The sequence below is a fragment of the Heterodontus francisci genome, chromosome 7 (assembly GCF_036365525.1).
Source record: "Heterodontus francisci isolate sHetFra1 chromosome 7, sHetFra1.hap1, whole genome shotgun sequence".
NCBI lineage: Eukaryota > Metazoa > Chordata > Chondrichthyes > Heterodontiformes > Heterodontidae > Heterodontus > Heterodontus francisci.
In genome coordinates, this window is record NC_090377.1 from 59,756,199 (window position 1) to 60,044,556 (window position 288,358).

Below are 288,358 nucleotides of genomic sequence, written 5' to 3' on the forward strand. Positions count from 1 at the left end.
CTTTTCTTTCTCTCCCAGGACTGCTTGTGCTCCTATCACTTTCCCACCCTTTGTCATTTTCGGACTTGTGGGGGTGACTAGGAAAGGTTTCCCCCGGGGAACCGACTTGTTTATTACAGCAAACTTATCAGCCAGAACTGTGGCTTGCCTCGCTCGATGTGCTTTTTGTTCCTCCACATGGGTCTTTATGGAAAGTGGGAGAGAGTTTTTAATTTCCTCTAGAACAATCACCTATCTGAAGTTTTCACAGCTGGGCTGCACTTTAAGAGCCCTCAACCACAGGTCAAAAGCCAGCTGTTTACTTCTCTCAAACTCCAAGTAAGTTTGATCAGTCTGTTTCCTGAGGGCTCATATGCCCTGAGTATAGCAATTTTTGACAGTTCATAATTTGATGAACTTTCATCTGGCAACAGGGAATAAACCTCATGGGCTTTTCTTGTTAGCTAAGAAGAGTCCAACTCTCAGCCGGCCATTTTAACTGCCTTGCAAGTTTCTCAAAAGCTATAAAAAAAATTCTTCCACGTCTCCCTCATTGAATTTTGGAATCAATTGGGAAAATTTTTAAAATTCTGTACACAGCGCCACACTAGTATTTTCCATGCTTTCACTGGGGTTACTCTGTTTCCCCCTAGTCACCTGCCTCAGCTCTCTTTCCTCCTGTTCCTTCTGGAAATTTCTTTCTCTCTCTCCTCTAATTCAAGTTTCTTCTGTTCCAGTTGTACCTTTTGCTAGCAATAACCTGTCGGAGTCTATTTCTAACCTTCCTTCTGATTCTTCACATTCGAGGGAAAAGTGGTTGGCCATTAGTCTTAGAAGTTCGGATTTCCTAGCTTTGGCATGGAAAGTGATCCCACACAGCTCAGCCAGATTCCTCAACTCTTCCATAGACAGTGCCTTTAACTTATCCCAAGTTATTTTACCCTGGCTTGGGAGTGTACTGACTTTGGTCGCGGACTTGTTTGTATTCTAGCACACACAACTGCAAGAAAACCTACATTGAAATCTTTTTCTCTTTTTATTGGGATCAATTAGATTTCCCACTTCCAATTTCTCATTTGTCAGTGGGTCCAATCCCGGATAAGCCCCTAAATTTCTGTTATGACCAGGTGAGGAAGGGGTCCCAGGCTCCCCTCTGGCCCCTCTCCTGGTTCGGCCATATCAGGGTTTAACTTTTAAAACACAGTGTTTTCAGCTTCCCCTCAGTGAGTCCCTGCTCACTGCTCTCTAATTGTATGTGTAAAGGAACCAATAAAGCAGGCTTTCTCAGGTTTAAACAAGAAAGGTGTAGGTCTATTAACCTTAACACTCTAACTCAGTTAAAACTACTAAAAATACACGGTGCAACCATGCAGCATGCATACGCGATAAAACACACACAAAAATAGATGTAGAAGAGGAGAAAGAATTAAAGGGGGAAGGTTTGAAGTAGATGATGAAATTCAGTTACTACTTTTTGTTTTGGATATGAAGGCCTTGATTGGAGTTAGGTCTGGCAGTTAAGTCTTGCAGTTCTCGTTGGAGCCTAGTGCGCACTTTCAAACGTATTTTGCTGGTACCAGAAGGCTGCAGGGGTCTTCTGTCTTGAGGCTTAAGTTACTTCCATGGGTCCCTGGAGCTTTGCGTGAGAGAGAGAGACTGAGACAGAGAGAGAGAAAGAGAGACCTTGCTTCTCTTTGGTTTTCAAAATTGCAGTCTGCCTCAAAACATTTCTGTGATGTCCAATTCAATCAATTCCCAGCTTGGCTAGTAGGTTAATCATGGGACCAGCTCTTTGTTTGACAGAGTATTACCTGCGAGGTTTGTTTGACACTATTTTGTCAAATAGTGTTCCATATAATGAAATTAATATGTTTCCATTTGGCAGGTGTGGTTTCCGTAACAATAGCCATGCCCAACTGTCAGGCAGGCCCCCACCTGCCAAGAATGAGGCAGATTAATTTTGCCACATGGAGATTAAATTTCAAATTGTTGTTGGGAAGAAGAGAAGGCCTGTTGCAAGGACTGCCAAACCTTGGCTGGAAAAAACATTTACATACGAACAGATATTGAAGATTTCTTTCTCACCTGGTCGTAACACCAACAAAAAAAATCAATTATTCTCAGTCTTGAAAATTCCAATTGACCCAGCATTCACATCCATTTAGGGAGAAAGTTTCAGATTTCTACTACCATTTGTATGAAAAGATGCTTCCTTATTTCATTCCTAAATGGTCTAGCTCTAATTTTATTATGCCCTTTTGTTCTGGATTCTGCCAAGTAAAGAGTTTCTCTGTATCTATCCCATCATTTGGTGCCCAAAAATGAATGCAATACTCGCTGAATTCTGACCAAGGCATAATTTCCATTCCGTTATATTCCAGTTCCCTTGAGATAAAGGCCAACGTTTCATTGGCACTTTTGATTGCTTTTTGTATCTGTCCACTAGCTTTTAGTGATTTGTGTAAATGGACCCCAAATCTCTGCTCCTCCACCATTTCTAGCTTCTCAGCATTTAGAAGCTACTGTCATGTGTTTTTCTTGAATCCAAAGTAGATGACCTCACACTTCACTACATTGAATTCCATTTGCTATAGTGTGCACACTCACTTAACCTATATCCCATTATAACTTCATACTCCCATCTGTGCTGCTTACTATGCTTCCTAACTTAGTGTTGGCTTCAAACTTGGTTTTATAGCTCTCTATTTCTTTACAAGTCATTGATTAGCATGACGAAAAACTGAGGCCACAGTGCAGATCTCTGCAGAACACCACTTGGCAGATCCCATATTCAGAGTAATTACCTTTAAAGTCAATCTCTGTTTACCTCCTAACCAATTTCTACTTCTGTTGCAAACCCAATTTCATGTGCTTTCATTTTTGCTAACAACCTCTTCCTTGGAACCTTATTAAATGCCTTCTGGATGTCCATATATATAACATCCATAAGCACTCCCTTATCCTACTAATTTGGGGATATCCTCAAAAAATTCAATTAGATTAGTCTTACATTACTTACCTTTCACAAATCCATATTGACTCTTTCTAATCAGCTCAAATTTGTTCAAGAGCTCAGTCACTCTGTTCCTAAAGGCAGATTCTAATAACTTCTCCACGACACATGTTAGACTGACAGGTCTGTAATTTCCTCGTTTCTCTCTCCCACCGTTCTTAATTAATGGAAAGACCCTTTCCAATCCAATGGTACAATTACTAAATCAAGAGAATTTTGAAAGATTATTACTAACATATCTGTGATTTTCTTACTTCTTTCCATACCCTGAGGTGGAAACCAACAGGTCATTCAGATTTGTTTAACTTAATACTGATTATTTCCTCCGTTACTACTTTTTTACTTATATTAAATTCAACAGCTCCTCCTTTTGATATATTTCATTTCCCTCTACCACTGCAATTTTGTCCTATTCCTCTATTGTGCCAGCAGATACAAAGTAAACATATAATAGTACTTCCATTTCCTTATTGTCGTCTTTCAATTGAGACATTAAACCGAAACCATGTCTGACCTCTCGGCTAGACATAATAGATACCATAGCTGTTTTTGAAGAGTGGGGGAGATTTCCTGGCCAATATTAATCTCTCAACCAACATCACTAAAACTGAATATCTGGTTACATCACATTACTGCTTGTGGAACCTTGCTGTAGGTAAATTGGCTGCCACGTTTCATACATTACAACGATGATTTCACTTCAAAAGTACTTCATTGGTTGTTAGGTCCTTTGAGTTGTCCTGAAGTCATGAGTTGGAGGCACTTCAGAGAAGGTTTACTAAACTAATACCTGGAATGGGTGGGCTGTCTTACAAGGGGGGATTGGACAGGCTGGGCTTGTATCTGCTGGAATGTAGAAAAGAGGCAACTTTCAGGGCTGAGATGAGGAGAAATTACTTCACCCAGAGAGTGGTGCGCCTATGGAATTCGCTACCACAGAAAGCAGTTGAGTCCAAAATATTGTATGTTTTCAAGAAGGAGTTAGATATAGCTCTTGGGGCAAAAGGGATCAAAGGATATGGGGGGAAAGCAGGAGCAGGTTACTGAGTTCGATGATCAGCCATGATCATAACGAATGGCGGAGCAGGCTCAAAGGGCCAAATGGCCTACTCCTGCTTCTATTTTCTATGTTTCTATGTTTGAAACAAATAAGATCCTGAGGGGTCTTGACAAGGTGGATATGGAAAGGATGTTTCCCCTTGTGGGAGAATCTAGAACTAGGGGTCACTGTTTAAAAATAAGGGGTCGCCCATTTAAGACAGAGATGAGGAGAATTTTTTTCTCTGAGGATCGTGAGTCTTTGGAACTCTCTTCCTCAAAAGGTGGTGGAAGCAGAGTCTTTGAATATTTTAAAGGCAGAGGTAGATAGATTCCTGATAAGCAATGGGGTGGGAGGTTATCGGGGGTAGGTGGAAATGTGGAGTAATCAGACCAGCCATGAATTTATTGAATGGTGGAGCAGGCTCCAGGGGCTGAGTGGCCTACTCCTGCTCCTAATTCATATGTTTGTATGTAAAGGTACTATATAAATGCAAGACTTTATATTATTATATAACTGTCTTTATTGGCCCTATATTTCCCTTAGCCACTGTCTTTCTCTTAACATATTTATAATTCTTTCACTGTTGACCTTTCAAGATTTTTCCGTATTCCCTGCAGTCAGCAGCAGCTCCCTCCCAGAGGCAAACTACCATAAGAATAGGGCCATCTCAGTCCCTTAAGCCTGTTTTAGCACAGGGACGGCAAACTGTCTTGCAGTACTGGACTTCAGGTTTAACTCAGAAAAGCACTAGAATTGGAGAAAGAAAGGCACATTAACCATCTAAGAAAAAGTAGGTCAGCTTCTAATCACTTTGGAGTTTATTGTATTAAAGGAGAATGCACACTGATGTCGTGCTCTGTTATTCATTGAGATTACAGTTATACAAGAAAGGATGCACTATTTGATGTTGATGCATTTCAATAAGTTGATCATTTTGAAGTGGTCATGTAGGGGAAAATAGGTGTAATATGTTGTTATGTTATGAAATAGGTACTGGATTGATCATATGAACTAGGAGCAGGAGTAGGCTATTCGGCCCCTCGAGCCTGTTCCACCATTCTATAAGATCGTGGCTGATCTGTTTTTGGACTCAACTCCACTTTCCTGCCTACCAGCTTCAGTATGTTATTTAAAGGGGGAGAAGAAGTTAAGGAAATGTTGATAAAGGTAGAAGAGAAGGATTCAATGATTAGATGTACTCTGTTGCTCCTTGCAGTAGTCACTAAGGAGTCCTGAGTGACAGCCATCCTGATATTTTCCTCTGTGTATATTTGCCTCCAAAGTAGCTATGTCCACGTCGAAGCTTTTTAGAATGGAGATTTTCTGCATTGTACAACAGGCTATGACAATGTGGAGCAAACTACCTAGACTGCACAATCCCTCCCAATATGTCATGGCAATGAAAGTGCTCCGAAATGACCTTGATGGCCATCTGAATGATCATTATGATCTAGGTCTGTGCCTCATTCTGGTGCTCCTCTGCTGCTGTCACATGACTATTTGTAGAATCTTTATCCATGGGAGAATTTCACCCACAATCATGATTTCCTTATAGAACTCGAGGCAGCCAAATTCTGAAGTGTGAATGTCCTGGACGACAACTTCCAGCAAATCTCACATTTCAGCAATCAGGCTCAAAAACTCACTTCCACCTTATGGGCTGGATTTTGTACTCCTGCCACCACTTCTGGTGGTGGGCACAAAACATGGCATCCGACCACAATGCACGCATGTCGCCGTGCCGACACAATTATGCGGCAGGTGGCCATTTTACATATTCACGGTGGCTGCCCCCTCCTGCCGCATTCACGTGGCTGGGCGGTTTCAGCAATGCCGTTCATGGCGTCGTCATTTTTTTTTAATTTCCAAAATATACTTTATTCATAAAAATCTTTTAAAATTACATTCCCAAACAGTTTAAAACCGCATCAAGTCAAAAAATACGAACATAGAACAGTACAGGCCCTTCGGCCCACGATGTTGTGCTGAACCTTTAACCTACTCTAAAATCAAACTACCTACATACCCTTCATTCTACTATCATCCATGTACCTATCCAAGAGTCGCTTAAATGCCCCTAATGTATCTGCCTCTACTACCACCGCTGGCAGCGCATTCCACGCACCGACCACACTGTGTAAAGAACCTACCTCTGACAAATTGGGCGGCACAGTGGCGCAGTGGTTAGCACCGCAGCCTCACAGCTCCAGGGACCCAGGTTCGATTCCGGGTACTGCCTGTGTGGAGTTTGCAAGTTCTCCCTGTGTCTGCGTGGGTTTTCTCCGGGTGCTCCGGTTTCCTCCCACAAGCCAAAAGACTTGCAGGTTGGTAGGTAAATTGGCCATTATAAATTGTCACTAGTATAGGTAGGTGGTAGGGAAATTATAGGGACAGGTGGGGATGTTTGGTAGGAATATGGGATTAGTGTAGGATTAGTATAAATGGGTGGTTGATGTTCGGCACAGACTCGGTGGGCCGAAGGGCCTGTTTCAGTGCTGTATCTCTAATCTAATCTAATCTCCCCGAAACCTTCCTCCAATCACCTTAAAATTATGCCCCCTGGTGATAGCCCTTTCCACCCTGGGAAAAAGTCTCTGGCTATCCACTCTATCTATGCCTCTCATCATCTTGTACCCCTCGATCAAGTCACCTCTCACCCTTCTTCGCTCCAATGAGAAAAACCCTAGCTCCCTCAAACTTTCTTAGTAGGACATACCCTCCAGTCCAGGCAGCATCCTGGTAAATCTCCTCTGCACCCTCTCCAAAGCTTCCAAATCCTTCCTATAATGAGGCGACCAGAACTGAACACAATATTCCAAGTGTGGTCGAACCAGGGCCTTATAGAGCTGCAGCATAACCTCGCGGCTCTTAAACTCAATCCCCCTGTTAATGAAAGCCAACACACCATACGCCTTCTTAACAACCCTATCAACTTGGGTGGCAACTTTGAGCGATCTATGGACATGGACCCCAAGATCCCTCTGTTCCTCCACACTACCAAGAATCCTGTCTTTAAGCCTGCATTCCGCATTCAAATTCGACCTTCCAAAATGAATCACTTCACACTTTTCCAGGTTGAACTCCATCTGCCACTTCTCAGCCCAGCTCTGCATCCTGTCAATGTCCCGTTGCAACCTACAACAGCCTTCCACACTATCCACAACTCCAGCAACCTTCGTGTCATCGGCAAACTTGCTAACCCAGCCTTCCACTTCCTCATCCAAGTCATTTATAAAAATCACAAAGAGCAGAGGTCCCAGAACAGATCCTTGTGGAACACCACTGGTCACCGAGCTCCATGCTGAATACTTTCCATCTACTACCACCCTCTGACTTCGATGGGCCTGCCAATTTTGTATCCAGACAGCCAACTTTCCCTGAATCCCATGCCTCCTCACTTTCTGAATGAGCCTACCATGGGGAACCTTATCAAACGCCTTGCTAAAATCCATATACACCACATCCACTGCTCTTCCTTCATCAATGTGTTTTGTCACATCTTCAAAGAATTCAATAAGGCTTGAGAGGCATGACCTGCCCCTTACAAAGCTATGCTGACTGTCTCTAATCAAACCATGCTTTTCCAAATAATCATAAATCCTGTCTCTCAGAATACTCTCCAATAATTTGCCCACTACCGACGTAAGACTGACTGGTCTATAATTCCCAGGGTTATCCCTATTCCCTTTCTTGAACAAGGGAACAATATTTGCCACCCTCCAATCATCCGGTACTACTCCAGTGGACAGTGAAGACACAAAGATCATCGCCAAAGGCGCAGCAATCTCTTCCCTCGCTTCCCGTAATATCCTTGGGTGTATCCCGTCTGGCCCCGGGGACTTATCTGTCCTCATATCATTCAAAATTTCCAGCACATCCTCCCTCTTAACCTCAACCTGTTCGAGCATATCAGCCTGTTCCACACTGTCCTCACAAACGACCAGGTCCCTCTCACTAGTGAATACTGAAGCAAAGTATTCATTTAGGACCTCCCCTACCTCCTCCGACTCCAGGCACAAGTTCCCTCCACTATCCCTGATCGGCCCTACCCTCACTCTGGCCATCCTCTTGTTCCTCACATAAGTGTAGAACGCCTTGGGATTTTCTTTAATCCTACCCGCCAAGACTTTTTCATGTCCCCTTCTAGCTCTCCTAAGTCCATTCTTCAGTTCCTTCCTGGCTACCTTGTAACCCTCCAGAGCCCTGTCTGATCCTTGCTTCCTCAACCTTAAGTAAGCTTCCTTCTTTCTCTTGACTAGCTGTTCCACATCTCTTGTCATCCAAGGTTCCTTCACCCTACCATCCCTTCCCTGCCTCATCGGGACAAACCTATCCAGCAGTCGCAGCAAGTGCTCCCTAAACAACCTCCACATTTCTGTCGTGCATTTCCCTGAGAACATCTGTTCCCAATTTATGCTCCCCAGTTCCTGCCTAATAGCATTGTAATTCCCCCTCCCCCAATTAAATATTTTCCCATCCCGTCTGCTCCTGTCCCTCTCCATGACTATAGTAAAGGTCAGGGAGTTGTGATCACTATCACCGAAATGCTCTCCCACCGAGAGATCTGCCACCTGGCCTGGTTCGTTGCCAAGCACCAAGTCCAACATAGTCTCCCCTCTAGTCGGCCTATCTACATATTGAGTCAGGAAACCTTCCTGGACACACCTGACAAAAACTGGTCCATCCAAACTATTTGCACTAAGGAGGTTCCAATCAATATTAGGGAAGTTGAAGTCACCCATGACAACAACCCTGTTAGATTAGATTAGAGATACAGCACTGAAACAGGCCCTTCGGCCCACCGAGTCTGTGCCGAACATCAGCCACCCATTTATACTAATCCTACACTAATCCCATATTCCTACCAAACATCCCCACCTGTCCCTATATTTCCCTACCACCTACCTATACTAGTGACAATTTATAATGGCCAATTTACCTATCAACCTGCAAGTCTTTTGGCTTGTGGGAGGAAACTGGAGCACCCGGAGAAAACCCACGCAGACACAGGGAGAACTTGCAAACTCCACACAGGCAGTACCCGGAATCGAACCCAGGTCCCTGGAGCTGTGAGGCTGCGGTGCTAACCACTGCACCACTGTGCCGCCACTATTACTTCTGCACCTTTCCAAAATCTGCCTCCCAATCTGTTCCTCCATGTCTCTGTTGCTATTGGGGGGTCTATAGAAAACTCCCAACAAAGTGACTGCTCCTTTCCTGTTTCTGACTTCCACCCATAATGACTCAGTAGACAAACCCTCCTCAATGACCTCCCTTTCTGCAGCTGTGATACTATCCCTGATTAACAATGCCACTCCCCCACCTCTTTTACCTCCCTCCCTATTCCTTTTGAAACATCTAAACCCCGGAACATCCAACATCCATTCCTGCCCCTATGATATCCACGTCTCCGTAATGGCCACAACATCGTAGCTCCAAGTACTGATCCATGCTCTAAGTTCATCACCCTTATTCCTGACACTTCTTGCGTTAAAATAGACACACTTCAACCCATCATACTGGCTGCAGCTTTGCCCTGTCAACTGTCTAACCTTCCTCACAGACTCTCTGCACTCGGTATCTGCCTGTTCAACAGCTACCCCATCGACTGATCCGTGGCTCCGGTTCCGGTTCCCATCCCCCTGCCAAACTAGTTTAAACCCTCCCGAAGAGCTCTAGCAAACCTCCCGCCCAGGATATTGGTGCCCCTCCAATTCAGATGCAACCCATCCTTCTTGTACAGGTCCCACCTTCCCCAGAAGGTATCCCAATGATCCACATATCTGAATCCCTCCCTCCTACACCAGTTCTGTAGCCACGTGTTCAGCTGCACTCGCTCCCTGTTTCTAGCCTCACTAGCACGTGGCACCGGTAACAATGCTGAGATTACTACTCTGCTCGTCCTGCCTTTCAGCTTCCAACCTAACTCCCTATATTTGCTTTTCATCCCTTTTCCTAGCTATGTCATTGGTACTGATATGTACCACGACCTCTGGCTGCTCCCCCTCCTCTTCCCCCTTAAGAATCCTGTGGACTCGATCCGAGACATCCCTGACCCTGGCACCCGGGAGGCAACATACCTTCCGGGAGTCTCGTTCGCGACCACAGAATCTCCTGTCTGTTCCTCTAACCATTGAATCTCCTCTCACTACCGCTCTCCTATTCTCCCCCCTTCCCTTCTGAGCCACTGAGCCAGGCTCAGTGCCAGAGACCTGGCCACTGTGGCTTTCCTCTGGTAGGTCGTCCCCCCCCAACCGTATCCAAAATGGTATACGTATTATTGAGGGGAATGGCACAAGGGGATCCCTGCACTGTCCGCCTATTCCCTTTCCCTCCCCTGACGGTCACCCAGCTACCTTTATCCTGTAACTTAGGTGTCACTACTTCCCTATAACTGCTTGCTATCACCCCCTCAGCATCCTGAATGATCCGAAGTTCATCCAGCTCCAGCTCCAGTTCCCTAACGCGGTCTGCGAGGAGCTGGAATTGGGTGCACTTCTCACAGGTGAAGTCAGCAGGGACACACACCTCCCACATCCTGCAAGAGGAGCATGTAACTGCCCTAGCTTCCATCCCCTCTGCACTAAATTGACAACAGAGATTTAAAAAAAAGGAAAACCTTACCTTACCAAACCCTCCACACAAGAGTCCTTTTTTTGGTTAGAGGAGGAGGATGGGTGGGAGACACTACACATGTAGTGCTTCGGGTTTAGCCACTGCCCGAATATATAGGTTTACTTACCCAGCAGTCCCCGTGTCTGCCGAAACAAAAGGTAAGTTATTTTAAACTGAAACAGTGCAAAGGTGATCAGTTACCTTCTGTACAATCATGAGTTGCCTCACAACCCTTCCATTTCATTGTCATGCCATATATATTTTTACATTTACAGCACACAAAATTTCTCCAATACAGTTCGAGGGGTTTCCCATGGATCCAGCCCCTCAGTTCAGCTTGGTGGGGGGACCTTACACTGTGGTCTTTCCCCATTGAGCCTTTGCTGCGGCTGCCCCAAGCTTTAGTGCGTCCCTCAGCACGTAGTCCTGGACCTTGGAATGTGCCAGTCTGCAACATTCGGTGGTGGACAACTCTTTGCGCTGGAAGACCAGCAAGTTTCGGGCAGACCAAAGGGCTTCTTTCACCGAATTGATAGTCCTCCAGCAGCAGTTGATGTTTGTCTCGGTGTGCGTCCCTGGGAACAGCCTGTAGAGCACAGACTCCTGTGTTACAGAGCTGCTTGGGATGAACCTCGATAAAAACCGTTCATGGCGTCATCAGTTGAAGGAGCAGGTGCTGGCACTGTTTTTAAAAGGCTGCCAGCCCTGCGAACAGTTCACCATAACGCAGAGTTCACCCCTTCACCCCCCACACCCATCAGAGTGCAAAGTTCACTCCCTGGACAATCAAATGCTGTTCATTGCACTGAGAGTCAGGAACTGAAAGTAAGATTGCTGCAGTTTATATTTTAATTCATGCAAATGTGTTGTTTAAATATGCTAATTTGGGTCCCATTGCAGAGCGGTGGAGGGACCGCCACGGAGTTTCCCCGCCTCCTGGAAGATCGTGCCTGACAATTCCAGCATTGAGTGCTTTGGCGGCCACTGCTGCTCTGATTTCCCCCTATTTTAAGCTAAGAAGTGGTGAAACTGGAGTACAATTTCAGGGTCGAGGCAATATTACTGAATAAACAAGCAATGCAGAATTTCTAATACAAAGTTTCACTTGTCACACAAGTTTATTTTTGCTTTTAGGCATGCCTTCTGGAATGTTCATTACTTAAAGGAAATTGCCATTTGCAACTAAATTGAGAGTGTTTCATTGTTTTTTATTCTGGGGTTTGATAATTTGACATTCCACCGGTACTATTACAAAGTCGAATTCGACTGCGCGCAGATTTACAACTGATAATGTGTTTGGCTGTTTTCAATTAAAGGAGTTTTGAAATTGAGACACGTGTGTTGTCTTTGCAATTAACTGGTATTGGTGTTCATTTCCCGCTGCAAGAGCTTAGTCAGACGCTTTTGCTTTTTTTTGCCAATTCGTTTTGCAACATATTACACAGCAACGCAAATATGACGCATTTAAAGTTCAAATGTTCATGAGGTTAGAGTTATGGCTCCTTACATCTGTTTTCAGATACTGTGAAAAGCCTGGAAATTGAGGTTTTAAATATGGACATTAGGAAAAGTCGAGCTTTCTGTTCGGTGTATTTGATCGCATGGTGTCTTTTTACATTGTCGTCCGCAAACAAACCGGGTGAGTTTTCAACCTTTCGGACCTTCTTTCCTTCAGTATTTCTGATTTCTTCATTAAGTGGAACAGCTTTCCGAGATTTTCGAACTCATTGCTTCCCCTCCTCCTCTGCCAAGTTAGAAGTAAGAGTCAAAAAGTTATAATCAAACGATCTGTACTCTGATCTATGTTATAATTGGGAGTTATTCTGTAACAGCCGCTTAAACATTAATCCAGAGTTGCTTGGGAATGTTATCCTGACTGAATCTCGGGGTGGAGGGAACATTGATTGATAGCTGGAGCTTGTGATTTCTAAACGGTGTCAACACATGGTAATTCACAGTAAGTTTAAAAATGACAAACGTTATACTTAAAAAAAATCACAATTAGAATTTAGGGCTATATATTTAACGCCCTCTAACGGTCAAACACTCTTGCTCGGGTGAAAAGTGAATTCTTCCTAACGAAGAATTGCATCAAATCGATTCGAGTTTTAATTAAACTTTGGAGATTTCCTAGATGCTGACTAGTCTTTTACCAAAACACTTCTGTATTTCATTAATTCTCTTCAGACGAATTTTGCCTGTTGCCAAAAACTAAACAAGGACAACAATATCTGCAAATGTCCCAGTTGTAAGTGCTGTTTTCACAAGTAAATCCCGTAGGCTAAGTCTTTCGAATGTAAATGTTGCTTATATTTCTGTCCAGACAATTCCAAATCTGTAAGTCTGTCAAGTTGCTGATTGGTTATGTAGTATGTCACATGGTTACCATAAACCAATCAGTTCCTCACAACATAAAGGCAGCCATGATATCTTATTTTTATACTTGGCTTTTATTTAAATCACATTTCTTGTTTTTCTTGGCCTCATGCCAGTTTCCAATCCACACAGCTTTTCTGCTGTGCTTAACTCAATGGCCTGATCACTCTCCTATCCAATTGTGGTTGCATGTCAAGGTTAAGTTGCCACCTCTGAGTGGAGATATTCCTGAGGGTTTGAGCATGTGACATATGCATCTCTTCTTGCACTTCACCTATCAAGACCGGATCCACTGTAGTTATCTTTGTTAGTGGTTTGACACCATCAGCTGTTGTGTGAGATGTTCCAAGAATTAGAAAGCCACCCACAAGGCAATAATAAAGGAAGCCAAGGGCAGGAAAGAGGGAATACTGAAGGAGAGTGTATCCTACACTGCACAAGGTGTGCTCAGGCTCCCAGTCCATGCCATTTTAACAGCCTCCATCTTTCCCTATCTCCTTGGACTCTGGCTTTAAATTCTGTGTAAAGATGACATCTCTGAACTGGGAGCTTCACTCAGAGCAAACTGTATTTGTTGCATCCAAGCTGGCCAACTTGAATTGAAGAGAGAGATTGTGTGAAAGCTTTTGGGCACTTCTCAGAGGACTTACTGTTCTAACTTGAGCTCAGCATTAACATTTCTAAACCACTGCCTGGACTTGGACTCAATAAAGAAGAGTTTTCATGGAATGATAATACGAACATCATGCCCTTACCAATCTATGCCTCCATTGTGAAAAGTGCCTATGATGAACCTATCTTGAAAGTCAAAATCGGTATGTGTACAAACTGTAACTGCATTGATACTCTACCCGTGGCCCATTTTCAAGGACAAGTTGAGATAAACTGAGGATTTATGATTCATGAGGATTCTGCAGATGGCAAGGCATTGCCTCAGTCATTTAATCTGGCGATTCCATTGGGAAGAACCAAATGAATAAACGAATTAGACTGACTCCCAAGGTGCAAAATTTGGGACAGTGACACTATTGTGTCTGACCATAAGCTTTTTGCTAAAGAGTTGTACATCTGAAAATGGCAGATGTTTGACCCAAGGTGAGATGACCGTGATTGTCAATATCTCGTGAAGGGATGCAGATCCTTTTACTGTTGTAGTATCTGCTTGATAAGGCTTTTAAACCGCAACACCTGATTACATTCTTCACGAAAGTGGCTATCAAATTTATGCATCCCCACTTTAAGCCTTTAGTCTGAAGTTGTTGTCCTGCAAGATGGTGACACTTTTTTATTTGGTCTCAATTATATGGGTGGCAGCTACCATAATTTAGTATGAAGATTCAGTAAGCTGAAATTACTATCCAAGATAGTTTTAGAACTTTAGCAAAAGAGGTTGTGGTTTTCTCAATTTGGTATCTCAGGCCTCAGATGTACACTTTCTACCATGTAAATGTAAGTTTACCATATTGTTTCTTACCTGTCAGTTTGCTTTGAGGCCTTTGTGGTTTGCTGGATAGACTTCAGTCTCTGAAAATCATTGTTATTTAAGAAGAAAATCAGAATTAAGACTTTTTGACCCTTTGAATCAAATAGGAAATTAGACTTCTCGGGAGATTTTCTTAATTTTGTGTTCAGGTACACTAGAATATTGGAAGATCAGGTGGGTCAGAGGCTGTGCCTGTAAAAGAATGCATCAATTTTCCTTCCATTGATTTTAAATCTTTTTATGATGAAATTATGTTCAAAATAACTGAAAATTACCACTTTGGAGGTGCATTTGTAGGCAGTTGAAAGGAAGGCTCATGGATTGTCCATTGAAATTGCTTAAAAGGACTTGTGGTTATGATGCATAAGCTAAACTATGTTCAGCATATGGAATAATACACCTTTCTCTATTCTGCTGGCACAGTGTTCTCAAATTAGTCATGATCAATGTTCATCCTGGCTTGTTACTTGATTTTCGGCAATGATAGCAATGAAAACACAGTTTTGCAGGCGAAGGTTGTACTAAATGGGATCATTGGTACATTCACACCAAAAGTCCTCCACCATTCAATATGATCCTGACTGACCTTCTACCATGACTCCACTTTCCCAAACTATTCCCATAATATCCAAAATGCCTCCAGTGATATTTCACTGAACGTGGTTCTGAGGGTGCTGTCTGATGTCATGTCAGCGAGCTCTTCAAATAGCTTTAGGACAGACAGTGGCAGTTAGATTCAGTATTCTCACTACAGGAGTTTGTAGCCCACAGGTGTGTATCAGATTGTTCCATCGTGAATTCTGGAAAATAAGTATTACATTTGTTGACCAATAAGATGTGCTACCAACTGTCGTTTGATTATGTTAATATCCATGTTTTTTTCTTGAATGAAAGCAGGTAGGAGCTCAAACATATCCATTTCTCCCACAAGCAAGAACTTTCCAGACTTGCAGTTTTCTTTTGAATGCATCAGTTCTTTTCATGCAGGACATAGGTCGGCGCAACATCGAGGGCCGAAGGGCCTGTACTGCGCTGTAATGTTCTAAAAAGGACAAAAAGATTGAGTTTTTCCACCTTGCGTAACTTTATTTAACTTACTCATTTCACTGAATACGTCTGTGAGGTAATCCAGTTTAGTCAGCCACATGTCATCATTCAGCACCTCAGCAAGTTCAGGTTTTTTAATCCGCTAAGAAAGCAAGCATCCCTGATGATTGCCAAGTTGCCTCTGCATGCATGAGCAAGGAATTCTGCTCTACACCCGCTTCCTCAAAATGCAGCAAAACACCTGGAGTTTGTTGCTCTGAATTTAATAAAATTAATGAGTGTTACTGCAGAATGTATGATTGCTAAATTTTCTAATGACACAAAGACAGATAGGAGAATAAGTTGTGAAGAGGACATAAGGAGTCTGCAAAGGGATATAGACAGGTTAAGTGAGTGGGCAAAGATTTGGCAGATGGAGTATAATGTGGGAAAGTGTGAACTTAAACACTTTTTGGCTGGAAAAATAGAAAAGCAACATATTTAAATGGAGAGAGATTGCAGAACTCTGAGATGCAGAAGGATCCGGGTGTCCTAGTACACGAAACACTAAAGGTTAGTATGCAGGTACAGCAAATGATTTAAGGCAAATGCAATGTTGTTTATTGTAAGGGAATGGAATATAAAAGTAGAGATGTTTTGCAATAGTTGAACAGGATGTGACCACATCTAGAGTATTGTGTACAGTTTTGGTTTCCTTACCTAAGAAAGGATATAATTCATTGGAAGCAGTTCAGAGAAGGTTCACTCTACTCATTCTTGGGATGAGAGGGTTATCTTATGAGGAAAGGTTGGACAGGTTGAGTCTGTATTCATTGGAGTTTAGAAGGATGAGAGGTGCCCACTACCTCAGTAGTGGGGAAATTATTGAAATATATTCTGTGAGACAGGATAAACTGTCACTTAGAAAGCACAGGTTAATCAAGGATAGTCAGCATGGATTTGTTAAGGGAAGATCTTGTTTGACCAACTTGATCGAATGTTTTGAAGCAGTAACAACGAAGATAGATGAGGGTAGTGCAGTTGATGTGGTCTACATGGATTTTAGCAAGGCTTTTGACATGATCCCACATGGCAAATTGGATTTTTAAAAAAAATCCCATGGGATCCAGGGAAATTGAGCAAGGTGGATACAAAATTGGTTCAGTGGCAGGAAACAAAGGGTAATTGTTGACAGCTGCTTTAGTGACTGGAGGGCTGTTTCCATTGGCATTCCACAGGACTCAGTAATGGTTCCCCTGCTTTTTGTGGTGTATATTAACGATTTGGGCGTAACTGTAGGGGGCATGAGCAAGAAGTTTGCAGACGACACAACGGATTGGCTGTGTGGTAGATAATGAGGAGGGTAGCTGTAGTCTGCAGGAAGATATTGAAGGTCTGGTCAGATGGGCAGAAAAGTGACAAGTGGAATTCAACCTGGAGAAGTATGAGGTGATGCATTTGGGGAGGTCAAACAAGGCAAAGGAATACACAATTAATGGGATAATACTGAGAAGTGTAGAGGAAATGAGGGACCTTGGAGTGAATGTCCACAAATCCCTGAAGGTAGCAGGGCAAGTTGATAAGGCAGTTAAGAAGGCATATGGAATCTTTTCCTTTATTAGCCAAAGTATAGAATACAAGAGGAGGGAGGTTATGCTGGAACTGTATAACTCATTGGTTAGGCCACAACTTCAGCACCGTGTGCAGTTCTGGTCACCTCATTACAGAAAGGGTGTAATTGCACTAGAGAGGAAATTTACGAGGATGTTGCCAGGACTGGAAAAATGCAGCAATGAGGAAAGATTCAATAAGCTGGGGTTGTTCTCCTTGGAAAAGAGAAGGCTGAGGGAGATCTGATTGAAATGTACAAAATTTTGAGTGGCCTGGATAGAGTGGAGGTGGTTTGATTCCTGACTCTATGCTGAGTTACCAGATCTGAGCTAGGGTGGCAGTAGCAATGCTACAATTAGTCTGAAAGACCCATTTCCTCTTAACTCAATATCAAACCCCGCAATGAGTTATGGCCTGGCCTGCAGGCCCAGAGAGACTGGCAAGTCTTTCTTTCTACCCCTCTTCCACCCCCCCAGGTCACATGGTGTGCACACTCTCCATTGACAGCAATCCCGTCCCAATCTCGACCACTATTTTAATGTGGAGAAATGTCTCCTTTCAATTGTGACTGGCTTCTAGCGTACACGAACCAGCTTCCACATGAGGAGAAAAATAAAGGCTTGAAAGGAAGTCTTGCTACCTTGGCCAATGCAACGCCAGACTAACTCACTGATTTTTACGCACAACTCTGGTTTCAAGAAGTCCTAACTCCCTCTATTTTATCTAATAGTTAAAAGCAGCAAGTGGGTTATGTTTATGAGGATAGAAGCAATCAAAAAAAAAAACGTTGCAAATGGCATCCAACAATGAGAATCTGCACATGCACAGTCTTTGTATCTGATACTATTCCAATCATCTCAATACACTGGAGCAGGGAAGACTACTGATGGCATGAAGAAACCAACTCGCGGGTGACCACTAATGGGGCAAACCAATTTGCGGATCCCTTGAAATCTAATTGCAGTTCCCCAGATTGAGAACCCCTGATCTAGGCTGACAATGCAGTGCAGCACTGAGTGAGCGCTGCTTGTCAAAGGTGCCATCATTTTGATGAGACCTTAAGTAGCCAGACACAGCCTCAGTTTCAATCGATGTAAGTTATTCCATGGCAGCTTTTGAACACCAGTAAGTTCTGGTGTCATAGCCAGAATTCCTTCCTCAAACAATATCAGCAAAAGCAGAGTAGCTAATTATTCAGTCAGTTGCTCTTTGTGGAAATTTTCTGTGCACAAATTGGCTGTCACTTAACAGCAGCCAATGCATTTCAAAAGTAATCTGTTGATTATAAACTACTTCGGAAAATCTTTTGGGATGGGTGCTATATAAATGCAATTTTTTTTGCCTTGCAAGCAAGTTGGTGTGAAATGTAAAAGAAAATAAAGCTTTAAAACTGCACTCCTATGCTGAGACTAGTACGTTGCGTATTGGAACAATGACAAACCCATTCCATTAATCAATGCTCTACACCATGTGTTCCTACATGCAAGATGGTTGTTCAGACAAATAGGAGATATTAAATAAGTAGCAGATATTAAATACGTTGCATCAGCTTTTACAAATAATGATAGAAATGAGAATGCAGAAGTCTAGAGAAGCATGTAGAACAACTGTTGAGATGTCTGTACCAAAGAAATTGTGACTGGAAAAAAATAGCAATTTAGAGTCGGTAAGTCACTCATCTCTGATTTCATGCACCCGAAACTGTTGAAGGAAGCCAAGGGATGGTAGAGGTTTGGGCCACAATTTTCAGCCTCCATTAGATATGCAAACTGTGATGAAACTCTGTGCACCCAATTAGAAAAGGCATTAAAGCTGTGGAGAGAATATAGTATAGATTCACCAGGATGATACAAGGACATGAAACTATACTTATGAGAAGATACTTACGTTGCTGGGAATATTTCCACCTAAACAAAATGCTTTTTTTTTTAAAAGCCTCAATTAAATCAACTCTTGGGTTTCTCTGGAGCTGAGCGGCCCAAGAATAGATTTAATAGATGTCTCTCAAACTATAAAGCATTTAGTTTTTCCTATTTCACCCTAACCATCTCCAAGTAGAAAATCAATTTAAAATTATCACCTAAAGAGAAAAGAGTTTAGAAGTTTTTATTTATGCAGAAACTTGTCATAGCATGAATTGAGCCAGAAATCATTGGTTTTTTTGAATGGGAAAAGCATGTGAAAAAGAGGAAGATAGATGTCTATGAAGAAAGGACAGGGCAATGGGATTAGTTTTGGATTGTCCTAGTGATGACGCAGCAGAGACCTGATGGACCAAATGCGTTCCTTCTTCTGTAAACTTCTATGGTTCCAATGGTTTCGAAATTGTATCCTGCAATTGCATAAGTACAGTTTTTCTGTTCTGTCTGTGAACCAGTAGTATTTACTACAGGTCAAAGGAACTTTGTCAATTACTGGTCCAGCTGTCTGCTTGTTTCTGCAGTGTATACTTGGAATGCAGTCACTGAAACAAGTGCAGTGGCCCCTCCATCAATGTGGACACCTGGTAACAAATAGGGAGAAATTGGGGAATGGAGGATCCAGGGGAATTAGAATGACTACGTCACCAATGTTACAAAATTGACTGATGTTGACTTTCACAATACTGACTTACTATTCAGTATAGTAGGTTCTCTGAAACTTTAACTGTAAGAAATTTAATATTGAAAATCAATGAATTTGAAAGCTGGCTATAACAGTCTTCTTCCTTTTTGAAAGAATGTGCTTTTGATTCTGATGTCACATGGGTTTCATTTGGAAGCAAATGGTACACTTTCATTCCAACTCCAGGAAATGGCTACAAAATGAGCAAAGCGCAAGAAATCTGCAAAGAAAGTGGTACTGTATCCCATTTTAAATTATTTTAAAAGATTTGTTGAATGCTATTTCATACAAAATACTTTGAGATTGTAGCAAGCATTTCAGATTTAGTTACTGATTGAACAACAACTTGCATTTTTATAGTACCTTTAACATAGAGCAACATTCCAAAGCACTTCATAGAAGTGCAATCAGACCGAAATACTGAACCAAAGAGAGAGAGATGAGCAAGGGTGGCAAAAAGTTTTGTCGAGGTGAGTTTTAAGGAGAGTCTTGAAGGAGGTTGGGGAGTTGAAGAGCTGGAAGGATTTAGGGAGGGAATTCCAGATGTTGGGGCCCAGACAGCTGAAGGCACATCCGTCAATGGTGGGGTGAAGAGAGGGCTATTGCCCAAAAGTCCAGAATCAGAGTTTAGAGGGAGTTTGAAAGGCTAGAGGAGGGTACTACAATAGGGAGAGATGAGGTTATGGAGGGATATAACATGAGGATGAGCATTTTAAATTGGAAGCTTTGTGTGGGGGGGTGGGGTGGAGGGAGGTGGGAAATCGGGGACCAAGGTAGGACAGTAAGGACAGGTGATACGAGAGACCTGGTGTGAAATAGGATAAGGGCAGATGTTTGGATGAGCTCAAGTTTCTGGATAGAAGGCCAACCAGGAGAACAATGGAATAATCAAAGCTGGAAGTGACGAAGGCATGGATGAGGGTTTCAGCATCAGCTGGGTTGAAGTAGAGGCAGAGGTGGGCAATGTTACAGAGATGGAAGAAAACGCTCTTTGTCCTGGAGAGTATGTGGGGTCAGAAGCTCAGCTTGGACTCGAACAGGATACTAAGATTGAGAACGATTTGATTCAAACTTAAACAATAGCTGTGGAGGAATATGATAAAGCAAAAATATTTTTCATATTTAACTTTTAAGTCTCAGTAATTTAACTACATTGATTCAAGTTAACTGACAAATTTACTATGACATTAAGGAATGCAAATAGACTTATTAATTAATCCCATTTTTAAATTATGGGTTTGAAGGTATCTTTTTAAAGTAATTAAATTTTATTTAACATTCAACCTTTAATTGTAATCATTTTGTTTCATTTGTGACCAATTACTTTTTCCTCAGCTCCAGGTGCCGATATTGTCAGCATACTTAGTGAAAAAGAAAACCAGTTCATTGTTGATCAGTTTAAAAAGACTGTGCAGCCTGGAACAATTTGGTTGGGTATGGTCTTTGATACAGACAGTAAGTATTCGCTGGTTTGTTCTATAAAAAAAAAATAAAGTTGCAACAATTGTATTTTGCAAAGGTTTCATTTCGGTTTTGATTGATTATATTTCATGCTGCAAGATATTTAGAATAATTGAATAATAAAGCATAATCCTAGATTCATTCACCCTACTTAGTGAATTATACCATAATCAATTGATTTCTTTGGGTGTTTTTTATTTTGAACAGTGACTTATTTTCATCCTATCTTGTGTAGGAAGCATATTAATTATAAATACTTTAGAAAAGAAAGAAAGAAAGAATATTTGTTTACATTGTCAAAGGAAGCATCTGATACTGTATAAATTTAATGACAGGCATTTTTTCATATCACAAAATTCCATGCCAAAACTGATTTTTCAGTGTAACAATTTTTGGCATGTTCTGTTAAGTTATTATTCTGACAAGAAATCTGTAGCTACGCCAACAATTTGCAAAGTTAATTAATTTCCATGTGTTTATCTCTGCTGATTATCAAAGAATCCCTCAGTTTGATGTGTGGCAACTGCTAAATAGCACTGAGCAACAAAAAAAAAACTGACTGCATGTTTTAGGAGTTAGACATTTTTGTTTTTTAAAAAAAAAATTATAATCCAGCATTAGCCATGTGAAATACACTGTTTATTAGAGCTTTGACTCCATAGAACCGTAGATACTTACAGCAGTAGGTCATTCAGCCCACCGTGTCTATGCTAGCTTTTAGTTAAAATAATCCAAAACGCATCCCATATCTTCTGCAAATTTTGAGCTTGCGTTCAAAGCACGAATCATCTCAACATACACGATGCCTTATTGAACACCTTTTGAAGATCCATATAATCTACTGCAGTTCTTCTTTCTGTCCAATCAGTTATTTCTTAAATCACTATTAAATTTATTAACTGCAACCTGCCTTTAACAATTCCATGGCAGCTGACCTCGATTAACAGATTAATTTCTAAATGCTTACTATTTTTACCTCAAATTATGAATTTTAAGAGTTTGCCTACAACTGACGTTAGACTAACTTCCTATAGATACCTAGTTGATCCTCTCTTGAACAAGGGTGTCACACTGGCTACACCTGTGGGACAATTTCTACATTTTTGAGGATTGAAATTTTGTGGCCAGAGCCTCTGCTATCTCTTCTCTAACTTATTTTAACAGACTAAGGTGTAAGGTGCTTTATTCACCCTGTGTCTTGCTAGCTTTTGCTGAACCAGTTCCTTTTCAGCAGTAAATTCTGGACAACTGTTCTATATCCTCCTCTAATACACTTACATTCTCACTCCTGCTATCATTTGTTAAAAAAACCTACAACATTTTTAAAATATCTCTGCCATATCTTCATCTCCTAAAATTAGGCTCCATTCTCCCTGAACGGTCCAACCTCACTATTTCTTTTACCTTTCTATATGCTTAGTAAAAATTTTCATTTTGCCAGCTTTTTTCATACTTTCTTTTAGCCTTTCTTATCTCCCTTTTCACCTCAAACTACACTTTCTATATTTCTCATGATTAGTCCTAATTCATCATATGCCTTTGTTTTAAGTTTTTTTTTGCCTTTAATTTTGTCTATTATTCAATTTTTTTTCAGCTTTTGCATTTTAACACTGAAACAACACTATTATTATAGTAATCAAGCTACTCGCATCAGAAATACAATTATAAAACAGTACACTAAGCAATTTTTAAAAATTTAAAACACCATCTCCATTTCCCCTCCTTTCCTCTTCCCTAATTTTTCTGTCCTTTTTCATTTTAACTTAATTTTCATTGTTTTCCTGAATAATGTCTCTATTCTGCCTCTTCTGACTTTGTTTTCTTTCTTGCTTTAAGTTTCAAGCTTTCACTTCCATTTATTCTGCCTATTTTAGAGGGATAAAAGTTTTCCATTCAACAAAAACCCAGAGCTGAAACTTAGCACCCAAAAGTGGGTGGGTTGGTGTCGGGTTAGATGTTAAAATTTTAAAAATCTGAAACCCATCTCCAACTTGCCCACTTCCAGGTTTAACACAGATGGCAACAGTCTACGTGCTCCCAGGAGTTGGGTTGGCAATTTAAATGTTTTAATGGGGCTGGCAGCCTCCGATTCACTTTGCAGGCTTTACAGTGGCCAGCCAGGTTTCCCAGGCCTCTGGAAACCCAGCGACTGAAGGGAGGCAAGGAAAACTTTGGAGGGAAAATAAGTGCCTTTACTGCACTACTTGTGGGATTAGAGGAGCAGGAATGCACCCTATGCTCCACCCCCATTCCACATCAGACCCCCAGGCCAAACAAAGACCCTTGGGATCAAGCCCTACCCCCACTCTCCCACCAACCACAGGCTCATGGATCTAAAAACCACCACTATCAGACTCGCCAGCCAGCTCTCACCGCCCCACCAAGTTGTGGATCGGACTTAACTGCTCCTAAGTCCTTCTGGAATCCAAGCCTGTCAATCAGGGCTGAAGTACAAAAGACACATGCTGTGGAGTTAAAACTCTGCTTGTCAAGTACAAACGATGCATGCAATTAGGTCCATTTTGGTGCTCATTAAATACGAGGGCTTTGGGAAAGAAATGCAGCGGGAACGTGAGAGAACTTTTTCTCGCAGTGATTGCTAATGACCTGGAACTCTGCCGACTAGGGTGGTGAAAGCGGAGACAATCAATGACTTCAAAAGGAAATTGGGCGGCCACTTGATGAAATAAACTTGCAGGGGAGTGCGACTGACCTGATAGCTCTGTGAAGAGCCTGCATGGATTCGATGGGCCAATTGGCCGCCACCTGTGCCATAAATGACTCTGGCTGGAATTTTATGGCCCCCCGAACCCTCCCCCCCCCAGCAAATTATTCTCTGATTCAATTGAACAATATTTCTGCTTTAAGGAGGACCCTTCAACAGTTTAGGAAACAAGAGTAAATAGCACTCCATAACTGACAGACAAAACAGGTTCGCTGTTCTTTGTCATATGTGATTGCTAGCATGTAAACCTCGCTATTTTCTCATTTCTCTAAATATGTATAATGAGCAAGTAATAAGTTATGTTGACATATCATATTATCCACCTTCTATCCAGGACTTTTAAAGTTTGCTGAACCTTTGGTCTACATTGACGTTTCCACAATGTACATACTAAAGTTAAATTTGCCGTGTTTACCAATGTAACAGCATGAAGTTAGTTGCTGATGTCTCCATATAACTAGGTTATTTGGTTGGTAAACAAATCTATTCATTATGTCAACAGTGACTCAGTAAACAAAACCCAAAATAATTGATCGTCTAAATTAAGTTTTTAAAATTATTTTACTGGCTGTCCCCTCAGACTGTGATAAGAGAAATGGGAAGGAGGAAGTAAGTTGTCTGGAATCAGCAGATTAATACTAAATTATAATATGTTTTATACCCCTCTATACAATTCTGGTCCAAACTGATCAACCAGTTGCCAGTGCAAATAATGCAATATTGTCTTTTCATCTCTAGGACAGTGGTTTTGAATCCAACCAACTAATGCAAGAAGGGGATGAAACTTTCTTTCAACAAGTTGTAAGAGTTCTATGCTAAATTAGTTTAGGAATTCTTAACCTATTTTCCAGTGATGGCAAATCCAGAGCACAAACCGCTTCAGCACCAACTAACAGTGAACTTGAACTTTCACAAGGAGCCAAAAAAAATTACTTGCACGAGTAAAGGAAAATTTACATTGGTTTTAGTTCAGGATCCTCTTAGGTTCAGTAGCTTGAAATAACCCGATCTTACTGAGTGGAAATGATTTTTTTCTGTTCCCCACACCAAGAATCTTTTTTGGTCACTGTGTGCAAATACAATTTAGTGCCAGTTTGTGCTGAATTATATATTGAGCCAGCGTAGGATCTTTTCTGTAGCAGGGTGCTTGATGCTGATCTTGTGCAGTATCTTATGTTGGAGAGTTTGGAGATGTTTTCAGTGCTAAAACTGGAAAAATGTTGCATTTGCATCTCTTATTCTGGTGAGCATAAAATTCAAGTAGATCTGTATCCCATGAATCTCTCTTTGGTGTACCATGAACTGACTTTGCTCTTCAGGCACCGCCTTCAGATGGTTTGATCAGTCTGAAGTAAATTACTCAAACTGGGCTCCTGGGGAAACATCTGAAGGGACATTTGTTGACACATGTACGGTCATGGACACGAAGTCAGGACAGTGGAAAACCGTTAATTGTGAAGAAGACTTTGGAAGATCAGTCACATGTGAAACGACAACAAGTGAGTAGGATTGAAGCTTATTTTTGTGTAGTACCTTATTCTTCTTTTCCATTGCCAGATAGATTAAGGAAAATGCCATTTATATTTATAATCTCAGCATTTTTATGTTCTGAGAGATGCATTCTGAGAGATCCATTGTTACTTTTTGTTACATTTTGTTATCATCTAGCTCCGTTCAATATATAGTAAGAATCTTTATACAGATTCTCTTGTTGCCTTGTGTGCACTGATTCTGACTAGGATGATAAATGGCACAGTATACTTGGAACTTTAGCTGTTGTCTGGATCTTGAGTTGTAATAAATTCTGGCACTGGTATGTATTGGCTATGTTCATATGTAACTGTTTTGAAAGCTGTTTCTATTTACAGTCTATATATTTTAATCTATTTGAAATAAAATTTGATATTTTACGACCTCATGGAAAACTTCTAACTTGCATAATGAGATAGGACACAATGGACATCTTTGTTATTCCACATTTGTGACCTAGTTTTGATTCAAAAGATGGAATGAAAATATCTCTTTCCCCTTTCTTTATAAGATTCCAAAATGAGTTTGGCCAGTTTCAACAAAGTTCCCAGTGATCTCATGGTCCATAAAACAAATTGACATTTAATTTTCCCATCTCACTTTTTCCTTTGATAATTTTAGGGAAATAGTCACCATTTGTAAATGGGAATACAATGTTAATGGATTTTTGGTCCATGTTTACCACAGCTCCAAATATGACTTTTTTTTTGGAAAAGTGACCGCGACAAAAACAGCAGATTTTCCTTAATTGTCAGTCATGCAGAATTACACAGGAGAAAATTGATGAGGATATTTAACTGCTGGTCAACCTGGATTTAATGATTTCAACAAAGACTGAAATCTCAAACTATCATCACAGCAGTGGCAGAATATAGACAGCATGGCAGTAACAGCCATTTCAGTATAGCTCCAGGAGAGAGAAGCCCAGGAATGCAGAAGGGCAAAAGACTTCCCTGACTTGTAGTAGGCACTACTGGAGACATTAGGTTTGCAATAACAGCCAGCTGCATGAGTATGGCAAAGGAGCAGTGAAAGAAGATGGTTCAGGTTTAGCAGGAAGGCTGTGACTGAGGTGCTTGGATATAGACCTGAATCAACATCTATATTCTGCACTACCAGTAATAGTTGTCATGAAGCTTGTAAGTGGCCTCAACTTTTAAGCCACAAGATTCTTTGAATTACCCACATGGAACATTTCCAGACTCTTTGTCAGATACAGTTGTACTAAGAGGTAACTGAAGCCCTGTACTGCAATGCACATCGTTTCATAAGCCTTACCAGTCGCAACGATAAGTAAAACTTTACCAAATTGACGCCTTCCCTGAAGTTCAAGACATCACTAACTATATGTTGATAGCTCTTTGTGTATCCTCCAATAATCCCATGGCATACCTAATATGGAGGATATTATTGAATATCATGCAAATTGTAAGCAACCCACTCAAGAAAATGCCACGACTAAAATTTCAGCTGAATGAGCAGAAATTTACTCCAACTAAATATCAAATGTTTATTTGCTTCACGTTAAATGTAGTGATTGACACAGCTTCAGTAGCAATGTTCATATTGTGATGAATCACAAGAATGTGTCACCTAGGTACTTCCTTTCAAGACATGAATTGAATATCCAATAACCCTTTGTATGAAAAAATAAACTTTATAATCTGAGTACTGATTCTGCATAACAGGAAATAGGAGCAGAAGCAGGCCACTTAATCCCTCAAGCCTGCTCTACTATTCAACAGGATCATGGTTGATCATCTACTCCGCTACACCTTACCACATTATTTCCATATCCCTTGATTCCATTAGTATTTAAAAATCTGTCGCTCTATGACTTGAACATAGTCAACAACTGAACATCCACAGATCTCTGTGGTAGAGAATTCCAAAGGTTCATATCATTTGATTGAACAAATTTCTCCTCACCTCTGTCATAAATGGCCGACCCCTTATTCTGAGACCGTGACCCTGTAGTTCTAGTCTCCCCAACCAAGGGGAAACATGTTCCCAGCATCTACCTTGTCAACCCCTTAAGAATTTTTTACATTTCAATGAGATCACCTCTCATTCTTCTAAACTCTAGGGAATATAGGCCTAGACTGCTCCATCACTCCTCAGGACAATTCCCTCCTCTCCTCATAGGACAATTCCATCATCCCAGGTATCAGTCTAGTGAATTTTCATTGTGCTCCCTAGAAGGTAAGCATATCCTTCCTTAGGTAATGAGATGGAAGCTCTACATAGTACTCCAGGTGTCGTCTCACCAATGCCCAATACAATTGCAGCAAGATTTCTTTACTTTTCTACTCCAATCCCTTTGTAATAAAGGCTAACATATTTGCATTTGTAATTACTTGTTGTACCTGCATGTTAACTTACAGTAATTTGTGTAAAAGGACATCCAGATCCCTCTGAATATCTCATTTCTCAGTCTCTCACTATTTAAAATATATTCTGCTTTTCTACTTTTCTTTCCAAAGTGGATAACATCACATTTCTCCACATTATATCCCATCTGCCACATTCTTGCCCACTTGCAGCCTCTTTGTGTCGTCCTCACAGCCTACTTTCCCACTTAACTTTATATCGTCAGAAAACTTGGATACATTACACAATCCCCTCATCTAAGTCATTGATTTTGATTGTAAATAGTGTTACGACCGACTGCTCCAGTCAAAGCCCCCAATCAAAATACACAATTCTGATTGTGGTGAGAGAAACGCACTTTTAATTCAATCCTGTCCCTCCACAGATTGCCTGACATATCATTTTAAACTTTCCAAGTTAAAGAAAGACCCAGCCAAATTGTACCATCTATTAACCCCCAAATGAGGCCAACCAAACCAGGTGCCTTTAAATCAACTAATTAACCTGTTTAATTAGAAAAACTAAATTCTTAAACACTACAAAGATATAAACAACATTTATAATAGAAAAAATTTGAATCCTTGCAGTTTTACACTCCTGCCAGATGTGAAACAGTCCAAGGTTGCATGAAATCCTCACAGCCATCTGATGGGGTAAAAAGGTTCTTCAACAGTAGAACAGTCCATAGTCTAATCCAGAAGTCGAAATTGTTGCTCCTGCTCCAGTGATGAATTTCAACAGTTAACAACTTGCAAATACGTTTTAGTGAATCAATTTGACTCTAGAATTTTTTAGGGATAAAAGATTTAGATTTAGAGATACAGCACTGAAACAGGCCCTTCGGCCCACCGAGTCTGTGCCGACCATTAACCACCCATTTATACTAATCCTACACTAATCTCCTATTCCTACCACATCCTCACCTGTCCCTATATATCCTCACCTGTCCCTATATTCCCCTACCACCTACCTATACTAGGGGCAATTTATAATGGCCAATTTACCTATCAACCTGCAAGTCTTTTGGCTGTGGGAGGAAACCGGAGCAACCGGAGGAAACCCACGCAGACACAGGGAGAACTTGCAAACTCCACACAGGCAGTACCCAGAATTGAACCCGGGTCGCTGGAGCTGTGAGGCTGCGGTGCTAACCACTGCGCCACTGTGCCGCAATCTAACTTTCCTTCCTTCAGTTTAAATTCTCAGCGATCTCAGTTGAGGCTTGACTTTTTAGAATTTTGAGAGAGAATAATAAATAAACAGACTAAATTCTCTTCCTTCAGTTTAAATGGTCTGTTTCTTCTTTCAGGTGGTAACACAAGCTGTCTGCCTGTCCTCCTCTGTTAGAACAGGCTGTTTTTCACTATAAACCAGTTCAAAATTAAATTGTAACAAATGTATCTCTCAATGCTCAGTCCGAGTGGCTGTATCCAAGGCAATGAGAATGCACCCTTTGAATCACAGTCTCCGAATGGCAGTATCCCAGGGCAATGAAAATGCATTCTTTGACTCCGCTTCTGGAGCCTGCTGCCTTGAAGCAGTATGGCTCCTTTTCCCAGCCTTAAAGGCACACCGCATTCTTCCCGAAAAAAAAAAACTGCAGGATCATAGCAATAGCTGAAACCTAAGCTTGGATCCTTGCAATACCTCACTAGTTACAGCCTGCCAACCCAAATATGGCTTGTTTGTTCCCACTCTTTTATGTCCATTTAACCAGTCCTCAGTGCATGCTAATATATCAACCCCAATCCCAAGAGCCCTAATTTTGTGTAATAACCTCTTGTTGAATAATTTTTGAAACTCTAAATACAATACATCCAGTTGTTTTCCCCCTTATCCAGCCTACGAGCTACATTCTCAAAACAAAACCCGACTGTTTTGTCAAACATGATAACACATTCCTAAAAATGGATTCTAGCAATTTCCCTACAACTGATGTGAGGCTAACTGGCCCTGTTTTCTCTCTTCCTCCCTCCCTGTTTCCTTGAATAGTGGGTTACATTTGCTGCCTTCCAATCTATAGAGACTGTTCTACAATTAAGGAATTCTGAAAGGTCCGAACCAATGTATCCACTATTACTGTAGGCACCTCCTTTTTTAAAACCTTGGGATGTAAGCCATCAGGTCTGGGAGATTTGTCAGCTTTTAGTCCCGTTTAATTTCTCCAGTACTATTTCTTCACTTATACTTTTGTTAGATCCTTGATTTCCCCATTACTTCTGGAATGTTTTCATGTTTTGCTGAATTTTAAAATCCTCCCATCCTCCGGCTTTACAACTCTCTTTGGCAACATTATAAGCCTCTCTTCCTTTCAAATCTTTAACTTCACTTCTTAGCCACTTTTCCTGTGGGTGTTTTTTATTCCTTAAGGGAATGTAATAGTTGCAAATTATGAATTCTTTGAATGTTTGTCGTTGCCTATCTTTTAATCTAGTTTCCCCATCTACCTTGGCCACCTACCTTGAGGGGCTGAATGGCCTACTCCTGTTCCTATCTTCCTATGTTCCTATAACTTGCCCCTCAAACTTCTAGTTTACTAAATCACTGTCAAACTCAACATACAATTCATGATCACTTTTTCCCCAAAGGCTTCTTTACTGTAAGATTGTTAATTAACCATGCCTCATTGCACAAAACTAGATCTAAAATGGTCTGTTCCATTTGTGGTTCCTTGACCTACTAATCTAGAAAACTATCTAGAATGTATTCTATGAACTCATCCCCCACACTTACTGCAAGCTCTGTCTATATAAAGATGAAAGTCCTCCATGATTACTATATTACCCTTGTTGCAAGCACCTCTAATTTCCTGATCAATACCCTGTTCGATACGACAACTACTGTTAGAAGGCCTATAAACAACTCCCACTATTGTTTTCTTCCCCTTTCTCTTTCTTAGCTCTATGCAAACTGATTCTACATCTTGATTTTCCAAACTAAGATCCTTTCTCTCTACAGTCTTTATCTCATCCCTTATTAGGGCAATCCCTCCTCCTGTTCCATTTTGCCTAACTCTTCTAAAGGTCAAGTATCTTGGAATATTTAATTCCCAACCTTGGTCACTTTGCAACCATGTCTCGTAATGGCTAATAGATCAAACCCATTAATTTCTATCTGTCCTAGTAATTTATCTATTTTGTTAATGCTTCACGCATTCAAATATAATGCCTTTAGTTGGAGACATTTTTTCTGTATATCCCTTCTATATCCTAACTCCCACTCAATCATCTCCCATGTCTTTGCTGACCTACATTGGCTCCCTTTTAAGCAACGACTCAATTTTAAAATTCTCATCCTTGTTTTCAAATCCCTCCATGGTATTGCCCCTCCCTAACTCGCTGTGACCTCCTCCTGCCTTACAGTTCTTCAGCATCTCTGCTGCACCAATTCTGGCCTCTTGATCATTCCTGCTTTTAATCATTCCACCATTGACAGCCTTGCCTTCAGCTGTCAAGACCCTAAAGTCAGGAAATCTCTACCTAAGTCTGTCCACCTCTCTACCAGCTTTTCCTGCTTTAAGATGTTCCTTAAAATCTACCTCCTTAATCAGGCATTTTGTCATCTGCCCTAATATCACCTTATGTGGCTCAGTGTCAAGTTTTGTTTGATCACACTTGTAAAGCACCCTGAGACATTTTATTACACTAAAGGCACTGTATAAATGCAAGTTGTTAGAGTCATAGAGTTATACAGCACAGAAACAGGCCCTTCGGCCCATCGTGTCTGTGCCGGCCATCAAGCACCTAACCATTCTAATCCCATTTTCAAGCACTTGGCCCGTAACCTTGTATGCTATGGCGTTTCAAGTGCTCATCTAAATAGTACTTAAATGTTGTGAGGGTTCCTGCCTCTCCCACCCCTTCAGGCAGTGTGTTCCAGATTCCAACCACCCTCTGGGTGAAAATATTTTTCCTCCAATCCCCTCTAAACCTCCTGCCCATTACCTTAAATCTATGCCCTCTGGTTATTGACCTCTCCGCTAAGGGAAAACCTTTCTTTTTATCTAACCTATCAATGCCCCTCATAATTTTGTATACCTCAATCAGGTCCCCCCTCAGCCTTCTCTGTTCTAAGGAAAACAACCCTAGCCTTTTCAGTCTCTCTTCATAGCTGAAATGCCCCAGCCCAGGCAATATCCTGGTGAATCTCCTCTGCACCCTCTCCAGTGCAATCACATCCTTCCTATAGTGTGGTGCCCAGATCTGTACACCGTACTCCAGCTGTGACCTAATCAGCATTTTATACAGTTCCATCATAACCTCTCTGCTCTTATATTCTATACCTCGGCTAATAAAGGCAAGTATCCCATATGCCTTCCTAACCACCTTATCTGCCTGTGCTGCCGCCTTCAGTGATCTATGGAGATGTACACCAAGGTCCCTCTGACCCTCTGTACTTCCCAGGGTCCAACCATCCATTGTATATTCCCTTGACTTGTTAGTCCTCCCAAAATACATCACCTCACACCTCTCAGGATTAAATTCCATTTGCCACTGCTCCGCCCATTTTACTAGCCCATTTATATCATCCTGTAATCCTCCTCGCTATTTACCACACCACCAATTTTTGTGTCATCTGTGAACTTATTGATCATACCTTCTATATTCACGTCTAAATCATTAATGTACTCTACAAACAGCAAGAGTTCCAGCACCAATCCCTGTGGTACACCACTGGTTACAGGCTTCCACTCGCAAAAACAACCCTCGACCATCACCTTCTGCCTCCTGCCACTCAGCCAATTTTGGATCCAATTTGCCAAATTGCCCTGGATCCCATGGGCTCTTACCTTCTTAACCAATCTCCCATGCGGGACCTTATTAAAAGCCGTACTGCTGTCCATATAGACGACATCAACTGCTTTACCCTCATCTACGTATCTAGTCACCTCCTCGAAAAATTTGTTAGACACGATCTCCCCCCTGACAAAGTTATGCTGACTATCCCTGATTAATCCCTGCCTCTCCAAGTGGAGATTAATCCTCTCCCTCAGAATTTTTTCCAATAGTTTCCCTACCACCGATGTTAGACTCACCAGCCTGTAATTACCTGGTTTATCACTGCTACCCTTCTTGAATAATGTTACCACACTCGCTGTCCTCCAGTCCTCTGGTACCTCTCCTGTGGCTAGAGAGGATTTGTTGTCATCGCTGTCACCCTCATCACCAATGCCCCATTACCTTTGTTAAGCTTTGTACCTCTTCCTGACCCACCCTGCTGCTTTATACACATCGTTACTCTGCTGTGCAGCCTCAACAGTTTTCTTATTGCTGTTGAATTTACTCTTTTCTCTATTCTCCCACTTTCCCTTCATTATTTGAAAGCCCTAACCTTAGTTATTTGATTCATCAAGACATTAGTCCCAGCCCGGTTTAAGTGGAGCTCATCCCAAAGGAACAACTCCCTCTTTCCCCTGGTTCCAGTGCCCCATGAATCAAAACCTCTTCCTCCAACAGCACTTTTTCAGCCATGCATTTAACTTACTAATCTGTTTGTCCCTATGCAAATTTGCAGATGGCTCAGCTAACAATCCAGAATATTACCTGTGGTTCTGCATTTTAATTTTGACTCCAGCTCCTCAAACTCTGTCAGCAGAATCTCATTCCTAGTTCTATCTGTCATTGGTTCCATTGTGGACCATGACAATTGGATCCACTCCCTCCCATTCCAAATTATTCTCTAGGCACGAGGAGATGTCCTTAACCTGGTGCTGGGCAGGCAGCATAACCTTCTGAACTCCCAATCGCAGCTACAGAGAACAGTATCTATCCCCCTGACTATTTGTCCCTTGAGGTTTATGTCCCCCTGTTACCAATAGAATGATCCCACTATTGACCCTCTTGAGCTCTTTCAAAATCTGATCTTTTCTATTAGATCTTCTCTGCTTTCCTGAATTTAGTCCTCGTTCTTCAATCTCTCCTCCATAACAAATCTTTCATACATATAATAATTATCCCAATAAATCTACACTTTTTCCATGGCTCCAATATCCTTCTAGAATGAAGTCCCCAAAATTTTTCACAGCAGTGGCCTAAACAATGCCATGCACTGATTATCAACTCACTAGTTTTGTATTCCTCCTTTGTTATTTCAGCTTTACTCCATTACTTCTCCCATGCTTCATGCCGGTCATACTCCTAATAAGTGCGTTCATAATTATCGAATGGTAGCTGGGGGATGATGGAGGTTTAAATAGGTTTATTCTCCATTTTGGTGACTGCAGTAGACATCACTGTCATTGTATATTCATCCGTAAGTGAAATTTACCTTTGATATCCTTCACTGTTGCAGAAATTTTATACTTTGCTGTAATAAGAGCCATATATTCCTCAGTGATGATGCATTTCTAGATTACTGCACTTAAGCAAGTTGCTCAAGATTTAAAATAATGGCGTACAAATGTAATCAAATCCTAGATTCACATTTGCAAAAAGCTTGCCTAAATAAAAGGAATGTTCTGACACTGAAATGGGTCCATAATACTGTCTGTACACCAACAGTGCAAGATTCAACTGAGAATTAAATCATGTTAATCGGTTCATTATTTTGACAATTTAAGGTCCCGCTGTCATTTATGATTGCTTTGTTTTAGTTTTTGATGTAATAAGGAAAAAGGCCCGACAGAAAGGAGATTTACATATACTGATTTGTACAAGGGAAATATTGGATCATCAGCTCAATATTGACAAATAATAAAAATCTAATTTTGCAACAAAGCCCTGAAAATACTGATTAGCTCAATAGTTGGCGCCTCATTATCAAAGTTTCCAGCCTTCCTGCAGAAAAATGTTAGCCAGATAGACAGACAGTTCAACATTCTGTCTGGCATTTGGTGTTTCTCTTCAGGTTATGAAGAGATTAATGTTCATACCAGGTGATGGATTTCAATGCAATGTCACCCTAGGCTGTTTCTTTCAAAACTAGCATGCAGAAGAGGAAGAAAAGCTGAGCCCTTAGGTTCTGTGGTGATGTCACTGACTGATCCTATGCATTCAGTCATATATGGAGCAAATAAAATTAGCATTAGCATGCATTTTACTGTGCCCCAACTGAGCTGCAGTCAAATGGAATGCCCTTTGGCATTGACCCATGAAGTACATTACGTGTGTCAAAATAAAGTAAATGCCTCTATAGTTGATTCGCAAATGTTGGTGCAGACATGATCAAGGCAATAACCCATTGATGGTTGCTTACACTCACTCATTTTGTAACATGCTCGTCACCTAAACATGATGCAACTCATTTTCAGTTGCGATCTTAATTTAGCTCCAACAGACTAATGCATCCATTATTCAAACATCTGAACATATAATTTAAAAGGCTGGATTTTCCAATATCAGGATAGAACAAGAACAAAGAACAGTACAGCACAGGAACAGGCCATTCGGCCCTCCAATCCTGCGCCGATCTTGATGCCTGTCTAAACTAAAAACCTTCTGCACTTCCGGGGTCCGTATCCCTCTATTCCCATCCTATTCATGTATTTGTCAAGATGCCTCTTAAACGTCGCTATCGTACCTACTTCCACCACCTCCCCCGGCAGCAAGTTCCAGGCACTCACCACCCTCTGTGTAAAGAACTTGCCTTGCACATCCCCTCTAAACTTTGCCCCTCGCACCTTAAACGTCCCCTAGTAACTGACTCTTCCACCCTGGGAAAAAGCTTTTGACTATCCACTCTGGCCATGCCACTCATAACTTTGTAAACCTCTATCATGTCGCCCCTCCACCTCTGTCGTTCCAACCTCTCCTCATAGCTAATGCCCTCCAGACCAGGCAACATCCTGGTAAACCTCTTCTGTACCCTCTCCAAAGCCTCCACATCCTTCTGGTAGTGTGGCGACCAGAATTGCGCGCAATATTCTAAGTGTGGCCTAACTAAGGTTCTGTACAGCTGCAGCATGACTTGCCAATTTTTATACTCTATGCCCTGACCGATGAAGGCAAGCATGCCGTATGCCTTCTTGATTACCTTATCCACCTGCGTTGCCACTTTCAGTGACCTGTGGACCTGTACGCCCAGATCTCTCTGCCTGTCAATACTCCTAAGGGTTCTGCCATTTACTGTATACTTCCCACCTGTATTAGATCTTCCAAAATGCATTACCTCACATTTGTCCGGATTAAACTCTATCTGCCATTTCTCCGCCCAAGTCTCCAACCAATTTATATCCTGTTGCATCCTCTGACAATCCTCATCACTGTCCGCAACTTCACCAACCTTTGTGTCTTCCGCAAACTTACTAATCAGACCAGCTACGTTTTCCTCCAAATCATTTATATATAATACAAACAGCAAAGGTCCCAGCACTGATCCCTGCGGAACACCACTAGTCACAGCCCTGCATTCAGAAAAGCACCCTTCCACTGCTACCGTCTGTCTTCTATGACCGAGTCAGTTCTGTATCCATCTTGCCAGCTCACCTCTGATCCCGTGTGACTTCACCTTTTGTACCAGTCTGCCATGAGGGACCTTGTCAAAGGCTTTACTGAAGTCCATATAGACAACATTAACTGCCCTTCCTTCATCAATCATCTTCGTCACTTCCTCAAAAAACTCAATCAAGTTAGTGAGACACGACCTCCCCTTCACAAAACCATGCTGCCTCTCGCTAAAATGTTCACTTGTTTCCAAATGGGAGTAAATCCTGTCCCGAAGAATCCTCTCTAATAATTTCCCTACCACTGACGTAAGGCTCACCGGGGATAGCGGGGGTAAAGGAGCAAACTTGGGCAGGGAGCCATTCTGTTGTCTACAGCTTCAATCTGAATTTCTCTTCCACCTCTCCGATCCTTGTCTGGACAGTTGGTGGCTGCTCCTTCTCTGTCTACCGCATACAAGTGCTGTGGGACCTGGTGGGTTGCAAGAACTGGTTCCTGGCCCATTTCCATTTCATTCACTCTAGTTCTTGCAACTCCCCAGCACTCTTGGGTGGAACTTTCTGTGGTCCCTAGGGTAGGAAGGTTCTGATGGAAGTCAGCCCTGCTGAAGGCTTTTGCTGAGGCCATTGTGGAAGATATAAAGAAGCATTTAGGGATTGTTTGCTCCTTTAATGTGGTTCCTGTCACCTCAGGTGCTGCAGCAACATCCCACTTGCACCACTGGAAATTTCCTGGTTGTTACGCAGGGGTGGGGGGGGTGGGGGCAGGGTCTTGGGCTTGGGGCAGCAAGCATAGACCCTGCCTCTGATCCAATAGAGCCCTAAATTTCTAACAGAAAAGCTTAGTTCCTGCTTGTTGAGTTAGTTAATTGCAAATGTGTCTTCTACATCAGCAGTATTTGATCTAACGGTACTTGGACTCAAAGAATTCTTACCTAATACTATTTCCTAAATTTTTGTCCCATCATATTTTTATTGGGTGTCACATAGGAATAGAACATCATTTTTACAATGTAGATGGCCGAGTTATGATTCCTACAGACACCAATTTAGGTGGTCTTGACAATTACCTGTTATCTGTATTCTAAAAATCAGTGTGAACTGGTGGCTATGCTGCAGTTAGTTTGGGGGCGGGGAGGTGGGGAAGGGTTGAGTACGTTGTATATTTTTTCTATTGCAGTGAAGCAATCTGGGAGCAGGTTAAGTGTCAATCTGGGCATCTTGTATACAGGTATTAATGTATAGTGTGCGTATTATGAGCCTGACTGATGTCATGTCTGCCTACCACGCATATCGGGAGATTGTGGGTGCACTACCCAAATTTTCCTCCATTGAAACCACCTAGCATCTGCATTTACAGGTAAAGTAGAAAACCCCTCTCTTGAAGGTTTGCACTGCCAGAAAGATTCAGGAATCTCATGGGTGTGCACTATTCTCTGCTCAAACAGATCATCTGAAGATGCCCTTCAGCTCTAGAAAGTGTGAAGTAGCATAGGATTGTATGGTTGGCTTCCATGCCAATAGCAGTTCTGTGCCTTCATGTATAGGGATTGCAGGGATTACAAGTTATTATGCATCTGGCTGATGAGCCTGTGTCTTCTCCTGCAATGCTATCATTTCATGGTGTGGCAAATCAACTGTACGGTGCAAATTGTGAGCTATATCTACCTGCTGCTGCCGCCATCCTGTCTTCTCCTGCTGTACTGCAATATAACCAGTATTCACTTCTCTTACTGCTGTGGTAATTACTTCAAAATCTGGCCCTTAGTTGAAATCAGTAACCCCATGTCTGACTTGGAGTAAAATATTCATTTTCAGTTTGATCCAGAAATTGCAGAATTACAAAGAAAGCAGGAAATTACATTTATAACCCTTTAATAACCCAAAACACTTCACAGCCAATGAAATATATAGTTATGCTTGTGATGCAAGGAAATGTGGCAGCCAATTTACATACTGCAAGGTACCACAACAGCAATGAAATAAATGACCAGAAAATCTGTTTTTGGGGGTGGTGGTTGATGTATAAGCTTTCCCCAGGACAATTTATCTGCTCTTCAAATCGTATAATGGGATCTTTTATGACCACCTAAACAAGGTTTAACAAGGCTGTGGTTTAACACATCTAAAAGGCAGCACTTCTGATGAAACTAGCACTCCCTCAGTATAGTCCTCCAGTGTAAACTTGGATTGTGTGCTCTCATCTTAAAGTGGGACTTGAACCTACAACCTTGCTAACCTAGAGGCGAGTGCTATCAGTGAGCCATGGTTGATACTTAGCTGGCATTACTTTGCCATGAATAAAAGTTACCAAAGCCTTAATAAGTATAAATGCTAACAATTGACAAATCATCTTGTCATTTTCCCACAATATTACAGGACATTTTCCTTGCATTTAATTTTTGGCTAAGAAATGGGTGACTGTAGGGCCCTGGATTTCTTTCCAAGCTTTACAGGCTAGCTTGCCACTCATTGAATCACTGGTAGAAAACCTAGCATCTACTGTGCATCCAGCATGTAACATCACTCTTAAACTCATGTAAGCTTTATATTTTCTAGTAGCTGTACCTGATGGAGAAAAATGCTCAAAAGGTGAGTTTATGAGCTTTTTAAATCTCTACTAATCTGAAAATGTTTATTTTGCATTATGCTTTCAAACAACTTAATTGTTGCTTTTTATTACTATCTAATAAAATACAGGCATAAAATGGGTGCAGTAGGCCCAATTTCAGGGACCAATTTCCTTGAGAAGTTAATGAGTGAATGGCAGGGGGAAGGTACATGAAATAAACAAACACTTTTGACACATGAGGTATGTTACCTTTACGTACCATCCATCTATCCTGATCAGTTTACAGTGCAACACCCAGTGCACACACCAATTGCACAGCTTTCATAGGAACAGAGAAATTGCAAAACTAAGACCAAGGTCCATCTGGTGTGCCTTCTGCCACCCTAGGGGATGGGGTGCAGTGAGGGTTCACAAGATTGGACAACCCTCTCATCCCAGAAATCAATGAGGAGAGATTGAGTAAAATGGGCCTGTACTCTGAGGTTTAGGGAATGACAAGTGATCCCATTGAAATATATGGGATTCTGAGTGGGCTTGACCAGGTAGATGCTGAGTTGCTGTTTACCCTAATCTAGAACTAGGGAACATAATCTCAGGTTATGGGGTCGGCCACTTCAGTGTGAGATGAGAAATTTCTTCAGTCAGAGTTGTAAATCTTTGTAATTCTCTACCCCAGAGGGCTGTGAATGCTCAGTCATTGAGTATATTCAAGGCTAATATCAATAGATTTATGGACTGTAAGGGAATCCAGGGATATGGGGATTGGGTGGGAAAGTGGGTTGAGGTTGAGAATCAGCCACAATATTACTAAATGGTGATGCAGGCTCAAGGGGCTTTATGGCTTACTCCTCTTATTTCTTGTGTTTTTTTGATACAATGATGGAGTTGTTGTCCAATCATAGGTTGACTGATAGAGATTGATTGTTAACGCAGACCCAGAATCAAGGAAAACCTGAGTGGTGGAGAGCTTTGGGAACCATAAGTCCAAATTCACCTGTTTCCTCTCAAGCCTGCTACATTTAGTATATGTCCTGTCTTAAATTACTCATGTACTATATCCCAGAATGTTTTCTGAAAAAAATCTGTCTTGAATTTAAACATCTTCTGAGTGTTGAAACAACTTTACATCTTGAAAATTATTGCCTTCCAGCCCTAATAAGTCTTTGGGTGGCAAGACCTGGCACAAAAATACAGCCAAGGCAGATGAAAAGGAATTTTTTTTTTTTAAAAGCCTCCAGGAACAAATCACTGCTTGCTGGAGTGAGACTCCACAGCTTCATTGTTCCCTTTTTGGGTAACTAATGTTCAGTGTCATGTCAGGACTGTAAATCACATTGACAAGGTCCTCTATGACATTAATTATTGGCCCTAAATAACTTGTAATAACTTCATAAATCCAATAATTTCACAATTGCCATTAAGTTTAATGGGGGACATCATGGCAAGAACTTTTTATTGCTCATAGTGGTGCTAAAGGTGAAGGGAATCAAATGATCTAGCAATTGGGCAATTGGAACTCTGCATATCTCTCTCATTTTGCAAATGCCTGGACTTTTTACAAATATATTGAAGCAACTTCCCAGCACATTCTGGCTCCATGTGATGTACTGGCATGCACTGTGAAACTGCACTTAATCAATATAGAACATTACAACATTTACTAGCATAAAAACTTTTAGCTTTTTATATTAAGGGATTCTTGTTAACTTATGTCTAAGCTTTTGCCTCCCTTTCAGAATATGGTTCCTTTCAGACTGGAAAGGATGCCCACAGATAGGATACTCTGTTTCAACTCCTAAGCTTAATTAAGTAGCACATCCATGTCATCAATGACACTTCATTATTTCAGATGACAAGTTAACAGTGATAATACAATCTTGTCCCCTTTGGGCCAGAAAGACTTCAGTAATATATTGCTTTATTGGATCCGAATCATTAACAATGTATTTTTTTTTTTGCAGGCAGCAAAAATAATGTATTACCAACAGCATTAATCAGCGCAGCTGCTGCAATTTTGGTGATAATTTCAATAGTTTTGTGGTATGCATACAAAAGAAAATGTCTCGCTGCAAATGGATTTAATTCCATTCCGTACAATCCAACAGATCAAATTACAGATGACAGTGTTTTGGTGGAGAATGAAGAAAGGGAATATGAAGCATAGCCTTTTAATTATGATGCATTAAAAACTAATAAATGTAATTGCACAATAAATAATGAAACAGCAATGTTGCCATGGGCTATCTATAGTTTGATAAAAGTTTGAAATATTAATTCTTGTATATTCAATCCATGCTTTTATCTTACCATTACTAAAGGCAAGAATTTAAAACCGGCAAAAGAAAACATAGCTTGGAATATAATACCTGATTTTTACAAAAATATTAGTTGCATAATCTAAATAATTTAACCATCAACTTGTATGAAGATTTGTTTTAAGTGAGTTCCTTTAAAATTACATACTAAAGGCAAGGATTAAAAACAATAGGAAAAAAGCCTGTAACCTCAAAATAGTTATTGTCTCATACATTTTTGTACCTGAATAATAATCTCCTACGTAAGTTTGATTGTTTAATTGGATTTTGAAATCAAATTTTGTTTTTTTTTTACTAGTTTTGACCACTGATTAACATGACAGGATTAAAATGTTTGTCTTTTAAACTATGTAAATGTAACAATTTTGTGTTAATTCAAAGCAGCTCTGGTTACCATATCCAGTATTTTACAGCTACAGAAAGACATTGATCTGAATGTATTTATTGTTTATCACATATTCTTGTTGGTGGAATGGTGCAATGGTATTTCAGGCCTGCAAATTGGTGTGGGAGCAACTGATAGTGGATTCAGGCTCAACATTTATGATGTGCACATTTGCACAGAAACTGTAAATCTCTGGTCTTGGTTACAATTAAAAAGTTAGTTTAACAGTGATAATTTTATTTCCAGGTTTTTTCAAAGCCCACAATACAGGGGAAGATGCTTCAAGTAGTTTGTTAGAACTGCATGTAACAGTACAAGGAAGATGGGAAGCTGTCAGTTGGTAATATTAGGGCAGTACTGGGATTTGAGTGGAGGTTTGGGGTATGGGAGCACATTGTAGGGTGTGGTGGGGTATGAGAATTTGGAACAACTGAGAGGGGCATCGCAGAATCACAGTACAGGGTTGTGGTAGAAATCAGAGACTGGTGTGGCAGCATCTACAGGATGTGGGTGGGAAGAGAGATTTTTGGGTGTGGCAACAGGAGAAGAGTGGATTCTGAGTATTGAGGATTGCATTGGTGGGAGATGAGAGTATTTGGAAGAGAATTACAGGTTGCTGCTGACAAATAAGTTTTTAGGGAAGCTTTCCCCAAGCAGGTTGGCAGTAGAAAGGAAGGCGAGATTAAGCATGAAGGTAAGAGAAAGCAGTGATTAGGGAAGGAAGAATTAGGGAAGGTCATTGCCGGGCATCCATCACAGTAGTGATGATCGGTTGCTGAAGAATTTCCTGAACAGAGAGTTGCGGAAACCAGTTATTATTTAAAATCGAGCAGAGTATTTATTTTAAATAATGCATGTTTCCCCAGGTCGCTGCATTCAAGGAACCACCATTGCTTTCCCAATTATGCCTGTTCCCTTACTCAGCAACAACTAGACCCCCAAGCTACCATTAAATATCTGTTGGGGCTCAGAATCTAGTTAGTGTTGGTGTCTGATTACTGGGGAAAGGGATTTCTTAAAACAACTTTATTATAAATAATATATTTGTTGTGGTTATTCATATCCATGGTGTAACTTGACCCTAACTTGATGCTCCCCTCTACCCAGAGTGTCAGAGGCACATTCCTTGTTTTCTCCAGAAACGAGTTTTCAAAGCACTTATTATTTGCTGCCAGAAAATCATTACAGTTTGAATTGTCATCTTTGTTCAGCTTGGGTCAATTAACCTGAAGCAGATAAAATCTTCATAATAAAATCGTCTATATTTTCTGAGTTGAAACTTGTATGTTTTCATTATCAATTGAGTGGACAATATTATTCTTCCTCATTGGGTTAAGTATAGTATGTTTGGTGTTTTTCTCCTTTTCTAAGCGGTCATTTATTTCAATGATATTACACAGAATCCCATGTTAAACTTGATCATTTTATGGTCACTGTCCCCCAGGAGAGATATGACTTTTGTCTCCTTTTTTAAAAAAAAAATTATTATTTGTTTCATCGACAACTTGCCCAAAAAGACTGTGGATTCTGGGACAATTGGAGCTTTCAAGACCTGAGATCGCTAGATTCTTGGGGATGCGTATCAAGGGACATGGAGGTAAATGGAGTTGAGGTACAGATCTGCCAAGAACTAATTTTAATGGTGGAGTTGGTTTGAGGTGGGTGAATGCTACTCCAATTCCTATGAACACTGCTTCTCATCACTTCCTTAATGCACTGAGTTATGACGTAATCATGCATTACATTCCCTAGCTATGGCTCTAAACTTCTGAATTTTCGCAGTTTATATTTGGATGATTTCTCATTTATAAGAATTATTCTGTTCAGATACCCTTATTACCCCTTCTTGTGTTGACCTGGTGGTCTGTAGTATACCCCTAGAGCTAGCTTGGATTTTTTTCCACAGAGGTGTCTAGCCAAAGTAGTTAATTGAACAAAAAGCTTAACATTGCATATGCTAGAAATCTGAAACAAAGACAGAAAATGTTTGAAATACTCAACAATCCAGGCAGTCTCTGGAGAGCACCATCAAGTGTAATGTTTCAGGTAGGTAGCCTTCATCAAATCACATCTTATTTCTGATGAAGAGTCCGTACCTGAAACCTTAGCTACATAACCTTCTGAGATTTTCCAGCATTTTCTGCTTTTGTTTGAGTTCACTATTTAGCTTGCCCCCTCCCAAAGGATCAACTTAATTTACTTCCCAGATGTCTCGACATATGTGGCTTCACCACCTCCTGTCCACTTTGTTCTTTCCGAACATATGAGCAAGGAGCAGGAGTAGGCCGCTTGGCCCCTCGAGCCTGCTCTGCCAGTCAGTAAGATCATGGCTGATCTGATTGTAAGCTCGAATCCACATACCTGCCTACCCACAATAGCCTTTCACCCCTTTGCTTATCAAGAATATATCTACCTCTGCCTTAAAAATATTCAAAATACCCTGCTTCCGTTGCCTTTTGACGTAGAGCGTTCCAAAGACTCACTATCTTGAGAGAGAAAAAATTCTCATCTCTGTCTTAAATGGCTAACCCCTTATTTTTAAATAGTGACCCTCGTTCTAGGTTCTCCCACAAGCAGAAACATCCTTTCCACATCTACCCTCTCAGGACCCCTCGGGATCTTGCATGTTTCAATCATGTAACCTCTTACTCATCTAAACTCCAGTGGATAGAAGCCTAGCCTGTCCAACCTTTCCTCATAAGACAACCCACCCATTCCAGATATTAGTCTAGTAAACCTTCTCTGAACTGCATCCAATGCACTTACATCCTTCCTTAAATAAGGAGACCAATATTGTACACAGTACTCCAGATGTGGTCTCACCAATGCCATGTATAATTGAAGCATAACCTCCCTACTTTTGTAAATAAAATAATTGCCATTTCAACACATCCCCCTGCTCTCATGCCCACATCTCTGTCCTGGGCCTGCTGCGGTGTTCCAGTGAACATCAACGCTAGCTGGAGGTACAGCACCTCATTTTCTGATTCAGCATGCTACATCCTACTGGACTGAACATTGAGTTCAACAATTTGAGTATGACTTGCCCTTTTATTTTATTGTATTTTGTTTTATCATTTTTTAACCATGTGCCTGCCTACTGGTTTTTCCATGTTTGTGCCTTTTGGCTAGGGCTGATCATTATTCTGTCATTTAATACCCTCTCTGCATTAATGCTTTGTCTTTCACCACACCATTAGCACACTCTCTTTGCCTTTGCTCCATGACCACCTTGTTAATCTCTCTGGCCCTCTGTCCTATCACACACCTTCCCTTTTGTTTGCTTTTCTCTTTCTCCCTTCTCCCCCCACCACCGGCTGCTTTACTTGTTTAAAGCCTATTACATTTCTAATCTTTGCTAGTTCTGATGAAAGGTCACTGACCTGAAACATTAACTCTGCTTCTCTCTCCACAGATGCTGCCACACCTGCTGAGTATTTCCAGCACTGTTTTTATTTACTACCTACTTTTGTATTCAATTTCCCTCGCAATAAACGGTAACATTCTATTGGCTTTCCTAATTACTTGCTGAACCTGCATACTAAGCTTTTGGGATTCATGCACTAGGACACCCAGATCCCTCTGCACTTCAGAGCTCTACAGTCTCTTACCATTTAGATAATATGGGCGGTGCAGTGGTTAGCACCGCAGCCTCACAGCTCCAGCGACCCAGGTTCAGTTCTGGGTACTGCCTGTGCGGAGTTTGCAAGTTCTCCCTGTGACTGCGTAGGTTTCCACCGGGTGCTCTGGTTTCCTCCCACAGCCAAAGACTTGCAGGTTGATAGGTATATTGGCCATGGTAAATTGCCCCTAGTGTAGGTAGGTGGTAGGAGAATTGAGGGAAGGTGGGGATGTGGTAAGGAATATGGGATTAATGTAGGATTAGTATAAATGGGTGGTTGTTGGTCGGCACAGACTTGGTGGGCCGAAGGGCCTGTTTCAGTGCTGTATCTCTCTATGACTCTAATGTGCTTTTTTTATTCTTCTTGCCAAAATGGACAATTTCACATTTTCCCATATTATACTCCATTTGCCAGATTTTTGCCCACTCACTTAACCTATCTATATCCCTTTGCAGCCTCCTTATGTCCTCTTCACAACTTGCTTTCCTACCTATCTTTGTGTCATCAGCAAATCTAGCAACCATATCTTCGGTCCCTTCATCCAAGTCATTTATATAAATTGTAAAATGTTGAGGCCCCAGCACTGATTCCTGCGGCACACCACTCGTTGCATCTTGCCAACCAGAAAATGACCCATTTATGCCTACTCTGTTTCCTGTTAGCTAGCCAATCTTCTATCCATGCCAATATGTTGCCCCTTACACCATAAGCTTTTATTTTCTGCAATAACCTTTGATGTAGCACCTTATCAAAACCTTCTGGAAATCAAAGTATAGTCCATCCACCGGTTCCCCTTTAGCAACAGCACATGTTACTACTCCAAAGAACTGCAATAAATTTCCCTTTCACAAAACCCTGTTGACTCTGCCTGATCACCTTGAATTTTTCCAAAATGCCCTGCTATAATGTCTTTAATAATAGTTTCTAACATTTTCCCTAAGAGGGAAGTTAAGCTAACTGGCATGTAGTTTCCTGCTTTCTGTCTCCCTTTTTGGATAAAGGAGTTAGTCGCTATTTTCCTATCTAATGGAACCTTCCCCGAATCTAGGGAATTTTAAAACATTAAAACCTCAGAAACTGACAACATCTGGTCTTCGGTAGGTGTGTATTTCTGTGCCCATACATGTCTTTGTTATCTTCTACTCCAGAATCTACTTCCCTCCCTTCCCACCACCTACCAAATTTAAATTATTTTCAATTGCTGCTTCAATTAGATTTTCAGGTCTATTTGGTTTGATTTGATTTAGGCGCAACTTGTCTCTTGTACTAATCCTTTTTATTCTGAAAATGTTCAGTTATTTATGAAGATAGTTTTGTTGTTTTGGCACCAGATTGCCAACCATCTTCACTCTTGGTAAACAGTACTTTTCAACCATATCTGAGTTTTGTAGCAATCCTCCTGTGACTTTTAAGACCCAAATATTACTATGTTGTGTACCTCTTAGCCTACCATCACCGGGCCTGATCATCTTGAACATCTCTTCTAACCTTAATTCGGTGTTTGCTCCTCTAGCTCCAGGCAATCAGCCCACCATCCTGTAGGCCTTGTCTTTACTACACACATGGCTGTACTTTCCTGAGCAAAGACTCTTCTACAACCATATTCATTATAAATTTCAAGCTGTCCTATCTAATATTGCAGCTGCATTTTTCTTTCAGAACCTCGTTTTCTTTATTCTTTCATGCGATGTGAGCATCACTGGCAAGGCCAGCATTTGTTTCCCATCTTTAATTGCCCTCGAGAAGCTGGTGGTGAGTTGTCGTCTTGAACCGCTGCAGTCCATGTGGTGTAGGTAAACCCACAGTGCTGTTGGGGAGGGAATTCCAGGATTTTGACACAGCAACTGTGAAGGAACTGTTATATGGTTCCTAGTAAGGATGGTGTGTAGCTTGGAGAGGAACTTTCAGGTTCCCATGCTGCCCTTGTCCTTCTAGATGGTAAAGATGGCAGATTTGGAAGGTGCTGCCAAATGATGCTTGGTGAGTTGCTGCAATTCATGTAGATGGTACACACTGCTGCCACTGTGTGCCAGTGGTGGATGGGGTTCTGATCAAGCAGGCTCCTTTGTCCTAAATGATATTGAGCTTCTTGAATGCTGGAGCTGCACTCATCCAGGAAAGTGGAAAGTATTCCATCACACTCCTGACTTGTGCCGTGGAGATGGCAGACAGGTTTTGAGGAGTTAGGAGATGTTACTTGCTGCAAATTTCACAGCTAGCAGTTAGGAAGGCATGTGGCATATTGGCCTATCTTGCAAGGGTATTGGAGTACAAAAAGAAGGAAGTCTGTTACACTTGTATAGCGCTTTGGTGAGACCACACCTGGAATACTGTGTGCAGTTTTGGTCTCCATAGTTAAGGAAATATGTACTTGCAATGGAGGTGGTACAGCAAAGGTTCACTAGATTGGTTCCTGGTATGAGAGGGTTGTCCTATGATGAGAGACTGAGTAAATTGGGGCCTATATCCTCTGGAGTTTAGAAGAATGAGAAGTGATCTCATTGAAGCATACAAGATTTTGAAGGGGCTTAATAGGGAAGACACTGAGGGGTTGTTTCCCCTTGCTATGCAATCTAGAGCATGGGGGGACTGTCTCAGGATAAGGGGTTGATCATTTAGGACTGAGATGAGAAATTTCCTCATTCAGTGTTGTGAATCTTTGGAATTCTCTATTAGAAAGTTGTGGATGCTCCTTCATTAAATATATTTAAGTCTGAGATGGACAGATATTTGGTGCCTAAGGGAATCGAGGGTTATGAGGAGTAGGTGGGAAAGTGGAGTTGAGTCAGTAGATCAGCCACAATCGGAAGGAATGGTGGAGCAGGCCCAAGGGGCCCTATATTTATGTTTTTATATTCAGCCTCTGACCTGATATTGATGAGGGTTTCAGTGATCAGTAATGCCGTTGAACGGCAAGAGATGATTAGGTTCTTTCTTGTTGGAGACGATCATGATCATTGCCTGGTACTTGTGTGGTGTGGATGTTACTTGCCATTTATCAGCCCAAACCTTAATGTTGTCCAGGTCTTCCTGCACACAAGCATAGACTGTTTCTGTATTTGAGGAGTAGTGAATGCTGTGCAATTGTCAGCGAATAGCCCCACTTCTGACCTTATGATGGAAGGAAGGTCATTGATGAAGCAGCTGAAGATGTTTTGGTCGAGGACACTAGACTGAGGAACTTCTGCAGTGATATATTAAGACTGAGATGATTGACCTCCAAAAACCACAAACATCTTTTTGTGCTAGGTATGACTCCAACAACTGGAGAGTTTTCCTCCTGATTCCCATTGAATATAATTTTGCTGGGGCCCCCTTGTTACCACTAAAATGCCTGGAATCTGTTTCTTCTGCTATGAAAGTATGTGAATGATGATTTTTTTTTAATCCACTGGCTGAAAACCTGAATTAAACTTAAAAGAAACATATAAAAAGTGACTTTACTAAGATGGCCACCGTAAATTGCATCACTATACCCCACATTCCAATGCAGCGAAGTGGAGACGAGTTGCCTGCCCAGTCTGATCAAAAATAATGAGGTGGGGAATTGGAGTGAACTACTTGTCCACTCCCAAAAGCGGGACATTAAATCTATCACTTGGACATTTAAACTGGTGGAGACGAGCCACTCCAACCTATTCACTTGAACGAGGGCACGTTGGTTGAGAGAAGGGAATTCCTAGATATAAACTGATTAAGTTGCAAGAGGGAATGCACTGGTAACTACCATGTTGAATCACTGGGTGATGGTTATGTGACAGGCCCACCATTTAGACTCATACAGCACTGAAACAGGCCCTTCGGTCCACCGAGTCTGTGCTGACCATCAACCACCCATTTATACTAATCCTACATTAATCCCATATTCCCTACCACCTACCTACACTAGGGGCAATTTACAATGGCCAATTTACCTATCAGCCTGCAAGTCTTTGGCCGTGGGAGGAAACTGGAGCACCCGGCGGAACTCCATGCGGTCATATGGAGAACTTGCAAACTCCGCACAGGCAGTACCCAGAATTGAACCTGGGTCGCTGGAGCTGTGAGGCTGCGGTGCTAACCACTGCACCGCCCCACTGTGTGCTTGCATTTTCTCTGCAGCTAGAGACTGACCAGAGAAGACCCAAGTGGCATCCCTTCTCTCTCTTAGCCATCTTGCAAGCTTCGAATGCTGGCCATGACGACCTAGGCCTATCACTGCTGCAGATAGAGACCCCTGTTTTTTTTCTATTCATTGGTTGTGGGCATTTCTGGCTAGGCCAGCATTTATTGCCCTTGAGACGGTGGTGGTGAGCTGCTTTCTTGAACTGCTGCAGTCCTTGGGGTGTAGGTACATCAACAGTGCTGTCAGAAGGGAGTTCTGAGATTTTGACCCAGCAACAGTAAAGGAACAGCAATATAGTTTCAAGTCAGGATGGTGTGTGGCTTGGGCAACTTGCAGGAGGTGGTGTTCCCATGCATCAGTGAACCAGATGGGTTTTTAGACAATTAATGATAGCTTCGTGGCACCATTACTGAGACTAGCTTTTAATTCCAGATGGATTGAATTTAAATTCCACCAGCTGCCATGGTTGGATTTGAACCCATGTCCCTAGAGGCTCTGAATTACTAGTCCAGTAACATTACCACTAGACCACTGTCTCCCAGCCTACTCTGTCCACTTCAGTCATGATTTTTGAACACTTCTATCAAATCTCCTCTCAACCTTCTCCATGAAGAACAGCCCAGATTCTCCAATCTATCCACATAACTGAAGTTCCTCACCCCGGAACCATTCTTGTAAATCTTTTCTGCACCCTCTCTAATGCATTCATATCCTTCCTAACGTGTGGTGCCCAGAATTGTACATAGTACTCCAGTTGAGACCGAACCAGTGAAGGTTCATTACAACTTCCTTGCTTTTGTATCTATGGCCTAATTTTTAAAGCCCAGGATCCTGTATGCTTTATCAACCGCTTTCTCAAACTGTCCTGCCACCTTCAATGATCTGAGCACATATACCCCCAGGTCCTGCTACTCCTGCACCCACTTTAGAATTGTATCCTTAATTTTGTCTCTCCTCGTGCTTCCTAACAAAACATATCACTTCACACTTCTCTGCATTAAATTTCATCTGCCACGTGTCCGCCCATTCCACCAGCCTATGTCCTTTTGAAGTTTATCACTATCCTCCTCACAGTTCACAGTACTTCCAAGTTTTGTGTCATCCACAAATTTTGAAATTGTGCCCTGCACACCCAAGTCTAGGTCATTAGTGTAAATCAAAAAAGGTAGTAGCCTAAACACCGACCCCTGGGGAGCCCCACCATATACCTTCTTGCAATCCAAAAAAATACCATTCACCACTACTTTCTGTTTCCTGTCACTCAGCCAACTTTGTATCCATGCTGCCACTGTCCCATTTATTCCATAGGCTTTAACATTGCTGACTAGCCTGTTCTGTGGCACTTTCTCAAATGCGTTTTGGAAGTCCATGTACACAGCCGCATTACCCACATCACCCTCTCTGTTACCTCATCAAAAAACTCAGTCAAGTTAGTTAAATAAAATTTGCCCTTAAAAAATCCATACTGGCTTTCCTTAATTCACATTTGTCCAAGTGACTACTAATTTTGTCCTGAATTATCATTTCTAAAAGCATTCTGGCCACTGAGGTTAAACTGACTGACCTGTAGTTGCTGGGCTTATTATCCTAACCCTTTTCTGAACACGGGTGTAACATTTGCAATTCTCCAGTCTTCTGGCACCACTCCTCTAAGGAGGATAGGAAGATTATGGCCAGTGCCTCCACAATTTCCACCCTTGCTTCCCTCAGTATCCTTGGATGTATCTCATCCTGGTGACTTATCAACTTTAAGTACAGCCAGCCAATCTAATACCTCCTCAATTTTTAGCCTATCCAGTGTCTCAACTGTCTTCTCTTGCACTGCGACTTGGGAACATCATTTTGCTTGGTAAAGACAGATGCAAAGTACTCATTTAGTACCTCGGCCATGCCCTCTGCTTCCATGTGTAAATCCCCTTTTTGGTCCTTAATTGGCCCCATTCCTCTTTTTACCACCCTTTTTTATAGGCAGATAAATAGTAAGACTTTTGGATTCCTCTTTGTTAGCTACTAGTCTCTCTTCATTCTCTCTCTTTGCTTCTCATTTCTCTTTTTACTTCCCCTATGAACTTTCTACATTCAGCCTGGTTCTCAATTGTATTGTCCACCTGAATCCATCATATGCATCCTTTTTCTGCTTCACCTTACACTCTTATCTCTTTCTTCATCTGAGGATCTCTGGTTCTGTTTGTCCTATCTTTTCCCCTCGTGGGAATGTACCTCCATTGTACCCGAACTATCTTCTCTTTAAAGGCAGTCCATTGTTCTATTACAGTTTTGCTTGACAATCTTTGATTCCAATTTATCTGGGCAGGATCCATTATCACTCCATTGAAGTTGATTCTCCCCAATTAATTATTTTTTTACTCTGTATTGCTCCTTTTCCGTAGTCAATCTAAACCTTATGATACTATGCTCACTGTCCCCTAAAGGTTCCTCTACTGATACTTGATTCACTTGACCCACTTCATTCCCCAGAATCAGATCCAGTAATGTGTCCATCCTCATTGGCCCAGAAACATACTGATCTGGAAAACTCATATGAACACACTTCATAAACTGGAGACACTATAGCCCACTTACATAAGAATGATTTATGAGAAATGATACAGCACAGATGGAGGCCGTTCAACTCTTTGTGACTGTGTCTGCTGTTTGAAAGAGCTAATAGGGCCACTCCCCTGCTCTTTCTCCATAGCCCTGTAAAATATTCCTCCAAGTTTTTATCTAATTCCCTTTTGAAAGCTATTATTGAATCTGCTTCCACCTCCCTTTCAGGCCATGCATTCCAGACCATGACAACTCGCTTTGTAAATCTTTTCTCCTCATGTCGCCTCTGGTTCTTTTGCCAATTATCGGGTATATATCCGTGGGTATATGTTACTGGACTAGTAAACCAAAGACCTAGACTAATAATCCCAGGAAATGAGTTCAATTCCCACCATGCCAGCTAGGGAATATAAATTCAGTGAATTAAATAAATCTGGAATAAAAAGCTAGTCTCGGCAATAATGACCATAAAACTACTGGATTTTTGTAAACAGCCATCTGGTTCGCTAACGTCCTTTTGGGGAAGGAAATTTCCCATCCTTACCTGGTTTGGCCTTTATGTCACTCCAGACCCATAGCAATGTGGTTGATACCGAACTACCCTCTGAAATGGCCAAGCAAGCCTCTCCGTTGTATCAAAACTTGGAAAAGTTCTGATAAGAAGAAAACTGGAAGGACCAGCTGGTATTGACCTTGGCATTGGATACAATAAAGGCACATCTAGCCCAGTCGACCCTGCAATTGTTCCCTGAGGGATGGTGTTGGTGGAGTTGAGGGATATGTAGTGCTGAAGACTTGTGCTCCAAAATTAGTGCCTCTAGCCAAGCTGTCTCAGTACAGCTGCAACACTTGCATCTATTGGACAGTGGAAAATTGCTCACATATATATGTCCTGCCACAATATTCAGGAGAAGTCTAATCCAGCCAATTAATGCCCCCATCAAGCTACTCCCATTCATCAACAAAGTGATGGAAGGTGCCATCAATGCTGCTATCGAGCGGCACTTACTAATAATCTGCTCACCGATGCTCATTTTGGGTTCCACTAGGAAAGCTTGGCTCCAGACCTTTTTACAACCTGCTCCAAGGATGGACAAATGAGCTTAATTCCAGAGATGAGGTGAGAGTGACTGCACTTGACACTGTATAACATCAAGGAGTCCTAGTAAAATTGAAGTCAATGAGAATCTGGAGGAAAATTCTCCACTGGCTGGAGTCATAGCTAGTACAAAGGAAGATGGTTGTGTATGTTGGAGACCAATAATCTCAATCCCAGGACATTGTTCCAGGAGTTCTGCAGGATGGCGTCTGACACCCAACCATCTTCAACTGTTTCATCAATGACCTTCCCTCCATCATAAGGTCAGAATAGAGGATGTTCACTGATGATTGCACAGTGTTCAGTTCCATTCGCAACTCCTCAGATAATAAAGCGGTCTATGCCCACATGCAGCAAGACCTGGACAATATTCAGGCTTGGGCTGATAATTGGCAAATAATATTCATGCCCCACAAGAGCCATGCAATGATCATCTCCAATAAAAAGAGAACCTAACCACCTCCTGTTGACATTCAACGGCATTACCATCGCACAATCTACCTCCAACAACATCCTGGGGATCATCGTTGACCTGAAACTGAACTGGACCAGCCACATAATACTGTGGCTGCAAGAGCAGGTCACAGGCTAGGTATTCTGCGACGAGTAATTTACCTACTGATTCCCAAAGCCTTTCTACAAGGCACAAGTCAGGAGTGTGGAGCAATACTTTCCACAGGCCTTGATGAGTGCAGCTCCATCAACACTCAAAAAGCTTGATAAAATCCAGGACAAAGTTGATGATTGGCACTTCATCCGTGACCTTCAACATTCACTCCCTCCATCACAAGCACACCATGGCTGCAGTGTGTACCATCTACAAATGCAGTGCAGCAACTCACCAAGGCTTCTTTAACAGCACCTTGCAAACCTCCAAATTCTAGAAGAACAAGGGAAGCAGACACATGGGAACATCACCACCTGCAAGTTCCCCTCCAAGTCACACACCATCCTGACTTGGAAGCATATCTCTATTCTTTCATTGTTGCTGAGTTAAAATCCTAGAACTCTGTGCCTAACAGCACCAAGGGAGAACCTACACCACACGGAGTGCATTGGATCAAGAAGGTGGCTCACCAGCAGCTTCTTAAGGGCAATTAGGGATGGTCAATAAATGCTGGCCTTCCCAGCAACACCAACATCCCATGAATGAATAAATATCTTATATTTGTGTCCACTGCTAACCAATCTTTCTGCCACTGGAAACAGTTTCTCCTTATTTATTTTATCAAAATTGTTCACAATTTTGAACACCTCTCTCAATCTTCCCTTAACCTTCCCTGCTGTAAGGAGAACAACCCCATTTTCCCTAGCCTCCATGTAACTGAAGTCTTTCATCTGTGGTACCATTCTAGTAAATCTCCTCTGCACCCCAAGGCCTTGAAATCCTTTTTAAAGTGTGGTGCCCAAAATTGTCCATTGTACTCCAACTGGGACCTGACCAGTGTTTTACACAGGTTTAGCATAACTGCCTTGCTTTTATACTTTATGCCTCTATTTATAAGGATGAAGATCCCATATGCTTTTTTAACAATCTTCTCAACTTGTTGTGCCACATTCAAAGATTTGACTACGTACATCCCCACATCTCTGCTTCTGCACGGTTTTAAATTGTAACATTTATATTTCCTCTTCCCATTCTTCCTACCAAAGTGTATTACTTCATATGTCTCTGCATTAAATTTCATTTGCCATGACTCTACACATTTCTCCAGTCTATCTCCTGTTGATCTTTTACTATCTTCTGTTTACTACATATCCTAGTTTTGTGTCATCTGCTAACTTTGATATTATGCCCAAGTCAAACATTATGGATGCAAAATGGTGGTGCATTAAAAGACTAAGTATCCGGATACACGAGATGTTTGATGGCTGACATGAAAGGCACTGCAGCGCAACCCATATTGTCCATATACTGCGTTTCCATTCGGGAGACGGGTGGGAAATCATGGTTTTTAAATCCCAATTTGCCAACTTCCGTATTTCATAACTTTATGCTATAAAATTAAATGAATTTTGTAATCAGCACTGAAATCACAAGTATATTACTTGGTCCGCCAATCGCCCGGTTACCGCCTAAGGACTGTGCAGTCGCTGCTGTGACCTCAGAATGGCTGCCGCCGGAAGTGATATGTGATATGATTCCTGTTGTCTGAGCTAATGAGCCTACATAAGGACGCCATTACAAGTGGTTGTAGCTATGTTCAGTTAACATTTAAAAGGTGCAATATTTGCACTCTTTTCTAAACATTGGCCTGTGAACGTCGAGGCAATGTAAGTGTATCCCCAATTGTTTGTGTCGTCTTTAAGGAACGTTTGAATACTTTAAAATTTTACGCCATTGGTGCTGTAAAAGACGGACCCAAGAACTGTATTAAATGTTCGGTTTGGGCCTATAGCAGGGAAGGAAGTAGCAGAGCGGAACCACGAACTGTGCTAGAGCAGAGCAGGCCGTTTAGTGACTTATTGTGAAAAATATGATGAAAAGCTGTTAACTTTTTTTTTAACATTGAGGAAGTACTTCGAATGGGAATGATTGTATTCGTAACTTTCGTCTTTGACACGGCGATGTACAAATGCATTTAAATATCTTGATCTAATCTTAACTGTTCGGGCTATTCGTTTCGTAATGGTGGAATGCATAAAAGAAGTAGGAACACTTTTTGAGTTGGAACAGAATCTAACATTCGATGGTTTAATGTCGCTGGGCACTTTTCTAAAATTTCCTTATCTGAAGGAAACCTGCTAGGAAATAGAAACGGTTTTGGCAATTAGGACAGTTTCAAAACATTGTAATCTGGAATCGGCGTTTTTGTTTAAGTAGGTACTAACTTCGTTTTTTTTTCCAGCCATAATCAAAGTTTAAAACTGGGATTGTTTGAGGTTTTTTTGGATGTTATGGAGTTATGTCGACACAGAAGGAGGCCATTTGGCCCACCTACTCCATGCCAGCTCTCTGTAGAATAATCCAGTCAGTCCAATTTCCCCCGCTCTATCCTCGTAGCCCTGCAAGTACATTTCCTCAAGTGCCTATCAATTAGCCTTCAGTAAATTAATTAAAATACCTTACAAAAAATATAAAAGTAAACCAATTTTTTTTGCTTTAACTTTAAAATATTTTAAAATAAAATGCACTGTACCACCCAACACTCACATCTGATATTGAACTGACAGTAATGCTACGCAATAAATCTGCTTTTATTGGAAATCACTAATCTAGTTAATACATCAGCAAACTTCTACACCAATGTCATTTGTGTGGGTCATCATGGAGGTGGTGGTCCATAGGTGGCCCTAGAGCTCCAAAATAGTATTTGTGGTTTGTGCATGCACTTTCTTGGTGAATGGTGTTGGATGCCATGTTGGTGACAGTATTTCTGTGTGCATAGTGAGCATCTGCAGGAAGTATGCAGAGCAGGCAGATGGTGTGTGATGTTGATTTGACAGTAGTGGTGCCATTTTGGAGGTTAATGCTCCCACTAACACACATTCTTAATGTTGTACAGCTGAATATTTTAGCCAGCAGGAAGGATTTCACTCTTCCTCACCCTGGCTGCTGTACTACTGAAAGGAACATTTGACTATTTGCAGTGTAATTGCTGATTGATTTCTCTCGCTGTTGCTTCGTTTCTGTAAGCATTTAGTGCTTTTTATAGTTTTTAAAGTTGCATAAGTCTGCAAGGAGTGGTGAGGTAGGTGCAGAAGTACTTCTTGCTGACTTCAAGGCTTCTGTACAAACTAGTTGCTCCCAGACATGGGTGCACTAGTAAGAATTCCCCTTGAAGTGCAGCCTGACCCATGCAGAGCAGGACAAACTGATGGAAGAGGGCGGGGGTGAAAGGTTCTCAGCAGGTGGTCATGTTTGCCAAGGTGTTCGGAGCAATTCTCCTAACTGGACCTCAGTGCAGAACAATGTGTGAGATGTCTGTGCTTCTGTAAGGGCATCCTCACTGAAATCTCCCATCAACTGCACCCTGAAAGCAGGGCAAGAACTGTGGCGATTAATTTTTATGCGTCTGGCTCCTTCCAGGCTTGAGCTGGAAATATTTGCAACACTTTGCAGTTTGCCATCTGCTGTTGTATGAGGGAGGCCACTGTTGCTCTTAGTTCATTAAGAACTAACTACATTTCTTTCCCCTCCCTCCAGAGAGGAGCAGGCGAAGCATGCATGTAGCTTTGCTAGGATTACAGGTTTGTCCATGGTGCAGGGTGATATTGACTGCACACACGTCCCATTGCAGGCGCTGCATGTCCACTCTGCTTTACACCGGAACCAATGGGATTATACTCCCTCAACATTCCATTGTTGTACAAGTCATTGCTTAGTATCTTGACAGCAGTCACGATGCTGGTTAACATGTTCAGCTGTGGTGCCACTGCAGTTGAGCCACCATGGCAAACCAAAGGGTTGCTGCTGGGTGACATGGGCTATTTGCTGACAAAATGGCAGATAACGCCAGTGCACAACCTGTGCACAGCACGCATAAGATGCGATACAGCAGATCTTTGGCGTGCTGAAACAATACTTCTGTTGAATTGACCTCTTTGGAGGTGCCTTGCAGTACTTGGCAGAATGGCTGTCACGATTAGTTGTGGTCTGCTGAATGTTGCACAACCTTGCCATTGAGGGGACAGCACCTGATGCTAGCTATATGCTGTACAGCTCAGAAGGAGGAGGAAGAGAGCAGGAAACACAGACAGTCCCTTTCTGGTTGAGCTGCCTATTTAAATCTCCTCCAGACTGTAATATCAGTAACAGCAACACCAATTCCCCATTTGCAAATGGCCCCACGCCTTCCCTTCCATCTGTTACTGACCATCAGAGTCCACTTGGCTGCAATGCAAAAATAAATACCAGTATTATAAATATGCTTTGGGATTGTTTTCAATGAAATCATGCCATATTGCTTACAGAAGTCAACCAATCATCCTTATACATTCCCTTGGTGCTTGTCTTCCATGTGCATTTACTTGTCCCAGTGTTCCTACCCAGTACTACCCCATTGGCTGGTGGAAGGCTGCTAACTTTCAGTGAAAGAGATTGCAGATAGCATTGGAGGACAACCTATAGCAGCTGTGGGCCTAGTAGGCCTGGCTGTGGATGGAGCCATCTTGGCATGAGTGATGGCAGTCTGGATTGTTTGGATGACTAGCAACAACAAAGCACTAGTGGAGTTGTAGGGATTTGAGGATGAATGCTGTCTTTGAGAGGGCAGCAGGTTTGTGCTGCATGTTACCACTCCCCCAGGTCAGTAGCTCAGCAATTTAATAATCTGTTGAAGGACAGATCACTGGATTGCAAGATCCTTTGCATACTGTAACCCACAGCCATGATGGCAGCAGTCTGAACTTTCATGGAAGCACGATCACCTTGCATGACAGCAGTCTGAGCTTCCACTGTAGGGCATATGTTAGGTGGCATCTGCTTGTGTTGCGATGGAAGCTGTGACATCAGCCATCAGTCACTGCATCATGGTTGGGTCCACAAGTATGTGAATGGAGTTTGCCTCCACTTCCATTGCCCAAAGAATGGGCTCCAAGCTCTGCGCAAAGCACAGTGCCAAATTGGTGCTGGACTCATCTGTGCTGCTTGGCGTTGACCACAGGCTTCCCAATGCACCAAGTATTTTGTTGTGCATATCCATCAATAGTGTTCTGTCAGCTACCCCATCAGACTGCTCATCTGAGTCCTCTGCAGCAGAACTGATGTACAGCCTTGTCCTCTGAGTTGGTACCTGCCGAACAATCCAGTTTCATGGTTGCCATTACTTGTGCTAGCTTTTTATTCCAGATTTTATTTAATTGAATTTAAACTACCGAGCTACCGTGGTGGGACTTGAACTCTTATCTCTGATCATTAGTCCAGGCCTCTGGACATTATGCTACTGTATCCCTCATGGGGTCATTGAACAACGACTGGTACTGCATCCAGGTCCTCGGGGCATGACTCCTGGTATTGGCTATCTGCTTCCACTGCCTTCTGAGTGTATGTGTGCAGAGCCTTCTGGCATCTCTCCTCCTTTCCACCAAGGCCTCCAGTGTAGCAATGGAAAACCTTGAAGACTACTCTCATTTTTCCATGTTCCTCAGGTCAGAGGCACTTCCTGCATGACTGCCAGCACCTGCTGCAGCCACAATGTACCTCCCCTTAAGTGGTGCTCGGCACACACTATATGGCCCCCTGCTTTTGCATTATTCAATCAGCAGCACAATTGGTATTGGTTGGACACTGAAATAATTGAAATAAACAGGCAGCACGAAGTTGACATGTTGCCTGCACCACAATCAGTGGTCGCAGATTGTGATCCCTGCATGTTTGGTATCCAATTTATCCCCAATATGTTGTCTGGTTACTTGATGTCTGACATTCAACATTTTTTTTAGTCCAAGTAGGTACCAACAACATGGGTATAATGAAGAGGGAGGTTCTGCTGAGGGAGTATGAGTAGCTAGAGGTTATATTTAAAAGCAGAACCACAAAAGTGCTAATCTCTGGATTGCTACCTGAGCCACAAGAAAATTGGCATACATCAGTAAGATCAAAGATTTGGTATGGGAGAAATGGGTTTCAGTTCGGGGGCACTGGCACCAGCACTGGGGAAAGAGGGAGCTATTCTGTTTTGTGTTGTGGCGAAAGTAACCACACTCTCGTCCACAGGGTTAAAGTAAATAAAGGATTTATTGAAGCACGGTGCAGGGAAGAAATATCTGGAATTCATCCAGAGGCTTCTCTGTGAAACAGTCTGTAGCACTCATTTATAGAATACAGTAACCGTTACTCATTTGTTCATACTACCCTGACACATTCCAGGCCTGGAGCTTGATCAATAACCTGGATTGTATTGCCCCACAAATATTCTCCTGCTATCTCCTCCCATATCTTGAAGCTGCTAGCCCCCATAGTTTACTGCTTGTATCGTCTCCAGCATTTCCCCTTATCTCTTTGATTAGTGAAGCAAGGACAGCATGTTTACACAGTTGTGAAGGCAATTAGGCTCTGGGTTGTACAATTTTCCCAGAACCATGGCCACGTATCCCATCATGCCCTGGTTCCCCACTGTGTTTCCGTATTCCCTCAAAGACTGTCAATGTATCCTAATGCTAAATCTACTAATGTTGCCCTACTGGTCTCACTTCAGATTGGCTTCACTTGAACCGCACTGGGGCCAGTGGCGAATCGAATAAAGTGGAATGTAGATAGGGCTTTAAACTGGATAGTGAGGAGGAGGGTTCTGATGAGAAATTTAAAAAGGACAAGGCAATAGCAATATGGGTAATGATAACCAGAGTGTGACTGGAAGGGACAGTGTACAAACCTAGAACACCAAAAAATAGGATCAGGGTAGGGAAAAATGGCAAAAAGACAGAATTCAAGACTCTTTATCTGAATGTACACAGCATTCATAACTAGATAGATGAATTCATGGTGCAAATAAAATAAATGACTGATTTGATAGTCAATAGAGACGTGGTTGCAAAGGACCAAGGCTTGGGAATTGAATATTCAAGGGTACTTGACATTTCGGAAAGATAGGCAGAAAGGAAAAAGAGGTGGGGTAGCTCTTTTTAATAAACTATGTGTTCAGTATAGTAGTGAGAAATTACCTTGGCTCAGTAAATTAGGGAATGTGGGATTACTGTAGGGTAAGTATAAATGGGTGGTTGTTGGTCGGCACAGACTCGGTGGGCCGAAAGGCCTGTTTCAGTGCTGTATCTCTAAATAAAATAAATCGAGATGTAGAATCAGTTTAGGTGGCGATAAGAAATAGCAAGGCAAAGAAGTCACTGGTGGGAATAGTTTATAGGCCCCCTAACAGTAGCTACACTGCAGGACAGAATATAAATCAAGAAATAATGGGATTGGGGTGGGGGGTGGGTGGCTTATAAGAAAGGTACCGTAATAATCATGGGCAACTTTAATCTTCACAGATTGGACAAATTAAATTGGCAAAGGTAGCCTTGAGGAAGAGTTCATGGTGTCCTCGGGACAGTTTCTTAGAACAATACATTGTAGAACCAACCAGGGAACTGGCTACTTTAGATCTGGTAATGTGCAATGAGACAGCATTAATTAATCTCCTAGTAAAGGATCTTGTAGGGAAGAATGATCATAACATAGAATTTCACATTCAGTTTGAGGGCGAGAAACTTGAATCTGAAACTAGTGTCTTAAACTTTTTTTTTAAAAAGCAATTACAAAAGTTGGCTAAAGTGGACTATGAAAATAGATAAATGGGTAAAACGGTAGATAAGCGGTGACAAACATTTAAGGAGGTATTTCATAATTCTGAACATTACTTCATTTGAAAAAGAAATTCTGAGAAGGATGAGCCATCTGTGGCTGGCTAAGGAAGTTAAGGATGGTATCTTACATTGAAAGAAAAGATACACAATGTTGCAAAGATTAGTGGTAGGTCAGAACGAAATTTTAGAAAACAGCAAAGGATGACTAACAAAAAAATGAGGGAGAAATTGAATGAGCATGAACTAGCAAGAAATATAAAAGCAGGCAGTAAGAGCTTCTACAAGTGTATATAAAAAGGAAGAGTAGTTAAAGTAAACATTGGTCCCTTAGAGTATGAAACTGGTGAATTAATAATGGGCAACCAGGAAATGGTAGAGACTTTGAACAAATATTTTGTATGTCTTCATGGTAGAAGGCCTTAAAAAATCCCTAAAATAGTAGAAAATCAGGGGGCAAAAGGGGGAAGGGAATTTAAAGCATTCACCATCACTGAAGAGTTACTGGACAAACTAATGGGACTAAAAGCTGACAAGTCCCCTAGATTTGATTGCCTGCATCCTATGCTCTTAAAAGAAGTGGCTGCAGAGATAATTGGATGCATTGGTTGTAATCTTCCAAAATTCCCTAGATTCTGGAAAGGTCCCAGTGGAAAACTGCAAATATAGCACCCCTATTCAAGGAAGGAGGGAGACAGGAAGCAGGAAACTATAGGATAGTTAGTCCTACATGTGTCATTTCACAAATGCTGGAATCTATTAAGGAAGTAGCAGCAGGACATGAAGAAAATCATAATGCAGAGTCAACATGATTTCATAAAATGAAAGTCATGTTTGACAAATTAATAATTCTTTGAGGATGTACCCAGCAGGGTGGATAAAGGGGAACCAGTAGTATATTTGCATTTCCAAAAGGCGTCTGATAAGGTTCCGCATAAATGGTTACTGCTCAAGATAAGAGCTCATGGTGTTGTTGGGAGGGGTAATAGTTAGCCAATCCTCTATCCATGCATGTGTTGGGATAAATGGGTCACTTTCAGGTTGGCAAACTAATGGGGTGCCACAGGAATCCGTGGTGGTGCCTCAATTATTTGCAATCTATATTAATGATTTGAATGAAGGGACCACGTGTATTGTAGCCAAATTTGCTTACAATAGAAAGATAGGTTGGGAAGCAAGTTGTGAGGAAGACACTGAGTCAGCAAAGGGATATAGATGGATTAAGTGGGTGGGCAAAAATTTGGCAGATGGAGTGTAATGGGGGAGAATGTGATTATCTACTTTGATAGGAAGAATAGAAAAGTAAAACATTATTCAAATAGAGACACCCTACAGAATGCTGCAATACAGGGGGATCTTTGTGCCCTAGCACTTGAATCACAAAAATTTAGCATGCGATACAGCAAGTAATTAGGAAGGCAAATGGGATGTTGGCCTTTATTACAAGGGGGATGGAGTATAAAAGTAGGGAAGTCTTGGTAGAACTGTACAGGGCATTGGTGAGACCACACCTAGAGTACTGTGTATAGTTTTGGTGTCCTTATTTAAGGAGGGATATACTTGCACTGGAGGCAGTTCAGAGAAGGTTCACTAGGCTGATCCCTGGAATGAAGGGGTTGGCTTAGGAGGAATGGTTGAACAGTTTAGGCCTATACTCATTGGAGTTTAGAAGAATGAGAGGTGATATTATTGGAACATAAAACATTGAGGGGACTTGACAGGGTAGATGCTGAGAGAATGTTCCCCTCATGGGGAATCTAAAACTCTGACGTAGTTTCAGAATAGGGGGTTTCCCATTTAAGATAGTGATGAGGAGAAATTTCTTCTGAGGGTTGAGAGTTTTTGGAATTCTCTACCCCAGACATCTTGAGTCATTGAATACATTCAAGGTTCAGATAGTTGAAGAATCTGCCTATCGTTATGGGGAAGAAGTGGGACAGTGGAGTTAAGGCCAAGATCAGATCAGGCATGATCTTGCTGAATTATGGAGCAGGCTAGTAGGCCGTATGGCCTACTCCTCTTATGTTCTCTTCCGCTCTCTGTTTTCTACTGGAGAATCTCCAGCACTGTGCCCCACCAAAAACAAGACCAGTAGAATGCTGCCTGAGGATTATTTTACAAGCAGTGATATTCATAATATACCAGCCAGGGCCAACTGTGCCATACCTTCCCCATAGCATCCAGTAAATTTGCTACTGTATATCTCTATATTGGCCATACTGGTGCCTGTAGTGGAAGTGAAATATTTGATTAAATGTATGTCTTACAGTAACTTCCTTCTCTTGAAATGATGGTAGGAAGATTACTGAAATGTAGTGCACTCCATATTTTCACAACTGGAGATCGGGAGTGGAAAAAAGAAGTTGGCATTTATATAACATTATCCTATCCTGAGGAGGTCGCATGCTGCTTCAAATCTAATTAATAACCTTTGACATCCAGTCACATAAGCAAACAAAGCAGCCAATCTGTATACAGCAAGATCCCAAAAACAACAAACGAAATGCATGGCTAGTTGATCTGTTTTTGACATACTGGTTGAGGAGATGGGTGTTGCTAACAAAACCTCCTCTTCAAATAGTGCCATGGGATCATTCAAACCCACCTGAGCAGGCAGATGGGACTCTGTAACTTTTCACTTGAAAGATAGTACTAGGCCTGCAATAGTGGAGCACTCCCTCAATGCTGCACTGACATATCAACTTTGATTATAAACTTAAGTCCTGGAGTGGTACTTGAATCTGAAATCTTCTGACTGAGGGAAGAGCATTACCAACTGAGCAAAGCTGATATTTACAGAAATGAGAGAGGGGATAATAGTCCAGAATCTGGAAGAGAAGGCATCTCCCCTTGCTGAAAGGAAGTAAAACAGTAAGCTGTAGATGGGTATAAAAGCAAAATACTGCGGATGCTGGAAATCTGAAACAAAAACAAGAAATGCTGGATTCACTCAGCAGGTCTGGCAGCATCTGTAGAAAGAGAAGCAGAGTTAACGTTTCGGGTCCGAAGAAGGGTCACTGACCCGAAACGTTAACTCTGCTTCTCTTTCTACAGAAGCTGTAGATGGGTGCCAGGCAGGCTTTTAACAACAGTATCTCATTAAATATCTGACTGTTGGTAAGCACAAAGTTGATCAGTTTTTTTTTTTCCCACTCCCCTAAAAATGGGAACTAATCTGGCTTTCATTCACTGTGAGGGTCTGTCTGCCTGCAGCTTTCCTATTGGTCCTGGTGCTGCACGTTGCAGAATTCCTGACTGGCCCTCAAAAATAAATGTAACGTACTCAAAATGTCTAATGTTCTAGACTTCATTGAAATGGCCATTGCCAAAGAGGCTAGAATCTCAAACACATTTTATATTGGCTCACTTAAGTACACAGATAAATAGTGTTTGAACATTTAAAACTGCATTATGATGGATTATTAGGGCTCTTAACACCACCCAACTTGCAAACAGGAAGCTGTTTGCAGTTCCTAGTGAGGCAAGTTCTTTTTGTACCCATCCCTGGCCTTTATCATCCCTCTCTTATGCTGAGCTACAATTCACTCAGCTTCCATAAATTAAACATCTCGCAATCTGATACAAAAATTCAAGCAAGCAGCTTGATCCTCTGCTCCTGCTCCTTTTCCTCTTACCCCCTTTTCCCCCCCCCCCCATCTCACCAATCCTCATCCAATCAAAATTGAAACCAAGTTTTTAAAAAAAACCCACATGCTTGTGGGTAACACTACTATTTTTGTAACCAGATCTATAAAATGGACCAAAGGATAGTTGAGCTGCAGCTATGTTTTGCCTATGTTTGCACAACAGTTACTACACAAGTAGCTCATGAGCTTGAAGCACTTTTGAGATATTAGGAAAGTGATGATGAACTATGCAAGTTTATAAAAAAAAAAAAAAAAAAAAATTATTCCAAGTTGCTGAAAGCAACCTGAAGAGGACTGATCTAACTTCCCATCTATATAAGGGAAGGATCTAGAAGACTTGTGCATCTGGTCAGTGGCATAGTTGATACCTGAAACTCTGTGCTAAGTTTAAGAGCCTCATTTTTCCCTTTTGAGTGGTTTTGGAGCACTTCCCACAAGACATTGTAGCCATGACCTGGGAAGTTTATACAATCTGCCTTTGTAGAAAATTGCATGGGCAGAGTTAACAATCACCTATTCCGTATATGTCTCGTTCCACCAAAAAATCTTTCGATTTTAAAGCCATCACTTGCACTTTCCCTAGTATCGAAACTAGCATTAGGAACTCTTCAGTATGGAGAATGCAAGTACAAGTCCTACTGTTGCATCTATCCTTCAACCATGAATCAGAATCACTGCACAGCTTTTTACAACAAAAATGTACATTTATTTAGCACATTTAACATGGGAAAATGCCTCTGCACTTCACAAGAGCGTAATCAGACCCAAGGAAAGATATTGGGATTGGTGATGAAAAGTTTGGTCAGAGATGGATAGATTTTAAAGGAGGGAAGAGGTAATTCCAGAGCTTCGAGCCTAGACAGCTGAAAGCATGATTGTCGCTGGTTGGTCTTGTGTGTATCCCCCATTGTTTTTACACAGTTGGAGGAACTGAGTTCTTGGAGGGTTGTAGCATGGAGGAGGTTACACACATGGGGTGGGTGAGATTATGGAAGGATTTGGAAGACTAGGAGGAAAATTTTAAAACTTCTGATTGGATAGGAGCCAACATAGGTCTGCGAGTACAGGTGTGATGAATAAGTGGGACTTGTTGCAGCTTACGATATGGGAAGCAGAATTTTGTATGAGCTCAAGCTTATGGAGGGTGGAAGATGGGAGGCTTCCCAGAACAGCATTGGAACTGTTGAACCTGGAGGAAACAAAAGCACAGATGAGTCTTTCAGCTGCAAATGGGATGAGGCAGCCTTTGAGACAGGTGATGTTGGAGGTGGAAGTAGGCAGTTTTTGTGATGGAAAGAATATAGGGTCAGAAGCTCAGCTCCATGTCAAATATGGGCACCAACGATTGCCAACAGTCTGATTCGGCCTGAAAATAAAAACACAATGCTGGAAATACTCAGCGGGTCTGGCAGCATCCGTGGAGTGTGAAAGAGTTAACGTTTCACGTTTGTGACCTGTTTGTCTACAGATGCTGCCAGATTTGCTAAGTATTTCCTGTTTGTATTTCAGATTGCCAGCAGCTGCAGTATTTTGCTTTCATATTTGGTTCAGCCTGAGATGGTGGCCAGAGAGGGGGATGGAATTGATGGTAAGGGAACGGAGTTTGCGATGAAGGCAAAGACTATGGATTTGGTCTTCTCCGTGTTTAATTGTAGGAAACTAGCTAAGCTGGAGCTGAATGTCAGATGAGCAGTCTACCCAAACTGAGGCAGCTGAGGGGTCGAGAGAAGGTGGGTGAGGAACTGAATGTCATCAACGTTCATGTGAAACCTAATGTGGTATCTTTAGTTGATGCTGCTAACTAGCATAGTGTAGGTGAGAAGTTGATGGGGAACAAGGAAACATCCTTGAGGGATGGGAAGAAAAGTCATTGGAGGAGATTCAAACATGGAAAAAGGAAGTTGGGGCTATCTTTACTTTCTAGGATTGTCCTGGAAAGTAGTGAGTAGTTTTGGCAGAGGAGAGCAGGGTTCAATTGTGCTTGTGATGAAGCCAGACCTGGCAGTGAGTGGCTCAGGTCAGTGTACACCATCTGTTTCAGTCTGCACCCCTTGAACTTTAGGGATAAAAATTGGGGCCATAACAGGGGGAAGGACCAGGATGGCAGAGAATAAGGGTTTTATTGGGGCAAGGACATTTTTTTTTTTTATTCTTGGGATATGGGTGTCGCTGGCTAAGCCTGCATTTATAGTGGCGCAGTGGTTAGCACCGCAGCCTCACAGCTCCAGTGACGCAGGTTCGGTTCTGGGTACTGCCTGTATAGAGTTTGCAAGTTCTCCCTGTGACCGTGTGGGTTTCCGCCAGGTGCTCCAGTTTCCTGCCATAGCCAAAGACTTGCAGGTTGACTAGTAAGTTGGCCATTGTAAATTGCCCCTAGTGTAGGTAGGAGAATTGTGGGGATGTAGTAGGGAATATGGGATTAATGTAGGATTAGCATAAATGGGTAGTTGATGGTCAGCACAGACTCGGTGGGCCGAAGGGCCTGTTTCAGTGCTGTATCTCTCTGACTCTATTTATTGCCCATCAGAGGCAGAGATGAAGGAGTGATTGAGCCAATTGACATTGCAGAAATATCTTGGTGAATCAAGTGCCAAAGGGCTTTTGATAGTGGTGCAAGTGACTTGTGAATGGTTTTTTCCATGGGGTTGATACAGAAGGAAGTGCAGTTGGAAGAGGGGAGGGGCAAGATGGATGTGAATGGTGATCAGATGTGATCGGGATATTGAAGCCAGATGAGATAGCAAGATCATGGGTGGTGGTTGTGAATATGGGAAGGAGATTTTTTTTTTTATGTTGAGGGAGGTTATAGGAGTACAGGAGGGTAGTAAACTTGGAGAGAAGGCAGGTGAGTTAGATGGAGGTTGAAGTCACCAAGGGTAATCAGTTCCTCCATGCAAAGGCTGAAAAGAGTGAGAATATATCTTTCAGAAACTGGTGAAGCTTGGTGAGCAGTAGAGAAAAAGAATTTTAAAGGAGAGGTGAGGGGACTGGACTGGAACAAGGTAACAGGCTCAGGAGAGAAGGTGCCAAAACAGGGTGCTAACCAAGATGAGATTTGGTGATATAAAAACAAGAAATGCTGGAAATACTGAGCAGGTCTGGCAGCATCTGTGAAAAGAAGAAGCAGAGTTAACGTTTCGGGTCAGTGACCCTTCTTCGGAACTGACAAATATTAGAAAAGTCACAGATTATAAGCAAGTGAGGTGGGGGTGGGGCAAGAGATAACCAAGGAGGTCTAGATTGGACCAGGCCACATAGCTGACCAAAAGGTCATGGAGCAAAGGCAAACAATATGTTAATGGTGTGTTGTAAGACAAAGCATTAGTACAGATTAGGTGTTAATACACTGAATATTGAACAGCAGCAAGTGCAAACCTGAAAAAAACAGTGGGTAAGCAAACTGAACAGACTAAGATGAAATGAAATAAATGCAAAAAAAAAAATTGTAAAGAATGTAAAAAAAAAAGAAAAAATGATGACTAAAAATGAAAGTAAAATGGGGGGCTGTCATGCTCTGAAATTATTGAATTCCATGTTCAGTCCGGCAGGCTGTAGTGTGCCTAATCAGTAAATGAGATGCTGTTCCTCGAGCTTGCGTTGATGTTCACTGGAACACTGCAGCAATCCCAGGACAGAGATGAGAGCAGGGGGGGAGTGTTGGAATGGCAAGCAACCGGAAGCTCAGGGTCCTGCTTGCAGACTGAGCGGAGATGTTCTGCAAAGCGGTCACCCAGTCTGCGCTTGGTCTCCCCAATGTAGAGGAGACCACACTGTGAGCAGCGAATACAGTATGAGATTTGGTGATGAGGGCCACATTGCTCCTTGACAGATTGGGCAGAGCAAATGGTGGAAGATATAGGTAGGCTTCAGTAACGGTGAAGGTGTTTGCGTCTGTGAGCTAAGTTTTCATCTAGGTCCTGTCAATGCACTCATCCACATTGAGGTTATGGATGACATCAGCCTTGTTTGCAAGTAAGTGGATGTTCGCGAGGGAGATGTGGAGATTGTTGATATAGCAGAGTCCATAGGGTCAGCGGTGGGAGCATTGAGCTGGATGGAAAAGGGGCTAGCAAGACTAGTCCCCAGCGCATGCATTGAACTTGGAAGGTCAGCAAGTGAAGATGCTGGGGCAGGAGAGTAGGTAGCTAGAGGATTAGTGGAGGACTGGGTTTGGGATTTTGGAGTGGTGGAGGTGCAGAGACATTATTGGGTAGTGGAAAGGAAATGGGTAAGGCAGGCTCAAGAAGGGTAAGAGTTGGAAGTAATTGGATTGATTCCAGAATGGCAGCCTACATGTAAATGGATGTCGAGGAAATTCAGTTTACATAAGATTATGATTGATATGCCCTGGATGTAAATGCAGCATTGGGAGGAGACGTTAAGACAAAAAGCCTGAAGTTATAGTCAGTGGGGAGTCAGTTTGGAGCTTGCTTATGTCCAGGTTCAGATACTGATCAATGTGGCAATCACAAAACTGATGGGCAAAAGACTTAGTTGATAAAATTTATGGTGCAAGATCAAATCTCATGCTTAACCAAGATACTATGTGAATTTCAATTGAGATTGCTGTGTGCTTTTGAACAATATTACTTCTAAGGTTACCTATTTTCATCAATGAATGGTCCAACTTACTTGCGAACAGGCTATAGTTTGGAGACACTGATTACATGTGAATTGATTTTTTTGTGTGGTGTGGGGGAGGGGAATTATTTCAGTGATTTAACTTCCTTTTCAGCAATTGCTCAAGTAGTGTATTTCTTGATTGGTGTAAATATTTGCAGAGTAATGCACAGACTTGTGAATAAAATCCACCTTGAGGACTAAATTTTCAATTAAGCTACTCCAGTTTTGTTTTAATGTATATGATCCCAGGTTAAATGGGTGTCCACAAATGGAAACTAGCACACTTGTATGTAACTTTCATTAAAACCTATTTGAACTTGCTATTTGAATTATGACCTGTTTTAAGTTTGCTTTGGCTTATGTAAATTAATCACTTGTGAACTGACCAATGTCACTTCATATAATTTCACACAATAATGATTTCTGTTGCTGATAGCACAGCAGAACACTAGAAATAGGAGCAGGAGTAGACCATGTGGCCCATCAAGCCTGCTCTGCCATTCAATACGATCATGACTGATCTTGGGCTTCAACTCCAGTTTCCTGCCTGCTCGCCATAATCCCTTGATTCCCTGAGACCAAAAATATATGTCTATCTCAACCCTAAATGTATTCAACGATGGAGCATTCCCAACCCTCTGGGGTAGAGAATTCCAAAGATTCACAACCCTTTGAGTGAAGTCATTTCTCCTCCTCTCAGTCCTAAATGTTTGGCCCCTTATCCAGAGACTATGCCCCTGTGTTTTAGATTCCCCGACCAGTGGAAACAATCTCTGTCTGCCTTATCCAGTCCCTTTAGAATCTTGTATGTTTCAATGAGATTGGCCCTCGGACCAATTTAGTGAACCTTCGCTGTACTGCCTCAAATGTAAGGATATACTTAAATTTGGAGACCAAAACTGCACACACTACTTCAGATGTGGTCTCGCCAAATCCCTGTACAATTTTAGCAATACTTCAATCCCCTAGCAATAAAGGCCAACATGCCATTTGCCTTCCTAATTGCTTGAAGTACCTGCATGTTAACTTTGTGTGTTTTCTTGTACAAGCACACCCAAGTCTCTTTGAGCATCAATACTTACAAGTTTCACACCTTTCATCACTAACAAAGCTATTTTGTTTTTTGCTTGGGTCTTGCTCAGCCTTGAACACAGTTTTGTGGCTGTACCTGTGACTGTCAAGATTTTTAAAAATTTCTGTGCTGTTTTCGATCCTGTTGCTATTAGGTGTGTGAAGAGCTTGTAATGGCTTTTTAACCTTCTGGTAGGAGAGCACGTCTCTGTTCTCCTCTTTGTACCCACCGCCACCAACATAGCCCCTGCCCCCAGCCTGGCTTCCAAGCATATTGGGAATTGTGATCTTGTCCTGTGAGAATTGTGATTTTTAATCTAGGTCCTAGTATGTTGGTGTCATTGTGCCACCCACAATGCCCATCATTAATTATATCTGCAGTAGTTTAATGAACGAAACGCCGTCTACAAATCAGTCAAGCTGTCTAAAATGACTTGAGTGATAAAGCTACTACATCAATGTTACTAGTTGTTATGTGATGGAATGACTGGATTTAAGATTTCATTATAGTAGTGATTTAAGTGCCTTATTTTAGTACGTTTTTCTCTGCTTGGGCATATGTTATAATGCAGCTCTTGTCTAACTTGGATCCTTTCAAGATGGAGAATGCCTCAAATGCCATGAACAGAAGGTGTTTTAAATTTTCTGTTGCTCCCACCTAATTGAGGAATAGTTTTTCCACAGTTTTAATTATCATTAATGCCAAAAACATATGCCCCCTTGAAATGAGTTTTTAACCAGAGTCGTCAAATCTGTTTTGTTTGACATAATGTAAAGCTTTTTTTTTGTATTAATTAGTGACCTGTACAGATCTGCTGATATTCAATATTTGTTGTGTCCCCCTGGAATGGGACTTTGTCACATTGGGAGATCTACACAGAAATATCTGCTTTGTCTACTTTAACCAACTTGATAACTAGGGAGTGACTGATAATTGTACAGAGATCTTAACACACAAGTAATTTCCAAATGTAGAAGCATCTAATTAATTTTTTGTTTTAATGTAGTGTTTTGTGAGGATGGAGCCCAAGCCCTCTAGGATACCCACAAGAGTGTCGGTTGAAGCACATAATCCTTTATCAACACCTTCATCGGCAACAAAAAAGTTGCATGAGGGCAGATCAAATGACCTGGGTGACTCGTATGCAACAAGAGAAACTCCAAAGAAATTGGAAAATGAAGTTCAGGTAACGGCTACTTCAGTCATTTGTGGCAATTGTAGCGAAGAAATAAATACTACAACTACTTGCAATTATAAAGTACCTTTTTCTGTCTATAAAAATACTTAAAGTTGCTTTACAGTGGAAGATGGGGGAAACAGTTATGATGGGAGTGTTTGGAGATGATGGACTGTTTGATCAAAATGATGAGTTTTATAAAGGTAATGATGGCAGGAATTGGGTAGGAATTCTGGAAACTTGGGCCAAGGTGGCTGAGTCTTCTTTCATCAGTAATTGAGTGCAAAGGTGGTCAAAGTGGGAGGACTGAAGAATATGGGAGAGGCCACAGTTGGATGAGGTTGCAGAAGGGATAAGGCCATGATGAGATTTTAAAATGAACACAAGTATTTTATTCCAGAAAGTCAATTGAAGGATAAAACTGGAGCTGATCTTTACACATTATGAGCATTTACAGAGTTACACATTACAAGCATACACCTGCGGCGCAGTGGTTAGCACCGCAGCCTCACAGCTCCAGGGAGCCGGGTTCGATTCTGGGTACTGCCTGTGTGGAGTTTGCAAGTTCTCAGTGTCTGTGTGGGTTTCCTCCGGGTGCTCCGGTTTCCTCCCACATGCCAAAGACTTGCAGGTTGATAGGTTAATTGGCCATTATAAAATTGCCCCTAGTATAGGTAGGTGGTAGGAGAATATAGGGACAGGTGGGGATGTAGTAGGAATCTGGGATTAGTGTAGGATTAGTATAAATGGGTGGTTGATGGTCGGCACAGACTCGGTGGGCCGAAGGGCCTGTTTCAGTGCTGTATCTCTAAAACTAAAACCTCCTAACCTAAACAAGTCTATATCTCTTTTTATAGGGGTACAAGTGAATCCCCAGTTAATTTCCACCACCTACATACAATTAACAGATTCCCTTTTCTCTGTTTAAATAAAAATTAGAGTTTATATGTACAGCCAAAATTTCAAAGACCTCCATATTCTGTATAAAGCATTACATTGTGAGAGGTCCTTCCTCTAGGACCCCCAACAATTTCTTTGTATTTGCATTTCTTTGTAAAACAGTCCTATAGTTGATGACTTGCATCCACCCATTTAATTTGAGATTTCCTTCCCCTCCATGTTTCAAACCAGCAATTTATAAACTTTTCTCGATCACTTTTCGTAAAATGTATATTATCCCACAATGAACAATTAGTATACTCATTGAATGATATTTAGATATTGTCAGTATGCCATTGTACAGAATATCCCAATTTTTTTTGACATATAATCCCACATCCACTAAACTCCAAGAGCCAGTGTTTTCAACAGCCAAAGTAACCCTTTTTATTTTCTTCTTTTAGCTTGGGGAAACTATTTCCCATTTTCACCCATAAACATTATGAAACCAGCTGTAGTAGAAAACCCATCAGCAAGTTCAGCATATGTATGGTGGCTAAAAATAACTAGTTTTATGTTCTTTGGATAACCTAATGCTGGAAACCTAAGTATGCACTTTGCCAGATTTAATTTTTTAAATGCTTTATTTGCCCTTAAAACATTTGCGACTTTAGGGTGCTTCATCATGGTACTTAACTGCAGCACATCAAAACTAGTGTCTGGCTTAGCCTCCGTGTCCAACAAGTTTAACTGACCAGTCAAGCTTTGCAATTGCTCTGTCTCTTTAGATATAATCATCTTTCTGTGATTACCTAGTATAATTAACCAGGGTGGGCGTGACACTCATTAGGATTGTTGATATTCTTGACCTTTTCTGCTTACTTAATATCTAAACCAATATATTTAAAAGCCCAACAAGCCTGACTCCCCATTTTAAATTCTACTGTAATCTTTTACTAAAAACAAACTTCTCATTCTACAGTACCACCCCATAAGAAATGATCAAAATGCATCATGAAGATGCCTGAAAATATTTCTTTATAATCCCAATAAAATAATCTGGGATCTGCTTTTAGTTGAACACCAGCTATTTTCTTCATCTGCTTCAAAATTCTCATCACTTCGAGGATCCTGTCTCACCACTTTGGGCAGTTCACCATAATTATAATTCGAGTTGCACCTCTTGTTGGGCGAATGAATCCCACGAATGCCCATTTTCAAATTCTGCTTTCTGCTGTAATAGCCAGATCTTCTAAAGTGCTTTCATTCCTCATTTCTGCCTGTTTTTAATCCTTCCATTGTACTAGTGCCTGAGTCCAGTATCTGGACCATTTTGAAATCTGGCAGTCATTGAGTCCTCTAATCTTTGTCACTGTGGAATGTACCTTTTTTTTTCCCTTGTAGGCTGAAGGACATGACCGGTTTCCCCAGCTGAGACAGCAGACATCTGGTCCAACAAGGTCTCAGTCTGAGAACTGCACACCAGTTAGAACCAGTAGCCTGTCCATATAAGGCACCTTAGTACATTCTTGCAATTTAACCATTTTCTGTGTTGACCACTAGGACTGTTTGAAAATGTTTTCCTTAATTTCCAGCCTTCACCTTTAGGCTACTGTCGTCTTTATTTTTTTGTTCTTTCATGGGAAGTGGGCGTCGCTGGCAAGGCCAGCATTTGTTACCCCTCCCTAATTGCCCTTGACAACTGAGTGGCTTGCTAAGCCATTTCAGAGGGTAGTTAAGAGTCAGAAACATTGCTGTGGGTCTGGAGCCACATGGAGGCAAGACCAGATAAAGACAGCAGATTTCATTCCCTAAAGGACATTAGTGAGCCAAATGGGTTTTTATGACAATTGCTGTCAGTTTCATGGCAGTATTACTGAGACTAACTTTCAATTACAAATTTTTTTTTGAAATTATTTCTTTGAACTTTTTAATTAACTGAATTTAATATCCACCAGCTGCCATGGTGGGATTTGAACCCCTGTTCCCAGGGTCTGGGCCTCTGGATTACTAGTTCAGTGACATGCTATTGTGTTATATTCCAGAAAGCCAGTTGAAGATGGAATTGGAGCCTATAAGCATATATTTAGAGTCATGCATTACAAGCACACAGCTCCTAACCCAACAACTGTGGTTTCAGTCTGCTTATTTATATGGGGATAAGTGAATCCCCAGTTAATGCCCACCACCTGCATACAATTAACCACAATATACAGTTAACAAAAAGGTCTTTAAAATTCATGTGTTGGGGGACAAGGAAATGGTGTAGGTCACTAAGGATGAGATGATGAATTGCCAGGATTTAGTGAGTTTGCTCAAAAATGCCAACTCATCCAATGATGCTAGCAAGGAGGACGTTTATAGGAATTGGTCTAGCGGTGACAAAAAAAAGCATACAAGTGTTTTGACAGGGTGAGTTGGGGGCCGAAGTGGAAGTAAAATTCTTTGATAGGATATGAGGTTTTAAACTTTGCTTCAGGCTGAAAAGGATGCTGAAGTTTCATATGGCCTGATTCAACCCAAGTAAGTAGTTGAAGAGTGGTCACTCTTGAGAGTAGAGTTTATGGTTTTGGCCATCCTAGCATTTTAATTAAGAGGAAATGTTGACTCATCCATGCCTTGACGACAAGCATTCTGACAGCATATATAGTTGAGGGAAGTGGTGTCAGATCGGATTGGAGTGTCAGCATACCTATGCAGGCTGAATCTGCATGTGGATATGGCTCAGAGTGGGAGATTTAGATGCAAAAGAGAAGGACCAAAGGATAGGCCCTTGGGGAATTTAAGGTGAGCTGCAATGGCAAGAATAGAAGCTGTTGCTCGAGATGCAGTGGCTGAGTTGAGACAAATTTGAGTGAAACAACCCAAGGGCTGTCTACAGAGCAGGTGGCAGAATAGAATTTTATTATTTGTGACTTTGACTAAGTTGGTTCTAATGCATTGAGCAGGGCAAAGCCATACTGGGAGTTCTGGGTGATAGAGCTGAAAGGAGACAACTAATTCAGGGATGTTTGGAAAGGAAAGTGCAGTGAGATGTAGCAGTAGTTGAAATGAATGGATTAGATAATGAATTTGAAGGGGAAAGGAATGGTGTCTGAATTAATACACTTGTATGAACTCTTTGGAACAAAAGATTAAATTACTATTTTGTATGCGTGTCTTCAAAAGAGCTGTCAAGTTAGTGCCATTTCCCTCTTTACCCGTAGTCCTGCAAGTTTTTCCCCTTTTCAAGTATATATCTAATCCCCCTTTGAAAGTTACTATTGAATCTTCCTCCAGCATTGTTTTGGGTAATGCATTCATAACTCACTGCACAAAATTACTTTGCCTCAGGTCCCCTCTGACTCTTTTGCTAATCTTGAATCTGTGACCTCTGGTTACTGACCCACCAGCCAGTGGAAATAGTTCCTCCTTATTGACTCTCTGAAGTCCTACATAATTTTGAGCATCTCTATTAAATCTCCCCAGGACCTTCTCTACTAAGAGGAACAATCCCAGCTGCTCTAATCTCTTCATAACTAAAGTTCCTCACCCCTAATATCATTCTGGTAAATCTCCTTGGCACTCTGTTTAAGGCCTTAATGTGTGGTGTACTTTTGGCTCAATGAGAATACAAACAAAATAGCTTTGCTTGTAAAAGCAAAATATTGCTTTTGCTGGAAATCTGAAATAAAGATAGAAAGTGTTTGAAATACACAGCAGGTCAGGCAGCACTTGAGAAAGAAAAATGGAGTTAATGTTTCAGGTCTGTGACTTTTCATCAGAACTGGGAAAAGTTAGAAATCTAATCTGTTTTGAGCAAGTGAAGGGTGGGGGTGGTGGGGGAAACAACGAAGTGGATGGTCTTTGATATGGTGAAGGCAGGAGAGATGAAATGACAAAAGGTTGCATGGTGTAAGGCCCAAGTCACACTTGCAGACTGAACGGAGGTATTCCACAAAGTGGTCACCCAATATGCGTTTGGTTTCCCCAATGTAGAGCCGTGAATATAGTATACTAAATTGATAGTACAAGTAAATCAGTGTTTCATTTGGAAGGAGTGTTTGGAACCTTGGATGGTGAGAAGTAGAAGGACAGGTGTTACTTCTCCTGAGCTTGTGTAGAAAGATGCTGTAGGAAAGAGAGGGGTGTTGGGGGTAACTGAGGAGTGAGCCAGGGTGTTGCAGAGAGAATGGGCCCTTCGGAATGCTGACAGGGGAGGGGAAGATGTTTGGTGACATCACACTGGAGATGGTGGAGGATGATCTGTTGAATACGAAGGCTGGTGGGGTAGAAGGTGAGGACAAGGGGAACCCTATTGTGGTTTTGGTTGGGAGCAGTAGGTGAGAGCCGAAGTGCGTGAAATAGAACGGACGTGGTTGAGGGCCCTGTCAACCATGGTGGGTTGCAGGAAAATTCTTGGCTGAGGAGAAAGGAATACCTATTGGAAGTGCTAGAAAGGAAGGTTGAATCATCTGAACCGATGCGTTGGAAACAGAGGAACTAGGAGAATGGGATAGAGCCCTTATAGGAAGCAGGGTATGAGGAAGTGTGGTCAAGGTAGCTGTGGGAGTCAGTGGCCTTGTAGTGAATATTGGTTGGTAGCCTATCCCCAGGAGTGTAGATAGGGAAGAGTCAAAGAAGGACCATGTGAAGGTGAGAAGGGTGCAAATTGGAAGCATAATTGATTAGGGCAAGAGCATGAAATGGTACTGTTTCAGTCATCAATGTACTGGAAAAAAGAGGTGAGGGAGGGGACCTGTGTAGGACTGGAACCAAGAATGTTCCACAAAAAGGCAGACATAGCTAGGGCCCATGCCAGTACCCTTAGCAGCACCTTTTTATTTTGTGGAACTGAGTGGAGTTGAATGAGAAGTTGTTCAATGTGAAAACAAGTTCAGCCAGGCAGTGTGGCAGTGAATGGGGACTGGTTGGACCTCTAGTCAAGAAAGAAGCAGAGTGCTCTTAGACTGTAGTGGTGGGGTTTGGAAGCATGGAGGGATTGGATGCCCATGGTGAAAAGAAAACTGTTGGGGCCAGGAAACTGGAAAGACATTTGCACTAATATGCTGGATTCTACCGTGGTTGAATATGGTCTGTTCAAGGAGTCTTCACCACCTCTTAGTTGTCCATTGTCTGATTGATCTGTTAATTTGTTGGTGTTGGGCCAACTAGCTGTGATGCTTTAGTGTAAGTTCTGCCTAATGCTGTTACTGATGTGTCCTTCTGTAGCCATTTGAATCAGAGTTCCCCTTCCTCTTTTGCTGACCATTTAATGCCTTACTAAGACTGTTAATTTCTTAAAGGGGTCTCGATTGCACCATAATTCCCGCAGAGACTTTCCTGTATCTGAACCAGAAAACAGTTTCAACAAATGTTCATCAACTACTGCTTCAGCTCGCAGCTCACGAGGATGTGAAGGGCCATGGTCCATCGGTTTTTCAGGAAACAGAAATAGAATGGTAATCTCTGTTTCAGATTCAGATATTGTTTTATTTGCTTAGCTGATTAAAGATACATAAGTATTAACTTTTTTTTTTCATACAGTTTTCCACATCTGAAGGTTGCCATTTATCTGTACCTTTGCATAATGAAACAGACACCCTTCCAGGAGGATCTTCAAGATTTTTAACACCATCTCAGAACAGTGATTCCAAGAGGCCTAAACTAGCATCAACTTGTTCGTCTAGTAATAATCTCAATTGCTTGAGCAACAGTTCAGGTATTTTTCTTCCTCCCCATCTCATTCACCTGAACTTCACTTGCAATTATCTCTTTCTATCTCCTCCTAAGGTTGTATAGCTAAGAGGGTTTAGGTGCATGATGTCCAACATATTGCTCCGAGACATATACTGTAATGATATGAGTGGCTGGATACCCCTTGGTTCTTTTGTACCTTTTCTGCTGTGACAGGGTTGCAATATGCATTGCACTGACCTGACACTCAGAATTGTCTTAGCATACGTTTATAATAGGAATTTCCAATAGCATCTGCTAGCTGTTCTCGGGAGATAAGCTTCACCGTGATTGCCAATACATCTATATGGGCTGGATTTTATGTAGGCAGTGGTGGTCCCAACACTGGGTCAGAAAGGCGGGCGGAACCCCACCTCAGCCAATTGGGCGACCCCGGCTGCATTTTGTGGCGCACAGGTAGTTAACTGCCTGGTGCCGGGGCTGTCGTCCCTTTTAAGGATGGGGATTTTGCCTCCAGTAGCTTCTGGCCAATCGGAGGGCTGGCAGCTTAGCGGTCCCAGCAGCAGCACCAGGAATGGTGGCTACTGCTGGAACTGCAGTAGGCCTGGGATCAAGAGCAGCACTGGATGCCTGGAGTGAAAGTAAGTGGGGCAAGGTTGCTAGGTACAGTTAAGTAGGCCCTGGACAAGTGGGAGGGGTGGTTGGTTGGGAAGGATGGTGTTAGCATGGGGCTGGCCTCTGCTGATGGGTGCCATCCATGGGCCACAGATTGCCCAAGCAGGAGGCCCCACCACTACCAGCCCACAGGGAGGCCAATGGCCTTCTGATGTGGTGGAGGCCCCTGCCACTAGTTAAATGCCAGTGGTGGTGGGGAGGCCCTTAAATAGCCATTAATTGGCCACTTAGGGGCCTCTGTTGGCCTCTGGGTGGGAAGGCAGTCATCAGCCTTCTATGCCCCTGACAAATTCTATGGTGTTAGGAAGGTGATGGACGTTCTGTTTTCTCTTTTTTTTTTTTTTCTCCCCCCGCTCCCACGCCCCAAAAATAAAAACCCCGGTCTCCCAGCTAGTCTGTAGAAGACTGAAAGCATTAATCCCCACGGGTAAAGAGTGAAGTGTTAACTTTAGCAAGGCAATAACTAATGCAACAATGATAGCACATAGTGCCAGCAATTGGGTGGAACCAGCAGATGGTGACTTGGCACAAGTATTAGTTCAGGTTATGCTTGAATACAATACATTGGTGTAATATTCAAATTTGTGGTGAATCTTCAGGTCAGGCAGCATTTGTGGAGAGAAAAAAACAGTTTAATGTTTCAGGTCTCTGACCTTTCATCAGGTTCTGATGAAAAATCTCTCAGACCTGAAATGCGAGTTCCACAGGTGCTGCCTGACCTGAGTAGTACCAGCATTTTCTGTTTCAGATTTCCAGCATCTGCAGTATTTTTTAGTTTTGTGGTGAATCTTGTTTGGAATACAAAAACCTGCCTTGATCTTTTATTGCTGGAGTGCCTTGGTACATGGACCCATTACCATGTTTTAGATCACTTACAATGCAAGTGCCAGTGAAAACTGGTTTTGTATCACATAGTCATGTATGAAGAGGTTGGTTCACTTATCAAGAAAAGCCCTGAATTTCCTCCATTTCAACATCCAATTGTTTTCACCTTTTACTCTTCTGCAAGTCTATTCCATACACTATGCTCTGTAAAGTATTTTCTGACCTCAATCCTAAATTTGCCTTTTACTAGATTGCAATTATGTCCCCATGTCCTACTCACATTTTAACTTGAAGCAATATTTGCCTTTTCCATTCCTTTTTAACTAGTATATTCTAAGATCACCACTTAGACACTACTGAAAGATTGAGTTCAAATTTTCTCCCGTCTTTCCTGATGGTAACATAGATCTCTGTCTATAGGCATCGGTTTTATGGCTCTTCTCTGCACTTCTACTGTTTGCACATCTCCTTTGTTATGCAGAACTGGATCCAGTACTCTAGATGCCATTTGACCAAGTACTATACAGTTTTGTCACAACTTCTTTCTTGTATACAGCTGTTTTAGCTATATACTGCTCCATTATATTTGCATTTTGATTGCTACTCTGGATTAGTTGACTAGTTGAACATGAAATCGAAGATCCTAGGTCTCTTTCAACTTTACCCTTGGTTATTTTGGCACTATATATGGAAGATGTGTGTTGCTTGCTTTCCTTTCTAAGCACCGTACAGTGCCTTGCCTGTATTAAATTTCATCTGCACATTTACATATTTAATTCTATGATTTCTGAGCTGCCTCCTCCAACTCCATTGTCCCTCCTAGTTTGGAATCATCTGCAAATTTGTATACTTTTTATATTGAATAACTGCACCTCCTAATTTATGTAAACTAGAAACCATACCCTAACTGAGTTGAAAGCAACCAACTCTGAGCTAACACCACTTCAGCCTGACAATTCCTCTATCAAGTACTCATATTTTACCATTCTGTCAACTTCTTATCGATTCCCAGGAACCAGTGCTGTGAGTTTGTGGTGTAAATTTTGAGTCACGGCCTGAGCCTTTAAGTGTACTTTGATTTTCTGTTTTTTCCTGAATAATGAATGTTAGCGGGCTGCTCATTTGGGAATGGAGGAGCTAGAAAGGCAAAAGGAAGCTATTCATTTGAGTTTGATCCAGTGCTTGCCTTGCATCTACATATATGCATAACGGTTAGCACAGTGGATACTGGCTTTTCTTTTTCCTTTTTTTGCATAATCTAAGTGAGATGAATTCTTGTCTAAATTATCTCAATTGAGATTAGTAAACACTGCACATAGCAGGGATGAAATTTTCGATCCTTTTTTTTTGTGCAGTACTACCTACCATGTAGATTTACACCTTTTTTCATTTCAGTTTTTTTGCAGTTAAAAGTACCATGAACTATTCAGATGATCCCTTTGGGGAAAAATTTAGAACTGTTATTTATTTTAAGTACCCTTAAATTAAATGTTTGATACAGACCAATCTGAAAACCTAGCTGATTTTTTTTCAGTTTCTTGGAATGCTGGATTTTTGTGTATTTTATCTGGCGTCTAGTTGTATTTATCTTAAAAGCCAATGAAAAATTAAATGGTGTTAATACAAAATCTATGCCAGCTCGTAACTAATAATTGTAGCTGCCCTATATTAGTACCGAGAACGCCATTGCTGTCCCAACTTCAGTGTTGTCTGGGTGTGTGTTTATATAAAGAAAAAATGCTGTCCACTAAAGTCATTTGTCACAATTTGAATAATTCAGCATTTACAATTTATAATGCTATGTAACCCTTCCTAATAGGAATTCCTATATAATTAGTTGCCAGTCATCGTGTAGTTGCAGGCCTCCAGTTAGAGTTCTGTCCACCTTTTTTTTTCTCCTTTTCTTATTGAGAATTTGGTTGCAGGTTGTTTTTGCTGCGTTCAGGCCTCTACTCTCCCATTTGGAGTTGCACCCCATCATATTTGTGCTGTAGCCTCCTTTTTATGTTGGCTCAAACCTTCTCCATTTGCTTCCCAAATCCTACTCCACCCCCAGGCCTGCTCTTGCATTTTCATCTGACCTGCTTGCTGGGATCTTGCTGGCTCCCTTGCTCCCATATTGTCCTTGGCCTCCTCTTTCACCTTCTGCTGTTTAAACCAGCACAATAGTTTGGAAAGCGCAATGAGTGCTTATATTGTACTCTTTCCAGGGGTGCTTCGGAGTTTTGGAGTGAGCAGATAGTGAGGAATTAGCTCGAGAGAGGGTGAGGGAATCGTCAGTGTCACCAATGGAGAAAATAGATATTGCAGGTATGTGGGAGTAATGGCAAGGTCAGGTTAAAGTGTTACAAATAAACTATGGGTGTTGGAGGCATTACTTTTAGTGCATTAGTGTTATTTATTAAATGCAATATAAAATTGTTAACTTCAATATTTTTACAGACAGTAGCAATAACAAATAACAGGAAATGTTTTCTCAAGCCTTTTAATACAGGAGCATTGCCTTAGAGAAAGGCCAAATTAGACTTAAAAGAAAATGTTTTTTATAACTGCTGGATACAGAGTATGAGCTAAGAATGTAGAAATGGGTGAGGGAGGTATATTAAACTCAAAACGTGTGCACTCAGTTTTTATGTAAATATTCTTTTATACATTACTGTGTCCACCCCAAATGGTACTATTCCCAAAAATTTATCTTTTTAGTTGTCTGTCTTTTCCTTCGTTTCCGGTGAAACTAACATGTAATTCTGTCTGACAGACTGTAATTTGGTGTCCTCTTATTCCTAATGGTAATTTGAAGTTTTCATTAAAGCATGAAGTTGCAAAGGAAATTAGTTTTGGCATTTGAGCTTGTGGATATTTTCTAATGTTACAGAAATCTTATTTGAAATAGATGCATTTTAGCTCTTTTTTTTTATGTAGATGGCTATTGAAGCACACCAGAACAGTCAACAGTTTAAAATCGCATAACCGGTCAGTCAGCATCAAGAAAAGATATCTTAAGTGTCCACCTTTCATCAAATTGAAGTCTGAGATAAATGGGCATCGGTACAGTTGGAAAAATAGTAAAGGAGAAGGGAGAACTGATTTAAAGAACATGCAGTTAGATTGCGCCTTTCACGACCTTGGGCTGGCCCAATTGAGTAATTTTTCAAATGATTCACTTGTCGGAAACTCGACATCCAATTTGCACACAGCAAGGTCCCACAAACAGCAGTGAGATAACAACCAGAATTATTTTTTAGGTGTTGATTTGAGGGATAAGTATTGGCCGCACATCGGGGAGTGCTCCCCTCCTTTTCATACTAGTGCTGTGGGATCTTTTGCACCCACCTGAGAGGGAAGACGGGCCTTCTTGTTTATCGTCTCATCTGAAAGACTGCACCTCAAATGGTGCAGCCACCCCCTGAGTAATGCATGAAATTGTCAGCCTAGATTTTGTGATGTACTTGGATTGGGGTGTGAACCCATAACCTTCTGATAGAGGCAAAAGTGCAGCATAGATACACCAACCAGAAAGCGAGTTTGTGTTTAATGACCTGCAAATGGCTCCATTAAAAAAAAAACTGATATAGATAATTGAGTTAATTGTTACGGTCAAATGAGGAGGGGTCAAAGGGCTTCCCTCTTTTCTCCCCCTCCTTGTTTGTTTGTCCACAAGTTTAATTCTTTCTTAAAGTGGATATCCTGACCAATTCAGTAGGATTTGATTACTTACTTGCTATGATCAGAACCAGAACCAATTTGACAGGTTTTCTTGAGTTAAGTTGATTGTACCTAAACTGAACTAATAAAAATAATAAAGTGCCAACTTTCAATCACGCAAACTAGAGGTTTACACACACGCAGGTCACAGAGTGGGGAATGGTAGATTGGTTGAGTTAGTCCATAAAACAAAAGGGTATACAGTCTAGGATTTGGTGATTCGACTGGCTTCTAGCTGAATTTGCTGGTCCTGAAGTTTTTAGTTTGAAGAAGTAGATGACTGGTTTGGTGGGTCTCTTGGAAATGGTTTCCTCCAGTGGGGTTTCTGGTTGTAGCCAGTGTATGCAGAGATGGTCAGTCAACAGGCAGGATCCGGAAGCAGCAACAAGGTTTTAGTTCTCATGCATTCAACATGCGAGTTCTTTAAATGTGCAGGCTTTCTTCAAATACAAGAGGTAATGGGAATCTGAAACACTGGAGATACAGGATTGGTTTTTGAGAGAGATGAGCAGGGTTGTCTTCTGTTCCAGGCAAAACCACCAACTGGCTTTAACCGCTCAAATTGAAACTAAAACTTTTCCAGAAGTCCATCTTATGACTTCTATAAATTTTGGTTTGTCACTTCGCTACAGACATCTCTCCAAACCAAAATAACCACTGCTGGGTTTTTATTTGAACACCGATACCTTCCAGTAACTTTTGCACTCAGTCCTAATCTTCCAGTATCTGTTTACTGTCCCAGGATCTATGGATTCCCTTTTCAGCTTTAGACTATACATTTTCAAATTTTATCCAAAAAAAAAATGGAAACACTCGTGACAACATGCATCAGTCCATGATTTTATTGGTAGTAGTGACTGCCGCACAGTCCTTTGTGGAGACCAAGTCCTGTCTTTGCATTGAGGATACCCACCATTGTGTTGTGTGGTGTTACCACCGTGCTAAATGGGATAGATTTCCAAGAGATCTAGCAACTCAGAATTGGGCATCTGAGGTGCTGTGGGCCATCATCAGCAGTAGAATTGTATTCAACCACAATCTGTAACCTTATGGCTTGGCTTATCTCCCAGAGATAGAGGTACAAATATGTAAACAGATTATGGAAAGATGTAGGAGCAACAGGATGGTGGTGATAGGAGATTTTAATTTTCCCAACATTGACTGGGATTCGCTTAATGTTAGAGGTCCAGATGGAGCAGAATTTGTAAGGAGCATCCAGGAGGGTTTTCTAGAGCAGTATGTAAATAGTCCAACTCGGGAAGGGGCCATACTGGACCTGGTGTTGGGGAATGAGCCCGGCCAGGTTGTTGAAGTTTCAGTAGGGGACTACTTTGGGAATAGTGATCACAATTCCGTAAGCTTTAAAATACTCATGGACAAAGACGAGAGTGGTCCTAAAGGAAGAGTGCTAAATTGGGGGAAGGCCAACTATACCAAAATTCGGCAGGAGCTGGGAAATGTAGATTGGGAGCAGCTGTTTGAAGGTAAATCCACATGTGATATGTGGGAGGCTTTTAAAGAGAGGTTGATTAGCGTGCAGGAGAGACATGTTCCTGTGAAAATGAGGGATAGAAATGGCAAGATTAGGGAACCATGGATGACAGGTGAAATTGTGAGGCTAGCTAAGAGGAAAAAGGAAGCATACATAAGGTCTAGGCGGCTGATGAAAGACGAAGCTTTGAAAGAATATCGGGAATGTAGGACCAATCTGAAACGAGGAATTAAGAGGGCTAAAAGGGGTCATGAAATATCTTTAGCAAACAGGGTTAAGGAAAATCCCAAAGCCTTTTATTCATATATAAGGAGAAAGAGGGTAACTAGAGAAAGGATTGGCCCACTAAAGGACAAAGGAGGAATGTTATGCTTGGACTCAGAGAAAATGGGTGAGATTCTAAACGAGTACTTTGCATCGGTATTCACCGAGGAGAGGGACATGACGGATGTTGAGGTTAGGAACAGATGTTTGATTACTCTAGGTCAAGTCGGCATAAGGAGGGAGGAAGTGTTGGGTATTCTAAAGGGCATTAAGGTGGACAAGTCCCCAGGTCCGGATGGGATCTATCCCAGGTTACTGAGGGAAGCGAGAGAGGAAATAGCTGGGGCCTTAACAGATATCTTTGCAGCATCCTTAAACACGGGTGAGGTCCCGGAGGACTGGAGAATTGCTAATGTTGTCCCCTTGTTTAAGAAGGGTAGCAGGGATAATCCAGGTAATTATAGACCGGTGAGCCTGACGTCAGTGGTAGGGAAGCTGCTGGAGAAGATACTGAGGGATAGGATCTATTCCCATTTGGAAGAAAATGGGCTCATCAGTGATAGGCAACATGGTTTTGTGCAGGGAAGGTCATGTCTAACCAACTTAATAGAATTCTTTGAGGAAGTGACAAAGTTGATTGATGACGGAAGGGCTGTCGATGTCATATACATGGACTTCAGTAAGGTGTTTGATAAGGTTCCCCATGGCAGGCTGATGGAGAAAGTGAAGGCGCTTGGGGTCCAAGGTGTACTAGCTAGATGGATAAAGAACTGGCTGGGCAACAGGAGACAGAGTAGCAGTAGAAGGGAGTTTCTCAAAATGGAGACGTGTGACCAGTGGTGTTCCACAGGGATCCGTGCTGGGACCACTGTTGTTTGTGATATACATTAATGATTTGGAGGAAAGTATAGGTGGACTGATTAGCAAATTTGCAGACGACACTAAGATTGGTGGAGTAGCAGATAGTGAAGGGGACTGTCAGCAGAATATAGATAGATTGGAGAGTTGGGCAGAGAAATGGCAGATGGAGTTCAATCAGGGCAAATGCGAGGTGATGCATTTTGGAAGATCCAATTCAAGAGTGAACTATACAGTAAATGGAAAAGTCCTGGGGAAAATTGATGTCCAGAGAGATTTGGGTGTTCAGGTCCACTGTTCCCTGAAGGTGGCAACGCAGGTAAATAGAGTGGTCAAGAAGGCATACGGCATGCTTTCCTTCATCGGACGGGGCATTGAGTACAAGAGTTGGCAGGTCATGTTACAGTTGTGTAAGACTTTGGTTCGGCCACATTTGGAATACTGCGTACAGTTCTGGTCGCCACATTATCAAAAGGATGTGGATGCTTTGGAAAGGGTGCAGAGGAGGTTCACCAGGATGTTGCCTGGTATGGAGGGCGCTAGCTATGAAGAGAGGTTGAGTAGATTAGGATTATTTTCATTATAAAGACGGAGGTTGAGGGGGGACCTGATTGAGGTGTACAAAATCATGAGAGGTATAGACAGGGTGGATAGCAAGAAGCTTTTTCCCAGAGTGGGGGATTCAATTACTAGAGGACACGAGTTCAAAGTGAAAGGGGAAAAGTTTAGGGGGGATATGCGTGGAAAGTTCTTTACGCAGAGGGTGGTGGGCACCTGGAACGCATTGCCAGCGGAGGTGGTAGATGCGGGCACGATGGAGTCTTTTAAGATGTATCTAGACAGATACATGAATGGGCAGGAAGAAAAGAGATACAGAAGCTTAGAAAATAGGCGACATGTTTAGAGAGAGGATCTGGATCGGCGCAGGCTTGGAGGGCCGAAGGGCCTGTTCCTGTGCTGTAATTATCTTTGTTCTTTGTTCTTTGTTCTACCATTGCCATCAAGCTGGGGGGACCAGCTCTGATTCAACGAAGGGTGCAGGAGAGCAAGCCATAAGCAGCATCAGGCATACCTAAAAATGAGGCATTGGCCTGATTAAGTTACAACATAGGACGACTTGCATGCCAAACAGTGGGCGCAGGATATAATAGACGGGGCTAAGCGATTCCACAGCCAGCGGATCAGAGCCAAGCTCTGCAGTCCTGCCACATCCAGTCATGAATGGTGGTGGGCAATTATCGAACTAACAGGAGAAGGGGGCTTCGCAAATATCCCCATCTTCAATGATGTTGGAGCCTAGCACATCAGTGCAACAGATAAGGCTGAAGCAATTGTATCCATCTTCAGCCAGAAGTACCCATCTCAACCTCCTCCTAAAGTCCCCAGCATCACAGATGCCAGTCTTCAGCCAATCTGTTTCAGTCCACGCATCAAGAAATGGTTGAAGGCACTGGATACTGCAAAGGTTATGGCCCCTGACCATATTCTGGCAATAGTACTGAAGACTTGTGCTCCAGAACTTGCCGTGCCCCTAGCCAAGCTGTTCCAGTACAGCCACAACACTGGTATCTACCTGGCAATGTGGAAAATTGCCCAGATAAGTCCTGTACACACAGCAGGACAAATCCAACGAGGCCAATTACAGCCCTATTAGTCTACTCTCTATCATCAGCAAAATGATGGAAAGGGTCATCAACCGTGCTATCAAGCAGCACTTACTCAGCAATAACCTGCTCACGTGCTCCGTTTGGGTTCTGCCAGGGCCACTCCGCTCCTGACCTCATTACCGCCTTTGTCCAAACATGGACGAAAGAGCTGGACTCCAGAGGTGAGGTGAGAGTGACTGCCCTAGACATCAAGGCAGCATTTGACTGAGTATGGCATCAAGGAGCCCTAGCAAAATTGGAGTCAATGGGAATTAGCGGAAAAACTCTCCGCTGGTTGGAGTCATACCTAGCGCAAAGGAAGATGGTTGTGGTTGTTGGAGGTCAATCATCTCAGTCCCAGGACATTACTGTAGGCGTTCCTCAGGGTAGTGTCCTAGGCCCAACCATCTTCAGCTGCTTCAATGACCTTTCCTCCATCATAAGATCAGAAGTGGGGGATGTTTGGTGATTGCACAATGTTCACCATTTGCGACACCTCTGATACTGAAGCAGCCTGTTTCCAGAAGCAGCAAGACCTAGACAACATCCAGGTTTGGGCTGATAAGTGGTAAGTAACACTTGCGCCACACAAGTGCCAGGCAATGACCATCTCCCCATGACATTCAGTGGCATTACGTTTGCTGGATCTCCCACTATCAACATCCTGGGGTTATCAATGACCAGAAACTCAACTGGAGTAGACATATAAATACAGTGGCTACAAGAGCAGGTCAGAGGCTGGAAATTTTGCAGCGAGTAACTCCCCTCCTGACTCCCCAATGCCTGTCCACCATCTACAAGGCTCAAGTCAGGAGTGTGATGGAATATGCTCCACTTGCCTGCATGGGTGCAGCTGCAACAACATTTCAAGCTCTACACCATCCAGGACAAAGCACCCCATCCACCCCACCTTCACAATTCACTCCCTTCACCTCTGACACACAGTGGCAGCGGTGTGTACCATCTACAAGATGCACTGCAGCAACTCACCAATGCTCCTTTGACAGTACCTTTCAAACCCATGACCTCTACCATCTAGACTGACCAGGGCAGCAGATGCATGGGAACACCACCACCTGTAAGTTCCTCTCCAAGCTACACACCATCCTGACTTGGAACTATATCGTCGTTTCTTTACTGTAGCTGGGTCAAAATCCTGGAACTCCCTTCCTACAGCACTGAGTGTACCTACATTCTAAGGACTGCAGCGGTTCAAGAAGCTCACCTCTACCTTCTCGAGGGCAATTGGAGATGGGAAATTAATGCTGACCTAGCCAGCGATGCGAATATCTTTTTTAAAAAAAAAAAGTCAAAATGTAATTTGCTCACCAAAGCTCGTGGCAAAATTAGATAAACACAATTACAAGTAAAGAGCTTCCTCTTCCTCCAATAAAGCTATTTTCTTAAATTCACTACTGTCTGTATCTCGAGCTACCACTGTCAATTCTGATTCAGCTCTGACGAGATAATTATCAAAGCTTTTCTGCAAAAGCTTTGGCGGTTGTTACTGCATGTATTATTCAGTTACAAAATGTTTAGTCACTATCAGTAAGATTGTACTCCAGACTAACCAATTTATATCCAAGCCAAATCTATTGCCTGTTAGCAAAGGTGCACTTTTAACATAATGTAATTGTATGATATAGGCAACTTTCAAATGATATTGGCCACTCAAGCCTATCTGCCCTCAAACTGGATAGTAAATGATGCACATTGCAGTTACTGATCTTTGATATACTTAGCTGCTACATAGGTGCTTGGTTATTTTAAAACACAAGGTCAAAGGCGTGAAGCAGGGATGTCCAATTTTTTCACGTGGAGGCCACATTACAATTTTTATCTTCTGCAGGGAACCGGTGAGACAAATTCAGGAAGATAAAGGCATTAAAAATTCATTTTGCTATTAACCAAAACAGCAACAGCAGCAAATGTGCATTTTTGTGAAGAAGCTTTTTAGTGAAAAGATTAATTTATTGACTTAATTTCTCTTCGCTATGTTGGACCTTGCATTTTTGTTGCTTGCACAAGTAGTCAGTGTTTGCCCGCACGCTTTTTGTAGCAATGCGAAGTTTTCCGGATAGATGTCCATCTGTCAGGAGTGCTCTGTGTAACTGGCGCTCTTGTTTGCTGTCTGCCTGACAGTTGCAGAGTGCGCTTTGACACTGACTGGTGCTTGAGCAATTTGGACAAGTTCAGGCTTTTAAAAATAAAAATCAGAAGTCTGCCAGAAAAGCCCTAACTTGTCCAAATTGGAAGTGCTGTTTCTGCTGAAGCAAAACTTGGCAGGCAGTGAATAGTGGAGTGCTGCAAGGATCAGTGCTGGGGCCTCCGCTATTTACAATCTTATGAAGAGAGAGTAATGTATCTAAGTTTGCTGATACAAAGGTAAGTGGAAAGGTAAGCTGTGGGGAGGATACAGAGAGGCTACAAAGAGATATAGACAGGTTAAGTGAGTGGGCAGCAAGATGGCAGATGGAGTAAAATGTAGGGAAGATGGACACAAAATATTTGTTCAATGCCTCAGCCATTTCCTCATTCCCCATGATTTCTACTGTCTTTGCCTCTAAGGGGCCAATATTTACATTAACTATTCTTTCATATTTATATTTCTATAACAGCTCTTCCAATCTGTTCTTCTATTACTGGCTAGTTTACTCTTTTTTTTTCTTAATCAACTTTTTGGTGATCCTTTGATTTCTAAAACACTCCCAATCCTCAGACTTGCTATTCTTTTGCAATATTATAAGCCTCCTCTTTTAATCTAATACTGTCCTTAACTTCTTGAGTGAGCCACAGATGGGCCTTTCTTGCTGAGTTTTTGTTTTTCAATGGAATATACTTTTGTTGAACATTTTGAAATGTTTCTTTTAAGGTTTACCACTGTTCATTTACCGCCATACCTCTTACCCAATTTACTGTTACCCAGTTCTCCCCTCATACCTATGTAATTGGCTTTGGTTAAGTTTAAGATTCTTGTTTGTGATTGGAGCATGTCACTGTCAAACTTAACGTGGAATTCAGTGGTATTGTGATCACTGTTTCCCAGAGGATCTTTTAGTATGACATTATTAATTAACCCTGCTTCATTCCACAATATTAGATCTAAGATGGCTTTATCTCTAGTCTGTTCCACAACATATTGCTCCAAGAAACTGTCCTGAAAACATTCTACAAACTCGTCTTTTAGACCACTTTTGCCAATTTAATTGTCCCAGTCTATAAGAAGATTAAAGTCATAGAGTTATACAGCACAGAAACAGGCCCTGCGGCGCATTGTGCCTGCGCTGGCCATTAAGCACCTACCTTTTTCTAATCCCATTTTCCAGCACTTGGTCCATAGCCTTGTATGCTATGGCGTTTCAAGTGCTCATCTTAAAAACTACTTAAATGTTGAGTGTTCCTGCCTCTACCACCCCCTGAGGCAAAGTGTTCCAGATTCCAACCAACCTCTAGGTGAAAAAATTATTCCTTAAATCCCCTCTAAACCTCCTGCCCCTTACCTTTAAATCTATGCCCCCTGGTTATTGACCTAAGGGAAAAAGTTTCTTCCCAACTATCCTGTCAATGCCCCTCATAATTTTGTCTCTCAATCAGGTCCCCCCTCAGCCTTTTCTGCTCTAAGGAAAACAACCCTAGTCTATCCAGTTTCTCCTCATAACTGAAATACTCCAGCCCAGGCAACATCCTGGTGAATCTCCTCTGCACCCTCTCCAGTGCAATCACATCCTTCCTATAGTGTGGTGCTCAGAACTGTACACAGTACTCCAGCTGTGGCCTAACAAGTGTTTGATACAGCTCCATCATAACTTCCCTGCTCTTATATTCTGTGCCTCGGCTAATAAAGGCAAGTATCCCATATGCCTTCCTAACCACCTTATATAACTGTGCTGCTGCCTTCAGTGATCTATGGACAAGTACACCAAGGACCCTCTGTACTTCCTAGGGTCCTACCATCCATTGTATATTCCCTTGCCTTGTTTGTCCTCCCAAAATGCATCATCTCTCACTCCTCAGGATTAAATTCCATTTGCCACTGCTCTGCCCATCTTACCAGCCCATCTATATCATACTCACAATTATTATAATGCCTTTGTTACAAGCTCCAATAATTTCTTGTTTAATGCTCTGTCCAACAATATAATCTATCTACCTCCATCTCTTTAAGACTCTACTTAAAAATCACCTGTTTGACCAATCTTTTGATCACCCATCTAATATCTCCTTCTTTTGATTCTTGTATACTTTTTGATTATTCCTCCCTGAAACTTCATTGAATGTTTTACTACATTGAATGCGGTTGTAAATTTCTGTGGGTCAGTGGTCAGACCAGAGGGCTGCAGTATGCTCAGCAGATTGCTGAGATCCTGTTCTTGAAGCTGGTTTTGAACTTCATTTGAATTGCATAGAAGACCAAAACCTAGGAGGGCAAAGTGGGAATGGAAGGTGCAGCTAAACTAGTAAGACAAGTGCCATATCTTTAGAAAGAGAAACTCACCTAATTACCATTTTGTTTCCTCAATGTAGAAGGCTGCTGTATCTATATATAAACATGTGACTTGCCATCTCGCATGTATGGAATATTTGGGGCCCTGGATATTGGAGTGGGAGGATTTTCTGGGCAAGTGTTGTATCTCCTGCAGTTTCATGAAGATACTGGGAAAGCAACTGAAAGTAAGGGAGGAGAGTAAAAGTTCACTTGGCTGTGGAAAAGAGATGGAAGGGAACGGATGACCAGGTGAAAGTGAGGATGTATAAAAATAGACTAAAATTTGCCATGTTGGAATGATAGCAGGAAGTAGCACCAACACTGTCATCCGTATAACTAAGACATAAGTGCAGTAACCCTGCACTGATCATAGACCTTTCCTTTTGTTCTTTTCCACCCTCCCCCAATTGACCTATTTAAAACCTATTGCATTTCTAGTCTTTCCCAGTTCTGATGCCAGGTCATCGACCTGAAACATTAACTCTGTTTCTCTTTCCACAGATGCTGCCAGACCTGAGTATTTCCAGCATTTTCTGTTTTTATATCAGTTAGGGGTGGGGGAATCCTGACTAAGTTGCAGGATATGCAGAATACTCTTTCCTCCAAAAAAGAGAAACATTAAAAACTCCTTGTATCTGGAAGAAGTGAGTGGAGTTAAAAGTTCAGCCAGGCAGGGAAAGGTGGTGCTCATTGGTGACTAGTTGGGCCACTGTACAAAGTGGAGAGCTAGGAGACCATCCTGATGGGTGGAATTGTGGAGAGATTGGACATTCATAGTGAAAAAGCCATAATTGGGGCCAGGAAACTTTACATTTTTGAAGTTGTGTAGGGCATTGGATATAGATGGGTGGGGATTGGATTGGTGTGGGGTGGGGGGGGCGGTGGAAAAAGGGAGTCAAGATAATCTGTTTCAATAGAACAGGCTAAAGTAATTGTCTTCCCAGGCAGTCATTGTTTGAAGCAATTCTTAAGTTTAAATTTATCGAGACTTTTAATATCCAGAATTGATGCAACTATTTGAAAGGAATTGAGTCCAAGTTCTGCACAGCTGTAACCCAGCTACTTGAAGTGATGTGCAACTAACATAATGAGAAATTGTTTTAACAGTTTGTTCTCCACCAATTTTTTTCCCCTTTGGGGAAGAGTTTGGGTGAATTATGTGCTCTGATAGATCAATGGCATTCAGTATTTCCAAACAGCCACAGATACAAAAAGATGTGCTCTTTTCTCCTCTTTTACCAAGATGGTGATTGAGAAAACACTCAAGACTGCAACATCTGGGCAAGAAGAGAAAGCAATGGCTATCATCTTTATGGGTTTGGGTGGATTTGGAGGGATAGAAAAGAATAAAGAGGTCCTGCAGAAGATATCTGAACTGAGTGGCTATATAGTGGCAGGCTACTGAATTAAGACATTTACTTGTAGTACATTCACTGATTTATTAAACATTTGTTGAGCTTCTTAAATTAGCAAATGACACATTGTCTACAATCGGGGTTTCATGCACTCTTCTGACAGATGAGAGAAAGATGATGTAAAAGTTATGGTGCAGCAGCTAACTAAGTATTGAGTGCTGTAAAACTGTTAGCTTAGAGTTGCTGCACATCTACATATTTTTGTTAATTTCCTTAAAACCTTTTCACTTCAACATTCGCTATCTTTTGAGTCTATATAATAGCTTAGAAAGTGGAGTCTTGAATATTGTGTTTTAACAATAAAATTCACAATTTTACATTTCAGGCATTAGCCTACCAGTTTTCAGTCTTGACTGCCCTGTAACTCATTGGTCCTGAAAATCAAATGCCTTGAGCAGAGAGTGTCGTTCTGGCCAATTGATTGGGTTGATTCATTGGTTTCTATGATGATTCTTAATTTGAGTGGCATGATTAACAACTACTGAGGACCTCTGTTATCTGCTCTCTACACATGGCTCAGAGCTTAGCTGACTGTCTCTTTTCCTGCACAAGACTATTGTCTCATACTTATTAATTGTTGCATGGTAGAAAATTGTCAGCTGTTCACTGTAAATTATAAAATGTTTTTATATCAATCCATAATTTTAGGTTGGGGATAGTAAAAATTGTGTGTGTATATCGTATTGTTGAATATAATTTTTAATTAGACAGATTAGCTAGTTGTGCAGTTCACTTTTTTTAATACTTGTACTTGGTTTTATTATAAAGTAGTTGTCTGTACCTTGTATGGTTTGTATTCCATATTCAGTTTCAAAACTTGTCAAACAGATCACTTTTGTTTCTCAGATTCGATGTGGAGATGTAGTCAGTTTCCAAGATCATCAGCAGTGCATTTCAGTTCAGCATCTAGAGCTGAAACAATTCTCAGTGAAGGAATAGAGATGGAAAGGAGAACTGAGTCCAATGCTGAAAAAGGTGATGATTATAGTCATAGGAATGACAATTCATCATGTTATTAAATGCCATTCACTCATTCAAAATATTTTGAATATTCCTTTTGCAGATCAACGTTACATGACTATTCTAAACTTGAATACATCAAGTAAAATACTTTTTAAACAAACTGTCAATGCAGCGGAATACCCACATTGTAATGTAAAATTCAGTAAATACTGAAACTTCGAAGTAGATAATTTTCTTTATCTATAAAATGTTTGTACTACTTTTACTTTTAAGTAGTGTAGTATCTTATTTTATTTTCATAACTGCATAGCATAACATAACTGAACTTCAAGGTTAGATATAATTCAAATCTAGATCTTTTTCATTGCTGGTGAATTTGTTGCCACACCGCTACCAGATTTGTCTCTACTTCAACAGGTATTTTAAATGGAAATTAAAATTTTCAGTTGAATCACAATTTGCATTAATAGTACAGGGATGAGTACACCCATTTTCTAGAAGTTGTAAAATGGGAGCTGGTGGTACAGATTTTTAAGATTTGCATTCTTTACTCTTACGCGGTGCAGCAAATGTTCATGTACAGATCGCTTGTAACTTGACAATACGTTTATTTGTTCATGGCTGCCAAGTACCATCCAGTAACTCATTCACATGGCAGGTATTTGTATGTAAGATGAGTGTCAGCAGGCTGTATGATACAGTTAAGACGGATTTCCTTTTCATCTGGTGTCTGTACACTGGCAGCTTCAAGTTGACTAACTGTGGCAAATTTTAAGCACCACTGCCAGCTCCCTGGCTGAGATCCACTAACATCACAGATTATAAAGCAAAATTGGAGCACACTGGTCTTGTATGGTTCAGTAATAACTTTGGATCTGAGTCATTGGAAGAGCTCAAATTAAAAATACAGGTATTGCATTTAAAGGAGAAACAGTCTTCTAGTAGTTCTTGAAAGAAAGTTCTAACACTTGCTGCTTTCCAGCTATTTGTCTTCCCTTGATATTTTTAGCATGTCTGTATTATAATGAGTTATCATTTTTTAGCCCTTTGTTTAGAGCCCTTTATTTGGGGGACTGAAACCATGTTTAAAACTAAACCTGGTGAAGTGCATGCTAGATAACTACCTGGCAGGTGAAAGTACCCGATTAACATTTCCTTTCAATCCTGCTTCCAAAACCCCATAAACATGAGTTGCTTTGCTAGGGGTCAGCAATCAAATAAGCATTCGTGGTTTTTTTTTTTTTTAAAGGTACCCAAAAACTCTGGCAAAGGCCTTTCTAATATGTCAAACTATTTGAGCTGATAGTTTTAACTTTGAGTTTTTGTTTAATTACTTTTTAATATATTTTCCTACTTCAGATCTTGATGACAGAGTTTTTTCATCGTATCCACAAGGTGCAAGACCGAGAGACACGTTGCTTGGATCTTTGAGACGCACCACATCAAGCTTAAGTCGAGCACTTTCCTCACCTTCAGAAAGTCCATCTGTATTCTCAAGAGACGTTGAAGTGATACCACAAAGAAATATAGAGTGTGGTTTTATGCATAGTAGAACTGGATCTGGAGCTTCAGAATCAGTAACATCAGAAAGGGGAAATATGTCGGTGTTGCAGCCAAGGCCACTGAATGACTTTGCAGCAGAATCTAGCAACAGGTGTAGACCTAGACAGCTGTTGTCCCGTCTGGCATCCAGTGTGTCTTCGACTTTCTCTGGCAACCGAAGATCCAACCAGGTGCATTCAAGTGTAAGGTCTTTTGAAACAACACATTCCTTTGGGCATTCAGATAATGTATCATTAGGTGGAAGACTTGAAAATTCCACACGGGTTAATAGCACTGGAAGACCTGATGTTACTAATTTTTCAAACAATCAATCCTCTGAATCTTCTCAGGGATTTGGATTTTTGCGATGGAGGAGACCAGGAGCGCCAACCATTTCACAGTCTCCAAACATTAATGTGGGGGTAGAAAGTTTGGTACATTCAAGACCAGATTATTCTGAAAATAGAAATACTGCTTCATGGTTATCCTCCTCATTACGAAACAGGTGTACTCCTCTTTTCAGAAGGAGAAGAGAAGGAAGAGATGAAACTGCAAGGATGGCTGTCACATCTAACATTACTGTAGATGAAGCTAGAGTAGATCAATCACCAATTCTTCAAAGAGAAGTTAGAACATATGAACACTTGAACAGAGAACAGCCAAATGTTACCCAGGGTGCTACTGCAGCTTCAATTGCTTTGAGCTCCACCACTACAGGCAGCTCCTCTTCCATCTTTGGCACTCCAACATCTGTACCAGAGAGTCCTCGTAGTAGAAGTAGTTCAGGAATTACAGGGATATTCCCTAATTCCGTCATTCGCCTTTCTATGCCATATGGCCTTGGAGATGAATTATCTGATAATGTACTGATAGCAGTAGACTTTGCAAGCCCGTCTAGAAGTCATGTCGAGGCCCATCAAATAAAACAGAAAACTGAAAGTACATCTTCAAGGGATCCAGAAAAACTCAGAAAAATACAAGAAAGGTATGTTCTTTCTGTATTCCTCAAAATAACCCTTTTGCCTATCTGTTTTACTTTAGCAATTTATTAATCTACCCAGGAACCTTCTCTGGTTCCCCCCTCATTTAGATTTCCCTTGCATTGCTAACCTGTATGTATTGTTGCATGTTGTTCTTGTGGGGGATTTATTTTCCTGCTGGGAGAGATGTTGTAGCTTGAGTTTATGTAAAAAGTAGTGTTGATTGAGAAAACACTCAAGACTGCAACATCTGGGCAAGAAGAGAAAGCAATGGCTATCATCTTTATGGGTTTGGGTGGATTTGGAGGGATAGAAAAGAATAAAGAGGTCCTGCAGAAGATATCTGAACTGAGTGGCTAATTGTTTTGGAAGCAAGCAGATTGAGGCTTAAACGACTATACATTTGATGAGCTAGACTTTAATATGTATTTCTTTCCCTCTGTACTTTTCACATTGAAAGGACAAAATCATCCTAATCTTAAAAAGTTTATATATTTTTTTCCCTGTCTGCCCTGGATGTGCAGTGACCCTATCAGATTGACTGTCTGTCTATTTGATGTCCTTCCTGTCTATTGTAGAGAAATTACCTTGGTTTGTAACAAATTAATGTCTGTTGCACCTCAGTGAAAACTGAAGTTTTCAGTGAATTGGCCCTGTTAGCCTGATTCCTGTCATTGAAACATTTGGACTGGAAAATGCAATGCAAAATCAAATATTTACATCTTCCAGTATATGGTGCTGTGGTATGGGTCTATCATTACCACTTACGAAATTGCTGGGAAAATAGCATTCAGAAACTAAAGCAATAGCTTCTATTTTTAGTTCTTTAATATGCATTTGTTTTTCCAAATGATGATTGTAGGGCAAGTTTTTTTTTAATATGGTTAATTGAGTTGCCAAGGAACAACCTGCTGCATTTCTTATTTGTTTGTAACTGAAGTATTGCCAACTTTTGAGAAGAGCAACAAGCATAGTGCCTCTCAAATTGACCAAGAAAATTCCTCTGGCTGCATATATTTAAGATAATTGTAGAGATGTAGTGGAGGATAACTTGTTGCATAACCGCTACTTCTGGCTTCAGACGTTTTTTTTGTGTGTGTCCTGAGTATTGAAAACTTGAATCATTTTGTTCACCTGTTGGATATGGAAGACTGCTTGCATTACTACAGCATACGTGATACTATTTCACCTCTTTGGATGACACTGGTTGGAAATTTTATGATTTTATTCTAGTATTCTGGAATTGATCAATTCAGATTTTGTAAGATAAAAGCATCAGAAAGCCAAACCTAAAATCAGCTGCTCAAAGCTTGCTGGTCGATGTCTAATTATTCCAAGTAAAGTTCGGGTGCAAGAAAGCACCATATCCCTTAAGAAATAAACCTTAAATTGGCTGCTTGGGCAGGGAGCTATGTTCCCAGTAATTGTGACATAAATCCGTTGTTACCTATAAATTCACTGGGTAAAACTTACTAACCAGTTTTTTTTTTTTTTTTTTTTTTTTTTTTTTTTTTTTTTAGAGATACAGCACTGAAACAGGCCCTTCGGCCCACCGAGTCTGTGCCGACCATCAACCACCCATTTATACTAATCCTACACTAATCCCATATTCCTACCAAACATCCCCACCTGCCCCTGTATTTCCCTACCACCTACCTATACTAACGACAATTTATAATGGCCAATTTACCTACCAACCTGCAAGTCTTTTGGCTTGTGGGAGGAAACCGGAGCACCCGGAGAAAACCCACGCAGACACAGGGAGAACTTGCAAACTCCACACAGGAAGTACCCGGAATCGAACCCGGGTCCCTGGAGCTGTGAGGCTGCGGTGCTAACCACTGCGCCACTGTGCCGCTGTGTTATTTGGAGTTGCCTGCATCTCTTGCCAAGATTGCCAGAGTCCCTTTCTTTAATGGAATTAATTGCTGTTGATATAAAAAATAGTTTACAAGCTGAAACTAGAAAGATGATATGCAGTTCTTGAGGTTGGATATCCTTGGACTAACACAAATCCCATCAGTAGGCATGTCATGTCGTCGTAAGGTTCTACAGGCAAACCTGCTAGGGCTCCCAAATGGATTATTTAAAAAATCTGCTTTAGGGATTTTGAAGACGTAATTGACTTTTGAAGAAACCAAGTGCACTTCAGGTGTAGTGGTTCTTCATGTGCAAGCCTAAAAATAAGCATCAGGCTACTTGAAGGCATCGCTGATGAGCCCAGCCCCATCTTTACCAGATTTCCACAGAGGAGGCGGTGGCGAAGTGGTAATATCACTAGACTAGTAACCCAGAGCCCCAGGCTAATGCTGTGGGGACATGGGTTCAAATTCCACCGCAGCACATGGTGGAATATGAATTCAGTTAATCATCTGGAATTAAAGCTAGTCTAGTGGTGACCATGAAACCATTGTCAATTGTTGTAAAAACCCATCTAGTTCACTCATGTCCTGAGGGAAGGGATCTTCTGTCCTTACCTTGTCTGGCCTACATGTGACTCCAGACCCACAGCAATGTGTTTGACTCTTAACTGCCCTCTGAAATGGCCTAGCAAGCCACTCACTTGTATCAAACCGCTACAAAGTGTAAGAACAGGAATGAAACTGGACGGACTATCGAGCATCGACCAAGGCACCAGAAACGACAATGCAAACCCAGCCCTATTGACCTTGCAATGTCGTCCTTACTAATATCTGGGGGCTTGTGCCAAAGTTTGGAGAGCTGTCCCACAGACTAGTCCAGTAACAGCCTGACAAAGTCATACTCACGGAATCGTACCTTGCAGACTATGTCCCAGACAGCAGCATCCCTGGGGATGTCCTGTCCGACCGGCAGGACAGATCCACCAGAGGTGGCACCACAGTAGTATACAGTTGGAAGGGTGTTGTTCTGGGATTCCTCAACATTGACTCTAGACCCCATGAAGTTTCATGACATAAGGTCAAATATGGGCAAGGAAACCTCCTGCTGATTACCACCTAACCTCTTTTCTACCTCTTGCCCTCCCCAACCCCCATTTGGCCGCTACCCACCATCGTATTGTATGGCACTACCACTGTGCTAAATGGGATAGATTTCAAACTGATAAAGCAACTCAAAATTGGGCATCCATGAGGTGCTATGGGCCCTCAGCAGCAGCAGAATTGTATTCAACCACAATCTGTAACCTCGTGGCCTGACATATCTCCCACTTTACCATTACCATCAAGCCAGGGGACTAACACTGGTTCAATGAAGAGTGTAGGAGGGCATGCAAGAAGCAGCACCAGACGTACCTAAAAGTGAGATGTCAGCCTGGTGAAGCTACAACACGTCTACTTGTATGCCAAACAGGGGAAGCAGCATACAATAGACGGGGCTAAGCGATCCCACAACCAACGGGTCAGATCTAATCTCTGTAGTCCTGCCACATCCAGTCGTGAATGGTGGTGGGCAATTAAACAACTGACAGGAGGAGGGGGCTCCACAAATATCCCCATCCTCAACAATGGGGGAGCCCAGTACATCAGTGCAAAAGACTAGGCTGAAGCATTGGCATCCATCTTCAGCCAGAAGTGCCGAGTGGATGATCCATCTCTGCCTCTTCCTGATGTCCACAGCATCACAGATGCCAGTCTTCAGCCAATCCGATTCACCCCGTGTGATATCAAGAAGCGACTGAAAGCACTGGATACTGCAAAGGCTATGGGCCCAGACAACATTCCGGCAATAGCACTGAAGACCTGTGCTGCAGAATTAGCCATGCTCCTAGCCAAGCTGTTCCAGTACAGCTGCAACACTGGCATCTACCCAGCAATGTGGAAAATTGCCCAGATAAGTCCTGTACACAAAAAAAAACAGGATAAATCCAATCTGGCCAATTACCACCTTATCAGTCTACTCTCGATCAGCAAAGTGATGGAAGGGGTTGTCGACAGTGCTAGCAAGTGACACTTGCTCAATAATAACCTGCTCGCTGATACTCCGTTTGGGTTCCAGCAGGGCGACTCAGCTCCTGACCTCATTACAGCCTTGGTCCAAGCATGGACAAAAGAGCTGAACTCGAGAGGTGAGGTGAAAGTGACTGCCCTTGACATCAAGGCAGCATTTGACAGAGTCTGGCATCAAGGAGCCTTATCAAAACTGGAGTCATTAGGAATCGGTGGGGGGGTGGGGGGTGTGGTGGAGGAATGCTCCCCTGGTTGGCGTCATATCTAGCACAAAGGAAGATAGTTGTGATTGTTGGAGGTCAACCATCTCAGTCCTGGGACATTACTGCAGGGGTTCCTCAGGATAGTGTCCTCGGCCCAACCATCTTCAGCTGCTTTATCAATGAGCTTTCCTCCATAAGATAAGGAATAGGGATGCTCACTGGTGACTGCACAATGTTCAGCACTATTCACAACTCCTCAGATATTGAAGCAGCCCATGTCCATATGCGACAACGTCCAGGCTTGGGCTGATGAGTGGCAAGTAACATTCATGCATACCATCTCAAACGAGCGAATCCTACCCATCTCCCTTTTGACATTCAATGGCATTACCATTGCTGAATCCCCACTTTCAACATCCTGGGTGGTGGGGTGGGGTGGGGTTTCCATTGACCAGAAACTGAACTGGACCAGCCACATAAATGCTGTAGCTACAAGAGCAGGTCAGAAGCTGGAAATTCTGCAGTGAGTAACTCTCCTCCTGTCACCCCAATGCCTGTCCATCATCTACAAGGCACAAGTCAGGAGTGTGATGGAATACTCGCCACTTGCCTAGATGGTTGCAACTCCAGCAACACTTAAGAAGCACAACACCATCCGGCACAAAGCAACCTGCTTGATTGCCACCCCATCCACCACTTTCAACATTCACTCCCTCCACCACTGACACACAGTGGCAGCTGTGTGTACTATGTACAAGATGCACTGCAGCAACTCAACAAGGCTCCTTCAACGGTGCCTTCCAAAGCTGCACTCTCTACCACCTAGAAGGACAAGGGCAGCAGATGCATGGGAACACCACCCCCTGCAAGTTCTTCTCCAAGCCACAAGCCATCCAGAGTTGGAACAATATCACCGTTCCTTCACAGTTGCTGGGTTAAAATCCTGGAACTCCCTTCCGATCAGCACTGTGGAGTGTACTTGCTTCCCGTGGACTGCAACGGTTCAAAAACGGCTCACCACCTTCTCGAGGGCAATTAGTGATGGGCAATAAATGCTGGCTTAGCCAGCAAAGCCCACATCCCACAAACGAATAATAAAAAAAAAAGTTTTGCCAGATAACTGGATAAGCAATAGGAGCATGTGTCCGTCCATCCACACGGGTGAGCTTCCCTGACATTCAACGTACTTTGTACCCACATTTTATTCCTCAGCTTTCCTTCAATATGGTATGAGAACAACTGAAATGTATTTGCTGCTTAATTTACCTTTTCATCGTAATCTAAAATTTCTTAAAACCAGCCACATTGTTTTCTGTGGTGTATTGGGTATTTGGGGTGATTGGAGCAGGAAGAAAACTTCTATCTAGTATGGTTATTTGTCACCTGGGATTCAAATCCATTGCATTGCAGCAGCAGCTCTTCCTAACTTTCTTAGCTTCATGCTGAAACAATGCAAAGTTGCATAGTTGTCTTTAATGTATGCTTCTTTATGACAGCCTACTTTTAGAGGACTCTGATGAAGAAGGAGATATCTGTCGGATTTGCCAAATGGGAGCTGTAGCTACATCACCTCCAAATCCTTTAATACAGCCATGCAGTTGCACTGGTAGCTTGCAATATGTTCATCAGGAGTGCATGAAGAAATGGTTGCAATCAAAAATAAATTCAGGTAATGTGGGTATCTAGATAAGTGGTCTAGTTTTAATCTTTGATTTTGGGTGGATGGGTTAGGGTTTTGAGCTGCATGCTGTTTATTTGTAAATAACTTGGATTTGGACTGAGTTTCGTCAGTTATTTGCCCATGATTCCAAAAAATGCTTTTGTTTGGTCATATTTTACTAACTTTCAGGATGTAACCACTCCTAAAAGTACCTATTCTTCGAGACTCTGGTTTCTGGATCTAACAGAATGTTCACATGTATTTTCTATGATTTTCCCCATTCCCAATCTGTTCAGAGACTGATGGAAACGAATGCTTCCCACTTGAGAAAGAATCATCGAACGAAAATCCCTATAGATGATTGCAAATCTCTGTTGTACGTACAGAGCACCATTGATGAAAGCCATGGTGCAGTTTGTTTGCCTACCATTTCCCTGGATCTGGTTTGGAGAACCTATTGGATAGATTGAAAATGTAATGGGGGAAAGAGTAATTTTAACTTGTACAAGGATGGAAACAACTATTTGGCTTCTACATAAGTCTGTAAATAACAAAATACCAAATATTGACTGTAAAGTCTACATGGTCAAAATTTTCTCTTGACTTGGTTTGTATTAGTTGAACTAACAGAACCAGATCACATCTGGCATTCACATCACACATTGATTTAGTCAACTTTTGGATAAGAAATATGTAAAAACTGTCCAGGATTGATTGCTATCTAACAGCATTAATTGACGTGCCAGCTCTGTCCACGTGCCTCACGAGAATGGTGTACATGAAGAATGAATAGGAAGGATATGTTGAGGTAGGCGGTGGTCTTGTATTAAACTAATATAACAAAAGCATATAATAGATATTGTCTACTGAACTTAATGTAGGTGCTGATTTGACTGCTGTAACCACCTGTGAATTGTGTAAAGAGAAGTTGCAGCTGGACTTTGAAGATTTTGATGTTCATGAATTGTATAGGACGCATGCAGATGAACAGGTGTGTATGGGCAGTAGCCACATGTGTAAAATATTGTACATATTTTGTGTTTGACATTAAGTTATTCAATATGTAATTGATTTTGGTGGATTGGGGGGCATTATTTGTTTCTGCCAAACTTAATGTTTTCCTTTTAATTTTAGAGACTTGTTGGGAAAGCTGCACATGGCTTTCAATTATCTGGAAGGATTGCATACACCACATTTCAATTGTTACTTCTGCAGTAAAGGCTGTTCTATTTTTTTTTCTCCCCTCTCGTGTGGCACCATGTTCTGCTTGGGCAATGATCGGGATTTTGAAAATTCCCTGTTTAAATTCCCAATCTGTTGCATCTCTTAGTGTTCAGTTTAGTGTTGCTTGCAACTCTGCTTTTAAAATGCAATCCCTACCCAGCCATCTAGCCTCCTAACAGATATTTGGAAGCATTAGCCTAGACCAACTGATAGAACAGTCTCTTTGCGATGAAATAGTGAAAGTAATGGTACCAATTCTTAGATGCAGCACTGGATAGTGTTTTGAGTGTTAGTTACTTACAGGGTAGGAAGAAAGAGGAGAAAAAATTGATTGCTCAGCCACCACAAATGCATGTTCAAGTGCTCTGATGACTCTTGTTGAATGAGTATCTGAGGCATCGAGACCAAGAAAGTCCTAGGTTTGATGTTTGGTCTGTGCTGAGTTGGCTAATTTCTGTCAGTGAGGGCATTACAGTTGACTTCAAAACCCCTGTGCGGCACTACAGTTAACTTCAGTGTCCCTGCATTAGGCAGAGGAAAATTTATTCTGGTAAGGACAGGATCAGGTTGGGTTGTGGCCTGCCTTACTTGTTAGCAGGCTGTTCATTTCCTGTAAAAGGCCATGTATCTAAAAAGGCCACTTGGGAAAGGTTCTGGAGAGTAACATACACCGTGCCACATCCACCCAATGAGTAATTGGTTTTCGCATGAAGCGAAGAGAAGAAAATTGGAAGAAAGATAAATGGTTTGTCTTCATCTTGGCTTCTGAGATGGCTTTATATTTGCAGAATTTAGGAAATAGTGCCTCAGGTCTTTGCCTTCATATTTTAATCTTCTGCACAAAATCTGGTCAGCATGACTTGTGTGTGATTTTTTTTTTCTTATCTCCCTCTCTTTTTTTGTTCTGGCAGTAATGAATCAATCAGGAAATCTTCTCCATTTGCAGCAAGGCACCCTCGCCACCTGCTGTCAGTTAGCCAGTGTAATTTAAAAGAACCGAATGGAAACTGGGCGGCAAAGTCACTTACTGCTGGAAAGTCTTGCATTGCTTACTTTGTAACTGTTTCATTTGAGTTGTCTGACTTTCCATTGGAATGTGGAGATTATCTTGACTTACATACGAACATATGAATTAGGAGCAGGCCTCTCAGCCCTTCGAGCCTGCTCCGCCATTCAATAAGTTCATAGCTGAACTGGTTACTCCACATTTCCACCTACCCCTGATAACCTTTCTCTGCCCCGCCCTGCCCCTTTGCTTATCAAGAACCTATCTACCTCAAAAATATTCAGACTTTGCTTCCACTGCCTTTTGAGGAAGAGAATTCCAAAGACTCACGACCCTCTGAGAAAAAATTTCTCCTCATCTGTCTTAAATGGGTGACCCCTTATTTTTAAACAGTGACCCCTAGTTCTAGATTCTCCCACAAGGGGAAACATCATTTCCACATCCACCCTGTCAAGACCCCTCAGGATCTTCTATGTTTCAATCAAGTCGCCTCTTGCTCTTCTAGTCTGGTCTACCTTTTCATGAACCTACTCATATTTGAGTTATGCTTCGTGCTTATGTGGGCTGGTTCACTCCCTGTAATAAACATTACAGAATGCACAACAGTTGGTAATTTAGTGAGGTCTGTGCATGATCTCCATTCTAACTTGGCTGGCATAGACATTGTTTTAAGTCTTTTTTTTCTTATAATTACAAAAAAGTCCGCACCTTTCAATTTTGTATAAGATCACTTTGCCATTCACAATGCAGCTTCACAGGACTGAAACACTCTCTTGCTTACGCTATATGTGCTTGCGTAATATCGTTACTTCATAATATTGAGAATTGCTGAAAATGGAGACATGTTGTCGAAGCTTTTTGTCTTGCACTCATCAGGACAATACGCAAGAATAACCAATGTAAGGGAAAACAGCAACTTATACTGCATGAGAAGATGAGTGCTGATTGGTTGGCAAGTGAACTCTGGTAGAGGCATTGCCATGGAGAATGCACCAGTTTAGGGTGACTGACAGTTAACTGCCAAGCTTTGTTTGAAATTTAAACCAGGCAGCTTGACTCTGGCCAAGACATTGCCCTGAGGAATGAACCAGCGAATGGCTGTCACTTATTTTGTTCAGCTGAAATAGGTGCAATGTGTGTACCTGTTCTTTCTGTCTGCAAAGAATAGGCGAAGATGATTGAACCAGATGAATCTTTGCATATTTGCTCATCAGTTGTATGGGTTTTTAATTTTTAGGTAGTGTATCTAAATTCTTTACAATCTCTCTTAGGCACAGTATGAATTCATCAGTTCTGGTCTCTACCTTGTTCTGTTACTTCATCTGTGTGAGCAAAGATTTTCTGACATGATGGGCAGCACGAGTGAGACGAGGACTAGACTTCGGGTAAGCATAGAGTAAGAAATCGGTTAAGAAATGTGGAATACAAAAATAGCAACTAATTTGTATAGTGCAAATTTATAAACTAGATTGTCTTTATAAAGCATTTGCTTTTTTTAAACACTGACAGTGTGTGCTTTTGCATCAAAGTAACTTTTTTTTTCTATGTAAATGATTGCAGAACTATTGTCAACTGTAAATAGAACATAATCCAGCCACTTCAGTGCTTTGTCACTGTGGATCAACAGTGTTCTCAAGTTACCTGCAATGCTAGGAGAGCAACTAGCAAAGAGATTTAATTTTCTTTTAATAGCATAGGGATAGCATAAGTAAGGTACCCAAGTACTATTTGGTAGCTTCGTTATGTTATTTATAAAGTTGTACAACATTTGAGTTTCATTTGAGAAATAATAACTAACTGCCAACAGTATTTGAAGAACTAGCTCAGTGACTACATAGGATAAGGTGAGGGAATGGATTAACAACACTTAATGTTTAGTATATGGTTGGTGCAGTTTTAAACTCAACATTTCTAATTTAGCACAGCAGAACAAGATTATCTACCAGCTGGTTGGTATTATGTTTGGGAATTGTGCTGACTTGCACCCACCCACTCCCCACTTTTGGTACATTGGGTGAAGCCAGATATATGGTTTTGACATTATCCACTTTTCTTGCTTTCAGTTCATCCATCTGGCAAGAACCCTTCAACAGCACATACAAGATCTTGAAAGTAGGTTTTTCAGATACCCTTTAGGGCCCTAAACTATGGTTGATCCAATGGTCTTTATTGCCCATTATTGGAACTGTACTGTGTATTTAGTCTGTGATCTATTAATGTGTTGGCATGTTATTCCGGAAGTCCAAGTACAAGAAAATTTCAAGAATCTTGATCCCATATGATGAAAATAGACACTATAAAGAATGTAACGGTGCCAGTTTAAAAAAAAAAATCTAAGTTTTGAGTATTTTTTATTGACTGAACAGATATTAGATGTGTGCATCAGGTTTCAAAGAACCCTCAAATTTTTAATTACTTCTGTGCCATAACAGTAAATGATTCTCAATGAAGCACTAGTAATTTAAATATCTCTACATTTACTCTGATTTCCCCTTTGCTGTTCTACAATATACTGGGTGAACTTTCAGAAGATGTCACTTCAATCTTCAGGAATGTGTTGGCATGACTCGAGGCCACGTAAATACTTTCCATTACCTAAAATATCACCAAATTGTGCAAGAAACCAAAATATCAGGCAGTGATGTTTCACTAAATTAGTAGTGACTCACAATCATTGGTTTATATCATACACTAAGGATGGGATCCCCGAAGGTCACTAAGTCTCGGTCAGTCTCTATTGTCTTGATATCTCTGTCCCTAAGATCTCATGAATGCAGTCTTGCCTCAGATAGTACTCAATCATACTGAGGTGGGCCAGCACTTTTTTCCAATGACCTCTAACCTGGGATGTGCTTTGATTGCTTTGTAGCAATGCTTTCTCTATTTAATTTGGAGTGAGTCAACCAGCCAGTTCTGTTCATGTCTGTTCTGCACTGAATGCTGAAGCAAAGGTGATATTTTATTTGTATGTGCACTTCAAGCATTGCCAAGATGTACAGTGGTCGCCAGATATTGTCTTTTGTCTTCCAATCCCTCCATGGCCTTCCCTTTCTCGGTAACCTCCTCCAGCCTTACAATGCTTTACATTTCTTTCACTCTGACTGCTTGCACATTCCCCACTGCATCCTACCATTGGTGACCATGCCTTCAACCGTCTAGGCCCTAAACCCTGGAAGTTTCCACTTCTCTCCTTTTTTTAAATGCCTCCTTTAAAGCCTACCTCTTTAACCAAACTTTTAGTCACTTCTAATATCTCCTCCTTTGGCTGAATGTCCATTTTTATCTAATGCTCCTGAGAAGCACTTTGGGATGTTTCCTGCTTTTAAGGCACTATATAAATGCAAGTAGTTGTGGTTGAATTGCATTCTTCAGTCATTCATTTTTAATATCTTGAGTTGAGACTTGCTCATATTTGAGCAATGTGCCTTCGGACATGCCTGCAATGTGGTCTCTAAAGTATTGTAAAACCTTTTCCTCAATTCATGCAGTTTAAATTTACTATTGAGTGAGTGTCTTTTTAAGGTTGTATTTTCAGTGGCTGGATTTTTTTTTTCACAAGCTATCTAAGCTGGTAACTATCTTGGATTGGAATAATAGTGAAAGGGAAGAGGAGGGAAAACAGAGGTTCGGGAAAGATGGCAAAAGAAGTTGGGAAGTGAGTGGAACAGTGATCAACACAGCAAGACAATGGTGGGGCAGTGTCACAGTTTAGGTGAAGGGGGAATAGAGTTTTGTTCTGTGGCAGTGGGGACCAGTGAGAATGTGAGATTCTCTGAAATAAGAACAGAAAATGCTGGAAATACTCAGCAGGTCTGGCAGCATCTGGAGAGAGAAGCAGAGTTAATGTTTCAGGTCTGTGACCTTTCAGCAGAACTGGCAAAGGTTAGAAAAGAACGGGTTTTAAGCAAGTGAAGTGGGGGAGGTGTGGAGAAGAGAACAAAAGGGAAGTTGTGTGATTGGGCAGGAGAGATTAAATGACAGATGTCATGGGACAAAGGCAAAGGGAGTGTTAATGGTGTGGTGAAAGACAAAGCATTAGGCCAGGGAGAGTGTTAATGACAGAATAATAGACAGCTCTGTCCAAAAGCACAAACATGAAAAACCAAGTTTAAGGCAGGTACGTGGTTTAAAAAATAAAATAATAAAAATAAGGCCATCATACTTTGAAATTATTGAACTCAATGTTGAGTCCAGAAGGCTGTAGTGTGCCTAATCAGAAAATGAGGTACTGTTCCTCGAGCTTGCGTTGATATTCACTGGAACACTGCAGCAGACCAAGGACAGAAATGTGGGTGAGAGCGCGGGGTGCTGAATTGAAATGGCAAGCAACCGGAAGCTCGGGATCATGCTTGATCCTCCAAATGAAGGTTGTTGCTAATAGTACCCATGTGGGTCCTAGTTATGCCTGTCTTTTTGTGGGGTATATGGAACATTCCTTTTTCCAGTCCTACTCGAGCCCCCTACCCCAACTTTTTTTTTATATACAGTACATGGATGACTATCGGTGCCGTTTCCTGTTCTCATCCCGAACTGGAAAAGTTCATGAACTTTGCTTCCAATTTCCACCCTTCTGCATTTGGTCTCCCCAATGTAGAGGAGACCACATTGTGAGCAGCAAATACAGTGTACTAAATTGAAAAAAAGTACAAGTAAATCACTGCTGGAAGGAGTGTTTTGAGGCCTTGGCTGGTGAGAGAGGAGGTAAAAGGGAAGGTATTACCTTCCCATGCAATTGCAGGAGGTGTGTCGGGGGTAATGGAGGAGTGGACTAGGGTGTCGCGGAGGGAACAATCCCTTTGGAATGCTGAGGGGGAGGGGAGAGTGGTGGCATCACACTGGAGGTGGTGGAAATGGCGGAGGATGATCCTTTGGATGAGTAGGCTGGTGGGGTGGAAATTGTGGACAGAGAACCCTGTCGCAGTTCTGGGGGTGGGGTGGCGGGGAGGAGGAGAGGGAGGGAAGGGGTGAGGGCAGAAGTGCGGGAAATGGGTTGAAATGGGCCCTTTCAACCATAGTGGGGGGTGAATCCTCAGTTGAGGAAAACTTATCAGAAGCGGTTGTGGAAGGTTACGTCATCAGAACAGGTGCATCAGAGATGGAGAAACTGCGAGAATGGAATGGAGTCCTTCGAGGAAGCAGGGTGTGAGAAAGTGTAGTCAAGGTGGCAGTGGGAATCGGTGGGCTTCAAAATGAATATTAGTGGACAGCCTATTCTTGGAGATATCAGTAATCTTGGGTGGATTCAAAACATGAAGGTTGGAACTTCAGTTGGAATCCACATGGAAGTCAGAGCCGGAAACGGTCACTGAGGAAGGAGGTGTGGCTGTGCAAAAGAGTTTTGGTAGACACCTTATCAAACACCCGGAGGGAAATAGAAAGTATGCCCAAAGTTAAGTCAGGGAAAGGAAGTGTCAGAGATGGACCGTGTGAAGGTGAGAAGGGTGGAAATTGGAAGCAAAGTTCTTGAAGTTTTCCAGTTTGGAACGAGAGCAGGAAACTACCGATATATTCACCCATGTACCGGAGAGAGAGTTGGGGAAGGAGGCCTGAGTAGGACTGGAACAAGGAATGTTAGACATACCCCACAAAAAGACAGGCATAACTAGGACCCATGCAGGTACCCATAGCAAAACCTTTTATTTGGAGGAAGTGAGTGGAGTTGAAGGAGAAGTCATTCAGTGTGAGAAAAAGTTCAGCCAGGCAGAAGAGGATGGTGGTGGACGGGGACTGGTTGGGCCCCTGTTCAAGAATGAAGCGGGGAGCCCTCTGACTGTCCTGGTGGGGAATGAAGGTGTAGAGAGATTGGATGTCTATAGTGAAGAGGAGTCGGTTAGGGCTGGAAATTGTCGAAATGGCATAGGGGGTCCGAAGAGTCACGGATGCAGGTGGGAAGAGACTGGACCAGGGGAGAAAAGATAGTCAAGAAAGGAAGAAATAAGTTCAGTGGGGCAGGAACAGGCTGAAACTATGTGTCTACCAGGGCAGTCCTGTTTGTGGATTTTGGGAAGGAGGTAGAAGTGGGCTGTCTGGGGTTGGATGCTGTAGAGGGATGATCTCTGGAGGAGATGAGGTCATTGACAGTCCTTGAGACAGTGGCTTGATCATTGGTGGGGTCATGGTCCGGGGGTGGTAGGAAGAAGTGTCTGAGAGTTGGCACTCAGCTTCTGCAAGGTAGAGGTCGGTGTGCCAGACAACATCAGCACCATCCTTGTCAGCAGGTTTGATCACAATGTTGGGGTTAGGCCTGAGAAAATGGAGTGCAGCCAGTTTGGAGGGGGACAGTTAGAGTGAATGAGGGGAGCGGAGGAATTGAGACGGCCGATGTCATGTCGACCGTTTTCAGTGAAAAGCTCAAGAGTGGGTAAGAGGCCAGAGGAAGGGAGCCAGGTGAGGGAGAATACTGGAGGCGGGTGAATGTGTCCACTGATTGGGGGAAGGGCTCCTGGTCAAAGAAGTGAGCACAGAGGCGAAGGCATGGAAGAAGAGCTCAATGTCATGCCGAGCACTAACTTCATTGAGGTGGAGGCATAAGGGAATAAAACTGTCCTTTTAAGTACAAGTCGTTCAGCATCCGAGATGGGAAGGTCTGAGGGATTGTGAATACACGTCAAGGGATGGGGTCAGAGGGAATTGAAGGGGAAGGAGGATCTGGAGGGGCGTTAGTCCCCATGGGCTGCAGAAGCTTGTGTTCCTTAACACCTGAAAGGAAGAAAAAAAAAGTTTTGTTAATGCGTCAGATAAGGTGAAGGATGAAATGAAACTGTGGAGGAGGACAGCTTCGCGACAAGGTGAATTTGGTGTTTCTGGAGAGAGCGGTCAAATGTGTATGCAATAAGAAGGTAATCACACAGCAGTGTACATGCGGCGGCACATGCTCTGTGTGGATCTCTGGATGCGGCGAGGAAAGTTGTATATCTTGGAGATATCGGTAGTCCTGGGTGCATTCAAAACGTGAAGAATGGAACTTCAGTTGGAATTCGTGTGGAAGTCAGAGCCGGAGACAGTCGCTGAGGAAGAAGATGTGGCTGTGAAAACTAGTTTTGGTAGACACCTTATCAAACATCAGGAGGGAAATGGAAAGTATGCCCAAAGTCCCCAGTAATTTACAACCAGGTTCTCACCAGTTGATGGTGTGAAATCATCTCTGCTGCAACAGCATGCATTGATATATTAAGTTTTTTAATGTCGAAGAAATCACTTGGGTACAATTGGACAAAATGGGCACCAAACCAACAGATGATAAATAGGAGTGACCAAAAGCTTGGTGAAAGGTGAGTTTTGAGGAGAAAAGGGAGATTGTGTATTAGCAAGTGAACTAGATGGTTGAAGGTATGATCTCCAGTGGTGGGGTAAAGGGCAGGCACAGACAAAAAGTCAGTCAGGGGAATGGATAATAAAATCAAAATACTACAGATGCTGGAAATCTGAAATAAAAACAAGAGATGCTGGAAATATTCAGGTCTGGCATCATCTGTGGAGAAAGAAGCAGAGTTAACGTTTCGGGTCACTGACCTGAAACATTAACTCTGCTTCTCTCTGCACAGATGATGGCAGACCTGCTGAATATTTCCAGCATTTCTTGTTTCTTAAGTCTGAGGAATGGAATTTTTTTGCGGAGGTGGGAGGGGTGGTGGGATTTTGCATGGCTGGAGGAAATTAGAGATGTGGAGGTATTTAAATACCTATGGATGAGCATTTTAAATTGGAGGCATTGGGTTCATAAGTAGGTCAGTGACAGATGACCAGGACTGGATGTAGGATAGGATAAAAGCAGCAGAAGTTTAAAAGGTGGAGCATGGTGGATGGCCAAAAAAGCAGTGAAATAGTTGAACACTATATTCCCCGATCCCACAATCCTGGTACATCCTTAGCATTGCATCACTCTCGTCCCTATTCTACCATATCACCCCCCATTCACTATAATCATGGCTGATCTTCCACTTCAATGCCTTTTTCCCACACTATCCTCATATCCCCTATGTCATTTTGTATTTAGAAATCTGTCAATCTCTGCTTTTAAACATACTCAATGACTGAGCTTCCACAACCCTTTGGGGTGGAGAATTCTAAAGATTCACAAACCTTAGTAAAGAAATTTCTCCTCATCTCTGTCCTAAGTGGCTTCTCCCTTATTTTGAAATTGGTTCTAGACTCCCCAACCAAGGGAAACATCTTAACTGCTTCTACCCTTTAAGTATTTTGTAGGTTTCAATGAGATTGCTTCGCATTCTTCAAAACTCTAGAGAATAGCAGCACAGCTGCCTCACAGCTCCAGCGACCCGGGTTCAATTCTGGGTACTGCCTGTACGGAGTTTGCAAGTTCTCCCTGTGACTGCATGGGTTTTCGCCGGGTGCTCCAGTTTCCTGCCACAGCCAAAGATTTGCAGGTTGATGGGTAAATTGGCCATGATAAATTGCCCCTAGTATATGCAGGTGGTAGGGGAATTGTGGGGTTGTGGTAGGAATGTAGGATTAGTATAAATGGGTGGTTGATGGTCGGCACAGACTCTGGCCGAAGGGCCTGTTTCAGTGCTGTATCTGTAAAATATAAAATAAAAAATATAATACAGGCCCAGTTTCCCCAATCTCTCCTCATCGGACAGTCCCGCCATCCTGGGAACAAGGCTGGTGAACCTTCGTTGCACTCCCTCTATGGCAATAATATCCTTCCTACGGTAAGGGGACCAAAACTGCACACAGTACTCCAGGTGCGGTCTAACCAAGGTTCTATACAATTGAAGCATGACTTCACTACTCCAGTACTCTTATATCCTCTTGCGGTAAAGGCTAATATACCATTAGACTTAATTGCTTGCTGCACCTGCATTTTAGCTTTCAGTGACTTATTGACAAGCACACCCAGGTCTCTTTTTGTACATCTACACTTTCTAATCTCTTGCCATTTAAGAAATACTCTGCGAATCTCTTCCTCCTACCAAAGTAGATAACCTCACATTTTCCACATTATATTCCATCTGCCAAATTCTTGCCCACTCACTAAGTCTGTCCAAATCCCCTTGAAGCCGCTTTGTATCTTCCTCACAACACATTCCCACCTAGTTTTGTGTCATCTACGAACTTGAAAATACAACATTTGGTCCCCACATCCAAATCATTGATATGTATTGTGAACAGCTGGGGCCCAAGCACTGATCCCTGCTGTACCCCACTAGTCACAGCCTGCCATCTTGAGAATTACCTGTTTATTCCTCCTCTCTGCTTTCTGCCTGTTAACTAGTCCTTAATCCATGCCTGTATATTACCTCCTGTTTCATGTACTTTAATTTTGCCTGCCAACCAACCTCCTGTGGGGGACTCTATCAAAAACCTTCTGAAAATCCAAGTATACCATGTTCACTGGCTCCCCTTTTTATCAATTGTTTGCAACATCCTCAAAAAAAAACTCCAACAGGTTCGTCAATCGTAATTTCCCACCTCAGCCAATTTGCCCCTCATACCTTCACAATCTCCTTTGTTCAAATTTAACACCCTGGCTTCAGATTCACTTTCAAACATTATGTAAAATTGTATCATATAGTCACTCATCCCTAAAGGTTCTTTTACAACAAGATTATTAATTAGCCCTTTCTCATTACATAACTAGATCTAAAATAGCCTGTTCTCTAGTCAGTTCCTCAACATACTGCTCCAGAAACTCATCCTCCACTGCATTAGTGTTCATTAGGTTTGCCCAGTCTATATGCACATTGAAGTAATCCATGATTACTGTATTGCCCATGCCACATGCTTCTCTAATCTCCTGATTGCTACCATGCCCCACACTAACACTACTGCTTGGTGGCCTCTAACAACTCCTACCAATGTTTGTTGCCCCTTTGCTGTTTCTTAGCTCCACCCAAACAGTTTGCACATTTTGTTATGATCTGAGATCCTCCCTTACTAATGTACTGATCCCATCCCATATTATCAGTGCAACACCTCCTTTTTTCTTTTCGCCTGTCCTTCCTAAATGTCTAATATCCTTGAATATTCAGTTCCCAGTCTTGGTCACCCTGTAGCCATGTTTCTGTTATGGCAATTAGATCATACCCATTTACCTCTATTTTGGGCCTTTAAATCATCTACCTTGTTGCGAATGCTATGTGCATTCAGGTAGAGTGCCCTTAACCTTGTCGTCTTGACATTCTGCATTCCAAACCTAGTTAATTCTGTTCTTTGTTTTGCCTGCCTTCTAATGTCAAAGAAAGAGAACAAAGAAAATTACAGCACAGGAACAGGCCCTTCGGCCCTCCAAGCCTGCGCCGATCCAGATCCTCTATCTAAACATGTCGCCTATTTTCTGAGGGTCTGTATCTCTTTGCTTCCTGCCCATTCATGTATCTGTCTAGATACATCTTCAAAGACGCTATCGTGCCCGCGTCTACCACCTCCGCTGGCAACGTGTTCCAGGCACCCACCACCCTCTGCTGAAAGAACTTTCCACGCATATCCCCCCTAAACTTTTCCCCCCTCTCGCTTTGAACTCGTGACCCCTAGTAATTGAATCCCCCACTCTGGGGGGGAAAAAGCTTCTTGCTATCCACCCTGTCTATACCTCTCATGATTTTGTACACCTCAATCAGGTCCCCCCCCTCAACCTCCGTCTTTCTAATGACAATAATCCTAATCTACTCAACCTCTCTTCATAGCTAGCGCCCTCCATACCAGGCAACATCCTGGTGAACCTCCTCTGCACCCTCTCCAAAGCATCTACATCCTTTTGATAATGTGGTGACCAGAACTGCACGCAGTATTCCACATGTGGCCGAACCAAAGTCTTATACAACTGTAACATGACCTGCCAACCCTTGTACTCAATACCCCGTCCGCTGAAGGAAAGCATGCCGTATGCCTTCTTGACCACTCTATTGGCCTGCGTTGCCACCTTCAAGGAACAATGGACCTGAACACCCAAATCTCTCTGGACATCAATTTTCCCCAGGACTTTTCCATTTACTGTATAGTTCACTCTTGAATTGGATCTTCCAAAATGCATCACCTCGCATTTGCCCTGATTGAACTCCATCTGCCATTTCTCTGCCCAACTCTCCAATCTATTTATATTCTGCTGACAGTCCCCTTCACTATCTACTACTCCACCAATCTTAGTGTCGTCTACAAACTTGCTAATCAGACCACCTATACTTTCCTCCAAATCATTTATGTATATCACAAACAGCAGTGGTCCCAGCACGGATCCCTGTGGAACACCACTGGTCACACGTCTCCATTTTGAGAAACTCCCTTCCACTGCTACTCTGTCTCCTGTTGCCCAGCCAGTTCTTTATCCATCTAGCTAGTACACCCTGGACCCCATGCGACTTCACTTTCTCCATCAGCCTACCATGGGGAACCTTATCAAACGCCTTACTGAAGTCCATGTATACGACATCTACAGTCCTTCCCTCATCTATCAACTTTGTCACTTCCTCAAAGAATTCTATTAAGTTGGTTAGACATGACCTTCCCTGCACAAAACCATGTTGCCTATAACTGATGAGCCCATTTTCTTCCAAATGGGAATAGATCCTATTCCTCAGTATCTTCTCCATCAACTTCCCTACCACTGACGTCAGGCTCACCGGTCTTTAATTACCTGGATTATCCCTGCTACCCTTCTTAAACAAGGGGACAACATTAGCAATTCTCCAGTCCTCCGGGACCTCACCCGTGTTTAAGGATGCTGCAAAGATATCTGTTAAGGCCCCAGCTATTTCCTCTCTCGCTTCCCTCAGTAACCTGGGATAGATCCCATCCGGACCTGGGGACTTGTCCACCTTAATGCCTTTTAGAATACCCAACACTTACTCCCTCCTTATGCCGACTTGACCTAGAGTAACTTGCTACTTTTCTACCTCCTGTTACCAGCTTTACTTATTTTCAATTTGAGCTACCCCTAGGGTTCCCATCCCTCTGACAAGCTAGTTTAAACCCTCTCCAACAGCACTAGCAAATCTCCCTGCGAGGATATTCGTTATGGTTCTGTTGAGGTGTAGCCTGTCCATTTTGTACAGGTCCCACCTGTGCCAGAACCGATCCCAATGCCTCAGAAATCTGATGCCCTCCCTCCTACACCAATTCTCCAGCCACATGTTCAAGCGATCAGTCCTCCTGTTCTTATACTCAGTCGCACGTGGCACTGGGCGTAACCCTGTGAATACTGCTTTGGAGGTCCTGCTTTTTAATTTCCTTCCTAACTCCTTAACAACCCCTGGCTGTTCACCCCCCTCCAGAAGGATGTCCTTCAGCCGCTCTGTGATATCATTGACTCGGCACTAGAGAGGCAACACGCTATCCTGGAGTCACGTTTACAGCCGCAGAAACGCCTGTCTGATCCCCTGACTATCGAATCCCCTATCACTGTTGCTCTTCCACTCCTCTTCCTCCCCTCCCCCAAGGAACCATCGCTCTCACCAGTATCCAAAATGGAAAACCGATCAAGCAAGGTAGACCCAGGGGACTCCTGCACTGCCTGCCTGGTTCTCTTGAACTGCCTGGCAGTCACCCATTCCCTCTCTGCCTGCATGATCCTAATCTGTGGTGTGACCATCTCCCTAAATGTACTTTCCACGTACTTTGCCTCGTGGATGCACAACAGTGACTCCAGCTGCCGCTCAAGTTCCAAAACCCGGAGCTCAGTCTTCTGCAGCAGGTGACACTTCCTGCAGATGTGTTTGACTAGGACATGTGGTGCGTCCATGACTTCCCACATACCACAGGACGTACATTCCACGTGGTCGAGCTGACCTGCCATAAGGTAATTTTAAAGCCTTTTTATTACAATGAAAAGTAAAATAACTTAACAGTTACTCAACTTCTTCCCCTGTACTGGAGAGGCAGCTCCTTGAGGCTGAAAAAGGTAGAAGAAAGAAAGAAGCCCCTCCCTCACGCACCAAACTCCCCCTTTACACTCAATGCACTCAAATTTATTTTCTTAATTTCTAGTTCCCCTCTTCACCGAACTCCCTCAATTACCAAACTCCTTTTTTAACATTCTGTGCCCTCCAGCAGCACTCAATGCAGACAAGCAGAACTGAGTCCCCTGAATTTATACTCTGAAAATAGTGCCGTGTCAGCTCTGCTAGAGCTCCGAAACCAGTTTAAGCTAGCTACCTAATTAACTAGCTGCAGCTATTCTGAGTGTTAGTATGCCCCTGTTTAAAACTGCAAGAAACCTAACTTTTAATTGAAACAGGAATTTCAATTAATTGTTTGATCAAAACAAAAACTAGGTCTTGAGAGATTAACCCTTAAAATTCACTCACTTACCAAGCTCCCTTCTTCACACTCAGTGCAGACACTGAGACATTAAGTTGCAAATTGGGCGTATAATTGGCAAATAAATTTCAACGTAGATTTTGTATGAGGTGTTACTTTTCTTACCAAAAATGTAAGAAAGTTAATTATTACTTGGAAAATAAAAATCTAAATGTAGGAGAATGGTCAGGAATATGGGATTAATGTAGGAGGGGATGTGGTAGAGAATATGGGATTAATGTAAGATTAGTATAAATGGGTGGTTGATGGTCGGCACAGACTCGGTGGGCCGAAGGGCCTGTTTCAGTGCTGTATCTCTATAATCTATAAATGGGATAGAGGATCAAAGGGATCTGGGAGTACGAGTACACATTGCTAAAAGTTGTGGTCAATAAGATAACAAAACCAAATCGGGCAATAGGGTTTATTTCTAATGGGATAGAAATTGAAGTTATGTAAGAGACGTTATGCTAAACTTGTATTGAACCTTGCTTCAACCATACTTGGAAAACAGTGTATAATTCTGGTTGCCATAATATCAAAAGGTTTATAGAGGCACTGGAAAGAATGCAAAAATTATTTACAAGGATAATATCAGAATTATGGTTATCACTCTCTGAAAAGGATGAACGTGCTGGGACTTTTTCCTCTGGAAAAGAAAAGAATGAGGGGTGGACTTGATGGAGGTCTTTAAAATTATGAGAAGTCTTGATAGAGTAGGTGCCGAGTGTGCATTTCTACCTGTGGGGCAAGAGCAAAACTAGAGGGCATCATATTATGATATTCCCCATTTGATTGCTTAGTGACTTTGAATAAAACTTCAGAGTGGTGAGAATGTGGTACTCTCAAACACACTGAGTAGTTGAGGCAAGTAGGAGAGTTGCATTTAAGGGGAAGCTAGTTAAGCATGAAGGAGAAGGAAATAGGGTCATGCTGATAGTTGGATCAGGAAGGATGGAAGGAGGTTAGAGTGGAGCATAAACACTGCATGGACTGGTTGAGTCAAATGGCTGGTTTCTGAGCTGTATATTCTATGTATGATTGGGCTATACAGCTTTCCAATCCCCAAGTAGAGACAGCAACATGTGAACGCCTCAGCCTGTCTGCCTAATTTTGGGTAGCATTTTACTTACGATATTTTGAAGTTTTTAAAAAAAAATATTGCCGTCCTTGCCCCCGCCATGCTCATCTTTCACACCTGCTGGCTCAGGTAATTTTACCAGTCTCTCCATCCTTTATTTCTTGCTGGGTATTTAAAAAAAAACTTGGACCTGTAGTCACAGTCTCCACTTGCTGTCCTGAAGAGAGATTTAAACTTTAGACCTACAGTCCTATACTTTGCCCACTGCTGCATGTTGCCCTCAAAAAAAAGTCAACTTCAAGCCTGCCTCACTGATCCTACCCCCCAGAAGTTTTTTTTTTTTGCAACCAATCTTAAAATAAAGGTTAAAATGACATCCCAGATGTTACCTTTCACTTGATAAATTGCCCCAATCTGAATATCTAGACATTCCATCCTATATTAGCATATAATAAATAAATGGTCCTGAAAACATCACCTAAACTTTTGTATCTTTTATTTACTATCTCAGCCAACCTACCATGAGCACTGCCATAGATGTTCATTAGTTGCATAAATACATTGATAAATTTCACATTCGTTTTCACTTGCATTCAATTTATGAATAAACCTCTGATTAATAAAACTTTACAATCAAAATTTCAGTTTACAAATTTAAATACAATTAAATGAGAATTTCTCCATTTATTCCATTTATTTCTTCATTTTAACCAACATTCTCTTGATTCCGAGCATCTAAAATATGCCTGCACAGTATTTCTTTCATTTTTGAAGCATTTAATTCTCCCCTCCTTAATGAACAACACATTGTGCACATAATCGGAGAAATCAAACTTAAAAATGACAACTAACTTCCCACAATACTCTAAGATAATAAGTTAACTTGTTTGATCACTACCCAAGTTGATGGCAGTTTTAATATTTTGTACACTGTTTTGAATGAAATATATCCTCCAACTGTCCCAAGCATTATCACAGGTTTGCTTGTCCTTTTTTTAAAAAAAAACTTGCTTTTAGCATGTAATTCCTGTAAAATATTTATTTCTCAATTTTGTTATACTTGTCTCAGTCTTCTGTGTGCTGTCATTAAGGTACATTTTCCTGTTCTGAGGCCTGTGCAAATCTGGCTTCTCAAAACTGGAATGGGTGGTGAATGTAACTAAACTTTGAAGAATTAATCACTTGTAAACCATAAAGAAAAAATTGCATTTTATAGTGCCTTTCAAGACTTCAGGTTGTTACAAAGCTTCACAGCTAAGTTTTGTCACTGTTGTAATGTGTGGAAACATGCCAGCTAATTTGTGCACAACAAGGTCCCAGAACCAGCAATGAGAGAAAAGACCAGTTAAATTGTTGTGGCGGTTGGGGATAAATGTTGGCCAGGACACTGGGAGAATTTGTCTCCTCATGCTGCTATGGGATCTTTTACATGCCCCTGGGAGGGCTGACAGGGCCTCGGTTTAACATCTCCTCCAAAAGACTGTTCACTGAATTGCCTTTCTAGGTTCAGTGCTCAAATCTTGGAGTGCAGCTTGATCTTTTCAATCTTCTGATTCAGAGGTGAGTGCTACCACTGAATGTTTACTTAACGATTGAGGGAAATTTTTAGAATTTGTATGTATTTCCTTTGGCAGGATCGGGCAAGTAAAGTTAGTCTTGGCAATAGTAGCTAGGCAGGGCACATTACTAACAAGAGTTCCCACGCTTGAGATCCCTGGATGGAAAGTGTACATGTGTGAACATAAAATGACAATCCATTTTGGCTATTGTTCCCTCCATGGTCACCTGGCCCAGTGGCAGCTACTGTCTAAACTTGCATATCAGGCATAGTCATTTCAGCACGTGCGGAATGCTGCTGTTACCTATATAATGCTACCCCAGTTTTGAGTTGGATTTGAACATTTTAGAGGGAGCAAGAAAAACAATCTGCTTCAAAACCAGTTAATCCTAATTTTGTAGAATTGGCTTAAAAATATAAAGGCCTGAATAATGGTAAGGCCATCAGCCGTTATCCAATTTACTCCATAATAATGCTAACGGCCTCCAGTGTGCACACGTGCAGTTAAAAGCAGAAATCAGGAAGTTGCTGTCCAACCTGCCCTGCTCCTCCAAGAGCTTTACTACACTGGTATCTTGTCTATAGACTCTTAAAGCATATGAAGGCATGGAGTTGCCCACTAAATTTGCCAGAAAAATTAGGGACTTGACCATTCAAGTGTAAGTGATTTTGTAACTGATGTATCTTAATTATTACCAAACAACCTCTCTGGTACTGAAAACTGGCTTTTACAAGTGTGGAGTCTCATCCCTTCGGATCTTAATTGTTGGAGGTTTTAAGAAGTTTTAAAATATATATGTTAAATTTTTCTTTATTTTACTCTTAATCCCATCTTTCTTTCCGATCCTTGATTTTTCTTTCTGTACATGATTTTACATTGAAGTAAACATTCTAACTTGCATTTTCTGGTTTAGACTCTGTCTCAGTAAGGATTTTCAATTTGATTGGTTGAAGACACGTGCTGTTGCTTGCTCTGCTCATACTGGTCCCAGATCCCCTGTAGAGAGCACTGCATTGAATTGGATTTCTAATTACCATAAGTTGCCACTCAAGTCCTTGGGCAGCTGTAGGCATAATGAACGCCCAATGCCGTTCATTTACCACTGACCTCAAAATCAGGCCAGTATTTCTTGACTTAACTGACGGATCATTCTGGAAGTATACTCTTGAAATGACATGCTGACTTTTTGTGCAAGATGTAGGCCAGTAACCTGTCCAGTTGATCATTATGCTCATGAGTAATATTAATTGGTAAATTTAAGTCCAATAATCAATTTGCTAAATCAGTGGGTTTTTTCATTCACCTCTGGCCTGCAAAGGGTCTGTCTTGATCTCATCCACCTCTGGTATTGTGATGCAGCATTGCATAATTTACCATGATTTCACAAGGCTTTAAAATATCAGATTAGAAACAGAAAATGCTGGAAATCCTTAGCGGGTCTAGCAGTAGCTGTGGAGATAGAGTTACCATTTCTGGTTGATGACTCTTGATGTCAGATTATTTGATTAGTATTTCAAAGCAGATTTCCATCTGTCTGAATCTCACCTGAAGGTTTAAAACTGGGCTTGCATGTGTTTTGCTTAGAATTTTTAAAATTTAAAACCATGAGTGGTATGGATTGTATATTTGGAATCTGTTATGTGTACTAGGGTGGGTGTTCCACCCAGCAGGATATTCCAACAAGCTGCTGCTCAGTGCAGCATCTCCTTCAGTACTGCACTGATAGGAAGTGCCAGCTTTCGGATGGGACATTAAACCAAGGCCCCATCTTCTTGCTTGGGTAGTTGGCACTATTCTGAAGAGGAACAGTGGAGTTATTCCCAGTGTCCCGACCAATATTTATCCCTCCATCAACAAATCAGAAATAGATTAAACAGATTATCTGGTAGTTATCACATTGTTTGTAGGAGTTCACAGAGCATACAGGCTGCCACGTTTCCTGCATTATAACAGAGCCTACACTTTATATTTAAAAAAAAAAAGTACTTCATTGGTTGTAAAGTGCTTTGAGATATCCCAGTGGTCATGAAAGGCACTATATAAATGCAAGTTTTTTTTTTGTTTTATATTTCTTGGAATTCCCTGGCTGGGTATTATATTTAAAATGCGAGGGGTATCGGAAAACGAGCAAAGTATTGAAAATATAAAGAAACAAAAGCTGTTAGACTGAGACAGTATGAAGAATGACTAGCAGATGACAAAGAATGTTCCGAACACTCAAAAGTAAAAATATCTCTAGAGGGCAAGGTCATTTAGAGAAAAAATAAATCATGGGAAATCAAGGTATGGTGAATCAGAGTGTGCCATGAACTGTTTTTCACAGAATCACAGACTAATACAGTGCAGAAGAGGCCCTTCGGCCCATCGAGTCTGCACCGCTGCATTAAAACACCTGACCTGTCTACCTAATCCCATTTGCCAGCACTTGGCCCATAGCCTTGATTTACAAAAGTGTGTGGTAGTGGCACTGAAGTGGTTGGAAGAGAAAGAGGTGGTGCAATTGGATAAGATAACTGTAGATTAGGAAGTAGTAGTGGAAAAATTGTCAAGTAAAAGTGAAATGGCAGAGACTAGATTGCATACATCCTGGAATGCTGAAGTCGGAGGAAATCGCAGAGGCTTTTGACTACAATCTTTCAGACCCTTCAATATGGAAGTTGTGCCAGAGGACTAAAGTGCTGCCAATATAGCTCCTTTATTTAAAAGGGTGCAAGTATGCAGAGGGTTGTTAAGATATAAAATGCTGAATCCTTAACTCTTTTTTTAAAAGGAAAGTGGATAAATATTTGAGAATTTTTTTTAGAAAAGGTGTGAGGTGGGTGGGGGGTGGTAATAAGAGGAATCAAAGTGAATCATTATTTGAGAGCAGGCTAATCGGGCATAAAGGCCTCCAGTGCTGTAAAATTATGATTCTATGAGCTCTGGCATTGGTGGGTCTGGTTGCTCACGTGATGTGTTGTTGAATACTCCAGCTGTTCCACAAGATTCTTTAAAATGCGACTCTTTTGCACAACCTAAAAGCATTGCTGGTGGGAGATGCAGGTTTACAGTGTAGACTGTGTTAAATAGTTTGTTGTTCAGACTGGAGGAAAGTATGCAGTGGTGTCCCCGGGGTAGTTGTTTGGACCACTGCTGTTTTTGATCTATATTAATGACCTGCACTTTGGTATACAGGGCATAATTTCAATATTTGAAGAACACATGAGACTTGGGGGGGGTGGGTTGTGCTGGGGGGTGGTGGTAGGAATGGTAAACCGTGAGGACTAAATAGTAACTGACTTCAGGAAGACAGTGGTGAAGTGGGCGGAGACATGCCAGGTGAAATTTAACATGGGGAAGTGTGAATTGTTTTATTTTGCTAGCATGAATGAGGAGAGGCAATGTAAACGGAACAGTACAATTTTAAAGGGGGAGTACTTGCACAAGTCTTTGAAGGTCGTAGAAGTTGAGAAGGCTATTCTGAGATATTGGAATCCTTGGTTTTATTCGAGGAATAGTGCAGAAAGGCATTATTGCATAGCTCTTTCCAAGGCATGATGGGCCAAATGGATGCCTTCTGTGTGGTATAATTCTATATAATTGTGGTATTAAGATGGTGAATGGGGTGAATAATGCACCAAGTAGCAGGTCCCCTATGCCTAGAGGATGACCATGGTATTTGGGGTTCATTTGCCAGATTTGTGTGGAACATGCTCCATTTCAGTTTTTCCTGGTCTCCACAGCCTGCCCAGTAGTTTGAAATAATAGACTACTCAGGCCACTGAAGAGCAGGTAAATTTCTTGGTTTTTACTTCCGTTAATGTGGCATTAGGCGTAGCAACTCTTGCTAGCCTCACACCAATAGTGCAGGCAATTGCCAGCCTTTGCCTCTTCCCTCCTCCCACCTCAGGACTTGCCTGTGGTCTGGCTTGACATTCAAGCTGGCCTATTTTTGCTTTGAACGACCTGACCGATGGGCTGCATAAGGCTACCCAATGGACACCTGCAGCTCACTGATTTTATTTACTTATTTAGAGATGCAGCACTGAAACAGGCCCTTCGGCCCACCAAGTCTGTGCTGACCAACAAGCACCCATTTATGCTAATCCTACATTAATCCCATATTCTCTACCACATCCCCACCATTCTCCTCCCACTTACCTACACTAGGGGCAATTTACAATGGCCAATTTACCTATCAACCTGCAAGTCTTTTGGAAGTGGGAGGAAACCGGAGCACCCGGCGGAAACCCACACAGACACAGGGAGAACTTGCAAACTCCGCACAGGCAGTACCCAGAACTGAACCCAGGTCGCTGGAGCTGTGAGGCTGCGGTGCTAACCACTGTGCCACTGCTGCCCACTTTATGGAAATGAGGCCCAATTTTGGAGTGATACTCAGACTTCTATCTTTGGGCACACATTTCAAATCACTTGGTGCCAGTTTGTCGTGCAAAAATAACTTTTCAGCCTTTGTGTCTTTATTACTGAAATTGATCTTTGACTTTGCAGGAAACTAATTTTATAAACCACCTACTCATTTGATAAATATGAAGGAATAGCAAATCTGCTTCAGCAATTTAGGAATATTTAACGTCTGTTTTATTTTAACCTGTTAGGATTTAAAAAGTAGTCACTTGGTCATCAGGTTGATTTGTTGCCTACGTTGCAACTAGAATCTTGCCTTGGCTTCAGGAATGTTGATGGAAAATACCTGTCAAGTAGTTAACTCTGTTACTGCCACAGCACTGCACCAACTGTGACTAGCCTAGTCAGTATCTTTTCATAGGACATGGAGACAAATTCAAATTTGGTACAACTAATTAAAACTACTTGCTAATCTTGGCATTTTAAGCCTTTTGCATGTGCACTTTTTGAAAAATTAATTTTAATTTTAAATTTTCACAGCTACAGATGAAGATTCCGAAGATGAACAGGATAGCTTTGACAGCAGTAGAACACTGGGAGATTCTGCTTAATGGATTCATTTATGGAGCTTGTATGGCACAAATGGAACCAGTGCAAGAGCTAGGAAAGCCCCTGCAGACTTTATTCAAATGGCAAAACATTATATTCACATTTCCATTTTGCATTTGCTAGAAATTGCTAGTGGAGCATCATCAAAATAGATACTGAAACATTAGGTGCAGTTTTCAATTTTTGTGACTACACTAGCAAAATGATAACATGCTTTATAATTTGATAAAATAACATTTAAGCAAAGCTTTTTATTTTATAAGTTAGCATTAGGAACGAAGGAGAAAGGCAACCAGTGTATGTGTATATACATACATACATACATGTAATCTACTTTTAACTTGTAGTATTTTCTGTCTTGGCGTGAATGTGGACATCTGAAGTTTTGTTGCAGGTCTGACTTGCTTTGATGAAATTTAGACCCAAGAACTCCTTGAACTCAGAATTTGCAGGAGATGCAAGAATTGCAAGTTATCAGACTTCATTAGAAAATTCTATATTTAAATGGCTATTTTTCTGCAAGTATGTTTCCTTTCATAAATACTTAAAATCATACCTGTCAATTAAGCACCTTGCTGCAATTTTAAGATAAATTGATTGGTGGAACTTTCTTGTTGGGACTGAGTATTCCAATGGCAAATGATATTCAAATAAAATGCATTAAATCATTTGAGAACCGGGTAATATTGCCTGCCTTATCAAAACATAGATGTGGTGACTTAATTTATGAACAAAGAAACTGCTAATTATTAAAGGTACTAAGCTTAAAAAAAATTTGTTACATTTTTGACTTTTACAACTGTTTTCATTTGAGCGAATGCAATTACAAAAAAAACAGTAAATCTATGAGCTGAATTCTTTATAGTTACATTGCTACATCTATGGGGAGGAGGGGGATTTTATGCTCTTCCCTCCCCCCCCCCCCCCCCCCCTGTGGTGGGTTTTGAGGCAGGGAGAGCGTAAAATTGGGTGAGATGGTGGCGGGCAGGGGGACCTTGCCATCTTCCCGCCTCTGCCAAAATGAAGTCTGGGGTGGGAAGGCCGTTCACAGGCTGTCAAGTGAGGCTCTTAACTGGGCAGTTAATTCCCAATTAAGGGCTTCATCCGGCAACCATCGCAATTAGCCGTGTGGCGAGCAGCTCTGTTACCGCACGGGAAGCACAGCACTAAAAACCATACGGGTTGCTTTCTGGCTCCAGGGTTGGGGAGGGGTAACCCTTGTTAAAGGGCACTTAATGCCTGAACAATAGACCTGGCATTGGGAAGGGGTGGCACACTGAGAGCCAGCAACCCCCTGCCCTTTCTAACTGGTCCTGTCCCCCTTGAGACCTCTCTCGCCTGACCTACGTGGTCTGGATCCACTGATGCTTCTGAGCTCCATGCAGTTGCTCCACTGGCAGCAGCCACCGCCTCTGTGGTGGCACTGCTTAGTGGAAAAGCTACCAGCTCTGGCCAGCAGCTCTGAGGGCGGGACATCCGGTGCCACGGTCCTTGATCCTGTGGAAGTCCCACTGCTGTCCACTTAAATATTTAATTGGCACTAGATTGGGCAGGCCTTCCACAGAAGAGGCGATGCAGGCTTCTCTGCATCGCCTTTTCTGTTTGTTGAGATCCCTGTCACCATCATAAAATCCTGGCCCTAGTATTTGCAACATAATGCACTGCAATTGTTTCAAAGAGTGCATAATGTTTAAATTTATGAATAAAAATATTTTCTTGTGTGTGGAAGAATATTCATAAGATCACAAGATAGGTATGGATGAAGGTGACCATTCAGCCCATCTTGGTTCATCCAGCGAAGAGTGAATCATTTGCTACTCTGATCTCCCTTTTCAAAAATAAAATCCAGGCTCATCACTAAATATGAATACGAAACAATTCCTTGGGTACATGGTGTATAAAGTAACATAACAGAAGTACAAATGCAACTGTTACATTTTTGTTTTGTACTAGTTATAAATTGTGACCCTAGCCTTTGTTGACTTGGAAGCAAATCATGCAAGATGCTGGTAATTGAAAGTAAAAGGAGAAAATGCCAGAAACACTCAACAGGTCCAGCTGCATTTGTGTAGAGAGCTAGGTTTGGTTAACCTTTCAGATCGGTGGTGTCTAACAACAGATCATCGACCCGAAAGGTTAACCTTACTTTCTTCACTCCACAGGGGACCTGTCTCTATTTTCGCTGAATTCACATTTATCTTAAGAACTGAACATTTTTGGTTTATAGCATGGGAAAAAAATGTCATTTCTAGAGAGTTTTCCATAAGTTTGATTTTAAAGACATTACATATAAAAAGACTATGGCTTTTTTTTTTTAGGGCTAAAAACTGAAGCTGACATTTGGAGGTAGATCCCACTTGTTTGTCTAGTTCATTTTCAAAATATCTCAATCCACCTGATCAAATTAATTATTTTTCAAGTTCAGTGTAATAAGCAAATGCAGCAGCCATAGTGTACTACCAAGGTCCCACAAGCAGCAGTGCCAGAATAGGCTGATAGGATAAGTGGCCTCCATCAATGTTGTATGGTTTTATAAGTATCTAATCTTTTTATTGTATAGCTTACATTGAGTCTACCGCATGGAAATAGGCTCTTCAGCCCAACTGGTCTACGTTAGTGTTTATGCGCCACAAGCCTCTACCCACCCTTCATCTAACCCGATCCGTATGCTTTTATTCCTTTCTCCAATGTGCTTATCCAGCTTGCCCATAAATGCATTTATGCTTTTTGCCTCAACTACTTATGGTGGCATTCTTGGCACTCTTTTTAGATAAAGTTTCTCTTGAATTCCCTATTGAGTATATTTCTGATTAACTTTAATATTTATGACCTAGTTTTGGTCTTCTCACTTGGAAGCATTTTCTCCAGTTCTAACCTCAGCTTTCTCTTCCTGAGGAAAGAACCCCAGTTTGTTCAATCTTTTGTGCTAGTTCTAACATTTTAGTTCTGGTAGGTGTTTTTTTTTTTTTTTTTTGCACCTTCTCCAATGCCTTTTATATCTTTTTTTTTAATTATAGAGACCAGAACTATACACAGTCTGAAGTCTAACCAGTTTTTTAATACAAATTTAACATAACTTCTCTGCTTGGAAATGAACCCCAGTGCTTGGATTGCTTTTTTAAAAAAAAAACAATGGCTTTGGTATGCATTGCTACTTTTAGTAATTTGTGTGCCTGTACCCGAGATCCTCTTGTTCCTCTTCACTGTTTAGACTCTCTTATTTTCCAAGCAGTATGTGGTCACCTTAATCTTGCCAAAATGTACTACCTCACACTTGTATTGATTTGCCAATTATGCATTCATTCTCCAAGTTTATTAATATCTTCTATTTTGTCACATTCCATTGTACTAATTATACCCACAATTTGTCATCTGCAAATTTAGAACTTGTACTTCCAATTCCCAGGTTCAAAGCTTTAATGAAAATTGTGAACAGTTATCCCAGTGGAACACCACTTCCTATCTTGGGTAGTTAGCCTTAACCCCTACTCTGCCTTCTGTATTGTAGCCAGCTTGCTATCCATTCTGCTACCTATGTTTAAGGTGAATTGCCAGCCAGGATACAGCAGACTTGTTGCTCTTTTTCAGATAGTTCAATGGGATCCTTAACATACACATGGACAAACAGCTGGGAAGTTGGGAGTATTTACTTTTTACAAAATTAGTTGTACCAATGAGTACAGATCATTCAGTTCAAGTGTCACGCAAGCAGAAAAAAAACCAAAGCACTTTGGGATGTAAATTAACTTTTGCTGTGGGATTGCAGGCTTCACCCCTTTGCGATCAGGGAATCGGGACGTACCAGGGATTGGTGCATTTACCCAGAGGGAGACTCACTGAAAGGATAAATTCTATTGAATTTGTAAGCTTTTCTTTGTGCAGTTTGTGTTTGGGAAGGTGGTTGTTCTAATCTTTTGCACCTGTGGGTTGACAGTTGGTATAGGTAATACTGTAACATTTTATTGTAGCATTAAGCTACAGAGTAACAATTTTTGATCTGTCCTATACAAGGTGCCTGGAGTAAGGGGAAGTCCTGTGACCAGGAACATGACTTCTAATCTGTGCAATGTCTATGGAACCCAAATTCCCTGTGATCATTTGCACTTTGCCTGGCACTTCCAAGCTTTAGTGCTTCTGTGTTTTTGGCCTTGGCCCTTCTCTTTTGTCATCTCCCCTTTGTCACCCAGTCATGCCACTTTCATTTCTCCTGTCTTGGTCATTTTTCCCATCTTTTAATCCCTACCTCAAACCATCACAACACCTCTGCCTTCCTACTCAACTGCTGCCATTCCAAGCTTAAATCTCCTTTGGATAAGCCCATTTGAGGTCTCTTTACAAACCCCAACTGCTCATTCACCTTTTGCCAGCTTCTCAGCCTGGCATCTGTTGGGATCTAACCTTGCTAAACTCCATCCAACACACTCGCCACTATCCCTTAAGATTGAATGCCAGGAGATAATTCACTGTCCCTATCTGTATTTCCCTCAGCAAGGTTCTTGCCATCTATGACCTTTTATTGTGAATGATTATGTTGTCATCCTGGCTTTGGAGGAAACTTGGCTCACAGGTGGCAACTCCTTACCCCATACCAAAGCCTCCACACTTGCTTATACTTCCAACTGCTGCTCAAATTGGCATGGTGATAGTATGGCCCTCATCACCGATTTCACACTTTGGTGTCTCCTTTATACTCCATTGTCATGTTCTCCCTTTTGAACACCTCGTGTTGCTCCTTTTTAAAATCATCTCTGTCCTGAGGTATCCTCCCTCAGCCACTGAACTGAGTGACTTCTTAGTCTTGATAATTTCAATCTCTCCATCTCAGCTCCCTTTGTCTTTCTCTCCATCTGAAATCACTCTTCTGCATTAACCTCTGCTTTCATAAACCGAACTATATTTGTTATCTTCTCAATTTCTCCGTTTCCTACTGGTTTAGCCATCCGTCACCAAATCTGTCCGGATAACACTCAACTACCAGTGAATTTCAGTCTACCCTACTGAAACATCCACTCATCCAGAATCATCTTGGAGAGTAACGATAGCAAAGATCTGAAGGCTATCAATGGTCTCCTTAATTCCTGTTGTCCTGCCCCCTCCAACAAATTTGGAGGAGTTTATGGACTTCTGCTGATTCCACCATCCCCTTTCCTACCATGCCATGTATAACAAATATGTTACTGGGCTAATAATCCAGTGACATTGAGTTCAAATCTCACCATGACAGTTTGAGAATTTGAACTCGGTTACAAAAAAAGAACAAAAAAATAGCACCTTTTCATGACCTCAGGAGATGTCAAAGTGCGTTACACCCAATGAAGTAGTTTTTTTTTTTTAAGTATGGTCAATGTAATCAAGGAAAACACGGTAGCCTTAACCAAAGGTGTATGTGAAACCTCTGTGCCTATGACTATGGTGCATTTTCCCCTAGTTGACATATCAGCAGCTTTTGGCAGAGTCAACCACATCATCCCTCTCTTGCATCTTGCCTTCATTGTCAAGCCCAGTGGGGAAATCCTCTATTGGTTACTCTTTTTACCTATCTAATTGTATTAAAAACATCTCGAGATTTGGCCTTGCTTATTACCCCACTGTTGGAGTCCTTCTCTGTATTCTTCTACCCCAGGATCTGTCCTTGGCCTTCGCCTTTTCCTCCTTTCCAAGCTGCCCTTTGGCAACAGGATCTGGAATGCACTGCCTGAGTGTGGTGGAGACAGGTTCGATTGAGGCATTCAAGAGGGAATTGGATTATTATCTGAAAAGGAAGAATGTGCAAGGCTACAGGGAGAAGGCAGGGGAGTGGCACTAGATGAATTGCTCCTTCAGAGAGCCAGCACAGACACGATGGGCCGAATGGCGGCCTTCTGTGCTTGTAACCATTGTTTGATTCGTTGTTCCACAGACGTGGGCAGCTTCCACATGTATAATGACGCCAATTCTACCGCCTCTCTCGACCCCTCTACCTTTTTGCTATGAGATTGCTTGTCGGACACTCTGTATTGGATGAACTCCAATTTCCTCCTGCTAAACATCATAACCAAAGTCATCGCCTTTTTTTTTCTCCACCCACTGCAAGCTCCATATCTTTGCCACCAATTCTATCCCCCTCCTTGGACAACATCTTAAACTGTTCACTACCCCAGAGCCCTATTTAAACTGCTGTTTCCAACTTCATATCCTCTTCACAATAACTGTCTACTTCCTCCTGCTAATGTTGCCTACTTTCAGGCCTGACCTGAGCCACTGTGCAGCTGAAACACTCTGCCAAGCCTTTGTCACTTCTAGACTCAACAATTAGAAAGGTGTTTCAGCTAGCATACCATCCCTTATCTTCCATAACTTTCTGTTCATCCAAAGCCCAGCTACGCATATCCTATCGCATGCTAGGCCAGAATTTTATATTGTGGTAGAGGCCCCGCCCACCGGTGAGCCCACCTCTGCCAGGCCTGGAAGCTGCACTAATTTTACATGGCCCAGGCCCTAAATTGGCATTGATCAGGACTTCTGCCCCTCTGAGGCAGGAAGTCCCCCCTCCAAGAGCTGCCGGCCAATTAGAGGGCCGGCAGCTGCTCCTTCCCAGTAGCGCCACCGGGAGTGTTGGCCACTGTTGCTCCTACACCTAGCGAGAGAAGCAGCATGGATGCTGGCTCCGATAATGTGAGAGGTTTTGGGCCTTGCCGAGGATAATTGACTGGGCCCCAGTGAGGGGATGGGATGGGGGGGGGGAAGTGTTTCAGCAGGAGTGGCTTGTGCTGCTGAGGGGGACTCTCTGGGCACGCTGTGTCTCACAATCAGGAAGTTCCCCCCCTTCCCAGCCTGTAAGCCCGGTTTAACAGGGCGGCGTCCCAGGTGGCGAAGTGCCCGCCGCCATCGGTAATATACTAGCGGTGGGAGGAGGTCATTAAGTGGCAAATAATTGGCCACTTAAGTGCCTCAATGGGCCTGGGACGGACAGGCTATTTGCCACCTCCCCTGCTGCTGGTAAAATGGCAACGGGTAAGCAGTGGGAATGCCCCCCCCACCCCCGTCCCAGATGATTTTATCTCTCTCTCCCCGAGCCTCCCAGACCGCTCCGGGGGTTGAGGAGGTGGCAGGATGTAAAATTCTGGCTTAGATGCTGCTTGCCTACCACCCCTGTCCTTGCTGACGTTCCCTTTCATTCACCACGCCTCAAATTTAAAATTCTTATTTTTGTTTTCAAATTCGAACTCCTTCAAGGCCTTGCCCATCCCTATCTGTAATCTCCTCCAGCAGCCCTACAACATCTCCACCCAATTCTTTCTCTCCTGAATCCATTAGCGACTGTCCATTCAGCTATGCAGGCCCCCTGCTTTTGATTTCCATCCAGAGATCTGTCCGTCTCTCAATCTCCTTTTTTCCTTTTAAAACTCCTGAAAACCAATCCCCTTCCCCAAGCTATTATTTCCTTGTTTGGCTCAGCATCCATTTTTCTTTCTTAAGCCTCTGAAGTTCCGAGGGATGCTTTACTACGTTCTGGGTAATATGTGAATGCAAGTTGTAAACCTTGTCTGCATTGTAGGAGGTGTAATATGTGATAATCAAATTGATCAGCTATAAGATTTTTCTTTTAAATTGTCTGCAGTATTGTGCTTATGCTGATATAAAGGAGCAGGAGCAGAATAGAGATTCAAAAACTCTTCAAGATTGGAGACCAAATATAAAGGAACAGGAGCGGGAATTGGCAGCCGGATGTAAAGGATTGGGAGCAAAATCACACAAAGGAAAAAAATTATGGTGACATCAGAGTTGCATCACAATCAAGAGAGCCAGGAAACAGAAAGGAGGCAAGGGTGAGTATACCAGTAAGCTTTTAATTTAATCTACATTAATCAACTATAAAATAAGACTTGATGGATTAATATAAAAACTAAAGCTGACTTTTTTTTTAATTAAAAAAAAATTATTTATTGAGCACTGATTTTAATTAGATCTACGAGATAATGTTTTTTTTAAAAAAGGAATAGGAAGCCTAAAGAAGTCTGAATTTTCTTGTGAATTAACGTCTAAGGTTTTCAAATACTAAGTTAAGTAAAAACATTTTAATTAACCTCCTGTAAAATAATGCTGTCAGCACAGGCAAAGCAGTTGATTTATTGTAAATTTAATTAATAAATAGACGCATGGTAGGGCAACTCAGACCTGTGGCCTGTGCATGATCCATGTGGGAACTCTGGGACACTCCTCATGACCTGGACAATCATTATGTGCTGGAAGTGTCATTAGCTGCTGCAGCAGCTCGAGATCCGGATTTCGGACTTTGAGCAGCAACCGGCGTCACTGCGGCGCATCAGTGAGGCTGTGTGTTTCATGGATACCATGTTTATAGACATGGTCACCCTGAAGTTTAAGGGTATGTGGGCAGAGAAGGAATGGGTGATTGTCAAGAGGGACCTACGTGTCACTCACCAACCAGTATTCAATTATGAATGCTGGTGAGAGTAATGGTTCCTGTGGGATGTGCAGCCAGAGTCTAATCCATGGCACCACAGCTTAAAGGCCTGCTCAGTTCGGGGGAAAAAAACCTGACCGAACCTCAGTGGACCTGACCCGAGTCCTTCCAATTTTGCCCTGAGCCCAACCCGACCATCCCTTTGCTTACCTTCCGACTCAGAACCTCCAGGAAACTGTAGCACAGGCGTGATGACATCATAGTGACGTCACTCGCTCACCGCAGACTCAGTTTCATCCCAGACTCCCAGTTCAAGTAAGTTGTTTTTTTTAATTTTATTTCAGTACTTATTGGCAGAGCACTTGCCGTGTGTGTCCGACCTGACCTGGACTCTGCCCGACCCGAACTCGAACCTGACACGTCATCTGGTCCTGTCGGATTTGGGTCGGGTAGCGGGCCTTTACCTCAGCTGGAGAGGGGGGACAGGAGTAAGATTAGGAATGCAATAATGATAGGGGAACAGGTGTTTCTATGGCCACAGACATGATTCCAGGATGGTATGTTGCCTCCCTGGTGCTAGGGTTAAGGATGCAGCAGAGCACTTTGTGGTGGGGGGCGGGGGGGGAGGGTAAACGTTCAGTCTTGTTTTATATCGGTACCAACGCCATGGGTAGAGAGGAATGAGGTTCTGCAGGCAGAGTTTAATGAGCTTGGAAAAAAAAGCAAGCAGGACCTCAAGGTAGTACTCTCTGAATTGCTCCCAGTACCATGTGCAAGTGAGTATAGAAATAGGAGGATAGAGCAGATGAATGCATCATGGGAGGGCAAGAGATTCCTGGGATATTGGGGCCCGTTCTCAGGGAGATGGGACCTATACAGGCTGGGCGGGTTGCACCTGAACAGTGCTGGGACCAATGTCCTTGACGGGCAATTTGCTAATGCTGTTGGAGGGGGTTTAATCTAATTTGACGGGTGTGGGAACCAGGAGGTAACCTTAGACAGAAAATCCAAGGCACACAGAGAATTGGGAGAGACAGATAGCCCTAGAGTAGGAAATATTAAGATATTGGGTGGGGTTAGGGTTAAGAGCAAGAGGAAATATACTACGGTCTAAATTAGGTTTACTGTACATGGATATGAATGCGTGGAGTGTGGTAAATAAAGGTTGGTGAGCTGCAGGCACAGATAGCCATGTGGAAATATGATGTGACAGTAACGGAGACCTGGCTCAAAAAAAGGCAGGACCGGGTACTAAATATTCCTGGATACAAGGTATGAAGGGGTCAAGGACAGAATCTATTTGGTTAGAGCTAAGGAACAATAGAGGTACCATTACATTGCTGGGTGTATTCTATAGGCCACCAGCTAGTGGGAAAGATATAGACCAACAAATTTGCAAGCAAATTACAGAAATGCAAGAATTAGAAGAGTAAGTATAATGGGGAAACTTTAATTATCTTAATATAGACTGGGCTAGTAAAAGGCTGAGAAGGGATGAGTTTCTAGAATGTGTTCAGGTGTTTCAGGTCAACTGAGGAAGGAGGTATTGTTGATTCTGGGTCTGGGGAATGAGGGCGGCACAGTGGCGCAGTGGTTAGCACTGCAGCCTCACAGCTCCAGCGACCCGGGTTCAATTCTGGGTACTTCCTGTGTGGAGTTTGCAAGTTCTCCCTGTGTCTGCATGGGTTTTCTCCGGGTGCTCCGGTTTCCTCCCACAAGCCAAAAGACTTGTTGGTAGGTAAATTGGCCATTACAAATTGCCCCGAGTATAGGTAGGTGGTAGGGAAATATAGGGACAGGTGGGGATGTGGTAGGAATATGGGATTAGTGTAGGATTAGTATAAATGGGTGGTTGATGGTCGGCACAGACTCGGTGGGCCGAAGGGCCTGTTTCAGTGCTGTATCTCTAAACTAAACAAGTGAATCAATCGACAGGAGGGGAACATTTAGGGGACAGTGACCAGAGCATCATAAGATTTAGGTTACCTATGGAAAAGGGCAAGGAGTAATTCAGAGTAAAGATAGTTAATTGGGGAAATGCCAACTTTCAATGGAGTGAGAACTGATCTGGCCCAAGTAAATTGGAATCAAAGATTGGCAGGCAAAACTGTAACTGAACAATGGGCTGTCTTTTAAAGAGATTGTTTGGGTACAGTCAAGGTACATGCTCACGAAGGGGAAAGGTAGGGCAAACTGATCCAGAGCGTCCTGGATAATGAAAGAGATAGGGGGTAAGATAAAGCAGGAAAAAGGGGGCATATGACAGATGTCAGATGGATAATATAACTGAGAACCAGGCTGAATATAGAAGGTTCAGAGGGAAAGAGTAAAAAAAAAAGAGAAGCAAAGAGGTATGAGAAGTGACTTGTGGCTAATGTAAAAGGGAATCTAAAAGTGTCCCATAGGCAGATAAATTGTAAAAGTGGTAAAAGGAGGAGTGGGCTGATTAGGGACCTGAAAGGGACACTAAAGGCAGAGGGCATGGCTGAGGTACTAAATGGGTACTTTGTATTTGCCTTTAGTAAGGAAGAAGATGCTGCCCAGATCGTGGTGAAAGAGGAGGTAGTTGTCACTGGATGGGCTAAAAATTGATAGAGGAGGTATTAGATAGGCTGGCTGTACTTAAAAGTTGATGTATCACCAGGACTGGATGAGATGGATCCAAGAATACTTAAGGAAGTAAGGGTGAAAATTGCAGAGGCACTGGCCATAATCTTCTAATCCTCCTCAGACACAAGGATGGTATCAGAGGATTGGAGAATTGCAAATGTTGCACCCTTGTTGAAAAAAGGGTGTGAGGACAACTCGGCAACTACAGGCCAGTCAGTTCAACCTTGATGGTGGGAAAGCTTTTGAAAATGATAATTCGGAATAAAATTAATAGTTACTTGGACAAATGTGGATTAATTAAAGCATGCCAGCGTGGAATTGTTAAGGGAAAATCATTAACTTGCTTGAATTTTTTGATGAGGGTATTGCGGTTGTGGTATACATGGACTTCCAAAAGACATTTGATAAAGTGCCATGTCAGCAATGTTCGAGCCCATGGAATAAATGGGACAGTAATGTATGAAATTGGCTGAGTGATAAGGAACAGTAGCGGCAAGCAGTTTTTCTAACTGGAAGGTGGTTATATAGTGGGGTTCCCCAGGGATCAGTGTTAGGATACCTGGTTTTCTTGATATTTATTAATGAGTGAGATTTGGATGTACAGGGCACAATTTCAAAATTTGTGGATGACACAAAACTTGGGAGTATTGTGTACTTTGAGGAGGATAGTGATAAAATTCGAGGACATGGACAGACTAACGGAACGGGTGGACAAGTGGCAGGTGAAATTTAATGCTGAGAAGTGTGAAGTAATTCATTTTAGTAGGAAGAATGAGGAAAGACCATATAAATTAAAGAGTACAATTCTAATGTGGGTGGAGGAGCAGAGGGGCCTTGGGTTTATGTGCATAAATCATTGAAGGTTGCAGAGTTGGTTGAGAAAGCATTTTAATAAAGCATATGAGATCCTGGGCTTTAGAACTAGGGGCATATAGAGAACAAGAACAAGGAAGTTAAGATAAACCTTTATAAACCATTGGTTCAGCCTCAACTGGAGTGTTAGTTCTGGACACCAGACTTTAGGAATGATCAGGCATTAGAGCGGGTGCAGAAAAGATACATGAGAATGGTTCTAGGGATGAGGAAGTTATATGGGTAGGTTGGAGAAGGTTGAGAGGGATATGATGGAGATGTTCAAAATCATGAAGGGTCTGGACAGAGTAGTTGGGGAGAAACTGTTCCCATTGGTGGAAGGAATGAGAAGCAGAGGACACTGATTTAAGGTGATTGGCAAAAGAAGCAATGGCGACATGAGGAAAAACTTTTTTCGAACAGTGAGTGGTTAGAATCTGGAATGCATTGCCTGAGAGTATTGTGGAGGCAGATTCAATAGAGGTCTTCAAAAGGGAATTGGATAATTATCTTGTCATGAAAGTGCTTCCATTTTTTTTTTAGGACTCTTCTTTGATAGATTGTGAAAATTCTTTCATTTGAAAGAGCGTGGAGATGCCTGGAATTTTATTTTTTTAAGGCTGCTGGGAGGACACTTGGATTTAAAAAAACATTTACAGGAAGTGACAATGAAGTGCTAAAATAGACATAAGGAGCCTTGCTGGCTATTAGAGTTGTTTACAGAGAAGTCACATGTCTAGATTTATGGTTGTCAGGAGTTTTGGCTTTTTGATTTGGCTGGACTGTTTGATCAGTTGGTGTGTAGCCTGCTCAGAGAGAAGCCACCCAACTCATCTTTTTCCACCTGTTTCAGACAATCATCTGAGAATCCAATGTGATATCTGAAGCCACTGATGCAATTCTCCCGAGAAGCCTGCAAGACTACTCCTTGGCGTCTCCTGAACAGAACTGCTACAGAAAGATCCCAGTGACACGTGTGCCAGGATGCCAGATCAAAGGCCATCTGGAACATTCCATATCTTATCCTTTTACTTCAAGAATTGACAACTTGGCCAAAGTATTTTTAAAAAGTTGATCTCTGCAGAGCCATTTTTTTTTTTTCATTTTCTTTTTTCCTTTAACTGTGTGTGTGCATGTGTTTTAGGTTATTTTAGAAGGGTATATTTATACTTTAATATTTCAAACTGTTAAGCATTGCAACTTAGTGAATAAATCTTGTTTTATAATAAATCAATTATTTTGTTAAAGAAACCTGGTTTTTGATTTTTTTTTTAAATTCTGAAACTAATATAGATAAAATATATAATTGGCTGCATCGGTAACTGGCTAAAACATTAAAACATACGTTGTGACCAGTGGAGTAGTGGAACTACAGAAAAATAGTGCATTCCTCCAACCTCAGTCGTAACAATCTGAAAAGAGAAAATTTGCAAGGATATGGGGAAATGGTGAGGGAGTGGGACTAGGTGAGTTGTTCTTGCAGAGAGCCAGCACAGAACCATCTATGATTCTAGAAATGTTGGTTTTGTTGTACTGTCATGTTGCTCTTCGAAACAGAAGTACATCTTTCTTATCCCTTAAACCTTTGCGATAGGTATTGAAATTGTAACGCTAAAGTGTAAGCTGGATATAGGGAATGGCAAAAAATCCTTTTTTTTTGTGTTGGAGTTTAAGAAAGGAAACTTACTTTCATGGAATTTTTTAATGTATTGCTAAAAAAAAAAATGAATATGAGAGGTTAGAGAGATGAAGGCAAATTGGAGAAAAATGTAGAAACAACAGGGCCAGAATAATGCATGACTTTAATTATCCAAAGATAGACCTGGGTACAAGTAATATAAGTAGCATAAGAAGGGAGTTTCTTTAGGTCACCACAGCTGTATTCTAGTTTAAGGGACAGCATCTCATCGTCTATTTACGTACTTTACAGCCTTCTGGCCTAAATGCTAACTTTAGATCATAACCACTGCTCCCAGGTTATGGTAGTGCTTCTGTTACCATTTACTCCTCGAGGCACATTTTTTGTTTCTGTACTAGTCCTATTAACACCCCCTTTTGCCTTGCACCATCATCCTTTTTGTCATTTAATCACTCCTGCCTTATCACAGACCTTCCCCTCCCTGGTTAGCATTCACTTATAAGCTGTTAAATCCCTAACTACTTTCAGTGTTGATGAAAGGTCATCAATCTGAAACATTAACTCTGTTTCTTGCTCCACAAATGCTACCTGACCTGAGTGTTTCCAGCATTTTTCATTTTTATTTCTGACTTCCAGCATCTGCAGTATTTCTTCTAGTTGGTGTGCTTTAGTCTAAAAAGGAAAGAGGCAGTGCTGAATCCAGTTCTACAAAATTAAATGGAGTGTAGGTATAATACAAGGGATGGGGTAACAGTGACCATAACATTAAGTTCAGTCTAAAAATTCAAATGAGTGGCGACAGTCAAGATAAAAGTATTTGACTTGGGTGAGGTGGGTCGGGGGAGCAGATTCCATCAAGTTCTGGAAAGAAAACTAGCCCAGATACATTTTAGGTGGAAAATAGATGAGCAGATGTGACATAATGTTTAGACTAAGCATCTTTTCATGAGAAGTGGGGGTGCAGAAAAGGCCAAAGATATTTGGATGAGCATAGCAATTAAAATTAAGAATTAATTTTTTTTAAATACCTGGGATGAAGGAGTTGTCTTATGAGGAAAGGATGGACAGGTTGGGCCTGTATCTATTGGAGTTTAGAAGAATGAGAGGTGATCTTTATTGAAATATATAAGATCTTGAGGGTTCTTGACCGGGTGGAGGCTAAGAGGATGTGGGAGAGACTCTAACTTGGGGACACAGTTTAAAAATGTGTCTCCCATTTAAGACTGAGATAAGGAGGATTTTTTTCTGAGGGTGATTAGTCTGTGGAATTCTCTTCCCCAGAGAGCAGTCGAAGCAGGGTCATTGAGTATTTTTAAGGCTGAACTAAAGTTCTTGATTGACAAGGGAGTCAAGTGTCATGGGGGCAGACAGGAAAGCGGAGTTGAGGCCACATTCAGATCAGCCATGATCTTATCAAATGGTGGAGCATGCTCGGAGCCAAATGGCCTATTCCTGCTCCTGCTGCTAATTTGTACGTTTGTACGACAAACCTAGGGCTAACACAAAGCCAAATGGAGAAAGATAGAAAGACCTTTGGGATATCAATGAAACCAGAGGATTGGAGAGTTGCCAATGTAACATCTCTATTCAAGCCCAGGATAAACAAAGTAATGTTAGACCAGTTAGCCAAGCTGATCGAGAATAAGCTTCTAAGGCCTTAATATAGAATACAGTTAATATGCAGAAAGGCATAGGTTAACTAAGGATAGCCAGCACAGATTTATAAAAGGCAAATAAAAACACAAAATGTTGGTAATACTCAGCAAGTCAGGCAGCATCTGTAGACAGTGAGTGAGTGTCCAGGTCAATGATCTTTTGTCAACTCTTTCCCACAAATACTGTCTGACTTGCTGAATGCCAGCATTCTCTTGTTTTTATTTGATTGCCAGCATTTGCAGTATTTTATTTTGGTATTAAGCAACTTGACTTTTTCAATAACATTTAATAGTTCTTTGAGGAAGTAAGGAAATTTCTGGTTTAGGAAATACAGTGGATGTTTGTGTATGTATGGATTTTCTAAAGATGCATAAAGTGCCTCAGGAGGCTTGTTGTTGAAATAAGGGCACACATCATTAAAAGGAATTTGGCCAACTTCCAGGAATGGTAGATTTGTTAATGGACTGAAGATGTGTAACAGTCATACATACCGTTCCTGTTCAAATACAGCTTTATCAACTTGTCCTCCCATTTTGTTTTGAAAGATGTGTACCTGAACCATTAAGTCTCTCTGCTAATCTATTCTTAATTTTCCCATTTAGTCAATATTAGCTCTCCTTATTCTTCCTTTCAAAATTTATCCCCTCACAATTCTTCACTTTAAATTTTACCCAACATTTATCCATCCAGTCTGCTAATTCTGAAACAAAATACTCAAAATGCACATTAGGTAAATCACCCTTTACAAAGGGAAAAGACTACATTTTTTTGGCAGAATCTTAACCACAACATTTAATCTTCTGACTGTTTCAGAATTTGTTTTTGTTTCAGCATTACTGCATTTGCAGTATTTTGTATTTTTAATTCCACCAGAAGTATCTTTGAAGTCCTCTTCTCAACTACTCTCATTCCCTATCTTTGTTAAAAATATGGATTCCTATGTTTTATGAATGGAGTACAGAAATATAGATGATGCTAAATCCATACAAATCATTGGTTAGAGTGTTGTGTCCAGGTATGAGCACATTATTTTAAGAAGGTGGAGGTCAAGGCCACAGAGGGGTTACAGAGAAATTTAGGGAGGTTATACCAAGGATGAAATTTAATTGAAAAGAAATTAGCTGTCTTTACAGGAATAGGGAAGGTTATGAGGAAATCTGATGTAAGTGCTCCAAAATTTGAAAAGCTAATCGAGTAAAATGATACTATCCAGTAAATGGACATAAATTTAATAATGAAAGAAATTAGTCTTTGCTCTGCGTAGAGACACTGAATGCCCCACCAGAAACAGTGGTGGAAGCAGAATCCATTTATAGCTTTTAAAAGGAAAGTGGATAAATATTAGCAAAAGGAACCTTTTTTTAAAAAGCATATGTGGAATGGGGCTAAGTGAGAGTTGACACAGGTGAGCTGAACTGAATGGCCTTCTACATTGCAGAATTCTATGATAATGACACTGAATGCCAGAAATAGTCTTCAGGCTCCTAGCACTAGCATCAGATTTTCTTTTACTATTCAATCATCTGAAGCTGAGCTGTATTATAAATAGAGATGTGTTCTGACAGTATCTGCTGGATTACTTACCTGGTAGAATGGCATTTATTTCTCCCACATTACCATATATATCTTGGATTTTGAAGCAATTGCCCATAAGCTGTATAAAGCCCTTAATCTCTGACTCTTTTAGAATTCAAGCACCAGTGAGGGAGCAGCTATTTCCAAACTTCAGGCCAACCAAGTTCAAATGAACTTTTTTATTCATTCATGGGATGTGGCTGTCGCTGGCAAGGCCATCATTTACTGCCCCTCCCTACTTTAAAAGATGCTGGTAAGTTGCCTCTTTAAAATTATGCAGTCCGTGTGGTGTAGGTACTCCCATAGTGTTATGGAGGAATTCCAGGATTTTGACCCAGGAACAGTGAAGGAAAGGCGATATAGTTCCAAGTCAAGGTGGTGAGTGACTTGGGAACATCACCACCTGCAAGTTCTCCATGTGTCTGCTGCCCTTGTCCTTCTAGGTGGTAGAGATTGTGGGCTTGGGAGGTGCCATCGAAGGAAGCTTGGCGAGATGCTACAGTTCATCTTGTAGATGGTGCACACTGCTGGCACTGTGTTTATGGTTGAGGGAGTGAATGTTTAAGGTAGTAATTGGGGTGCCAATCAAGCAGGCTGCTTTGTATTTGGATGGTGTCGAGCTTCTTGACTGTTGGAACTGTACTCATCCTGGCAAGTGGAGGGTATTTCTTCACACTTCTCACTTGTTCCTTGTAGGATGGAGGACAGGATTTGGGGAGTCAGGAGGTGAGTTACACACCACAGAATTCCCAGTCTCTGACCTGCTCTTGTAGCCATGATATCTATATGGCTGATCAGTTAAAATTCTACTCAGTGGTCACCCTCCCAGATGTTCATGCTGGGGGATTCAGCGATGGTCATGCTGTTAAATGTCAAGGGGAGATGGTTAGATTCTCTTCTGTTGATGTCATTACCTGGCACTTGTGTGGCACATATGTTACTTGCTATCAGTCCAAGCCTAAATATCCAGGACTGGCTGCATGCGGCATGAACTGCTTCAGTATCTGAGGAGTTGCAACTGGTAGTGAACATGGTGCAATCATCAGCAAACATACCCACTTCCCTTATGATGGAGGGAAGGTCATTGATGAAGCAGCTGAAGATGGTTGGATCCACCTGAGGAACTCCAGCAGTGATGTCCTGGGGCTGAGACAATTGGTCTGCACAACCACAACAATTCTTGCCTTGTGCTTGGTATGACTCTGACCAGTGAAGAGTTTTCCCAGTTCTCTTTTGACTTCAATTTTACTAGGGCTCCTTGATGCCGCACTCTGTCAAATGCTACCTTAATGTCAAGGAAATCAGTGCAGAGTTGCTCCAGTGCATCTTGTAGATGACACACTGCAGCCATGATGTGCTGGTGGTTAAGGGAATGAATGTTTAAGGTAGTGGATGAGGTGTCAATCAAATGGTCTGCTTTGTCCTGGATGGTGTCAAGCTTCCTGAGTGGTGTTGGAGCTTCACCCATCCAGGCAAGTGGGGAGTATTTCAGTTCACTCCTGACTTGTGCCTTGTAATTGGTTACGAGACTGTGGGGAGTCAGGTACTAAGTTACTCGCAGCAGAATATCCAACCTCTAACTTACTCTTGTAGCCACAGTATTTATGTGACTAATCCAGCTAAGTTTCTGGTCAGTGGTAACCCCCTGATCCCCAGGATTTTGTTGGATGAGGATCTAGCGATGGTAATCCTGTTGAATGTCAAGGGAAGGTGCTTAGATTTTGTTTGATTGGAGATGGTCATTACCTGGCACTTGTGTGATATGAATGCTACTTGCCATTTATCTGCCAAAGCCTGAATGCTGTCCAGGTCTTGCTGCATGCAGGCATGGATTGCTTCATTATCTGAGGAGTTGCAAATGGAACTGAGCACTATCCGTGAACATTTCCACTTTTGACCTTATGATGGAGGGAAGGTTATGGATTAGGCAGCTGAAGATGGTTGGGCTTGGGACACTTCACATGAGGGCCTCCTGCAGCAATATCCTGAGGCTGAGATGATTGGCTTCTGACAACCACAGCCATCTTTTGTGTTAGGTAGGATACCAGCCAGTAGAGAGTTTTCCCCTGATTCCCATTCGCTTCAATTTTACCAGGGCTCCTTGATGTCTCACTTGGTCAAAGCTACCTTGATGTCAAGGGCAGTCATTCTCGGCTCAGCTCTGGAATTCAGCCTCTTTGTCCGTGTTTGGACCAAGGCTGTAATTCAGTCTGGAGCCAAGTGTCCTGGCGGAACCCAAACTGAGCATCAGTGAGCAGGTTATTTATTGGTGCGCAAGTGCCACTTGATAGCACTGTCGATTTGCTGGGTGACCGGACTGGGTGTGCTTTTGTTGGGTCCAGTGCTGATGATTGAGAGTAACCTGATGGGGCAGTAATTGGCCAAATTGGATTTGTCCTGTTTTTTGTGGACAGCTTGTAGCTTTACTGGAACTGCCTGGATAGGGGCATGGCTAGTTCTGGAACACAAATTTAAGTTTACAGCATCATGGGTGGGATGCTATCGGGCCTTGCTGTGTCCAGTACACTCAGCCATTGTCAATGTTGAGGACTCCCAGGGCCACTCCCCTCTTTCCCCTGCCCCCCAAGAATAGGCATGGTGGTGGAGGACTATGGGACCTTGTCTGAAAGGTATGATTCAGTAAGTATGCCTATGTCAGACTGTTGCTTGACTAGTCTGTAGGACACTTTTCCCAATGTTAGCACAAGTCCACAGATGCTCGTGAGGATGACTTTGTTGGGCGACCGGACTGGATGGGTTGTGTCCAGTGCCGAGGTTGATGCTGGATGTTCTGTCCCATTTTATTCTTAATAGACTTTTTTTGTAATGTTTTGATACAACAGATTTATATAACCAGATTTGTTTGTTCAACTGAATTTGAGTTCCCCAGCTGCCATGGTGGGATTTAAACTCCTGCCTCTGGAGCATAAGTCCAGGCCTGCATTATTAGACCAGTAACATAACCCAGTCGATGCAACAATGTAAGAAACATAAATCTGTAAATAGAAGACTAATCACTGAGGCTCTGCGGCATAGAATTAGTGACGTAGCATTGGATAAATCTAGAACAGCAAATCAGTATTAGGAAATCCACCATCAGTTAGAGTTGGAGCAGATAATCAGCTGGCAAGGTCATGGTCTAAAGTTAAGTGAAAGTTTGCATTACAACAATGTGGGTATTAAGGAGTCGGGTGATTTTAATAATTTATTTGAAATTTCTGTGGCTTGAATTGTTGGGTGGGAGGGTAAAGCCTGGCTCGGGTATAAAATTAAAACCTGACCCGACAACAGCCAATCTGAACCCGACCCAGGCCAGAGTCCTTGAATTTTTTTAAATGCCCGACCCAAAAATAACAAACATATTAATGAAACAGAAAAAATTGTAAATTAAAACAAAAACAATATGAAACAAAACAGTACAGTCCAGCCCAGCCCTACCCGAGCCCGAATGCTGGACGCAGAATACCTGTACCCGACACATAGTCAGGTTCGGGGCGGGTAACCAGGATTTAGTGGGGAGGGTGTTTTCTGTGTAATTCGACAACATTTATTATTGTAACAGTGAGTGGCAGTGGGTTGACAACAATGACAAAAGCCTGCATGAGAAAAATAGCTTGCTTTAATTTTAGCATTTTTAGAAATTAAAATAGTGTCATGAAATCAGAGTGGTTACAACAAAGAAGGAGGTCATTCAGCTCATCATGTTCCTGCCAGCTTTCTGTGAGAACAATACACCTAGTCCACAGCCTTTTCCTGTAGCCCTGCAAATCTTTTCTCTTCAGATAATTATCCAATTTCCTTTTAAAAGCTGCAATTGAATCTGCCTCCACAACATTCTCAGGCAGTGCATTCCAGATCCTAACCACTCACTGCATTTCTTTTTTAAAAAGTTTTTTCCTCATGTTGCCTTTGGTTCCTTTGCCGATTGCTTTAAGTCAATGGCCTCTAGTTCTTGATCCTCCCACTGATGGGAACATTTCCTCTCTCTCTCTCTCTCTCTCTCTCTCTACTCAGTCCAGACCCCTTATGATTTTTGAACACCTCTATCAAATCTCATCTCAACCTTCTCTTTAAGAAGAACAGCCCCAGCTTCTCCAATCTATCCTCATAACTGAAATCTCTCATCCCTGGAACCATTCTCCATAACCATTTAGTGTTTTGTACTGGAATTTTTTTTATATGTGGCATGATGGTTTCATGGTTTTTGTTGGGAGGATGAGGTGGTAGAGAGAAATGTTTGGGTACTTCTATACAGTGCAGGAAGGTGAAATCACCTGGGGACTATCCCAGAAATCTTTTTAATTGTTAACTATAGGTTACTCCTGGTATCTGCAGTGAATTTTCATTTGACTTATGAACACAACTCTGAAATACATCACACTATTTCCAAAAAGTACAAATGTAAACTGAAATTCCAAAATGTTTAAAAATAAACATCCTAATTTCTGAAAATCCAACATTAGCCTGCAGTATTCCTTCTCAACAATACTTTGAAGAAAGTATTTTATTAATGTGCCTTATCATGACTTAAGTTCTCAAAGTAATTCATATAAATTAATAGTTTGAAATGCTGTGCAGCATTTTGCTGCACACTAATCAAGAAACTCAAAACATTTTGCTCATTAAGCACCCCATCCACCAGCTTAAATATCCTCTCTCCACTACCACTACTGTATTGTGGCTGCATTGTGTACTATCTACAGGATGCCCTGCAGTAACTCCCAAGACTTCATTGGCAGCACCTCCCAAAAACATGACTTCCACCAGCTTTACGTACAAAGGAAGCAGATGCATGCGACCATCATCGCCCTAAAGTCGCACCCCATTCTGACTTCGACATATATCATCAATCCCTCGTTCTCTCCTGGAACTTCCTACCTAACCGAATTGTGGGAGCACAGTGGAGCAAGTCAAGAAGAAGGGCCACTGTCACTTTCTCAAAGACAGTTGGGGAAGGGCAATAAATGTTGGCTTTGGCAGTGATGCTGATATTGTGGAATTTTAAAAAGGTCACTTTCTTGGATCTATCTGAAAAGCAGTGCACCAGGAGGCTGTGCTTCCACAGGACCTGCTGCCTGCTGGACTAGGGGGTTATGCATTTTTAGTAGTTGTGAATGTTACTACAGCTCTTGTTTACCTACCATTGACTCTTTTAGTTTGCTGTAGGGTACATCAGTTGCATCTCCCAGTGTGCAGTATACAACTGCATTAAGCAAGTCTCTGACAGCAGGGCTGACGAGCACAATACATTCCCCATTGACCTCAACAGTCAACATTAAAGAGCCCAGGGATTTGCAACAAGAGCTGGTTTGCCTTGCAACCAAGGAGTCATTGACTGCACACACGTTGCCTCAGGGCACTAAAATACCAACCAGTAGCATTCATCAAAGGAAAGTGCTAGCACTCAATTAATGTCCAGCTAGAGTCTGATCACCGAACAATCGTGCAAGTTTCTGCAAGGTACACAGGCAATTGTCAAAATACACTTATCCTGCATCAGTCTAACATTACTCCCAATGTTCAGACCGCCTAGTAATATGTTCTAACTTGCACTTCTTCCTGGTTCAGATTCAGCAGGCCAAATTTTAATTGCATGGTGCGGGTGGGAAAGGAGGTGGTTGGGCTGTGATTTTGCGCCGCTGAGTGGCTTGTCAGCTTCCTAAATAGTGCCAATGCGTGGCAATTTTGATACTGGTATTGGGAAGCAGGACCTGGCAACCAGCCAAAAAAGGGCAGATGAGAAATTGTTGATGCAAATGAGCTATTGTAAATGCACGGGCAGCCTCTGTCACAGGGCTTTTCTGTACAGATTAGAAGGGCCGAGAAGGCAGATGATGGCACTCCATGAGAGGTGGCCCCCTCATCATCTGCGACTGTCTCAGCCCTTTTGTGGGGTGTGTGACTGTTGGAGGGAACCATCAGCGGGGATGCAACTGGCATCAACTCCATGCACCTTTGTGCCATTGATGTCACTGACCATTCAGTGCTACAGGATGTGTCATACATTCTGTACATGTCATTGTGCTGCTCCTTTATCCACTTTGAGTAATGCTGCATATGGCTCTCCAAGAGGTTGACCACTCTCTGTCGAAGAGCTCCTACAAACATACGAATTAGGAGCAGGAGTAGGCCACTCGGCCCCTCAAGCCTGCTCTGCCATTCAATAAGTTCATGGCTGAACTGATTACTCCACATTTCCACCTGCCCCCGATAATCTTTCAGCCCCTTGCTTATCAAGAATCTATCTACCTCTGCCTTAAAAATATTCAAAGACTCTCTTCCACTGCCTTTTGAGGAGAATTTCAAAGACTCACGACCCTCAGAGAAAAATATTTCTCCGCATCTCTGTCTTCAATAGGTGACCCCTTTTAAGCAGTGACCCCTAGTTCTAGATTCTCCCACAAGGGGAAACATCCTTTCCACATCCACCCTGTCAAGACTCCTCAGGATCTTATATGTTTCAATCAAGTCGCCTCTTACTCTTCTAAATTCCAGCAGATACAAGCCTTGCCTGTCCAATCCTTCTCATAAAGCAGCCCACCCATTCCGGGCATTAGTCTAGTAACCCTTCTCTGTACTGCCTCCAACGCATTTATATCCTTTCTTAAATAAGGAGACCAGTACTGTACACAGTACTCCAGATGTGGTCTCACCAATGCGCTGTATAGCAGAAGCATAACCTCCCTAAGTTTGTATTCAATTCCCCTCAGGATAAACGATTACATTCTATTAGCTTTCCTAATTGCATGCTGTACCTGCATCCTAACCTTTTGCGAGTCATGCTCGAGGACACCCAGATTCCTCGGCATCTCAGATCTCTGCAATCTCTCTCCATTTAGATAATATGCTTTTTTATTCTTCCTGCCAAAGTGGACAATTTCACACTTTCCCACATTATACTCCATTTGCCAGGTCTTTGCCCACTCACTTAACCTATCTATGTCCCTTTTATAGCCCCCGTATGTCCTCTTCACAAGTTAGTTTCCTACCTATCTTTGTGTTATCAGCAAATTTAGCAACCATACCTTCGATCCCTTCATCCAAGTCATTTATATAAATTGTAAAAAGTTGAGGCCCCAGCACAGATCCCTGTGGTACACCACTCATTACATCTTGCCAACCAGAAAATGACCTATTTATGCCTGCTCTCTGTTTCCTGTTAGCTAGCCAATCTTCTATCCATGCCAATATGTTATCCCCTACACCATGAGCTTTTATTTTCTGCAATAACCTTTGATGTGGCATCTTATCAAATGCCTTCTGGAAATCTTAAGTACAATACATCCACCAAGTTCCCCTTTATCCACAGCACATGTAACTCCCTCAAAGAACTCCAATAAATTGGTTAAACATCATTTCACAAAACCATATTGACTCCGCCTGATTACCTTGAATTTTTCTAAATGCCCTGCACTCAAAACCCTGAGACATAGCAGAGCACATTTAATGAATGGACTCCTTCATTCCGTTTTCATATCTCCGCACCACCTCAGGGAACTCCGATGTGTAGGCATCCATCTAATGCTGCTGGTCCAGGAATACCCGCCTTGTGTGCAACTCCCGAAGCTCTGCATATCCGCCCAGCTGTGCATAGCTGTGTCTGTCTATCCTCCAAGAGGGACTGCCCACAACTCTTTGCCTCCGCCACGTCCTCCTCACTTGTGCAGCATCCTTCACCTTGTGCCACCCATTCTGGATCTATATGTTATCTGAGGGTATCTGTACTGGTGAAGTGTGAGCTTGAATGATGTGATAGTGCAGGCTCTGGTCCTTCATCCACTGAAGCAGGCCCCACTTCCATAACTGGCCCTCTGGGGGTGTGAAACTTGCCTCCATCAGCAGATGCTTCTGCAGGGCTGAATCATGACATTACAGTTAATCTAATGAAATGTGTTGACCAGAGAGGAGTGTTCTCCAACCCCTTAACCTGAATATTTTCAAATCATTTCACTCTGTCTTTGACAGACTCCCATCTCTCCATCGCCCAATCCATGATGCGATGCCACCCTTGTGCAGTGCGGTCTCGAGATCTGGAGGTTCTCTCGGCATTGAGGTCCCGACCCCAGAAAGAATATCCAGCCCTGCATGTCACCCTAAGGATTCTTCACTGGTTAATGAGATACAGTTGCTTAACCTGTTCACACAGCTTTTCGGTGCCCTTTCGAGGGCACTGTACCAAAATCGGTTTCTATTTACCGCATGTTCCAGTGCAAAAGCTTGTCAATGGACAAGTTTAAGTGTAATGAAAGGCTGGTTCCGTTCATTTGCCTCTGACCACAAGATCCCTGCCATATGTTAGCTTTTTGTATAATGCAGAATTGTGGTTCAACATTTTCCTCAGTTCTGAATACTAAAGTAGTCCGTGCCCGTATACAGCAAGACCTGGACAACATTCAGAGTTAGGCTGATAAGGGGCAGCCACACAAGTGCCAGGCAATGATCATCTCCAACAAAAAATAATCCAGCCATCTCCCCTTGCCAATCAATGGCATTACCATTGCTGAATATCTGACGATGAACATCCTGGGGGTTACCAGTGACCAGAAACTGAACTGGATGAGCCATACAATTACTGTGACTACAAGAGCACTTCAAAGGCTGGGAATTCCATGACGAATAATTAATTTCCTGACTCTCCAAAGCCTGTCCACCATCTACAAGGCACCAGTCTGGAGTGTGATGAAATACTCTCCACTTGCCTGGATGCGTGCAGCTCCATCAGCACTCAAGAAGCTCAACACCATCTGGGACAAAGCAGCCCACTTGATTGGCACCCCGTCACCACATTCAACATTCACTGTCTTCGCCGCTGATACACAGTGGCAGCAGTGTGTCCCATCTACAAGATGCATTGCAGCAACTCACCAAGGCTCCTCCAACAGTACCTTCCAAACCCGTGACCTCGACCACCTAGAACAACAAGGGCAGCAGATGCATGGGAACACCATCACCACTTGCAAGTTCCCCTCGAAGCAATATACCATCCTGACTTGGAACTATATCACTGTTCCTTCACTGGGGCTGGGTCAAAATGCTGGAACTCCCTCTCCAGCAGCACTGTGGGTGTACCTACCCGACATGGACTGCAGCAGCTCAAGAAGGTGGCTTATCACCTTCTCGAGGGCAATAAATGTTGGCCTAGCCACCAACAGCCACGTCCCGTGAAAGAATAATTTTTCAAAAAACTGAACTCCTGTGATTTTTGAACAAATTTAATTTGGTAAATCACTAGTGATGATTGAGCAATAATATTTTCCCTTTCTATATCAATGATGTATGATTTCTCATCACTTTTAGAAGATTGATTTATCATGAGATCAGTTTTTAATACAAGTTTTAGTTAAAACATTTGAAATGTTAATATTTTTATGTATTTTCTCTACTGAGATTCTTTATTTAGTTCATTTCTCTCCTGCAAATACAACTTTGAACCATCTCAAGTACATGTACCTGTGAGATGAGTTGATTTCCTCCCCCTGCCATCAATTCCTCCCAGCCCCCACCATCACAACCATCAAAGTGGAGAAGTACTTCAGCTCCTTTTTATTTTTATATCTCTTTCAGTTTTTCTGCTGAAATTGGGAATCTCCTGTTGAGGCTAGGTGGAGGTAAACCCACATTCTATCGTTTCATAATGTCCAGTCCTCTTGCATCAGTGGTTTGCACAGCTACTGTAACATTTTAGAAAACATTGGTTCAAGCCCCACTCCAGGACCTAAGTCCATAAAGTATGGTTTACACTTTGCTCCAATACTGAGTTATCGTCGTGGTGCCATCTTTTAGATGAGATTTAACCAATGTTCTACTATGTGTTCTAGTAGATTGTAAAGATCTTTTGCTACTATTCAAAAAGAAGCAGGGTTCTCTCCTATGTATTCTGACTAAAGTTCTTTCCTTAACCAACCTCATTCCAAACAAAGTAGGTGTTCATCTTGTGACTTTGTGCGACTTCCTGTACACACAATGGCTGCCACATTTGCCTGCATAACTATTATATTTCAAAGTAGTTAATTGTAAAAATGTTTGCAATATTTTTGAGATGTCATGGTGTAAAATATGGAAAAAGAACTAAAGGGAACATGAGAACTTTTTTATGCAGTGAGTGGTTAGAATCTGGAATGCACTGCCTGAGAGTGTGGTGGAGGAAGACTCAATCGTGGCTTTCAAAAGTGAATTGGATAAGCACCTAAAGAGAAAAATGCTTCAGTGCTGCGGGGAAAAGGCAGGAGTGTGGGACTAGCTGAGCTTCTCTTGAAGCGAGCCGGCATGGACGTGACGGGCGTAATGCCCTCCTTCTGTGCTGTAACCATTCTATACACACTGCCACCCCTTCCAACCTTGCCAGCTTGGTGGTTTTTTTATATATAGGGTATGTTACAAGAATATTTACCAAAATGATTGCTGCTAGCAATAGGTTCCAAGATGAATCACAAGATATAAGTGATGCAAACACAACTTCTTTCTTAAGACAGTTTTAATGTGATTAAGCTGAGTAATATTTTCCGCATACATGCAGTATGCAAGTCAAGGAATGAGTGATTCATAATCAGCCTGTAATAAAGTCAATAAATCTTAATACATGAAGGTACACACTTTTATTGCAACTAGGTTACTATTTCATTTGTGTATATGCTAATATAAGAACACAAGAAATAGGAACAGAAGTAGACCATATGGCCCATCGAGCCTGCTGCACCATTCAATACAATCCTGTCTTGAGCTTCAATTCCACTTTCCTACCCGCTTTCCATATCCCTTGGTTCCCTGCGAGACCAAAAATCTATCTATCCCAGCCTTAAATGTATTCAATGATAGAGCATCCACAACCCTCTGGGGTAGAGAATTCCAAAGATTCACAACCCTTTGAGTGTAGTAATTTCTCCTCCTCTCAGGCCTGAATGATTGGCCCTTTATCCTGAGTCTGTGTCCCAGTGTTCCAGATTCCCTGACCAGTGGGAACAATCTTTCAGCTTCTACCCTATCAAGCCCTTTCAGAATCTTGTATGTCTCAATTAAATCGCCTCTCATTCTTTTAAACTCCAGAGAATATGGATTGCAATAGGGGTTGCATCTAAACTGGAAGGGGACCAATATCCTTGAGGGAAGGTTTGCTAGTACTACTCGGAGGGTTTAAACTAGTCTTGCAGGGGGGTGGGACCCAAAGTAGTAGTCTCTCCGATGAGATAGTTGAGGCAAATGTAGTGGTTAAAGCAAGCAAGTCCAGTAGGCAGGCCAGGCAGGGGCAAGACAGGGAACGTGGAAGGTCTGGTAGGCTGAACTGCATTTACTTTAATGCAAGAAGCCTTACAGGTAAAGTAGATGAACTCAGAGCATGGATCGGTACATGGAATTGTGATATTATAGCTATTACGGAAACGTGGTTGAAGGATGGACAGGACTGGCAGCTCAATGTTCCGGTGTACCAATGCATCCGGCGTGACAGAGGTGGAGGTAAGAGAGGAGGGGGGTTTGCACTATTGATTAGGGAGGACATCACGGCAGTACTTGGAGAGGATATCCCGGAGGGAATGTCCAGCGAGGCCAATGGGTAGAACTTAGAAATAAGAAAGGGGTGATCACTTTGATGGGATTATACTATAGGCCCCCCAATAGTCAGAGGGAAGTGGAGGAGCATATATGTAGGGAAATCAGATAGGTGTAGGAATTATAGGGTTGTAATAGTAGGTGATTTTAACTTCTCTAATATTGACAGGGACTGCCTTAATGCTAAGGCATCAGATGGGGAAGAATTTGTTAAGTGTGTCCAGGATAGTTTTCTGAAGCAGTATATGGATGGCCCGACTAGAGAAGGGAATACACTCGACCTCCTCTTAGGAAATGAGGATGGGTAGGTGGTTGATGTGTCAGTGGGGGAGCACTTTTGGGACCAGTGACCATAACTCTATTAGCTTCGAGATAGTTATGGAAAAGGATAGGACTGGTCCTCAGGTTGGAGTCCTAAATTGGGGGAAGGCTAATTTCAATGGCATCAGACAGGAACTCTTAAAAGTTGAATGGGAGAGGCTGTTTACAGGTAAAGGGACGTCTGGCAAGTGGGAGGCTTTTAAAAGTGAGATAGGAAGAGTTCAGGGCCGGCATGTTCCTGTTAGATGGAAGGGCAAGGCTGGCAAGTTTAGGAAACCTTGGTTGATGAGGGATATTGAGGGTCTGGTCAGGACAAAGAAGGAGGCATATGTCAGGTATAGGCAGCTGGAATCAAGCGAGTCCCTCGAGGAGTATAGGGGATGTAGGACTACACTTAAGAAGGAAATTAGGAGGGCGAAAAGGGGCCATGAGATTTCCCTGGCAAATAAGATAAAGGAGAATCCTAAAAGATTCTATAAGTATATTAAGAGTAAAAGGGTAGATAGGGAGAGAGTAGGTCCCTTTAAGGATCTGTGTGGTAATCTATGTGTGGAGCCACGGGAAATGGGCAAGGTCTTGAATGAATACTTCTCGTCTGTATTTACGGTGGAGAAGGTCATGGAAGCTAGTGAGTTCAAGGGAGGGAACAGCGATATCCTGGAGCATATCAACATTACAAAGGAGGAGGTGTTGGAGGTTTTGAAGTGCATTAAGGTGGATAAATCCCCAGGGCCTGACCAGGTGTATCCTAGGATGCTATGGGAAGCAAGGGAGGAGATTGCTGGGGCCCTGGCAGAGATTTTTGTATCATCGTTAGCCACAGGTGAGGTACCGGAAGACTGGAGGATAGCTAATGTGCCTTTATTTAAGAAGGGCAGCAGGGTTAAGCCAGGGAACTACAAGCCGGTGAGCCTTACATCAGTGGTGGGAAAGTTATTGGAAGGGATTCTGAGAGACAGGATTTATATGCATTTGGAAAGGCATTTGTGTGTGGGAAATCATGTCTCACGAATTTGATTGAGTTTTTCGAGGTAAGAGGATTGACAAGGGCAGGGCGATGGACGTTGTCTACATGGACTTTAGCAAGGCCTTTGACAAGGTCCTGCATGGTAGGCTGGTCCAGAAGGTTCGAACACATGGGATCCAGGGTGCTCTAGCATATTGGATACAAAATTGGCTTGGTGATAGGAGGTAGAGGGTGGTAGTGGAGGGTTGTTTTTCAGATTGGAGGCCGGTGACCAGTGGTGTGCCGCAGGGATCAGTGCCTAGCCCTCTGTTGTTTGTCATCTATATTAATGACTTGGATGTGAATGTAGGAGGCATGATTAGTAAGTTTGCAGATGACCCCAAAATAGGTGGTATAGTGGACAGTGAAGAAGGTTGTCTAAGGTTACAACAGGATATAGATCAACTGGGAAAGTGGGCAAGGGATTGGCAAATGGAATTTAATGCAGACAAGTGCGAAGTGATGCATTTTGGGAAGTTAAACCAGAACAGGACATATACAGTGAATGGCAGGGCCCGGGAGTGTTGTTGAGCAGAGAGACCTTGGGGTGCAAGTACATAGTTCCCTGAAAGTGGCAACACAGGTAGACAGGGTGGTGAAGAAGGTATATGGCATGCTTGCCTTCATTGGCCGAGGCATTGAGTACAAGAGTTGGGACGTCATGTTACAGTTGTACATAACGTTGGTTAGGCCACACTTGGAGTACTGTGTGCAGTTCTGGTCGCCGCACTACAGGAAAGATGTGATTAAGCTAGAGAGGGTGCAGAAAAGATTCACAAGGATGTTGCCTGGTTTGGAGGGCTTAAGTTATAAAAAGAGATTGGATAGGCTGGATCTGTTTTCCCTGGAGCGAAGGAGGCTGAGAGAGGACATTATAGAGGTATATAAAATTATGAGAGGCATAGATAGGGTAGATATCCAGAGTCTGTTTCCCATGGTGACTAAAACTAGAGGGCATAGATTTAAGGTGAGAGGGAGGAGGTTTAAAGGGGATCAAAGGGGTAAATCTTTCACACAAAGAATAGTGGGTATCTGGAATGCGCTGCCAGAGGAGGTGGTGGAGGCAGGGACAGTAGCAACATTTAAGAGGCATCTGGACAGGTACTTGAATGAGCAAGGCATAGAGGGATATGGAATTAATGCAGGCAGGTGGGATTAGTATAGATAGGCATAATGGTCGGCATGGACGAGGTGGGCCAAAGAGCCTGTTTCTATGCTGTATGACTCTAACATAGGCCCAATTTACTCAGCCTCTCGTCAGAGGACAACCCCCTCATCCCAGGGACCAATTTAGTAAATCTTCGCTGCACTGCCTCCAGTGCAAGTATATCCTTTCTTAAATGTGGAGATCAAAACTGCACACAGTATTCCAGGTGCGGTCTCACCAAAGCCCTGTACAATTTTAGGAAGAAGTCTTTATTCCTGTACTCCAATCCCCTTGCAATAAAGGCCAACATGCCATTTGCCTTCCTAATAGTCTGCTGCACCTGTATGTTAACTTTGTGCATTCCTTGTATGAGTACCCCCAAATCTCTCTGAACATCAACACTTAACAGTTTCACACCTTACCAGTTTGCTTTTATGTAGCCCCTCCTCCCTCCTCAGCAAGTAAACATATCTCTGAACACGTAAACTGGAAATGAGAACAATTAATGGGGAGGGAACCAAAAATATTTAGGGGGGGTGGGGTGGGAAGGGATGTTTTTGAAAAGAGGAAGAGAGTAGTATGGCAAAATGTTTTTGGAAAATAACTTCAAGGATATAGTACTAAAAAAATTAGCCCCCAGTTGTATGGGAGTTGATTGGCAAGCCAAAGATGATGAGTTGCAACCTCTAGCTTAATGCACTCAATGTATAGTAGTGATGGGAGTGCATGACTGTGCAAGAGAGGGCTTTGGCTGTAGAATTCTGGTTTAACTGTTAAAGCGAGATAGTGAGGAACACGTTCAAAAATCAATTCTGGAGAGAATGAATGCTACATTATTAGACTGTAATCATTTTTCACAAGAACAATAGATTAAATAACACTCAACAAGAATTTTTTGATGAACTTTTTATGTTTGTCCAGATGAGGAGTATTGACACTGGGAAATAAAATGTTCCTATTTCATGCATCTACTGTCAGCATCAAGCACAACTCGGTCAGATACAGTGTAAAAACTGCCTCTTCTTTGCCTCAACAATGTGCCTTAGCTTATTTCCTTATAGACTCTGAGATTTCTAATTAGTACCAATTTTATACTGTGTGCCTACACCTGTTATTAACTGCGGAGATTGTCAACATCATTTCATGTACAACCTTTTTTATAATGAGCAAACACAAGAGACTTTAAACCCATTCGTCAGGATTGTATTCATACTCGCATCCCAAATTTGAAAGAAGAGTGTGCCACCTAAGCCCTCTTCAAAGATTTAAATACTTTAATTGATATATAAGATTTTCAGAAAGCATTTGATGCAATGGCTCATCCGCAATTTAAGTAAAGATTTTTGAGAGAAAAGATTTTACAAACTAACTATAAAATTACCTAAATAATAGGGAAAAAGTGGTCTGTTGATTGCTAGCCTTTCAGCAAGTACCTCGAAAGATAACTCAGGGACCTTTGTTCAAAATCTGTAATATGTTAACGATATTCTAACTGCATCTATTTCGTCTCTGCAAAGCCTTACTTCCTGTCCTCACATTTTTTGTCAACTTTTTCCATTATAACTTGTGTTTTCATTTTTTTTCTTTCCAGGTGAAAAGTATGGCCAGTGGCTGCAGGCTGTATTTAGGGTGGGGTTGTGGTGAAAATGCAGTCTTCAATGTTTCTCTTCCTACCTTCTTCTCCAATCGCTCTTGCTTCCCCGCTCCTTCACTCTGATCATTACATCTACCCCTTCACTTCTAACACCCTTTCTATCTGCCCCTCACTCCCACCACTATACCCTTTCCCTTTGAACTAAGCACTGAACTCCCGTATCATTCCCTTCCCCTTGCACCATTTCCATTCACCTCAACTGTCAGTCCCCCTATAATTCCCATTTGCATCCCCTAGATGCAAGTTGCCAGAGCCCTTCTCATCTTCAACCAGTTTTCCTCTCCCCCAGCCCCTATCTACCATTCCTTTCCTATCGGTTTGCCTTATAGAGGCTTTATTTGCTTTCAAAATTCAACCTTTAAAAAAAAAGAATGAAAGGGAAAACTGTCCTCTCTATTTATGTCTTTTTCTGTCATTCCCGTTTTGCCTCAGGTTTTAGAAATTAGGATCTCTGCCTTGCAGAGGTAAATGATTAGCAATGTCTTTGTCTCATCTGTGTTTTATTAACAGAAAATCAGGTGGTTTCCAAATTCAATATTCCGAAGAAGGGTCACTGACCCGAAACGTTAACTCTGCTTCTCTTTCCACAGATGCTGCCAGACCTGCTGAGTGGTTCCAGCATTTCTTGTTTTTATTTCAGATTTCCAGCATCTGCAGTATTTTGCTTTTATTTTAAGGTTTCCAAATTCAAGTTGTTTTTCTGTTAACTGATGTAACATTAGATGAAAAATGCATCCTCTCTCTGACTCCAATCTGTGTGCATCGGTGTGTCTCATGTATAAGTAATAATTAGTACTGACCTTTTCTAACTGTCAATGAAATATAATTAACTTTTTAATTGAATGACAAGGGAAGCAAGGGACCTGGGGATAGGGTAAGCAAGTGGAGATGTGATAGGAGATCAACCATGATCATTTTGAATGGCAGAGCAGGTTCGAGGGGTTCGTGTGGCCTTCTCCTATTTCTTAAGTTCTCAACATGAATGATCCCTTTTGCAGTTTTCCTTTTTTCCTAATGTATAAATTTTTCCTCAAAGCTTTTCAAATTATTAGTTTTCACAATTATTTGAAAGAAACCAACTGAGTAAAAAGTGATCAAAGAAAAATCTTCCAAAAACACAGCTGACTGGTATGAATACATCCTGGGAAATTAGGCACACTGCACATACTCAAATTACACAATCTAAATTCAGTTTGCAGAGTCACAGCTCTGGGCAAAAAACATCAACTTCAAACTCAGGAGAGACTCAGGTCTTCAAGTAAAACTTTACTGAAGAATTTCAAAGAAGCAAAAGACACATCAATGGATGCATTTAATCATGTTATTGTAAAACATAATTTTTTGGATTGTACCTGATTCTTCATTTTGGAAACAGAAATTTCAGTTACTGAGGGAAAAATGATGGTTGAAACAAATTTCATAAGATTGTTTGGATAAATTGTGGCCAGATCATGCAATCACAGGGTGGCATACAGTCACCATAAAATAGCAACTATCGTGTTTAGAATTGCCAATTTTGGTTGCACATATTCCAGATTTGATCAGATGGTGGAATAACTTTTCAAGACAGAGCTAGGAAAAGTGAGACAGCAGTAACTTTATGATAGTGTCGTAATTTATGGTGGTGTTGTAATTACTGCCAGTTTAGCAATCTCATCATGTTGCTGCTTCAAAATGTTGTAACAAAAGGAAAAATGTGACAACCAAATAAACCTAATACACCATTCGAACTAGGAGCAGGAGTAGACCACTCGGCCCCTCGAGCCTGCTCCGCCATTCAATAAGTTGATGGCTGAACTGATTACTCCACATTCCCATCTACCCCCGATTACCTTTCACCCCCTTGCTTATACTCATTTTGAGAATTCCTTGTGATTTTTCTCCCAGGTTGCTCACAGTGGTGTCCACAAGATTAATTTTTAATTCCTGTGGATACCAGGGCAATCAAGAGGATTCATAACCCTAAATGGGTGTCATACAGTGTGACGTCTTTAACATTGAAAATACCTATCACTTTGTGGCATACAAGATATTGCTGACCACTTATAATGAATTTTCAATGAACTGTGCACTCTACATCTGCTAAAAATACTATGACTAAATTCGTGGATGACCCTGAACTTAGTAGAAGTTGAGAGGATAGTGTTAAATGTTCGGAGATCTGTACAGGCAGATAATACAAATTTTATTTCATATTGCAAAATGTTAAAGTAGTACATAGTGCCTGAAGTACCAAACATAATTGCAAAATAAATGGTATATTAAATAATGCATTCCGGGAAGAAGATTTCTTGTGAGTGGACCTGAAATGTAGTTTAACCGGTGAGGCATTAAAAGTGTTATGACGGTGTAGCTGTGAAATATAATATTACAATGTACAAGTAGGTTCATAGAACAGCAAAGCTTTTTTTAGTTGTTAGACTAAAGAAACTAAATATATTAAAAAACATAAAATTAAACGGACATATTCTAAGTTTCATGATGAAAGGTCACAGACCTGAAACGTTAACACTGTTTCTGTCTCCACAGATGCTGCCTGACCTACTGAGTATTTCTAGCACTTTCTGTTTTTATTTAAGATTTCCAGATCTGCCTTAGTTTTCTTTAATTTTAGTTCTTTTAAATATTCTAGCTGTTTGCTCGGTGGAATCATTCTGGGAATCCTAATTGTTTCTTCAAGGAAGAGGAGCAAGAAAGTGGGAGGAGGATACTACAGTATGACCAGGATATAAGAGGAGGACTGCTTGCACCCACCCTTACCTTCTCAACAGCATGTACAGACCAAGGACAACATTCATGCAGTAAACTGAAGAGCAATGAAGGAGAAAGCAGTAACAGATGAGTTGCAGCCAACCTCAAGCATTGTAGTAAAGACCACTATTGCCATGAGCACTTTTTTGCCTCTGTGTCTTTCCTGGCTGCTCCAGAGAACATTTGTATCATCAGCTAGCTTGCAGTCCATGAAAATATCTAGGAGGTGACTATCGTCTTACATCCCCTGGAAATCTAGAAAGCAGAAGGATAGGGCTTGAGTGTTTGCAGAGATTGCAGGATTTCCCAAAGTCTAGGGATTCACAGCTTGTGCCAACCTGTCTGCAATGCTGTAGTCTTCATGATATATATGGGAATTCCACTCTCAATGTGAAGTTAGTCTGTGACCGTCTGCAACAGAGCTTCCAGATCAGTCCCTGCTTTTCCAGCAGCTACCAGATGCCTCCTTTATCTTGTACCAGTTACCCACTTGACCCTTGTTTAACTCATGGGGCTGGATTTTACCCCCTCCACCCCACCCCACCCAACGTTGGGCGTCGTGGTGGAGGGCCGGAAAATGCCCCCGGGAAAAGCCCACTACGCCCTCTGATATTTGCCTGTGCAGTTATAGACTCATAGGGTGCAGGCAGGTCAGCTCACTCTTGGTGACCCACCAGTTGGTCAGCATATGGCATCTGTGCTCTCACATATTTAACAGTTTGCATGCACTTGTGAGGCTACAAAATGATTAGTCTACCGAATAAGTTAACTCAAATTTGTGCACTCCTGGTTAAGCAATCATATCCTTAAAGCTTCCGGAACCACTTCCAGAAAATGATCCCTTAATTAATAGTTCTTTATAAGCTGTTAGATTTGCCCCTTCCAACTACAATTTCCAAATATTTTCCAACTCTATTGCAATGCCCTGTATGTATCTTTCCACAGCTTTTTAAATTTTTTACCTGTAAGCTTCAAATAATATGTAGTGAGAATTGCACATTTTAATATTTTACTGTTCACTGATCCACAAGTGAAAACACATTAAGTGATTATCAATAAGTGATGGCAAGAGAATTTCAGCCCAAATTACTTAATTTGATAATAAATTTAAAACCCCTAAGAATCCATCTATTCTATTCTTTACAATTTGGTATGAGATTGAATTCAGTAAAGTTATTCCACATTGAGTTATGGGCTCGGCCAAATGTACCCACATTTACCAGATTTTGTGTCAATAAATCCTCTGCCAGTTAAGTGCATATCAATGCTGCTGCTTTTCCGCTGTCTTACTTTTGAGGTGTTTTCTTTCCTGCTTGAGCTTGCACTATTTTCCCTCCTCATGCTTGCACTGCCCATCCAATGTAACAGCTAGTTTAAGCAGTTCTGACTGATGCACAAGAGGCTCCTCCTTTCTTTTCTGTTCTTGCTACAAAATTCCTCCTACCCTTGCTAATTCAGCTTTGTTTTGGCTTCCAGTCATGCCACTATGTAATCAGTTACTGAATTCATGTCACTGTTCGTTACATCTCTCCTGTTGCTCAGAAACAACCTGATTTCACAGCATGTTGCGTTCTTTGCTGGACAACTGCACTTTGGGGTAGACTTGAGCCTTTAATATGAGAATCTATGAACATTTTTGCAGATGCATTTGTTTGTAAAGTAGAAACAATTGATGCTTTTTATCTGCCTTTTAGAATATGCACAAAATTGGTGTATACAAATATAGCAAAGTTATTTCAAAAGAATATCCTCGACCATTCATCTAGTATTACCATCAACTTCCACCAAGTGCAATTATATTTCCTGCCCCTTCCCATGTAGATCGCTCATCACAAACTCCTTTCAGTCAGGAATGCTCAAGAATCTAGACATTATACTTTGTATCATTTTAAAAATTTTAATTCAGATCTACAGTGCTACCCTATCATACCTTTCCTACCATCAATTGTAAAAGTTAAAACTCCAGATACTTTCTCTGAAGCCAATGGAAAAATATATTTCATAAGCAAACTCACGCTCCCTCCAAAGCAAAATGTGAACTAATCCAGGATAGTGAGCTTCAGGAAGAACAATGAACTTTTTTACTGATGAGGTATAAACTGGAAATAATATGATTACCACTATATACTCCTTATTTCTCAGACATGAACAAATACCATCTGATAGATCAAGTATCTCAAAATACAAATAACAGATTCAACAGTCTGAATTTTTGCCATGGAAGTGGGAACTGAGTCTGTTTTTGGGTCAGAATCCCACCTCCAGTGGGAAACTGATTAAAGTTCAGATTTTCACTGGGATGAGCACTTAATTGGTATGGAGACAGGTTTTCTGTCCACTTGGAGCTAGTGCAGGCGGGAATGGAGATGGGTCAGATGAAGTATGGGATTCATCAGTGAGGCTGCTGGTTGTCCTGAGAGAGATCTGCGGTTTGTGCCAAAGCCTTCCACTTCACCAAAGGAAAGTGAGATGTCACAGGGGAGCCGGAGGCCTGGCACGCAGGGCAGGGCAGATCTTCACTTCATTGATGTCAACCTGGATCTAATGCTGGAGGCCGGGAGTGAGAGGAAGGAGGTCCTCTACCTGAAGGGTGGCAGGAGGAGGCCACCCTGTTGTGCAGCAGAGGCACCTGTCTGTTCAACGTCATCTGCCTCTGCCTCTAATTTCTCCTCCTCTCTTACCTCCTGTTCCTGCTCATCCCCCGATGAGCAGTCTCCTTCTAGGGCCTCACTATCCTCAAGTTCCAAACCTCTCTGGAGGGCCATGTAATGAAGAGTGCAGCAGACCACCCGAATGACCGAGACCCTTGCAGGAGGGTGTTGGAGGGCACAACCCAACCGGTCCAGGCACTGGAATGGCATCATCAGAAGCCCGATGGCCTGCTCAATGGTTGTGATGCTGAGCAGGCGTCTTTGGTGGTATTGTCTCTGTGCCTCGTTCTGGAGCTGCCATAGAAGGGTCAGTAGCCATCTCTTCAAGGGATTTTCCTTGTCCCCTAGGATCTATCCATGCACTTTGGATGTTGGAGTGAAGTTCTGAGGCAGCCTGGAGTGGCAGAGGATGGAGTTATGGCAGCTGCCATGAAAGCAAGCAAACACTGTGGTCACAGATCAATTGGACTTTGATGATGTAGAAATCCTTCCTGTTGATAGATCTCACTGGCCTATCACAGGGTGCCATGATGGCCACATGGGTGCAATCGATGATGCCCTGCACCTGTGGGAATCCAGCGATGGAGGCAAAACCCAATGCCCTCTGTCTCTGTGTGTCCTTGTCTTTTGTTAAATGAATGTGCTGTTCAACTCTAGCAAAGAGGGCATCAGTGACCAATGAGTTGCAATGGTGCACAGTTGTTTTGGAGATACCACTAAGGTCTGCAGCTGATCCTTTGAAGGAGCAAGAAGTGGACGTTCAAGGCCACAGTGACTTTGATGGCCACTGGTAGGGCATGGCAACCAGTGCTGTGAAGTACGATGTCTTCGACAACAATGGCACAGATTTCTGTGATCATCTGCTTGGAGAGTTTCCGTCTCCTGCGGCACTGGGTCTTGGTCATCTCCAGGAAGCTCCATATTCGGCGGTAGATCCTGTGCTGAGGCTATAGCCTCTGTTTCCTTCCTACCACTTTCTCCTCTGCTGTGCCCTCCTGCTGCTCGGAGTCCCACCTTTACTACGGAAGGTGTTGCCCCTAATCGTCACAGTCATCCCCCATTGTCAGCTGGAGGCTTCTTTCTGGGAAAGTGGCTGTCCAGCTGTCCTTGGCAGCCTTTTCCCCTGCTCCTTTGTCCCCATGATGCCAAGGGTATCGACCCCTTTCATAGCCTGGGTGCTGTGCCCACTCTTCCTGCCACCTGCGCTGCAGGGTACCCATTGACTAAGTACCCCTTTGCCCTGCTGAGTCTTTTATGGGACCAGGCTGATGCTCTGGGGGAGCCATGACTGGCTCCCCACCCTGTACCCCACTCCCCACCAGCTGATCTGTTTTAGAAGGCAAGCTTTTAAACTAGCTTAATTCATCTAAATTGGAGGGTGAGTGGGATTCCTGTCCGGCCCTCTCGCCACGCTACTCAGCCAGAATTTTACCAGGCCCTTGGGGAACATTAGGGGAGGCAGAAGGCGTTGCAGGGGTGCTCATGGCAATGCGCTGCCTGCCCTCAGCGACCTACCGCCAACCCCCCCCCACCCGATTGCTGGGGCCTGCCTACTTGACGTCGGTGACCCCACATACTCCTCTTCAAGGGTGCCTAAGCCATTGAGGCATCCTCTCCCCACAGCTGCAGCCTCAGCAATGTCCACTGCTAGCAGAGGTGCTGTTAAACTGCCAGTCCTGTGATTGGACCAACAGCTCTTAGGGCCAGGCAGCCAACCTTAATTGAGACAGCGGCCCTGGTGGCGGCCATTTAATTTCCTTCTGCGGTCCCACTGCTGGCTAAAGCAGGGTTGCTTCCCTCTTTTGGCCCCATTGGCAGGACTTCAGCCATAGTGGGAAAATTCATTATTGCCGATGCCGCGATCGGCCCTTTGAAATGGACATGGCACCAGGCACCAATATTTTCAGCCCCCCCTCCCCTCCATCTCTATTCCCTTCTTCAGGAGGCCCCCAAAAATTCAACCCAACAAGATTAACACCTCACATAACTCTGTGTATTTGCCAAAAGATAAAAGTACAGAAGCCTTTAGCAGTTCTCATTGATACTTTACACCCTTGATGAAGTAGTTTTGTGTGAGAATGACAATAATTGGCTTCTCCCAACTGTGTAGTAACCAATTTAAGATAATCATAATGCAGGCTAGACACACAAATATTAAAGCAAAACATAAAAAATCTATTGCAAATATAACTGGTAATTTTCTAATTTCGCAATTCCATATGAGAACGTAACCTGTCCAAAGTCATAAAATTACTAAACCAGAGGGAGGATATTACTGTATTTAGTTAGCATTTAATATTTATAGTAGGAATCTAGCACTAGGGACCATATAGTTATAACAATTTAGTAAGGATTTAATAAGTATTTATTTATCTTAAATTAATTTATTAATTAGTGCTAGAAATGTCAGTTAGAGGGGTGAAGTGCTTCACCTGTGAGATGTGGGAGGTCCGTGACGCTTCCAGCGTTCCGGACGACTACATCTGCAGGAAGTGTACCCAGTTGCAGCTCCTCACAGACCGCATGGATCGGTTGGAGTGGCAACTGGATGCACTTAGGAGCATACAGGTGGCAGAAAGTGTCATAGACAGGAGTTTTAGAGAAGTGGTTATACCCAAGGTGCAGGCAGATAGACGAAGTGCATTTGTTTCAATGCGAGACGTATAACAGGTAAGGCAGATGAACTTAGAGCTTGGATTAGTACTTGGAACTATGATGTTGTTGCTATTACAGAGACTTGGTTGAGGGAAGGACAGGATTGGCAGCTAAATGTTCCAGGATTTAGAAGCTTCAGGCGGGATAGAGGGGGATGTAAAAGGGGTGGGGGAGTTGCATTACTTGTTAAGGAGAATATCACAGCTGTACTGCGGGAGGACACCTTGGAGGGTCGTGCAGCGAGGCAATATGGGTGGAGCTCAGGAATAGGAAGGGTGCAGTCATGATGTTGGGGTATACTACAGGCCTCCCAACAGCCAGCGGGAGGTAGAGGAGCAGATATGTAGACAGATTTTGGAAAGATGTAAAGGTAACAGGGTTGTAGTGGTGGGTGATTTTAACTTCCCCTATATTGACTGGGACTCACTTAGTGCTCGGGGCTTAGATGGGGCAGAATTTGTAAGGAGCATCCAGGAGGGCTTCTTGAAACAATATGTAGATAGTCCAACTAGGGATGGGGCCGTACTGGACCTGGTATTGGGGAATGAGCCCGGGCAGGTGGTCGAAGTTTCAATAGGGGATCATTTCGGAAACAGTGACCATAATTCCATAAGTTTTAAAGTACTTGTGGATAAGGATAAGAGTAGTCCTCGGGCGAAGGTGCTAAATTGGGGGAAGGCTAATTATAACAGTATTAGGCAGGAACTGAAGAATTTAGATTGGGGGCGGCTGTTTGAGGGTAAATCAACATCTGACATGTGGGAGTCTTTCAAATGTCAGTTGATTAGAATCCAGGACCAGCATGTTCCTGTGAGGAAGAAGGATAAGTTTGGCAAGTTTCGGGAACCTTGAATAAAGCGGGATATTGTGGGCCTAGTCAAAAAGGAAAAGGAAGCATTCGTAAGGGCTGGAAGGCTAGGAACAGACAAATCCCTTCAGGAATATAAAGACAGTAGAAAGGAACTTAAGAAAGGAGTCAGGAGGGCTAAAAGGGGTCATGAAAAGTCATTGGCAAACAGGATTAAGGATAATCCCAAGGCTTTTTATACATATATAAAGAGCAAGAGGGTAACTAGGGAAAGGGTTGGCCCGCTCAAGGACAGAGATGGGAATCTATGTGTGGAGCCAGAGGAAATGGGCGAGGTACTAAATGAGTACTTTGCATCAGTATTCACCAAGGAGAAGGACTTGGTGGATGATGAGTCTAGGGAAGGGAGTGTAGATAGTCTCAGTCATCTCATTATCAAAAAGGAGGAGGTGTTGGGTGGCTTGCAAAGCATTAAGGTAGATAAGTCCCCAGGGCCTGATGGGATCTACCCCAGAACACTAAGGGAGGCAAGGGAAGAAATTGCTGGGGCCTTGACAGAAATCTTTGCATCCTCATTGGCTACAGGTGAGGTCCCAGAGAACTGGAGAATAGCCAATGTTGTTCCTTTGATTAAGAAGGGTAGCAAGGATAATCCAGGAAATTATAGGCCGGTGAGCCTTACATCAGTGGTAGGGAAATTATTAGAGAGGATTCTTCGGGACAGGATTTACTCCCATTTGGAAACAAACGAACTTATTAGCGAGAGGCGGCATGGTTTTGTAAAGGGGAGGTCGTGTCTCACTAATTTGATTGCGTTTTTTGAGGAAGTGACAAAGATGATTGATGATGGAAGGGCAGTGGATGTTATCTATATGGACTTCAGTAAATCCTTTGACAAGGTCCCTCATGGCAGACTGATACAAAAGGTGAAGTCACACGGGATCAGAGGTGAGCTGGCAAGATGGATACAGAACTGGCTCTGTCATAGAAGAAAGAGGGTAACAGTGGAAGGGTGCTTTTCTGAATGGAGGGATGTGACTAGTGGTGTTCTGCAGGGATCCGTGCTGGGACCTTTGTTCTTTGTAGTGTATATAAATGATTTGGAGGAAAATGTAGCTGGTCTGATTAGTAAGTTTGCGGACGACACAAAGGTTGGTGGAGTTGCGGATAGTGATGATGATTGTCGGAGGATACAGCAGGATATAGATCAGTTGGAGACTTGGGCGGAGAAATGGCAGATGGAGTTTAATCCGGACAAATGTGAGGTAATGCATTTTGGAAGATCTAATGCAGGTGGGAAGTATACAGTAAATGGCAGAACCCTTCGGAGTATTGACAGGCAGAGAGATCTGGGCGTACAGGTCCACAGGTCACTGAAAGTGGCAACGCAGGTGGATAAGGTAGTTAAGAAGGCATACGGCATGCTTGCCTTCATCGGTCAGGGCATAGAGTATAAAAATTGGCAAGTCATGCTGCAGCTGTACAGAACTTTAGTTAGGCCACACTTAGAATATTGCGTGCAATTCTGGTCGCCACACTACCAGAAGGACGTGGAGGTTTTGGAGAGGGTACAGAAGAGGTTTACCAGGATGTTGCCTGGTCTGGAGGGCATTAGCTATGAGAAGAAGTTGGATAAACTCGGATTGTTTTCACTGCAAAGATGGAGGTGACACGATAGAGCTTTACAAAGTTAAATGCGGCATGGACAGAGTGGATAGTCAGAAGCTTTTTCCCAGGTTGGAAGAGTCAGTTACTAGGGGACATAGGTTTAAGGTGCGAGGGGCAAAGTTTAGAGGGGATGTGCGAGGCAAGTTCTTTACACAGAGGGTGGTGAGTGCCTGGAACTTGCTGCCGGGGGAGGTGGTGGAAGCAGGTACGATAATGACGTTTAAGAGGCAGCTTGACAAATACATGAATAGGATGGGAATAGAGGGATACGGTCACCAGAAGTGCAGAAGGTTTTAGTTTAGGCAGGTATCAAGATCGGCGCAGGCTTGGAAGGCAGAATGGCCTGTTCCTGTGCTGTACTGTTCTTTGTACCCTTTTGACATATTTTATCATTCAAAACAAGATGGATATCTGATGAGAATTGGATTGATCCCTGATTCAACATGGAATACAAACTTAGTTTAAGAAAAGGAGGACAAAAGGTCAGATTGAATCCTGAAAATGAACTTAGCTAATGGAACAAACTAAATATGCTGAATGGCTTTCTTGCTGCTACATTTTTAGGACCATAATAGTTAAGGTTTAATATGACCCTCCTGGTGTGAAAGATTTACTTTTTACATGTCACTATGTGGATAAAAAATGTTTTCTTTGTTTTTTTCTTTCCATTTTTATTTCCTTTTTTTTACCTTTATCTTGCATATCTTCACATCATTCTCTGACTAATTAAGAAGAGTAGCCCTGTACCCAGTCTTTTTTGAGTCCTGCTCTGGAACCGGCTGTACTGTGAAAAGTTATACTGTTTTGGTCAGGTGAGGAGGGGGTCTCAGGCTCCCCTCTTGTCCTTCCTCTTCTTTGACCGCAACAGGGTTTATTCCTTTTTTAAACAGTGGTTGTACTTATCTTCTCAGTGAGTGTTTTATCTTTTACCTTTAATGTGAATATTAAAGAACCAATCGGACAGGTTTTCTTGAGTTTAAACAAGAAAGGGATGGGTTTATTATACTCAACAATCTAAAACTGATTTAGAAACAATAATAAATTTATGCTACACATTCACACGAGACTCACACACACACACAAATAGATTACAGAGGGAAAAGTAGATTTTATGGTTGGATCAGACTCGGTGGGCCGAAGGGCCTGTTTCAGTGCTGTATCTCTAAATAATAATAATAATAATAATCATAATAAATGGAAATTAAATACACTGTCTGTGAAGTTGGATGATTTGGTGGTCTTCCGGCTGAAATTGTATTCTTGAAGTCCTTGGCTGGTGAAAGTGCATTTTGTGGCTAGCCCACTTGGCTCAAGGTTTTCTTGGAGGCAGACTTGTAGGCAGTTCTCTTCCCCTGGTCACTGTCTGTAGCAATCTGTAAGTTTGGAGTGTCCATAGTCGCAGATGGGGTTCAAACTTGTGTTATCTGGAGAAAGAGGGAGATGGAAGGAGGTACACAGCCTTTCACCTGCTGCACAGTCTGAGTTACTGTCCATCTGTCTTTGTTCAAGGAAACTTTTGGTTTTCACAGTGATGGACAGATGGTCACTGGAACCTTCTAATGATATTCAATGTTAATAATTGGCTCCTCAGCCCCCGGGATGCCAATATCTACATGGAGGGGCTTTGCCCTTTCAAAGTCAAGGTGTTTGGATTGCCTTGAATGTCATACTAATGAAGCAATCTTAGGTAATTCAATCATTAGAGCAAGCCATTGTTCTGGTTCCATACTGCCCAGATCTCTGTCTCCGGGTGGGTCTTTGGAATGTGAAGAGGTTTTTCAGGTGCAAATTGTAGTGGTTAGTTTTTTAAAAGCTAACTGCAGGATTTTTTCCATTAAAAATTTAATGTAAGTTTCCAACTGATGAACTAATAATCCCTCATTTGGCATATTGTGTTTTCTTGACAATACTATGGTTGATTTTTTCTGATTTTGCTTCACTATCTGCAACAAAGTATTTTGTTTCCATTTGTGAACTGGCTCAAATATCCAACACTGTGAGTTGAAGCCCATTAGATGAGAAGTCACTGGCATAAATCTACATTCTATGCTGATATGATGTCAACACATTGTGCCATCACACAACCATTGGTGTTCTTAACAGACAGATACATTATCTTAGTGGAGTACAATTTGCAGTGATGACTCAAATGAACATTATTCTTCGTTCAAATAAACACTTAAAAATCCATTTCCCCCTGGTTTCTAGGCCTTACTGTGGTCGCTATCTTTGCCACAGCTTCATACTGGGACTGTATTCTCCGCTGGACTTCCTCTATTCCAGTAGCTGCTTTGATGAGCAAAGGTTTTTGTACTGTGCTGGGAATTTTTCACTTTATGCTGAGCTAGCTTTGATCTGTTGCTGGTTGTTCCTATCATACTCTGGATTCTGCTGCTTTCCTGGTGAATGATCTCTGCTTTCTGCTTGCTTTCTATGGATGCTCACTCAACTTATCCTTCAGAACTGCTCTATCACCCTTTGCTGGATTGGGTTGGACTGATTCCTCAAACCCCTACTATTTTATCATATCTCGCATGCTCCTCACCTACCTACAGCTGTTTGTCGGACCAGCTCCTTCAGAACGTCAGAGTTTAACGTTGGACTCTCTCATGTTGTCTCCTACCTATCTTGTGTTTACAACCAGCACACCTTTCTCCTAAACTCTTCTATGTCTACATAACCTGAATTCTTTCTGTGTTCATGAGTGTACGTGTCTTTGCTGCTACTCTGGACCTGAGCCCATTACTCCTATCTCACTTTTTTTCCCTCTTGGGCCCTTCTCTATGTTCTTCCCGCGCCTCCCCCCCCACCCCACTTCCTGTTGCCCAGTCAGGCCATCTTTCATCTCTTCCCTCATGTTTGTCCTTTCATCCTCCCTCCACCCTGGCTTGTTTTCTCCAAAATCACTCTCCCTTACTACAACCGCCCTCACCTCCAACGGGAACAGTAGCATTGTGGTAATGTTGCTGGATGAGTAATCCCACGGTCTGGAGTAATGCTCTGGAGACATGAGTTTAAATCCCATCATGCAACTGGGGAAATTTCAATTGAATTAAGTAAATCTGAAATTAAAAAGCTAGTCTCAGTAACAATGACAATGAAACTGTCCAGACGGTCATTAAAAACCTATCGGTTCATTTCACATGATATCAAGAAATGGCTGAAGGCACTGGATACTGCAAAGACTATGGGCCCTGACAATATTCCGACAATAGTACTGAAGTACTGAAATACAAAATAAAGGCCCAGCCTCCACAAGAAGCTAAGTTTGCAGTCCAATAATGTTTTAGAAATAGTTTGAGTGTCACTTCAAAATAGCCTGGAGAAAATGTCATTAAATGGAGAGTATTAAGTTTTAGTACTGAAGACATGTGCCCCTAGCCAAGCTGTTCCAGTACATCTACAACACTGTCATCTACCTGGCAATGTGGTGTGCTTAAAACAGGTGTGTCCTGTCCACAAGAAGCAGGACAAATCCAACCCAGCCAATTACCGCCCCATCAGTCTAATCTCGATCATCAGCAAAGTGATGGAAGGTGTCGTCGATAGTGCTATCAAGCAGCACTTGCTTAGCAATAACCTGCTCAGTGATGCTCAGTTTGGGTTCTGCCGGGGCCACTCAGCTCCTGACCTCATTACAGTCGTGGTCAAAACATGGATGCAAGATTTGAACTCCAGAGGTGAGGTGAGAGTGACTGGCCTTGACATCAAGGCAGCATTTAACCGAGTATGGCATCAAGGCGCCTGAGCAAAACTGGAGTCAATAGGAATGGGGGGCGGCGGGGGGAGGGGGGGATCTCTCCGCTGGTTGGAGTCGTACCTAGCACAAAGAAAGATGGTTGTGGTTGTTGGAGGTCAATCATCTCAGACCCAGGAAATCACTGCAGGAGTTCCTCAGGGTAGTGTCCTAGGCCCAACCATCTTCAGTTGCTTCATCATAAGGTTAGAAGTGGGGATGTTCACTGATGATTGCACAATGTTCAGCACCATTTGTGACTCCTCAGATACTGAAGCAGCCTGCGTCCAGATGCAGCAAGACCTGGACAACACCCAGGCTTGGGCTGATAAGTGGCAAGTAATATTCGTGCCACACAAATGCCAGGCAATGATCATTGTTATGAGTGCTTCTTTTTTTTAAATTTTGAAGATTTGTGGTTTAAAGCTGAAAAAGGGTCCAGGATCTTTTCTTTACAAGGGTCACTGAGAGCTCTGGACTGTAAACAGTTACTGGAAGGCACCTGACTTCTAATAATTACCCAACAGGGGTTATTTTTGACTTGGGGAAAGATGCAGAGAAGTGACAGGTCAAGATTTAAAAGGGTCAGGAGGTTTGACTCCTGACATTATTTATGGTTTCACTTTGGACAGTGAGTTGGTATATGGACAATGATTTGAAGAGACAATTGGAGAAAACTTGCCAAGAGAGCAACATCCAGCTCAGTCTGTTCCAGCCCTTTGAAAAAGCCTGCCAGTTTTCCATCTGTTGAGAAGCTGAGAAGCGAGTGTAAGAAACTGCCTGATACCCATGTATTTTCCCTGGAAAGCCTGCCCAAACTGACCTTCAACATCGCCTGTCAAGACCTGTTCTAGGAAGATCCCAGTGACAGCCGTCTATACACATTTGGGATGCCAAACCAAAAAGAACTTCTGACATCTTTTCATATCTTCTCTTTTTTTCTTCAAGAATTTGCAAATATTTTGGCCAATGTATTTTTTTTTGTTTTTTTGTACCAGAGCTTGAAAGAGTAAATCTCTTTATTTTTCCAGTTAACCGGTGTATGTGTGTGTATGTGTGTGTTTGTCAGCTACAGGAGAAATGCCGCGAACAACAGATGCCCCTCTATGTTGCTTTCATTGATCTCACCAAAGCCTTTGACCTCGTCAGCAGACGTGGTCTCTTCAGACTACTAGAAAAGATCGGATGTCCACCAAAGCTACCAAGTATCATCACCTCATTCCACGACAATATGAAAGGCACAATTCAGCATAGCAGTGCCTCATCAGACCCCTTTCCAATCCTGAGTGGCGTGAAACAGGGCTGTGTTCTCGCACCTACACTGTTTGGGATCTTCTTCTCCCTGCTGCTCTCACATGCGTTCAAGTCTTCAGAAGAAGGAATTTTCCTCCACACAAGATCAGGTGGCAGGTTGTTCAACCTTGCCCGTCTAAGAGCGAAGACCAAAGTACAGAAAGTCCGCATCAGGGAACTCCTTTTTGCTGACGATGCTGCATTAACACCTCACACTGAAGAGTGTCTGCAGAGACTCATCGACAGGATTGCGGCTGCCTGCAATGAATTTGGCCTAACCATCAGCCTCAAGAAAAGGAACATCATGGGACAGGACGTCAGAAATGCTCCATCCATCAATATCGGCCACCACACTCTGGAAGTGGTTCAAGAGTTCACCTACCTAGGCTCAACTATCACCAGTAACCTGTCTCTCGATGCAGAAATCAACAAGCGCATGGGAAAGGCTTCCACTGCTATGTCCAGACTGGCCAAGAGATCGTGGGAAAATGGCGCACTGACACGGAACACAAAAGTCCAAGTGTATCAAACCTGTGTCCTCAGTACCTTGCTCTACGGCAGCGAGGCCTGGACAACATACGTCAGCCAAGAGTGACGTCTCAATTCATTCCATCTTCGCTGCCTCCGGAGAATCCTTGGCATCAGGTGGCAGGACCGTATCTCCAACACAGAAGTCCTCGAGGTGGCCAACATCCCCAGCATATACACCCTACTGAGCCAGCGGCGCTTGAGATGGCTTGGCCATGTGAGCTGCATGGAGGATGGCAGGATCCCAAGGACACATTGTACAGCGAGCTTGTCACTGGTATCAGACCCACTGGCCGTCCATGTCTCCACTTTAAAGACGTCTGCAAACGCGACATGAAGTCCTGTGACATTGATCACAAGTCGTGGGAGTCAGTTGCCAGTGATCGCCAGAGCTGGCGGGCAGCCATAAAGGCGGGGCTAAAGTGTGGCGAGTCGAAGAGACTTAGCAGTTGGCAGGAAAAAAGACAGAAGCGCAAGGGGAGAGCCAACTGTGTAACAGCCCCGACAACAAATTTTATCTGCAGCACCTGTAGAAGTCTGTCACTGTAGAATTGGCCTTGATAGCCACTCCAGGCGCTGCTTCACAAACCACTGACCACCTCCAGGCATTTACCCATTGTCTCTCGAGACAAGGAGGCCAAAGAAGAAGGGGCTAAGCTAAAAAGGGAGCTTTTATATTTTGATCTATGTGTTTATGCTTTGCGTCGTTACTGGTTAAGACATGTTTTATAATAAACTGATAATTTTGTTGCTCATTAAAGAAATCTGGTTGGTGTGTTTTATTCTGGGATACAAATAGAGTCTCTTATTTACCGTATTGGTAAGTGGGGAAAAATTTAAGTATATGTTGTGACCTGTGGAGAGGTGGAACTAGAATAAACAATGCACTCCTCCCACCTCAGTCATAACACCATCTTAAACAAGAGAGAATCCAATCATCTTCCCTTGATGTTCAACGGCATTACCCCGTTGCTGAATCCCCCACTATCAACATCCTGGGGGTTACCCTTGACCAGGAACTGAACTGGACCAGCCACATAAATACTGTGGCTACAAGAGCAGGTCAGAGGCTGGGAATTCTATGGCAGGTTACTCACCTCCTGTCTTCCCACAGCCTGTCCACCATCTACAAGGCACAAGTCAGGAGTGTGATGGAATACTTTCCACTTGCCTGGATCGGTGCAGCTCCAACAACACTCAAGAAGCTCGACACCATCCAGGACAAAGCAGCCCACTTGATTGGCACCCCATCCACCCCACCTTCAACATTCACTCCCTCCACCACCGACACACAGTGGCAGCAGTATGTACCATCTACACGATGCACTGCAGCAACTCACCAAGGCTCCTTCGACAGCACCTTCAAAACCCATCACCTCTCATGCCTAGAAGGACAAGGGCAGTTGTATGGGAACACCACCACCTGCAAGTTCCCCTCCAAGTCACACATTATCCTGACTTGGAACTATATCCCCGTTCCTTCACTGTTGCTGGGTCAAAATCTTTGAACTCCCTTCCTAACAGTACTGTGAGTGTACATACGCCCTAAGGATTGCAGCAGTTCAAGAAGGCAGCTCACCACCACCTTCCCAAGGGCAAGTAGGGATGGGCAATAAAATGCTGGCCGAGCCAGTGACGCCCAGATCCCATGAACGAATTAAAAAAAATGTCCATTAAGGAAGGAAATCTGCTGCCCTTACCCAGTCTGACCTACATGTGATTCCAGACCCACTGTGCCCTTAGCCAAACTGTTTCGTTACAGCTGGCATCTACCTGACAATGAAGAAAATTGCCCAATTATGTTGTGTCCCAAAAAAGCAGGAAAAATTAACTGTCCTCCCTCTGAAATGGTCTAACAAACCACTCAGTTCTACCAAACCACTAGGACAAAGTCAAATAGTAATAAAACTGGACAGACCATTGGCATCAACTTAAGTTGGGATATGACAAAGGCACACCCAACTCAGTCGACCCTGCAATGTCCTCCTCACTACGAACTTGTGAGAGCTGTCCCACAGAATAGTCAAGCAATAGCCTGACATAGTCATACTCAAAGAATCATAAGTTATAGCCAATGCCCCAGACTCACCCGTCACCATCCTTGGGTATGTCTGTTCCACCAGTAGGACAGCCTCACCATAGATGGCGGGTCAGTGGTATACAGTCAAGAATGAATGGCCCTTGGAGTCTTCATCATTGACTCTGAATCCCAAGTCTCATGGCATCAGGTCAAACATGATGAAGGTCACCTGCTGATTACCATCTACCATCCTCCCTCAACTGATGAATCAGTACTTCTCCACATTGAACACTACTTGGAAGAGGCACTGAGGGTAGCAAGGGCACAGAACGTACTCTGTGTCGGGGTAGGTGGGGAGCTTCAATGTCCAATACCAAGAGTGTCTCTGTGGCACCACTATTGACTGAGCTGGCCAAAGGCTGAAGGACATAGCTGCAAGACAGGTGGTGAGAGAACCACCACGAGGGAAAAACCTACTTGATCTTGTCCTCATCAATCAACCCGTCATTGATGCATCTGTCCATCAGATTATTGGTAGGCGTAATCACCACACAGTGCTTGTGAAGACTGTCCCATCTTCACAATGAGGACACCCTCCCTCATTGTTCAAAATGGGACAGATTCGGATCAGATCCAGCAGCTCAAAACTAGGCATGCATGAGGAGCTGTGGGCCGTCAGGAGCAGTGCACTCCACCACAATCTGTAACATCAGGGCCCAACATATCCCTCACTCTACTATTAGCATCAAGCCAGGGGACCAACTGTGATTCAATGAGGAGTGTAAGAGAGCATGCCAGGAGCAGCACCATGCATAATTAAAAATAAGGTACAAACCATGTTAAGCTACAACACTGGATGACAAACATGCTAAATAGTGGAAGCAGCATGCAATAGACAGAGCTAAGCAATCCCACAATCAACGGATCAGATCAAAGCTCTGCAGTCCTGCCACATCCAGTCATGAATGGTGGTGGACAATTAAGCAATTAATGGGAGGAGGAGGCTTTGCAAACAATCCCATCCTCAATGACGGCAGAGCCCAACAGTCCAGGGCAAATGTCAAGGCTGAAACATTTGCAACCAACTTCAGCCAGAAGTGCCGAGTGATGATCCATCTCGGCATCCTCTTGAGGTCCCAGGCATCACAGATGCCAGTCTTCAGCCAATTCACTCCACATGATATCAAGAAATGGCTGAGCACACAGGACGCAGCAAAGGTTATGGGCCCGTAACATCCCGACTTTAGTGCTGAAAAGTTCTGTCCTCGACCTAACCGCAACCCTAACCAAGCTGTTCCATACAGCTACAATGCTGGAATCTATGCGACAAAGAGGAAAATTGCTCAGGTATGTACCGTCGACAACAAGCAGGATAAATCTAATCCGGCCAATCATCAGTTTATTCTCAATCATTAGCAAAATGATGGAAGGTGTCGTTGACACTGCTATCAAGAGGCATTTACCTACCAATAACCTGCGCACTGATGCTCTCAGTTTGGATTCCACCAGGACCACTCAGCTCCAGACCGCATTATAGTCTTGGTCCAAATATGGACAAAAGAGCTGAATTCCAGAGATGAGGTGAGAGTTACTGCCATTGGCATCAAGACAACAGTTGACCAAGTGTGGCATCAAGGAACCCTAGTAAAATTGAAGTAAAGTGTGGTTGTTAGAGGCGAATCAGCTCAGCTCCAGGACATTGCTGCAGGAGTTCTTTAGGGCAGTGTCCTAGGCCCAATCAGCTGCTTCACCTTCCCACCATCATAAGGTCAGAAGTAAAGTTGTTTGCTGATGATTACACAGTGTTCAATCTCATTCGTGACTCCTCAGATAATGAAGCAATGTGTGCTTGCATGCAGCAAGACCTGGACAACATTCAGGCTTGGGCTGATAAGTGGCAAGTAACATTCGTGCCACACAAGTGCCAAGCAATGACCATTTCAAACAAGAGAGAATTTAACCATCTCCTCTTGACATTCAACAGCATTACCTTCGCTGAATCCCCCATCATCACCATCATGAGGGTTACTATTGAGCAGAAACTTAACTGGAATACCCACATAAATATTGTTGCTACAACAGCGGGTCAGAGACTGGGAATTCTCCTGAATCCTCAAAACCTGTCTACCAACTACAAGGCCCAAGCAAGGAGACCCACTTGCAAAGCCAAACTAGCTGATTGGAACCCCATCCATCACCTTAAATGTTCACTCCCTCCAGCGCATTGCGGCAGCAGTGTATACTATCTACAAGTTCCCCTTCAGCAACCTGCCAAGGCTCCTTTGACAGCACCTTCCAACCCCATGACCTCTACCATCTAGAAGAACAAAGGCAGCAGGAACATGGGAACACCACCACCTGCAAGTTCCCATCCAAGTCACACACCATCCTGACTTGGAAATATATCACCATACCTTCACTGTTGTTGGATCAGAATCCTGGAACTCCCTACCTACACCACAAAGACTGCAGCGGTTCAAGAAGGTGGCTCACCACCACCTGCTTAAAGGCAATTAGGGATGGGCAATAGATACAGGCCTTGCCAATGATGCCCACATCCCATTAACAAATTAAAAAAATGCAAAAAGTTCTTGAACTTCTTTTTCATTAAGACTGAGACCACATATTCAGCTGCCACTGCTCTTTCCTCCCCTTTCCCTTGCCTACCAAACTAAACAATCCCCAAAGATCCCCCTGCTTTAGCCCTGAACTCATGTCATTCTCTTGTTTCTTTCTATCTCCTCTTGTTCCCTCTCCGAGCTTATCTTGCCCACGAGTACCACTTCCTGTTCCCTTGATCCCATTCCAAAAAAGGTTCCCTTCCAAGCCCCCATACTAGTCTTTCCTGAAGTACTACCTCCCTCCACACCTTTCAAAACCATCCTTGCAAACTACTGCCTAATAACCAACTGCCCTTTCCTCTCAATAGTTCTTGAACGTGTTGCCTCCCAAAACCCTTTTTTGGCAACTTCATGTTTGGATTTCACCAATCAGAATTCCACCCTTGCCACAGCTGTAAAATGGCTCTAATCAAAGTTAAAAATAACCTCCTTTGTGACTGTGACAATAACTTTTGTTTCAACGTTCTCTCTGCAACCTTTGATGTGGTCGACCGCATCATCCTTCTGCAATACTTTCCCTCAGTTGTCTAGCTTGTGTGACTGTCCTCACCTGAGGTTCCACTCTTCCCTATCCAATCGTAGTTAGAGTATCTCCAACAATGGCTTCTCTTCTTGATCCCTTAATGTTACCTTTGTAATCCTCCAAATATCTGTTCTTGGCCCCTTTTTCTCATTTCTGTGCTTCCCCAGAAAGATATCATCTGAAGGTATCGGGTTAGCTTTCACATTTACATAGACAACTCTACCTCTATCCAATATTGAATCAGCTTACAGTTAAGACTGAAAAGATTGTTCTTGGCCTTTGCCACAAACTGCATATCTTTACCACTGATTCTATCCTGCTTCCCAAACAATTTCTTGGGTTGAATCAGACTGTTTGCAACCATGGTATCCCAACTGCCCTGGGCGAAGCCTCTGATTCCATAATCTCTCCATGACAAAGATCACCTACTTCCACCTCAATAACATTGCCTGTCTCCACTCCTACCTCAATCCATTTGTTGCTGAAACTGTTACCCGTGCTTTTGTCACCTTCATACTTGAATATTCCAATGCTCTCTTGGCCAACTTCCCAATCCTCCATGGTCTGGAAACTTCAGTCTATACCCTATACTGCAGCAAGTCTCATTCACCCAATTCTTCTGTCTTTGCTGACCTATATTGGTTACCAGTACTTCTGCATCTCCAGTTTAAATCTTTCATCCTCAAGTTTAAATTTCTTTATGGCCTCACCCTTTCCTATCTTTGTAATCTCCTCCAGTCCATCACCCCCAATTCCTGAACTCTGTTCCTCTGACTTTGGTCTCTTGTGCACAATGTCCCCCATCCAACCATTTCAGCCAATTCCTTCCCTAAACCGCTCTACCTCTTCATCTCCCTCTCCTTCTTTAAGACCTTCCTTAAAACCCAGCGCTTTGACCAAGTTTTTGGTTATCCCTCCTAATATATCCTTTGGTTTGGCATCCATTTTTCTCTAATTATACCTCTGTGAAATAGATTGGAACATTTTCATATGTTAATAATGCTAAATAAACACAAGCTGGTGCTGTTGTTGCTTTTTAAAACTTTAATGTATGTAGGAAACATTAAGGTAAGAGATAAAGTTACCCAACTGCTCAAGAGAAAATATGATCCTAAGAATAATACCTAGGGTTAAATAAATGACTTATCAGTCAATCCAACAGTAAAGAATTAATTTTGACTTGTCCAAATTCAAATATTCATTACATCCAAATTGAACAAATCAGTTGCTAGGTATAACGGTGTCCAATGACTTACCACAGAATGCTCATATAATTCTAATATGTAATGAAGTAAACAAAAGTCTTTAGTATAACATTGTTGAAAAGCTGAGAGTTGAATGATGATGACCTAATTACAGTATATATAAAGTCATTGAATGGATCATACATTTAATCAACTGATTGGTGTGCCAACTTTGAATCCATTGAAAAAGAAACTCTTAAGGGTAGATTAGGAACCTAGTAATCCACAATAATTTGTCTTGAACCAGCACAATTGAAAAACATTATACGCAATTTTTTTTCTAAGAGTGCAAATTCCAGGCAATAACTTGTGCCACCTTTTAATGCTTCACAATTAGTGCCAATGAAGTACTGCAAAATATCAAAAGTGTCTTTTTCAAACCTGATAAAGCTGGAGATTAATGGGAGACCCCAAAAGGAGAGAAACTGTGTTGTAAAAATTAGTCAGAGAGCACCTGGAAAAGGATTTATTGGGCGGGGCAGGCAGAAGGCGGAATGTAAGGGCTAGTGTAATTGTTGGAGTTTCACAAGGGTTTGTTTGGTCCCATGGAGTTGACATTCTATATAATAAAAGTATTTCCATAAAACATTATCAAGTTTGATGATGAAACCAAGCTGTATGGCTCAGTGACAGATATAAACATGATTTATAGCAATCATGGGAATTGAACTAAGGAACAGAGGGTTTATCCTTTTTCCAGTTCTTTCCTTTAGGCACTGATGCTTGCTGGAATACAGTCAACAGTTGCTTGAATCCCTCCAGTACCTTGCAGTGAATGTTCCCACAGATAACGTCACATCCAAACCCAATCCTGTTCTTCCACCCCAAACTGCAGTCCACCTCCCCCCCAACCCTGCATGCAAACATACACTTTACAGCAGGAGTCACTGGACAGCAATAGCAGCTGCCTGATTTTGTCCCCTTTCTTAGCATAGGGACATCAAGGCAAGTAGTATAGCCAAAATGGTGTCCTGGCTGAGATCTGGAATTAGAATGGGTGGCTAGCTGAATGGCCTCTTTCTGTGTCATAACTTTTCTATGGTTCTATGGTTCTACCTGTTAGTTCAAAATACACTAGGAACCCAACCTCAGATCTTTCCTCACAAAGATGTCAGGCAGCTTTATGCTGAAAAATTACAAACATAGAATTACATAGAATCAGCACAGAAATAGGTCAGTCATCCTGACTAGTTATGCCAGTTCGTACTGCACATGAGCCTAACACTCTAATTAACTCTTTCCAACCTGCTGCTGTATTCCTCCATTCTATTCCTCTTATCCTTATGTATGCACCAAAGATGCTCTTAAACACTATTTGTTCCAACCACTCCATGTGGCAGAGAGTTCCATGTGTAAAGAAATTGCATCTAAAATCTTTACTTGATCTGTTAGTGACTAACTTAATTTATGTTTCCTTGTTCTGGACTCAGCCACCTTATCAAACCCCTTCATAATTTTAAAGACTTCTACCAATTTTTCTCTTGGTCTTCTCTTTTCCAGAAAAAACAGCCTCAATCTTTCCTGATAGTTGCATTCTCTCAATTTAGTAAAAAAATGATGCATAGTATTTATTCAGTAATCCTACCATTTCAGTATAATTTCCTTTGAGTTTATTTTGTTAATTCCTTAGTGGTTCTAATATTATCTTAATTCTCTTTTGTTACTTATGATCCTAGAGGAATATTTACTATTTAAAAAATATTCTTTTATACTTTTATTTCATATTTCTTCTTTGCCTTCCAAATAGTCTTTTTAACCTCTCTCCTAAGATCATCAGATTTCCTTTTTTACCTTGTTTATTGTTCATATATCCTTTTTCTTTGGATTCAATTTTATCCTCAACTTTTTATTTATCCATGACGTCTCATTCTTTATTTGTTTATTCTTATTTTTAGTGGAATATATTTTAGTGAAACTCTATTGATTTTTGCCACTGTCGTTCTACCTCTTTGTCTGCCAATTTTTTTCTCCAGTTTATCTTCCTGAACTCTAACCTCATTCCTTCTTAGCTTTTTTACAAAATGTTACTTTGGTATTTATGCGATCTAGATCTCTCAATCACTATATTAAACCTTATTATGTTGTGAATACTACTCCCCAGATGTTCTACGCTTACTATTCTTATCTGATCCAGTTCATTTCCCATTACTAGGTTTAGCAGTGCTTCCTCCCTTGTTGGGGTTCTTACATATTGGGTCAAATTGGAGTCTTGTACACATTGTAAAAAAACTTCAGCCCCTTCGCCCTTTTCACTCTCCTTTGCAAATTATTTGGTCAGGGGAGCGGGGTAGAGTCGCAGGGAGGTAGTTAAAATTCCCCATGTTTATGATTTTTTTTCATAGACATATTTCTCCCTGCACTTCCTTTCCACAATTTGGTGGTCTGTAGTATATCCCAAGTAGTGTGACCAATCCTTTCCTAGTCTCTATTTCTATTAATATGGAATCTGTTTCTATCTCTTTTAGCTATGTTCTTTCTTGCTACTGTCATTATGTGATTTCTGATTAATACAGCTACCCCACCATCCCTTCCTTCTTCCTGTATACATTATAGTCAGCAATATTTAATTGCCAATCTTTTCCTGTCTGCAGCCATATTTCTGTTATTCTTATTACATCTAATTCTTCACTTCTACTTATTGCCTCCAATTTTCCTGTTATGTTGCTGATGTTCAGTACATTGCTATATACACAATTTAATATGTCCTTATTTTTAATTACATTTTTATTAGGTATTTTATTATTTCCTAACCATTACAGTGCCCTGAGTATGTGTTACCTTTATTTCTTCTTGTACTATCTTTAGGTTACTATTATATCCATGGACTCCTCGCTACCCACCCCACCCCACTGGCCCCGGCAACCTCCCATTACTAACTTAAAGTAATTTTTATTGTTCCATTCATTCTTTCCACTAGGGCCTCGGTGTAAAAATGTTAAGATACTGAACTTTGAAGCAGGAAACATGAAACTGTGTAGAACATGTAGATGTCATTAGCAAAGGAAGAAAAGAACTTATTGGCCATTCACTAAAAGTATGGAGTCAACATTATCCATGAGGCTAATCAAGCGGGGGTTCTACGTGGAGCATATATTTTTACAGCCTGCAATGGGTGAATTTAACGCTACATAACTAATTGGTAAATTTGCTCTTAAAATATTGGGTATAGGCATTTTACCATCAAAAGAAAATTGAAGATATATTTCTCGTTAATTTTCTCCCTTTTTTCTGGAAGTTCTGACACCTTGCTGGAATATAGTTTAATGCCCACCAGGCACCCTCAGCCAAGAGGCCATTATTCAAGTGTGAATTTTGCTAGTGACTGTCAATGGGATATCATGGAGAACTAATCCTGGCCTCACATAACGTCCACACACATGCACTTCGCCAATATTTCTCTCCCTAACCCAGGAGCATTACTCACTAGATAAACTCACTGACCCATTGTGGGAGCCCAAGTAATATTTCGTTCTAATCCTATTTCGGTTTATAATTTTTTGTACTTATACAAAAATTATATGAATGTCGACCCATGTACATTTATAGTTTGGAAAGTTAGATGCTATTATATTTACACACAAGTAATAGATGAATTGGATGCTTTATTTCACCTCTGTTAATGACAGCCAAAAATTATTTATGTTACGTGCTTCATTTCACACTCTTTGTTGTATTAATTGGAAACTAGATCATGCCACTGATAGATAAAACATTATTTAATTGAATATTCCTTCTGGGCTGAGTTAAAACATATAAAACAAAATTGACATTTACTAGGTTTTGTGAGGAATATAAAGGAATATTCACTTAATTTATAAAAAATCATATTTGCTTTGGAACAAAACATCAGTGATATCCCAAAGGAAGTTCTAGTTATTTATTTGAATCATAAATACTACAAAATACTTGTTTTTGCAAGATAACAATCTACTACCTATGCTATAAATAGAATATATCAAGGATCTGGATGATATGCAATCATTAACATTATTCCATTTTTACTTGTCACTCGTTATATAGGCAATCTCATATGTGAAGAGAATTGTCATAGGCAATGCTTACTGTACCATATCCCTATGTTATGAACATTTATAAATTTGCATTTCCTGCCCCAAAGAAACCAAAACATTATGTTGACTGAATCTTGCTAATAGATGAATGAGTAATGCATCTGTTGGGATAATGCAATGTTCAAAAGTGCCATCGCAGCACAAAAAAATTAACATTTCATTAAAAATTAGGATATCCAAGATTTTTAATATTGAAATACATTTTATAGTAAGTTTCATTTTTTACTACTTGTGCTTTATACTTTTAACATCCACCAGAGATTCCCTGTAATATACTTCAATTTTATTAACATTTATAAAATATAACATTCCTTATTTATTTAAAGTTGCATTCTAATTTCTGGAATTGTTGATTAATTCCAATGTAACTCAAGTTACGTCACTGATTTAGCTCCCAGTTTTTATGAGGGGAAAACCTTCCATCTACATTGTTTCACTACTTAATTTGTGAACAAATACCAGAATCACCAAATAAAAACTGAAGTAAACTATGCACTCAGTGTAACTCTGATATATTTTACTTAATGTAAATGAAAGGCCTGTGTGGAAATGATCAATATTATAGTATGCACCAGGGAATGTTTGACATGGAATGTAAATGTACATTGTAAATATAACCTGTAACGTAGTGAGACATTTTGTACTGTAATGAAATGCACTTTATGTAAGTCAAATTTAAACTGTCATGTAATGCACTTTTACAAATTTTATTAGTAAAGTGTATTGTTTTGGGAAAAAAAATTGAGGGATAAATATTGAATCACAGAATGGTTACAGCACAGGTGGAGGCCATTCGGCCCGTCGTGTCCGCGCCGGCTATCTGTAACAGCAATTCTACCAATAAAGTGAAATTGTATTCCGTTCAAATTAATGTTTTTCAAAGTAGGTTGTTATGCTTTCTAATCTTAATAAAATTACTGTATGATATACTGAACCGATCAAATTTGTATTCCCGGAATGTAGCAGTGAAAATCAATAACTGCAAGCACAGCGCAGCTGTCTGATGCAGATCCTTTGGTCAGTTTATGATCAAAATAATTAATACCATATAACGAATTGAACACTTCGTTTATTTTACACAACCTTCTGTCTTAACTGCATCTTTGAAAAGTCCATGTGCCTCAAAATGAATACAATGATTTCAACACAAAATGTTTTTTTTTAAACGATTCACGATTTGAATAGCTACACTCCTCACCTACCCATATGTATGTGCTTGGATTGCAATCATTATACTTGCACTTATTGTGTTACAAATGACCGCGGTAAGGGCTGAGCTGACATTCGCATCGCCTGCAAAAAAGAGGGATGAGAAGCTTTTATAATGAATTACAAGGTTTTGCAATTCTCGCGTGCTCATATAGTAAATAATCCTTAAAAAATGAAAAGTATGTTTTTAAAAATCCTCAGTTGATTGTTTGGGGAAAAGGGGAAACTATAATCTACTATTTTTCCCTGCCGCTAGATGATAGCTGTTGGTTTCATTTAGGAAAATGTTTCTTGTAGCAGCAAGTTTCATTGTTTGAGCCATGCCTGACGTCACCAGTTCGTGAACCACATGCATTGAAGCCGAAAAAGTCTCGGTCTCCCTCACAGCTTCTGGTGAATTAACGAATTCTCCCCTTTCTCCTCCCGCCTCAATTAAAAAAAAAGTTTCGAAACGAAAACAAGAACGTTAACAAATAATTCCACCATCTGTCCTCCAACTCCCGACGTATCCGGAAGGGAAGTCGATGACATTTGCGAGCTAGGTGAGTTGCATTTTCGTTTCAAATACATTGATGTATTTTTTGGGGGAGGGAAATAAAAATAATTGATAAATGTTGGGGGGTGGGAAGTAAAATATCAGGGCCGGAGTAACTCTTGGGCTCCTCGGTAACGTCCAGCCGGTGAGACGGAGTCTTGTTCTCTCCTCACTTTGTGTCTCTAACCGTCTCTGTTTTACATGTCGCTTTAATCGGATCCTTTTGTAGCGCAGAGCGCTCCGGAGAAGGACTTTTCCTTATAAACACCTCAGCGGACACAGGTTTTTTTTTTAGTAATTTCCATCCGCACTAAACTTGTATTGGCGGCTTTGTCGTGCGGTTCTTTTAAATGTCTGGGAGCAGGCGCTTTGTGTCCCGCTCGCTCCCTGTTTATCATCCACTTTCTCTCTCGTAGTTTTTTTTTAAAAAACACAAAAACAAACGGGCACGGCAGAGCCTGACTGCGGCTGGCGGGCCAGGCCGGGCCGAGCTGGGGCCGAGTGGCTGCGGTTGGGAGGTGGTTTAAATGTGGGCAGGACGCTGGCAGAGCCTGTGTCCCGGAGGGGAGGAGGGGGGGGGGATAGGCTGTGTGTGGTGTTTGTGGTGTGAAACCAGCCCCCCTCAGCGTGTCCCGGCCCCCCTCATACACCCCACCCCCCTTCCTTTCCCTTTGACAGTCCGGCTGCCAGGCTGGGCTGGGCCGGGCTAAACAACACGGCCCCGGCGTCACCCGTCACATCTGCTGCGTCCCATCTCATCCTCCCCGTCAGCTTCGGGCATAGAGACACCAACATGATTCATTCAGATCAATTATGCGATAACTTTAAAAAAAAAAATTGGTGGTCGGCTCCCTCCCCGGGACTGCGTGTCCGTGCCCAGCCGCTCTGGGGGCCCCTTACTCTGCCTCTTACTTTCCATCTCTGCCCCTCTCACCCTCCCCTTGCTTTGTATCTCCGCTGCTTCCTTATTCAAGCCGGCTGCAGGCGAGTTGTTGAAATTTATCCCTTTGTGTATATTATAATATCCTCCATTTTTCTTCCCTTCAAAACAACAACCCTTCGCCATCTTGGGTAATGTGTTTTATTTTGAAGCCTTTTGTTTGGAGGGAGGATTTACCCCCCAAAGTTAGGCATGGTTTCTGGGGACAGTGACGTCATGTAAAGTTTAGTCAGATTTACCCCGTCGTGTATTTATGGCCTTTTTAAAATCCTGTTCTTGAAAGGACTTTGTTTCTTTCATTATCTGATTATTAGCAGTTTCAATTGCAACAGCCTTTTTTTAAAAAAAAGGGAAACTGGAAGAACTTTTAGTTGAGCTTTTTTTTTGCGGATTTAGAATGACAAATAATAAATTCTCAATTGTAAAACTGAACACTTTGTGGAGCAAGACTACTGCTGTTACTTCGTCGTCTAAAAATCTGTATATGTACGCTTTTTTTAAAGAAATTGTTTCCATGTAGTAGCTTGTGAGTTTTCTTAACATGTACGAATATGGTTATAAAATGAACAATGAGTGGCATCCAGTACTTCGCAATAAATGTATTGCAGACGCCCATGGAAATGTGAATATTTTACACAAATATCTTGGCACTTATACGGTTTAATTTAGAGATCTATTAAAAATGTGGCAAAGCTTTTACAAACTACACGTTCAACACAGCGATAAGAATCTCACGTAAAAATGGTAATATATACATGTTTTTGAAAAGATTCTCAAACTTCCAGGATTAATACTGATTCTCTCAAGGCCTTTTATGATGCTTCAGAGCAAAGTCTTTTAGAAAAATATTTGCTTACATAATGTATATGGCATGGTAGGCCCACCGTAAATTTCTAGTGATAGCTGAATCTGTAACTTTGGTTAAGTATTAATTTTGAAGACTATATGTATATACTGTCTCATTTTAACTATAGTGCTGATTTCAATCCAGCTGCATAACCATAGCTGGCAGTAAGAGCAAAGTTGTAAACCTTCTAAGATCTGAATTTGTTTTTTTAACAAAAGTCCTCCTATTACTTCTGGCTATATTCTCTTGTGTCAGATTAGAGTTGAGTTTAAACAAAGTGGTACTGTTCAATTTATATACCTGTGAACAATAGATTTTTCTTTTCATTGTGCTAAGTTCTGAGTCAGTTGGTAGAAAATCAAGTTGCAATGCCAGGCAGAATTGTCTGCATTTTAACTTGAAAATATTGTTAGAGCTTTTAAGTGGTTTTGTGGTTTTATGAGCTACCATATTTTTAAAAGTCTTTGTAGTGGGGAAATTTAAAGACATATAGAAAAACTGCTTTATCATTTTTATATCTAACTACTATTTTCACAAGGGAATGCACTGTAACAGGATACTTGAATATTAGTAACAACCCATTCTGTCAGTTACTCTGATCTTGAGTTTTTTTTAATGTAAAAGCCCAAAGAGCAGATGGCTTTAAATTATACATGCAACAAAAGCCTGCAAGATTTGGCAGAGTAAGCATGCGAGATAAGTAGATCAAAGAAAAACAAAATATTGCTTGCATCATAGTTGCATTTCTTCTGCAAAGTTGTTTGAATTGCTGTATTTCATATTGTTGTTGGATATTTCTTTCATTGTTCTATTTTACGTTTTTACTGTTGGTGATACTAAGTAGGATTTAAGTTTGATGAGTGGACTTCCCTATTATTGTTTGGTATAATGTTTATGTAGTCAAAAATATTTGGTGATCAAAGCCAGTTAGTTAAATAGCTAAAGTTAATAACTGCATTTCTGGAATTGGAGCCATATTTTGAGAACGAAAAATACATATTATTATTAGAAGTTATGTTAACAGTTAGGTGACCTTTGCAGCTGAAATATATACACATGCTTTTATTACATATGGGTGCCACATATCCACTGATGAGAAAAATATAAATCGCTCCCTTTCCTTTCCAATGATACCAGTTGGAGTCAATGATCAGTTAAGAGTTAAGGTCGATTCTGAAATATTGTGTCTTAAACCGAACAAGAAAAAATCTTTTGCTGGTGCTTGTAATATTTACTCTTCATTTAAAACTGAAAATTCAACTAGTTTTCTGAGTCCTGGTCATGTTTTCTACAATAGCACAGTATTAATATGCATTGAGGTTTTGTGAATATCTGTCCATAAGTTTTCTGTCACCTATCAGAAATGTTTGTGTGTGAATATTTCACACAGTGTTAACAATGGTGTAGGTAAAAAATCTCTCTTTTGTTGCTAAAAATGTTGTTAATGTGCAAGGTATTTCTTTGTTTAGCTGTTTTGTTTTGTCAGATGAAATGTGAAAGAGCAGATGTTTTTCCAAACATCCTGATGTGCTTGTTTCCTTATGGGAGTGTATGACTCTTTATTCTGATGCATTGAGTTGACAGCTGCTTGATTTCATGGAGCTGCTAAGAACCCATTAGTGGTGTCATTGAATTGAAATAGAACAGTCACTCCCAGCTTGAATTATAATTCCAAATGTCTTCGATTGTTATATATCTTATATTTAGGTGTTAGGATCCCTGCTCTTCCTTATATATATTAATGACCTAGACCTTGGTGTACAAGGCACAATTTCACAATGTGCGAACGATGCAAAACTTGGAAGTATTGTGAACTGTGAGGAGGATAGTGTAGAACTTCAAAAGGACATAGACAGGTTGGTGGAATGGGCGGACAAGTGGCAGATGAAATTTAATGCAGTGAAATGTGAATTGATTCATTTTGGTAGAATGAATGTGGAGAGACAATATAAAATAAAGGATACAATTCTAAAGATGGTGCAGGAGCAGAGGGATCTGGGTATATATGTGCATAAATCATTGAAGGTGGTAGGACAAGTTGAGAGAGAGGTTAATAAAGCATACAGATTACTAGGCTTTATCAGTAGGGGCATAGAATAGAAAAGCAAGGAAGTTATGTTATACTTGTATAAATCACTGGTTCGGCCTCAACGGGAGAATCCAGTTGTGGGCACCACACTTTAGGAAGGATGTGAAGGCGTTCGAGAGGGTGCAGAAAAGATTCACAAGAATGGTTCCAGGGATGATGAACTTAACTTACGAAGATTGGAGAAGTTGGGATTGTTTCCCTTGGAGAAGAGAAGATTGAGAGGAGGTTTGATAGAGGTATTCAAAATCATGAAGGGTCTGGACAGAGTAGATGGGGAGAAACTGTTCCCAATGGTGGAAGGATCCAGAACCAGAGGGCACAGATTTAAGGTAATTGGCAAAAGAAGCATTGGCGACATGAGGAAAAACTTTTTCACACATTGAGTGATTAGGATCTGGAATGCACTGCCTGACAGTGTGGTGGAGGCAGGTTTAATTGAGGCACTCGAGGGAATTGGATTATTATCTGAAAAGGACGAATGTGAAAGGCTATGGAAAGAAGGCAGGGGAGTGGGACTAGGTGAATGCTCCTTCAGAGAGCCAGCATAGATATAATGGGCCAAATGGCCTCCTCCTGTGCTGTAACCATGCTATGATTTGCAACACGCGATTTTAATATTTTCTTTGGCCTTCTTGTCTCGGGAGACAATGGGTAAGCGCCTGGAGGTGGCCAGTGGTTTGTGGAGCAGCGCCTGGAGTGGCTATAAAGGCCAATTCTACAGTGACAGACTCTTCCACAGGTGCTGCAGATAAAATTGGTTGTTGGGGCTGTTACACTGTTGGCTCTCCCCTTGCGCTTCTGTCTTTTTTTCTGCCAACTGCTAAGTCTCTTCGACTTGCCACACTTTAGCCCCGCCTTTATGGCTGTCCGCCAACTCTGATGATCACTGGCAACTGACCCCCACGACTTGTGGTCAATGTCACAGGACTTCATGTCGCATTTGCAGACGTCTTTAAAGCGGAGACATGGACGGCCGTTGGGTCTGATACCAGTGACGAGCTCGCTGTACAATGTGTCCTTGGGGATCCTGCCATCTTCCATGTGGTTCACATGGCCAAGCCATCTCAAGCGCCGCTGGCTCAGTAGGGTGTATATGCTGGGGATGTTGGCCGCCTCGAAGACTTCTGCGTTGGAGATACGGTCTTGCCACCTGATGCCAAGGATTCTCTGGAGGCAGCGAAGATGGAATGAATTGAGACGTCACTCTTGGCTGACGCATGTTGTCCAGGCCTCGCTGCCGTAGAGCAATGTACTGAGGACACAGGCTTGATACACTTGGACTTTTGTGTTCCGTGTCAGTGCGCCATTTTCCCACACTCTCTTGGCCAGTCTGGACATAGCAGTGGAAGCCTTTCCCATGCACTTGTTGATTTCTACATCGCGAGACAGGTTACTGGTGATAGTTGAGCCTAGGTAGGTGAACTCTTGAACCACTTCCAGAGTGTGGTGGCCGATATTGATGGATCGAGCATTTCTGACGTCCTGTCCCATGATGTTTGTTTTCTTGAGGCTGATGGTTAGGCCAAATTCATTGCAGGCAGCCGCAATCCTGTCGATGAGTCTCTGCAGACACTATTCAGTGTGGGATATTAATGCAGCATCGTCAGCAAAAAGGAGTTCCCTGACGAGGACCTTCCGTACTTTGGACATCTTGATGAAGTCTGTTCTCTACCTGCTTGTTTTGCACTAGAGGTAGAAAGAAGGCAGGCTTGTGTTTGCGTTATAAAATGATAGAAATGTAGTTGTATGCAAATTGGCAAACAGTGGCATATGTCATTTTTGTAAAATAATCTTTGTGAAGCTACTAATTCAGGTGTTAAGTATTTTATTAAGGTATTTTATTAAACAAGATATCCAAGCAGACTGCTACTAGTATTCCTGTGTAAACTCTGTGGGCCAAAATCATTATGTGGAGTAACTGTTGAAATTATTTGATCAGAATGTAGGGTGTTTTGGTTGTATACTTGAGTGGTCAGCTCTGTATTTAAATTGTTTCAAAATTATCTGCATGTTTAATAGCAGAAAATAGTTTTTATCTTGGGAGACTTTGCTGACTATTTTGGAAAAGCAGAACTAACTCTAAACCTAAATTAACAATTTTCTTGCTGGAATCTTTAAATAGATGGGAACTAATAGATCTGTGACTATTTCTCTTTAAATCTTTTTGGTGCTTTTCACAACTGATTTCAAAGTGCAACTATATGCAAATATTTTTGAAATGATTAAGATGTTTGGTGTCTATTGCCATTATATTTATGCAACCAACTCAGCTATAGTTTAGTTACTTCTGGCTTCAAGAACATGTTCTTGATAATACCCAAACTATTGTGCTTAGAAATCAGTTACAGTACTGAAGGATTGTATTAACAGAACTTTTTGCTGGTTTTAAGTCCAGTAACTATTGATATGAAAATTACTGCTGTATTTTAGAATGTTTGATGTTGTAGGATTAAAGGTTATACCTGAATACAAGTTGCTTCCTGCCTCCTCCCTTTGCATTTTTATGGCTGTTTCAGGAAGTATGGTGATGTAATCTGTGCGCTTGCAATAGTGAGCAGAAACTATCGCTTTTCATCTTCATTTTGAGATACATTTTAGGTTTCTCTCTCAATCTATTTTCGGCTTTAATCTGGTTTCCTTCATATATTGATTTCATATTGTCAGCTTTCTCACTAATGTGATTTTGGCTCATTTGATGTTAGATCCCAGTCACCCAATGCATTCTTCATTCTCTCTGGTATTTGCCTTGGACCTCAGACCCTTGTGGCTGCATTAGCATGTACATCCTGCCTTCCTGCTTTTACACACTCTCCTGTGTCCTGCTATAGAGATCAGCACATCTGTCGAGATGATCATACTTTAAAGTATGATCAGTTCTGTCTTGCTTTGATCAAGTTGCACTAATGTGCAGATTACATTAAATTAATGTACAAATAGGATGAATGTATGATTTATTTTGCAGTATGAAGGTACATTAGTAGCTTGTTGCAAAGTTGGGATTAATCTTTTATTAAAAATCAAATTGCTGTCTTTTGAGTTGCTCTGTATATTGAGTTTCAGCCTGGGTGTCTGTTAAGCGGTTGGTATGTTTAGGTATTCTACTAATATTAACTTGAGTAATTTAGTAAACAAGTTGTCCTTGGCTGAAAAGGAATAAAATGTTCTCAAAATAAAATTGACTCTACCTATCTTTATTGTTGGTCTAAATCTAAATAAGAATTAAAAAAACATCTTAGTTCAGTTGCAAGAACTGCTCAATAACAAAACTGTAAATTTATAATTATAAAAACAACTGGAAACTGATGATTCTGTCATTGATTAGTCAAAATATGTGTTATCTTTGGTATTTTTACTGTAACTGTTGTCATTTTACATTGAAGAGGGTTCTTGGATATATTTTTGATGGTTGGGAGGCATAAAGGGTAGATTAGCTTGTTTTAGTTTAGTTCCAGTGACTGAATTTTAAAGCAAGATACCTAGATTTTATTCTGCTGGTAAGTGAATAAAACCAATGACTGAGCAATTTGTTTGCCTGCTGATACTGTTTTCCCAACTGGGAAAATTAGAGTCTGGTGGGGCAGAGGTGATCTTCACTTATTGTAGGCAACGGTTAATGTAGACACTACTTCTCAGTAGTAGCTCAAATAACAGGCCCCTAGTATATTGCATTTGTCTTTGTGTTTGCTACATATTTTCAGTGGTTTGTCCTTGAATCTTCCGCAGAGAAATGAAAAATCAAACAGGTCAGCAGTTCTTGTGGGTGCTTTTCACTGATCAAAATTTTGAAACAAAAGAAGAAACATCCAGAAAGCAGTGGCTGTACCAGAACTGGCAAATGAGAAAGTATACCTTCAGCATGAATTTTCTAATGCTAAGCTTGATATTGATACATAGCACAAAACATTGAGTCGTTGTGATTTGTGGCTGTTAAAAGGTGAAACTGCTAAGCTGCAATGTAAAATGCAGATGAAAGAATGCAAAATGTGTAGGACCAGTGTCCTGATCATGAATCGGACTCAAGTACACCACCCCTCAAGATAACTATCAGGGTAATTATTGCGGTGGCATTTTTGTACAGGGGATAATTGTGTTTTTACTCTTTTTTTTTTTCTGTTCTTACCTTTCCCACAAGTACCTACTCATTAATCAAACAAGCAGGACTCCTGCTGAGGCCAGAGAGGTTCATCAAATTGGCAGTTGGTTTGGTGTTAAAAAAACAGTGCTGAGGCTCTTAAAGGATGGGCATAAATAAATCTGAGGTCTTTTGTATGCGAACCCTAGAGGTTAATACTGTATAATTCAATGTCCTTTCTCTGTTTTGTATGATTGATGTTTTTTTAAGGATTTGAAGCTAGATGCAAGTCTTCCAGTAGGTCATGAATGCCACCTTCTGATTGGTCAAATTGCAAAAGGTGGGGGGAAGGGAGGCCTTGGAGTATGCTGCAGAGATTGCTGATTTTCCCTGAGATCATTGTCATATTGCCTGTGCTGTTATAAGAACATCCGAGTGATTGACGTCTCCTACTGTGATAATGGGGGCTGGTGTTTAAAATGCCAGTAGTTTTGCCTGTTTATACTGCAGATTAATGCTGTTTGCACTCTTAACATAGCTAACATGTATTACATGAATAAACTACTGAGATTTTGCTGCAAAATAATATTGAAATTTGGCCATGGGAGCAATGGTCTTTTAATAATTTAACAGCAGTTATAGAAAGTGTACTTCCATTTTCAGATTTCATAAAGGCTTGCACATCAAAACTGCATTGGGTAGCAGTAGTTTTTATTGATCATCTTCATTTAAGAATCTGGTCACTTCTGTTACATAGGCTTTCTTTTCTGCTGTGCTGGCAACATCGCTTCAATTTTGAATTGATAATAATTGAGACAAATTGAGGCTTACAGAGGAGCAGAATGCATTGTATTGTAGTTAGTGGTCCAAAGAAGAATACAAAACCATGATTATTTAAGAATTCCATAATCTTTATTCTTTGACTTGGTCAGTGGTCAAGCATTTCTCTGTCCCTTCTTGTTCAATAACTGCTTTTGTTACCTTTCTGTCTGAAGTTAACTGATGTAATTTACATACATAAAAATTAGTCAAACTGTGATGAGTGGTTCAATTTTTAACAAGCATATTCTGAAGGAGGAAATATTACTTTGACACCAGTAGATTCATTCATTATTACTTATAAATCTTAAAAGTACAGCTGTTATCATTTTTGATTTTAAGCTGATATCATTTGGTGGGAAAAACTGTTTTACATTCATTTAAGTATAACTGTTCAATATACTGCAGTTCTTGCTGTACTTCTCTTAACTTATGGTGTAGGGGATAGAAGAAAAGTATTATAAGATGAGGTAGGTACATATATGAATTAAAGATGGATATGTGTGAATCCAGAATGAGAGGACTAGTGAAGAACTATTTTGGTCTAATCTTTGATGTAAGTGTCTGCCTAACTCTGCTTCTTAATGTAGTTTGCCCAGAGCTGCAGCACTTCAATAAGTAATTCATTTTGTTCAGGGCTTTGAGATATTTCAATGCAAAAATGCATTACATAAATGCAAGTATTAATGATGTCTTCATCAAGTCTTGTCAATGTAGTATTATGTGATCTATAAATGATAGAAAAGTTTGAACAATGTCATTTTTATCTCCGAAGTAAAAGGTCGCCCAAGCTTTTTTGTTATTAGTCATGCAACAGTAGTCATATGAATTCACATTTGACTAAGTATTTGTTACTTTACCATTTTTAACTATTTGCCAAATCAGTTCCTATTGTTTTTTTTTTAATATAGCTGTTCATTTTTCATTTTTTTTCTGCTCGAATATCCAGATATTGCCCAGTGAGGATTTTTTTAAACTTACAATTCATTTAGTTTGGACAGTGAATTTTACCCACTGAAGCATAGAAACATAGAAAATAGGAGCAGGAATAGGCCATTTGGCCCTTCAAGCCTGCTCCACCATTCATTATGATCATGGCTGATCATCCAACTCAGTAACCTGTCCCGCTTTCGCCCCATACTCTTTGATCCCTTTAAACCCAAGAGCTATATCTAACTCTTTCTTGAAAACATACAATGTTTTGGCCTCAACTGCTTTCTGTAGTAGCGAATTCCACAGGCTCACACTCTCTGGGTGAAGAAATTTCTCCTCATCTCAGTCCTGCAAGGTTTACCCCGTATCCTTAGACTATGACCCCTGGTTCTGGACTCCTCCACCATCGGGAACATCCTTCCTGCATCTATCCCGTCAAGTCCTTTTAGAATTTTATAGGTTTCTATGAGATCCCTCCTCACTCTTCTGAACTCCAGCGAATATAATCCTAACCGACTCAATCTCTCCTCATACGTCAGTCCCGCCATCCCAGGAATCAGTCTGCAGAAAGCAGTTGAAGTACTGTATATCTTATAGACTGTACAAAGGAACAAGTTTACACAAAATACTTGTCATGAAAATCATTGTTTGTTGCAAAGCTGTGGAAACATAGTTGAGGGCTTGCTGATTAAATTGTTACTCTTAGATGTCATTGAAATTGGAAATTCATTATTTTTTTGCTTGGGTCAGGATGTAAAAGTTACAATATTTATTTACTATTTTGACTTTTTTGACAATTTTGCTTCAAAAAGCATTAGAAACAGAGTACTCTGAAATTTTCAATGGCTTCTGAAGAATGATGGAACAGTGGATATCTGTTAATATATCCGCTCTTTATTCTGATTGTGCTTCAACTGTAATGTGTGCTGTGAGTTTCTTTAGTTCATAATGTGGACATTTATTTCGTGTTGCACAGTAATACGCTAATACTTTGCTATTTGTTAAGATAATTAAAAATAAGATTAAATGTGATGATTAAATTCTATCTTTTAATACTTAATTTTGATTACCCGTGTATCTTTCTGTCCACCCTTCTGTAGATTTGGATACATAATGTTGACTGACTAACCTGTTGATTCATTAGCATTTCAAAGATTAAAGTTGCAGTTCTTAATAAGTACATTTCAGAAGTACTCTTCCAGCTTTAGAACATTGAGAACATTATCTTGTTTACCATTTCTTCTCTGGGCCTAGATTAGACCCATTATCATGGGGGCAGAGGAGGAGAGGAATAATGGGTGCAGCCCCAGAGTTTTATACTGTTTGAGTTGTTTGATCTTCCATTTTTGCACTACCTAAACGTTATTACAGAACAATCCTCAGTTCCTTGTTTTCCCAATTTAAAAAAAAATCTAATTCCCAAACAATCTTTTTGTTTTCATATTTTCTGGCTTCAATCTGTGACAGTTAGCCATCATTCTCGTTTTGAAGTGACTTTTTGGGGAAAAAAACACTGAGCAAGGATAAAAAGTTTTGGTGCATGCTTGGAGGATCTTGGTTCAAATCTTGCATCCCTTGGTGTTTTACTCAGAAACTAAATGTCATCCAAAATATTTTTGTCTGTCATTAAAACACACTTTTTGAACAATGAGAAGTTTACCACCATCTCTTTAGGTTGGACGGTATTAAGGCTCAACTATCACCAGTAACCTGTCTCTCGATGCAGAAATCAACAAGTCCGCTGCTATATCCAGACTGGCCAAGAGGGTGTGGAAAAATGGCGCACTGACACGGAACACAAAAGTCTGAGTGTTTCAAGCCTGTGTCCTCAGTACCTTGCTCTACGGCAGCGAGGCCTGGACAACGTATGTCAGCCAAGAGCGACGTCTTAACTCATTCCATCTTTGCTGCCTCCGGCGAATCCTTGGCATCAGGTGACAAGACCGTATCTCCAACACAGAAGTCCTCAAGTTCCGATGAAGGGTCACTGACCCGAAACGTTAACTCTGCTTCTCTTTCCACAGATGCTGCCAGACCTGCTGAGTGGTTCCAGCATTTCTTGTTTTTATTACAGAAGTCCTCAAGGCGGCCAACATCCCCAGCGTACACACCGTACTGAGCCAGCGGTGCTTGAGATGGCTTGGCCATGTGAACCGTATGGAAGATGGCAGGATCCCCAAGGACGCATTGTACAGCGAGCTCGTCACTGGTATCAGACCCACCGGCTGTCCATGTCTCATCTTTACAGACGTCTGCAAACGCGACATGAAGTCCTGTGACATTGACCACAAGTCGTGGGAATCATTTGCCAGTGATCACCAGAGCTGGCGGACAGCCATAAAGGTGGGGCTAAAGAGTGGCGAGTCGAAGAGTCTTGGCAGTTGGCAGAAAACAGGCAGAGGTGCAAGGAGAGAGCCAACTGCCCCGGCAACCAATTTTATCTGCAGCGCCTGTGGAAGAGTCTGTCACTTTAGAATTGGCCTTTATAGCCACTCCAGGCACTGCTCTACAAACCACTGACCACCTCTAGGCGCTTACCCATTGTCTCTCGAGACAAGGAGGCCAAAGAAGAAATGCCGGAAAGTGATCTTTGAAGGTTCGGCGCAATGCATTTGAAATCTGTCTTTGAAACTGCTTGCAGGCCAAAATTTAAGGGGCACTAATGCTCTAGGTCGCATGAAAAGCAATCCATTTTAGGAGCACTAATCAAGGCAGATTCCATATGACTCAATTTTCCGAAGGTTATGAGATTATAGTGTCAGCCTTGGCTTGGTAGTACTGCTCTGAGGTCAGATGACAGTGGATTCAAATCTAAGCTGGATTTCAGTGCAGTAGCAAAAGAATACTGCATTGCTGTGAGATGCAATCTTTCTGGTGAGAAAATAATCCAAGGCCTCGTTTGCCCTCTTGCCATGGTTTTTTTTATAATGTATATCTTTCATAGAGGGGCAGGGAAGTTCTTCTGGTAGCCTGGACACTATTTTACCCTTAACCAACACCACCAAAACGCATTGCCTGGTCACTTTATCTAGTGATAATGATGTGTGCAAATTGACTGCTGTGTTTTCTTGCATTACAGCACTGACTACACTTCAAAAGTAATTAATAGGCTCTGAGGTTCTTTGGGATGTCCTGAGATTGTAAAAGACATGATATAAAGGCAGATTTGTTTTTCTAAGGCAGATACTGTAAGCGCCTTTTTTTTTTAAAAAAGGCTTGCATTGGTGACATGTTTGTGGGCAAGGACACAGCTATTTTCATAGGCCTCTTGCATTATTGTTCTGAACCACTGCAAATAAGCCAATAGAAAGCTGACACAAACATCTGATGCTTATAATTACATTTATAATTGGTTCATGTATTAATGCTTCTGCTTTTAATCGAGAGGGACTTGGTTAAAGTTCCTAGACTCTGTAGTTTTTGCTACTGCTTTCAGTATTCAAAGTAGCAGTTGGGTTGAATATTCCATGTAACTAAATGTATTTCTGTAGGATTTTTAGAGTCGTAGAGTCACAGGTGTCATCCAAAAGAATTAATCATATAGATTTTGGTTACTGTAACAATATAGCTTTGAAGTCCGATATCTCAGTTCCACGTACTGTGATTGAGTCTGTTTTGCCAAAGTAGTCGAAGGTTATAAGCACCTTACCAATTCAGACAACCCTTTAGGTTTAAGTAAAAACAGAAAATGCTGGAAATGGAGGTCAGGCAGCATGTGTGGAGAGAGAAAAACAGAACTAAGTTTCAGATCAATGACCTTTCATCTGAACTTGTAAAAGTTAGAAATGTAATAGGTTTTAAGCAGGTGAAATGGGCAAAAGTGCAAATAGAACAAAAAGGAAGGTCTGTGATAGGGCAGAAGGCAGGAGACATTAAATGACAAAAGTTAGTGGCGCAGAGCCAAAGGGAGTGGTAATGGGACAAGTAAATAAACAAGAGCTGAGTCTAGAGGAAGTGTGAATGGTAGAATGATGAACAGCTGCTGTCCAAAAGCAAAAATGAGAAAAATAAGATTTAAGACTGAAATCTGCAAAGAAAAGGAAACTAAGTGGGGCAGAGATTATGATCTGAAATTGCTCAACTCAGTGAGTTTGGAAGGCTGTAAAGCCCCTAATCGAAAGATGAGGTGCTGCTCTTTGAGCTTGCTTTGAACTTCATTGGAACACTGGAGTAGGCGAAGGGCAGGGAGGTTAGCATGGGAGCAAGGTGGAGAATCAAAATGGCAGGCCACCGGAAGCTCGGGGTCATGCTTGCAGACTGAACGGAAGTCTCTGAAAAGCAGTCACCCATCTGTGTTTAGTCTTCCCAAAGTACAGCAGACCACATTGTGAGCAGAGAATGCAGTGTGTTAAATTGAAAGAAGTACATATAAATTGCTGTTTCACCTGGAAGGAGTGTTCAGGGCCTTTGGACAGTGAGGAGAGAGGAGATAAAAGGGCAGGTGTTGCATGGAAAGGTGCTGTGGGAAGGGGAGGGGGTGTTGGAGGTAATTGAGGAGTGGACCAGGGGAATCCTCAGTTGAGGAAAAAGGAAGACATATCTGAAGCGTTGGTGTGTCAGGTTGTGTCATCAGAACAGATAAGTCAGAGAAACTGGGAGAATGGAGCGGAGCCCTTAAAGAAAGCAGGGTGTGAGGAAGTGTTGTCAAGGTAGCTGTGGGAGTCAGTGGTCTTATAATGAATAATTATTAGTAGCTTATTCCCAGAAATGGAGACAGAGGAGTCGAGGACGGGAAGGGTAGAGATGGGTGGAAATTGGAAGCAAAGTCATCAATGTACTGGAAAAAGAGGTGAGGGAGGGGGGCCCGAGTAAGGCTGGAACAAGGAATGTTCCACATATCCCATGAAAAGGCAGGCATCACTAGGACCCATGCGGGTGCCTATAGCAACACCATTTATTTGGAGTTGAGTTGAGTTGAAGGAAATGTTCAGCGTGAGAACAAGTAAAGCCAGGTGGAGGAGGGTTTGGGCTGCCTTTCAAGGAGGATGTGGAGAGCGCTAAGACTGTCCTGGTATGGGATGGAGGTGTAGAGGGTGTCTATGGTGAAGAGGAGACAGGGCCAGGATGTTGGAAACTATTAAAATAATGGAGGGTATCAGAAGAGTCACGGATGGAGGTGGGAAGATACTGGACGAGGGGAAAAAAGAGTCAAGATCGGAGATGGGGCACAATCAAGCTGAAACAATAAGTCTACCAGGACAGTTCTAGTTGTGGATCTTGGGAAGGAGGTAGAAGCAGGCTGCTAGGGGTACTACAAGGTTGGAAGCTGTGGAGGGAAGATCTTCAGATGAGATCAGCTTAGAGAGTCCTGGAAACAATGGCTTGATGTTCGGCCTTGGAGTCCCGGGGGGAGACTGGAGGAAGTGTCAGAGAGTTGGCATTCGGCCTCTTGGGTAGAGATCAGTTTGCCAGACAACAACAGCATCACACTTGTCAGCAGGCTTGATGACAATATTAGGGTTGGACCTGAGAGAATGGAGTGCTGCAAATACAGAGGGAGATAGTTAGAGTGAGTGAGGGGAGCAGAGAGATTGAGACGACCGACGAGAACTGCTGCGTAACGATGAAAAGATCATGAGGGTAAGGCCAGAGGGAGGGGTCCAGATGGAAGGAGAGTACTGGAGACTGGTAAAAGAGGCTGCTGAGCAGGGGGAGGACTCCTGGCCAAAGAACTGTGAACAGAGGCGGCAGAAGGAGAGCTCAACGTCATGCCGAGCTCTAAATTCATTGAGGTGGGGGCGTAAGGGGATTAAGTTGAGGCCTTTGCTAAGGACAGATTGTTCAGTATCAGAGAGGGGAAGGTTGGCGGGTATGGGGAATACTGGGCAAGAGGTGAGATTGGAAGAAGGGATGGGGTCAGAGGAAAGTGAAGGTGAAGAAAGATCTGGAGGGTATTGGTACCCATAAATTATTGCAGCTTGCAATCCTTTACACCTGAAAGGAAGATAAAAATGTTTTTTGTTAAGGCATCGGATGAGACGAAGGATGAAATGAACCTGCGGACCAGGGCAGCTTTGAGATCGAGTGAGTTGGTGCTGTTGAAAAAAGAGCTCAAGAGTGTGCATGGCTTTGAGTGTGACTGTCAGGATGTGGCAAGAACAGCAGTTTGAGGGACATTGAATGTCTCGGAGATACAATCGTGGATGAATCCGAAACATGAAAGGGGGAATTTTATTTGGAATCCACGTGGAATAAGTCAGAGCCAGAGTCAGTTGCTGAGGAAGGAGATGTGGCTGTGAAACTGAGTTTTGGTGGATACTTGATCAAACAAGAGAAGGGAGATAGAAAGCAATGAAGGTGAACAAGGTAAAAGAGACAAATGGAAATCCCGTCTGAGAGAAGAGCAGAACTTAAGGTGAGCACTCCTGGAAGAGAAGTGGCAGTGAATTAAACACTAATATAAAAGCAAAATACTGCGGATGCTGGAATTCAAATAAAAACAGAGAATGCTGGAAATACTCAGCAGCTCAAGCAGCATCTGTGGAGGGAGAAGCAATATTAATATTTCAGGTCAGTGATGAGGAGGCATGAATGGTGGAATGATGAACAGCTGCCGTTCAAAAGCAGAAACAAGAGCAAGACCAAAACGTGCAAAGAAAAGGAGACAAAATGGGGGCAGAGATTATGGTCTGATATTGTTGAATGCAATATTGAATCCTCCTCTAGACACGCCTTTTAATTTTACATGTCCTGTTACACTCCTTTGGCTCTGCACCACTAACACTCTCAGCATTGAATGTCTTCCGTCCTAACACAGACCTTCCCTTTTTGTTCTTTTTCTACCCTCTCCCATTTCACCGGCTTAAAATTTATTACATTTCTAACTTTTCCCAGTTTAGATGAAAGGTTATTGACCTGAAATGTTGACTCTGCTTCTCTCCACAGATGCAGCCACACATGCTGATTATTTCCAGCATTTTCTGTTTTTACTTCAGCTTTCTAGCATCCTCTCACCATTTTGCTCTGGTAACCCTTTTTAGGTTTCTCTTGGGTGGGGGGATGGTGGAAAGAGGATGGGTAGTTGTAGAGTTGGGAGGATGTGAAAATAATGCTTTTGGTGCCGATAGCTTGGCATATCCTGTCAAGAACCTTACATTTATTGTTGATGCATCATGTTAGATGCAGTTCAAGACAGAATCATAGAAATTTTACGACACAGAAGGAGGCTGTTTGGCCCATTATATCCAAGCAGTCAACGAAGAGCTACCCAGCTTAATCCCACCTTTCCGCACTAGGTCTGCAGGTCACGGCTCTTCAAGTTGACATCAAGTACTTTTTAAATGTGTTGAGAGTTTCTGCCTGTACCACCCTTGCAGGCAGTGAGTTCCAGGTCGCTGCCACCCTCTGGGTAAAAAATATTTCCTCATCTCCCCTCTAATCCTTCTACCAATTACTTTAAATCTATGACCCCTCTAAGATAAATAGGTCATCCCTATTTACTCTATCTAGGCCCCTCATATTTTCATATGCCTCAATTAAGTCACACCTCAGCCTCCTCTGTTCTAAGGAAAATAACTCCAGCCTATCCAATATTTTCCCATAGCTAACGTTTTCCAGTGTTGGCAACATCCTTGTAAATCTCCTCAGCACCCTCTCCAGTGCAATCACATCTTTCCTGCCATGTGACCAAAACACGATGCAGTATTCAAGCTGTGGTCTAACTGGTGTTGTATACAGTTTTACCTTCTTAATCACCGTATCGACCTGTCCTGCACCCTTTATACACTCTGTGGACATACACTCCAAGGTCCCTCCACACTACTCGGTGTCCTCCAATTTATTGTGTATCCCTTGCCTTGTTGTACCTCCCAAAATGCATTACCTCACACTTCTCCAGATTGAATTCCGTTATCTACTTTACTGCCCAACTGACCAGATCATCTAGATATTCTTGTAGTCTAAAGCATTCCTCCTTACTGTCAACCACACAGACATTTTTTTTTATCATTTACAAGCTTCTTTATCGTGCTCTTTGCACTTGAGTCTAAATCATTAATATAAACTACAAAAAAAGCAAGGGACTGAGTACTAAGTCCTGCAGAACCCCACTGATAACAGCCTTCCAGTTGCGAAAATACCCATCCACTATTACCGTTTGCTTTGCTTCCTGCCACGAAGCTAATTTTGGGTTCAATTTGCCACTCTCTCTCTTGGAATCCAAGGGGCTTTTACTTTTTTGACCAGCCTGCTATGGTGGGACCTTTTCAAAAGCCATGCTTAAATCCATGTAGACCATATCCATTGCACTGCTCTCATCAACCCTACTTGTCACCTGCTCAAAAATTCAATCAAGTTAGTCATGACCTTCCCTTAACAAATCAATGCTGACTTTCCCTGATTAATCTATGCCTTTTCTAAATGAAGGTTTATACTGTCCCCCAGAATTGATTTCGATAATTTGCCCAAAACTGAAGTTAACCTAACTCGCTTGTAATTACTTGGATTATCCCTGCATCCCTTTTTAAACAACGGTACAACATTGGCAGTCCTCCAATCCTCTGGCACCACTCCTGTAGCCAGGGAGAATTGCAGTGTGATGGTCAGAGCCTCTGCAATCTCTTCCTTTGCTTCTTTTAACGACGTGGGATATATTTCATCCGGACCTGGTGATTTATCTACTTTCAAAGATGTCAAACGTTCCTGTCTTACAAAGTTTATCCATCCAATATTTCGCACTCTTCATCCTTAACTACGATGTCGTCCTCAGCCCACTCCTTTGTGAAGACAGCCACAAAGTATTCATGAAAAACCTTGCTCACGTCCTCCGCCTCCACACGCAGGTTACCTTTTTGGTCCCTAATAATGGACTTTTTCCTTTAATTATTCTCTTTCACTTTATGTACTTGTAAAGCATCTTTGGATTTTCCATGATTTTACTTGCCTGTATTTTTTCATGCCCTCTCTTTGCTTTCCTAATTTCTCTTTTAATTCCACCCCTATACCTTCTGTACTGTACTCGGCTTTCTGCAGAATTAAGCTCTTGGTGTCAAACATAAGCTTCCCTTTCACAAACAAAAACAAGAAATGCTGGAGTCACTCAGCAGGTCTGGCAGCATCTGTGGAAAGAGAAGCAGAGTTAACGTTTCGGGTCAGTGACCCTTCTTCGTTTTTGTTTCAGATTTCCAGCATCCGTAGTATTTTGCTTTTATATAAGCTTCCCTTTTTTGCCTTATCTTACCCTTTATGCACCTTGTCATCCAGGGGCTGTAAATTTGGCTGTCCCACCCTTTTTCGTTGTGGGAACATGTTTACCCTGAACCCCTTGAATGCCTCCCATTGCTTTGATGCTGATTCAACTTCAAGTAGTTGCTTCCAGTCCATTTTTGCTAATTCGCTTCACAGCCTCATGAAATTGACCTGCCGATTTGGAACCTTTACTCCTGTTTTATCTTTGTTGTTTTCCATAATTATGCTAAATCTAACCGAATTATGATTGCTACCGCAAAGGTGCTCTCCCACTGATACTCCTTCCACCTGCCCAGCTTCATTCCCTAAAACTAAATCCAGAACTGTTTCTCCCCGCCCCGACTTCCCTTGTTGGGCTTGCCACATACTAGCTAAAAAGGTTTTCCTGAATGCAGTGTAGGGAATTCTGTGCCTTGTGTACCTTTTGCGCTGTATCCCAGTACTGTTGTATTCTTCACTGCTACCTCTTCCATCACTACTTCTGTGGTCCATCGTTGATTTGGGTTGGAATAATAAGTCAATTTTTCTCACACTGTAATGTGTATATATATTTCAGTATACCAATTTTCACTGAGAAACCTCACCCACTGCCCACTTCTCCCCCCCCCCCCCCCCCCAATCCCTCATAGTTGAGCTAGTAATATGATCAAAGTGCAGAATACTGTTCACTGCAATAATTATTTCTGAGATTCATTGTTGATGCTTTCTGTTTTCTACTGCACACCACCCCCCCCCGCCCCATCCCATCCTGCCAAATCTATCTTTGCTTTTCTGAAACTGACAAGAACACAAGAAATAGGAGCAGCAGTAGACCATATGGCTCATTGAGCCTGCTCCACCATTCAATACAATCATGGTTGATCTTGGGCTTCAATTCCACTTTCCTGCCTGCTCCCTATATCCCTTAATTCCCTGCGAGACCAAAAATTCCAGCCTTAAATGTATTCAATGATGGAGCATCCACAACCTTCTGGGGTAGAGAATTCCAAAGATTTACAATCCTTTGAGTGTAGTAATTTCTCCTCATCTCAGTCCTGAATGATCGGCCCTCGCGTTCTAGATTCCCCCACCAGCGGAAACAATCTCTCCGCTTCTACCCTATCAAGCCCTTTCAGAATCTTGTATGTCTCAATTAGAGCACTTCTCATTCTAAACTCCAAAGAAACCCTTTGCCACACACTGAAACCCTTAGAACAAGATCTAGGTACAGCTCCACAATCCCAGGAGCCTCTCCAATCTTGCTCAAATTTCTATTCTTAGTATCAGCAAGATTGTTTTAGGCGGAAAAGGGCATCGTTGGTGAGTACAGTCCAAGACCCAAGTGCAATTTCCAGCAGGAGTTCCTGGACCATCGTTGGGAGTGAGAATCATAGCTATTTTTTCCCCTCTGTAGCTCAGGAACATTGAGACCAATTCTAATACTCCTACATGTATCTGAACTAGAATTGATGAGTGAGTTGTCTTCATCTGTGTGGTTCAGCGTGCCATTTGTGCTGTTGGAAGGGTTGATTTCTGACTATTTAAATGCAATTTTAAATGTTGCAAACAGAATTCTTGAGTCGTACAGCATTATAACTGATATGTAGTCCTTTGGTACTTCTATTGTTTAAAATAGATTAGCTGCCATATTCATGTGTGGGGATGTTCTTTCATGGAATGTTGCAGCATAGAAGCAAGACAGGGTATTTACTCCACATGAACCACGTAATCTAATTCCACTCCTGTTTACTCGCCACACTTTTTAATATTCCTCTTTTACAAACAACTAATTTCCTTTAGCACTGTGGACTCTGCTTCAATTACAGTTAATGGCAAAGAATTGCACATTCTATGTAAAAACATTTTTTTATCCTCTCCTTCAGTTACTTTTATTATTTTAAATTTATACTGTTTTAATGGGAAAAAGACTCGGGGGGGGGGGGGGTGAATTCTACCTGAAGAAACAGCTGATCAAATAACAAATGAGAAATTAAACAATTCAACATAGACCAATACTGGTTCTTTCTGTGGGAGCACTTCTGACAGATACCCATCTTCCAGTCTCAGCAGCACTGCTCTCGCCCTTTATTTGGACCTGCAATATTATAGACTGAAAACAGGTCTGATAAGAGGGAGTGATTTTTGAGAGCAGGAGGTAAGTGCAAATTGGGTGAGACAGATTTGCAGTGCTACCTGTCTAATCTTTATTCCCCACTTTCTTCTTTGTTTGTGGGCATTTCAGATATGAGCACTTTTAATTAAAATAGTTTCTCACTTGTGTGATTTGTGCTGGGAGTGGAAGAGATCTTTACAGAGGCAATTTCCCTGGCAAACTGGACAAAATTGGGAAGTGGTTTGGATTTGGCCCATGGGCTCTTGGCGAGTGCCTTTGGATTAGATACCCTCTTGTGAAACCGACCACATGTTTCCTATTCAGTTTTTTGCTACACAAATAACACTTTTCGGCCCGATATATATGAGCAGCACCAACCTCTTGTCCTCAAACTGCAGTAATTGCTGCCACCTAATGAAGTTTATCCTTTAGGTGTCAGCCTTAGTTCACACTTGCCTTTGAATCAGAAAGTTGTGGGTTCAAGCCCCACCCAGGGACTTGATCATATAGTCTACTTAAGTGTAATACTGAGGGAGTGCTGCGCTGTTAGATTGACTGTTTTTCGAATGAGATGTTAAACTGAGGGCCCCGTTTACCCTCTTAGGTGGATGTAAATGATCTCTTGGTACTATTCAAAAAAAGTGCATGGGTGATTTATCTCTCAGTTGACATTATTAAAACAGAATTATCTAGTTATTAATCTCATTCCTGTTTGTGCAGCCTTGCTTTGGCAAAATTGGCTGCAATAGTGAATACATTTCAAAAATAAAGGTGCCTTGACATTCTGAAGTCGTGAAAGAATACATATAAAATCCACTTATTTCAGATTTCTAGCATCTGCAGTATTTTGTTCTTGTATATAAAATCCAAGTTTCTCACTGTATCCCTCTTTCCCTTTTTTGAACTTGCCCTGTGTCTCAAACCATTGCCTCCACCTCCAAAATTTCCAGGAGCTTTGAAGTTATCACCAACTCACTCCTTATCTCTCCCACAACTTTTCATTCAAGTTTGCCAAATCTGGTTTCAGTTCCTAATAGCACCAAAACTGTCCTGGCCGATCAATACCTTATGTTAGTGGGACTCTGGTTTGCTATCCCTCCTTGACCCTACCATGTTTTTTGACATTCCTATTCTGATCCACAGTTTGTCCTTTATGGTGCATGTTATGGTTCTTCTTATTACCTTTATCATTGCAATGAACTTATCTCTTCTAAAGGGGCACATGTGGTCACCTGCAAACGGAACCTAAAGCATATCATTGCCATTATCCACAATAGTAGGATTGGTTTCTATTTGTATGTTGATGACTTCCATCTCCACCTTTTGATTCCATGACTGTTACCATTTTTTTGTGCTGGAGTTGCAGCTTTTTACAGCTGAAGATTAGCAAGACTGATCCTGTTCAATTGCTTGCAGGACCTTTATGCTCGAGGTACTAATTTCTTCTACCTCGGGTGATTGCGCAGTATCAACCTGGAGGGTTGCAACTTTGCTGTCATAAAGACAATGGTAATAACTTTCTTTGTTGTTGTGTCAACATCCTGGGACTACCTACCTAACAGCAAATGTGGGTGCACCTTTATCCCATGGACTGATGGGTATGTAAGGCATAATGCATAACAGGAAATAGCTGCATTTTGGGCAAATTATAGTTTTTGGAGCATAAAATAAGGCCAGCCAGAAGGGTAGTAGAATAATTGCGTCTAGAAGTAGCAAATAACAGATAAATGTTCCATTGTGCAGGGGTACAGGTGGACAATATTACAGAAATTTAAATAAACAGTCTTGATGATGGATACAATGTGGCAACTGAAGCTTAGTTCTGAGTTGAATAAAATGATAAGTTTGCAGGCAGTGTTCTTCAACCTCAGTAAGAGGACATGGAGAGGGTTGAAATCTGTCAATGAGGCAGAATTTTTGGTTGGCCCAGAGAATGATCTATTTCTTCTTAATGTTCAGTTGAAGCAAGTTGTGGTTCATCTAAGACTTGATGTCAGACAGGCAATTTGACAGCATGATGGTAGTCATGGCTCTACAGAAGTCATGGAGAGGTAGGGGTGGGTGTCGTCAGCAAACATATGGAAGGTGACCTTGTGCCTGTAGATTGTATCACAGAGGGGCAGCATATAAATAAGGACGGCCGAGGAAGAATCCTTTGGGGACTCCTGAGGTGTTGATGCTGGCTGAATTTTGAAAAGTATGAGCAAAATTGTAAGAGATGGGGGGAGTAGGACCGCTTCATCAACTGTGCCAAATGCTGCAGACTGATCAAGCATAATGAGCTGGGTTAATAATTTCATGGTCACAGGCACAGGAGTTGCTATTTGTGATTTTGATAGTGGAACAACATTCAAGAAGCTCAACATCATCCAGGGCAAAGCATCCAGCTTGATTCGCACCCCATCTACAGCCTTAACATACACTCCCTCCACCACCAGTGCACAGTGGCTGCAATGTGTCCCATCTATGCAATGCAATGCAGCAATTTGCCAAGGCATCTTAACAGCACCTCCCAAACCTGTGACTTCTACCTAGAAGGAGAAGGGTAACAGGCGCATGGGAACACCATCACCTGCAAGTTCCTCTCCGAGCCACACATCATCCTAACTTGGAAATACATGTCCGCTGTTTCATCGTCGCTGGGCTAAAAATCTGCCACATAAAAGATTAATAGGCAAGATAAGGGCTCATGGTGTTGGGGTTAATATATTAGCAGGGATAGAGAATTGGTTAGAAGACACGAAGCAGAGAATGGGCATAAATAGGGTATTTTCAAGTTGGCAGGCAGTGAATAGTGGGGTGCTGCAAGGATCAGTGCAAGGGCCTCAGCTATTTGCACTCTATATTAATGACTTGGATGAAGAGACAGAGAGTAATGTATCTTAAGTTTGCTGATGATACAAAGCTCGGTGGAAAGGTAAGCTGCAGGAAGGACTTGGAGAGGTTGCAAAGAGATATAGACAGGTTAAGTGAGTGGGCAACAAGATGGCAAATGGAGTATAATGTAGGGAGGTGTGAAGTTGTTCACTTTGGTTGTAAAAATAGAAAAGCAGAATATTTTTTAAAAGGTGTGAAACTGGTAAGTGTTGATGTTCAGAGAGACTTGGCGGTACTCGTACAAGGAACACACAAAGTTAACATGCAGATGCAGCAGGCTATTAGGAAGGCAAATGGCATGTTGGCCTTTATTGCAAGGGGATTGGAGTTCAGAAATAAAGAAGTCTTACTAAAACTGTACAGGGCTTTGGTGAGACTGCACCTGGAATACTGTGTGCAGTTTTGGTCTCCACATTTAAGAAAGGATATACTTGCACTGGAGGCAGTGCAGCGAAGACTTACTCAATTGGTCCCTGGGATGAGGGGGTTGATCTATGAGGAGAGGCTGAGTAAATTGGGCCTATATTCTTTGGAGTTTAGAAGAATGAGAGGTGATCTAATTGGGACATACAAGATTCTGAAAAGGCTTGATAGGGTAGAAGCTGAGAGATTGTTCCCGCAGGTCAGGGAATCTAGAACACGGGGACACAGTCTCAGGATAAGGGGCCAATCATTCAAGCCTGAAATGAGGAGAAATTACTGCACTCAAAGGGTAGTGAATCTTGGGAATTCTCTACCCCAGAGGGTTGTGGATGCTCCATCATTGAATACATTTATGGCTGGGAGAGAGATTTTTGGTCTTGCAGGGAATCGAGGGATATGGGGAACGGGCAGGAAAGTGGAATTGAAGCTCAAGATCAGCCATGATTGTATTGAATGGTGGAGCAGGCTCGATGGGCCATATGGTCTACTTCTGCTCCTATTCCATGTGTTCATCTGTTGATGTGATCAAGCCAGATCTAGTAATTAAAGATCCGGCAAGTTTGTAAGTACGCTTAAATTTGTTCCCTTCTGACATGAGAGTGAGGAAGGGGTGCATACCAGAGGAATGACTGGAGTGGGAGAAAATGATTGACTCTGGAACGGGCATTGATGGTAGAAGTAAGAGAACGGGTTAGTAGGTCAATATTAGAAGTGTTGTAACAGTTGGAGAACAAAGGATAAAGGAGTTACCAGATAGAGAGAGAAATAGTGAGGCAGTTAGTGGGAGGCTTTTTCTATTGGTAAATAGTGGCCTGGATTTTGCAGCTGTAATGACAGTGCTTGTCGTCATTACCATATGAAACTGTCAGCAAATTCTGGCGTCTGCATGTACACAGTTAAACCAGGAAATCTACAAGTAGCTATCAATGATTTCTCCACTGTTGAAGTCCCTGCAGACAGCAATCTTTAGAAATCATTGAATTGACGAAAACTTCTCCTTTTACGCTGTAATATCTCTCTCTTAAAAACCCTGCAAAAGTTACGTCTGCTTAACTGGTGTAAGTGGGATTTTAACGATCTGCAAAGGCATAATTACTACTGAAAAACCTTTCGAGCTCTGGAAAACTAATTTTTTTGGGGCAATACCATGTTTTTCCATTATGATAATTCCATAGTTTTTAATTACAAATTAAATATTTTTTTAAAAGCTGATAGTTCAGCATCTAATGTCTATGTCCCAATATTTTTTTCACATTGTAAAATTTATTAAGAATGAAGGATAATTAGTGTATTTTACTTTTAGGTTTGCTATCTGTTCGAATTCTTCAATGTGATTGGCTGCTTAGCCTGCTTGATGACATCATTGTTGCTGAGCTTTGGAGATGCTCTTGACTTGGTGCCAGAATCAAAGTCATGTCAGGGAAGGGGAAATCAGTGTCAGTGATTGCTGGGTCTTTGTGGGCAGCTTTGCGGCGAGCGCCATCACTGCGCTGCTGACTGCAGATTCCATGCTGTTGAGAGTAATGCGGTTAGAGGGGCTGGGGAATGTGGGTGATGAGACATGTACCTGGGGAAGGGTGCAATGGAGATACCAAGGGAGATGCAGAGGCAAACTGTGGACTCATTCAGGAAGTACTAAATACTGGGATGGCAACAGGAGAGAAGGTAAACTGGTTAATAATTGGGGCTGGCATAGTGCTTGGGAAGGAGGAAGAGAATGGTGTCAGGCTGAATGAAAATTAAAGGCAGAGACAGCTTTTTACAGAAAGAATGGAAGATGGGAAACAGTAACCAAAGTCTGTAGGTGAGAGATATAAAGGGAATCTAAATTACATGGCCGAGTAGGTGAGATCCAGGCACGGTGAGAAAGGGTAATAAGGAAAGGAGCTGATTACAGTGGAAGTAATTAGACTGATAATAGAAGACCTAACTTGAGGGGGAAAGATGCTTCTGAGGTAACATTGGAATTAAGTTGGTTGGGAATATGATGAGGGAGCAAGGTATAGCTAGGAGACTGTAAGCATTGATGGCAGCCAGACCATCGACCAGTTTAGGAGCAGCAGAAATTAAACCAGGAACTTTTAAAGTAGCAGAGAATGTGTCAAGTGGTTGATTAAAGCCCAGTGAAGAAGAGGTAGATCTAGGAAACCAGTGAAAACCAGAAGTAGTTCCAGACCAGAATCCGAATGGCGCTGAGTATAGAAGAGAAAGACCAGGAACCAATGGCAAGTGCAGCCGTTGAATCCAGAGTATGAGTGAAGTCAGGAGCATAGAAGTGAGGCCCAGCCTAGTGAACGGTGAAAGTGGGCCAAAGAAACAAGTGGAGCAGCAGGCTTCAGAACAAGAGTCAACAGAGCAACAAACTTCAATTGGAAGTCAATGCAGTGGGAGTATGGATTATTTCTGATTTGTTTTTCTCTTCATTTCTTTCTTTCTCTTTCACTCTCCCTACCAGTGGGACAGGAGCTTGTTGTGGCAGAAGTGTTGGAAGCTGTAGGTAAACTGGATTGTCAGCTGCTGGGGCCAATCAGCAAGAAAACCAAATTTACACAAAATAAAGGCAAAAAAAAAATCAGTGATCAAGGTCAGTAATAAAATAACCTGTTTAAAAGAAAGACCTCTCTGTCAGTGAACAAAAAGTAGTTATGGGGCCATTCAAGAGTACAGCCGCAGAGACCATCATATCATGCGACACTTGCATAAATCCACTTATCTCCGTCTCTGAAACATCACCTAAATAACCAACTCAGCAATTTGTACTCTATGTGCAGTTTTGGGCTCCATACTGTTAGGACAGTGGCGGGAGGAGTGCGCTGTTTATTCTAGTCCCACTTCTCCACGATTCACAACATATACTTAAATTTTCCCACTTACTGATACGGTCAATCATAAACTCTAATTTTTCCTGGAATAAAACACACTAACCAGGTTCCTTTATTGAACAACAAAATTATCAGTTTATTATAAAACAAGTCTTAACCAGTAATGAAGTAAAGCATAAACACACAGATGGAAATTTTAAAGTTCCCTATTTACCTGAGCCCCTCACACACACACACCCTAGTTAACCGGAAAAATAAAAGGGATTTTTGTTCAGAGTTCTGTTACAAAAGAAACACACAGCAGATGAGATATGTTGTGTTCCAAAACTGGCATACAGTCTAGCCTCCGATTACACGTAGACGGGTCACTGGGATCTTTTTAGAACAGTTCTTTTCAGGCGGTGTTGAGAATTAATTTAGCAGGCTTTTCTGCAAAGACAGGAGATGCGATGAGTTGACACAGTGGACTTCTCATGGTCATTTAGAGAGGTGTTGGAAAGCTGAGCTGGATTGTGGTCTTCTTGGGAATTCTCTTCTCATGCTTTTTAAAGAGATGGAACAGGCTGGGCTGAGCTGGGGTTCTGTCCTGTCAAAGGGGCTGACACTTCTCTGCACACAACTTCCCTAGTTACTAGGGGTTCTGTTCTATTTTTAACTTGAGTCATGTGACAACCAGTAAACATTGTTGCCAAACTAGTTCTTTCAGTGTCCTCTTGATGACCCTCTTGGGGGGAAAAAAACAAGTTCAACATTTCTTCAGTTTGACTATGCATTCCTCAAAAATATTTTAACAGAAAAAAATCACTTTCATAATACCATAGGAAGGCTGTTGAGGCAATACAAAAGGTACAGTTCAGTTTTAGAACAAAGAACAGTACAGCACAGGAACAGGCCATTCGGCCCTCCAAGCCTGCGCCGATCTTGATGCCCGTCTAAACTAAAACCTTCTGCACTTCCGGGGACCGTATCCCTCTATTCCCATCCTATTCATGTATTTGTCAAGGTGCCTCTTAAACGTCATTATCGTACCTGCTTCCACCACCTCCTCCGGCAGCAAATTCCAGGCACTCACCACCCTCTGTGTAAAGAACTCGCCTTGCACATCCCCTCTAAACTTTGCCCCTCGCACATTAAACCTATGTCCCCTAGTAACTGACTCTTCCACCCTGGGAAAAAGCTTCTGACTATCCACTCTGTCCATGCCACTCATAACTTTGTAAACCTCTATCATGTCGCCCCTCCACCTCCGTCATTGCAGTGAAAACAATCCGAGTTTATCCAACCTCTCCTCATAGCTAATGCCCTCCAGACCAAGCAACATCCTGGTAAACCTCTTCTGTACCCTCTCCAAAACCTCCACGTCCTTTTGGTAGTGTGGCGACCAGAATTGCACGCAATATTCTAAGTGTGGCCTAACTAAGGTTCTGTACAGCTGCAGCATGTCATGCCAATTTTTATACTCCACGCCCCGACCGATGAAGGCATGCATGCCGTATGCCTTCTTGACTACCTTATCCACCTGTGTTGCCACTTTGTGACCTGTGGACCTGTACGCCCAGATCTCTCTGCCTGTCAATACTCCTAAGGGTTCTGCCATTTACTGTATACTTCCCACCTGTATTAGATCTTCCAAAATGCATTACCTCACATTTGTCCGGATTAAACTCCATCTGCCATTTCTCCGCCCAAGTCTCCAACTGATCTATATCCTGCTGTATCCTCTGACAATCCTCATCACTATCCGCAACTCCACCAACCTTTGTCGTCTGCAAACTTACTAATCAGACCAGCTACATTTTCCTCCAAATCATTTATATATACTACAAACAGCAAAGGTCCCAGCACTGATCCCTGCGGAACACCACTAGTCACATCCCTCCATTCAGAAAAGCACCCTTCCACTGCTACCCTCTGTCTTCTATGACCGAGCCAGTTCTGTATCCATCTTGCCAGCTCACCTCTGATCCCATGTGACTTCACCTTTTATACCAGTCTGCCATGAGATGACCTTGTCAAAGGCTTTACTGAAGTCCATATAGACAACATCCACTGCCCTTCCTTCATCAATCATCTTCGTCACTTCCTCAAAAAACTCAATCAAGTTAGTGAGACACGCTAATAAGTTCATCTGTTCCCAAGTGGGAGTAAATCCTGTCCCGAAGAATCCTCTCTAATAATTTCCCTACCACTGATGTAAGGCTCGCCGGCCTACAATTTACGAGGTTGTTGCCTGATATGAGTAAATATAAAAATAAAGACTTGAAAAATTGGGGCTCTCTTTGTTACAACAGCTGAATTGCCGTGATTGAATAGGGGTTTAGAGATACAGCACTGAAACAGGCCCTTCGGCCCACCAAGTCTGTGCTGACCATCAACCACCCATTTATACTAATCCTACACTAATCCCATATTCCTACCACATCCCCACCTGTCCCTATATTTCCCTACCACCTACCTATACTAGGGGCAATTTTATAATGGCCAATTAACCTATCAACCTGCAAGTCTTTGGCATGTGGGAGGAAACCGGAACACCCGGAGGAAACCCACGCAAACACAGGGAGAACTTGCAAACTCCACACAGGCAGTACCCGGAATTGAACCCAGGTCCCTGGAGCTGTGAGGCTGTGGTGCTAACCACTGCATCACTGTGCCGGTGTTTAAAATTATTAGGGAATGAGACAGGATAGGTAGAAACTGGTTGCTTCCAGTAGTTGAAGGGTCAAGAATGAGAGAACATAAAATGAAATATAAGGAGATTTACTACAGCAGGAGACGCTTTTCATTCATAAGGCTGTAGAGGGATTGAAGAAGAGATCATGTCATCTTTTAAGACTAGGTTACCTAGGCGGTGGACAGAAAGGAGGATAAATGGATATGGAGACAAGAAGGCACATTGTGCTACTGACAACAACAGCCTGACATAGTCACACTCACTGAATCATACCTTACAATGTCCCAGACGCCGCCATCACCATCCCCAAGTATGTCCTGTCCCGCCGGCAGGACAGACCCAGCAGAGATGGTGACACTGGTATACAGTCGGGAGGGGGTTGCCCTGGGAGTCCTCAACATCGACTCTGGACCCAATGAAGTAGCATGGCATCAGGTCAAACATGGGCAAGGAAACCTCCTGCTGATTACCACCTGCCAACCCCCCCCCCAGCTGATGATTCAGTACTCCTCCATGTTGATCACCACTTGGAGGAAGCACTGAGGGTGGCAGAATGTACACTGGATGGAGGACATCAACGTCCACCACCAAGAGTGGCTCGGTAGCACCACTACTAACCGAGGTGGCCAAGTCCTAAAGGACACAGTTGCTAGACTGGGTCTGCGGCAGCTGGTGAGGGAACCAACAAGAGGGAAAAATATACTTAATCTTGTCCTCACCAATCTGCCTGCTGCAGATGCATCAGTCCATGATTGCAATGGTCACTCCTACCAATACTTAGTCCTTGTGGAGACAAAGTCCCGTTTTCACACTGAGGATATTTTCCATCGTGTTGTGTGGCACTACCACCGTGCGAAATGGGATAGATTTCGAACAGATCTAGCAATGCAAAACAGGGCATCCATGAGGCACTGTGGGCCATCAGCAGCAGGACTGTACTCGACCAAAATCTGTAACCTCGTGGTCCGCATATCCCCCACTTGACCATTGCCAACAAGCCGGGGGACCAACCCTGGTTCAATGAAGAGTGCAGGAGGGCATGCCAGGAGCAGCACCGGGCATACCTCAAAATGAGGTGTTAACCTGGTGAAGCTAAAACTCGGGACTACTTGTGTGCCGAACAGCGTAAGCAGCATGCAATAGACAGAGCTGAGTGATCCCATAACCAAAAGATCAGATCTAAGCTCTGCAGTTGTGCCACATCCAGTCGTGAATGATGGTGGACAATTAAGCAACTAACTGGAGGAGGTGGCTCCACAAATATTCCCATGCTCCATGATGGGAGAGCCCAGCATATCAGTGCAAAAGATAAGACTGAAGTATTTGCAACAATCTTCAGCCAGAAGTGCCAAGTTGAGGATGCATCTTGGCCTTCTCCTGAAGTCCCCAGCATCACAGATGCCAGTCTTCAGCCAATTCGATTCACTCCATGTGAGATCAAGAAACAACTGAAGGCACTGGATACTGCAAAGGCTATGGGCCCTGACAACATTCCAGCAATAGCACTGAAGACCTGTGCTCCAGAACTTGCTGCACCCCTAGCCAAGCTTTTCCAGTACAGCTACAACACTGGCATCTACCCTGCAATGTGGAAAATTGCCCAGGTATGTCCTGCACACAAAAAGCAGGACAAGTCCAACCCGGCCAATTACTGCCCCATCAGTCTACTGAGTCATCAGTAAAGTGATGGACGGTGTCATTGACAGTGCTATCAAGCGGCACTTGCTTATCAATAACCTGCTCAGTGATGCTCAGTTTGATCTCTGCCAGGGCCACTCAGCTCCTGACCTCATTACAGCCTTGGTTCAAACATGGACAAAAGAGCTGAACTCCAGAGGTGAGATGTGGGTGACTGCCCTTGATATCAAATGACAGCATTTGACCGGGTATGGCATCAAGGAGCCCTAGCAAAACTGGAGTCAATGGGAATCGGGGAAAACACTCTAATGGTTAGAGTCGTACCTAACGCAAAGGAAGATGGTTGTGGTTGTTGGAGGTCAATCATCTCTGCTCCAGGACATCACTGCAGGAATTCCTCAAGGTAGTGTCCTAGGCACAACCATCTTCAGATGCTTCATCAATGACCTTCCTTCAATCATTAGGTCAGAAGTGGGGATGTTCGCTATTGATTGCACAATGTTCAGCACCATTTGTGACTCCTCAGATACTGAAGCAATCCGTGTAGAAATGCAGCAAGACCTGGACAATATCCAGGCTTGGGCTGATAAGTGGCAAATAACATTCGTGCCACAGATGTACCAGACAATGACCATCTCCAACAAGAGAGAATCTATCCATCACCCCTTGACATTCAATGGCATTACAATCACTGAATCCCCCACTATCAACATCCTAGGGGTTACCATGGACCAGAAACTGAACTGGAGTAGCCATATAAATACCATGGCTACAAGAGCAGATCAGAGGCTAGGAATCCTGCGGCGAGTAACTCCCCTCCTGACTCCCCAAAGCCTGTCCACCATCTACAAGGCACAAGTCAGGACTGTGATGGAATACTGCACACTTGTCTGGATGGGTGCAGCTCCAACAACACTCAAGAAACTCAACAGCATCCAGGACAAAGCAGCCTCCTTGATTGGACCCCATCCACAAACATTCACTCCCCCCACCACCGACGCTCAGTGGCAGCAGTGTGTGCTATCTACAAGATGCACTGCAGCAACACACCAAGGCTTCTTAGATAGCACCTTCCAAACCCGTGACCTCTACCACCTAGAAGGGCAAGGGCAGCAGTTGTATGGGAACACTACCACCTGCAAGTTCCCCTCCAAGCCACACACCATCCTGACTTGGAACTATATCACTGTTCCTTCACTATCGCTGGGTCAAAATCCTGCAACTCCCTTCCTAATGGCACCATGGGTGTACCTACCCCACATGGACTACAGCAGTTCAAGAAGGCAGCTCACCACCACCTTCTCATGGGTAATTCGGGGTGGGCAATAAATGTTGGCCTGGCCAGCGACACCCACATCCCAGGAACGAATAAAAACAAAACAAACACTGAAGAAAGTACAAAATAAATTTATAAGATTGGTTCCAGTACTGACTGATTACAGCTATCGGGGAATATTGAACAGGTTTGGGCTTTTTTCTAAGAAAACAATCTTTTAGAGGTGACCTGATAAATGTCTTTAAAATTATCAGTGGATTGGACAGGGTAGGTGTGGAGAGAATGCTTCCACTTGTAGAAAAATTCAAGCCTAAACTAGGGGCCATAAATACAAGGTAGTTGTGAATTAATCCAATAGGGAAATGTGAAATTTCTTTACTCCGCGATTGGTTAGGATGTAGTTGAGGCAAATAGTTTAGATGCTTTCAAACGGAAACGGGATGCGTTCATGAAAGGCAAAGAAATAGAAACGTATGCTGAAAGAGTGAGTTGAGGGTTGGGTTGGGAGGTGATTTGTCTGGAGAATAAACACCAGCACAGACTACTTGAGCTGAATGGCCTATTTCTGTGCTGTATATTCTCTGCAATTCTATGTACTCGTCTAGTGGACTGGTTGGGACTGAATGGCCTGTTTTCTGTGTTCTAATTTCTATGTTAACAGTATTCTTTCTTGTTCAGCTTGGACGGCTCACTGTTTTCCAGTAGCAACAACAACAAATCATTGTCTCATCTTCAATTCTCTACATCGTCTTTCTTCACTCTGCTTCCATTCCAATTTTCAGTCCTGGATCCTGGGTTATACCTTTTGCTGTAATGTGCATTTTTTCCCTCTCTTCCCTCTCACTGCTTGGCTACAGGTGGTACAACTTTCAGCTATCATGTCCCTTCCTAAACCTTTAGATTCTCCCATATCTCTTTCCTTCAAAAGCCTCTTCAAAACTTAACTCTTTGGCTGCTTTCCTACTTCCTGCTTGGCCACTGGTACTCTGTTGAAGCATCTGGGATGTTTTGTCACGTGGAAGCCACTACATCAAAAGTAAATTGCTTTGAATGATTTTGAATCATCTATGCCTTTTTGAAGACATTAAGTTTACCATTTAAACTAATAAAGCCCAGGGTTTGAGTACAAAACTACTGGTGTCACAGCAGGCTATGTTTTTATAAAATGTGAATGGTACTGGTAAATTAAATTGTGTGAAAAGAATTTGAAAGCTGTGGTTTCTTTTTAACTTAGATTTGTTAATTTCTAGTAATTAACAGAATTTCAACTGATAACTAAGGGAGTAGATACTTAGTTGAAGTTTTGAATATCTTGAGGTTTTTCCCCATCTAATAGTACTGCATTAATGTTGTAAATCATTTTGCAATGTCAAAGTGTTTCACACAATGAATTACTTTTGAAGTGCAATGACTAGAAATGTAGAAACAATTGTCTCATTGAGTCCTTCCTTATTCAAAAGAAGTAGCTCTGTTTCTTGTGCATTCAAATATTAAATGTAAAGTACAAAGTTGTTGTGTCAAGGATACGGAGTCCTGAGGTTAATTCCCAGTGTACTTCTGCACTTATCCCAGCTTTGGAAGAGTGGTCAAACAGGTCTCTACATTGCTCACTAATATTTATACTGTCTGGTATTCTTGCAGTTCTGTAGGCATGCGCTAAGGGTGGGCTGTCTAAATTTTCCTCTAAATGGACCTGTAAACGAGCAGAGAAATGTGGATATATAAATTATTTGATTCCTTCTCTTGAGCTTTAAAAATAAAATTCAAATGTACCAGGAACAGATACAGTTGTATTTTTTGAGCTGACTAGGTGTGTAGATGAAGGTAAAGCAGTTGATATAGTCTCCATGGACTTCCGTAAGGCTTTTGATGAGGTCCTGCATGGGGGTCAAGAAGCTAAGAGCCCATGGGATCCAGGGCAATTTGGCAAATTGGATCCAGAATTGGCTTAGTGGCAGGACGCAGAGGGTGATGGTCGAGGGTTGTTTTTGCGATTGGAAGCCTGTGACCAGTGGTGTACCGCAGGGACTGGTGCTGGGACCCTTGCTGTTTGTAGTGTACATTTAATGATTTAGACGTGAATATAGGAGGTATGATCAGTAAGTTCGCAGATGACACAAAAATTGGTGGTGTTGTAAATAGTGAGGAGGAAAGCCTTGGATTACAGCTGCTAAAATGGGCAGAGCAGTGGCAGATGGAATTTACTCCTGAGAAGTGTGAGGTGATGCATTTTGGGAGGACTAATAAGGCAAGGGAATATACAATGGGTGGTAGGACCCTAGGAAGTACAGAGGGTCAGAGGGCCTTTGGTATACTTGTCCATAGATCACTGAAGTCAGCAGCACAGGTAGATAAGGTGGTTAAGAAGGTATATGGGATGCTTGCCTTTATTAGCTGAGGCATAGAATATAAGAGCAGGGAGGTTGTGATGGAGCTGTATAAAATGTTAGTTTGGCCACAGCTGGAGTACTGTGTACAGTTCTGGTCGCCACACTATAGGAAGGATATGATTGCAGTGGAGAGGGTGCAGAGGAGGTTCACCAGGATGTTACCTGGGCTGGAGAGAGCCTGGATAGGCAAGGATTGTTTTCCTTAGAGCAGAGAAGGCTGAGGGGGGACCTGATAGAGGTATACAAAATTATGAGGGGCATAGATAGGAAGAAACTTTTTCCCTTAGCGGAGGTGTCAATAACCAGGGGGCATAGACTTAAGGTAAGGGGCAGGAGGTTTAGAGGGGATTTGAGGAAAAAAATTTTCATTGAGGATGGTTGGAATCTGGAACACATCCTGAAGGGGTGATAGAGGCAGGCACCCTCACAACATTTAAGAAATATTTAGATGAGCACTTGAAACGCCGTAACATACAAGGCTACGGGCCAAGTGCTGGAAAATGGGATTAGAATAGATAGGTGCTTGATGGCCAGCACAGACACGATGGGCCAAAGGGCCTGTTTCTCGAACTGTATAATTCTGCTGTATAACTCTATGACTCTATTATGTTGTTGCATTGAACCATCACCTGTTTGGAAGGCTACCTTGGGAAGCAGTTGTACAGATGGTAACTGGAGAAATCCATGTATGTTGGGATTCAGCAACACTTGAAGGAAACTAGAAAATGCCTTCACTTGGTCCCATTGGTTTAGCACTTCCTGGGGTGAAGTACTAGAGATCAGCTGCTGGTTATTTTCAGTCTTATACGCGAGGTCAGGACAGCTAGATGAAAATGTTGTTTAAGAGCAGGCCGACTGTTTTTTTTCTCTATGCTTGTATTGCCCTGTGCATACATAGGACTAAGGTCTCACCCAGTTTTTAAAAATCAGACTGGAGGGAAGTATATAGCGGTGTCCCCCAGAAGTCTGAATTCAGACCACTGCTGTTTTTGATATATATTAATGACCTGGACTTGGATTTAGAGTTTTCAGATGACACAAAGCTTGGAAATGTAATTAGCAGAGAGAAGGATTGTAGCAGGGAGGGCATAGACATTGTGAAATGATGCATTTTGGAAGGAAAAATGAAAGGCACTATAAATTAAATGGTATAATTTAAATGGGGTGCAGGAGCAGAGCGACTTGGAGTTCACATATGCAATCTATGAAGTTGGCAGGAAAAGTTGTTAAGGCTGTTTTTAAAAAAAAACATATAAAATCCTTGGCTTTATAAATGGAGGCTTAGAGTCCAAAACAATGAAGTTATGGTAAACATTTCTAAATTATTGCTTAGGTCTCAGCTAATGTATTGTCTAATTCCGTGCATTGGACTCTTTAGGAAAAATGCCAAGCCCTTGAGAGGGCACAGAGGACATTTACCAGAATGGTACCAAGGTTTAGGGATTTTAGTTATGTGGAGAGACTATAGAAACTGGGATTGATCTTGGAGCAGAGAAGATTAATGAAAGATTAGCACTGTGGGTGTACCTACACCACATGGACTGCAGTGATTTCAAGATGGTGGCCCACCACCACCGTCTTGAGAGCAATTAAGGATGGGCAATGAATGGCTGGCCTTGCCAGAGATGCCCACATCCCATGAATGAATTAAACAAAAATTAATAGAGGAATTCAATATTATGAGGGGTTTTGATAAATCAGGGAGAAACTGTTTCGACTTGGAGGAGCATTGATAACCAGAGGACACAGATTTAAGGTAATGGCAAAAAAATCAAGGGGAAATGAGTTTTATTTCATGCAGTAAAAAGTGATTTCTAGATAAGCTACACAAAGTTGGTGAAGGAGCAGATGAGCAGAAGTCTTCTGTAGACTGACATAGTCTGTAGTCTGCACATTTATGGGAAATTGTGCTTCCTGGGTAATGGAAATTGCTTGAAGCTAAATAAATGTTTAATTCTGTAAGGTACAAAGGGTGGAAACCAGATGCTATTTTTAAGTCTGAGTTTTTTGAAGACTGTACTTTGGACATCTGAAAGAAGGACTGTCTCAAGTTAAATATTCTGTCCTTGGGTGCTACAGCACTTAAAGTGATAAAGTATGCTGTTGTTTGTAGCACTATGAACCAAGCGAGCTATTCCCTAACAATTGCATAAATTCTGTTGGCAGAGATTAAATATATATCAATTTTAAAACTACTTCTGTGTCATTGGAAATGCAACTGCAGGCTGACTTGAATTGCAATTTGGCTGTACGTATTTGAAAATTGATTTCCAGGTTTGATTCGAAATGTTTTCAATATGGGGTGAGTCAGTTTCAGGCAGGCATTGTCGATCATATTCCTTGTCAGTCAACAAAAAATAAAAATATTTTGGAATGGACATATGAAACACTTTTGAGTGTTAGTGTTGTATATTACAGTAAACATGCATTCAGGTAAATTTGTTGGCTTGGCTAGATTTGTATGATATAAACAGAGAATGAAAGCATTGGTAAACTATATTACTGATCATGGTGTTGAAGCATCCATCATTCATTAGTTTAATGCTGGCAATTTGCATGAAGATCAGTGCACAAAGATATGTTTATTCTGGAAGTTACGAGGTGCAATTTATGTGCTTTGTAAAAAATGTTTTCTAATATTTTAGGTGAAAAACATTTCTTGGTCTTTTAATTGAGATTTTTCTAGTAAGTGAAAATAAAATATTAGTTTTTGATTTGTCAGTTTATATAATTACATAGAATATATAGCACAGAAGCAGATGATTTTGGCCCAACCAGTCCAGGCTCACCACAAGCCTTCTCCCGTCTTTCCGCATCTAACTCTATCATCATAACCCTCTGTTCCCTTCTCCCTCATATACTTATCTACTCTCCCCTTGTGTATCTGTACTATTTACTTCAACCACTCCCTGTGTTTATATGACCTTTAAAGTAGAATTTAAGCTAATAAATGCCATGCTTTCATTTTTTTTTTAAGAGGTGAATGAGATAACAGCAAAGGCAAGCATAGCTCAATGATACAAAATTCTGTAATGTAGTTAAAGTTAAGCAATATCGGATTATGGAGAAATTAGGGTCAAACTGACACTACTTTATGAATGCTCCAGGTGTTCTTGATAGAATAGTGTCTTTCAGTAGTTTGCCTCCAGAAAATGAAATAATTCTTTCAATGTATTAGTAGAATTTTGTGCTCGTCAAAGTCCTGGATATTGCATACATGCTTGCATCAATGTGCTTTTGGCTACTTTTATCCAATCTTAGAATTAACATTTCAAGATGAGTTATAGCTGGTAGATATGATACAGCATGTCAGATGTGGAGCAAAGCTCTTTTTACTCTGTTCCAACCTCAGAGTTGACTTTTTCTTACCTGTTATTGGCCATCCTGTTATTTTGACATTTTCATTTTTTATTCGTCCTTGGGATGTGGGCCTCGTGCCAAGGCCAGCATTTATTGCCCATTTCTAATTGCCCTTGCAAATGTGGTGGTGTGCTGCCTTGAACCACTGCTGTCCATATGGTGTAGGTACATCCAGAATGCTGTTGGGGAGGGAGTTCCAGGATTTTGACCCAGCGACAGTGAAGGAGTGGCTGTATAGTTCCAAGTCTGGATGGTGTATGTTTGGAGAGGAACTTGCAGTGGTGGTGTTCCCATGTGTCTGCTGCTCTTGTTCTTCTAGGTGGAAGAGGTCGCAGGTTTAAGAAGGTGCTGTTGATGGAGCCTTGGTGAGATGCTGCTGTGCATCCTGTAGGTGGTGCACGCTGCTGGCACTGTGTCAGTGGTGGTGGAGGGAGTGAATGTTAAGGTGGTGGATGGGGTGCGAATCAAGCAGGCTGCTCTGTCCTGGATAGTGTTGGAGCTGCACTCATCCAGGCAAGTGGGGAGTATTCCATCATATTCCTGATTTGTGCCTTGTAGGTGGTGGACAGGAGTCAGGAGATAAGTTACTCACCGCAGAATTCCCAGCCTCTGACCTGCTCTTGTAGCCACAGTATTTATGCAGCTTATCCAGTTAAGTTTCTGGTCAGTGGTAACCCCGGGATGTTGATGGTGAGGACTTCAACCCACCGTGGTAATGTCGTTGAGTGTCAAGGGCAGATGTTAGATTCTGGTTTGTTGGTGATGGTCACTGCTTGGCCCTTTGTTTGATGTGAATATTACTTGCCACTTATCAACCCAAGCCTGAATGTTGTCCAGGTCTTGCTGCATGTGGGTACTTACTGTTTCAGTATCTGAGGAGTTGAGAATGCTACTGAAGACTGTGCAATCATCAGCTTCTAACCTTATGTTGGAAGGAAGGTCATTGATGAAGCAGCTGAAGCTGGTTGGGCCTAGGACAGTACCCTGACCGGTACCCTCTATCCTGTGATAAAGTTCCATGACCCAAGAAACCACGAGTGTTCAGACTTCCCAAACTTAATTCACGTGCTATCTTTACAAGAGCTACTTTTTACTTCCTCCTGATGGTGTTGAGTTCTTGCTGAGCTATAGTTCCATGGTGCTCTCTGGAATCTCGATCACATTTGAGCATAAATGGCCATTTCTGTTTGAGCCTTGGTGGTAAATGTTGGGAGGCTACTGAATCGAGGGTGAAATCTTAGCTGAGTCTGATCCTATCTTTCCCTAAATCCGCACTTCCAGCAGCTTACTTTTAAAGTAATCAAGAGTAGGAACCAACCTTATATTCATTTTCCTTAACCCAGGAATGCTGAAGCCATTTTAGAATACCTCAGTTATCCCAGCAAAGAGTGAACCTGGGAACATTCTGGCTCAGATACTCAGTGATGTGCTCAGTGATACTTGATGTGCTTCCTGGAGAGTTCTTCCAGTGACTGTAATGGGAAAACACCAAGTTCAGAAGTTCAATAAAACACCAACAGTAAAAAAAAGGCCTGGTCAATGAATTGGTGCTTTAGCAACTTTAATCTTAAACAAATATTTTTGCCTAAATTTTTGTATTTGTTGAGGTGAAGGATATTAATGATGGGGATGGAATGTTTCCCATTTCAGGCATCCGCTGTCAGCATCACGAACTCCCAAGTTAGATATAGCACTCCTAGATGCAGAATAAAGCTCCCTCTGCTCTGTCCAAAAATCAGGTGTCAGCTTCAATCTCAGAAAAGCAATCTATGTTGCACCAGTGTACATTTTTCTCAATATTTTACACCAGCCATCCTGTGACCTCCATAAAGAAAGACTTGAATTTATATAGTGCCTTTCATGACCTTAGGATGTCCCAAAGCGCTTTACAGCCAATGATGTACTTCTGAAGTGTAGTCACTATTGTAATATAGAAATGTGGCAGCCAATTTATGAACAGTAAGCTTCCACAAACAGCAATGTGATAACGACCAGATAATCTGTTTTAGTGATGTTGATTGAGAGATAACTAATGGCCAGGACACCAGGGATAATTGTCCAGCTGTTGAAATAGTGCCATGGAATCTCATATGTCCGCCTGAGAGAGCAGACGAGTGGTTTAATGTCTCATCCGAAAGAAGGCACTTCCGACAATGCTGCACTCCGTATTGTACTGGAGTGTCAGCCTAAATTTTTGCACTCAAGTTTCAGGAGTGGCTTTGCAAACAAAGGAGATTTTCATCCTGGCAGTCTAGGCTTTATTTGAAACTGGGTTGCAAAGTTGAATGACTGGTGTATAACCTAGTGCCCCACTCAATTGCCCTGGAAACATTCCTATTTAACTGGCATGTTGTGTACCTGGATCAAATTATTCCTGCTCTGTTTTTGACCCAGCAGAAAAAGCTTTTCTGTATCTTGCATTTGTCAATGCTATCTTTGGTCTGAACAGTTAGAATGGCACCATATTAAATGGTTAACAGACTGTACTGTAAAGTTTCTGTTACTGGCTTTATTAATGTTTATCAGTGCTATACAATATAGACTGATTTCTGTAGCATAAAATTTCAACCCTTGATCATGATTGACTCTCTTGTCTTCTTGCACCATGTGTTGTTCTTCATGGCCATAACATACAATTGTTCTCAACCCTTGAAGTTTTGCAGCTGGTTGTTGCATTTGCAAGCATGGCATGAGCTTATGGACTGATTGTGCAATTTTCATTCCTCCCAGTTGGAACTGCGTTGGCCTCAAATTAACTTTCTGATGAGCTGTATGAAAATATATCTTGACCACATAAAGAATAATGGATCTATAATCCTATTGCTACCATGCCTACCTACATCAATCTGCTGTGTCCCTGAATTGGCAGTTCCTTTAAAAAAAAAGTCAAAGCACCACATTAAATTTAACTTTAAATTGGTTTAGACTACCTAGAGCAGAAGAAATGGAAGAAGTCCTAAAAGCAACAGATTCTGAGGGAAAGAAAGGAACTGTTGACTTTGAGCAGCAAGTCGTGATTTGTTGAACAGAGTGAGCTATTTTTTTGTGAAATCTTTATAAATTTTAGGATAAATCTCATTGGTACAAGAGAAAGGAAAGCTCACTGTGGGGGTAAAAGCACGTTCAATGTCAGTGGTTAGAGTTTTCATTGTTTCACATGATACACTTTTTCAATGGACATGGGCTATACTGGCAGGGCAGCACTTGTTCCCATGAGAAGGTTGTGGAGGGTCATCTTTTTCAAGTGCTGAGTTCTTGTGGTGATGGTGTTCCTACACAGGAACAGGAGTAGGCCATTTAGCCCCTAGAGCCTGTTCTGCCATTCAATGAGATCATGGCTGATCTACAACCTAACTCCATTTATCTGCTTTTGCCCAATATCCCTTAGTATCTTTGGTTAGCAAAAATCTATCAATCTTGAATTTAAAATTAACCATTGATCTGGCATAATTGCCGTTTGAGGAAGTGAATCCACACTTCTACTGCCCTTAGTGGGTAAAAGCATTTTCCCAATTTTATTCCTGAATGTTCTGACCCTAAGCCCTTAGCCCCAGAATTCCCAACCAGTAGAAATAGTTTTCCACTACCCTATCTGTCCCTTTTTAATATCTTGAAAACTTTGATCAAATCACCCCTTAACCATCCTAAATTCCAAGAAATACAACCCTAGTTTGTGTAATCTCTCTTTGTAATTTAGCCCTTGGAGTCCATATATCATTCTGATAAATCTAGGCGACACTCCCTCTGAGGTCAATATATCCTTCGTAAGGTGTGGTGCCCAGACTGCTCACAGTATTCCCAGGTGTCGTCTAACCAGGGCTTGTACAGTTGAAGCATGACTTCTACCTCCTTGTATTTTAATCTTCTAGATATAAAGGCCGACATTACATTAGCTTTTTGATTTTTTTTTATACCTGTTCATGACTTTTTTGAACCTCCACTGCTTTTAGCTTTTCACCCTTCAGAAAGTAATCTGTTCTATCCTTTTTAGCTCCAAAGTGGATAACCTCATATTTTCTTACATTGAAGTCTATTCCTCACACTTTTGCCCTTATACTTAATCTGTTAATTTCTCTATAATTTTGTGCTTCCGTCAACACTGTTTAAAATCCTTCCTATCTTTGTATCATCAGCAAACTTGGACGTGTGGCTTTCTATTCCATCATCTAAAGCATTAATAAATATAACACCAATCCTTGCAGGACACCACTCGTCACATTCTGTCAATTAGAGTACCTGTCCATTATTCCTACTGTCTTCTATTCAGCCAATTTCAATTCCATTCAGTCAGTTCCATGAGTTTCAACTATAGCTAACAGACTTTTAGGGACTTTATCAAATGGCTTCTGGAACGGCATATAAATAACATCCATAGACATTCCCCTGTCCACTTCTTCAGTCTCCTCTTCAAAAAAAAAAAATTCAATCAGGTTGGTCGGGCATGACCTACGGCGGAGTTACGTAGGGGATTTCAGGTGATGGCCCAGGTGCCCTTATTAGAATTAGAACATTACAGCGCAGTACAGGCCCTTCGGCCCTCGATGTTGCGCCGACCTGTGAAACCATCTGACCTACACTATTCCATTTTCATCCATGTGTCTATCCAATGTCCACTTAAATGCCCTTAAAGTTGGCGAGTCTACTACTGCTGCAGGCAGGGCGTTCCACGCCCTTACTACTCTCTGAGTAAAGAAACTACCTCTCACATCTGTCCTATATCTATCACCCCTCAACTTGAAGCTATGTCCCCTCGTGTTTGCCATCACCATCCGAGGAAAAAGACGCTCACTATCCACCCTATCTAACCCTCTGATTATCTTATATGTCTCTATTAAGTCACCTCTCCTCCTCCTTCTCTCCAACGAAAACAACCTCAAGTCCCTCAGCCTTTCCTCGTAAGACCTTCCCTCCATACCAGGCAACATCCTAGTAAATCTCCTCTGCACCCTTTCCATAGCCTCCACATCCTTCCTATAATGCGGTGACCAGAACTGCACGCAATACTCCAGGTGCGGTCTCACCAGAGTTTTGTACAGCTGCAGCATGACCTCGTGGCTCCGAAACTCGACCCCCCCTACTAATAAAAGCTAACACACCATATGCCTTCTTAACAGCCCTATTAACCTGGTTAGCAACCTTCAGGGATTTATGCACCTGGACACCAAGATCTCTCTGTTCATCTACACTACCAAGAATCTTCCCATTAGCCCAGTACTCTGCATTCCTGTTACTCCTTCCAAAGTGAATCACCTCACACTTTTCCGCATTAAACTCCATTTGCCATCTCTCAGCCCAGCTCTGCAGCCTATCTATGTCCCTCTCTACCCTACAACATCCTTCGGCACTATCCACAACTCCACCGACCTTAGTGTCATCTGCAAATTTACTAACCCACCCTTCTACACCCTCTTCCAGGTCATTTATAAAAATGACAAACAGCAGTGGCCCCAAAACATGATGCTGCTGCTCTTTTACTTCTTAGGGGTAAAGGTTACAGGGCTGGGCGGTACTGTTGCAATAAGCTTAGTGAGTTTCTGCAATGCATTCTATAAATGGAAACCAAAAGCTCAAGAGCATCTATTGATATACAGAAATGAGTAAAACCAAAATGTTGATTTTGGGACTTAGTGTGATTGAAATGGTTAACTATTGGAAGAGCAGAAAAGGATCGGCATCATTTTTATTCTCTAAGCATGTGCAAACAATGCATTTTAATCAATTAAATGAGCATGCTTAGCAACTTCTTGATTTTCAAGAAAAATTTCTCTACATGTGAAAATTCAAAATGATTGACATCTTCCAGATTCTCTTATTGTACACTCCACAACTATGCTAAATGCTGGAAATACTCACTAGGTTCTTTACGACTATAAAGAAGAAAGTCGGGCTATTGATATTTTGGGTGTGTAGCCTGTCATCAGGACTGAAAACTGAAAGATAGAAATTGGTTTTACTAAGGTTGAAAAAATTGTGGGGAGAAAAGGGCATGACAGAGGAAGAGAATGAACAGATATGCCAATCAAACGGCGTGAATGGGTGGGAAGCCATACAAAGTGCTAAGTGGAAGATCATTAGATAATATGCAAGATCATCAGAGAGGTGACTTAGAAACATATAAGTGACAACAAAATTGGCAAATAGAGAGTGAAAAGCCATTGGAGTGGCTCACATAGAATCATAAATGACAATGGTCACCATTACTGATACTTTTTTTAAATTCCAAATTTGTTTGTTTAACTGAATTTAAATTACCCAGCTGCCTTGGTGGCATCAGAACTTGTCTCTGGCTCATTATCCCAGTCCTCTGGATTACTAGTCCAATAACAACATAACCACGATGCTACTGTGCCCCCTGAACAAAAAGGAAAAGTGAGGAAAAGAAGTAAGGTGCCAATGCAGCAGATCTGAAATTGAAATTTTAAATGTTGCCAAAAAAATAGTCCCCCCCCACCTTTCTGGAGAGGAAACAAAAGTCAGCATCACGAGTATGGAGACTTTTAGCGCAGTATTCTTACAAAGGGTCTTGCACCCAAATGTCAAATTGCCCTCCCTTCCTCAGACACTGTTCATCATAGGCACTTCTTATTGTAAGGAAAATGGAGGAGGCAGCTACAATATTAAGTAACTGAAATGTATATTAAGAGCCAAAAAGGCTAAACTGTTGCTTTTAAGACTGGGACAATGCAGGAGACCAAAGACAGAGTTTTAGTTGGTGATGAGCCACAGGGAGATCAGAATCACCCGTGTGGACAGAACAGAGTTGTTTGGTGAAGTGATCATCTGTTTGGTTTCCCCAGTATATAGGAAACAGCATTGATGAGCAGTATACTTGACTGCAGGAAGTACATGTGAATTGCCATCTGAAATGGAAGGTGTATTTGGGATCGTAGACAAGTGATATAGGAGGAGGTAAATGGCTAGGTGTTGCATCTCCTGAAGGTGCATTTTCATTTTACTGCTGGCAGTTTAACATGTTTTCAGAACCATTGTGGATTTGTTCTCTTAGGTCTCTTGATTAGTCCACAGAATTGAAACGATGCTTGAGCTTAAAAGTTTAAGAAACCAAGCAGGTTTTCAAAGCTGGCTGTCAAAGACTGAGTGAATGCTGTGTTTTGATTTCGATTCATGTGTTTAAAATACGGGTTTACGTCAACATGCAGCGCTCCAGGATACATTTTAAAATCTTAACAGGAGTCTGTCAAATGTTCCACATCCATCGATTGTACATACTAGCACGATGCCATGTTTTATTTGTGCCGATTATGCAACTTACTAATACTTGCAGAATTTCCATAGGTAAGGGAGAATGTCTACAATACAAAACTGAGTTTGTGAGGTTCTCAACTTCAGGAACGATGTTTAAATTTTCACTGGTGTGGTCATTTCACACACCTACTTGAAAATACTTGCATGATATTTAGAAGTCTTAGGATTGGCAGTCAAACCAGTTTTGTGCTGCTATTGAAGGCATACTGTTAGTCACAATTCTAAAGTTGTATGGACACAACAGATGGCTTGAGTTATGAATGCCAGTGAGTAAATTTTACCATGTTGGTTGTGAACTACACTACAATGATTAATTCACTTCGAGCTACTTGAGTTTTCTTTCCATAATTTAAATTTTTCGAATTATTATGTATTGAATGAGGTACAGACAGCATACGATTATAATTAATGTAAATGTTATTTGTATATAATATTTGTGGATTCCTAAACCAGTTATGCTTATTACATGTTGAACTGCCAGCAGCAAAATGAAAATACAACTTCGCGATGCAGCACCTGGCCATTTACCTCCTTCAGTATCCCTTGTCTAGGGCCCCAAATACACCTTCATAAACAAGCTGTTTATTAAGGTCATCAGTATAATAAAATGAACATTTCTATTGTGTCCCACTAACTGCTGATAGTTGCAAGTATTAGAATTTATAATTCTTTATCAGCTCTGCAGGGCTAGTCTCTGTAGGGCATGTGAAAAGGTGCTATTAAATGTAGTGAAACCATTGTGTTAAAAGAACCCTTCTGCTTTTACTATGGAGGTTGGGATCACCCTATTTTCTAGCATGTGCTTGTGTTCTTTCCTGCTGAAGAGGGAAGGAACAGAGCTGAAAAATGATGATTAAGATTGGTGGGCTGGGAAGTTGACAGAGGATGGATTGATGGGAAGCCAAATGCTGGAACATTGGTATATCTGCTCCAGATGTATAATTCTCTGGTAAGAAAATTGGACTTCTTAGCCAGCTTTTATTTTTGAAAATATTGCCAGATTCCTCATACTTTCATCAAGAACTCTAAGGAGTACTTAAATGCTGCTGCACTGAATGCACTTTGTTATAAATGGAAGACAAAAAAAATCACTAGATGTTAATTATGTTTACTTGCTAGGAATGCATTATCATCAGCAAAAACTTGCATTTATACAGCACCTATAATGTAGAAAAACATCTTAAAGCACATGATGGAGGCATAATCAAAAAATTGGACGCTGAGCTAAAGGAGACATTTGGACCAAAAGCTTGGTTAAATAGTTGAGTTTTAAGGAGGGTCTTAAAGGAGGAGAGGTAAGTGGAGAGATTTAAGGAGAGAATTCCAGAGCTTGGGGCCTAGATGGCTTAAGGCAGAGAGCTAATGGGTGGGGTAAAGGGAGGGGATGCACTTGGTGTTGCAGTCTGAAGAATGAAGAGTTTGGGGGAAAGAGGGTTGAAACACTGGTGGAAAACTGGGGTGGAGGAATGGCCAAGATTGAGTTAAACACATTAGCTTCTATATATGTGCTGATAACACCGATTTTATCATTTTATCACTCCATCACACAACTATTACCGTACAGTCAGACGGTGTTCAGTGTCTTGGGTGAGCCACCTTTCTTCAGCTGAAAGTTTCAGTCTTCCCAACAATCATTCTTGATACCCACCAGAAACTGCTCCCTGAACTACAAATCCATCCCCCTTGCTTCACCAAAACTGTTTATTTTCCAAGCTTTCAACATTATATTGCTGCTACCTCTGATTCTCATTGAAACCCATATTGCTGCTTTTGTTATTATTTAAATAATAGATACAGGCAGCAGAAACTTGGATCAGCTGAAGTTTCTGGAGGATGGAAGACCATCTAGGGGAGTGTTGGGAAGGTTGATACTGGAGGTGGCAGACATGGATGAGTGTTTCAAAGTATGTGGGTTAAGGTAGAGGCGGAGATGAGTGTTATAGAGGTGGAAGTTGATTGGTTTTGTGATGTCGAAAATATAGGGTTAGAAGCTCAGCCTAGGTTGCGAAAAGTCTCGATCAACCTGAGACAATATTCGGAAAGTGAGTGGAATTGATGGTGAGAGTGCAGAATTTGAGATTTTGGCCAGGGCTGTTTTGATATGGCTGGGGCAGCAACCTGATTGGAGAGATTCAAACATGGACCTGTAGGGAAGATGGGCATACATTTGGAAGGTAACATTAAATAGGAAAGGAAAGTTAAAGAGGTGGTGGTTGTTGCAAGGACCTAGGAGTTGAGTGTAGAATTTTTGAGGAAGGAGATAATGATTGCAATTTTTAAAGGGAAGGGGACAGTACCTGGTGAGAAGAACTGTGTCAGCAAGCTTGGAGGTCAGGAAAGGAAGTGGGTGGTCAGTTTATCGGAATGGGGTGAGAAGAGATCCTTCAATACTAGTACTTCATAAAGTGCCTTGCAATGTTGTGTGTTGAAGGTGCTATATAAATTCTTGCAGCTTTTGTATATTATGTTTTTTTTCTGCTACTACTTGTTTGCAGAACTACCATTGTTGCATTATTCAGCACGAGGACTGGGCACTTAATATACAAGAATATAAAGCATCCAGCTAAGTTAGAGAAGGAAAAAAGGGAGGTGGGTTGACAGTACTGATTAGGGAAGATATTGTAGTGTTGGGAAAGGAGGGGATGTCCTTGAAGGGGCAAGGACTGGATCCATTTAGTTAGAGTTGAGGAGCATAAAGTGTATGATCACATTACTAGGGTATTTTATAGACCTCCAAATAGTGAGAGAGAGAGATAGAGGAGCAAATCTGCAGGGAAATCAGAGATGTCCAAGAACTATAGAGTGGTGATATTGGGGAACTTTAGTTACCCAAATATTGATTGCTTAATTTTAGAGTAAAGGGCAAGGAGGGGGAAGAATTTCTGAAATGTGTTTAGTAGAACTTCCTTGATCAGTATGTCTCAGCCCAGCTATAAAGGAGGCATTGCTGGTGCTGGGAAATGAGGTGGGCCAAGTGTCTTTTGGGGAGCACTTGGGTAAGAGTGATTATCGTATCTTAAGAGTTAAACTAGTAATGCAGAAAAGCAAGGAACAAAATAAGATAGAATGTCTAGCTTGAAGAGGGTTAATTTCAACGCGATGAGAAGGGATCTAGCCAGGGTAGAATGGAACCAAAGACTGGCAGGAAGAGCTGTACCGGATCAATGGGTTATCTTTAAAGAAGAGACGCTTCAGGTACAGGCTAGGTACATTCCAACAAGGGCGAAAGTTAGGGGAACCAGTAACAGGGCTTCTTGGATGAAGAGGGAAATAGAGGTTATGAAGAAACAAAAAAAAGAGGGTGTATGATACATGTCAGGTGAGCTCTTCAAGTTACAATAAATTGAAAGGGGAGGTGAAGAGGAGATTAAAACTGACAGAGAATATGAGAATAGAAAGGCAGTCAACACAAAAGGAAACCCATTTATCTTCTACCAGCATGTAAATCGTAAGTGAGTAGTAAGAGGTGGAGTGGGGCTTATTGGGGACAAAGAGGGTAATATATGCTTCGAGGTGCAGGGCAAGGCTAATATACTAAATGAGTACTTTGTATCAGTGCTCACTAAGGAAATGGAATCTGACAAAAGATCAGTAGAAGCAGTGAGAGTAGAGGTAATTGTTACAGCCAGGTGAGGAGGGGGTCTAAGGCTCCCCTCTTGCCCCTTCCTCTTAGTTGATTGCAACTGGATTTATTCCTTTTAAACAGTGGTTGTGCTTACCACCTCCGTGAGTGTGTTATCTTTTTTTCTTTACTGAGATCATGAAAGAACCAATCGGACAGGTTTTCTTGAACTTAAACAAGAAAGAGATAGCTTTATTATACTTAACACTCTAACTCGAATTAAAAATACGCTACACATTCACGCACACATTCACACGGGAATCACACACACACAAATAGATTACAGGAGGGAAAATAGATTTGATGGTTGGATTAAAGTCCAGAATAAATGGAACTTAAATGCAGTCTGTAAAGTGGGTGATCCAGTAGTCCTCGTCTGAAGCTATATTCTTGAAGTACTTGGTTGGTTAAAGTATATTTTGGCTGGCTTGCTTTGCTCAGGGTTTTCCTGAAGGCAGAATCTGTAGTTGGCTCTCTTTCCCCTGCTCGCTGGCTGTAGCGGTCTGTAGGCTTCAAGGATCCCCCAGTCGCAGATGGTTTTCACTTGATGTTTTCTTTCGGGGGGGGGGGGGGGGTGGTGAGGAGAGACGGCTGCTGTCCACCTGGTTACTGCCTGTCTGCTTGTCTGTGTTAAAACTTGCAGTTTCTTCCGAGATGGACAGACAGTCACATGTTTTTTTCAATCCTTTTTGTTTTTAATGAGGTCCAAAGTCTAAAACCCAAAACTTTTCTTAGGTGGGGTTGGCAGTGTTTACCCCCTGGAGGGACGTCTCCATTTATGAATGTCTCGAGATGGTTTGGAATGTCCCGCTAACGAGGGTGATCTGGCTAATCTACTCAGTTAGCCAAAGCAAAGGGTTGGGCTTCTAGTTAGACTTTTTGTCTCTAGCTCACCTCCTAGTATTTCAAATGTAAATTACAGTGGTCTGAATGGCTTGCATCCCACGTTGTTAAAGGAAGTGGGGATGGAGAAAGCGGAAGGGCTTGTTATAATCTTCCAAGCTTCCTGACATATGGGGGAGGTGCCAGAGGATTATTCAAGAAAGGGTGGAAGGACAGTCCTAGCAGCTACAGGCCAGTTAGATTAACATCAGTGGTGGGTAAGGTTTTAGAAACAATCGTCAGGGAAAAAAATCAACAAATACTTGGAGAGATTCGAGTTAATTAAGGATAGCCAGCACGGAGTTGTAAAAGGCAGATCATGCTTGACTAATCTAATTGAATTTTATGATGAAGTAACAGACAAGGTTGATGAAAGGAATGCGGTGGATGTTGTTTATATGGAATTTTAAGAAAGCATTTGATGAGATGCCACATAAAAGGCTGGTTAACAAAACTGAGGGTCAATGTCCAAATGGATAAAACAAAAATTGGCTTAAGGACAGAAAACAGTGAGTCATAGTAAATGGTTGTTTTTCAGACTGGAGGATGGTAGACAGTGGTGTTGGGTGTTCCCCAAGGGTCAGTGCGGGGACCACTTTTTTTTCTATATATAAATGACTTGGATCTTGGAATGCAGAGTAGAATCTCAAAATTTGCAGATGACACCAAACTTGGGCAGTGTGGCAAACAGTGAGGATGATGTGAACCATCTGCAACAGGATAGAGATAGGCTAGCAGAATGGGCAGACAGGTGGCAGATGGAATTTAATGCTGACAAGTGTGAGGTGATGCATTTTGGCAGAAGGACTAGGGAGAGGCAATATATACTTAAAGGCACGGTTCTAAAGAGTGTGCAGGAACAGAGACACCTGGGGCTGCATGTGCATTGATCTTTGAAGGTGGCAGGACATATTGAGAGAGTGGTTAGTTAAGCATATGGGATCTTGGGCTTTATAAATAGAGGCATTGAGTACAAAAGCAGGGAAGTTATGCTGAACCTTTATAAAGCTCTGGTTGGGCCCCAACTGGAGTATTGTGTCAAGTTCTGGTCACCACATCTCCGGAAGGATGTGACGGTTCTTGAAAGGGTGCAGAGGAGATTTGTCAGAATGGAGGATTGAGGGGAGATTTAAAACAAGTGTACAAGATTGTGACAGGTTTTGATAAGTTATATAAGGACAAACTTATATGGGTGGCGCAATGGTTACCACCGCAGTCTCACAGCTCCAGCGACCCGGGTTCAATTCTGGGTACTGCCTATGCGGAGTTTGCAAGTTCTCCCTGTGTCTGCGTGGGTTTTCGCCGGGTACTCCGGTTTCCTCCCACCACCAAAAGACTTGCAGGTTGATAGGTAAATTGGCCATTATAAATTGCCCTAGTATAGGTAGGTGGTAGGAGAATATAGGGACAGGTGGAGATGTGGTAGGAATATGGGATTAGTGTAGGATTAGTATAAATGGGTGGTTGATGGTCGGCAGAGACTCGGTGGGCCGAAGGGCCTGTTTCAGAGCTGTATCTCTAAATAAAAAAAACTGTTCCCATTAACTAATGATATAAAGACTAGGGGGCACAGATTGAAGGTTTCGGGAAAGAGATGTAGGGGGAATACGAGGAAGAACTTTTTTATGAAGCAGGTGGTAATGACCTGGAACTCGCCCAGAAGGGTGGTGGAAGTGGAGACAATTGATGATTTCAAGAGGAAGTTGGTTGGACACTTGAGGAGGGCAATAGACTTGTAGGGCTATCGGGATTGAGTGGGTGAGTGGAACTGACTGGATAGCTCCGTGGAGAGTCAGTATGGACTTGATAGGCCAAATGGCTGCCTTCTGTGCTGTACATGACTCCGACTCTCAGTGAATCATGGAGGCAAACCTATTTCATATAACACAAGGTCTTAACAGTTGAATAAATTTCAGGTTTATGGAGTATTTGATTTATTCCCTGTATATGAACGCAGTGGCAGAACTGCTTCTCTACATGTTGACCTTGGCAGTCACACATCTATGATGTCTTCCTAATTGTAGCTATTTCAGGTCCATTCCTATGTGGTCAGACATTTGTTTCAGGATTCAGACACTCTATTCCTCAGTATGCCCGCTACTTCCCTATATTAGAGCAAAGTGTTTACATTTTTGCACTGCTTAAGAAATGTAAACTGCTCCTGGCTACTAACACTGTATTTTGATTACAGAAGCCCTGCTACATTCCTTTTGTAACAGGATAAGTAAACTGATACTATGGTTAATTTCATGCATTCTGCAGATTTACCAAAAATTGAGCACTTATGATCTGTTGTTTTGCAAAAGAATTGCAAACCGTACACTGGTTGAACCTTTCAGGGATTTCAGTAATTTTAGTCATCACATAGCTTATCTCTACAGTTGAGAAGTTAAACTTGTTGATGCTTATTCTTCGTTTTTTCATTGTTTCAGCTATAATTTTGTGATAGGTAAGAAACGAGCTTGATTGGAAGTTATCACATAGAATTGCATGGAATGTAGAGCATAGAAACAGGCCATTTGGCCCATCCAGTCTGTGCTGGTGTTTATTTTCCAGAAGTCTTCTCCCATTCTATCTACCTCATCTAGTTTCCTTTTGAAAACATCTAAGCTATCTACTTCAATCACCCTATGGCAGAGAGTTCCACATTCCACCCACTCTGATCAAAGAAATGTTTTCTTAATTCCCTATTGGATTTATTAGTAGTTATCTTGTATTTGTGGTCCCTAATTTTGGATTCTTCTACAAATGGAAACATTTCCTGCAAGTTTAATCCTGTCCAACCCATTCATAATTTTAAAGACCTCTATCAGGTCACGTTTAAGTCTTTTTTTCTAAGAAGAAAAGCTCAACTGTTCAATCTTTCCTGAAAGCTGTAATTTCTCGGTTTTGGTACCATCCTTTATAAATCATTTTTGCATTTTCTCCAGTGCTTCTATGTCTTTTTTATATAGTGGAGACCAGAACTCTGCATTGTGCTGCAAGAGCAGCCTGACAAGGGTCCTATGTTAGTTTAATATAATGTCACTACTTTTGAATTCTATACCCCTAGAAATAAATCCTAATGCTTTGTTAGCATTTTAATTGTTTTTTTAAAACCTCTGTTGCCACTATTAATGATTTGTGCCTCTGTATCCCATTCCGTTTCTGATTTCCTAAGGTGTAGGTGATGTTTCTATTTTTGCTACCAAAGTGCACCACCTCACATTTATAAATATTAATGTGCCATTTAACTGCAAGGTTTCTAATGTCATCTTGTATTATGTTGCATTCTTTCTCAATGTTACCTATACACTCCAGTATGGTATCACCTGCAAATTTTGATATTTGTTACTTGTTCCTAAGTCCAAATCATTAATGTAAATTATGAATAGCAGTGGTCCCAGCCCTGATCCTTGTGGAATACTTTGTACTTTGCTTCAGTCTGTAAAACTACCCTTAAGCCCTATTTTTTATATATATATATATATATATATATATATATATATATATATATAACTAATTTGCTATCTAATCAGCTATTTGCCCCCTGACTCCATATGCCTTAACCTTTCTCAGAGCCTTTCTCTGCTACCTTACCGAAGGCCTTTTGAAAATTTTTGTGTGAAAACTACAATTTTGAGATGTGCAGCAAACAGAATTTGTTCTATTTTCTTTGCAACTGGTATTTTTTTCAATTAAATTACAATCTTTGTGTACACATTGTTGTGCGGGAGTGCTTTCAATGCTTGGTACATGGCAATCCCATTCAGCTTTTTTTCTAAAGTTTAATTATTCTTCTTACTAAGAGAAATTAGGTTTAACCTGCTCCCTTTCAGTCTCCTGGAGCACCTTGGGTTGTCTAAATATTGTAAAAGCTAATGTCTACTAGGAGCCTGTGATTGAGTGGCTACAAGGCAGTTGCATTGATCAACATTTGTTTTTGGTCCTGCATGCTGATCTGTACTTAAAAATTTCCCACTGCTGGTTCCCTATTTGATTTTTGTTTCCCAACCCATTAATCTGGACTGTGTCCCCTCTTGTGCCACTGAAATTAGTTGTTTTTCAATTCAACACCTTTATTTTGAAATTGTCTTTTTCCTTTTGGTTTTCCATGCGAATCTAAATCATGTAATGGTCACTATTTCCCAAGTGTTCTACTCTCAAATCACTTACTTTTCCTAATTTGTTACACAGAACTAGATCTAGCACTGCATCCTTCCTCATTGTACAGACAACATGCTGATTAAGCAAACAATCCTGGTTGCATTCTAAGAGGCTCTTATTTTGACCAGAAACTTTTGTCTTATTCCAGTCTACTTCAGGGTAGTTAAATTCCCCCTGACTGTGCTCTTATTCTGAACTGCCAGTAATTGGGACTATAAGTGTGAACATAGCAAAAGCAGGAGTGGAAAACGAGTATTATACACATTAGGATTTTCTCACTGACTCACTTAAACTATGTATGCTCAGCCTAGATAGTAAAAGATTTTTTTTATTCGTTCATGGGATGCCATTGTTGCTGCCAGCATTTATTCACCATTCCTAATTTCCCTTGAAGGTGATTGTGAGCTGGCGCCTTGAATTGTTGCATTCCGTGTAGTGTTGGTACACTCACAGTGCTATTTGGGATGGAGTTCCAGGATTTTGATCCAATGACAGTGAAGGAACAGGGATAGATTTCCAAGTCAGGATGGTGTGAGACTTAGAGAGGAACTTGCAGGTGGTGTTTCCATGCACCTGCTGCCCTTTGTTTTGTCTTTTCTCGGTCACAGGTTTGGAAGATGGTGTTGAAGGAGCCTTGGCGAGTTACTGCAGTGCATCTTGTAGATGGTACACACTGAAGCTATGGTGTGCTGGGGGTGCAGGGAGTGAATGTTTAAGGTGGCGGGCGGATGGGGTGTCAGTCAAGCAGGCTGCTTTGTCCTGGATGGTGTTGAGCTTCTTGAGTGCTGTTGGAGCTGCATTTATCCAGGCAAGTGGGGAGTATTCCATGAGACTCCTGGATTGTGCCTTGTAGATGGTGGACAGGATTTGGGGAATCAGGAGGTGAGATACTCTCTGCAGAATTCCCAGCCTCTGACCTGCTCTTGTAGCCACAGTATTCATTTGCCTGGTCAATGGTAATCCCTGGGGTGTCGATGGTGGGGAATTCAACCTACTTTAGTAATGCCATTCAATGGCAAGGGGAGATGGTTAGATTCTCTTTTGTTGGAGATGATCATTGCCTGGCATTTACGTGGCACAATTGTTACTTGCCGCTTATCAGTCCAAGCCTGCATGTTGTCCAGGTCTTGCTGGATGCAGGCACTTACTGCTTCCTTTTCTCAGGTGCTGGGAATGGAACTGAACACTGCAATAATTAGTGCATATCCCCACTTCTGACCTGATGAAGGGAAGGTCATTGATGAAGCAGCTGAAGATGATTGGGCCTAGGACACTGCCATGAGGAACCCCTCCAGCGATGTCTTGGGACTAAGTTGATTGATCTCCAACATTCACAGCCATCTTCCTTTTTGCTAGGTATGACTTAAGCTATTGGAGAGTTTTCCCACTGATTCCTATTGGCTTCAATTTTACTGGGGCTGCTTGATGCCCTACATGGTCAAATACTGCCTTGATGTCAAGGGCAGGGCAAATGCTGTCTTGATATCAAGAGCATTCGCTCTCACCTCACCTCTGGACCAATACTGCTTTGCGATCTGGAGCTGAGTGGTCCTGGCTGAACCTAAATTAAGCATTGGTGAGCAGGTTATTGGTGTGAGTAAATGCTGCTTGGCAGCATAGTCGATGACACCTTCTATCACTTTTGTGATTGAGAGTAGACGAGGAGGTAATTGGCTAGATTGGATTTGTCCTGCCTTTTATAGACAGGACATACCTGGGCAATTTTCCATTTTGTTGGGTGGATGCCAGTGTTGTAGCTGTACTGGAAGATTTTGGCCAGAGGTGAAGCTATTCCTGGAGCATGAGTCTTTAGCACTACAGCCAGGATTTTGTCAGACCCATAGCCTTTGCTGTATCCAGTGCGCTCAGTTGTTTCTTGATATCATGTGGACTGAATCAGATTGGCTGAAGACTCTTGGTGATGGACTTCGAAGTCCCCCACCCAGAGTACATTCTGTTCCCTTGCTACCTTCAGTTTGGTGTTCAACATGGAAGAGTACAGATATATCAGGTGAGGGAGGGCAGTATGTGTTAAACAGCAGGAAGTTTCCTTATCATGAGACTTCATAGGGTCCAGAGTCAATGTTGAGGACTCCCAGGACCACTCCCTGCTTATTGTGTACCATTGTGTTTTCACCTCTGGGTCTGTCTTGGTGGTGGGATGGGACATACCCAGGGATGAGGTTAGAGGAGTCTGGAACATTGGCTGACAGATAAGTATCTGTGAATTTGCTTAATTCGGTCTGTTGCTTGACTAGTCTGTTGGACAGCTCTCCTAATTTTGGCACAAGTCCCCAGATGTTAGTGAGCAGGACTTTGCAGGTCAACTGGGCTGCATGTGCCTTTGTTGTATCCTGTGCCTAGGTCGATGCTTTGAAAACCTGGCTATTTTATGCGACTGAGTGGCTTGCTAAGCTATTTCAGAGGGCAGTTAAGAATCAACCACATTGCTCTGGGTCTGGAGTCAGATGTAGGCCTGACAGGCTATGGCCAATAAGTTTCTTTTCTTAAAGAATATCAGTGAACCAAGTGGGTTTTCATACCAATCCTATAGTTTCTTTGTCACCATTACTGAGACCAGCTTTTTAAAAAAAAAAATTCCAGATTTTTAAACTTAATTAATTGAATTTAAATTCCTGATTTACCATGGTGGGATTTGAACTCATGTCTCCAAAGCAAGAGTGCAGGCCTCTGGATTATTAGTCTACACAACCAGACTGCTACTGTTCCCTCTAACCAGGGCCAGAGAAAACACCATTTCAAATTAATTTTTTGTCACTAACTACCTCTTTTGATTGTGTTACTGCACGTTATCTAGGTTCTCTTATACTGAAACTTTGGTGCTGTGGTGGCCACACTTTGAAGTTGTGCTTTGTAGCTTTTTGTAAAGATTTGACTGTTAAAAAGCCAAAGATGTGTGTACATTTTGAAAGCACAACTACAGATTGGAAGTTGACTGTGATTTCATTTCATTTAAGTTTATTTCCCAGTGTGAAAGTTATTGGTTACATTAGTCATTGTTCGGAAAGTCTACCATATATGTTGCTAAGTGTTTATAAAGGCTGCTGTACGTTTAAGTGCCTCTGGCATCTTACATAACTTTCCTTCTGAAGTACTGGGATCTTGGGAGCAAAAGTTTTATAGAACTTCCACTTTGCATTATGACATCTAGCTGTACTTCAATGATAAAAATGGAGGCAATAGATTGTGAGTAACATTCCCAGTTTATGCTACTAGAGCTGAACTTCGAAGTGCAATTGTGAAGTGTTAGGTAAACTGTCTATTCGTTATTTTGAAACATGAAGAGTATAGCTATCTTCCTTTATTTCGGGTTGTGAGACAATTCAGTTGAATATACTTATTTAAGTTTTGTAATTTTAGCAAATTTTCTTGAATATGGTGAATCATTCTGTAGTAAATGTAAGCATATTTATGTTACATAATACCAAGTGGATAGGTTATTTTATATCAGTCACAAGATAATTTAATTAGTGCCTTTAAAGTAGTTTAGTTTATAGTTTAGAGATACAGCACTGAAACAGGCCCTTCGGCCCACCGAGTCTGTGCCGACCATCAACTGCCCATTTATACTAATCCTACACTAATTCCATATTCCTACCACATCCCCACCCTGTCCCTATATTTCCTTACCACCTACCTATACTAGGGGCAATTTATAATGGCCAATTAACCTATCAACCTGCAAGTCTTTTGGCTGTGGGAGGAAACCGGAGCACCCGGGAAACCGGAGCACCCGGAGGAAACCCACACAGACACAGGGAGAACTTGCAAACTCCACACAGGCAGTACCCAGAATTGAACCTGGGTCGCTGGAGCTGTGAGGCTGCGGTGCTAACCACTGCGCCACTGTGCCACCCATAAAACACCCCAAGGTATTTTGCTGAGGAAGCAGACCATGCTGATTTTTAATTAATTGCTTAAAAATAAGCATCAATTGTTAATTATTTTTGGGTTTCTCCTAGGTGAAACTGCCACCTATAAGGTGACCGTCCTGCAGTCCAAATGAGAGCTGGCAATTCAATTGCGATTGGTGTGATGTGTGTTAAGCTACACTGAGACTTTAGCTGCTTGAATAGTGGTGAGTTTCTGAATTGCAGTGGCCCATTAGAATTTTGTCTTTAATGCTCCATGTCTCAATTCAATTAAAGCCAATATTGTTTAATGTTTACCTGTTCAAATAGAACTCTAGGCTTTCAACTATTTTCATATTTAAAACTGTTCAAAAGCTAAACTTTCATACTGAACTGAAATTATTCCTGAATTCTAGCACTAAATTTCTCCTTGCAGTTTATCTAAAATTTTTAGAGTTTTCAAAATCCCCAGCTTGTACGAGGAATCGCTAGTCATTGGTTCTGATCTAGTTCCAATATTATGGAGTGCTAAAAGTTGGTTATCATATCTTTTGACGTTTCTTTCTATCTGCCATAGCTTCATTATTTGTACTATTTTTAATGACCGAGGTTATGTTCTTCCCTACTACCCAATTATCTTTTGTAATAAAACAAAAATTAGCTCTGTGTCTTTGCTTGCAGATTCAGGGTCCTAAGTCTTGAAAGCATTTTTGTACAGTTATCTCCTATGTATTAACATCCTTCTATAGGTAAGAGGCCAAAAATTGCACGTGAATATGATAGCCTAGTGGTTATGGACTAGTTCAAATGGCATCATGGCAAAGTTGTAAAAGTAAATTCAGTAAATTGGTGAGTATGTGCAGCACCAGAAACTGACCATGAATGCTGCTGATTTTTTTTGAGAAACCCAACTGCTTTACTAATGTCATTCAGGCCAGGGAATCTGCCATCCTTGCCTGAACTGGCCTACACATGACTCTGTCCCACACCATGTGTTTGACTCTTGGTTCCTTCAAGGCAACTAGAGATGGGCAATAAATACCGCTTTGCCACTGTTACCCACATCCCAAGAACAAACACAAAACAAATTCTAAATTGAGCTTTCCACTGATCTAGGCAAAGTTTAAAATTTCTTGTTTCAACATGGGTAAATGTAGCTGTTTGGTAGCTCAGAACTTGAGAGTTTCTGAAAATAGAGAGGTTGTCGAAGCTTTTCGTCTTGTACTTGTCAGGACAATACACAAGAATAACCAATGTAAGGGAAACCAACAACTTATACTGCATGGGAAGAGAGTGCTGATTGGTTGGCAAGTGAACTCTGATTTGATAGAGGCGGTGCCATGTAGAATGCACCAGTTTACGGTGACTGACAGTTAACTGCCAGGTTGCTTGACTCTGGTCAAGCTATTGCCCTGAGGAATGAACCAGCGAATGGCTGCCACTTATTTTGTTCAGTTGAAACAGGCACAGTGTGTGTACATTAAAGGGCGGCTACCCGTCCCGGACCCGACGACATGTGTCGGGTTCGGATCGGGTCGCACTTCCGGGTCCTGCCTTTGGGGTCGGGCTGAGTCCGACACGCTCTATCACAACCTCAGGTAAGTGGCTCCAAAGTTAATGTAATTTTTGCACTAGAATGGTGGTTTTGTTAGTTATTTTAAGCTTGTGCAGATCAGCAACAAAGTGAGAAACGGAAGCTAGGTTAACTGATGGTTGGGTTGGGCGTGGGAAAAATTGGAAGGACTCTGGTCGGGTTGGGCTCAGGGTCAGATGTGGTTCTGTCGGGCTCGGCTCGGGTTTTGTTTGCAGACCCGAGCCGGCCTTTAGTGTACATGTTCTTTCTGTCTGCAAAGAACAGGGCCCTGTATATTTATATATGTAGCTTCAGAGTTCACTTGCCAACCAATCATCAGTCTCTTAATGCAGTGTAAGTTGTTGTTTTCCCTTACGTTGGTTATTCTTGCATAATGTCCTGATGAGTGCAAGACGCAAAGCTTTGACAACATGTGTCTATTTTCAGCAATGGGTAAATGTTCTTAAGATCACTGCCAGTATTTGGCTAATCCACTTGGCAGCCATTTCATATTGACTGGAAACTTAGAACAAATAACCCTCAAATTCTTTTTGTTTTCAAGTTGGCTAATGGACAAATAAACTTTGGACAAAATCAAACTTTCATTATGTAAGCATTTCATGCTGGATGTTACAATATACATGGGCTTACATGTGTATGCACGTTAATATCTGTTCGCTCATTGAGTCTAAAGGGTAACTAACGAGGAAGTTTCTGCTTTGATTAAAGCTGTAAAGCTGCAGGAGAGATGAAGAGCATAGTTGAGCACAAGAGTTTCATTCAAAGGGCCCTAAAAGTGAAATGCAAGCCTAGCTGCCATTCAGATATTTGGGCAGATTTTTGCTGCATCAATTTCAAACCACTAGATGGAGTGCTTCATAGTAGTAGTGGTTAAGAAGTGGTTCAGTAGTTGTTCAGTAATATTTTGTGAGGGTGGATGTGCCTCAGAATCTTTTGAAGTTTTTATATTGATGGGCCATTTGTACAGCACTGGAAAAACTGCATACCAAAACATGCACCATAGTTTGCTGCTTAGTTTCTGGGTCTGTATCTTCCCCAGCTGTACAACTCCGGTCCAGAAAGGCCAACCAGCAAGAAATCAGATTACTGAACTGATCTGAGCCACCAGTATCAAAAAATGATGGCAGATTTCTTTATATAGATGCAAAGGGGACTGGTTTCTATGAAAGTACCAGTGAAAATAAACTGGTTAAGTGTTTCTTGGAGTCTCTGGATGTGGCAGTGCCTCCTGATTCATTTGAAGTTACTGCAGGAGTCTGGTTTCTCTTGGCAGCCTCTGTAAAGTGAATAGAGAACATTACATTTACTTTTTGATTTATTTGTAATCAGCTATGTGTTGAAGCTGAAAATTGCTACCAGTATAGGAAAGATACTGGACTTCTTTTTTGGAAATTTGACATTTTGACTGAAATAGGGAGGGTGCATAATTTTCAGGCTCACAAGTATAGTAGTCCGAAAAATGTTTATATTTTCACTATTTTGTGCAAAGTCTACATGTGCCTTGAAAATACTGTTTTTGTATCTTTTACCCAGAGAGGCTTTCTGTTGTTATTCTGGAACTGTATTCAGTGATGAGAGTAATCACAGAATGGTTACAGCACAGAAGAAGGCCATTTGGCCCACCGTGTCTGTGCCAGCTCTCAGCAAGAGCACCTCAACTAGTCCCACTCCCCTGCCTTTTCCCTGTAGCCTTGCAAAATTTTTTGCTTCAGATAATTATCCAGCTCTCTTGAAGGCCTCAATTCAATCTACTTCACACTTTCAGGCAGAACATTTCAGATTCTAACCATGCGCTGAGTAAAAACGTTCTTCCTCATGTCACCATTGCTTCTTTTGCCAATCACCTTAAATCGCAGTCCTCTGGTTCTGGATCCTTTGGCCAATGGGAACAGTTTCTCCCTATCTACTCTGTCCAGACCCCTTTTATAATTTTGAAAACCTCTATCAAATATCCTCTTAATCTTCTCCAAGGACAAACAACAGCCTCAGCTTCTCCAATCTATCCACGTAACTGAAGTTCCTCATCCCTGAAACTATTCTCGTGAATCTTTTCTGCACCCTCTTCAATGCCTTCACATCCTTCCTAAAGTGTGTTTGCATGCAGCAGGGGAACGGTGATGTCATGGAACAAGTGGCCAAATAGAATGATAAATGGGCAAAGGGCTGGACTTAGAGGGAAGTGGCTAGGCGAAGAGTAATGTGGCACCAAGAAGGGGGCAGCGGCTCTGTGAATTAATGTAATGGGAAAATTCCCTAAGTTTCTGGTTTGTGGTTTGACACTAAATAGAATGCATAACATGCATGAATCTCAGGCCCTACCTGCCTGTTAACCTATTGAAACTCTCTTGGGAATGACATCGATGGGGAACAAAGTGTATGCCAATAGTGTCTAGAAATCTGTCCCTGGTTTCCAGATTTTTAATTCATAATTTGTAACTTAGTGATCACATACTTTGAACTGCAGGATTTGGCATCTGGTATCAAATGTGGGTGGTTGTGTTACTACTAAATTGGTGGTTGTTTAGAAGCATGGATGGTAAACTAACTTTCTGTATAAAATACCAATTAAGAAGTTTCACACATGCCATCTTCCAATGGCACACTGATTACTTGAAATTCTGTCCCTTGCATGCAGAAACTTGACTTCAGTTAACAGTAAAGTGCTGATCCAAGGTAGCTGGAGCATTAATTAAGTTTTGTGTTGTATCTGACTCGCTTATTGGTACAGCACACAATTTCTCTAAGTATTTTAATGTTCCAGGCAAATATTAGGATAAAATGCATGTCTTTGTCTCTTTTCTATTAAATATTGCTCAATATACAAAATAAAAACAGATATTTAATTCTGAATGCAACATTGAAAGTAGAAGATAAATGTAACTTCCTTAACTTTGTCTTGAATCCATATAATGGATATATTTCAACTCTGCATGCATTTCAAATATCCATTTAATATGGTGAAATACTATAACTTGACTTTGTTTTGAAATGCATAGTGTTTAGAATCATCATTTAAAAATCTGCATGGGTTTTCTTTATCTGGGCTTAAATTGATTCAGGTTATTTATAACTAGTGATTTCTGCCAAAGAATGGAGATGCTAAGTATAAATTGGATGGTAGTCCTGATGGAGGTTAAGCCAAAGAGGAAGTCGAGGAAAGAGTGCTGAAATTCCTTGACTACAAAGCATGTTTGTTTTAATTTTGCCAAATGCGCTGGCTGGGGATGTTTAAAGAGATTACTATTTGTAAAAGCTCTTGTTATATAAATTAAAACATTCACAGAAAACAAATACTAGGTTTTATACATAATGACTATGGAAGCCATACTCTACCAAGTCTTTGCCATCAGGACAGGATGGGAGAATATGAAAGAAAGAAAGACTTGTATTTATACAGCGCTTTTTACGACTACAGAACATCCCATAGTCACTGTTGTAATGTAGGAAACGCGGCAGCCAATTAGAGCACAGCACGCTCCCACAAACAGCAATATGCTAACGACCAGATAATCTCATCTAAACGATGGAGATAACTGGCAAAAATGAAAATGTTTTCTCCAAGTAGGGCAAAATTTAATTGTGTATCTTTACAGAAACTGTTTCAATTTCATACTGTTTCCGACTATTTATGTAAAAATAAAGGCTCTTAGCAACACAGCAGGTAATCAAGGCTCTTACAATTTGACAATGATTTAGACAATAGAAAAACAGCAACATGAGGTATTGTCAAATGAGATGCTGCCATTTTGTTTGTGACTAATCATGCTCCTGGATACATTAAAACAGATGTATCCCTAACAGCTGCTATTATAACATTTTTTTTTAAGTATTACAAATAATTATTAGATGGTTGACTTGTTTGAATGTGAGGGATGGAGAGCTTTTATAAAGCCTTCAGCAGAAAAAGTCAGAAACTGAGATAGCACCTGTAAAACTCTAGTTAAATGTTACTGTACCTTTAGAAGGATAAAACATTTTCATTTATGCCAGGTTTCTTCAATATTTTTCCATCTTGTCCCGAAGGCATTGACTTGCTTGAGGCATGGATTCCATAGTCATTGGTTGTTGTCAGGTTGCCAGGTGGCCATTATTCATGTGTGAGCCCTGACTACGAGTGTTGGAGGCAACTCAGTTGAAGCTGCTACTTCTGCTGAGATCAGATAACTTGGTACAGATCAGAGCCAGATTTTGGGACTTCCTGCTCTCAGCTGTTCGCGTGATATACTTGTTGAGCAATTGAGGGAATCAGTTTTAACAAGTTTAAACAGGTAATGTTTATAAGTAGCAAATGGGAAGACAAGGAAGCAAAAAAGGCTAGTTTTTAGCATTATATAAAACAATCATTTGAAGACCAAAGAGAAAGGAAAAACCCTGAAATCTTAAAAATAATGTTGGAATTGCAAAGCATATTGGTCAGCATCTAAAAGAGAAAACAGAGTTAATGGTTTTCAGCAGCAGTGTTAACTTTTCTGAGATTCTGACTAGTCCTTGCAATTCCACTGTTTTACTTCATAACTTCAACATTTATGTTTTTGTTTTGTTTTTGAAAGGTTCATTTTAAGTTTCAATTTTCATAAGATTCTTGATAGAAAGAAATACATTTTAAACTAGTTCCTGGGTAAAATACTTGAATTTAGACTAACTTAAATGTTGCTATTATTGAAGTGACTGAAACAGATTTATTAAATGCCCTTCACACTTGATACTGCTGACTTTTTTCCCCTATGTAGAAGAGGTGCTTTTTTTCTTCTTTTAATACTAAGAGTGCCACAACATCGCTTTTATCTTGTTTTCATGCTCCTGATCAATAACCTTGTTCCATTTGTCATCGTCTTGCTGTTGACATATCTCAAGGCAGCGAAGACATTTGCAAAACTGAAATGAAGAATTTTTTTCCTTATAAGTGCTGTACCTCCTATGGCATTGTTCATTGTCTATGGGGTAGCAATTGCAGTCATGTTGTGACTAAATAGTGGGGTGGTCTCCAGTACATTTAGGGTAGAATTGATAAGTGCTAGTGCCAAGCCTGACTCAGAGTAGAGTAGGTTGTGGTAGGGTTGGAAGTTTGAGTAGGCAGGCCATTGCAGCAAATTCTATTCTCTCACAACGTTGCTTACAGTCCATGGGTGGCCAGGTGGCAAATAAGCACAGGGAAGGCTGGATACAATAGGAAAACTTCATAAGTATTTGGAAATGTTTGGGAGCAACAGCAGGGCAATGCATCGTGGTGATGGCACTGACTTTGAGGAGGGAGAGCAGGAGCTTGCTTGGAGACAGTGAAGTTGGGTGCACTGATAGCAGGTGCAACTGATAGCAGTTGACGTTGATATCCATTTAATATGTTTGTGTGTTTATTAATTTACGCATGGTTAAAAAGTCATCATTAAATGTTATATACTTATTTTAATAGAGGTTGGGATGCAGACAACTGTCGTAGAAGCTGCTGAAAAACAGTTTGGTATTGCATGATTTTTCAATCAGCAATGACAAATTGACATCAAATACAAATTGCATATATAGTAAACTAATAGCAAATGTCAGAGATGAGCTTATACTGAACCAATCAAAAATCAGCTACATGAGACTTCAGATGGATGGACTGAAAAAAAATCATTGTACAGATAAACCAAGAGATGGATGAAGATGAACTACAGACAATTAAGTTAGTTGTTTGTTGTAAATCATGGAAATCATAGAAAATTTACAGGAGGAGGCCATTTGGCCCATCATGTCCATGCCAGTTGACGAAGAGCTAGCCACCCTAATCCTACCTCCTGCACTAGGTCTGTAGCCCTGTAGGCCACGGCATCCAAGTACATTTTAAATGTGATGAGAGTTTCTGCATCTACCATCCTTTCAGCCAGGTCCCTATCACCCCCTGGGTGAAAAAAATGTTTCCTTATCTCTCCGAAGGTTATAATGACAGGGTTAGATGACAAGGGTTGGAATGAAGTTCGTGTGGAGCATAAACACCGGCATAGACCAATTGGGATGAATGGTCTGTTTCTGTGCTGTAAACTTAATGCAATTCAATGTAATTCTAATCCTTCTACAATTTACTTTAAATCTATGACCTCTAGTTTTTGACCCCTCTGCTATACCTATTTACTCTATCTAGGCCCCTCATATTTGTTTACATCTCAATTAAGTCACCCTTTGGCTTCCTCTGTTCCAAGTAAAACAACCCCAGCCTATCAAATCTTTCCTCATAGCTAAAGTTTTCCAGTCCTGGCAACATCCTTGCAAATGTGACCAAAACTCTATACAGTACTCAAGCTGTTATCTAAGTAGTGTTGGAGACAATTTTAGCATAACCTCCCTGCTCTTATATTCTGTGCCTTGGCTAATAAAGGAACGCATGCTATATGCCTTCTTAATCACCTTATCAACCGATCCCGCAACCTTTAAGGATCTGTTGACATATACCCCAAGGTCCTTCTGTTGCTCCACACTACTCGGTATCCTCCAATTTATTGTGTATCCCCTTTCCTTTTTGCGCCTCACAAAATGCATCACCTCACACTTCTCCAGATTGCATTCCATTATCCATTTTTCTGTCCAGCTAACCATCTATATATTCCTGCAGTTTAAAGCTTTCCTCCTCATTGTTAACCACAGGGCCAATTTTTGTATCATTTGCAAACTTCTTTATCATGCCCCTTGCATTCGAGCCTAAATCATTAATATAAACTACAAAAATGCAAGGGACTGAGTACTGAGACCTGCGGAACCCCACTGGGAGCAACCTTCCAGTCGCAAAAACACCCATCAACCATTAATCTTTGTTTCCTGCCACTAACCCCATCATGGATTCAATTTGCCACTCTCTCTTGGAATCCGAGGGGCATTTACTTTTTTGACCAGCCTGCTAGGTGGGACCTTGTCAAAAGCCTCACTAAATTCCACGTAGACCACATCTACTGCACTGCCCTCATCAACCCTACTTGTCACCTTCTCAAAAAATTCAATCAAATTAGGCAGACATGACTTTCCCTTAACACATCCATGCTGACTTCCCTTGATTAATCTTTGGCTTTCTGAATGAAGGTTTATACGAACATACGAATTAGGAGCAGGAGGAGGCCACTCGACCCCTTAAGCCTGCTCTGCCATTCAATAAGTTCATGGCTGAACTGATACTCCACATTTCCACCTGCCCCCGATAACGTTTCACCCCCTTGCTTATCAAGAATCTATCTACCTCTGCCTTGAAAATATTCAAAGACTCTGTTTCCACTGCCTTTTGAGGAAGAGAATTCCAAAGACTCATGACCCTCTGCGAGAAAAAAAATTTCTCCTCATCTCTGTCTTAAATGGGCGACCCCTTATTTTAAAACAGTGACCCCTAGTTCGAGATTCTCCCACAAGGGGAAACATCCTTTCACATCCACCCTGTCAAGACCCCTCAGGATCTTATAAGTTTCAGTCAAGTCGCCTCTTACTCTTCTAAATTCCAGCGAATACAAGCCTAGCCTGTCCAATCTTTCCTCATAAGACAGGCCACCCATTCCAGGTATTCCACCCATTCCGGGCGGCGCAGTGGTTAGCACCGCAGCCTCACAGCTCCAGCGACCTGGGGTCGTTTCTGGGTTTGCAAGTTCTCCCTGTCACCGCGTGGGTTTCCGCTGGGTGCTCCGGTTTCCTCCCACAGCCAAAGACTTGCAGGTTGGTAGGTAAAGTGGCCATTGTAAATTGCCCCTAGTGTAGGTAGGTGGTAGGAGAATTGAGGGAAGGTGGGGATGTGGTAGGGAATATGGGATTAATGTAGGGTTAGTATAAATGGGTGGTTGATGGTCAGCATGGACTCGGTGGGCCGAAGGGCCTGTTTCAGTGCTGTATCTCTCTATGACTCTATTAGTCTAGTAAACCACCTCTGTACTGCCTCCAACGCATTTACATCCCTCCTTAAATAAGGAGACCAGTACTGTGCACACTACTCCAGATGTGGTCTCACCAATGCCCTGTGTAGCTGAAACATAACCTCCCTACTTTTGTATTCAATTCCCCTCGTAATGAACAATAACATTCTATTAGCTTTCCTAATTACATGCTGTGCCTGCATACTAACCTTTTATGATTCATGCACTAGAACATCCAGATCCCTCAGAATTGATTTCAATAATTTGCCCACAAACGAAGTTAAATTAACTGACCTATAATTACTTAGATTATGTCCTCCTCCCTTCCTCAAAGTACAACATTGGCAGTCCTTCAATCCTCTGGCATACTTTTGTAGCCAGGGAGAATTGAAATATGGTGGTCAAAGCCTCCCCAATTTCTTCCCTTGCTTCTTTTAACAACCTGGGTTAGATTTCAGTGAGTTGTAAGCACATAAGAACTAGGAGCAGGAGTAGGCAAGTCAGCCCCTCGAGCCTGCTCCACCATTCAATACGATCATGGCTGATCTCATCTCAGCCTCAACTCCACTTTCCTGCCCATTCTCCATAACCCTTCAACCCACTTCTAATTAAAAATCTGTCTATCTCCTCCTTAAATATACCTACCCAATGTCCCGGCATCCACCGCACTCTGGGGTAGTGAATTCCACAGATTCACAACCCTTTGAGAGAAGTAATTTCTCCTCATCTCTGTTTTAAATATGCTACCCCTTATCCTAAAACTATGACCTCTCGTTCTAGATTGTCCCACCAGAGGAAACATCCTCTCTATGTCTACTTTGTCAATCACCTTGATCATCTTATATAATTAGATCTCATTATCTACTTTCAAAGATGTCAAACCTTTAACAGTTCCTCTTTTACAATGTTTATCCCATCTAATATTTCACACTCTTCCTCCTTAACTACAACATCATCATCAGCCCCCTCCTTTGTGAGGACAGCTGCAAATTATTCATTAAGAACCTTACTCACATCCTCCCCCTCCCACGGAGGTTACCTTTTCATTCCCTAATAGGTTCTTCTCTTTCCTTAGTTATCCTCTTGCTCCTTATGTACTTATAAAAGATCTTTGGATTTTGCTTGATTTTACTTGCCTGTATTTTTTTCATGCCTCTCTTTGCTTTCCTAATTTCCTTTTTAATTTCACCCCTGCACTTTCTGTACTCTTCAAGGCTTTCTGCAGTATTAAACTCTTGGTGTCTGACATAAGCTTCCCTTTTTGCCTGATCTTACCCTTTATGCACCTTGTCATCTGGGGTCTCTAGATTTGGTTTCCCCACCCTTTCTGGGAACATGTTTAGCCCTTGAATCTCCTCCCATTGCTCTGACACCAATTTAACATCAAGTAGCTGTTTCCAGTCCAACTTTGCTAAATCGCTTCTCAACCTAGTAAAATTGGCCTTCCCCCAATATTGAACCTTTATAGAGTCATCGAGAGATACAGCACTGAAACAGGCCCTTCGGCCCACCGAGTTAGTGCTGACCAATAACAACCCATTTATACTAATCCTATATTCCCGACCACATCCCCACCATTCTCCTACCACCTACCTACTCTAGGGGCAATTTACAATGGCCAATTTACCTGTCAACCTGCAAGTCGTCGGCTGTGGGAGGAAACCAGAGTACCCGGCGGAAACCCACGCAGTCACAGGGAGAACTTGCAAACTCCGCACAAGCAGTACCCAGAAGCGAACCCGGGTTGCTGGAGCTGTGAGGCTGTGGTGCTAACCACTGTGCTGCTCCTTTACTCCTATTTCATCTTTATCATTTTCCATACTATGCAAAGTCTGATTGAATCGTAATCACTACCACAAAAGTGCTCTCCCACTGATACCCCCCTCGCCCAGCTTAACTTAAATTCTGAACTGTCTCCCCACCCCATTGTTGGGCTTGCCACATACTGGCTGAAAAAGTTCTCCTGAATGCAGTGTAGGAATTCTGTGTCCTGTGTACAGGACTATTCCAGTTAACATTATGGTAATTGAAACCCTCTGCTGTTACTGCCTTATTGTTTTTCACTTACCAGAAATTTTCCTACAAATTTGCGCTTCTATCTCCCACAAACTGATTGGAGGTTTATAGTACACTCCCAGCCCCTGTTTTTTGTTCCTTAGTTCAACCCAGCTGGCCTCATTTGATGATCCCTCTAACATATCATAGCTTTTCATGACAAATTGTTTAATCAACAAAGTGACTCCTGACAAAGCAGCGGCCTGCCAGCGTCATCGGAATGCTCCAAGTTGCGCACATGTGCAAACGAACTCCTGCGCTCAGTGAGATGCTGCGCATGCGCAGCCTACATCTTGCCAGGATGAATTGGCGCATGCATGGGAAGACGTCAACCCCCCACGCCACTAGCTCCCTGCTTCCGCCCTGCCCTCCCTCCAGATGCTCGCATCTCCCCACCCCCCCAGAACGCTAGCTCCAGGCCACGCCACGCCACTTCCCTCCTCTCGGCCACTCACTCATGTCTGATCGTTCCTCACCGTGCTGCCCAAAGAAGCAAGGCGGGCTAGTTGCTGGGGAGGGGGGGGGGGTGGGGGAGCTGTTGTGGGGAGCGGGGAGTGAACGGCTGCAGGGGGGTGGGGGCAGGGGCAAGGAGCAAGTGGCTGGATGAGTGTGGAGGGCGGCATGGGGTGAGGGGGAAGCGGGGAGCGAGCAGCCGGGGGTTGGGGAAGGAGCGGGGAGTGAGCAGCCACAGAGTGGAGTTGTGGGGGGGGGCAAGGAGCGGGGAATGAGCGGCCGGGGGATGGCAGGGTTGTGGTGGGGGGTGTGGTGGGGGAGAGTGGGGAGCGAGCGGGTGGAGGGAGAGAGCGAGGAGCGAGTGGATGGGGGTGGAGCCAGCGGCTGGAGGGGATGGGGGTGAAGGGTGATGAGCGGGGAACAATCAGGCGAGGGGAATGAGGGAGAGCAGTTATGAGGTTTGGTGCGAGTGGCTGAGGGGCGGGGAGGAAACTGCGAGGCTGTAGAGAGTGTGAATGTGTGGATTGGGAGAATGGGAGATTGCAGGATGTGGAGAGCAGTGGGGGGCAGAAATTCAGTTATTTCCTCCATAAACTTCACCGTGTAAATGTTGACTTTACCGACCATAGAAAGTTGCTTTACATTCCAAATTTCAATGGCAGTGTCATACCAGAGTTCTGTCTTGTTTTTCTCTGATAAATTGAGCAGTGCCATCTTTAATCCTAGCAGCTGCCTGAACGTCACGGATAGCGATGTTTCAGTGGAAGAGGCTCCATCTGCGCATGTGCTAGTATTGCGCCAGCTAGTGGTTGGATTGTCAGCAAACTCAGCTTTAAATCAATGCTGCCACCCCAGCTTCTTTTAATTGCCCCTGTATCTCGTCAGAAAACTCTGTAAGCAAGAAAATTAAGCTGCCATTCCTACCTCTCTCTAAGCCATGCTTTGGTAACAGCTTAAAAAAAAACATACTTCCACATTTCAATCTGTACCCTCAGCTCATCTGCCTTATTCACTCTACTCCTTTCATTTAGGTATATACCATTGTGCACAACTGGACTCCTTTTTTGTCTATTTTTTAACCTTTGTTTTCTCTGCTTTCCAAACTCTCTTGCTAATTTTCTGCTTTCCATTTCCAGCTCTGCTTTTCTGCCTTCTGAATCTATGCTGAGCTTCCCATCCCCCTGCCTATTTAGTTCAAACCCTCCCCGACAGCACTAGCAAACCTGTCTGTGAGGGTATTGGTCTGGCCCTGTTGACGTGCAACCTGTCCGGCCTGTACAGATCCCACCTTCCCCAGAACCCGTCCTAATGCCCCAAGAATCTAAAGCCCTCCCTGCTGTACCATCTATTAGCCACGCATTCATCTGCTCTGTCTTTTTTTTTTCTTTACTCACCAACGCTTGGCACCAGGGATAATTCTAAGATTATTACCTTTTGAAGTCCTAGTTCTTAATCTCTTTCCTTACTCCTTAAAATCTGCCTGCAGGACCTCAACCCTTTTTTCTGTCATTGGTGCCAATATGGACCATGACCTCTGGCTGTGCGCCCTTCTCCAGAATGTTCTGCACCTGCTCGTAGATGGTGGATTTATAAGGTCACTTCTGATTTTTATCAGGAGCTCTGGAATATAAATATCAATATGAAGATATTGATAATTAACAACATCTTGGACTGCATAATGCTCTACTTTTAAAAAAAAAAGTCCTATTTGTTTCTGAGGAATGAAAAAACATCCTGAGCAAAGGAAAGTTTCGGACAGGTGACCAAAAACTTTGTGTAAACATTTTATGGATGTTCTTGAAGGAGAAGAGTGAGGTACAGATGCTTGAGGGTTTAGGGGCAAAATTCTAGAACAAGGGATTTAGGCACCTGAAGGCACTGCTACCAATAGTGGGACAAAGGAATTACGTGAATGCACAAGAGGCTAGAATGAAAGGAATGGAGGGATGGGGTGGAGGTTGTAGACCTTGTGGGAGTTAAGACAAGGGAGTAAAGGCCTGGATGTAGTTTAACTGCAAGGATAAAGTCTTGATTTTTGAGCCAAGAATATGACAGTAATGGGCTAGTATGGCCTAATGTGGCAGCAATTTTGAATGGCATAGGTTATAGAGGCCAGCCATGATAGCATTGGTGTCATAGTTTAGAGGTGACAAAGGTTTCAGTTGCAGATGGGCTGAGATAGGGACAGAAACACGCAATGTAATGCAGGTGATTTTGTGATGGGCGGGGCAAGGGCTGAGCAGGTCAGCTTGGATCACCGAGGAGCTCGAAGTTGTAATGAGTTTGACTCAGCCTGAGGCAGTGGCTGGGAATGAGGAAGTGATTGAGGGAGCCAGGGAGGTTGGTGGAGTCTGTGAAGGTTGCATCCTTGGTCAGCTTCTTTTCCTCATGTACATGCTAAGTACCTATTACTCTGTTGCTGTACATGATGCAAACTTGCCCAGGCAATAGTATATGTAAAAGGTTACATCCTTTTGGACCATTGCGATTGGATACAAACAAGGAAATACCATATGAAATAAATATTAGGAAGGAACAAATAGGGAGTGGGGAAGAGAAAAGAGATTGAAGAAAATCGAAGTTTTAAATAATTTTTTTATCGACATGAAAGCACTCCAGTTGAGCCATGATTTCTGCTAGGCAATTCCGATGACATCACTTATCAGAAGTGTTGTAGGATAGTTTTTTTGGAGACCGTGTCAATGTAACTTCTGACTGGCCTGAGGGCCTGCTGTGGAGTCACCCGAACCTAGGAGACTATGTTGGAGGCTGGAGATACCAAATTCTCTAACAATACTCAACTGATTGGAAGTCATGCCCCCATTGTTTACTTTGGAGCCACCCCACAGACCTCATCATTGGCATCGCTGGAATGCATAGCAGGGAGCGAGACCAGACTTGATGGACTTTATGGAAAAAAAATTGCCATTTAAAAAAAAACTTGATCACTATTCTTAGGGTAACTTTCTTGTATGTAAAAGGGGGAGTTTTTTTATTTGTTCATGGGATGTGGGCATCACTGGCAAGGCCAGCATTTATTGCCCATCTCCAATTGCCCTCGAGAAGGTGGTGGTGAGCCACCTTCTTGAACACTGCAGTTCTTGTGCCGTAGGAACACCCACAGTGCTGTGAAGGAGGAAATTTTGGGATTTTGACCCAACAACTTTCAGCAAAGCATTTTGCTAGATTTCCTTCCCCTTCAACAAGAGTCCAAAGCTTTTTAAAATAGTCGTCTTGCCTTGCTGTATTGTTTGTCACAGTTCCATGGAAGTGCTGACTTTATTATTAAGAGCATACTTTGCTGGGGTTTTGTAATGCATTTCATTGCCGTAGTTTTTATTGATGATGCATCTAACCAATCGATCATTTTTTAATCACAAGAAACATTAATATTTCATAGCAGCCAGTTTTCTTCTTCCCAGTGTGGTGCATCAGCTGTTGAGAAACAGATTTTTCTCCTTTAAAGTGAGAAGACTTTTTTGGGGAACAGATTAAATGTTTTGTTTTATTTTCTAATGTGTAATTTTCTCAATTGGCAAAAATTCTAATTCTGATACGAATGTTTTGACATTGTTTTACTAAGAGATTAATTTGCTGCTTCCTCAATTTTTAAAAATTATAGAGTCATTTACAGCTCAGAAGGAGGTCATTTGGCCCATCGAGTCCATGCTGACTCTCCATGGAGCTGTGCAGTCAGTCCCCCTCCCCGGCTTGATCCCTGTAGCCATGCAAGTCTGTTTCTTTGATGTGGCCATCCAGCTTCCTCTTGAAGTCATTGGTTGTCTCTGTTTCAACCACCCTTGTGGGCAGCAAGTTCCAGGTCATTACCACCTGCTGCATAAAAAATGTACTTCTCCACATTCCCACTGAATCTTTTGCCCAAACCTTTGATCAGTGTCCCCTAGTCCTTGTACTATTAGTTAATGAGAACAGTTTTTCCTTATCTAACTTATCTAAGCCTGTCATAATCTTGTACACTTCTGTTAATTTTCTCCCCCTCAATCTCCTTTGTTCTAAGGAGATCAAACCCAGCTTTTCCAACCTAACCTTGTAACTAAAATCCTCCATCCCTGAAACCATTCTGGTAAATCTCCTCTGCATCCTCTCAAGGACCCTCACATCCTTCCTGAAGTGTGGTGACCAGAACTGGACGTAATTCTGCAGTTGGGGCCTAACCAGAGCTTTATAAAGGTTCAGCATGACTACCTACTTCCCTACTAAGTACAATACAGGGGAAGTTAAAATTGAAGCTTTATAACATAATATGATTGGTATTATACATTCCATCTTACCGTGGTTTCTTTCCTCTGACTTCTCTATCCACCTGTCCTCACTCAACATTATTCTTCACTTGAGCTTTAGCACCTACGTCCCCAGCCTCTCCCTCAACCGTGCCATCTTGAATGGTGCCTCTCCATATCTAAAGTCTTGACCAACTCCAAGGCAATGTTTCACTACTTTCTCAACTCCTTAAACACTCACGTGCTACACCTTTCTTCAGCATTACTATTATTTTCCCTGTCTCACCCATCCATTAAAAAAAAAAATTTCCTCCAGCTCCCTCAAACATTCCTTCCAAAACTCGAAACTCCCTTTCCCCTGGCTCTCCAACTCTCAACTCTATTGATGATGATCTGCTCAGTTGTTATTATCTCTGCTATCTAAAACCCTCCCACAAAATATATATCTCTATCTACCATATTGTAACTGGAAGGAGTCACACAACCACCAGCATGACAGCCAAAGCCACCCTTCCCCAAATGTGCTCTCCTGCATTCCTCAACCTCATCTAATCAGAAGCATAGTGGTTATGTTACAGGACAAATGTGAGTTAATGCATTTTGGAAGATCTAATACAGGTGGGAAGTATACAGTAAATGGCAGAACCCTTCGGAGTATTGACAGGCAGAGAGATCTGGGCCTACAGGTCCACAGGTCACTGAAAGTGGCAACGCAGGTGGATAAGGTAGTCAAGAAGGCATACGGCATGCATGCCTTCATCGGTCGGGGCATAGAGTATAAAAATTGGCAAGTCATGCTGCAGCTGTACAGAACTTTAGTTAGGCCACACTTAGAATATTGCGTGCAATTCTGGTCGCCACACTACCAGAAGGACGTGGAGGCTTTGGAGAGGGTACAGAAGAGGTTTACCAGGATGTTGCCTGGTCTGGAGGGCATTAGCTATGAGGAGAGGTTGGATAAACTTGGATTGTTTTCACTGGAACGACGGAGGTGGAGGGGCGACATGATAGAGGTTTACAAAGTTATGAGCGACATGGACAGAGTGGATAGTCAGAAGCTTTTTCCCAGGGTGGAAGAGTCAGTTACTAGGGGACATTGGTTTAAGGTGCGAGGGGCAAAGTTTAGAGGGAATGTGCGAGGCAAGTTCTTTACACAGAGGGTGGTGAGTGCCTGGAACTTGCTGCCGGGGGAGGTGGTGGAAGCCGGTACGATAGCGACGTTTAAGAGGCATCTTGACAAATACATGAATAGGATGGGAATAGAGGGATACGGTTCCCAGAAGTGCAGAAGGTTTTAGTTTAGACGGGCATCAAGATCGGCGCAGGCTTGGAGGGCCGAATGGCCTGTTCCTGTGCTGTACTGTTCTTTGTTCTTTGACTAGTAATCCAGAGGGCTGGACTAATGCTGCAAAGACATGAATTCAAATCCCACCATGGGGAATTTCACTTCAGATAATTGAAATAAATCTGGAATAAAAAGCTAGTATCATTAATGGTGGCCGCGTAACAACTGGATTGTCATAAAAATCCATCTGGTTCACTAATGCCATTTAGCAAAGGAAATTTGCCATCCTTACCCAGTCTGGCCTATGTGTGATTTCAGACCCATAGCAATGTTATTGCCTTTTAACTGCCCTCTGAAATTGCCTAGCAAGCCGCTCAGTTGCAAAGAAGGTGGCTCTTCTGAAGGACAATTTGGGATGGACAATAAATTGCCAGTGATGCCCACATCCGGAGAGTGAATTTAACAAATAAATTTCTGGAGGAAGTGAACTGAAAGATACCTCCTTATTGCCCATCCTGGCCAAGTAGATCCAGCCAACTGTTCACTGAGGCTCCTGCTAACTCAGGTGTTCCTTTCACTTCCCACTCCTTCCCTTCTGTCCCTTGCTTTAAAATACAGTGCCCATAACAAAGGATTGCCAAGTACTGACTGCAGTACCCCAAGATATGTAAATGACAGACTCTTGTTGTGAAGAGGGGGACTGGGGATATGATAGGACAATACTATGTAATTGCAGCCATATTTCCCAGAGACTACCCTGAAACCTACTGTGTTGGCCTCCAAACAATGACGCTGTATCTATATGCCATGAAAGGCTAACCGAGGGGAAGGAGATGGAGATCTTGAGGAAATTCAATCTCTTAGCTGAGTGGAAACCAGGAGATGACTCCAGAATTAGGTGTTCTCAATACCTAGGACATCGCAGCAACCTCTGCAGGGTCATCTGTGGCTCAGTGGAAACTCTGTTGCCTCTGAGTCAAAAGATTTATGTTCCATTCCAGGGATTTAATCATATTATCTAGGCTGACACTCATTTCTTTCCTTCTTTCCTTCCTACTTTCTTTCCTCCTTTTCCTGTTTTGCTCCCTCCCTCTGAGAAGAATATACTTTTAGAATGTGAGTGCAAAACTTGTAAGCAAAAAAAATTATCCTGAACTAAGGGGAGAAAATTGTGCTTCCACAGCCACAGGCCTTCACTTGTACATTGCTATACTGCATCGTCAAATTTTTGACCGGAGGGATCACAGATCCTTCTTGACATACCTGTGGCTGCTGGCACCTTCCCCCCCCCCCCCACCCCCCCAAGACTAATGCGTCCCACCTCAAGCTGGCAGCTACTCCTTTGACATGAAATCAGGCAAAATCAGGACACTCCTACTTGATGTATGGCATAAGGAGATGTATAACAAAATCATTTAGACATACTGGCTGCAATAACTCCCCCATCCCAGCTCTCTAATCTCCTGACTAGGAATGACCTAGCTCTTAATTCTGGAACTATATATAATTGTATGTGACCTCCATTGCATGTACCTGCATTTGTTAGAATGTACTTGGTTTCAAACAGTGTCTTAAGAAAGCATCTTAATTTCTTAAATAAAGTTCTATGTGAAAAGAAATCTACTGTTCTGCTCATCAGCTCCTTTGAGTCCCTGGTCAGCATTTTAAATGATATTTGTATATACCACATCTGAGTAAATATTATATCAGTAGTGATAGAAATAGTGAACCACATGAAAGTCTTGTTCAACTTATTTAAGTTCTGTATTTTAGCAGTTCCAAATATTGGCAAAACACTTATGTAAACCTTTTATGATGGTATTTTCTCAGTTTATAAATGAATTTTCAATAAAGGACACTTGCAAATTTAGTTACATAATTGCTTACTCACAGGTGTCCATTAAAATTCACCACAAAGTTCACACTAATAAATTTGCTAAGTGCTTTTCACAGATATGCAATACCTGTTGAAATTGGCCAAGCTAAAAGCTGACTTTTTACACCTTTGACACCTAGCTGTAAACTAGAATATTGACTTAATTAATGTGTCTTTTAAGAAGATTAAGTCTTATTTATTTTCCGGGTATGAAATCCTTAAGTATTCTCTCCAACCAAATGTCACTAAGCAATGAGCCTTCAATGAGCTGTTTAAAAAAAAAAGTTTTCAGCTTTTGTATCATGATGCTGAAATACAGACTCATGTTACAATAACAAAACTTCTCAGATGTCAGAAGTTTTTTTCTTACTGTAATATAACCACAGCCTACAAAATAAGATCTTAAATTAAAATTTAAGGCTTATTTAGATGCTACTTATATCTGACTGATTTCCAAGTTTATAATGCTGTAGAGAAAATATTTTTACCTTTCGCTCCACACATTTAGAGAGGTGATGTCAAGGTGAAAGCAGACATGCAGAATGGTTGGAAGTCATTGATATTCTGACTCTAAGGCTACAAATGGCTCTGTGGCAGATGGAGTCTTTGTCAAGAAAGAAAAATGGCAGCTCTGGAGCATCAGAGCTGTTTCTGCTATCAACTCAGCTCTCAGGCTATGACCTTCTAGTATTCAGTGACCTTTGGTTTCCTCTGATCAATTGTTCTCATTCGGTTGCTAAGTAAGAGATGTGAAAAGTCTTCTGGTTGCAGAAATTCACTATATTGTAACCAGGTTGATTTTCCCTTTTCAAAACTGTTTTGTAATCGTACAGGATAAATGGAATGAAGTAAGAAAAATGTGTTTTAGAAGTGAGTAAAATGTTTTAGTTTGTACGTTGATTTTTTTCTCAACAATTCACACTGATTTGGCATTGGTGAGTGGCAGTATTAACAAATATTTGCTGTGATACACAGTGATGTGAATTAAATAATTTATTCTTGGGTTAGATTCTTTTCTGCTATATTTCTTCGTTACTATTGAAGTAGAAATAAAAACATCTGTTGTAACATAACTCATTTTCTAGGAGTCCTGTGACGTATCGCTATTGTGAACAATTTAAAGAAATATGAAAATTGATCTGCTTCCAGAAAGCGCACATTATTCAATATAGCAGTTTTCCTCTTCGGTGGGGAAAGACCAGAGCATTAAAATGTTTGTGTCTGTATGTATGCATGCAAGTATATGTATATTCTTTGGGCGCCAAATCTTTTGATTCTTTCATGCATTCTTTACAGAATTATATTAACTGTCATTTGTTCTATTTGAAATTGATGAAGTGTGAAATTAACAACAAATTCCATAGTGTGTATGATGTCTAAGTTTGTAATAGCAATTTCAGATTTTGTAGTAAATGTTTTATTGACTTTTTTGTATGTTTTTGCAAAGTTCATCTTTGTGCTCTATGAGGACATCTTCCTCAGTCAGGAGCAGAGAAGGCTGAGGATGCGCTCATTGGGTGGGCACAAGAGGCGTTGGGTTCAATTTCTGAAAAGTGGTGGGATGTGGAGAAATGAGGAGCTTAGTAGTCTTCTGTTTTGTTATGTGAACATATATTGGCTGCTTGGAACTTTGGCTTAGCTGTGTGGGGATTGGGGGGGAAGTGGGGGGCGCTGGCCTAATTGTTAAGTAGGGGTGGAGGGGAGTTTTGGTACGAGTGTATTGGCTTGGAGAGTGGCTACACTTCTGCTTAGTTGGGGTGGCTAATGGGATTTCTACATCGTTGGGGGTGAATCATAGAATAGCTACACCATAGAAGGATGCATTTTAGCCCATTGAGTCCATGCCGGCTCTCTGCAAGAACAATTTAGCTAGTTCCACTCCCCGTCCCCATAGTCCTGCAAATTCTTTCTCTTCAGGCACTTATCCAATTCCAGAGAGGGTTGATGAGGGCAATGCAGTTGATGTGGTGGACATGGACATGCAAAAAGCGTTTGATACAGTGCCACACAATAGACTTGTGAGGAAAGTTATAGCTCATGGAATAAATGGGACAATAGCAACATGAACATGGATATTAAATTGGCTGAGTGACAGAAAACCAAGAGTAATGGTTAATGGATTTTTTTGGGCTGGAGGAAGGTTTGTCGTGGAATTCCCCAGGGGTTAGTGTTGGGACCCTTGCTTTTCCTGATATATATTAATGACCTAGACCTTGGTGTCAGGGTGCAAATTCAAAGTTTGCAGATGATACAAAGCTTGGAAACTGTGAGGGGGATAGTGTAAAATGGGTGGACAGGTGGCAGATGAAGTTCAATACGGAGAAATGTGAAGCGATACATTTTGGTAGGAAGAACATGGAGAGACAATATAAAATAAAGGCTACAATTCTAAAGGGAATGCAAGAGCAGAGGGACCTGTGTGTATATGTGCATGTCTTTGAAGGTGGCAGGAGGGGTTGAGAGAGCAGTTAATAAAGCAGTATCCTGGGCTTTATTAATAGGGACATAGAGTATAAGAGCAAGAAGGTTATGTTGAACTTGTATAAGATACTAGTTTGGCCTCAGCTTGAGTATTGCGTCCAGTTCTGGGCGCTGCACTTTAGGAAGGATGTGAAGGTGTTAGAGAGGGTGCAGAAAAGATTCATGAGAATGCTTCAAGAGATGAGGAACTTCAGTTATGAAGGTAGATTGGAGAAGTTGGGACTGTTTTCCTCGGAGAAGAGAAGGCTGCGAGGAGATTTGATAGAGGTATTCAAAATCATGAGAGGTCTGAACAGAGTGGATAGGGAGAAACTGTTCCCAATCGTGAAAGGATCAAGAACGAGAGGACTCATTTAAAGTAATTGGTAAAAGAAGAAAAAGCAACATAAGGAAAAACTTGTTTTCACAGTTGGTGGTTAAGGTCTGGAATGCACTGCCTGAGTGTGAGGTGGAGGCAGGTTCAACTTTTTTTTTATTCATGGGATGTGGGTGTCGCTGGCAGGGGCCAGCATTTATTGCCCATCCCTAATTGCCCTTGAGAAGGTTGTGGTGAGCTGCCTTCTTGAACTGCTGCAGTCCATTTGAGGTAGGTACACCAACAGTGCTGTTCGGAAGGGAGTTCCAGGATTTTGACCTAGCAACAGTGAAGGAATGGCGGGATAGTTCCAAGTCAGGATGGTGTGTGACTTGGAGGGGAACTTGAAGGTGGTGGTGTTCCCATGCATTTGCTGCCCTTATCCTTCTAGTTGATAGAGGTTGTGGGTTTGGAAGGTGCTGTTTAAGGAGCCATGGTACACACTGCTGCTACTATGCGTCGGTGGTGGAGGGAGTGAATGTTTGTGGATGGGGTGCCAATCAAGCGGGCTGCTTTGTTCTGGATGGTGTCAAGCTTCTTGTGTTGTTGGGGTTGCATCCATACAGGCAAGTGGAGAGTATTCCATCCCACTCCTGACTTGTGCCTTGTAGATGGTGGACAGGCTTTGGGGAGTCAGGAGGTGAGTTACTCGCTGCAGGATTCCTAGCTTCTGACCTGCTCTTGTAGCTACGGTATTTATATGGCTTCTCCAGTTCAGTTTCTGGTCAATGGTAACCCCTAGGATGTTGATAGTGGGGGATTCAGTGATCGTAATGCCATTGAATGTCAAGGGGACATGTGAACATGTGAATTAGGAACAGGGGTAGGCCACTCGAGCCTGCTCTGCCATTCAATAAGTTCATAGCTGAACTGATTACTCCACATTTCCACCCCTTTACTTATCAAGAATCTATCTACTGCTGCCTTAAAAATATTAAAATTCTGTGCTTCCACTGTTTTTTGAGGAAGAGAATTCCAAAGACTCATGACTCTGAGAGAAAAAGTTTCTCCTCATCTCTGTATAAATGGGCGACCCCTTATTTTTAAACAGTGACCCCCAGTTTGAGATTCTCCCACAATGGGAAACATCCTTTCCACATCCACCCTGTCAAGACTCCTCAGGATCTTATATGTTTCAATCAAGTCTCCTCTTGCTCTTCTAAATTCCAGCAGATACAAGCCTAGCCTGTCCAATCTTTCCTCATAAGACAGGCCACCCATTCCAGGTATTAGTCTAGTAAACCTTCTCTGTACAGCTTCCAATGCCTCTCCATCCTTCCTTAAATAAGGAGACCAGTACCGTACACAGTACTCCAGATGTGGTCTCACCAATGCCCTGTATAGCTGAAGCATTACCTCCTAATTTTGTATTCAATTCCCCTCGCGATAAACAATAACATTCTATTAGCTTTCCTAATTACGTGCTGTACCTGCATACTAACCTTTTGTGATTCATGCACTGGGACACCCAAATCCCTCTGCATCTCAGAGCTAGGCAATCTCTCACCATTTAGATAATATGCTTCTTTTTTATTCTTTCTGCCAAAGTGGACAATTTCACACTTTTCCACATAATGCTCCATTTGCCAGGTCTTTGCCGACACACTTTACCTATCTATATCCCTTTGTAGCCTCCTTATGTCCTCTTCACAAGTTACTTTCCTACCTATCTCTGTGTCATCAAATTTAGAAACCATAACTTTGGTCCCTTCATCTAAGTCATTTGTATAAATTGTAAAAAGTTGGGACCCCAGCACAGATCCTTGTGGCACACCACTCGTTACATCTTGCCAACCAGAAAATGACCCATTTATGCCTACTCTCTGTTTCCTGTTAGCTAACCAATCTTCTATCCATGCCAATATGTTACCCTCTACATCATGAGCTTTTATTTTCTGCAATAACGTTTGATGTGGCACCTTATCAAATGCTTTCTGGAAATCTAAGTACAAAACATCCACCGGTACCCCTTTATGCACAGCACATGTGACTCCCTCAAAGAACTCCAATAAAATGGTTAAACATGGTGGTTAGATTCTCTTGTTGGAGATGGTCATTGCCTGGCACTTGTGTGGCACAAATGTTACTTGTCACTTATCAGTCCAAGCCTGGATATTGTCTAGATCTTGCTGCATTTCTACACTGAGTGCTTCAGTATCTGAGGAGTTGCAAATGGTGCTGAACATTGTGCAATCATCAGGGAACATCCCTACTTCTGACCTTATGATTGAAGGAAGGTCATTGATGAAACAGCTGAAGATGGTTGAAGCCTAGGACACTACCCTGAGGAAATCCTGCAGTGATGTCCTGGAGCTGAGATGATTGACCTCCAACAACCACAACCATCTTCCTTTGCGCTCGGTATGACTCCAACCAGCGGAGAATTTTCCCCCAGATTCCCATTGACTTCAGTTTTGCTAGGGCTCCTTGATGTCATACTCGGTGAAATGCTGCCTTGATCTCCAGGGCAGTCACCCTCACCTCACCTCTGGTGTTCAGTTCTTTTGTCCATGTTTGAATCCAAGGCTGTAATGAGGTCGGGAGCTGAGTGGTCCTGACGGAACCCAAACTGAGCGTCACTGAGCAGGTTATTGATAAGCAAGTGCCACTTGATAGCACTGTCGATGACACCTCCCATCACCTTATTGATGATTGAGAGTAGACTGATGGGGTAGTAATTGGCTGGGTTGGACTTTTTGTGTGCAGGACATACCTGGGCAATTTTCCACATTGCCGGGTAGATGCCAGTGTTGTAGCTGTGCTGGAAAAGCTTGGCAAGGGGCGCGGCAAGTTGTGGACCACACTTCTTCAGTACTATTGCCGAAATATTGTCAGGGCTCATAGCCTTTGTAGTATCCAATGCCTTCAGTTGTTCCTTGATATCACGCGGTGTGAATCGAATTAGCTGAAGTCTGGCATCTGTGATGCTGGGGACTTCAGGAGAAGGCTGAGATGGATCATAAACTTGGCACTTCTGGCTGAAGACTGTTGCAAATGTTTCAGCCTTATCTTTTGCACTGATGTGCTGGGCTCCTCCATCATTGAGGATGGGGATGTTTAATTGTCTACCACCATTCACGGCTGTATGTGGCAGGACTGCAGAACTTAGATCTGATCCGTTGGTTATGGGATCGCTTAGATCTGTCTGTCGCATGCAGCTTACGCAGTTTGATACGTAAGTAGTCCTGTGTTGTAGCTTCACCAGGTTGACACCTCATTTTAAGGTATGCCTGGTGTTGCTCCTGGCATTGCTCCTGGCATGCCCTCCTGCACTCCTTATTGAACCAGGATTGGTCTCCTGGCTTGATGGTAACCGTAGAGTGGGGAATATTCCAGGCCATGAGGTTACAGATTTTGGTTGAGTGCAATTCTGCTGCTGCTGATGGCCCACAGAGCCTCATGGATGCCCAGTTTTGCATTGCTAGATCGGTTCGAAATGATCCCATTTAGCATGGTGGTAGTGCCACACAACACGATGGAGTGTATCCTCAATGTGAAGGTGGGACGTCGTCTCCACAAGGACTGTGCGGCGATCACTCCTACCAATACTGTCAGGACAGAAGCAGTCTGCAGCAGGCAGATTGGTGAGGGCGAGGTCAAGTATGTTTTTCCCTCTTGTTGGTTCCCTCACCACCGACCGCAGACCCAGTCTAGCAGCTATGTCCTTTAGGACACAGCCAGCTCGGTCAGTAATGGTGCTACCGAGCCACTCTTGGTGATGGACATTGAAGTCCCCCACCCAGAGTACATTCTGCATCCTTGCCACTCTCAGTGCTTCCTCCAAGTGGTGATCAACATGGAGGAGTACTGATTCATCAGCTGAGGGAGGGCAGTAGATGGTAATCAGCAGGAGGTTTCCTTGCCCATGTTTGACCTGATGCCATGAGACTTCATGGGGTCCAGAGTCGATGTTGAGGACTCCCAGGGCAACTCCTTCCTGACTGTATACCACTGTGCCGCCACCTCTGCTGCGTCTCTCCTGCTGGTGGGACAGGATATACCTGGGGATTGTGGTGATGGTATCTGGGACATTGTCTGTAAGGTATGATTCGGTGAGTATGACTATGTCAGGCTGTTGCTTGACTACTCTGTGGGATAGCTCTCCCAACTTTGGCACAAGCCCCCAGATGTTAGTAAGGAGGACTTTGCAGGGTTGACAGGGCTGGGTTTGCCATTGTCTTGGTGCCTAGGTTGATGCTGGGTGGTCCGTCCGGTTTCATTTTTTATTGACTTCGTAGCGGTTAGATACAACTGAGTGGCTTGCTAGACCATTTCAGAAGGCATTTAAGAGTGAACCAAATTGCTGTGGGTCTGGAGTCACATGTAGGCAAGCCCAGGTAAGGGCAGCAGATATCCTTCTCTGAAGGACATTAGTGAACCAGATGGGTTTTTACAACAATCGACAATGGTTTCATGGCCATCATTAGACAAGCTTTTTAATTCCAGATTAAATTGAATTCAAATTCCACCTTCTGCTATGGTGGGATTCGAGCCCATGTCCCCATAGCAATACCCTGGGTCTCTGGGTTACTAGTCCAGTGACAATACCACTACACCACTGCCTCCACTGAAGCATTCAAAAGGGAACTAGACTGTTATATTAAAAGGAAGAATGTGCAGGGTTACAGGGAGAAGGTGGGGGAGTGGCACTCGGTGAATTGCTCCTTTGGAGAGCTGGTGCAGACACAATGGGCCGAATGGCCGCCTCCTGTGATCTTAACGATTCTGTGAATTCTCTTGTAAGCCACGATTGAATTGGGCAGTGAATTCCATATTGTAATCACCTGCTACGTAAAATATTTTTCTTCTTGTCGCCATTTACTCTTTTGCCAATCACTTTAAATCTGTGTTGTCTTATTCCTGACCCTGCTGCCAATGGTAACGGTTTCTCTGTACTCTTTAGAGCCCTCATGATTTTGAACATCTCTATCAAATCTCCTCTCAACCTCCTCTGAGAAGACCTCAGCTTCCTCAGTCTATCCACATAACTGAAGTCCCTCATCCCTGGAACCATTCTCTTAAATCTTTTCTGCACCCTCTCCAAAGCTTTAACATCCTTTCTCAAGTGCGGTGCCCAAAATTGAAGACATGCTTCGGTTGAGGCCAAACCAGTGTTGTATAAATGTTTATCATAACTTCCTTGCTGCTGTACTCTTCTGCCTATAAAGCTCAGGATCCAGTATGCTCTTTTAACTAGTTTCTCAATCTGCCCTGTCACCTTTAACGATTTGTGCACATATGCCCCTAGGTCTCATTGTTCCTGCAACCCCTTTAGAATTGTACCCTTTATTTTATATTACCTCTCCTTGTTCTTGCTACCAAAATGTATCATGTTGCACTTCTCTGCATTAAATTTCATCTGCTGTGTATTCACCCGTTCTCCCTATGTCTGTGTCCTCTTGAAGTCTAGCACTAGCCTCCTCACAGTTCACAGTACTTCCAAGTTTTGTCATCTGCACATTTGAAAATTGTGCCCTGTACACGCAGGTCTAAGTCATGAATCTAGATCAACAAATGTGGTGGTCTCAGTTGCGTCCCCTGGAGGACCACACTGTATACTTTCCTCCAGTCTGAAAAACGACTGTTCGCCATTGCTCTCTATTTCCTGTCACTCAGCCAACTTTGTATCCATGCTTCCACCTTCCCTTTTGTTCCATGAGCTTCAAATTTGCTGGCAAGCCTATTTTGCGGCACTTTATCAAATGTTGCTTAGTTCAGATGATGATGATAACTGCGAGATTGCTTGTGAGATGATTTCTGTTCAGGCATGGGAGACGTGATGAATACCCTTGATCTCATGTCAGTGGAGATGGAGATTAATGGGGGTAGGTACAGTTTGGAGGCAGGGTGTGGTGTCTTGAGTTTTTGCTCAGTGAGGTAGGAAATTGTCCTCAGAAAAATTGAGTGGGCTGCACAGTTTGCTTAGTGGTAGTGGGAGAAGAATTATGGATGATTTTCCAGTTACTGTAATTGCAACTGCTCAAGTCATTCAGTTTCCTATCTTTCTTCATAGAGCAGGCCAAACAACTATTGCTCCAATTTGTGCACTACTTTTTCTAAGATTTGTCACTTCATGGTGTCCCCTGACATTTTTCATCTCTGGCTTTTGGGGTATGGGGATGCCAGAATGGCCAGAATGTCTGCTTAGTTTTGGTGAAATGCTTGGTCCCAATCAGTACCAGGTGGGAAAAGGATTTTGGGGCAGGGTGCGCGATGTGGTTTAAAGAACTCAGTTCAAGGGGATACTGGGGCTAAAAGCCACATCTGCATAAATAGGTGGGTGGGTGAGGGTGGAAGCAATATTTGCACAGTGAAGTGGAAGCAATGTCTACTCAGTTTAAAGAGTTTTGTGGCTGGAGGTGATGTTGGTGGGGAACAGTAATTTAGCGGAGGGGTAAGAGATTGTGTCTAGAGTTAATGTATGCTCACTGTGGGCGAGGGGGAGTAGGTTAAGGCTGGCCACAATACCTGCCCTGTGGGATCTCTGTTCTGTGATAAGCAGGGGGAGGGGCAGTTCCCACTGGCGTGTAACATGCTCGTTGTTAGGGGAAGAGAGGAGGTCTGGTTAGGGAGGAGATCCAACGGAAGCTATTTAGGAGAAGAGCGGTGGTGGGGAGGAGGGGGGCACTTCTCCCCCAATGTCCTGGGACAATATTTATCCCTCAACCAGCACCACGAAAATGATTATCTGGTCATTACCACATTGCTGTTTGTGGGAGCTTGCTGTTTGCAAATTGGCTGCCACGTTTCCTACATTACAACAGCAACCATACTTCAAGCACTTTGGGACGTCCTGAGGTTGCGAAGGGTGCTATATAAATGCAGATTTTGTTTTCCTTTAACAGAGGTGCTTACAAGCACACAGTTGGAAAAGGAAGAGCTGAACTGGCTGGTGACTACTGCTGGCGGGTAAGGCACTGATTTTAAAACTAGGGCAGCTTAATGGCTTGTAATCCTATTGTGATTAAGAGTCAGGCCTGTGTTCGTAAAAAGCCCAATTTAACGGGCCTTCCCTAGATGGTTCAACGTGTTTATTCATTCTGCAGAAAAGCCAAGTTCCACTCTAGACCACGAAAGTTGCACATCAGGTTGTGAGAGCCAAGCTTGTCACAAGTGGAGGTAAGGGGCATCTGCATCTCAGGGTCCTGGAGAGGCTTTCCTGCTCCTGATCCCCATCCAGTTAAGGTAGCCGATGACCCTTCTGACTTATTGCGCCTTTACTTCTATGCTATCGCTATTGATGTATACACTTTTTGTATTTCGTATTTCAGTGGCATGACTGAGAAAAGTGTTGGCATCATTCAGGTTAGGTTCTGGCAAATGTGCAATTGGTTTGATGACGGGTATTTTTTTTCTCAAATTTAGCTTTTAAAATGTGTCTTTTACCATCTACATATGCGACTGTTCTTATGTTTGTGATTGGCTGATTGAGTTTTGTCCCCCGATAATGGCTTGAATGAATGCATGCCTCTTCCATACTTTGTGCACACAAATGCTCTCATCACTTCTATATTTTGCAATTATTTTCTGCTGAGTTGAGCATAACTTGTGGACCCAATAATGTAATTTTCTTTCTTTGAGGCAGATGAATTTTGATTTTTGGGATGTAAACAGAAAATGTTTTAAATATTCAGAAGGTCAGGCAGCATCTGTAGAAAAAGAAATGAGTTAACATTTCAGGTCAGTGGCCTTTCATCTGAACTGGGAAATACACGTGGCTGCTTTAATTAAATAAAGTTTTACTTTCAACCAGAAAAGTTCAGTCAGCAGTTTTTGTGGCTCTTGGACACCAACATCCTGTTTGGTCAGTTTTACAGTTAAACATCAACATTCCCAGAAATTACATCAGAAAGCATTACTTATCTGAGTATTTGTTGGGGGTAAATATTTGATGACGATTAACTGGTTTTTGTGATCAGGTTGCAATACAGAAAATAACTTGCACTGCTGGTGGGATTTTTTACTCAATAGCAAATAACTACAGTTCAAACTCAGTGCATAAGCAGTGCTTTAATTTCAAATTCTTAATGCAGACAATAGTGCTATTTCTGGTTACTTAGCTTTATGCAGTTAATGTTGCCCGTGTCCTAACTCACATCAAGTCCTGTTCCCCTATTACCCCTGTACTCCCTGGCCTAACTGGCAGACCGCACCCAACCAGCCTGTGCTTGCAAAACTCAAAACACAGTGTCCAACATTAGATGTGATTGCGCAATTGGGCAACATTTGCTAAATCATCCTCAGTGTGCTAAGAATTACGCTGACAGCCAATTTAAGATTGTCAGTCCGGCTTGCAGTGTGGCACATTTGCGTGAACTGGAAGTTACATGTATTAATATACAGCGTCCTGTTCTTTGCAAACAGAAAGAGCATGTACACACATTGCGCCTGTTTCAGCTGAACAAAATAAGTGACGGCCATTCACTTGACCAATCAGAGCCGAGCTGCCTGGTTTAAATTCCAAACAAAACTTAGCAGTTAACTGTCAGTCGCTATAAACTGGTGCATTCTCTATGGCAACGCCTCTACCGATCAGAGTCCACTTGCCAACCAATCAGCATTCTGTTCCCATAGTGTTGCTTTCCCTTACATTGGTATTCTTGAGGTTTGTCCTGATGAGTGCAAGATGAAAAGCTTCGACAAAATGTCTCTATTTTCAACAATAAGATTTGTGAAATGAGAAAATAAGATTCATCTTAATCTCTAGTACTATACATTGAATAATAACTAGTTGCATATAAACACCAAAATAAAACTTAAAAATCTGTATTCTGGCCTGTAAAGACTATTAAAAATGTTACATCTGCATGCACTTCCTGTCTGTTATGTGTCACATTTTTGTTATGCTTCTTGTGTCAATTTTTTCATTATAATTTCCTGCCTCTACTTTTATAACATACGCCTATATAAGCTTGTCGTACCATAATTACATAGCTTGGCCAATTCGTGGCTTTCTGCCCATTCTGATATCACCTTCACAATGCTTCTCTGGAAAATTATGGAATCTGTGTCCTCCATCTTGTTTTCTCCAAGTTCAATGATTATTTCAAGTTATTGGTTCTTGTCTTTATTTGCATCCTAATTTTAATATCTTTTGTTTTTAGTTTCACTTTTTCAGCCCTAAACCTGATTTCTCCCAAATAATATTTAAAACTACAAAGTGCACGCCCACTGATCCTCTTGTGGCCCGACGGAATGCTGTTCTTTTCTGTTGCCAATTGTATGTATGCCCAACTTTGTATGTAACCTTGTGAACCCTGTGACGAGAGCCAAAATGAAAGACACAGAAAATTAGGAGAAAAAACTCTGAAAATTGACTATAACGAGAAAAGTAGATTTTAAAAAATTACATATCTGTCTGCAAGGTCAAACTTGGCAATTTGCCTGCAGCTGCCAACCCTGATGTGGCAAAGCGACTAATGTCCACGAATTAACATGATTGCATAGTGGTTTACTGCTGGCTAGCAAGTAGCGCCCTGTGGAGTGCTGTTGCCAAATCTGTAATTTCTCAACTTAACCAAAGGAAAGGAAGATTCACAAAAATCTCTCAAAGGAGACATACGGCTACTTGGAAAATATATTTTATGTCTTGCACAAACTCTATTTTGTGTATGTGTGATGTGAAATGGTTTAAAACTGCTGCTGTGAATAAGTAGTAGATGCATAGATAATTTAATGTGCTTTTTTGAAAAAAGAATACTGGAACTTGATGAACAAAAGCCACATCACAACTAATGAATAAAATATTGGGTTAGAAATGATATTTCAATACGTATATTTTGAAGTTTGGGAAGAGCTGATTAAATATACAATGACATTTGTCTGGAAGCATAGTACAAATCAGTACGATAATTGAAATGTTTTAATGATTTCCTAAATCATGAGAGTGAGGCGTGTTATCAGAACCTGGGGATGAAATGTACATCCACTCAACTGATGTTTTGTATGAAAAATACAATCTTGCATTTTGTGGTGGTGTGCAAGTGTGGTTAAAATATTTTGCCTCACTGGTTCATAACTGCTGTGAATGTAGTCATTTTAGCTATCTTTTATTATTTGTCCAGAAGAGGTGGAGTGACCTGTCCAGTTTTGAAATGCTTTGCCCACACTGTAATTACAAGAAAGTCTAATTTTCTGCTGGATTTTTAAGAAGTCAGTGCACTTGAATTGATGGGAGGGCATGTTCATACATGTGCCTTCTTAAATGCCCTACAATCTTCTAGTTTTTGTAATTGCTGAAAAATGGTCACTCTAACTGGCGCGGGGTAGGTGCAATAAGGACAGTGATGTGGATCGGTAAGTTGAAACCAGAGTTGAGATAATGTTACATATGGTGATATAGCACTAGGATACGAACAGCAGAAAAGCATTTGCCTATGCAACTAGGCACACTACAGCCTGCCGGACTGAACATTGAGTTTAATAATTTCAGAGCATGACGGGGGGCCCCCCATTTTACTTTTATTTTTAGTTATTTTTTCTTTTTTTCTTTTTTACATTTTTTACAATTTTTTTAAAAGTTTATTTCATTTCATCTTAGTTTGTTCAGTTTGCTTACCCAGTGTTTTTTTTCATGTTTGTACTTGCTGCTGTTCAATCTTCAGTCCGTTAACACCCTATCTGTACTAATGCTTTGTCGTTCAACACACCATTAACATATTGTTTGCCTTTGCTCCATGACCTTTTGCTCAGCTATGTGGCCTTGTCCAAACTACACCTTCTCCTTTGTTATCTCTTGCCCCACCCCCGCCTCACTTGCTTATAACCTGTGACATTTCTAATATTTGTCAGTTCCGAAGAAGGGTCACTGACCCGAAACGTTAACTCTGCTTCTCTTTCCACAGATGCTGCCAGACCTGCTGAGTGGTTCCAGCATTTCTTGTTTTTATTTAAGCATTTGCCTATGGTTGTGTTGAGATTTTCACTATTGTGGGTTATGTAAAACTGATAAGTTATTTAAAATGTCAGTATTCCTGAATCATATTACAGATCTGTAGAACTTGGTTTGTTCTAAAGATATAAATTTTTCCCTTGTTAATTTATGTAGAGTCAGTGCGGTCTCAGAAATGTGGCATACAATAACACAAGAAATAGGAGCAGGAGTAGACCATATGGCCCATCGAGCCGGCATCCGCCATGGCTGATCTTAGGATTCAACTCCACTTTCCCACCTGCTCGCCATACCCCTAGATTCCTTGCGAGACCAAAAAGCTTTAAATGCATTCAACGATGGAGCATCCACAACCCTATGGGGTAGAGAATTCCAAAGATTCACAACCCTTTGAGTGAAGTAATTTCTCCTCATCTCAGTACTAAATGATCGGCCCCTTATCCTGAGACTGTACCCCTGTGTTTTAGATTCCCCGACCAACGGAAATAATCTCTGTGTCTGCCCTATCCAGCCCCTTTAGAATCTTTTTTATTTTCAATAAGACCACCTCTCATTCTTCTAAATTCCAGAGAATACAGGCCCAATTTACTTAGTGTCTCATCAAAGATAACATTTCACTGGTAAGTTGCATGTGCTTTTTTTTTTAGTGTGAAAGGCCTATTGTGTATAAGTTAACCTTTTTTAATTCAAATAAAAGTTGATGAAACTCGGTGATTATTGGAGTTCTGTTAGTGCATATCATATCATATAGAATGAAATCTCTACTGGGCAAGCTACATGCTTCTGCAATTGTTACTACTGAGTGTTTTATCATTTATGTTTTGGGTTTTAATTCTTGAAATAGCAGGATTTTAGACATTGAAATCAAATTGCTTCCATAATTTGTTCCTTCATTGGGTATACTGCATTAATCCCATTGTCAGGTATGGTTCAATAGGTAGCACTTTGACCTCAGAGTCTAAGTCATGGGTTGAAGCCCCAAAGGACTTGATAGAATCAGAGAATGGTTATAGTACAGAAGGAGGCCATTCAACCCAACATGTGCATTTTGGCTCTCTGCAAGAGCAACTCATCTAGTTCCACTCCCCTGCCTTTTCCCTGTAGCCCTGCAAATGCTTTCTCTTCGGATAATTATCCAGTTCTCTTGAAGGCCTCAATTGAATCTGCCACCACCACACACTCAGGCAGTGCATTCCAGATCCTTACCACTCGCTCCGTTAAAAAAAAAAGTTTTTCCTCATGTCGATGTTGCTTCTTTTGCTAATCACTGTAAATCAGTGTCCTCAGGTTCTGGATCCTTCAGCTAATGGGAACAGTTTCTCCCTATCTACTCTGTCCAGACCCCTCATTATTTGAACACTTCTATCAAATCTTCTCTTCAAGGAGAACAGACCTTCTTCCCCACCTATCCATGTAGCTGAAGTTCCTCGTCCCTGGGACCATTCTCGTGAATCTTTTCTGCACCCTCTCGACTGCCTTAACATCCTTCCGAAAGTGTGGTGTCCAGAACTGGCCAAAAAACTCCACTTGAGGCTGAACCAGTGTTTTATACAGGTTTATCTTAACTTCCTTGTTTTTGTACTTTATGCCCCTATTTATAAAGCCCAGGATCCTGTATGCTTTATTAACCACTTTCTCAATCTGCTCTGTAACCTTCAATGAGTTGCACACACATAACCCCAGGTCCCTCTGCTTCTGCATGCCCTTTAGAATTGTATCCTTGAATTTATTTTTATTTTTATTTTATTTTATTTTATTTTATTTAGAGATACAGCACCGAAACAGGCCCTTCGGCCCACAGAGTCTGTGCCGACCATCAACCACCCATTTATACTAATCCTACACTAATCTCATATTCCTACCACATTCCCACCTGTCCCTATATTTCCCTACCACCTACCTCTACTAGGGGCAATTTACAATGGCCAATCAACTGCAAGTCTTTGGTGGTGGGAGGAAACCGGAGCACCCGGTGAAAACCCACGCAGACACAGGGAGAACTTGCAAACTCCACACAGGCAGTACCCAGAATTGAACCCGGGTCGCTGGAGCTGTGAGGCTGCGGTGCTAACCACTGTGCCGCCCTATTTATATTGTCTCTCCTCGTTTTTCCTACCAAAATGAATCACTTCACACTTTACTGCATTAAATTTCATCTGTTACTTGTCCACCCATTCCACCGGCTTGCTAAGTCTCTTGAAGTTTCTCACTATCCTCCTCACAGTTTACAATACTTCCAAGCTTTGTGTCATATGCAAATTTTGAAATTGTCCCCTGCACACTCATTAATATTAATCAAGAAAAGTGGGGAACCCACTATATAACTTCCTCCAGTCCGAAAAACAACCATTCACAACTACCTCTGTTTCCTGTCACTCAGCCAATTTCGTATGTTTATTCCATGGGCTGTAACTTTGCTGACAAGCTTGTTATGTGGAACTTTAAAATGCCTTTTGGAAGTCCATGTACACCATATCAACTACATTACCCTAATCAACCCACTGTTGCCTCACCAAAAAAAAACACAAGCAAATTAGTTAAACATAATTTGCCCATCTCAAATCATTGCTGGCTTTCCTTAATTAATCCACATTTAGCCAAGTGACTATTAATTTTGCCCCAAATTATGGTTTCTAAAAGCATTCCCACCAGCAAGGTTAAACTGACTGGCCTGTAGTTTCTGGGCTTGTCCTTGCACCCTTTTTTGAACAAGGGTGTAATATTTGCATTTCTCCAGTCCTCTGGCACCACGCATGTATATGAAGATTTGGAAGATTATGGCCAGTGCTTCTGCAATTTCCACCCTTACTTCACTAAGTATCCTTGGATACATCTCATCTAGTCCTGGTGATTCATCAATTTTAAGTACAGCCAGCCTACCTAATACCTCTATCAATTTTTAATCCATCCAGTGTCTCAGCCACCTCTTCTTTCACCATGACTTGGGCAACATCATCTTCCTCGGTAAAGACAGATGCAAAGTATTCATTTAGTATCTCAGCCATGCCTCCTACCCCCACGCGTAAATCCCCTTTTAGGTCCCTAATCGGCCCCACTCCTCCTTTTACTATTTATGTGCCTGTGGAAGACTTTCAGATTCCCTTTTATGTTGGCCGCAAGTCTCTTCTCATACTCTTTTCGCTTCTCTTATTTGTTTTTTCACTTTCCGTCTGAGCCTTCTGTATTCAGCCTGGTTCTCAATTGTATTATCCACCGGACATCAGTCATATGCACCCTTTTTCTGCTTCATCTTACTCTCTATCTCTTTCATCATCCAGGGAGCTTTGGATCTGTTTGCCTTACCTTTCCCCCTTTTGGGAATGTACCTTGACTGGTACATCTCCTCTTTAAAAGACAGCCCATTGTTCAGTTACAGTTTTGTCTTCCAATCTTAGATTTCAGTTTAGTTGACCCAAATCTGTTCTCACACCATTGAAGTTGCCCTTCCCCAATTAATTACCTTTACGCTGGATTGCTCCTTGTCCATTTCCATAGGTAACCTAAACATTATGATGCTATGGTCACTGTCCCCTAAACATTCCCCTCCTGACACTTGATTCACCAGATCCAGCAATGCTTCCTTCTTCGTTTGACCTGAAAATTCTGATATAGATAATTCTCCTGAACACACTCTCGAAGCTCTTGCCCCCTCTGCCTTTTACACTATTACTATCCCAGTCTGTGATTTTCTTGCAAATCTGTTCCTCTATATCCTTTCCACTAGTTGGTGGCCTTTAGAATACCCCCAGCAATGTAATGGTACCTCTATTGTTTCTTAGCTGTAACCAAGTAGATTCTGTCCTTGACCCCTCTAGGATATCCTCTCTCACTAGTGCTGTAATGTTCTCCTTAATCAATACAACTACCTCTCCTCCTTTCCTCCCTTCCCTATCTTCGCTAAACACCTTGTACACAGGAATATTCAGTATCCGATCCTGCCCTTTTTTTTGAGCCTTATCTCTGTTATTGTCACAACATCATATTTCCATGCAGCTATCTGCGCCTGCAGCTCACCAACCTTATTTACCACACTCCGTGTATTCACATGCATGCACAGTACATCTAATTTAAACCTTGTTACATTCCCTCCCACGCTGACCCCACCTAATGCCTTACCATTTCCTACTCTAGGACTATCTGTTTCTTCCAATGTTCTGTTCACCTTAGTTTTTCTCTCTAAATTTACCTCCTGGTTCCCACACCCTACAAAATTAGTTTAAACCCTCCCCAATAGCACTAGCAAATGACCCCACACGGACATTGGTCCCAGCTCTGTTCAGGCGCAACACGTCTGACCTGTACAAGTACCATCTCTCCCATAATCGATCCCAATGTCCCTGGAATCTGAAGCCCTCCCTCCTGCACCTTCTGTCCAGCCATGCATTCATCATCTCTATCCTCCTATTTCTATACTCACTTGCGCGTGGTGTTTACTTGATCACATAATGTAGGCTGAAACCTCAGTTAAATACCAAGGGAGTGCTGCACTGTCAGAGCTACCATATTGTGGATGAGACATTAAACCAAGGTCCCATCTGCCCACTTGGATGGATGATAAATATTTTGTGGTACTATTTCAAAGAAGAGCACGGGAAGTCTCAACAGTATCTTGGCTAATATTTATCCCTCAACCAATATTTACTAAAACAGATTCTCTGGCCATTTATCTCATTGTTTTTTGTGGGACCTTGCTGTGTGCAAGTTGGCTGCCACGGCCTGAGGTCATGAAAGGTGCTATATAAGTCCAAGTTTTTTTCTTTTTTTAAGAAAATCATTACACATGTATGATGCTCTTAACTGGAGCATGGCTACCCGACCCGAACCCGTCGGGACTCGACAACATGTATCAGATTCAGATCAGGTCGCTCTTCTGGTTCCGGCATTCGGGCTTAGATCGGTTCGGGCCGGGTTGGACACAATGATGGCCAGGATGTCAAGGCGGGAAACAACTCCGCACTAGTCTGCAGTGAGCGATTCCATCCAAGATAGAGCACAACCTCTTTAATATAATCAACTTTATTCCGGTGGTTGGGTCGGGCGCGGGAAAAAATGAAAGTACTCTGGTCAGGCTCTGGTTGGATGTGGTTCTGTTAGGCTCGGGTTGGGTTTCATTTGCAGACCCGAGCAGGCCTTTGCTGCTAACTAACCATTCTTAATATGGGCATTCCTCCAGTGATATTGGAAAATTTATCCAGGCATGTATTTGTTACAGGTCATATGCTTCTTACATAAATTTGTGATTGTTGCATTACTGTATTGCCTTTTTTGTAGCCAATCTCTTGAGCATTTCAGCAGCCAAACATGAATTCCACAATAGGCCATTATTTGCGCTTGGCACCTGTAGGTTAAGGGAAGCTGCATGAGAGTCTGGCAAAGAAATGTTGCTACATGTTTCTGACATTTTCACTGGTAATGAATAACTTTGGTAGGACAAAGCAAGAGAAAGTGATATTTTTAATTTCTACTGTGTTAATGGGAACTGGAATAAATTCCAAAAGTGTAAAGAGTGTAACTGAGGAAGCAGAGCTGCACTAAACTCTCGACCTAAGTTCTGTAAACAATATTTCTAATTTCTATGGTGACTTCCCTCAATCTGTAAAGTCTTTTGCATGCATGTCAATTACACTGCTGTTGCTGTTAACCTTATTTTTCTCTTGGCTCTAGTCTCGTCTGGTTTCCTTAATAATTGTACCATTCTTAATTAGGATCATGTTTCTTCAGTTTTTGATGTTATAAATGAAATTCTGCACTGTCTATAAAGTCTTGGTAATACAGTTTTCTACATATAGGAAACTGTTAATTTTGGGTTGAGCTTGGTGCAACTGGGAGCTAAGCGTGGAGCTAAGACAAAAGAGCATTTCTATCTGGCAATGCTCAACAATCAAAATCATCAGAAAATTGTGTTTGGCTTACAGAATATGACGTACAGATTTTGGTAACAGAAACTCACTGCGTAGGGTGAAAATGTATAAATGCAAAGAATAAGTAAAATATGTTGCTGGATGTAGCAAAAATGATTTATAAAGGTTTTAATGAAAAGTGGACAGACAATAATGTATTGGTGCAGTATCTGTTGTTTAAATATACTGGCATTATAATGTCTCATCTACTGTAATAAATTGTTGCATCAGGAAAAATGCATTCTAGATGTAAAGAATTTAACCGCTTGAGCAGCAACAGTGTAATTGAAAATGAAGCTGAATTTTATACTTGCAAAACACAATGCGCATGTGAGTCATACTGATATTCTCTTAATTATACACTAATTTTCTTTTGGATGAATATCTAAAGCTTCAGAATGAGACAAACAGATTTGAATTGTTATGAACATGATGCAACAGAGAAAGAAAGTCAGCAAAGAGAAATTATATGGAGGCTCCAATATAATACACATGTGGATGCACGACGATAGTTGATTTCATTAGTGTTTCTCATTTATATGCACTGCCTGTTCTTCTGCAGTAAAATGAATATTCTGATGCCCTGTTTGAAAAGGATGATGCATTTCAATATGTCACATACATTTGCAGAATATGAAAGTATGCCTTTTTTAGTTTTGCCTTTTCTTTATGGATACAAAGGTTCAAGTAAAGAGGCTTGAAGTGCCCAGGGTTTTTTAAAAAAGGAAAATGGGTGTATTTTCTCTTTGCAGACATTCCAATTTTAAAAACACAATTTCAGACACTGTTGGCATCCAAAATACTTCATACGAGGATGCTGAAGGTATTTGTGTATAGGTGGAACATTTGCATTAAAAGCACTTGAATGTAAGACAGCATTTAATTTCTTTGTGTTTACGTTTGCTTTTTTTAAAACTAAGGTGAAGCTAGAAAGGTGCAGTAAACAAGATGGTTCTGGGATCACTTTAGTATGGGGAAAAAACCCCAGAAATCCTCAGGTGCTGCAGTCATTTTCAGAGCATATTTGATGGATAAAAAATAAGCCAAGGTTTACTGTTTTAAAATTTTATCATAGAAAAAATTGAATGGAAGTGCGTGTTATAAATTTAAAAAAAAATTCTAACCCTCAGGCTGCTGTATCCATTCATGCCTTCCCAAAACCCCTCAGTCCTACTGGCAGTGGTTGATATCTAGGGAGTATGTAAGGCAATTTATAGTAATCTTGGGCTATGCAATTTCAGCAACTGTAACAGAAGCTTCTTTTCCCCTGAAGACCTCCAAGAGTAGGAAGGTCACTTCACTATCTTAATGCCAAGTTAGATACTTCCTCTTGTTTCTAGTCAGATGGCCTCCGATGTGGAGAGGAAGATGAATCCAGTTCTTCACTTTAAATGGGTAATCCAGAACTAGAGATGGAAAGTAACTTGAATGCTGAGAATTCAAACATTGGGAAACTTTCTTTCCTGAATAGTCTGCTTGATGATTGACTGCAGTCTTTGTTGAATAGACTCAACACTGCTGTTTTAATTTTTTTTAGCAGCTATCCCCACCTCTTTGCTGGAGTCTTGTTGGTTTATGACTACTTGTCCTCTTTAGTTTTTACTGAAGAAAATACAATGGTAAAAGTTTACAGAAACATGCTAAAACTACACAGTAGAGATGATGGGCGACTTGAATCATTCTAATATAGACTGGAATAGTAACAGTGTAGAGGGCAAATGTAGGGGGAGGAATTCCTGAAAATTATAAAAGAGCACTTTCTTGAACAGTGTGTCTCCAACCCAATGAGGGAGGAAGCAGTGCTGGATCTAGTTCTGGGAATCAAAAATTGGTGAACAAAGTAGGAATTAAATAAAGAGGAGATGGTTGGGTAGAGAGTTAACATTCCTATAAGAGGCAAAGGTAGGGCATCCAAAGTTAGAGCTCCCTAGATGACTAAAGATATGGAGGTTAAAATGAGACTGAAAAAGGAGGCTTATGACAATTGTAAGGTTCATAATAGAGAGCCAAGCTGAATATAGGAAGTACAGAGGAGATATAAAAAAAGAAATCAGAGGGGCAACGATAGTGTGTGATAATAGATTAGTGGCTAATGTAAAAGGGATCCTAAAAGTATTTTGTAAACACAAATTGTAAAACGGTAGTCAGAAGAAGGGTGGGTCAATTAAGGACCAAAAACGAGACCTTCTTGTGGAAACAGAAGGCATGTCTGAGGTACTGAATGAGTACTTTGCATCTGTCTTTACCAGAGAAGAGGATGCTGCCAATGTAGCAGTAAAGGAGGAGGCAGTAGGGATATTGTATAGGATAAAAATAAAGATGTGCTTAAAAGGTTGACAGTCCTCAAAGTAGAAAAGTCACCAGGTTCACATGAGGTGCATCCGAGGCTACTGAAGGAAGCAAGGGTGGAAATTGCAGAATTGCAGAGGCTTTGTCCACAATCTTCCAATCTTTCTTGGATATGAGGGTGGTACCAGAGGACTGGAGGGTTGCATATGTTACACCTCTATTTATAAAAAAAAAAGGGAGAGGGATAAACCTGGCAATACAGGTCTGTCAGCCTAACGTCAGTGATGGGGGAAAGTTTTAGAAACAATAATCTGGGACACAATTTATAGCCATTTGGAAAATAAATGGACTAATAAATGAAAATCTCAAATTTGTTAAAGGCAAATTGTTTTTGACTGACTTGATCGAATTCTTTTATTAAATGATGGAAAGGTTTGATGAGGCATTAGGTTGATGATGTGGAAATGGACCTTCATAAAGCATTTGACAAAGTAGATTTGTTAGCAAGGTTAAAATTCATGGGATTAAAGAGACAGTGGCATATGGATGCAAAATTGGCTAAGGGACAGAAAGCAGAGAATAGTAGTGAGTGGTTGTTTTTCAAACTGGAGGGAAGTATAGAATGTTGTTCCCTAGCAGTTGGTATGCATACAACTGCTTGTTTTATACTAATAACCAGACTTGGGTATGCTAGGCAGAATTTGAAAGTTTGCAGACGACACAAAAATCGGCAATGTAGTAAACAGTGAGAAGTATAGTAACAGACCTCAGGAGGACATAGACTAGTAAAACGGACAGACGCATGGCAGATGAAATTTAATGCAGAGAAGTGAAGTGATATATTTTGGTAGGAAAAATGAGGAAAGACGATATGAACTAAATGACACAATTTTAAAGGGGGCTCGGGAATTGAGACACCTAGGGGTGTCTGTACACAAATCTTGGAAGGTGGCAGGACAAATGAGAAGGCTGTTTAAAGCACATGGGATTCTTAACTTTATTAATAAAGAGGCAGAGAGTACAAAAGCAGGGATGTTATGCTTAACCTTTATAAAATACTGGTTAGGCCTCAGCTGGTGCATTGTGTTCAATTCTGGACACCACACTTCAAGAAGGATGTCAAGACCTTGGAGTAGGTGCAGAAGAGATTTGTGAGAATGGCACCAGGGATGAGGGACATCAGTTGTGTGAAGAGACTGAAGAAGTTGGGGTTGTTCTCCTTAGAGCAGAGAAGCTTAAGAGGTGATTTGATATGTGGTCAAAATCCTGAAGGGATTTGATAGAGTAAATAAGGAGAAACTGTTTCCAGTGGCAGAAGGGTCAGTAACCAGAGGACACCGATTTAAGTTGATTGGCAAAAGAACTGGAGGCAACATGAGGAAACATTTTTTTACGCAATGAATCTTTGAGCTGGAATGCTGTGCCTGAAAGGGTGGTGGAAGTAGATTCAATTGTAGCATTCAGAAGAGAATTGGGTAAATAATCTAAAGGGAAAAATTTACAGTACTATGGGTTAAGAGCAGGGCAGTGAAATTAATTGGAAGGCTCTAGCAAAGGGCTAGCACTGGTAAAATGGGTCAAATGGCAGCCACCTGTGCTGTATCTCTGATTCTAACCTAGATCATTTACCACCTAGTGGACTGTATTTCTAAGATTTCACAAGGAAAATTTAGAACACCAGGTCAAAAATATCTAATTGCTTTTAATGGCCAACATTATTTGTCTGTTGAACAGTGGTATTAAACCAAAATGTTAGCGTTAATGAGCAGTATCCCCTTCTCTACCCACCCCAAAAAAATCAATCCAAAGAATCAGTGCTACAGTAAAGATGCGGTCTAGAAAAGTACTAGTAATACATAATTTTCTTCCAGTTGGCTTTGTTTATTTGCAGAAAATCAGGGAGCTATTGCAGCTTTGGCACAGGTGTTCTTTCCACTGAAGTAGCAGATGATACCATCAGCCTCTTGATAAAGATAACCCTCCCTTGTAATTGTGCTTACTGAAACCTTGATGCGATACTTTAATTTTCACCTTGCTTTCTCCTCTCTTCCGCCGCTCCCCTCTTCCGCCACTCCCCTGAATCAAAATTGGTTGATTTAATCAGAACTCACCAAAATTATATACATTGCTTTTAAAGGGCAGAATCCTTCGATAATACCTAAAGTTGTAAGTAATCACTTCAAAAACACATTATCCTTGTTTTAAAAGTACTTTTATTTAGATTT

The 288,358-nt window shown here is 41.9% G+C and overlaps 3 protein-coding genes across 10 annotated transcripts in view; all 3 read left to right on the top strand.

The window, feature by feature from the left end:
* The first annotated feature begins 12,095 nt into the window (after window positions 1-12,095).
* On the top strand, window positions 12,096-42,766 carry cd302 (CD302 molecule). Of its 3 annotated transcripts, none has more exons than XM_068035272.1 (6): window positions 12,096-12,288; window positions 19,864-19,983; window positions 21,085-21,204; window positions 25,255-25,434; window positions 38,778-38,807; window positions 40,749-42,766. In XM_068035272.1, exons 1-6 carry the CDS (start codon window positions 12,204-12,206, stop codon window positions 40,949-40,951), a joined length of 738 nt encoding a protein of 245 aa, XP_067891373.1. In that variant the 5' UTR covers window positions 12,096-12,203; the 3' UTR covers window positions 40,952-42,766. The 3 variants fall into 3 exon arrangements, with proteins under 3 accessions (XP_067891373.1, XP_067891372.1, XP_067891374.1); XM_068035271.1 differs by having other exon boundaries at window positions 12,100-12,288; window positions 38,775-38,807; XM_068035273.1 differs by lacking the exon at window positions 12,096-12,288 and adding an exon at window positions 12,527-12,606 and having other exon boundaries at window positions 38,775-38,807.
* Window positions 42,767-55,000: 12,234 nt separating this feature from the next.
* Window positions 55,001-139,025, top strand: marchf7 (membrane-associated ring finger (C3HC4) 7). 6 transcript variants are annotated; one of them, XR_010975337.1, is made up of 14 exons: window positions 55,001-55,138; window positions 66,262-66,340; window positions 71,454-71,633; window positions 77,789-77,944; window positions 78,030-78,204; window positions 94,392-94,520; window positions 95,868-97,035; window positions 102,659-102,831; window positions 103,704-103,813; window positions 106,324-106,437; window positions 107,116-107,164; window positions 125,837-126,427; window positions 133,506-133,713; window positions 138,628-139,025. XR_010975337.1 is itself a non-coding variant. In XM_068035274.1 (11 exons), the coding sequence occupies exons 1-11, from the start codon at window positions 66,438-66,440 to the stop codon at window positions 125,905-125,907; spliced, it is 2,370 nt and encodes a 789-aa protein (XP_067891375.1). In that variant the 5' UTR covers window positions 66,358-66,437; the 3' UTR covers window positions 125,908-126,573. The 6 variants fall into 6 exon arrangements, 1 of the variants encoding a protein (XP_067891375.1); XR_010975335.1 differs by lacking the exons at window positions 55,001-55,138; window positions 66,262-66,340 and adding exons at window positions 66,358-66,482; window positions 129,672-129,767; XR_010975338.1 differs by lacking the exon at window positions 66,262-66,340 and having other exon boundaries at window positions 55,002-55,138.
* Window positions 139,026-186,416: 47,391 nt separating this feature from the next.
* Window positions 186,417-288,358, top strand: part of baz2ba (bromodomain adjacent to zinc finger domain, 2Ba) — a 414,581-nt gene continuing 312,639 nt past the window's right edge. Inside the window, 1 exon segment of the mRNA XM_068035275.1 lies at window positions 186,417-186,635. The gene's annotated coding sequence lies outside the window, so the exon portion shown is untranslated.

Coding starts and splice junctions, on each gene's coding strand:
- cd302 (XM_068035271.1), top strand. CDS start 12,204: ATGGACATTAGGAAAAGTCGAGCTTTCTGTTCGGTGTATTTGATCGCA. Junction 25,435..38,774: donor CACATGTGAAACGACAACAA/GTGAGTAGGATT, acceptor TATATTTTCTAG/TAGCTGTACCTGATGGAGAA. Junction 38,808..40,748: donor TGGAGAAAAATGCTCAAAAG/GTGAGTTTATGA, acceptor TTTTTTTTGCAG/GCAGCAAAAATAATGTATTA.
- marchf7 (XM_068035274.1), top strand. CDS start 66,438: ATGAGCAGTCTACCCAAACTGAGGCAGCTGAGGGGTCGAGAGAAG. Junction 97,036..102,658: donor CTCAGAAAAATACAAGAAAG/GTATGTTCTTTC, acceptor TCTTTATGACAG/CCTACTTTTAGAGGACTCTG. Junction 103,814..106,323: donor GGACGCATGCAGATGAACAG/GTGTGTATGGGC, acceptor AATCTCTCTTAG/GCACAGTATGAATTCATCAG.